This window comes from Mus musculus, chromosome 15 (genome assembly GCF_000001635.26).
Source record: "Mus musculus strain C57BL/6J chromosome 15, GRCm38.p6 C57BL/6J".
Taxonomy (NCBI): domain Eukaryota; kingdom Metazoa; phylum Chordata; class Mammalia; order Rodentia; family Muridae; genus Mus; species Mus musculus.
The window spans coordinates 98,495,727-98,772,881 of record NC_000081.6 but is presented as its reverse complement, the minus strand read 5'-3'; the positions used below and the strand labels follow the sequence as shown (position 1 = coordinate 98,772,881).

General features: G+C 48.3%; 13 protein-coding genes, 2 long non-coding RNA genes, 3 other non-coding genes and 1 pseudogene across 75 annotated transcripts in view; 13 read left to right on the top strand and 6 right to left on the bottom strand.

The window, feature by feature from the left end:
* Positions 1-2,170, top strand: part of Wnt10b (wingless-type MMTV integration site family, member 10B) — a 7,495-nt gene extending 5,325 nt beyond the window's left edge. For 3 of the 4 annotated variants that reach the window (XM_006520892.4, XM_006520891.3, XM_006520893.2), the window contains one exon: positions 1-2,170. This exon is cut by the window's left edge and continues 53 nt beyond it. In XM_006520892.4, coding sequence (XP_006520955.1) covers positions 1-406 — 406 coding nt within the window. In that variant the 3' untranslated portion in view covers positions 407-2,170. The other variant, NM_011718.2, reaches the window with a different exon arrangement.
* A 7,593-nt stretch (positions 2,171-9,763) lies between these two features.
* Positions 9,764-35,258, top strand: Arf3 (ADP-ribosylation factor 3). Of its 2 annotated transcripts, none has more exons than NM_007478.3 (5): positions 9,764-9,902; positions 30,053-30,289; positions 31,448-31,558; positions 31,767-31,891; positions 32,388-35,256. In NM_007478.3, exons 2-5 carry the CDS (start codon positions 30,142-30,144, stop codon positions 32,547-32,549), a joined length of 546 nt encoding a protein of 181 aa, NP_031504.1. In that variant the 5' UTR covers positions 9,764-9,902; positions 30,053-30,141; the 3' UTR covers positions 32,550-35,256. The 2 variants fall into 2 exon arrangements, with proteins under 2 accessions (NP_031504.1, NP_001342439.1); NM_001355510.1 differs by having other exon boundaries at positions 9,890-10,157; positions 32,388-35,258.
* LOC115488470 lies at positions 10,836-15,652 on the top strand. The gene has a single exon (XM_030248862.1). It carries the CDS (start codon positions 10,970-10,972, stop codon positions 11,432-11,434), a length of 465 nt encoding a protein of 154 aa, XP_030104722.1. The 5' UTR covers positions 10,836-10,969; the 3' UTR covers positions 11,435-15,652.
* A 9,425-nt stretch (positions 35,259-44,683) lies between the features above and the next one.
* Positions 44,684-48,514, top strand: Fkbp11 (FK506 binding protein 11). 2 transcript variants are annotated; one of them, NM_024169.4, is made up of 6 exons: positions 44,684-44,925; positions 45,134-45,199; positions 45,584-45,671; positions 45,949-45,982; positions 46,328-46,398; positions 48,280-48,514. In NM_024169.4, exons 1-6 carry the CDS (start codon positions 44,797-44,799, stop codon positions 48,495-48,497), a joined length of 606 nt encoding a protein of 201 aa, NP_077131.2. In that variant the 5' UTR covers positions 44,684-44,796; the 3' UTR covers positions 48,498-48,514. The 2 variants fall into 2 exon arrangements, with proteins under 2 accessions (NP_077131.2, NP_001344822.1); NM_001357893.1 differs by lacking the exons at positions 44,684-44,925; positions 45,134-45,199 and adding an exon at positions 45,255-45,464.
* Positions 48,515-49,541: 1,027 nt separating this feature from the next.
* Positions 49,542-64,688, bottom strand: Ccdc65 (coiled-coil domain containing 65). 2 transcript variants are annotated; one of them, NM_153518.2, is made up of 8 exons: positions 64,346-64,688; positions 63,660-63,827; positions 55,289-55,458; positions 54,032-54,170; positions 52,101-52,298; positions 51,706-51,924; positions 50,212-50,364; positions 49,542-50,068 (listed from the first exon to the last, which is right to left on the bottom strand). In NM_153518.2, the coding sequence occupies exons 1-8, from the start codon at positions 64,484-64,486 to the stop codon at positions 49,775-49,777; spliced, it is 1,482 nt and encodes a 493-aa protein (NP_705738.1). In that variant the 5' UTR covers positions 64,487-64,688; the 3' UTR covers positions 49,542-49,774. The 2 variants fall into 2 exon arrangements, with proteins under 2 accessions (NP_705738.1, NP_001351773.1); NM_001364844.1 differs by lacking the exons at positions 49,542-50,068; positions 50,212-50,364; positions 51,706-51,924; ... (1 more) ...; positions 54,032-54,170; positions 55,289-55,458 and adding an exon at positions 62,012-62,103.
* Positions 64,689-76,477: 11,789 nt separating this feature from the next.
* On the top strand, positions 76,478-82,433 carry Gm34152. The gene is made up of 7 exons (XR_384434.2): positions 76,478-76,767; positions 78,603-78,727; positions 79,187-79,315; positions 80,111-80,210; positions 80,934-81,027; positions 81,442-81,474; positions 81,586-82,433. It is a non-coding gene; the product is annotated as a predicted gene, 34152 (long non-coding RNA).
* Positions 82,434-95,420: 12,987 nt separating this feature from the next.
* Positions 95,421-103,677, top strand: Rnd1 (Rho family GTPase 1). The gene is made up of 5 exons (NM_172612.3): positions 95,421-95,652; positions 96,308-96,395; positions 98,927-99,036; positions 100,237-100,371; positions 102,040-103,677. The coding sequence occupies exons 1-5, from the start codon at positions 95,533-95,535 to the stop codon at positions 102,283-102,285; spliced, it is 699 nt and encodes a 232-aa protein (NP_766200.1). The 5' UTR covers positions 95,421-95,532; the 3' UTR covers positions 102,286-103,677.
* A 6,276-nt stretch (positions 103,678-109,953) lies between these two features.
* Positions 109,954-127,503, top strand: Ddx23 (DEAD box helicase 23). 2 transcript variants are annotated; one of them, XM_006521493.4, is made up of 17 exons: positions 109,954-110,104; positions 114,447-114,652; positions 116,170-116,280; positions 119,901-119,994; positions 120,344-120,409; positions 120,826-120,964; positions 121,284-121,417; positions 121,526-121,638; positions 121,826-121,969; positions 122,064-122,289; positions 122,593-122,738; positions 122,990-123,167; positions 124,153-124,395; positions 125,257-125,408; positions 125,611-125,719; positions 126,364-126,538; positions 126,865-127,503. In XM_006521493.4, the coding sequence occupies exons 2-17, from the start codon at positions 114,447-114,449 to the stop codon at positions 127,086-127,088; spliced, it is 2,460 nt and encodes an 819-aa protein (XP_006521556.1). In that variant the 5' UTR covers positions 109,954-110,104; the 3' UTR covers positions 127,089-127,503. The 2 variants fall into 2 exon arrangements, with proteins under 2 accessions (XP_006521556.1, NP_001074450.1); NM_001080981.1 differs by having other exon boundaries at positions 109,993-110,059; positions 126,865-127,375.
* Positions 127,504-128,345: 842 nt separating this feature from the next.
* On the bottom strand, positions 128,346-144,446 carry Cacnb3 (calcium channel, voltage-dependent, beta 3 subunit). Of its 21 annotated transcripts, none has more exons than XM_030248302.1 (15): positions 140,951-141,206; positions 138,631-138,734; positions 137,669-138,446; positions 133,272-133,394; positions 132,946-133,068; positions 132,428-132,543; positions 132,132-132,196; positions 131,904-131,923; positions 131,625-131,705; positions 131,424-131,482; positions 131,157-131,266; positions 130,792-130,943; positions 130,478-130,573; positions 130,231-130,380; positions 128,353-129,643 (listed from the first exon to the last, which is right to left on the bottom strand). In XM_030248302.1, the coding sequence occupies exons 3-15, from the start codon at positions 137,711-137,713 to the stop codon at positions 129,311-129,313; spliced, it is 1,473 nt and encodes a 490-aa protein (XP_030104162.1). In that variant the 5' UTR covers positions 137,714-138,446; positions 138,631-138,734; positions 140,951-141,206; the 3' UTR covers positions 128,353-129,310. The 21 variants fall into 21 exon arrangements, with proteins under 21 accessions (NP_001038206.1, NP_001343472.1, NP_031607.2 ...); XM_030248304.1 differs by having other exon boundaries at positions 137,669-138,376; positions 140,951-141,170; XM_017316415.2 differs by lacking the exon at positions 140,951-141,206 and adding an exon at positions 140,362-140,569.
* Positions 144,447-162,594: 18,148 nt separating this feature from the next.
* Positions 162,595-182,904, top strand: Adcy6 (adenylate cyclase 6). Of its 17 annotated transcripts, none has more exons than XM_030248283.1 (22): positions 162,595-162,702; positions 168,150-169,008; positions 171,822-171,971; positions 172,366-172,487; positions 172,593-172,704; positions 172,855-172,982; positions 173,866-174,024; positions 174,119-174,260; positions 174,397-174,525; positions 174,759-174,784; positions 175,008-175,155; positions 175,405-175,502; positions 175,631-175,718; positions 175,872-175,988; positions 176,207-176,365; positions 176,664-176,842; positions 177,720-177,755; positions 177,840-177,969; positions 178,288-178,551; positions 179,217-179,421; positions 180,085-180,209; positions 180,407-182,904. In XM_030248283.1, the coding sequence occupies exons 2-22, from the start codon at positions 168,151-168,153 to the stop codon at positions 180,530-180,532; spliced, it is 3,501 nt and encodes a 1,166-aa protein (XP_030104143.1). In that variant the 5' UTR covers positions 162,595-162,702; position 168,150; the 3' UTR covers positions 180,533-182,904. The 17 variants fall into 17 exon arrangements, 13 of the variants coding, with proteins under 13 accessions (XP_030104143.1, XP_006520370.1, XP_006520369.2 ...); XM_006520307.3 differs by lacking the exon at positions 162,595-162,702 and adding an exon at positions 162,749-162,834; XM_006520306.4 differs by lacking the exon at positions 162,595-162,702 and adding an exon at positions 162,795-162,834 and having other exon boundaries at positions 168,147-169,008.
* A 389-nt stretch (positions 182,905-183,293) lies between these two features.
* Positions 183,294-201,878, bottom strand: 4930415O20Rik (RIKEN cDNA 4930415O20 gene). Its single transcript, NM_001201322.1, has 4 exons — positions 201,758-201,878; positions 187,490-187,612; positions 184,185-184,329; positions 183,294-183,470 (listed from the first exon to the last, which is right to left on the bottom strand). The coding sequence occupies exons 1-4, from the start codon at positions 201,834-201,836 to the stop codon at positions 183,422-183,424; spliced, it is 396 nt and encodes a 131-aa protein (NP_001188251.1). The 5' UTR covers positions 201,837-201,878; the 3' UTR covers positions 183,294-183,421.
* Positions 201,879-202,017: 139 nt separating this feature from the next.
* 9330020H09Rik (RIKEN cDNA 9330020H09 gene) lies at positions 202,018-205,558 on the bottom strand. The gene is made up of 2 exons (NR_028442.1): positions 205,357-205,558; positions 202,018-205,243 (listed from the first exon to the last, which is right to left on the bottom strand). It is a non-coding gene; the product is annotated as an RIKEN cDNA 9330020H09 gene (long non-coding RNA).
* Positions 205,146-234,192, top strand: Ccnt1 (cyclin T1). 3 transcript variants are annotated; one of them, NM_009833.2, is made up of 9 exons: positions 205,146-205,406; positions 207,754-207,835; positions 212,557-212,685; positions 218,221-218,281; positions 220,906-220,968; positions 224,171-224,216; positions 225,974-226,137; positions 226,288-226,358; positions 228,274-234,192. In NM_009833.2, the coding sequence occupies exons 1-9, from the start codon at positions 205,246-205,248 to the stop codon at positions 229,669-229,671; spliced, it is 2,175 nt and encodes a 724-aa protein (NP_033963.1). In that variant the 5' UTR covers positions 205,146-205,245; the 3' UTR covers positions 229,672-234,192. The 3 variants fall into 3 exon arrangements, 2 of the variants coding, with proteins under 2 accessions (NP_033963.1, NP_001355631.1); NR_160872.1 differs by lacking the exon at positions 225,974-226,137; NM_001368702.1 differs by lacking the exons at positions 218,221-218,281; positions 220,906-220,968; positions 224,171-224,216; ... (1 more) ...; positions 226,288-226,358; positions 228,274-234,192 and adding an exon at positions 212,790-213,071.
* A 3,919-nt stretch (positions 234,193-238,111) lies between these two features.
* Positions 238,112-255,224, top strand: Kansl2 (KAT8 regulatory NSL complex subunit 2). Of its 13 annotated transcripts, none has more exons than XR_384040.4 (11): positions 238,112-238,980; positions 239,106-239,364; positions 240,984-241,162; positions 241,445-241,559; positions 243,429-243,592; positions 243,853-244,019; positions 246,211-246,307; positions 248,170-248,321; positions 251,120-251,246; positions 252,457-252,564; positions 253,335-254,074. XR_384040.4 is itself a non-coding variant. In XM_030248754.1 (10 exons), exons 4-10 carry the CDS (start codon positions 241,417-241,419, stop codon positions 253,458-253,460), a joined length of 957 nt encoding a protein of 318 aa, XP_030104614.1. In that variant the 5' UTR covers positions 238,112-238,980; positions 239,106-239,364; positions 240,984-241,162; positions 241,353-241,416; the 3' UTR covers positions 253,461-254,074. The 13 variants fall into 13 exon arrangements, 10 of the variants coding, with proteins under 10 accessions (XP_030104614.1, XP_017172232.1, XP_030104613.1 ...); XR_003951435.1 differs by having other exon boundaries at positions 238,522-238,641; positions 248,170-248,423; NR_153345.1 differs by having other exon boundaries at positions 238,613-238,980; positions 248,170-248,423; positions 253,335-255,224.
* Snora2b (small nucleolar RNA, H/ACA box 2B) lies at positions 246,423-246,534 on the top strand. The gene has a single exon (NR_034052.1). It is a non-coding gene; the product is annotated as a small nucleolar RNA, H/ACA box 2B (small nucleolar RNA).
* Mir1291 (microRNA 1291) lies at positions 253,004-253,120 on the top strand. Its single transcript, NR_106171.1, has one exon. It is a non-coding gene; the product is annotated as a microRNA 1291 (primary transcript).
* On the top strand, positions 253,048-253,165 carry Snora34 (small nucleolar RNA, H/ACA box 34). Its single transcript, NR_034051.1, has one exon. It is a non-coding gene; the product is annotated as a small nucleolar RNA, H/ACA box 34 (small nucleolar RNA).
* Positions 273,411-273,685, bottom strand: Olfr278-ps1 (olfactory receptor 278, pseudogene 1; annotated as a pseudogene).
* Positions 274,476-275,408, bottom strand: Olfr279 (olfactory receptor 279). The gene has a single exon (NM_001001807.1). The coding sequence runs from the start codon at positions 275,406-275,408 to the stop codon at positions 274,476-274,478; it is 933 nt and encodes a 310-aa protein (NP_001001807.1).
* Between the last annotated feature and the right edge of the window lie 1,747 nt (positions 275,409-277,155).

Genomic DNA, 277,155 nt, shown 5'->3' with positions numbered 1-277,155 from the left:
CTGCCAATTCAAGACCTGTTGGAGGGCAGCGCCAGAGTTCCGGGCCATCGGGGCAGCACTGAGGGAGCGGCTGAGCAGAGCCATCTTTATCGATACCCACAACCGCAACTCTGGAGCGTTCCAGCCCCGCCTACGTCCGCGGCGCCTCTCTGGAGAGCTGGTTTACTTTGAGAAGTCTCCTGACTTCTGCGAGCGAGACCCTACTCTGGGCTCCCCAGGCACGAGAGGCCGGGCTTGCAACAAGACCAGCCGCCTCTTGGATGGCTGTGGCAGCCTGTGCTGTGGCCGTGGGCACAACGTGCTCCGGCAGACGCGAGTGGAGCGCTGCCACTGTCGTTTCCACTGGTGCTGTTATGTGCTGTGTGATGAGTGTAAAGTCACAGAGTGGGTCAATGTGTGTAAATGAAGGTGAGCCTCGCCTAGGCACGACGAGGAGGAGAAGCACTGTGTGAGGGCTGCTCTCTTTCAGCCCTTTGCTCGGATTTCTGTCTAGGGTTTATCGTGGCTCCCGGAAGCTCAGAGCATCTGCCTGAGAACAGCTCTGGGGGTGTAGGGTCAGGTGAAATCTGTAACGAGCAGCCTTTTGTGGGGGAAGTGGCCCCACACTCTGTTCTTAAACACTCGAATAGACTAAGATGAAATGCACTGTACTGTTAGCGTCTTCTCTACCTACAGCTCCCTCGGGCTCAGGTTCCTACTTCCTTTGGATAGGGAGTCTATCTTTTGGCCACTCCTCTTCCTCGAAGGATAATAGCAGGCATTGTGTGGAGTCAATAAGACCCGTATATATAGCAAGAGACCACCTCTTCCTATTTGTGGTTCTCAAACTCCTCCACTACAGCCCAGAACCTCCTCTTATGGGACCTCGGGTGACAATAATGAGAGGTTTTCGGTTGGAAAAGGACAGAGGGCAGGGAAGCCTCAGACAGCTGTCTTGTCAGGCTCTTGGGAGGCTTCTCCTTCCGTTCAGTTGTTGAAAGGGTCTCTCCAAAGGAAAGGTTTTAGCCATAACTCTTGGAGGCCCTTTTCCTTCTTCAGCAGGAAGGGTGGGAATGGATAATTTATTTTACTGAGATGTGTTCTTGGTTCCTGTTTGAAACTAAAATAAATTAAGTTACTGAACTACTGGACTGGCAGTGGCAGATGGTGATATGTCTAGCCACACTCGGGGTAGTAGCCCGTGTTTTTTTCTCTTTCTAGGTGAAGTCTACACTCCTGTACTCAGTGACTTTTTATGTATATCCTGCTGACTTCCACAAAGGATTTGAAATGATGCTCAAAGACTGAGTTTAGGTTTTTAGTCTGTACAAACCAAGGTGGACTTCTGGGTGTGAAGGACTTTTAGATTCAAATGTACATAGACCCTGTTCACCCCGAGCCCTAGGCTCCAGGGTCACCTTCACCATTACTCAGAACCAAAGCTGGTGCTTGTCTCCCCTGTAAAGGGCTAGATGGTAGATACACTAGGCTATTTATACTGTGGTCTCTATGTCGACAACTCACCTCCACCGTACTTACCCAGTTCTGCTGTTATAGACCCCAAATAGTTATGGCAGGGGGTGAATGAAAGCAGACACAGACCTCACATAAGCGGATGGGGATAGCTGTGTTCAACACAGCTCACAAAGCTGGTGTGCAGGGCCAGACCTTGCCCTCCGACTGTCACTTATTGAACCCTTTGCTATACTACAAGGTCATGTCTGCAATGGGAGTTTCAGAACTTAAACTTAACAATTAGGTGGACAATTAAAGGACAGGTACTGTTGTCTCTAAGTCCAAACCAGAGAATTGGGCAGGGGTTGGGGGCTGGAGGGTGGGGGTGGGGTGGGGGGAGGGATGTACAACAAGGGTGATGGGAAAAAAATTGAGAGGATTCCTATGCTCAAAATGCAAAATGTGTCGTTTGTCAGGGAAGAGTCTCACTGTGTACCCCAGGCTAGCCAGGCGGTCAGTACGTACCCTAGGCTGGCTTCAGACTTTCCACTGTGTCTCATTCTTGAGTTCTGGAATTGCATGTAGGCCTTACCACTCCCGGCTAAAAATTAGATAATTTTAGCAAAACTAGCATTCTCTGCCACTGAATTATTTGCATATACATTTTGTCTTTCTTTATTCAATGTTCTTTTTTTTTGTATTTAATCTGAGTAAAATAATTTCTTTATCTTTTCAATTTTTCTACATTTATTTATTTGTGTGTGTGTGTGTGTGTGTGTATGTGTGTGTGTATGTGTGTGTGTGCACATGCAAGTGGATGCAGGCATACTGTGGAACTCATATGGAAGTCATGGGACAACGTGCAGAAGGCAGTTCACCGTTTACCACTTGGGTTCCAGAAACTGAGTTTAGGTCTTCAGGTGCGGTGGAAGCATTCTGACCTGACCTGCTGGGCCATCCTGCTGCCCATCCCTTGTCTTTTCAGATATAAGTAGAGAGACGAGATTTTTTTTTCTTCTACAACATCTCCAATTCCTAGCCTAATGTCTTTGAAAAGGAGCACCTTTAAGATGCATTATGGACAGAGGCAGGAGGACTTCTGAGTTCGAGGTCAGCCTGCTCTACAGAGTGAGTTCCAGGACAGCCAGGGCTACACAGAGAAACCCTGTCTTGAAAAACAAAACAAAATAAACAAAGAAAGAAAGATGCAATGTGGAGGGGCTGGGGAGATGGCTCAGTGGTTAAGAGTATTGGCTGTTCTTCCAGAAGATCCAGGTTCAGTTCTCAGTACCCACATGTCAGTTGACAAATGTCTGCAACTCCAGTTCCAGGGGATTTGACAGTTTCACAAGGACATACAGGCAACAGCACCACTGCACATAAAGTAAATAAATTGGGACTGGAGGGATGGCTCAGCCATTAAGAGCACTGACTGCTCTTCCAGAGGTCCTGAGTTCAATTCCCAGCAACCACATGGTGGCTCACAACCATCTGTAATGAGATCTGATGGCCTCTTCTGGTGTGTCTGAAGACAGCTACAGTGTACTTAGATATAATAATAAATCTTGAAAAAAGAAAAAGAAAAAGTAAATAAATTGCCTGGTGTGGAAGCTGACTTAGGCAGAGCCCGGTGAGTTCAAGGCCAGCCTTGTCTATAAAGTGAGTTCTAGGACTGCCAGGGCTGTTACACAGAGAAACCCTGTCTCTAAAAGATAGATAATAGATCTTTTTTATTAAAAGATGCAATATGGACAAAAGACCTTTCAGAGCACCTGCATATTTGGGGTCTATAAGATGCTCCCAGGGAGGCTGGAGATAGCACCTGCTGCTTTTGCAGAGGGCATGGATTCAGTTCCCAGCATCCACATGGTGGCTCACAACCATCTGTAACTCCAGTCCAGGGGATCTGGTGCCCTTGATGGCCTCTGCAGGCTTCTGCACAGCTATGGCTCAGAGACATATGAGGGCAAAACACTCATACAGAAAATCAAAATATATATTTTATTTTAAAAGGCCAAAAACATGCTTCGACAGAGTGCAGAAGTAGCTCCCTATATTTCTCTAGGTGATAGGTTATCTGGTGAGACAGGACCAAGGGGACCATGAGGACTGTTGGATCATGGCAGTACTCCATGGTGACATTATACCTTTTTAGTGTGGGAGGCCAGGTATCGTGGAACTCAGGAAGCAGAGACAGGCAGATCTCTGTGAGTTCAAGGCCAGCTTGGTCTGCAGAGTCAGTTCCAGAACAACCAGGGCTCTATAGAGATACCCTATCTCAAAAAACAGAAACAAACAAACAAGTTTGGGGAGGGAGGGGTTTGGGGAGATGGCTTCTTGGTGTAGAGTGCTTGTTGCTCTTGCAGGAGACCTGGGTTTGATTTCTAGCTCTCACAGTTGGGCAGTTCACAACAGTCTTTAACTCCAGTTCCAAGGGATCAAATACCCCATTCTGACCTCCAGAGGCACTAGGTATGCATGTGGTACGCAGACATAAATGTGGGCAGAACATTTATATAAGCAGATAAATCTTTAAAAATCAAAAGAACTATATATGTGCATATGTGCACGTATATGAGTATCTAGAAGAGCGTCAGGAATCCCCTGGTGTTTTGCACTGCCTGGAATGGATGCTGAGAACTGAACTCAGGTCCTCCTGAATTCACCCATCCTCTCCATGGCAACAACTTAGCGGGAGATGTCAGACACCTGCTAACCTAATGTGTGAATGAGGAGAGGAAGAAAGGAGAGGGGACTGAAGTAAGATGGACTTGGATACAACCAAGAATAACAGGGAACATCCAGAGTGCAGATGCCTTCCCTCTAGGAAGAGGCATTCTCCAGATGGGGCTGTGGCGAGAGAGTCTTTTAACTTTCCTTTTCCCTCCCCTGTCGGTCCCTTTGCCTCCCTCGCTTTCCTAGCTTTTCTTTCCATAGCATGCACGCTCTGTGGTGGACTTAAGCCCCAAACCACAACCTTGACAAATTCCAATTGGATTTGGTCAGCAGGGCCAACACCCCCTCCCAGCACAGGCGCTGGGCTCAGGCCCAGGACTGGGGTCAGTGGTGGGGTGGGAGTTTGCAACCCACAGAACTGGTGGGTGGCTACAGTTTCAGCTTTTACTGGGCTCTGGTGGCAGCTGGAGGGAGGGAAAAGAGCACACTCTGGAGGAGCCCTACCTTGACCAAATGGCTAGGAAGCTTAGAGTGGTGGGGAGCAGCTGGTTACAGGGGAGTAGCACTTCTATCCACCCCTGCTTGTGTCAGGCCAACCTCTCCTGACCCTTGTCTCCCCACACACCAGAGGGTGAAGGACAGAAGACCTGAGGGGGTCTCTCCAGCCACACCCACCTTTTCCACCATAGGAAGCTGTCAGTCATTTTTGTCTTCCTTTCACTCTGCCATACATTTGTGGGAGGGCTCAAGGTCTTCATCATTAGGTTTCCTCTCCTTGTTGAGGTTCCACAAGGCATGCTGTGGAAGCACTAGGGAGTGGGGTGAGCAGTCCATAGGCATACAGAGGCAAGGGAGTGAGGACCTAACCTGGTGGAGGGTTATCACAAAGTTTTAGGCGAGAAGTGGAGACGTTAACAATCACACTAAAGGCATGTCAGAGCACATGTCAGAGCCGCAGGAATGCATAATGGTCTTTTTTTTGTTTGTTTGTTTTTTGAGACAGGGTTTCTCTGTGTAGCCCTGGCTGTCCTGGAGCTCACTTTGTAGACCAGGCTGTCCTCGAACTCAGAAATCCGCCTGCCTCTGCCTCCCGAGTGCTGGGATTAAAGGCGTGCGCCACCACGCCCGGCTTATAATGTTCTTAAGGTTTCTATTGCTGAGATAAACACTGTGACCAAAAACAAGCTGAGGAGGAAAGGGTTAACTTCACCTCACAGATTCTATAGTCACTGAAGGATGTCAGGACAGGAAGTCAGGATAGGAACCTGGAGGCTGGAACTGAAGCAGAGGCCATGGAGGAGTGCTACCCAGAGGCCTGTTCCCCATGGCTTTTTTTTTTTTTTTTTTTTTTTTTTTTGGATAAATGGTCTTTTCTGTGGAAGCCTGGCTACTGTCCTAGAACTTGCTATGTAGACCAGCCTGGCCTCAAATTCAAAGAAATCCACCTGGCTCTGCCTCCTGAGTGCTGGGACTGACAGTGCACCACCGTAGCTGGCTCAGCTTGCTTTCCTGATATTTTCCCCTGGTATTGAACTTATTTTTATTTGCATGAGTATTTTGCCTGCATGTATGCTTGTGTACCACATACATACTACACACAGTGTCCATAGAGGCCTGAATGGGGCCTGGGACTAGAGTCACAGACAGTTGCCTGCCACCATATGGATGCTGTGAATCAAACCAGGTCCTTGGGAAAAAGCTGCCTGGCCCCTTAGCCTCTGAGTGACTAGTCAGCCCTCACCTGCTTCATAAAATTCAAAGGTCGTGCCGCCCACAGTGACCTTGGCCCTTCCATGCCAATCATCAATCGAGAGAAATGCCTTGCAGGTTGGCTCACAATCTGGTGAGGTCATTTCTTGATTGGGGCTTCCTCTTCCCAAATGATTGTAACTTCTATCAAGTTGTCATCAACTAGCCAGTACAGTTGACCTCTTGTCAATATGACACACAAACACATCACTATTCAACTAGACCCTTTCCTTTCTCAGTTACCCTCAACATGGCATGTTATAATGATATAAAACATTCCAATGCTGATGTTTCCCATATTTGTTACAAATTCAAACGTATAAAGAAACCCGGTCCTTTTAGAAACATCTGAAGTCTCTCTTTTTTTTTTTTAAGATTTATTTATTGATTATATGTAAGTACACTGTAGCTGTCTTCAGATACTCCAGAAGAGGGAGTCAGATCTCATTACGGATGGTTGTGAGCCACCATGTGGTTGCTGGGATTTGAACTCTGGACCTTCGGAAGAGCAGTCCAGTGCTCTTACCCACTGAGCCATCTCACCAGCCCTGAAGTCTCTTTTAAAGTTCAATGTTTTTCTAAAACATTCAAAATCGCTGTAAAATTCTGAAGTTTCTTAAGCGTGGAGTCCTGTGAAATAAAAAAAAAAAAAAAAAAAAAGCTACATACGTTATTGCTTCAAAAAGGAGAAACCAGGACAATCACAAACAAAGCAAAGCAAAACCAGAGTCCAGCCCGGTAAAAAGGCCAGCGCTGGGGCCTCCTCATGGTTCTTTGGGCCTCAAAGTGCTCTGTGGCCTCAACTCTGCCAGCTTGTCTCCTGGGCCCAGGGCAGCGCTATTCCACAGTTTCTTCTGTCCTTGGCAGTTGTCCCACGGTGCTGGCATCTCCAAAAGGCTGGGTCTCTGCTGCAGCTGGATTGTGTTCTCCTCCTCTCCCCCCTCCTCCCCCCCCCCCTGACCTTGCCATGTGGTGACAGTAGACCAGACTGGCCTCAAAGTCAGAGGTCCACCTGGCTCTGCTTCCCAAGTGCTGGGATTAAAGGCCTGTGCCACCACCCTGGACTGCTCTTTCCTTAATCACAGCTGATTCTTCAGCCCCAGCTGTCCAGTATCAATTAAGTAAAGTAAAAGTTTCACTTTAGTTGTTCTTTTTTTGTTGTTGTTGTTGTTGTTTTGTTTTTTTATTATTATTGGCTGGGGTCCCTCTATATAGCCCTGGCTGGCCTGGAACTTACTATGTTGATCACTCTGGCTGTGAACTCACAGCAATCCATCTGCCTCTACCCCCCAGAGTCCTGGGATTAAAGGTGTGAGCCACCACATGTGCACTTTAGCGGCTCTTAATTCAAAATATGAGACTTAGACTCTTTAAGGGACTTTCCAATTTCTCCCTGTAACTTCCCAAGTCAGGCCTCTGTCGTCTGCACTGCTCTTGGCATTATCTTCTAAGTCCCCACAGCAACCCACGGAACTCTGAGCACACAACGGCTTTCCCAGCCCAGAGTTCAGATGCCACCACAATCCTCCCCAAAACACAAGGTCAGGTCTGTGACAGCAACATCTCACGCCTACTGTCCAAATGCAACCTGAGGAAGAAAGGGTTTATTATAGTTCATCACTGAGTTGGAACTCAGGGTAGGAACCTGGAGGCAGAAACAGAAGCAGAGGCCACGGAAGATTGCTGCTTATACATAGGCTTGCTCAGCCTGATTTCTTATACAACATACAACCCAGGGGTGACACCTCCTACAGTGAGCTTGGCTTTCTCAAACTATCACTCAAAGAAAATGTCCCCCAGGCCTGCTTCCAGCCCGAGCTGATAGAGCAAGACATTTTCTTAATTGAGGTTCTCTCTTCCTGCAGGACTCTGTAACCGGAGTCCAGCTGACATAAAACTACCTAGCACAGTAACTATATTTTGGGGAGTCTCTTGCCTTTAAGAACCCAGGATATGGGCTAGGGAGATAGTTCAGCCATTAAAAGTACTAGCAAGACAAGCTTGGCCCGAGCTTGTTCCCCAGAGCCTGTTGTAATAGGTGGAGGGCGATCAGGCTCTTACTGACCTCTCTTGCCTAGAGGACCTGGCTCCCAGCACCACGTGGAACAACTGCTTGTAACTTTGTCTCCAGAGAATGTTACATTTTTTTCTCCCTGTAGTAGATATCCACACTTACAGGCACCTACTCACACACAGAGACGTATGTGCGTAGGTACAGTTAAAAATAAATCCATTTGGCTGGATGTGTGACAAATACCTTTAATCTAAGCACTCAGGAGGCAGAGGCAGGCAGATCGTATTTGAGTTCAATGCCAACTTGGTCTATAAAGTGAATTCCAGGCCAGGTGGGGCTACATAGTGAGCCCCTGTCTCAAACACAACAATAACAAATATATATATTTTAAAGCTGAATGCCTGTGGTGTAATGAAAGCATTCCTAAAGTAAGATGGGGGATGATGCCAGGAGAATCACACAGAGCTAGCCTAGAGTGTGCACTGCAGCAGCAGAAACCAGAGATCCTGGCCCAACGAGGGAAAAAAGTCAAGAACAGCGACTCCCAAAAGGTGTCCTCTCTAACCTCCACATCTTGCTAGAGCACAAGTGCACCCGCAATCTCTCATACAAGCACACACACACAGAGTTAATAAATGGAGGGAAAAACGAGCAAAAACCAGAGCTTAACAAAGGCTCTCAACAGCATTGAGTCCTGAGTGGGGACAAATATAATTCTCTTCGTTATAAGCAAGTTCCTTGCTGTCCATCTCTTCGTTAACCATCTCTGGCTGTTCTGGAGCCTGCTCTGTAAATCAGACTGACCTTTAACTCACAGACATCCACCTGCCTCTGCACCCTAGTCTCCAGTGCTGGGATTAAAAGCTTGTGCCACCACCGCCCCCAGCCAGTCCTGTAATTTTTGAGGTAAACAAGAGAAGACAAACTGGTATAAAGGTATAAACCAGAGACAGATGTGACAAGAGATAGATTCTGTTCCCAGCCTATGTTTTGGAGGGAGAGAAGAGTTATAACGCTGCACCAAGCTCTTATACTTGATGCATTTAAAGAACGCAGTGGGGGCTGGTGAGATGGCTCAGTGGGTAAGAGCACCCGTTTCTGGCGAGGACCCTTCTAGCTCAGATTCTAACATAGCTTGTGGCTAGAGTCTCAGGCAGTGTCTCCATCATGTCAAAAGATGAGTGTCAGGGAAGGAAGGCGGGGTCCTGGGTGCGCTTTCCTGGGGATACTAAAATCCAGACTCATCTAGAGAGACTTCATGAGAGCCGCCTCTGAGTTTCTGCCCTCTGCCTTTCAGCCTCAACCTCCTAGACGACCCCATCCAGATGTTTCCTCTAGTATCTGGAATGCATCGTTCTTTCTCCTCTTCCTTTATGGGAAAGGATCTCAGAGAAAGCATCCTTAGGAACTAGGGAGCAGAGCGGATTAGCAGGTGGGGTGCGAGTGATGCGCTGTTTATTTGGAATAAGACTGGACTAGAGCAGGATACAGCAACCGTTTTCATCCTCCATGCTCCACATGGGCTCTGCTTAAGAAACCCCGGAGACTCCCTGGTCCGAGCCCTGTGGCCAGCGCAGCCAGGATGTGGCAAGGTCCCGGAGCTCGCTCTGCTCGGGAGCCTCACCTCAGTGCCCACAGCCCCCTCTACACGCCGTGCCTTCCGATCCTCCAGCCCCCACACAGGCCCCCGCCTAGGCTCAGCTTCAGCACCGGCTGCTTTTGCTGCAGCCGCTGCCATGGTGATGGGTCTCGCGAGAACTGCCGCTCGCTACCGCGCACTTCTCGCGCGATCGTGGAGGTGGGAAGTAGCCCGGGCTGGGGGTGGGTGTTCGCCGCACAGCTCCTGTCGCCGTCGCGGCTTCCGGTGCTAGGTGGAGGGCGGGCAGGAGGGAGCCGGGGAGCGGGCCAGCGGACCATCTTCACCGCGGTCGGGTCGGCTTGCGGAGCGGGAGGCAGCGGCCGGAGAGCCGGGCGGAACCTGCGGGGGCGGAGGCGGCGGTGGCAGCCGCGGCGCAGGGAGCAGGAACAGGTTCGGAGCTGGGGAGGGAAGGCGGGTCCGGGCAGGGAAGAGGCTGGGTCCGGGTGGGAGCCCGAGGCCCCCGGCCGCGGTCCGGCTCGCACCGTCTGGGCGAGGTGCTGGTGTGGGGGGTGATCCTCGCTGAGCTTGGGGACCCCAGCCCCACTCCTGTCCCCGCAGCCGAAGGACGCCGAGCTGGGGTGGGGGCGGGGGGCGCACACGGATTTGTCCTCCGCCTCCCCCGAGGGTGCGACCTGGGCTGCAGAGGTGAGCTTGGGAGGGTTGGGGACGAGGGGGAGGCAGGCTGACCTGTGGGAGGGGGACGCGGGGGCGGTGTGGCTGTTTGGCTCTCTTTTCCTTGGGTTTAAAGGGCTGCGAGGAACGCTGCCTTTTCTCTCTCCCTCCCCCGCCCGAGCTGTGGGGGAACCAAAGAAAAGCCGTGCCGTGCCGTGGTTATTCTCCTCCCTCACCCAGCGCGAGGCGTGGGGGGCCGGGGCTTAGTATCAGGGCCTACTGGTGGGGCTCGGCTGGCTGCGCACGGTCCTCACGGAGGTGGCGCTCTGCTCTGGGGTGTTGGGAAGAGGGCAGCAGGTGGGGAGAGGGTGGAGAGGAGGCTGGAGACGGGGGAGGGGGACCTGAGCTAGCTCGGAGGAGAGAGGTGGGGCCTTCCTCCCCCAGGCGGAGCGGGGGCGGTGTCACCGAAGGAGGGAGCAGCTTGTCACTGGCCCTGAGTTTGTGTCTTCCAATCCGCTTTCTTTCTCTAGGAAGTACCAGGATTCCCGGAACAGAAAATGAAGCCTTTGCTTAGCATGCCAGTCCTTTTTGAAGGAAGGAGGGGGAGGTGGGGAGGTGAAGTTCCCTGTTAAAACCTCAGGGTCCTTTAGTTAAGTCGTAACTCTTTGGAGAGACTTGTTTTTTTTTTTGGGGGGGGGGGAGAGGGTCTCTGGGCCAGGAAGAATGTAGTGGAGGGTTATGTATGTGGTCAGGACTAAGAAGAAAATAGTGAGGTCATTAGGGAGACGGGTAATGTAAAACCCGTCTCTGCCACTGTTGCATTGGGTCACCCTTGGGTCCATGGCATGAAAGTTTTATTGGGAGGAGATCTGCTGCAGGAGTCTGATTGCTTGAGTCATTGCAACAGGATAGAATCTAGTCTCTGCATACCTCCATCTGTGACCCCAGGCAGGGGGATAGGGAACTGTCTTTGCTGCCATTTTGTCTTAGACCTGTTTGGGGATAGTATCCCCACTGTGTGCTGCAGTGGCCATTGGGTTGGCCTTTGGCATGTTGGACCTGCGCTTGAGTACATTGTTAAAGGCCGTTTTAAGAAAGGCCCATCCACTTACATTCAGCTTTTCACACAAGGAGTCACTGACCTTGGAGGCAGCTGGAAAGGGCTCCCAGGTGTCACACAGTCACTCCTGCACAGTTTTCCTTCTTTCTCTCCTTCCTTTCCCCCTCCCTTACTCCTTTGTTTGTTTGAGATGCAGTGCCCTTGCTCGCCTCAACCTACCAGCTGCCTGCCGCTGTCTCTGGAGTGCTGAGGTTGACCTGGGAACCGAGGCAGACCCTTACTTCCTTTTTTGAGACAGGCTGGATTTGAATCTTGCTTTTGTAAGAACACGGGATAGCAATGCATAGAACTGCGCAAGGTTTCTAGCTACTGCTTAAGGAAGAGGTAGTGCAGCGAGGGGAAGGAGTTCTCTACTGATGAGAAGGAGAAACTTCTTTAAAGCCAGGGTTGTTAAAGTTGAGGCTGTGGCTGACAGAAACTGGGATCTGCTTCCTCACATAGCTTTGGAAGTAGATACCAAGAGGCCTGTGAGTCAGAGCACACCAGTGCTTTGGCTAACGGTGTGCTTAGAGGCGGGATGCCGCAGTGATTGAAGCTGGGTTGTAGAGACAGACAAGATGGGGCCAGGCTCACCTCCTGCCTGTGCTGTCCCGAGCTGTCCCATGCTGTCCTGTTGTATACATTTGATAACTTACTTGTTCGCACTTAGGTTTCATTTTTCCTTTTGCATAAGGAGAGTCATGGTAGCAGCTACCTAGTAGGCTGTCGTGAGAGTTAAATGAGATAAGTGAAAAGTCCTGAGAACTGCATAGGGCACACAGCACATGCTGACTGCCCACCGTCATGTAGTGTGGCACCAACACTCAGGCAGGGCTGCTGTAAAAGAGAGCTAGTTAGTAGAAGAGCAGGGTGGGCCTATGTGAAGGGACAGTTGTTACAGTGACTTTACTCAGTGCCTCGTGAGTGGTAACGTTTTATTCTTGTCTGTATCAGCTCATAGCCGTAGCACGTAATGCTTCAGGGAGAGGTGAAGCTGGAGCAGGGCAGGGGCCGAGAACATCTTGGATGCAAGGGCGTGTGGTGATCCAGAGTAGTGTTGGTTAGAAAGGCCACTGGAGGGCTGGCTGGCTGGTTCAGTGGAGGAAAGCTCCTGCCAGCAAGCTTGAAGACCTGAGTCTGATTCCGTACTCCTGCCCCAGGTCCACAAGGTAGAAGGAGAGGACAGATTCTTTCATCGTCAGTCTCTGGCTTCCAAACAAAAACGATGTGAAAAGAGAAGAAAAAGAGATTCTTTTAAGAAAAGTCATTCCATAACCGCGTGTGACAAGTAAGACAGCATGTGATCCTAGTACTTGAAAGGTGGAGGCCAGCAGATGCCAGGAGAGACCTTGTTTGAATAACGAACCGTCTCCCCTCCCAATTGGCACAGTGCTAGACTCGGTTGGCTCTTGTTCAGAGGACTGGAGTTGAGTTCCCAGCTCCTGCTTCCCGAGCCACAACACCTGCAGCTCAGCTCCAGGAGACCCAACCAAACCTGCATGCACACACGTATAGTTTAATTAAAAAAAAAAAAAGAAAAGAAAAAGGATGAAGCTGAAGAGATGGCTCATCAGTTAAGAGCATTTGTTCTTACAGAAGGCTCCAAGTTTGCTTTGTCAGCATCCACCTGTGGGCTCCAAACCATCTTTAGTTCCAGGGACCCGGTGTCTCCTGGCTTACTGGGCACCAGGCAGGTGCAGGGTACACTGACATGAAGACAAAGCATGGATGTGCTGAAATAAATAAATAAATCTTATAAGAAGATGGTGGGCTGGGGCTTAGTTGGCAGAGTGCTTCCTTGATAAGTACAACCCTGGTGTTCCATATCTAGTAGGTATGGTGCCGCTACTCATGGGAGATCAGAGGTGGGGGGATCAGAAGTTAAAGATTTGAGCCAGGCGTGGTGGCGCACACCTTTAATCCCAGCACTCGGGAGGCAGAGGCAGGTGGATTTCTGAGTTCGAGGCCAGCCTGGTCTACAGAGTGAGTTCCAGGACAGCCAGGGCTACACAGAGAAACCCTGTCTCAAAAAAACAAACAAACAAGCAAACAAAAAGTTAAAGATTGGGGCTGGAGAGATGGTTCAGTAGTTAACAGTATAGACTGTTCTTCTAGAGGACCTGGACTTGATGCCCAACATTCACATGGCCTCTGCACTCACCCGGCACAAAGCGGGAGCACGGGCATCTCTGTAAGCAAAGCACCAGAAGCCATAAATGCATAATTCTTAAAAAAAAAAAAGAAGTCATTTTCAGCTACACACTGAGTTTGAGGCCAGCCTGGGATAAATGAGACCCCATGTAACAAAACAGAAATCTCAAGAGTGAAGGTGACTTGGAGGTGGTGACTGGACATCCTGATAGAATTTAGAGGTTCTGTTTGCTGGGAACTCAGGGTCACCGTTGACTAACTTTTCAGTTCTGTCCTTTGAAAATGTTAAGCTCTGTCTGTCTCACACATACGTGTCAAGGTCCAGAGATTGTGCTATCCTTAATTTCCTGTCAAGCCTTCTCCATGGTGAGATCTGTGGTGATTAGGTGGAGAGCTAACGAAACTCTTCTATAATAAAAGGAATCTGAGAACGTTAGGAAAGAGTTCCCAGAAAAGTGAGGGCTTCGTGGACATGGTGACCCCGTTAGTCCCAGCACTCAGGAGGTAGAGGCCGATCTGCGGCAGCGCTCTGAGCTTAAGACCAGGCTGACTTGCACAGCGAGTTCCTAGCTTTATTTTACTTATGTGCTTTTAAATCAGTTTTATTCTACGTGCATTGGTGTTTTGCCTGCATGTATGTGAGTGAAGGCGCCAGATCCCCTGGAACTGGAGTTACAGACAGTGGTGAGCTGCCATGTGGGTGCTGGGAATTGAATTGAGGTCCTCTGAAAGAGCAGCCAGTGCTCTGAACAGCTGAGCAGTTTCTTGGCACTGAGACCCTATCCTTAAAAACCAACCAAACAAACAAACAAAATGAAGCCTTCAGGGGCAGTGAAGCTTTGGGCTTAACACAGTGGTTCTCAACCTGTGGGCCACCTAAATCAGGAAATATCAGATATTTACAACTTCTAACAGTTGCAAAATTTCAGTTACGCAGTAGCAACGAGATAATTTTATGGCTGGGGGTCAGCACAACATGCAGAACTGTGTTAAAGGGTCACAGTGTTAGGAGGGTTGCGAACCACTGGCTTGGCTTAGGTAAGGGCACTTGAAGCCTAGCCTGAAGACCTGAGTTTGAGTCCTGGAACCCAGGAAAGAACTGGTGCTCAAAGTTGTTCTTTAACCTCCGTGTGGGACATGGCGCACACCTGCCTCCATATACCACATATACACGAGATTGAAGTGTAAGTAAACTAGAGAGATGGTCCAGTAGCTGGTCCTATAGCACCCATATTGGACATTTTCTGTCTCTTGACTTGAGGTCTAGGTGACCCAAGGCACAGTCTCTTGTGGCGTCTATCTGCACTCATGTGTACACTCCCCACTCTCCAGGAGTGTACCCACCTTTAATTCCAGTGCTAGAGAGTCAGAGGCAGGCAGAGATCTCTGAGTTCAAGACCAGCCTGGTCTACAGAATTTGTTCCAGGCCAGCCAGAGCTATATAATGAGACCCCATCTATGGATGGATGGATGGATGGATGGATGGATGGATGGATGGATGGTCAGTCTTTTAGTATTTCTAACTTTCCTGTGTCTCGGTGTTTGGCTGCACATGTGCCTGTGTACCACACATGTAGGACTAGAGGAGCTCAGAAGAGCTGTCAGATCCCCTGGAACAGAAGTTACAGATTATTTAAAGCTGCGTCAGAGCTGAGAACTGATCCTGTTTCCTCTGGAAGAGCAGCCTGTGCTCAGTCACAGAGCCGTCTCCAGCCCCTCCAGCCCTCCCTCCCACCTCTGCCTCCTGAGTGCTGGAATTAAAGGCCTGCACCACCACTGCCAGCTGCAAACATTTGTGTGCTTTTCTTTTTTCTTCTTTTTTTTTTTTTTTTTAAGTGAAGGGTTCATATTCTAGTTTGGGAAAATATTGTCCAAGGTGTGACCTTTTCTTACAGATTTTTTTTTTTTTTTTTTTTTTTGGTTTTTCGAGACAGGGTTTCTCTGTGTAGCCCTGGCTGTCCTGGAACTCATTTTGTAGACCAGGCTGGCCTCGAACTCAGAAATCCGCCTGCCTCTGCCTCCCGAGTGCTGGGATTAAAGGCCTGCGCCACCACTGCCCGGCTCTTAACAGATTTCTAGAAAGGATCTGTTAGAAAGAAATGGCTTAAGACTTGAAGTCTATCCCCCAAAATGTGACAGGTCTCTCGGTGCCTTTTTGCTCTCCCATTGCTGATAGAGCCCATCATACATACCCTTATGTGTGAGCATCAATTATAAATGTTTACATTTAAAATGAATTAGGATGCAAGAGGATATTTGCTTTCTGTTGAAAAAAAAATGTGTGTGAGATAGGGTCTTGTGTAGCCTAGGCTAGCCTCAAATTAGCCATGCAGTTGACGAAGTCTTTGACCTAATGATCCTTCTACCTCTACCTCTGTGGTGCTGGGATTGCAGGTAGATGTAACTACCCCGCTTTATCAGTGCTGGGGACTGAGCCTTGGCCTGTGCATGCCAACCAAGCTCTCCCCTGACCAAGCTACATTCCCAGGCCTGTTTCTCTTTGAATAAAACGTTTAGACTTCACCTTAGGTAGAACCGTAAACTATAGTACATAAAACATTTTAGTGAGGAAGTGGGCTGTTATGGTACTGGGGACTGGGGCGAGTGGGGGAACATAATGAAAACCTTTGCATTTGTGGTCTCTTCTTCCCAGACTGCTTGCTTGTTTGCTGCTGCTGCTGCTGCTTTCCTCTTTCTTCTTCAAGTATAATTCGACCTTTTCTTGGTTATTTAAAAAAGACTTGCCAGGTGGTGGTGGCCTGTTTTAATCCCAGCACTCAGGAGGCAGAGGCAGGTGGATTTCTGAGTTCAAGGCCAGCCAGGGCTACACAGAGAAACCCTGTCTTGGAAACAAAGTTTATTTTTGTGTGCATACTTTGCTTATGTGTATCTATATGTGCACTGTGTGTGGTGCCTTGTGGAGGTTGGACTGGAGTTAGAGTTGGCTGTGAGCTACCACATGAGTGCTGAGAACCTGACCTAGGTCCTCTAAAGAACAGCACATGCTCTTCACTAACCAGCTGTCTCTGGTTCCACTTCTAAAAAAATTTATGTTTTATTTACTTTCACTTAAAAAAAAAGTTACAGCCAGGCATGGTGGCACACGCCTTTAATCCCAGCCCTTGGGAGGCAGAGGCAGGCAGATTTCTGAGTTCGAGGCCAGCCTGATCTACAAAGTGAGTTCCAGGACAGCCAGGGCTACACAGAGAAACCTTGTCTCGAAAAACAAACAAACAAACAAAAAACAAAAACAAAAAACGTTACTCCATGTGTGTGCATGTGTGAGAGAGTACATGCCTCTGTGTGTGTGTGTGTGTGTGTGTGTATGTATGTGTGTATGTGTGTGTGTGTGTGTGTGTGTGTGTATGTGTGTGTGTATTTGTGTGTGTGTATGTGTGTGTGTGTGTGACAATTGTTATTTTTCTCCTTCCACCATGTGAATCCTGGGTGTTGGCCTCAGATTTCCAGGCTTGGTAGTAAGCGCTTTTACCTGATAAGCCACCTCGACCCTTTTTGAGAGAAGTGTGTATGCATTCTAGACTGTCCTGAATTTGTTATGCAGACCACAGTGGCCTGGTTCTGCCTCCCATGTGCTGTGATTACAGGCACACACCATCCCTGTGTCTTGGCAGGCTCTCAGTCCTCAGGAACACTGAGTCTGAGAACATGAAAACCGCTTTCCTAGTTGTCAAATTCAGGAGAGGGACTGGGGGCCACAGGTGGCTTCCTTTCTGCCTGACAGACATGACAAATGCCATGTCATCCTCAGTGGAGCCATTTGCAGAGTGTCAGTCCTTGTGCCTGTGCAGGAACGGGAAGCACGTGGCAGCCTTTGCAGATGAAGGGCAGAGTCAGTGCTGGGATCCCAGCCCTGCCCTCTATTACAGCATACACAGGAAGTGATCCTAGGACAGCGGCTAGACACCTGAGCTGATGGGTGGCTCTGCAGGCCCAGTCACCGAAGTTCTGCCTAGGCACCCATGGCCTTTGTGATCCGTGACTCCAGCTGGCATAGAACGCATCAGAGGCATTTTGGGAAGCTTTACCTCTGGAGAGTGAGGCAGACAAGTTGAATGGACTACACTTTACTGTTTCTTTAGGCTCTTTAAACAGAAGAAAAATACAGCGTATGGGTGTTTGGCTGTGTGCATATCTGTACCATATGCCTGCAGTGCAGGTCAGAGAGTGTCTGATCTCCTGGGATCTGGTAACACAGTTGTAAGCTGCCATATTGGTGTCAAGAATTCAACTTGGGTCCTCTTGAGAGCTGCCAGTGCTCTCAACCAGTGAACCTTCTGTCCAGCCCCGCTTAGTTTCTGCGGTAGTGGTTGACCTTGCCCAGATTCTGGCTTTCTGTTCGACCTGTTCACTGTGAGCTCCATCTTGATCGGTACCAGAGGTCAGATTGGGTTTAAGGCTTTCCTCGCTCTACCCAAGGTCACTGATACATTTTTAGTGTTTTTTTTCTTTTCTTTTCTTTTTTCTTTTTTAATTCTCTTATTATATCCCAGCCACAATTTCCCTCCCTCCACTCCTTCCAGTCCTTCTCCCTCTCCCCTCCCCTCCCCTGATCCATTCCTCCATTTCCCTTTAGAAAAGAGCAGGCCTCCCAGGGATATCAGCTGAACACGGCTGACAAGTCACACTAAGACTAGGTACAAACCCTCATATCAGGGCTGGACAATGCCGTAGGAGGAAAGGATCCCCAGAGCAGGTGAACGAGTCAGAGACAGCCCCGACTCCCACTGTTAGGAGTCCCACAAAAATACTAAGCTAACAACCATAACATAGAGAACCTGGCTCAGACCCATGCAGGCGCTCTAATTGTTGCTTCAGTCCCTGTAAGCCCCCATGAGCCCTGCTTAGTTTATTCTCTGGGCCTTGTTCTCATGGTGTCCGGACCTCCCTGGCTCCTACAATCCTCCTTCCTGGAACTCTGCCTAATGTTTGGCTGAGGGTTTCAGCATCTGCTCCTATCAGTGGCTGGGCACTGATCTATGAGGATAGCTGAATGTCACTAGGAATCAGCTCACTAACTTTTTTTCCAGTTGTGTTTGGTTCTGATCCATCCTCTGGTTCTTAGCCATCCAGGCAGTGTCAGGCTTGGGCTCACCCTGTGGTGTAGGCCTCAAGCTGGACCAGTTGTTTAGTGAGGGAAGCATATCGTAGGCTCTCCTAGGCAGCTGGAGATAACAGCACCACAGAACAGCTGGGTTTGGAGCAGGTGGAAGCGGCTCAGATTTTAAGAAATAGAAAACAGAGCAGGGGTTGGTGAGATGGCTTAGCTCCAGTTCCAGGGTCCACCTTCCTCTTCTGTCCTTTGCAGGTACCAGACACCCTTATGGTGCACAGTCATACATATACACATAGCATCATACACATAAAATAAGGCAGGTGCCACTCTAACCAGCTTAAAACAGCGCAGTGACCTTACCCACATAGCTATCTCTCTGGCTCAAAGGTTTTATGGGTTTTTGTTTGTTTGTTTTGAGACAGGAGTCTCACTTTGTAGTCCTGGCTGGCTTGGAACTTATTATGTGGACTAGGCTGGTCTTCAAATTCACAAAAATCCTCTTGCTTTGCCTTGCCTCCTGAATTCTGGGGTTAAAGACATATCCCACCACACTACACCCAGCTAGGATTTATTTTTTTCCAGAGAGAGGATTTAGCCCAGGGAGCCTTGAACTTGGTATGTAGCTGAGGATGTCCTTGAATTTATTAAAGTAGCAAGAGATATGATTGAAATAAGCCAGGTATCAGAAGGCAGATGCGGCTCTCACATGAGGTAGAATATTAAAGTAGTAAGTACAGGAAGAGGAAAGCTGTCCCAGTTTATGTCACCAGGATCAAGACCCCAACAGAAAGCAATCTGAAGAGAAAAGGTTTATTTCCCTCACAGCTTGTAGTTTATCATGAAGGGAATTCAAAGCAGAAACCTGGAGGCGGGAGCTAATACAGAGACCATGGAGGACCATGTTGCTGGCCTGCTCCCATGGCTTGCTCAGCCTGCCTTCTGTATAACCCAGGTCCACCTTCCTGGAGGTGATGCTGTCTGCAATGGGCTAGGACCTCTTACATCATTTATCAGTCAAGACAGTGTCTTACAGACCTGCCTACGGGCCAGTCTGATGGAAGCATTTTATCAGTGGAGTTACCCTCTTCAGAGATGATTACAGGGTGTGTCAAGCTGACAGACCAATCTGTATAGAAGGGGACAATGAGATTGCTTAGTGTATAAAGTGCTTATCACCGGGTCCTTGGAACCTGTGTGATAGAAGAAAAGAACCAATTATTCAGACTTGTCCTGTGACCTCCACACACGCCAGAGAGGAGTGGCAGCTGCCAGTGCTCCATGGAGGGAGGGGGCTCCTTCCTACTGCGCTGCAGTTGGAGGCAAGTGCTGCATCTCCAGCACGCGTGCGTGAGGCTTGTTTCCTAGCTGCAGGCTCACTTTGGAGAGTTGAGAACGTCTGCAGATGAGTAATGGTGGTGTTTGCACTGCGGTGTAAGTGTGTTAACGTCATTGAACCAGTTAAGATGAAAACAGTTAAGATGGCAAGTTTTTTTTGTTGTTGTTTTTTTGAGTTTTTCGAGACAGGGTTTCTCTGTATAGCCCTGGCTGTCCTGGAACTCACTTTGTAGACCAGGCTGGCCTCGAACTCAGAAATCTACCTGCCTCTGCCTCCCAAGTGCTGGGATTAAAGGTGTGTGCCACCACGCCCGGTTAAGATGGCAAGTTTTATATGTCATTTTTAAACACAAATATACGGCTAGAACACTTTAAATCCACTGGCTTGTCCTTAGAGGGCCTATTATCTCCTGTTTCTCTGCTCTATCTAGTTTGTTTTTGTTATTTGTTGGGTGGGAGGCTGTTGTGAGCCTTGCTATGTAGCCTAGGCTGGCCTACAATCTGATTCACCTGCCTCAGCCTCACAGCAACTAGAGCTTTGATGCTGCTCTGTTTTCTTGGATGAGGGGGATGCTTGCCCATCATCCTGTTTTGTTTTCAGGATTTTTATTTTCCTGTGTTTAAGTGTTTTGCCTGTATGTGTGTGTGCAGCATGTGTGCCTGGTGCCAATGAAGATGAGAAGGAGGGCATCTCAGGCATTTGTAAGCTACCATGTAGATACTGACTAAACTCATGTCCTCTGAGCCACAAGTCCTCTTCACTGCTGAGTCCTCTTTCTGACCCCTAGGAGTTGGGGTTTTGTTTTGATTTCAGATAGGGTCTCACTGTGTGTCCAGCTCTTAGCCTCTGAGCCATTGTTCCAGTGTCCCAGCTAGTGTTTTTCAATTTTTAAAAATTACATTTGGCCTGGAAAGATGGCTCAGTGGTTAAGAGCACTGACTGCTTTTCTGAAGGTCCTGAGTTCAAATCTCAACAACCACATGATGGCTCACAACCATCCTTAATGAGATCTGATGCCCTCTTCTGGTGTGTCTGAAGACAGCTACAGTGTACTTATATATAATAATAAATAAATCTTTGGGCCAGAGCAAGTGGGGCCGGAGCAAGCAGAGGTTCTGAGTTCAATTCCCAGCAACCTTATGGTGGCTCACAACCATCTGTACAGCTACAGTGTATTCATGTACATAAAATAAACAAATCTTTTAAAAAGTACACTTATTTGTGTCTGTGGGAGAAGGCAACTGTCACAGCACACACATCAAGGCTAGAGGGTAACCTTTGGGGTCAAACTCAGGTTGTTGTATTTAGTGGCAAGCCTGTTGACCTGCTGAACCATCTTTCTGCCTCCCGCCCGTTCCTTTGTACATGTGGGTGTGGCATGTGTGTGGGCACCATTCTGTGTGTGTGTGTGTGTGTGTGCTCGAGCGCACGCACGCACGCGCTGAAGGACAACTGTGGATGTCCTGAAGAATGACATCTGTTGGGCTGGAGAGAGGGCTCAGCCTTTAAGATAAGCACTGATTCTTTTTCCTGAGGTCCTGAGTTCAATTCCCAACAACCACATGGTGGCTCACAACCATCTGTAATGGGATCTGATGCCCTCTTCTGGTGTGTCTGAAGACAGCTATAGTGTACTCATACATAAATAAAAATCTTAAAAAAAAAAAAAGAGCCGGGTGTGGTGGCGCACGCCTTTAATCCCAACAGAGGCAGGCAGATTTCTGAGTTCGAGTCCAGCCTGGTCTACAAAATGAGTTCTAGGATAGCCAGGGCTACACAGAGAAACCCTGTCTTGAAAAACAAAAAATAAAAAAAAAAAAAAGAAGAAGAATGACACCCGTCTCTTGTGAGACAGGTTCTCTTGCCCTGGAGCTCACCCGTTAGTCTGTATAGACTGGCTGGACAGTGAGCCTCAAAGAAGCTTGTCTCTGCTTTCTAACCATGGGGTTACAAGTGTGTACTAACCACCATAGCTGGCTGTTTTTAGATGGGCTCTGGGGCTCTTACGTGGGTCCTGTGCTTTGAGGGCAAGCGCTCAGCGACTGACCCGTCCCCTGTGCTGATGTTGTTTCTTTGAGACAGGGTCTCTGTGGTCTGGGCTGTTGTTACACTCTCGGCATTCCTCCAGCCCGGGCCTCTGGAGAGCTGAGACTGCAGGTGTGAGCTGCCACCCCAGGTTTAGCATCTCATCTTGTATGAAGCTGGACACGAGAGCACTAATATCCTCACTTAAAGGTGGAAGAAACCATTCTAAGAAGCTCCCAGGGGGCTTCCCACGGTTCACTGGGGACGGTTTGTTTCTGCATGCCCCTTAGTGAGCCAGTGAGCCGGGTCATTTCATTCACTAGGCTGAGAAAGAGTCTCCCCGAAATGTACTTCACATTCTGTGTCTCCCCAATTGTAAACAAAATGGGGCTTACTTAGAAGAAAGTGAAGAAAGGCTGTGGTAGAGGCAGCCAGTAATTTCTGTCGTCTGAGGCCATCTTGCTTTTTTTAAGGTTCAGTTATTGTTTGTGTAGGTGATTTCCAGATATCACCCCCCCACCCCCTGTCCATTGGACTTTATATTTTTGCACAAAAATAGAAATACAAACTGCTCTTGCAGAGGACCCAAACTTAGAGCAGTAAAGTCACACAACTACAGCAGCTTGTAGCTCCAGCTCTGGGGATCTGATGGCCTCTTCCAGCCATTGCCCTGCCACTTACATGCACATGCCTACGCCATAGAAAGAGATTTAACAGAAAGAAATCTGCATTAAGTTCTAAAGCGAATATCCTCGTCCTTACCAGATGCATTCCTGGCTTTTGTTTTTTTAAGGTTTGTTTACTTAGTATACATGAATATACTGTAGCTGTCTTCAGACACACCAGAAGAGGGCATCGGATCCCACTAGATGGTTGTGAGCCATCATGTGGTTGCTGGGAATTAAACTCAGGACCTTCGGAAGAGCAGTCAGTGCTCTTAACCATTGAGCCATCTCTCACCTTTTTCTGTCTGAAGAATTGTCATCCAGTTCCAAGTCGTCGTTGACCTTTCTATTCTTCCTCTTAAGTTTAGTCCATCATTAGACCCTGTGAGTTCTACTTTTTTCTGAGACAGGGTCTCTGTATTTGATCTTGGCTGTCTTGCTGTCTAGACCAGGCTGGCTTTGAACTCAAATCCTCCAACTTCTGCCTCCAAGTCTGTGCCCAGTGAGTCCTACCATATCGATGTTTCAGATCTCTCTTGTCTTCTGCTGCTACCTCTTGCTACTAGGAACTTAAAAAAAAAGATTTAACTTATTTTCCATGAAGATGCGAATTTGCCTGCATCTTTGTAAGTTTAGCCTGTGTGTGCAGTGCCTGCGGGAGTGAGTTGTGAGTCTTTCTGCTTCCATCTTTGCAGTGCTGAGACTATAGCTGTGTGCTACTGCACCCTGTGTATGCAGTCCTGGGATTGAGCCAGCACTTTCTATATGCTAGGCAAGCTCTAGAGCAGAGGCCTTGCTTGGTCCCCTCTTCCTTATTCAGTGTACCCTTTGACGAGTCAGGGACAGACAAAAGAAGTGCTTTCTTGGCTTTGAAAATCTACAGTTTACTAAGATACCAACGAGTTCTTGTGTTCTGACATAAGTGTTCTTGAAACAAGACGTAAAATGTACAGATGTCTTCAGACATGGTTGGTACTTCGTACTTTTAGCTCCAGCACTTGGGAAGCAGAGGCAGGCAGATCTCTGTCTGGCCAGCCAGGGTTATATAGTAAAATCCTGACTCTAAGAGAAAATAAAAGATGAAGGTGGAGGACACAGCAGCAACAGCTGGGTGTGGTCACATGCTCCAGTGTTCCCAGAGACAGACCAGATGATCTCTGTGAGTTGAAGGCCAGCCTGGTCCACATAGTGAGCTCTAGGACATCCAGGACTATATATAGACCCTGTCTCAAAAACAAACAAATACAGCTAAAAATATATTAAAGCTATGACTAGCCAACAATTAGTTCAGGAGACTAATGCAGACTCACTGAGTCCTAAACTATTGGTCTTGTGGTTATCAGTGTTTCAGATTCCATTTCTGTTAGTGATAGAGTCCTCAATTTGAAAATGACCTGGACTACGCCGGGGCCTAGCAAACACATAAGTGGATGCTCACAGTCAGCTATTGGATGGATCACAGGGCCCCCAATGGAGGAGCTAGAGAAAATACCCAAGAAGCTAAAGGGATATAAGGTTCTCCTATAGGGAGAACAACATTATGAACCAACCAGTACCCTGGAGCTCTTGACTCTAGCTGCATATGTATCAAAAGATGGCCTAGTCGGCCATCACTGGAAAGAGAGGCCCATTGTACTTGCAAACTTTATATGCCCCAGTACAGGGGAATGCCAGGGCCAAAAAGTGGGAGTGGGTGGGTAGGGGGGTGGGAGGGAGGGTATGGGGGACTTTTGGGATAGCATTGGAAATGTAAATGAGGAAAATACCTAATTAAACAAAAAAGAAAAAAAAAAGAAAATGACCTGGGAACACCATTGCTCTTACAGCCAGGCAGTGGGGGTCGAAAGGTTCTTCTGCCTTCCTCTGGACCCTGAAGAGGATGGTGGAACTAGATCCAACATCTTCTGAAGCATTTCAGGACACATGCTTGGTCCAGCTTTGCAGTCAGATGGGAGGAGTGTGTCTAGCTCACCTGGCTAAACACGGGGCTAAACACGTAAGCCAAGATGGCCGAACAGCTCGCCATTACTGTTTATAAAGTCAGAGTTTCATGCACACTACGAAGATAGTTTTCCAAGTGCACTACCTGGCCAGTTTAGCTGCAGGTTGTTGTTGTTTTAGGAATGCATTCTGGTGCAGGGATGTGCATAGGGTTAGAGCAATAGCTCAGCCTTGAAAGGCCAAGACTTACTACAGAGATGATGACCATCTGTATAGGCAGGGATTGGTGTTCCCAGCATTGCTAAAAGCTGCCACTGCCCTAGTGACAAGGACAGAGTACTGTGTCTTAATAGGCAGAGAGGAATAGAGAAAGCAGTCAAGCTCTTAATTATGCTAAAGGGAGTCATAAACTCTGGCTGCTCCCGGAAGCTTAGTGGCTACCAGGTATCTGTGAGATCTTTGATTTAACAAAGGGGAAATTCCACTGTTTTGTCCTTTTAGGATGTTCCTGAACTAGTTTTGGGTTCAACTGTGTCTGGAAAATGGCCAGGGTTTGTCAGCTCCTACCCAAGCTAAATTGTATCTGGACTTATTAAAGATGTTTAGTAAATAGTCATAGTATTTCAGGAGGGACAGTCATGAACTGTGCAGAATTTTTAAACTTCTTGTGAAGTACCAAAATCCGAAGGGCACTATAAATTCAAGAAACGGTAGGGTTTAGATATCAGTTGGTGTGGTGGTACAAGTGTATAGAATCTCGGCTCTGGGGAGGAATGGAGACGGGGATCACAGGTCGTCCCTAGCTGATCTTCCTGAAACCAATCCAAGGGCATGTTTGTTACCTTGAGCAGAGAACGTTTACAGTAAGGATTGCCCTTTCTTGTTAAGTATGTGGTTAAACATTGGTAAACCTGTGTGATTGCTCAGGAGGTGAGATGCAAAGGGCAGAGCTGTCAGTCTGAAGGCTGGATCTTTGGAAGAGGAGTCCCCACCCTACACACACACACCCTGTTGCTCTTGTAAGAAACCACCGTGTTAGTTGATGTCACTGCCCTGCCCGGATCTGATGTACATAAAGGCAAAAGCCATTTTTACTGGGTCACAGTCTACCAGGTCTCTGGCTTCAAAGAATTAAGTCTGTGGAGATGGTGTACATCGAAGAGGATATAGAAATGAATTTTTAGGGGACATTGAGCTAGATCAGCAGGTCAGGGTGCTTGCCACCAAGTGTGAAGGCCTGAGCTTGGTTCCTGGGATCCTCGTGGTGAGGACGGAGGAGGCTCCCTTATTGTCTTCTGGCCTTCATGGCATGCCAGATGTGCATAGACACATAACTTAATGAGGAATACACATATTTTTGAGTGTTCCCACAGGACAAAGCCAAGGTGATTACTGCATGTGCCAACATCAGGGAATCTTTTCCTTGGGAGCCAAGCATCAAAACTGGCAAACAAAGGAGTTTTCTTCTATGTCAGTCCAACTTGGGAGACATTCTGTTAATGACTTATTTCCCCCAAAACAATGAAGCAACCCCCCTTTTAACATTACGTTTACTGTGTGTATTTGTGTAAGTTCCTCCTGCTGTCACACGTGAGGTGGTCAGAGCACAGGTCTGGGGAGCTGTTTCCTTTGCTGTGGGTCGTGGAACTCTAACTCGGGTGTTAAGGCAACAAGTGCCATTCCTGGGTGGGTGAGTCATCTTGCTGGCTCACAAAGAAACGTCTGTGTGCTAATAATATAACTTAAAAGTAAAACAGATTTCCATATTGTATAAAATGATAAGCGGTGGCATTTCACACTGCATAGTCACAAGAGATACAGTTGTGAAGAATGTGCGCACAGGTCTAGAGAGGTGGTAGTTAGAGCATGTGTTCTTCTTTCAGAGGACCAGCATTTGGTTGTCATTGCCCACATGGTGACTTAGAACCATCAGTAACTCCAGTTTCATGGGATCCGATGTCCTCCCCCAGCATCCTCAGGCTGTACGAAGTGTACTTACATAATATAGCCACGCCCACACATACAAGTCTAAGAACTTGTACATTTCTGTTGTCATGTGTAGCACTTGAGCTCTCTATGCCTGGTCTGTTTGATCCCTCAGTTTTCTCCAGGCCTGTGTCCATCCTCGCCGTAATCCGCGTCCTCGTCTTCCTTCTGGGTGTCTTAGCTTCCTATCTTTTAGGACTTTTGGAAAGAAATTTGGGCTAGCTTTGGAGAAACAGGTTTAGCAGACAGCTTTGTGGCTTTTGTCTGTGGCTTACCCATCATCTTGGATTTATTTCCATTAATGCCCCCCCCCCCACATTTATTATGGGTATGTGGTGACAATGACAGTAGGCAGTGAACATGGACATGTAGTACATGTGGCTTTGGTGCAATGTTCATTCTTGATGAATCCCCCACCTCCATCCCACATTAACCCAGACTGTCATCAAACTTGATAGATAGTTGTGGGTAGCCTTGAACTTCTGATCTCCTTGCCTCCAGGTCTTAAGTGTTGGGATCACAGATGTATGTGTCACCATGCCCAGCTTTACAGCACATTGATCAACTGTAGTCCATAGATAGCAATCCTACTGGGCAGAAGAAATGACACAGGGATATCTCTGGTTGAAGCTCATGTCAGTATGCAGGATGGATCATCCATAGTGATTTAAGTCATGAGTGTGAAGACAGCACTTGGGAGGCAGGCGGATTTCTGAGTTCGAGGCCAGCCTGATCTACAAAGTGAGTTCCGGGACAGCCAGGACTACCAAAGAAACCCTGTCTCGGAAAACAAACAAACAAACAAACAAACAAGATAGGCCCAAGGAAACAAAGGATACAGACCTTGCAGAGGGGGTTACATTTTAATTAGGGAGATGACTATGTACCCATTAATAAAAAAGCAAGTCACAGGGTAATGTGTGCTTCATGAGAAGTTCACATCTTTCAGGGACTTTGCAGGACAGATGTGCAGCCAGCTTCTCTTTCTCTCCAGGCCTTCCTCCTTCCACCTCACAGTGCTGCACTAGAGCCCGTGTCTCTGTTGTCAGGTTACGGTCAACTTTGAATTGTAACTTCAGCATGACAGTTGAGCAGAGAAGTGGAGGGTTATCTAGAGGTTCCGAGCCAGGGCTATTGGCTGCTGGTCTTGTTTTTCAGCAGCTGGTCTCACTATGATCATATAATCAGTGATAGCGTGGTCATGGAGGACAGACAGGGAGAAGTGTGTGATATAAGTAAAATCCCTGCCAGAGCCTAAAAACAGCTCTTCAGCTCTCTCTGCTCCATCCCAGGAAACATGGAGAAAGTTTTCCTTGTGGAGGTCATGGTACCAGAAACCCAACTACTATAGGTTGCTGAGGTTGGGATGACCTGATTTTAGTAGCTGGACAAGTGTCCCTGTCACTCCTCCTCCCCCCCCCCCTTCCTGCCCTCACCTTAGGAATGTGTAAGGGCCTTAGATCTGACTGGATGAGTTGAGGCTGGAAGGACGGCGGGGCTGGCAGGTGGGCAGCATGGCTGAGATTGAGTCCTGAAGTCCAACAAGCCCTGTTGCTGGGGTGTGAGCTGGGAGGCCTGGGAGAACCACACCTGGCTCCTTAGTCTGGGGATGTCTGAAGATGAAACGCTTCTGCACTCAGTTCTTTTTTTATTTTTAGACAGCCTAGTACTTCAGTCCCTAGGGGCTCTTGATCTGAGTTCTATGCACTAGTCTGGAATTTGCTACAGAGGAATAGGGGAAACAAAACAAGAAAAACAAAACAAGCCTGAAGAAGTTCTCCAAAAAAGTGACTAAACTCCCAGCAGACTTCCCTGATTCACCTTGTAACTAGGATTCTTCGCTGCCCACCTCTCACATTCCTGGGTTTAGATGCGCTCTGTCCTGACCTGTTCCTTCGCCTTCTGGGTTTGGGGTGTGTGTGTCGCTGGTTTCCAGACTCTGGAGAGTGCCAGCAGCTGGCATATGATGATCACTGAACAAGCTGCCCGCTGACACATGCCTTCTGAGGCACAGAGAGCTGCCTGGCTTGAGTGCTCTGAACCCCCATTGCATGACTGTTTCAGAGGTGCGTTTTTAGACCAAGTATGCAGTGCACACCTGTAATCCTAGCACTTAGGTTGAGGTAAGAAGAGCATAAGTTCAAGTTTATCCTTGGTTACAGAGTGAATTTGGGACCAGCCTGGGCAATAGGGACCATAGCTCAAAACATTTTTGTTGGATGGAGAGATGACTCCGGGCAAGAGTGCTTGTTCTTGTAGAGACCCGAGTCAGTTCTCAGCAGTCACATAGCAGTCACAGTGGCTCACAGCGGCTCACAGCTGTCCCACATCCTCACAGTGCCTCACAGCTGTCCCACATCCTCACAGTGGCTCACAGCTGTCCCACATCCTCACAGTGCTTCACAGCTGTCCCACATCCTCACAGTGGCTCACAGCTGTCCCACATCTTCACAGTGCTTCACAGCTGTCCCACATCCTCACAGTGGCTCACAGCTGTCCCACATCCTCACAGTGGCTCACAGCTGTCCCACATCCTCACAGTGGCTCACAGTGGCTCACAGCTGTCCCACATCCTCACAGTGCCTCACAGCTGTCCTACATCCTCACAGTGCCTCACAGCTGTCCTACATCCTCACAGTGCCTCACAGCTGTCCTACATCCTCACAGTGCCTCACAGCTGTCCTCACCCGTTTAGCAGGGGTGTCGGGTGTTGCTGTGAACCACTGGTGAAGGAACAGTCAGTCTGCTTGAGCTGTAGGTGAGGTCGATAGAGATCTTCAGAGTTAATTGGACTGTTGAACTGCACCAAGCATTCGTAGGTTTCAGGAACACAGTGCTGCAGGGCCTCTTGGTTTTACTAAAGGGAGCTTGAAGCAACCAAAGGTTTTGAACTGAAGAACCAAAGGGCCTGGTTTGGCCTTTAAAGTCACTTTGCCTGTTTTGTGGAGAACAGGCTAAAAGGCTAGGGAAGACAGAGGGACAAACTGATTACCTGCTTGCAGGTGACCTTATGGGACAGCTCTCCCTGGGTGAGCCATGGAAAGCTCCCCACCATCCCAGCTCTGGATGTAGCTGTATCGACAGGGGAAGTAACAGCAGCTCAGGGTGTAAATGAGCAGTGTCTTCTAGAAGTCCTGCTTGCAGCTTTTCTTCCTCAGTTAGACTGGTGTGGAAGGAGCACTCTCTGACTAGAGCAGCCTGTAAACCTCAGGAGCCTTGTCAGCAGTTACAGGGCCACTCCTCATTCCGCTCTGCTCTCCGCCGCCTCAGAAAGCTCAGGGCAAGGTTGGCGGAGGAGAGGCAAGTGGGTTTGCAGTGCTCTGGGGTGTAACAGAGAACGTTGGAATTGAAATGACTTTAGAAATCTCCGACTAGAACCTTCTTGATTTTTAGGTGCAGCTCTGCAAAGATGAAGTAAACAGCCTTCCTAGTCATTGCAGTAGATTGCTGGCATAGCAAGGGCCCTACATGCCTCCTGCTTGCCTCTGCTCTCAGACATTCAGTCTGGGTGTGAGTGGGCCTTGGTATTCATAGTCCCTTCTGGTGTTTACCCAGTAGTGAGTGAACTCCAGCCTTGACTTTGGCAAATTCCACGAATATGAAGTCTTTACAAACAGTTGATGGTAAGGAGTTTGTGTTTCCTTTGTCTAGGGTCAAGTCCTCCATACCAAGGACCAGGCTAAAACCAGATTACACTGCCCCTCCCTGGGCCCTATTGACTTAAAGCAGCCACTGTAATCATGGGCAATATCTTTGGGAACCTTCTGAAGAGCCTAATCGGCAAGAAGGAGATGCGCATCCTGATGGTGGGCCTGGATGCTGCCGGGAAGACCACCATCCTCTACAAGCTGAAACTCGGGGAGATTGTCACCACCATCCCGACCATTGGTAAGGGCAAGCTGAGGGGAGGCAGGCAAGGCCTTCCCTTCCCAGGCAGGTTCATACACCTCTCGGGCTTCAGAGAGAGTGTCTGTTTAACTTTGGCAGGTGCTGGAGCTGCCGTTTGCCCACCTGCCCTGGCCCTCTGATGGGGGAACTTCCTTCCGCCTGCAGCCTGGCACTCAGCAGTGCCCTCAGGCATTAGGCTTGGTTTGTTCTCTGTGTTGTTTGGAAAGCAGGTGAAGGGCTTTGATGTTCCTGCCAGAGGCCTGGAATTGCTTTGGTTTAGATCTTCAGTAGGGAGAACATTTGCTAAAAACATGGGGCTGTGGGTCCTCCTCCTCAGCTGGGGCTCCTCTCTCAGGCTTCCCATTGCCTCTCACTCCACTTTTTTTTTTTGTTTTTTGAGACAGGGTTTCTCTGTGTAGCCCTGGCTGTCCTGGAACTCACTTTGTAGACCAGGCTGGCCTCGAACTCAGAAATCTGCCTGCCTCTGCCTCCTGAGTGCTGGGATTAAAGGCATGCGCTGCAAACCCCCACCCCCCACCCCCGGCTCTCACGCCACATCTTAGCGTAGATATATTTTATTGATCAAGGGACAGAACAGAGTCCTTCCTTTGTAGAATGGAGGACCAGAGTCTGAGTGACAGGAGAGCGGCGGCTCTTATACTATCCAGGCAGCTGTGCGCCCTCTGATCAGAGATCACCCTTGTAGACTTCTTCAATTTTCCTTCCTAAAAAATACATACCTCATAATATATAATAGAACACACACTTTTAAGTGTGTTTATGTTTTGCATGTATGAATGTATGTATGTATGTATGTACCACAGGCATGCATGTGTAGTGAACATGGAGGCCCAGACAGGCCCTCAGACCTCGTGGAACTGGAGTTATGGATGGTTGTGAGCCACTGTGTGGGTACTGGGACTTGAACCTTGGCCTTTGGGAGAACAAGTGCTCTTAACCACTGAGCCACATCTCCAGCCCTTTTAAGTTTCCTTCTAGGCTCCCCAGGTCAAGGACCTCAAGGTCCCAGTATCCCTTTAGCCTTCTGCTATTGGTGTCCCGGGTAAAGCTGAGGAGAGATGGCGTGAGCTCATCAGGTTATTACTGGTAGACCTGGTATTTGAGGCCAGTGGCCATTGACTTCTTTACCTCCCAAAGGGTTTAATGTGGAGACAGTGGAATATAAGAATATCAGCTTCACAGTCTGGGACGTAGGTGGCCAGGACAAGATTCGGCCCCTCTGGAGACACTACTTCCAGAACACCCAAGGTATGACAGACAGAGCTCCTGGGGTTGCCATTGCTGGGCTTGTGCAGAGCATGGCTGTTCTCTTAGTTATGGGTGGCCATGGCCAGCCCTTGCCCTGATGCAGCTCTTGGAAGTGGAGAAGGGGACCGTGCGTCTGGAGGGTGTGGTGTGGGATAGGAAAGGGGACACTGTCGTCGTCTGTGTGTCCCACGCTCTCTCTGCTCTCCAGGCTTGATATTTGTGGTTGACAGCAATGATCGGGAGCGAGTGAACGAGGCCCGGGAAGAGCTGATGAGGATGCTGGCGGAGGATGAGCTCCGGGATGCTGTGCTCCTTGTGTTTGCAAACAAACAGGTGAGCTTTCCCCCTTTTTCTGCATCTGGGAGAGCATCCTGGCTGTGGGAGTCAAGGGGCCTTGGGCTCGTGGGTGAAAGGCCTGGAACTACTGCTGACGGGTTGGAAGTGTGAGGAGGAGACGCACTTGGCTTCTTCATGCTCTTCTCCTTGTTCCCCAGCCCAGCTGTGTCAGCAGCATTTAAGTCCTCAGGGTCGATGTGGTAGCATGTCTGTTCAGGATCTTTATCCTCCCTGTACTCTGTGTACTGTAGTAGAGCGAGCCTTGCTCCTGCTGCTGAATCACACACACTTAGAACCCTGCTCTTCCCTATCTAATTCCCTGGCCCTGCAGTTCTGGAACTACTGGGCCTGGAGCAGTTCCTTCAGATCTTGATCTGGGTTTCCTGAGATAACGAGAAGGTGGCCATATATGCGCCTCTGACAGATGGGTGCGCTTTGTAGAGCCTTGACAGATGCTGAGGTATCTCTCTGTGTGTGTTCCTTTGTGCTGCAGGATTTGCCGAATGCTATGAATGCTGCTGAGATCACAGACAAGCTGGGGCTGCACTCCCTGCGTCACCGCAATTGGTACATTCAGGCCACCTGTGCTACCAGCGGGGACGGGCTGTATGAAGGCTTGGACTGGCTGGCCAATCAGCTCAAAAACAAGAAGTGAGAGCCAGGCAGCCCTCTCTGACTACCCCACCCACTCCTGACACACACCTGCTGTCTCCTTACCCCAATTTTCCCTTCTTCCTCTTGAAAGTGGCCAAGGTCCTGGGTATCATGTCCACATGCCCAGCAAGCGCCTTGCCTTCCTCCTCCTCCTCCTCCTCCCTCCTCCCTCCTCCCTCCCTGTACACTGACACGGTCAGCCCCCAACTGCTGTCCTGATGATGAATCATTCCAATTTACTGGATTTAAAACAGAATGAAGCTGTTACGGTTTCGTGGGGTGGTCCCCATTGGTTTCAGGAGGAAGAGTGGGGTGTTCTCTGTTTGCTGTTTGGCACTGGTTGCTGTGCTCTTGGCATCTGAGTCCCTTCCCTGTGTCCCTGGCCACTCTCCTCCCTGTCTTCCTTTCCTTCTGAACCCTCTCCTATTCTACATGGACATTGCACGGGCCTCTCTGTGTGTGCGTGCATGTGTGCGCCTGTATATATGTGTATAGAGAGATATATATGTAGGGTCAGGGGAGGGAGCACAGCGCAGCTCAGGGCTTACAGCCGGGACACTGCGCACTGGAACCTGTCCCCTGCCCTTCTGTGTTGGTGAGATAAGGGGATGTGGGTGGGTCCCGTTGTTTTCCTCTCTGCAGGTGGCATTCCTGGATGTTGGGATACATGATGGGCGCCTTCGGCCATCTGTCTTACCTTTCCTTCTCCACTATGATGAGCACACGAAGTGGCATTGGTCTCTGGGTGACTGTTCCTAAGGAGCTGCCGTGCTACTCTGCCTCATTAGTAGCCCACTCACGCTATCAGTCTAGAGTGTTGTATTGATCCTCCCCCACCGTCCTCAGATCTGCTCCTCAGGAACTCAGAGGGAGGTGGGTTAGTGGGACCTGCATGTAGAGGTGGACAGTGGTCGGGGAAGGCCTAGTTTTCCATCTTACTGTCATAAGGAGGAGAAGGTAAGGCATGGAGCAGTCCTGTTCCTGCCTTCTGGTCTGTCAGAGATCTTTCCCCTTAGTAGTTCTGCTGGCCTGATGAGGACTGACCAAGTGGAGTAACGAGAAGCCATGGACTGGGGGTAACATAGCCGACCTCAGTATCAACTCCCTGTTCTTCAGTTCTCTGTCTAGTTCAGGACCAGGAAAGATGAGTTTCTGTTGTCCTCGATGTCCTGTCCCCCTCCTTCCTGGCAGCTTTCCCCAGTCCTCACCCTGTCCTGAATAGGTCTGTGGGGTTGGAGTAGATGCCGTAGGACCCTGCATGGCTGAGCCTGGAACTGTGATCTTCAGGGCCCTCCCTCCCTCCATCCTCTGCTTGTTCAGCTGCTGCTGCAGGTCTGTAGAGGGCGCCTATTCCAGAAGATCTGACCTGGGTCCTGACTTGTCACTGCACTGAAGCTGTGGCTGTTCTGTGGGCTCCTGTGTGTGCTGGCTGCGCCCTGAGCTCCAAAACAGCTGCCCATAACCTCTCTGCTAAGGTCAGGACCCTGGGCTCTCTGCAGCTTGGCCAAGGGACTCTTCCCAGAGGCCTGTTCTGAGTTCCTCCACTCAGTGGCCAGGTTTCTTGCCACCTTTGTCTATAGCAGGCAGATAGGTTCCCCAGCCTACCGTCAGCTGAGCTGTGCGAGGTTCCAGGATGTCTCTCAGTGCAAGTAGTGCTGTGATACCCCAGACACCATGTGAGCGTGTGCTCTAGACCTGGTGTGTGTGAGTGTGTGTGTGTGTGTGTGTGTGTGTGTAAGTGTGAGTGTGTGTGAGTGTGTGTGTGTGTGAGTGTGAGTGTGAGTGTGTGTGTGTGTGTATGTGTGTGTGTGTGTGTGTGTGTGTGTGTGTGAGTGTGTGTGTGTGTGTGTGTGTGTGTGAGTGTGTGTGTGTGTTCTCTACATGGGGGTGCCAGGGATTCTGTTCCATTTTAAATGGGTTCCTTCCATTCCCTGCATTCCTCTCTTTACTGTTCCTGCGTCCCCCTCTGTCGACCTCACTCTCTCTGCCGTTTCTAAGCCCCTACCCCCTCCTTTCTGTTGCTGCTGTGAGCGCCTGTTTGCCTTCTCCGTTCACTCACCACTTTGCCTGTTTGGTTTTGGTTTTGTCTTCTGTTTGATTTTCTGCTCTATCTTTGCTTTGAGATTGGTGAGGACTTTGCCTTTTGCTCTGCCACACTTTCTGACCTTCCTGCTTAGATGCTAGTTCCAGATAGGTTTTGTACATTGCAGACATGAGTCCACTCCTGCACCCCTTACCAGAGCTTATTTTTCTCCACCTCCTGGGACCAACCTGAGGCTGAGCAGGCTAAAGCAGCCTTGAATGTTGCCTTGGTGCATGCTGCTCCAGACACATCCAGCAGGGAGCAGTAGCACCTTGGTAACATCCCTGGCTTTGTGGGGAGGTGGGGGTGCTTTCTACATTCCCTAATCCATCTTTAGGGTTGGGTGTTTCATCCCATTTCTGTGAACTCCCTCTCTTGCTTTTCTCAAGCTGGTTTTATTTTTTATCTTGTTCTACCTTTCTTTCTGGGGACTTCCCCTTCCCTCCACCTCCAGAGTTTGTGGTGTTACAGTGGTATCTGCAGTTCTGAAGTGGGTTTTTTTCTTTTTGCTTTCTCTGGAATGTAGACTGTACATGTTTAATAACTTGCCTTCTCTATCCTTGCTCAAAAATGTGGGATAATGCAATGACTGTGCCCTGGTTGGAAATTAAACTTGTTTTACGCAGCTCTGGCGCAGCCCTTTGTCCTTGAGCAACACTGCGGCAGTAGGGAGCTGTGTGGTCCTTTCCACACCGTTCCTTTTCTCTGCAGAGGTGGGAAGACACACCTCAGCGCGTGGAGTCATGGCGGAACGCAGGTTTATTGGGACTGCGGTTATGGTTCCTTCTTCCCTCACACCCTGAAGGAAGTCTAAACGAATCAAGTGCTAGCATGTGGGGGCTCTATGACTGACCAACTCCTAAAGAGCTCTGTCCTCAATTTACCTGTATTTACCACCTGTTGACAGACTTTCAGGGCAGCGGTTCTCAACTTGTGGGTTGTGACCCCTTTGAGGGTCACATATCAGATATCCTGCATATCAAACATTTACATCATGATTCATAACAGTAGCAAAGTTACAGTAAGCACAGGGTAAACATCTGGGCAGCATAGAAAATGGTAAATATCTGGGCAGTATAGTTTTGTTTTTTGTTTTTTTGGGTTTTTTTCTAGACAGGGTTTCTCTGTATAGCCTCGAACTCAGAAATCCGCCTGCCTCTGCCTCCCAAGTGCTGGAATTAAAACGCGTGCGCCACCACGCTGACTCATCTGGGCAGGACAGTAAACATGGGGTAAACATCTGGGCAGGACAGTAAACACGGGGTAAACATCTGGGCAGGACAGTAAACACGGGGTAAACATCTGGACAGGACAGTAAACTGGATGCCTTCCTCAGCATAAAGCAGCCAGGTGCACGAGGCTGTGTGGATCCTGTTGCCAGGCAGCTAACTCGAAGGGATGTCTTGGGTGCATCTTTAGTAAAGCTTACATTCCCGTTCCTGTTCCATTGCTCTGGTGTCTCCGGCTGTCACTGAAGACACCGTTCCACACAGAGGAAAGGCGTGGTGCCGCCCTCAGTAAGCAGGGAAACCTCTCCTTCCCTTGCTGCAGAGCTTGAGTCCCACATCCTGCCATGGACTGTTTAATCTGCACTCACTGCCCCTCCTTTCTCCCGGGACAGGTTTCCTTTTCCTCCAGTTACCGTCACCCTCTCAGGAACCATTGCTTTTTGTCCATTTCTCTGACTTCTGAACCTCAACCCATCACCAACCCCGTGTCTTCAACATTACTTTCCCTGAAAGTCTGGCTCTTTGCCTCCTCCTGGCTCCTCCAGGCTTCTCCTGCTAATAAGTTAGGAGTATCTTTCTCTGGTGCTTTGTTTATTTGTTAATAAATAGATCACTTTCTGAGCTGTATTTTGTTGCTTTGTTGTTGTTTTGAGATAAGATCTCAGTATAGCCCAAGCAGACTTCAGACTTGTTTGTTTCTGTGTTTTAAGAGAGGGTTTCTTTGTGCAGCCCTGGCTGTCCTGGAGCTTGATTCGTAGACCATGGCATCCTTGTACTCAGGTCCACCAGTTTCTGCTTCCTGAGTACTGGGATAACGGCCTGAGCCACGTCAGCTGCCACCACCTGCTTGCTGACCTCAGACTTGCTACTCTCCTCTGCTGGATTACAGGTGTGTGCCAGCAAGCGTAGCCTTGGCTGTAATACAGTGATAATAGAGGCCAGGTGTGGCAGTGCATACCTGTAATACCAGCACTCAGGAGGCAGAGGCAGGAAGATCTCTGAAGGCATGAGGCCAGCCTGGTCTGTATCTATCTGATGCCTCATCTTCCTCCCTCAAAGAAAAGTAAATAGGAGCTGGAGAGATGGCTCAGTGGTTAAAATCACTGACTGTTCTTCCAGAGGTCCTGAGTTCAATTCCCAGCAACCACATGGTGGCTCACAACCATCTGTAATGGGATCTGATGCCCTCTTCTGGTGTACATGAAGGCAGGGCACTCATATACATAAAATAAATCATTTTTCAAAAATTAAAAAAAAAGAAAAAAATTAAACAGTTTAGCTGAATGACAGTGGATGAGTCTTGATACTAGAACAAGATGGGGAAGCAGGTGACTGGTTCTTGCCTGTCTCTTAGTTCCACAGATTCAGGGGAGATATGGGGCCCTCTGTGGCTTTGAGGGGGTGTAGGATAGAGGGAGTGAACCTGAAGATGAGTTTGTGTACCTGATCATCGGAGCGAATTCCTTCCCATGGCTTGTAATTTGACAAAGGACCCAGATCCAGGTGTACACGTGAGAATCATGTGGGTGAGGCAGCTTCCAGGATGTACCTGTAGGAAATGAGCCTCTCAGCTCCATCCAGGTGGGGGAAAGGCAAAACTGTCCCCTTCACTTCATAAGGTTGGCTTTCTCATCCTTGAGGGGCAGCAGTTGAAACTGCTGGGGACTTCACCTGCCAGTTCAAACACACACGTTCAGTCAGGACAGAGAGGGAGCAGACACTTGCCTTCTCTGTATTCAGGGGGAGCTAGGCATCCGTCTCGGGGTGCTGTGGAATCTTTGGACATCTTGGTAATGACTGAGGAGGATACCCTGCCCTTCCTTCCCTTCTGGTCAGTGTAAGGAATGAGGTCCCTGGGCAGGTTATCAACACTAAACACCATCTTTGGTCACTCTAACCCAGTAGCTGGAGAGGTAGCATAACATGGTGGTCACTGGGGAATGGCGGAATCCAAATGCCTTCCTTCCTCTGCAGGTTTTCCAACTGATTTTCCAGACCCTGATTGTTGGAATTGGTAAGAATGACCCTGAGTTCCGGAGAAAGGAGCAGACAGTTAGGGCCAAGGACGTGGAAACATTGAGGATGGTAAAGAGAGGACAAAATCAGCAAAGTAGTGAGGGTCCAGAATCCGACCGTTGACTGTCAACGCTGGAAAGTTAGGTGTCCGCTGTGTGGATATCGCTTTGGCTGTCAGCTGTAGGAGAGCATGGGGGCTTCAGTTAGAGCCAGTGCGTATTCTAAGCTGCGTGTGGATACGAACAGGGCACTGGAGGTACAGCTTCTGGACACACCCCGGGCAGTTCTCTACACAGGCCTCCCACTAACTCAACTCACACTCCACCTTCCTGAGAGCTAGCTGGCAGGCAGACAAGGCAGAAGGTGTTAGACTAAACCTTTCACCTACGTGCCTCCCTCCTGGAGTGTAGCTTACTGGTAGATAGATCACTTGGTAGGAAGTTCTGGGTTTGATTCCTTGGTAATGCATATACACAAAGCAACTATCTTGGTGAGGGCCATCCTAGGACAGAGTTGAATACTGAGATTTTTAAGGGATAGGTTTAGCTTGTGGCTCTGAACCACAGGAATTCACTCTGGTTTCCAAATACAGCAAAAAGAGCATACTGCTACAGCTTATAGATGAGATGGGAAGCTCTGTCCTGTCTGCCACGCCATGCAGTGGTGGAGTGCTAGCAGCCGCAGGGTTTGGGAGCAGACTGCTTCATTTTTGGATGATCGAGTGTCTAAATCACACCTAAAGAGGCCAGTCTGTGGGGCATGGGCTTCATGAGTTCAAAGTTCTGCATTCCATTCATAGTACTAGAAAAAACAACAAATGCACAGTAAGGCCCTGATTCAGACCCCGGTGGCAGAGAGGGTTGTGGGAAGCAGTTCTCTGCTTACACCTGGCTGTGGTGTGGCAGTCTGAGAACTCTGCTGAATCCTGACACTTGAAAAAGGCGCAGGGCTTTTGTGGATGTGGTTGTCCACTTGTGCCCTCCTGGGCTGAGCCAGGCCAGCTTTCTTGTCTCTCAGAATCACAATTCAAGTTCCTCTTTGGTTCAACCGAAAGGATTCCTCCTCGACCCTTACTGGAGCAGTCAGTAAATTGACCTGGGTAGGTTGGGTCTTCTGGTTTTTATTTTTGAGGTGGGGTCTGCTGGCCTAGAACTTGCTCCGCAGTACAGGCGCCTCTGCTGCTCTTCTGAAGTTCAAGGCACAGCACCATGCCCAGCCTCTCGGTGGGCTACTGTTGGAAATAGCCTCACCCTTTCCCTCCCACCCTCTTCGTGTGCCTTACAGAGCCTCAGAGCCTAGACAACCACCTCCCCATTTGCCACCACTCCGGTTAGCCACAGGTTCTGTGCTGTGTGTGAGCTCCTGTGCTCAGACACGGTGTTCCTGTGGAGTTCTCTGCAACCGGCTCTTATCTTCCCCTCCGTTGGCCTCTCTCTGCTTTTGTATTAACCATGCTGGCCCATAATCTCTAGACAGCTGGCCTTTTGCTCTTAACCCTTCCTTTCTGTGTTGGTTAAAAATCCCACATTAAGGAGGCCAGGCATGGTGTCATGGGCCGTTAATCCTAGCACATGGTAGGTAAAAGCAGGTGGATCTCTGTGAGTTCAAGGCTAGCCTGGTCTACAGAATGAGAAATGGAGGATTAGAGAGACCCTATTAACAACAAACAAATCAAACAAACAAAAAAAGAAAGTCCACATCAAGGCTGGGGCTATAGCTCAGTTGGTAGAGTGCTTGCTGAGTGTGGTTTCATTATCTAGCACTGCATTAAAAACAGATGCTATAATGTCAGTACTTGGGAGTGAAGGCAGGAGGATCCGGAATTCAAGGCCAGCCTTGGCTAACCTGGGAAACATGCGACTATCTAAAACAACACAAGAGAGTGCCACACGAGACGTAGCTCAGGCCTCAGCTCTTTCACACAGTTCCTGGGTTTCACAGGCCAACTTACTTACCAAGGCACCTTTGGCTCTGAGGGCGCACTCACTTAAGTACCTCACATGGAGGCTTTTAGGTCAGCGGTTCCCAGCCTGTGCGTCAAGGTCCCTCTGGGATTGTTTATCGGATACCCTGCGTATCAGGTACTTACTTGTAACCGGAGGAAGATTACAGTTAGGAAGTAGCAATGAAGGGATTTCATGGTTGGGGTCAGCACAGCCTGAGGAACTGTGTTACAGGGTCCCAGCTTTAGGAATGGTATGAACCTGTCAATCACATCGATTCAGATCACATGTTTTGCTTGTGTAGCCAAGCAGCCGTTGTTGTCAGTGCTCCATACAATGCACAGATATGCACGACCGCATGTGTTGTCCCCTGACTCTTCCCATCCCCACCCCAAACCCAGCCATCCTCAGCCACTTGGGGTGCATCCATTGGGTTCCTTTATTTTTAAGAGGTGGGTCTCAACCAGGTGGAGTGGCATATGACTTTTTCATTTCAGCTCTCACGAGGCAGAGGCAGGCAGATTTCTATGAGTTCAAGACCGGCCTAGCCTACATAGCTTGAGTTCCAGGCCAGCCAGAGCTACAAAGAGAGAGAGAGACCTGTCCCTCCCGCCCCTCCCCCGCCCAAAAGACATCAGAGCTGAAATTGCTGCTTGGCAGGGTGCAGTGATACCCTCAGAGTCGCTACACACCAGGTCCATGCTCCCTGTCTCAAAATGGGGTGGGCAGAGGGAGAGAGGCAGGGTCTTGTGTGTCCCCAGGCTGACCTATGAACTCATTGATTATGTAGCTGAGGAGACCTTGGACTTGTGATCCTCTCACTTCCACCTCCCACGTGCTGGGAAGACAGCTGTGTTCACGAGCAGTTAGTGCTGTGTTGTGGCTGCACCCAGGGCTTTAGGAGGCATGTGAGGCAAGCCCTCTACTGAGCTCATCCCCGGCCCTCAGTGCAGCCCTTGCTTTCTGAATATATGCACCAAACGTATTTGGGGAGGGGTTAAAACACAGTAAGTTCACACCACAGACAGTATTTTACTTAAACTGAAGTTTATATATCTGTCTTAGATTTTTATGTGGGCTGGTGAGATGGCTCAGCAGTTAAGAGCACTGACTAAAGCTGGGCGTGGTGGTGCACGCCTTTAATCCCAGCACTCTGGAGGCAGAGGCAGGCGGATTTCTGAGTTCGAGGCCAGCCTGGTCTACAAAGTGAGTACCAGGACAGCCAGGGCTACACAGAGAAACCCTGTCTTGAAAAACCAAAAAAAAAAAAGAAAAAAAAAAAAAAAAGAGCACTGACTACTCTTCTGAAGGTCCTGAGTTCAAATCCCAGCAACCACATGGTGGCTCACAACCACACGTAATGAGATCTGACTCCCTCTTCTGGAGTGTCTGAGGACAGCTACAGTGTACTTAAATATAATAATAAATAAATCTTCTAAAAAAAGATTTGCATGCAGTATAGTTAAATATTTAAATGGTTTCTCATTTGATACTTCAACAATTTGTTCAAAATAAAACATTTGGCTGGATGTGGTTTGAATGCTTATAGTTCCAGAGCGTGGGAGATAGAAGGGGGAGGAGCCAGTTCAAGGCTGAGCTAGGGAGCTGTTCCACAGGAGGTGCCGGCCACCAGGCCATACTGCCTGAGTTCTATTATTGAACTCACTATATAGACCCAGCTGACCTAGAACTCAGAGAACCACCCCCACCTCTACCTCCTGAGTGCTGGGATGAAAGACATGAGCCACCATTACCTGCCACCAAGTTTTGTTTTTGTTTTAGAGTTTAAGGCAGCTCGGCTCTGAGGTTAGCCCACTTGTCCAGTATCATGCAGCTAGTGCCTAGGGAACTCTAAGCATGTCACACGTTGTCCTTGTCCAGTGAGCCAGCTGGCTCTTTGCGGGACACACAGTAACTAAACAAGGGAAAGAGTAGTGAGTGCTTCTTTCTATTCAGAGGGAGGGGAAGTTGCTGTTAGCTAAGACAGTCAGGACTGAGAAGGGGGGGGGGGGTTTAACTCTCCTGGAGGGAGCTGAGAGGTAAAGGGAGGGGCGTGAGGTAGAACAAGCCGAGAACACAGGGCAGGTTGGTCTGACTCCAGAGCACAGTGCAGGAGCCCGGAAGTTGACTCAGTTCAGTTAGCAAGTATTTTCACACAAGGCGTGAACACTGAAGACAAAAGCAAGAGACACAGCTCTATCTCTAAGAAGATTTTCAGAGCCAAGATCGATGGGGCACACCTGTTAATCCCAGCACTTAGGAGGCTGAGGCAGGAGGATCCCAAGTTCAAAACCAGCCTGGACTTGTTTTAAGGAAAAAAAAAAAAAAAAAAGACTTCCAGTTTAATAAATGACCAATTCAGGAATGGAGATTAGGGCTGGATGACAAGTTTTTAATTGTCAAGGACTCAATTCTGTTTATCAGTTGGTATGGAATTATGTAAGCTTTTAGCGATATGACCGCACGGAGCAGTGTAGAGAGTGATCTGAGAGACGCTTGGGGGTCAGGATGGAGATAGAACTCCCTCTCTATTAGAAGGTGTTTGGTGGTAGGTAACCCTGGGCTAGCATGGTGGGTCTCTTCTTACTTAGGCTTCCATCTTTGTGGTTCAAATCCAAGAAGGACCTGCGTTCCCTCCCTCCTTGTGATCAGCTGATTGCTAGAGCATAACTCATCTTAACTTCTCATGTACTCTCCGGGTACAGGAAGGGAGGGGGCCCACTGCTGACAGTGGAGCATGAAACGACCGGCTTCCTGACTATGTTGGTACCCTTTCAGGAGCCTAAAACAGTGCTTTCAATACTTGTGTCTATGTCTGTTAGCCACAACTTTCTAGTTTCCCAGAGAGATTTTGAAGTGTAGTTTTGTATTTGCTCAAATATATATTCATATGGTGAGGTGCACATTTTTTATATTATATTTTTATTCATTTATTTTTGGTGCTTGGGAATTATACTCTAGGAATAAAGCGCCTGGTAGAAAGTGGCACACATCTTTAATCCCAGCACTCAGGAAGCAGAGGCAGACAAATCTCTGCGTTCCAGGACAGCCTGGTCTATAGAGCAAGGTCCAAGCCAGCCAGGTTTACACAAAGAAACCTAGTGTGGAAAAGACAAAACCAACCAACCAAAACAAAACAAGCATTCTCTCACTGAGCTACCTCCCTAGCCACATGCACAGAAGTTAGGCACACATTTGACGGGTTTAAAGTGCATCTATAAAACCCCATATCCTCAAGACACAGCATGCTACCAACCCCAGGAATTCCTGCCGCCTGTGGCTTCAGTTAGTATTTGAGGGGGGTTTTATGTAGCCATGCTGGGGTTCAAGGTGTGCACCACCCTATCCCACTGTACCAATTCAGGTTCCAGTGTTTTGTTTTTGTTGCTTCTTTAAAGAGAGTTTGACTGTGTAGTCCTACATGGCCTGAAACTCAGGAATTTGTCTGCCTCTGCCCCCTGAGTGTTGGAATTAAAGGTGTGTACCACAACATCTGGAAGGCAGGGTTTTGCTTTTTTTTTTTTAAGATTTATTTTTATTGTGTATATGGACACTAGACGAGGGCATTGGAGTCCTTGGAGCTAGAGTTACAGACTTTTTGAGCCATCTGATGTGTGTGCAGGGAATTGGTCTTTGGAAGAGCAGCAAACTCTCTTAAGCACTGAGCCATCTATCCAGCCTCTGACAATGAGCATTTAAAAAATAATTCCTGGGTTAGGGGTGTTAACTAAGGCGCTTGCCAGGTATGAGCAGAGCCCTGCCTGGACTGGATCCCCAATACCACAAAGCCACCCCCAGAGAACATGAGAGCTTAATTAGAATGATAGCATTATATATGGAGGCACTCGCTAATGGGGCTGGAAGAGGAAATCCCAAAGGAAACTGGTTGGGTATTAGAGATGGAAGAAATCTCAGAATGTCGGTACAGGAGAACCACCAAGACAGCCAGGTCAGGGAGGTCAGGTTCTTCCAAATAAGAGGAAGTGTGTGTTGGGTGTGTGTGTGTGTAGTCTGAGCTGCTGGCCAGACACACAGGTGGAATTGTGTTTACAACCGGTATCAATGCTAAAGAAGACAACGAACCAAGAAACAGCCTGAGAATAAATATGGTATGGAAGGACACCATGCCAGACAGCCTTTGAGTGAGTGACCAGGAGCTGGGTACCACAGCTTAGGTTGTCAGTGAGTGTTCAGACCATGAAATTCGAAACTGGTAAGGCTGCCTAAAATTACTTGAGCCCCCTTTAAAAACTGAAGTCCTTGCATAAACACAAGACTGGTGTCCGTGCTGCTGTTGTGAAAAGGATTTGTGGAAAACAGGAAGGAAACGCCATTGCTGGTAGGAGAAGATCTGTGATGGATCACTTTTTACAGGAAGATGCCCCGTAATGCTTCCCAAGACAGGAGGCTGGAGAAGCCGCCAGCTCTTTCTGGACATACCCGAGAGCAGAATGAACAGGAGTGTGAAGGGTCAGCCGACTTGGACACCTGCCTCTGGGCTTAGTGGAAAGGGACAGATCTTAGAAGACCGAGCAGAGCACAAATGCTAGCCCTGTGCTTGAGTACTGTCACCAGTTGCCATGTTAACCTTGGGCAAGTGCCCTAGCTATGAAATGGGGACAAGTGTGTGCCTCCCTTTCCTGGCCATTCGCAGGTTAGAGACAAACGAACGCCCCTCTTTACAGTTGGTAATGGCAAATATGTGCTATTACATGATCCAGCCGTCGTCATGGGTCAGAAAGACTGTTAGATGGGTCACCATCCGCGACCTCCATCACAGGTTAGGGAATTCTGCAGTCTCTTCCCCTCTAGGAGGTGGGGACAAAGTGGAGGGAGGGCTGCAAGAGGAGGAGGAGGAGGAGCTAGCGCCTTGAAAACCCGCCCATACCAGTCTGGCCTGGAGTGAGGGAACCCGTCCTGGTCGCGTGCACCCGAACAGCCTGCCCTGGTATCCTGGTGCTCTGACCCGGTCCAATCATGACCCTGAGCCCTTTGCTCCTACCACTCCAGCTGTTACTGCTGCTACTGTTCAGTGGGGCGGTGTGCCGGGCTGAGGCTGGGCCAGAAACCGAAAGTCCTGTCCGGACCCTCCAAGTGGAGACCCTGGTGAGGAGACTGTGGTGCCACTCCCCTCCCCCCACCCCATGTCCCGCCGTTCCCCTTTACGGCCAGGGATCGCGGGGAAGCCTGGGACTCTAAATGGTCCTGTGAGAGTGAAGAGGAAAGAAGCGAAGGAACTGAGTTGGGGGAAAAGGTGCTGGGTCTCCAGAGGAGCTTAGGAGGAGCAGCCTTGACCCTTGTAGTCTGATCGTAGGTGCAGCCCCCTGAATCGTGCACGGAATCTGCTGCCATTGGAGACACGCTCCACATACACTACACGGTGAGGGGCTTGGGGGTCCGGGGCGTGGCCTGGGAGGGGCGGCGCCCGGCTGAAACACGTCAGCTTTGGCTTGGACACGTGGCAAGCTATCCTAGAGAACTTGAGTCCTAGGATCAGCCCGCACGTGGGGGCGTCCTCTCGCCTGCTTCTCTTTCTTCCTTGTTTTCTGCCGATTCCTCTCCAGCGCTGAGAAAAGAAGGATAGAGAGAGCTCCAAGAAGCGCCAGCCCCGTGGGGCTTCCTGTTCCTTCTTGCCCATGGTGGTGGTGGGTGGAAGGAGATGGGGACAGGACACAAGTTTGTTAAAGGGGTTGCTTCCTTCCGGGTGGTCCCAAATTGTGGGAAGAATGGTGGGTTTAGACCCACCATTTTTTTTTGTCTTCAGGGCAGTTTGGTAGATGGACGCATTATTGACACTTCTCTGACCAGAGATCCTCTGGTCATAGAACTCGGCCAAAAGCAGGTGATTCCAGGTATGTGCCCCGTGCCTCTGACCTCTCCCTAGCCTAAGCCCTTGCTTGCTTGCCGGCTGTATTGCTCTGGAACAGCCGCTAGAATGAAAAGGATCCCAAGGCTCTCCCGCTACCTCAGACTCCACTTCTAACACTCTTCTTGCCCCACACATCACTGCGGCAGAGAGTCTGAGAAGTGGAGCTAAGCTCATTTGATGACGGGGAGCCTTTGATTTTCCTCTTGGGTACTGTGGGGAAGATATGTAGCTTCTAGTTCAGTTTTGCCTTCTTCCTCAAGGTCTGGAGCAGAGCCTTTTGGACATGTGTGTGGGGTGAGTATCTGAAGGCCGGGGCCTGACTGCTCCTTTTTCCGGGTAGAAGGTTTCTCTGTCATCCCTTCTCCAGTGGCAGGACGTTGTAGAGTAAAGGGCCCCTGACTTCATACTGGAGAGGTGCAGGTTAATGGGAACCCCCCCCCCAGGGCATCTCTCCAGCTGTCAGTTTTGTTGGGGGAGGCTGAGTGCTGTGGGGAGATTGGTGACTTTGCTGATCCACCTGTCAGGTGGAGAATTTCATATTTTGGTGTCGCTATCTGAGGAGGGGGGTAAGGCACTTCAGATGGGCTGAGGCTGCCAGCTCACCCCCCTCCTGCCTGCAATCCCTGTTCCTTCCCTCAGAGAGAAGCGAAGAGCAGTCATTCCTTCTCACCTGGCTTATGGAAAGCGAGGGTACCCGCCATCTATCCCAGGTAACCTAACCAGGCCTTTCTCCTGCCTGTCACACACAGTCCCAAGAACCTCTGCTCTGTCTCGAGCTTGAAAAAGTCCAGATCAAATCTCAGGAAAGAATTGAGCTGGGGCTCCTCCTTCAAGGCCACTTTTTCTCCAGGAGAGGCTATAAAGCACCTGTGAAGGCCACCTGACCTGGCTGTAGACAGCTGGTGACTTTTTGGCACCGGCTTGAGCCACGTGGGTCCTGCTGCCTACACTACTTATCCCAGAGCACCAAAGTATAGCTGGCTACTTGACCTTGACTCCTAGAATTCACCTTCACACGAGATTCTTACACCAGTGTTGCCTGTAGGGGGCCCTGGAAGAGAGTAGGGAGGACCAAGCAAAGTCTTTCTGTTTTTTTTTTTAATTTATTTATTATTATACATATATATTATGAATATAAGTACACTGTAGCTGTCTTCAGAAGCACCAGAAGAGGGTATCAGATCTCATTATGGGTGGTTGTGAGCCACCATGTGGTTGCTGGCATTTGAACTCAGGACCTTTAGAAGAACAGTCAGTGCTCTTACCTGCTGAGCCATCTCGCCAGCCCCACAAAGTCTCTCTTAACAAGTTGGGAGTGAGGCCGGGCAGTGGTGGTGGCGCATGCCTTTAATCCCAGCACTTGGGAGGCAGAGGCAGGTGGATTTCTGAGTTCGAGGCCAGCCTGGTCTACAGAGTGAGTTCCAGGACAGCCAGGACTATATAGAGAAACCCTGTCTCAAAAAACAAAAAACAAAAACAAACAAACAAAAAAACCAAAAAAACCTCCAAAACAAAACTAAGTCAGGAGTGGTGGTGCACCTGGGAGGCAGAGGCTGGTCCATCTCTGTGAGTTCAAGGCCAGCCTGGTCTACATAGTGAGTCTCAGGACAGCCAGGGCCACTGACTCGAGAGACCCTGTGTCAAGAGTAAAACAGAACAGAACTCTCAGAAAAATCCTGCCCTTCCCACTGGAACCTCCCTGCCTTGGCCTCCCGCTCCTCTGCTCCCTCACGAGTATCTTTCCTCCTCTCCAAAGCCCTTATTCGAAAATCTGCCAAGAACCAAGTTGCATGTGCTCATGGTTGGTGGGATTTTTAAGGATGTCTGCTTTTTATTCTAGTTCATTTTAGCCCTAAATTCCATCCACCTGGCTGTTTGGAGCCGGGGTCTATTTGGTGTAGAAGATTCATATACATACAGATGCTCACTTGTGGGGTGAGACAGATGGCTGAGCAGTTAAGATAGTGGCTGTTTTTGAAGACCCAGGTTCAATTCCCAGCAGCCACAGGGCTGCTCACCGTCACTTTTAACTCCAGCTCCAGGAGGATCCAGCATCCTCTCCTTACCAAGGATACCAGGCTTGAGTGTTGGCACAGACATACAATAGGCAAAACGGCCATATTCATGAAGTAAAAATGAACAAATCTTTAGAGAGATTTTTAAAAAAAGAATGCTTACTTATAAATATTTGTAAATGTGGGGAAGCCTGCATGTTTCCCCGTCCACACATTCCTTGTGCTGTCAAAGATCTGTCACTGGTTCCAAGCCATATGCTTAGCTGGAGTTAAGGTCAACATGAGAATCCTTAGCCCGCTCCTTCCTGCCCTCTGCTGCCTTTTTTGGGAGGGAACCCAACCCCACATTTCACACTGCCAGCATCACGGTTGTCTTCTGTGGCCCATGCTCCTTGTTTCAATCCCAAGTCAGAGCTCTGGATAAATCAGAGCCATCCTAAGGCGCACCCCGCCCTGCCCCGCCCCGCCCCCTCTCCAGCCGATGCAGGGGTGCATATCCTAACTCTCCCGCCCCGCCCCCTCTCCAGCCGATGCAGGGGTGCATATCCTAACTCTCCCGCCCCGCCCCCTCTCCAGCCGATGCAGTGGTGCAGTACGATGTGGAGCTGATCGCTTTGATTCGAGCCAACTACTGGCAGAAGCTGCTAAAGAGCATTTTGCCTCTGGTAGGCATCGCCATGGTGCCGGCGCTCCTGGGGCTGATCGGGTATCACCTGTACAGAAAGGCCAGCAGACCCAAAGTCTCCAAAAAGAAGCTAAAAGAGGAGAAACGAAACAAGAGTAAGAAGAAATAAATAGTGGTTTTTAACAAGACGTTGTATTTTTCACTCGGTACTGCCCCCCCCCACACCCCTTTCTTTGTTTCTGAATTATTGCTATGGTTTGTGCTGCCTTGAACGTGGAGATCAGACAGCAATGTGAAGCTGGCTCTCGCCTCCCAGCTGCGGGTGGGTCCCAGGCATTGAACTGAGGTCGTCAGTCTGGTGCATTACCTGGTGAGCTTTGCTCGCCCCTTTCCTTCTAGGTCAGGGTCTTGGCATTTGTCCTGTGGTCCGCACTGGCCTCAGACTCACGAGCCTCCTGGCTCTGCGTCCCAAGCACTACCACCTCAGCTATGTAATGCCGTACCCTGCTAACCCGACCCTCTGAGGCCGCTTTCGTGGGTAGAAAAATAACATTCTGAGGCTGGAGCTTGCGTGCGGCGGAGTGGCGGGAGGCTTTGGAGCACCTTCCTCTTGCCTCTCTCGCTGTCCCTAATTTACCCCGAGGAACTGGTCTTGAATCAGCTTGTAAGAGCGATAGGTGCCCCATGTTGTGGAGGAAGTTACGTTCTGCCTCCTAGTAGTGCCCAGGCATTCTCTCCGTGGGACCATGTTCCTCATATCCTTAAAGTAAACACAGCTAAGACAATAAAGACCTTACAAGGCTGAGCAGAGGGCCCCTGTTGGTAGGAAGATTAGGTTGCAGAACCCCTGAGATCAATGGAACCGGTGTGCTGCACGCCTGCGACCCCAAAGGAGGCAGAAGGATCTGAAGCTCAGACAGAGTCAGCCACATAAGGAGGCGGAGGCCTGCGCCAGACCCTGTGTTTGCTTGGTTGGTTTTGTGGTTGTTTTTCAACCTGGCTTGGTAGGGTTAGGGCTGGTAGCCCTGGCTGTCCTGGAACTCACTGTGTAGCGTTCCAGGCTGTCCTGGAACTCACAGAGTTCTGCCTACCTCTGCCTTTGTCCATTGCTGGGATCAATGGTTTGTTCTGCTGCCAGCACCTCCTGGTGACCGTGCCTGTCTGTCTGTCTATCTGTCTGTCTGTCTGTCTAAAGGAACTTCCAAACTACAGGGAAGTTTTTCTTTTACTTTTATTTATTTATCTCTTTAAAAAAAAAAAGAAGTCATCGTTTACACTGTAAGGGTAGTGGTGGTAAGTAGTAAGCAGCTGGAGCGTCTGTCTGTCTGTCTGTCTGAGTGTGCCTGTCCATCTGAGCATGAGAGCAAAGCACGCTGGTTTCACAAAAGAAAAGGAAAAAGGAGAAAGCCTCCTTTCAGGGGTCAGGAAAGAAGTCTCCTTCTCCGGTCACAGGATATGGGAGGCAATGTGGGCGGCTTCGATGACGTTGTAGACAGGCTGGGCCGAGGGTGGGGGCAGCTGGGGTAGGTTGCTTCTGTGGTTTACTACGAAGAGCGGGTTGAGGTGGCTCAGCACTTCGTCGCTCACGGAGATGCCATCCAAGTACTGTTTGAGCATCTCCCGCAGCTTGCTACTGATATCCAGCAGCTGCAGCCGCCTGTGCTGGAGACTCAGGACCTCCAGTTTCACCTTGTTGTATCTCTTCCAGAAGTTCTCCATCCCCGCGTAGTCCATCATAATCTGAGAGTGGAGTTAGAGGGAACAGATGTGTTATGGTACCCGTTAGCCCCTGCTGCCCACCGCCGCTCACCCACTAGCCGGTGCTGCCCACCGCCGCTCACCCACTAGCCGGTGCTGCCCCCACTCACATCCTCCCCCTCTACCTTGGCAAGGTCCTCTGTGATATCCTCCGGGTTCTGGAGCTTGGCCTCTTCCTGCTCCTCGGGAGTCAGCACTGAAGAGTAGAAAGGCAGCACCTTTTCTTCCTCGGTTTCGAATTTCCTACATATTTCAGCAAGCTTAAGGATCTTTTCACCCTGTTGGGAGTTATGAAAAGGAGGTTTAGGGGAAACAGAGAGAGTCTCCCTGCTCCAGCCCCAGGGAAGCTGTTCAGTGTGGTGCTTGCCTTGTGCCAAGAGCTATCCTGGCATTTCGTATTCTTACCACAAACAACTCATTATTCCTTTTTTTTTTTTTTAATTAACGCCATTAAGAAAGGCGTTAATTGGGCATGAGGAGAACTGCAATAGACACACAGAGGAAGAGACTCTCTGCAAAGCAGAGGAGACTCTGGAAGCCGAACATCCAGTCTTTTCTTGAGAGTACGGGAGGGATGGGGTTAAAGCTCCGAAGCCCTCTCCTCCCCTACTTTAGGGTTGACCAATTTGAAGTCAGATAGAGTGGCCCATTTGGTCCTTAATTGTTCTGTGACATGTCCTGATTAGGTTTTGAATTTGTTGAGCCAGTCCATCAGCAGAGGCCTGCTGGCCGGAGGACACAAAAGCTGCCAGAGTCTGGAGGCTGGGGAAGAAGCAGCCATCTTGGAAATGTGCCACCTTGTTATCTAGCATGGATCCTCCTCTCCCTGTCTGTCTGACTTACCAGGGGGCCCATCCCGTCCAACTCCTGGTCTGCCATCCCCACCTCCCTGTCCCCAGCTCAGAGGTCACCCTAACTGCTCTTAGAGGACTTAGGGTATGATGACTGCTGCACTTAGCTGCTTCAAGCTGGCAAAGGGGCGACAGCAGCCAAAGTGCCTCCGAAGGGGTCTATCTAAGGGGCCACAAGAAACCCTGACCAATGGTAGCGAGCCAGAGCTTAGGACAGCCATTTGGTGGTAGCGCCTGTCTCCGGAGCCTGCCATACAGGTGACAGGGAGCAGCTTGATGAGTCGGTAGTTCTCAAGAGAGACCCCAGGATAAGGTCCCAGAACCATACTGTCTTCAGAAGAAATCCAGAGACAACCCCCAAAGTGATGCAGTCTAGAGATAATACAGCCTAGGGGTCTTGGTTGAGCTTGTTTCCTCTGCCAGTTAAAGAATGGAAAGCCGGGGAAGATCCGAAGTCGCAAGCGCATTGAGGGGGTGAGGAAACCGCGCGCGTACACACACACACACACACACACACACACACACACACACACACACACACACACACACACAGTAGAAGTGGAGGAAAAGGCCTTCTGCAAAGCAGGGGGACTCAGGAAGCGAAAAAACCCCATTACTTAATTTAAAAGAGAGGATGGTGCAAAAAAGATAATACTAGCTAGCGTCCACTTTACTGGGGGGGGGCGCCCCCACGTCTCCCCCCGTCAGGTTTGCCTCCAGCCAAGTTTCTCCGTTTTGTCTTGATTACCCCCTCTCTCTATCCTTTACCTTTTCCACGACCTTCTTCAGGGCCTTGAGGGTGGCATTACTTTCCAGGGTGAGTTTGACTAAGTTCTCCTGAGATAGGGTCCGAGCCTGGGTCCTCTGGACCTTAAGTTTTCGAAGCTGCACGTGGACCAGCTCCTTGTTATTCCGGATGCACTGATTCTGCCATTCCCCTTCGCGGCTGTGGGCTACGATCTTCCCTTTCAGGATACCTATGGTCTCCTAGGAGAAGCCGTGGACAGAGGGAGACAGGTCAAAGGGGAGACCGACCCGGGACTAGGAGCACAGTCTGTCCTCTTGACCCCACCCAGTGAGAGCCCGAAAACAATCTGGGAAAGATGGACAGAGGCACCCGCGGAAACGGCAGCGGCGTCTGGCTCCCGTGCGCGCGCACTGACCTGCAGCTTCTGGATCTTTTTCATCTGCGTCTCAATCTCTTTGGAGCTTTTCTCATCCTTCACCTTCAGGTACTCAAAGGCGATCTTCCGGTCCTCCGTGGCGTCGGTGTAATTCTTGAGTGCATCCTGGAACCTCCGCCACAGATCTTCCACTATGTTCTCCAGTTGTAGGCGAAGAAAGTGCTTCTCTTCTAAATTCTAGGAAGCATATCCAAATGCTTAGTTACCCTGCCAGTGCCCGTCCACGCCTGCAAGTAACCGCACCCTAGGAACTGTCTGGAGCATTGTTTAAAGACTTATGTTGGAAGTGAGGTTGGTGGTCCATAGCGACCTGGACAAGAGAGCAGGGGTGGGGATGGGGGGGTCCAACTTCGTAGAATAGAGTGAGGTCTAGTGTTTGAGATCTCTTAACTTTTTTTTTCTTTTTTTTTCTTTTTTTTTTTTTTAATCTTTTTGATTTTCCAAGACAGAGTTTCTCTGTAGCCCTGGCTGTCCTAGAACTCACTCTGTAGACTAGGGAGCCTCAGACTCAAAGATCCGCCTGCCTCTGCCTCCTGAGTGCTGAGTGCTGTACAACCTGCCACTGCCGCAGCCCCCCTCAGATCTCTTAACTCTTTATTTATTTTAAAGATTTATTTATTTTATGTATGTAAGTACACTGTAGCTGTACAGTGGTTGTGAGTCTTCATGTGGTTGCTGGGACTTGAACTCAGGACCTCTGGAAGAGCAGTCAGTGCTCTTAACCTCTGAGCCATCTCTCCAGCCCTTCCTCTTAACTCTTTAAAGGGAAACCAAAATTTAATTCAGTTCCCAGCAACCACATGAAGGTTCACAACCATCTGTAGAGCTACAGTGTACTCATATACATTAAATAAATAAATAAATCTTTAAAAAATAAAAATAATAAAGGGAAACGGATGGTTTGGATTTTGACGTGAAGGCCTCAGTTTTTACATGTAGGAAATTATTCGAATCATAGGGTAAAACATGGGCTAAAAGTAAAAGTCGTGGCTGGAGCCCTTAGCTGGCAGAGCGCCTGCTTAGCCCTGAATAAGGTTGGGTGTGGTGGGTGAGCAGTTTCCACGCTGGGGAGTGGAGGCTGGAGGACCGGAAGTTTATGGTTAAAAACAAAAACAGTAGTTCCAGGTCATTCTCTACTATGTAGCGAATTCAAGATCAACCTGGACAAAGCAAGCTGCTGTCTCAAAGAAAGTAAGTTAAGCGACTGATTAAAGTAAAACAAGAACTTTATACCCCGACTTCTGCATGCAGGTTTGCAGAGCCTGTGATGGAAAGCATCCCGGACCAAGATTCTACAGACCTAGTCTGTACTGGACAGATCCCAGACCAGCACTGGGACTCAGCTGGTCATCGGCTGCTCCGGGCTTTTGTCTCTTCATCTACTTCCCATAAGGGTGAAGCCAGATGATCTCTTCTCTGTTTTGTTTTGTTTTGTTTTGTTTTGTTTTGTTTTAGACTCGAACTAACGGAGGGAGTCGGTGGTGTCTCTGACTCGCTCACCTGCTCTGGGGACCATTTTTCTCCTACTGGGTTGCCTCACCCAACCCTTGTGCCTAGGCTTATTATATCTTGATATGCCGTGTGCAGTTGATATCCCTGGGACACCTGCTCTTTTCTGAAGGGAACTGGAGGAGGAGGAGATCTTGAGGGGACAGGGGGAGAGGTGGTGAGGAGCTGGTAGGAGGGGAGGGAGGGGAAACTGTGCTCAGGATGTATCGTGAGAGAGAAGAATAAGTTCTCATAACATTTTAGAACAGTCTTGCCTCCCAAGCAGCCTTCACGAGATCACAAGCCCTGGGGTGCCTTGGTGGCAACGAACTTTTATTGGCTCTAGGGCTCTCAGCCAGTTCTGGTTGCCTTGATCAGTTTTCCTGCGTCTCTCTGGATCCTGTCCCTATCTCCTTCTGTACCTTGTTTTTAAGGTCATCCCACATGCTCTGGAACTCCAGCTTGCTCTCATACTCGGAATCTATGTAGTTCTGCTCCATGGCCATGAAGACGTCCTGTAGGTAGTGCATCTCCTTCTCATGATGGTCAATGATCAATTTCCTGTAGGAGACATGGCGGATGCAGCACTCAGGACAAAGATGACAAAGAAATGCATGGGGTAACTACAAACGAGCCAGGTGTGGTGAAGCACTCCTTTCTTCCCAGCATTTGGGAGGCAGAGGGAGGTGGATTTCTGTAAGTTTGAGGCCAGCCTGGTCTACAAATTGAGTCCAGGACAACCAGGACTATGACATAGAGGAACCCTGTCTCAAACAGACAAACAAACAAACAAACAAACAAACCAAACTACCAGCAACAACAAAATGAAACTAAAGGGCACAAACTTTTAAACTCTGGCTGGGAGGGAGGAAAAGGTTTGTGCGTGTGCGTGCGTGCGTGTGTGTGTGTGTGTGTGTGTGTGTGTGTGTGTGTGTGTGTGTGTAGTTTTATTCCCCATTAAGAATGAATAAGAGGGGGGCTGGTGAGATGGCTCAGTGGGTAAGAGCACCCGACTGCTCTTCCGAAGGTCCAGAGTTCAAATCCCAGCAACCACATGGTGGCTCACAACCATCCGTAACAAGATCTGACTCCCTCTTCTGGTGTGTCTGAAGACAGCTACAGTGTACTTACATAAAATAATAAATAAATCTTAAAAAAAAAAAAAAAAAAAGAATGAATAAGAGAGCTGGACATGGTGGTGCACACCTTTAATTCCAGCACTTGGGAGGCAGAGGCAGGTGAATTTCTGAGTTTGAGGCTAGCCTGGTCTACAGAGTGAGTTCCAGGACAGCCAGGGCTACACAGAGAAACCCTGTCTCCAAAAACCAAAAAAAAAAAGAAGGAAAAAAAAAAGAATGAATAAGAACATTTTAATTTTTGAATAGGCAATGCCTTCATATGATACAAAACCCAAAACCTAAATAAGTTTGCAGTGAAATCTCTCTCCTATCCCTGTCTACTGCTAGATGGATAGAATCTTGAGTTGGAAGTAGGAGGCAGGCAAAGGTAAGGTAAGGCTGTAAGTCACCCCAGCTCATTTACGAGGATCTCAGGACCCTGTATGCATAGAAATTGTGGTTCAGGTAAGAGGCTCCGCCCGCAGTACTGGGTATCTGGTTACAGGCGTAGTCTCTGAGAACTCCCCCGAATCTAGTCTCTCCACTCTCTGGCCCCCGTACCTTTCCGTCTCAAACTCTTTGGTCAGGACCTCGAGCTCCATGTTGTAATTTTCCTCCAGGAGGCCGAGCCGGCGTCGTTGCAGGGTCAAGAGCTGGTCAATGTTGTGCAAGTGACTACGCAGAGCGTGGGCATACTGCTCCTCAGCTTCAGTCAAGTCCTTAGCCAGAGACTGGGCAGGGGGAAGAGAATGACTGTGCCGGCCACGTAGCATCCGTGAGAGGCTGGGGAGATGGGGCAGCCAGGTCCTCAGCACCCACCCTGTACTCTCAGGTTTGAGGGAAGTGGAGATGGGAGGGGTGCTAGGTCTAGCTGACTAAGCAGTCAGTTGATCCAGTTTGGTGAGTGAACTCCTGTCTCAAAATCTAAGGTGGACAGCAAGTGAGGAAGACACACACAGCACACACACACACACACACACACACACACACACACACAGAGAGAGAGAGATTTAGGTATCTGGCATTTTCCTCATATTTCCTAATGGTTTTAGGAATGCCAGCTCTCCCATTCAGTCTTTAGACATGAAGATTTAATTTGTGTATGCATGTCTTTCTAAGTTTATGTTAAGTGTACTTCAGGTGCTTCAGAAGGCCAGAGACCCTCAGAATTCTTGATATAAGAGCTACAAGCAGAGGCTGGCAAGGTGGCTCAGCAGGTAAGAGCACTGACTGCTCTTCAGAAGGTTCTGAGTTCAAATCCCAGCAACCACATGGTGTGGCTCACAACCACCGGTAATGAGATCTGACATCCTCTTCTGGTGCATCTGAAGACAGCTACAGTGTACTTATGTATAATAATAAATAAATCTTTGTGCTGGAGCGAGCAGGGACTGAGCGAGCAGGGTTGACTGGAGCGAGCAGAGGTCCTAAATTCAATTTCCAACAACCACATGAAGGCTCACAACCATCTGTACAGCTACAGTGTACTCATATACATAAAATAAATAGACACATCTTTTAAAAACAAAACAAAAACAAACAAACAACCCCCCAAAAAACATTCTTGAGTATCTAATAAAAGATGTTTGTTTATTTATTTATTTATTTATTTATTTATTTATATTAAAAAAAAAAGGTTACAAGCCGTTATGAGTTCCTTATGTGGGTGTTAGAACTCAAACCCGGGTCCTCTGAAAGGACTGCAGGAGCTTGTAGCCACTGAGCCATCTCTCCAGCCTTTGCAAGCCAAGACTTATCTAGAAGTGCAGGGACTAGTTCCTGTGGCCCATGCCTTTATTCCCACCACTCAGAAGGCAGAGGCAGGTGGATACCTGTGAATTCAGGCTTAGCTTGGTCAAATTGGGAGTTCTAGGCCAGCCAGAGCTATATCATAAGTCCTGTCTTTATTTTTAAAAACAGGGGGAGGAAAAGGAGGAGGGAGAAGACGGCTGGGCATTGAAGAGCACTGGCTGCTCTTCCAGAGGTTTTTTTGTTTGGTTGGTTTTGTTTTGTTTTTTGAGACAGGGTTTCTCTGTATAGCCCTGGCTGTCCTGGAACTCACTTTGTAGACCAGGCTGGCCTTGAACTCAGAAATCCTCCTGCCTCTGCCTCCCAAGTGCTAGGATTAAAGGTGTGTGCCGCCACACCCGACTTCTTCCAGAGGTTTTGATTGCTAGCACTCACATGGCAGCTCTCAACCATTTGTAACTTCGGTTCCAGGGGCTCCAAGGCCTTTTTCATGGGCATTGCATGCATATGGTGCATTTAACATGCATGCAGACAGACAGACACTCACACAGATAAAGTGAAAGTAATTTTTTTTTTCTAAAGTAATGTGAAATGAGCAACATCTCGTGGATCACAAACATTACATTGATGGAGCCGCCGTTAAAGAGATCCAGGAATCCTGTTTCAGGAAAACTGCATGTTTCAGGGCAGAAAAGGATGTGAACCTAGTTTATCTTCTATAGATTAGGAAGGTGGCCATGGTGCTGCACACCCGTGACACCAGGGCACTGAAGCAGGAGCATTGCACATTCTCTGGGCTATATAATGAGTTTGAAGCCTGCGTTAGTAACTTAACAAGACTTTGTGTGTGTGTGTGTGTGTGTGTATGTGTGTGACAGGCAGACAGACAGACAGATAGGTGTATATATAATGTATATCTATATTGAGCCACTGTCTCACTCTGTAAACCAAGCTGACCTTCTGCTCACAGAGATCCACCTACTTCTGCCTTCCTATTGGTGCTAGGATTGAAGGTGTGTGTCACCACATCCGGAAAAAATTATTTTAGGGGGTTAGGGATGTAGCTCCATGATAGAATGTTTGCCTAGCATACATGAGGGGTTGAGTTTGAGCCCCAGTACTCCAAGCACAAAACAAAAAGCAAAGAAGCTATCAAAGACCAATCAGGCCATGTCAGAGTGATTCAGAGGCCAAGGGGAAGTGGCTTCCTATGGCATGCTGTACTGAAAAGATGAGTGGACACTCCCATCCTGCAGTTCTCTGCAGTGTCACTTTGTCATTCCTCCACAAAGGTGGACTTGCATTTGGATATAATGACAGAAACCTACTGTCCCAGCATTTGGGAGGCAAGTGGATCATGAGTTTGGAAGCTGAAAGATGGCTTAGAGGTAAGAACACTTGTTCCTTTTCACAAAGACCTGAGTTCAGTTCCCAGCACTGAAGTCTGGTGTCTCACACCTACCTGCAAGTCTAGCTCCAAGGGATCCGACGCTGTCTTCTGGCTTCTGTAGTCATTTGCACTCACATGCACACCCCATCACACACACATACACACACACACACACTTTAGAAAGAATAAAATATTTTTTAAAAGATCATTAATTTGAAGTCAGTGAGACTCTCATCTCAAGAGGAAGAAGGGAAAAAGGAGAAGGGAAGGCAGGAAGGAGTTGGGACTGAAGATGGGTTTCTCTTGAATTTGAGCCACCTCATGACCGTGGAACGCGACAGAAGAGGTGAAAACTGTACTTGGCACTGTGACGCTTCCAACACAGCCCTGAGTCTGCCCTGCCACTTCCTGCCTCTTGGAATGCCCGTTCTTGGAAATGCTTCCTCCAGGAATGGAGCCAGCAAGCTGGGAGAAAGCCACAGCCCATGGAGAGGTCATATGAATTCTAGTCAACAGCTCTCCTGACTGACAGCTGAGCCTACGCCAAGCCAGTCAGACTGAGGTGACTGTAGTGGCAAGGGCATCCTGACAGCATTCTTGCTTGTGAAAGACAATCGCCTTTGTCTTTCATGGGTCCAAGGATATTATGTTGTGTAGCTTTCCTGGAGAAAGAGGAACAAGTATCTACTTACACCATAGGAGAGAGACTGTGCCAAAGTCCACCTCCATGAATCATTTAGTCACTTACGGGGGGGGGGGGGGGAGGAAGAGGGAGGGCTGACAAGAGCCACATCCCAGAGCTCCACAGCTCAGCTGGTCTGAGGGTCCCTTCTCCCTAGTAGTTTCTGTTGACATAAACTTGGGAGAGGGGCCTTGTGAATCTTCTGTTTCAGGAACTTCCTGAGTCTTAATGAGGCTGCCTTGGTGTGAACGGCTGCACAGCAGGAAGGAGCCCAGTGGCCGGGCAGTTGCCTGTTTGTCTAGTGTGCTCTGAGTCCTTGGCTAGGTCCCTAGCACGAAGAGCTACATAGCTCAGGCTATCCACAGAACCGCAAAACGTAATGATGAAACTGTTGTAAGCTACTAGCTCGGGGTGGTTTATTATTATCAAGAGGTAACTGAAACACTTTCACTAGGGAAGAAAGGACGCTCAGAGAATTTCAAAACAAAAACCAGAAAGTTTGAGCACCAGCAAGGATCAACACTGCCTAGATTGGAAAATAAGCACAGCAGCGCACGCCTTTAATCCCAGCAGTCAGGGGTCAGAGGCAGGCGGATCTCTGCGAGTTTGGCTCAGCCTGGTTCACATAGTGAGCTCCGGGGCTATCAGGGCTACATAGAGAGACCCTACTTATAGTTAAAGGATCTGAATTTTTTTAAAGATTTATTTATTATTATGCTAAGTACAACACTGTAGCTGTCTTCAGATGCACCAGAAGAGAGCGTCAGATCTCATTAAGGATGGTTGTGAGCTACCATGTGGTTGCTGGGATTTGAACTCAGGACCTTTGGAAGAGCAGTCAGTGCTCTTGACCACTGAGCCATCTCTCCAGCCCAAAGGATCTGATTCTTATTTGCTGACTTTCAGAAAGTCTGGAGAAGCACCGGGTGAGGCAAGATGGTTCAGTGGGTGGAAAAGCTTGCTGTATGGTTTCAGAGACGGGTTCAATCCCACGTTACAGGTAGGAGAGAACAGACTCCACAGGTTGTTCTCTGGCCTCTGTACATGTTCTGTAGCACATGCACACCCACTCACAGACGTCATCTGCGCGCGCGCGCGCGTACACACACACATACACGCGCGCGCGCACACACACATGCACACACGTCACTCATGCGCACACACAAAGTTCAATTTTTGTGGGTTTTGTTGTTGTTGTTGTTATAAGGTAGCTGAGTGTGGTGGTTTCCCAGCACAATCATTGTTTGTTTGTTTGAGACAGGGTTTCTCTGGGTAGTCCTGGCTGTCCCTGAACTCATTCTAGCTCAGCCTGGCCTCAAACTCAGAGACCCACCTGCCTCTGCCCCCCAGTACTGGAGTTAAGGTGCTTGTACCCCAGGTGGATGATGGGAATCTAGCCTGACTCCTCTACAAGAACGACAGTCGTTCGTAACTGCTGAGGCTTCTCTACGGCCCAAGTGCACCATGTTCTAAAAACAAACAAAAAGATGGAAAAATATGTGGTAGCAATCCCTGGCCTACATAGACACATGTGTCCGTACAACGCACATGCACACACATCACACACACACACACACACACACACACACACACACACCAAGTCTAAAGCCTCCAGGGCTGAGTGTGTGACTTAGTGATAGAGGACTCATCTAGCTTGTCCAAGGCTCTGGGTTTGCTCCCCAGCACTGGAGGGTCGGGGAGGCTGGGGCTGGTGTACTGGCTAGTTTTGTGTCAACTTGACACAGCTGGAGTTATCACGGAGAAAGGAGCTTCAGTTGAGGAAATGCCTCCATGAGATCCAACTGTAAGGCATTTTTTCAATTAGTGATCAAGGGGGAAAGGCCCCTTGTGGGTGGGACCATCTCTGGGCTGGTAGTCTTGGGTTTTATAAGAGAGCAGGTTGAGCAAGCCAGGTGAGGCAAGCCAGTAAAGAACATCCCTCCATGGCCTCTGCATCAGCTCCTGCTTCCTGACCTGCTTGAGTTCCAGTCCTGACTTCCTTTGGTGATGAACAGCAGTGTGAAAGTGTAAGCCAAATAAATCCTTTCCTCCCCATCTTGCTTCTTGGTCATGCTTTTGTGCAGGAATAGAAACCCTGACTAAGACAGCTGGAAAGATGGCTCAGAGGTTGAGAACACTGACTGCTCTTCCAGAGGACCTGGGCTTGATTCCCAGTAACTGCATGGCAGCTCACAATTGTCTGTAACTCCAGTTCCAGGGAACCTGACACCCTCACACAGACACACATGCAGGCAAAACACCAATGCACATAAAATAAAAATAAATAACTTTTTAAAAAGAAAACACAAAAACCAGCAGTGTGAAGCAGCCCTGGGCCTACTGACTCCTCACCCCTGCAAGGCTTAGGCAGAAGGAAAGATGTACAGTGAATATCTGCTGTCACTGTGAAGTTTTGTTCGAGAAGAAAATATTAGGGGGCTAGAGAGATGGCTCAGTGGTTAAGAGCACTGACTGCTCTTCTGAAGGTCCTGAGTTTGAATCCCAGCAATCACATGGTGGCTCACAACCATCCATAATGAGATCTGATGCTCTTTTCTGGTATGTCTGAAGACAGTTACAGTGTACTTAGGTATAATAATAAATAAATCTTTAGGCCAGAGCGAACCAGAGTGAGCAACCTTCATTCCCAGCAAACACATGATGGCTCACATCCATCAGTAGAGCTGTAGTGTACTCATATACATAAAATAAGTAAAAGATATCTTTAGAAAAAGAAAGAGAGAAGAAAAGATTAAGAGGAGTCAGTGAACAGGTAGTCTGTAAAAGGTAGGGTTGAAACAGGGACAAACTGGGACTGATGATGGCGCATGTCTTTAATTCTGGCACTCAGGAGACAGTAGACCTCTCAAGTAGATCTCTCTAAGTTTGAGACTAGCCTGATCTACACAGCCAGTTCCAAGCCAGCAAGGGTCCTATCTCAAACAAAACAAAACACCAAAAAACAAACAAAACAAAACAAAACAAAACACCCAAAGAAAGAAAAAGAAAAACAAATAAAAGCAGCTGTAACCCCGCCTCCCCCCGCCCCCAAACTCCTTGGTGCCACCTTCAAGTTGGCCGCCTGCATGGATTGTGGCTCCACTCAGATCTTTAGTGAAGCCTGAGATAATGAAAAGGGGGGCCAAGAATTTCCTCCGGCATAAGTCCGGCCATATGTCAGGACTAAACAGAAATTCGGGGCCATCAGTAGGTTTCGGAGAAGATGCTGAGGCTCAGCACTGGTCATGAGACCGACAAGCAAAGCAAGCGTGTGCTGCCCAGGGACTCTGTAAACCTCTGGTCCCCAGCATCAAGGGGCTGGACGTGCCACCCTCACCTGACAAACCTCATCGATGTCCCCCCACAGCCCCCCAGATTCCCAAGGCTTCTCTGGGAAGGGCAGCAAGGTGGCCATCAAGGTCACCAATCCCAAAGCCAGGCTGTACAGGGAATACAGAGAATAGAAGGCCCATACACAGGCTTTATTTCTGCTTAAACCACAGGAACTTTAAAAGTGGGAGGTGGAGACACGCCGAGCCAAGGAAGCAGTTAAACCTAGGGAGGTAGAAGGAAAGAACTGATGCCACAAGGTTCTCTCTGACCTCCACGGGCATGTACCGCCCCCACACATACCATACACACAGGATTTTAAAGATTTATCATTTATACAGCATTCTGCCTGCATGTGTCTGCCGGCCAGAAGGGGGCGCCAGATCTCATTCTAGATGGTTGTGAGCCACCGTGTGGTTACCGGTAACCTCTGAGCCATCCCTCCAGCCCCCATACCCATAGGTTTTAAGAAATGGATGCATCAAAATCCCTTAAAAGATGAGAGTGATTCAGGAATTTCTTAAGAGCATATGCAGATCCGGGCTGATGGCACCTCCAATAATCCCAGTTTCTGGGAGGCAGAAATAGGAAGATTGCTAATTACAGCCATCTGGGCTACACAAGTCTGTTTCAGTCTCCTGTCTCTCTCCAAAAGAGCGTTAAGATGGCTGATTGAATGGTTTGGAAATCCAGAGTTGCTCTTACCTCTGTGAGGGAGGGCTTCCCGACCTTGTCCAGAGCCTCTGATGTTAAATCAAGGAGGCCAAACTGTTTGAATGAGGCAGTGGACTAGGCCAAAGCACCTACACAGGCAGGTGGATCTCTGTGAGTTTGAGGCCAGCCTTGGCTACATAGCAAGTTTCAGGACAGCCAGAGTTACAGAGTGAGACCCTTCAGAAAGAACAAAATATCCACACGAGAGTCCTCTCGGCTTCTGCCTGGAACTGGACAACCCTGGATAGGTCAGCTTCCTTCTCTGGAACTGAGCCTTCGGATACTGAAATAAAGGCGTGGGCCTGAGTTCAAGTTGCTGGTGATGCTGGCTGCCCCATAGGATTCAGAGCCTCTAAGGTAGGGGAGAAGAGTTACAGCTCAGAAATTCCTTTCTCATCTCAGTGACAGTGATTAGAACCAATAGGCCACGTTTGTCACAGCCTGTGCCTGGTGAAGGCTTGAAGGCTGATTAGGTAGATCCAGCTGTGTAGCTCACACCTGCCACTCCAGCAGTTGGGAAGTTGGGGTAGGAGGGTGGGGAGTTCACGGTTATCTATCCTGTTACGTGTGAGTCTGAGGCCATTATAGGAAAGCATGGCTTTGTCTCAAAAGTAATAATAATAGTAATAACAATAATAGGATACATGACTTTGTCTCAAAATAATAATTAATAATAATAGTAACAGCAGCAGCAATAACAACAATAAATAATAAATAATTCACTAGGCCCATTCTACCTAGGAAGGTCTGGAAGCCATCCCCGCCTGCTCTCTGGAGAGAGTGCATACTTTTTTTTTTTTCCCTTTTTCCTTTTCCTTTTCCTTCTTTTTTCCCTTTTCCCTTTCCCTTTTCTTTTTTCTTTCTTTCTTTCTTTCTTTCTTTCTTTCTTTCTTTCTTTTTTTTTTTGGGGGGGGGTCTTTTTGAGACAGGGTTTCTCTGTGTAGCCCTGGCTGTCCTGGAACTCACTCTGTAGACCAGGCTGGCCTTGAACTCAGAAATCCACCTGCCTCTGCCTCTCGAGTACTGGGATTAAAGGTGTGCGCCACCACGCCCGAGAGGGTGCATACCTTGATGACGCTGTCCTTACAGTCCACCACGCGTTCAAAGGTCTGGCTGAGGATCTCGATGTCTTGGTGAAGCTCTCTGGTCTTCACCTCCCTGAGGATGGTTCTCCACTGCGTGTTAATCTTATTAAGGTTTAGAGCGCTGTTGTGTTCTTCTTTGGCCAACTTGTCCTGAGGGAGGAGTAATCACATGCGTTTCAGCCAAGGCGAAAGGTCCACCTCGGTGCTATCGATACCACGCTGAAAAATACCAGTCCCCGTGTATTCTCACAAACAAAGCCCTTGGCAGCCAACACTCGGGGGCTCCTGTTTGTGGTTTCCAATGAATGGGTTCCCTTCAGGGTGAAGCATCAGAGAAGAGTTTCTAACGACCCCACTCCAGACCCAACCTCAGAATTCAAGACAGCTGAATTTGGACACCTGACAGCATCCACTGTCCTAATTCTGGGGGCTCGGTTGATACTGCCAAACTCAATTCTCCCCTCCCCCATGTTTCACAGAGAATGCCCTAGGCAAAAACCAATGTTGTCTGAAGCCCATGTATTTTGGGACCAAGGACTTCAGAGGGATAGGAAAGGATGAAAATGAGCCTGCCACAAGGACGCGACCCCAGGCAACGGTACCAGTGCATGGGCGGTGGGTTTGGGGGTTTGGGGGTTTGGGCAGGACACACTGCAGACGAGCATCACCTTCAAGAACTGGGTGAGGAGTCTCTCTTTCTTCTTGGCTGCCTCTTCGTCAGCCAGCATCTTTTGCTGAAATATAAGCAGCTGATCTTCCTCGGACAGGGGTGCCTTGGGCAACTTGGGCTTTTTTCCTTTTTTAGACATGGCTGGGCTGCGGACTGGGTCCGGGCAAGGAGCCTCTGCCTGCTGCTACGAGCCACTTGTGAGGAATTAGAAAGAAAAACTTCCCATAGACAGGGAGGGACCTTCTGGAGCTAAGGTAATGGGGCCTTAGACCTCTGTCCTCCACGCCAAGAGTGCTCAGGCGACACCCGACTCCCAGCTGGAGAACAGAAAGACGCATCTTGTCTCCTAGCAACAAGGACCTTCGCTAAGACCGCGGGGTGAGAAATAGGGAGGCAGCATTACTTCAGCGCCCCCTGCATGCCGGAGGACCGCAGTCAGTTCTTTTAAGTAGGCTTTTTTTTTTTTTTTTTTTTTTTTTAAATCAAGAACCCTAGTCTCTCTTAAAAAAATAATAAATGTCTTCAAATAGTTTTTCCATTTTACTTTTTAATTTGGTGTATGCCTGGTTTGTCCACGTGTGTGTCTGAGCACCGTGCGCATGCCTGGTGCCTGCAGAGGTCAGAAGACAGCATCGGATTTCGTAGAACAGGTCAAAACCACTTACACATACATACAAATAATGAGATGGTTCACTGGGTAAGGGAGGTACTGCCAAGCCCAATGGTCTGAGATCACAAGCACCTGGAACCCCAGTTTCAGGAGATCAAAACACGCCTTTCTGGCCTCGGTGGACGCTGCATTAACGTGCACAAACACACATACACATAAAATATTTAAAAATATTTTGTAAATTGTCTCCTTAGTGATAGAGAGATGGCTCAGAGGCAAAGAGCACTTGCCACTCTTGCAGAAGACCTGGGTTTGGTTCCTAGCACCCACATGGGCAGCTCATGACTGTTCATAACTCCAGTCCCAGGGGATCTGACTCCCTCATCTGACCTCTGTGGACATGGGGTAGACACATGGTCCACACATATACATGCAAGAGAAACGCAAATACACATAAATAAATCTTACTAAAAAATTAAGACAGTGTTTCAGTGTAGCCCTGGATGGCCAGAAACTCACTGTATAGATAGAAATCCATCTACTTCTGCCTCGCCCCACATCCCCCACCCCCAGTGCTTGGATCAAATGTAGGAGTCATCACTTCCAGCTTAAATTTGTTTCTCTCTCTCTCTCTCTCTCTCTCTCTCTCTCTCTCTCTCTAAATGTGTGAGTGCTTCATTTGCATGTATACCTGCTTGCCTGAAGAAGGCATCAGACCCCATGACAGATGGTTGTGAGTTGATGGGAATTGAACTCAAGATCTATGGAAGAGCAGCCAGTGTTCTTAACCGCTGAGCCATCTTTTCAGCTCCTTTTTTAAAAAAGATTTATTTATTTATATGTAAGTACACTGTAGCTGTCTTCAGACACTCCAGATGAGGGAGGTTGTGAGCCACCATGTGGTTGCTGGGATTTGAACTCCGGACCTTCGGAAGAGCAGTCAGGTGCTCTTACCCACTGAGCCATCTCACCAGCCCTCTTCAGCTCCTTAAAAAAAATTTTTTTTTAACCCTACTTTTCAAGGGCAAAATCTGTGGCTAACAAAAAGATGTACACCAGTGCACACTCCCTCCTAGGAATATCTGCACCTGAAGCAGCATCGAAGCCCCCAATCACACACTGTGACCTCCAGGCAGCCAGCTGTGCCCTTCTCATGCCTGCTCTTCAGTCTTCTGTCTCTCTCTTGTGTCTCTGTCTGTCTGTCTGTCTGTCTGTTTTTCTGTCTCATCAGTAAGCCAGCTTTTCCTCACTCTGACTCATCCTGGAATTCTTTTCTGTGGTAGACATAGCCAAGAGGACCTGAGTTAGAAGAAGTCCCCATAGCTTCCCCGGAGCCTCCTTAGGCTGCTCTGATCACATCACTGAGCTGTAGTCCCTGCTGGCGGTGACAGTATTATTGTGAATGTTATATGAGACATTTAGGAAAACAAAGCTACAAAGGCAAAAAAGTAGGGAACTGTTGCAACCCCAACGTCTACTAACAGGTACTTGGGTGTTTGTGACACATCCCTTTAATCCCAGCCCTCAAGAGACAGAGGCAGGTGGATTTCTGAGTTCGAGGACAGTCTGGTCTACAGAGTGAGTTTCAGGATAGCTAGAGATACACAGAGAGACCCTGTCTTGAAAAGAGTAGAGGTAGAACCCTTGGGAAGTGATGAAGTTTGGACTACCATGAAAGTGCACTCCCTGGATTGGATCAGTGTCCTTAGAAGAGAAAGAGGCTGGACTGGGAGATAGCTCAGTACTTATGAGCAAGCACTGGCTGGTCTTCTGGAGTACCCAGGATCAATTCTTGGCACCCACAGGACTGCTAACAATCATCTCACTTCTTCTTCAGGCCTCCTCAGGTCCCAGGCATGTTTGTGGTACACGGACATATATGTAGACAAAACAACAACAACTAAATTCAAGAAGAAGAAGAAGAAGACAGAGACAAGTGCTGTCTCTTGGGGTCTTTGAATATACCAGAAGACAGCCTTCCAGGGGTTTCCTTTACAGATTCCAGATCTCTCAGCTCTGTATTAGTAGACTTCTTGGTCTCTAGACTGTAAGCAGTAAGTGCTTGGGCTGGAGAGATGGCTCAGTGGTTAAGAGCACTGACTGCTCTTCCAGAGGTCCTGAGTTCAATTCCCAGCAACCACATGGTGGCTCACAACCAACCATCTGTAATGGGATCTGATGCCCTCTTCTGGTGTGTCTGAAGACAGCTACGGTGTACTTATATATAATAAATAAATCTTGAGAGAGAGACAGAGAGAGACAGAGACAGAGAGAGAGAGGGAGGGAGAGAGAGAGAGAGAGAGAGAGAGAGAGAGAGAGAGAGAGAGAGAGAGAGAGAGAGAGAGAGAAAGAGAGAGAGAGAGAGAGAGAGAGAGAGAGAGAAGTCATTGAAGATGTGTGTGGTGGTGACTACACCACTTTAGCCTCAGCACTCAAGAGGCAGAGGCAGGTGGATCTCTGTGAGTTCATGGCCAGGTTGGTCTATATTAGAAGTTCCAGGGCTACCTAGAGATACTCAGTCTCAGCAAACAAACAAAAGAACAAAAAATCACTGGGGCCCTGAAGCCATGACTAGTGGCCATGTGTGGCTCTTGCAGGGGATGCTGGCTGGGTTCTTAACTATCACATGACAGTTTACAACCATCAGTAACTCCAGTTCCAAGGGTCTGATGTCCTTTTCTGTCCCCTTCCAGCAATACCTGCAAGTGCTATAACATATGCATGCAGGCAGAACATGCCTCTATGTAATCATTATGCTTTATTAACACCATCACCACTATCATTTTTGTTTGTTTATTTGAAGGGTCTCTATGTAGCCCAAGCTAGCCTGGAGCTTGCTATGCAGACCAGGCTAACCATGAACTCACAGAGATCCATCCGCCTCTCCCTCCCCAGTGTTGGGATCAAAGGTGTTCGTCATCATGCCTGGCTGACGTCTTATGAGCAAAACAGTTACACCAAAGTGCAACAGCAATACTTACAGTTCTCCGTTCTCTACCAGGTCTTATGGTCACATTTGTTATAATCACCTCCTCTTCTCCACACGTGGGAACTTCTAGTTTCTTTAGAAAGCTGGTTATGTCAAATGATGTTTTGTCAGGGCACACAGGAGAAAGGATGTTTGTCTATAGCAGACACGTGAAAGGATGCTTGGTGAAGGAGTATAAATCTGACCCCACCGGCAGTGGGGGATGAGCGCTGAAGCATTAATTTGGTTTGCTCTGTCTTGTCGTTCTTTGCTTTGCTAATGACAGGTATGTATTGGTTCACCCGACATAGTGTTGTTGAGCTCACTTGTGGTAATGCAGTCATTGAGAGAAACCCGCCCAAGAACTGCTTGTGACATTCCTGCAGCAGCTTGTCCCTTCCATGGCCTCGCCTCAGGCCAGTTGGTGAGCCTTGCGGTTTTCAGGATTGAACTACAGTTGTCGGTTCGTGCCCCGTGTCTGCCTGCCTAGAGGACTGGTCTGCAGCTGCTCAGTCGTATTTGGTGTTTGCTATGGGATTGAACTGCTGCCAAAGAAGATGGAGCTCACCCCTAAAGAACTATTGCTAAACAGATCCACTTCCCCCATATCCTAATAATTATTCTCTTCCACTACCTCTACTGGGTGGTGGGCTAGAGGGGAGGGAGGTTCAACCCCATTTAAAAATAGGTTGCAAAAAAATGTATGCCTCCACTGTGCATTCTGCATTGCGCTTGCATACACTAAGCATCTATACAGGCCATGCTTGCTTATCTGCTGGGATTTCTGAAGGATCTGGGCTCCTCGCTGTTCTGACTACACTGTTGTCATTTTTCCACTTGCCTTTGCCACTGACAAGGCACGATTAGGCGAGGCCCTAAGAGACGTTGTTCTGCATTTCAGACTTCTTCTTCTTACCTCCCTTCATCACACAGTAGTGTTCCAGTTTCTCCTGCGTGATGGAGATCAGTTATTTCCAACAACACCGTAACTCTGCTCTTGGTCTGCTGATTCAAAGTCATAAAGAGCTCAAAGTAGCGGAGGCTCAGTCTCACCTTCTGGTTCTATAAAATCACTGTGTATCTCCCAAGGGAAGCTTTCCTCCCTGGAGCGAGACAAGCAGAACGGGGGAACAGGAAAATGTTTGCTAGGGAATCAGTGAGCCGTGTCCTGCCACTCCTCCCAGTCCTAGCTCCTCCATCTCTTTTCTCTTTTCTGCCTTCTTTCCCTCTCTTTCTTCATGCCTCATTTCTTTTCTTTTTTGAAATGTGCTGTCTTGTAACCCAGACTGGCTTCATTATGTAGCTAAGGATGTCCTTGAACTCCCGATCTTTTTGTCTCCACCTCCCAAGTGTTAGCTCATTTCTATCCTTTTCTCTTCTCTTCTCTTCTCTTCTCTTCTCTTCTCTTCTCTTCTCTTCTCTTCTCTCCTCTCCTCTCCTCTCCTCTCCTCTCCTCTCCTCTCCTCTCCTCTCCTCTTCTTTTCTTTTCTTTTCTTTTCTTTTCAAGACTGGGTTTCTCAGGGATATCTTTTCAGGATAGCCTTTGCTGTCCTGGAACTCTGTAGACCAGGCTAGCCTTGAACTCACAGGTATCTGACTGCCTCTGCCTCCCAAATGCTAGGATTAAAGGAAGGTGCCACCTTTTCCAGGTGTATCTAGTTCTTGATTTCTTGACCCATCGATCTTGGCTTTCAGAGAACCAGCACATATGTATATGCCAATGCACACACACACACACACACACACACACACACACACACACACACACACTGCACAGCAGTGGAAGTCAAAGGATAGCTTTCCAGAGTCAATTCTGGTTCTTGAGGCTCGGTGGCAAATACCTGTTACCCACTAAGCCATCTCACTGGGCCTCTTGATTACTGTCCTCTCCCCCTTCACACAATTTCTCCCCACCCCAGCATTAACTGACATTTTTAATTCGAACATCATAATAGCCTTCCTCTGTTCACTTCTCCTTGTTCTCCTGTCCTGTGGATGGAGCCCAGGGTTGTCTGGCATTTGCCAGGTGAGTGCTACAACATAAGCCACACCCCCTTCTGCATAGCATCTGAGGAAGGTTGGTTCCTACCCTATTTTCTATTTTCTGCCTTATGTTTGTACCTCACCCTTGATGTCAGATCCTGGGGTCTGCTCTGTGCCTTGGAGACATTTCCCAGTGGTCCGCTCCATTCTGACCACGAATCAAGAATCCACTCGTGACTTGGGTTGTGTTTAAGTCCTTTATTCTGCTCCGTGAAGCTATTTGTTTATTATTGTACCAACAGCGCACTGTCTCCATTATTGGACATTTATTATAGTCACTGATGCATGCTAGACCAAAGAACTCAGCCTTTCTCCTTCCAAAGAGCACCATGCTTATCCTTTGGGCTTTGATTTCTACACAAACTCATGCATCAGCTTGTCTTTTCGGTCTGCCTGAGTTTGAAGGGAATCCCAGGGAATTTCTAAGTGAGTTTGAGGAGCTCTATGAGAATGCGTCTTCTAACTTAAGATCATTAGACATTCTTCTACTTAGATCTCCCATAATTCTTCCTAATGTCACATAAGTCAGGGATAGTGGAACACATGTTTAAGCCCCAGCAGTTGGGAGGATTTCGAGTTCAAGGTCAGCATAAAATGTATAGAAAACTCAAAGCTATCCTGAGCTACATAATACCCTGCCTCAAAAAAAAAAAAAGTGTAAATGTGTGTGTGTGTCCTGTTTAAAGTCCATTTTGGTTTTGTTTTGAGACAAGGTGTCACTATGTAAATCTGGTTGACTTGGACCACCCTATTAGATCAGATAGACCTCAAAGTCAGAGATCCAACTGCCTCTGCTTCCTCAGTGTATGGCTTAAAGGGGAACCACCACACTCAGCTCCTCCTCCTCCTCCTCCTCTTCCTTCCTTCCTTCCTTCCTTCCTTTCTTTCTTTCTTTCTTTCTTTCTTTCTTTCTCTCTCTCTTTCTTTCTTTCTCTCTCTCTTCCTTCCTTCCCCCTTTCCTTCCTTCCTTCTCCTCCCTCCCTCCCCCTCTCTCTCTCTCTCTTTCTTTCTTTCTTTTGGTAGGTCCTTACAGATTTGCCCAGGTTGGCCTTGAATTTATTTACTCCACATCTCAGGCAGGCCTTAAATTTTTGATCTTCCTGTATTAGCCTCTTCAGTAGCCAAAATGCCATTCCTAGGCACCCAGCCCTGGCTTGTTATCAAATTCAGTAAAGAGTTTTTGCTTCCATTTTGATGAAGTCCAGGGGCCCACATGTAAGGGTTGACTTAATGTAGAAACTCTTGCACCAAGGATTAATGCCACCAAAATGAGGTTCTGATTGTGACATTGTGCTGGGTGCAGGGACAAAAAGGAGATAATGAAACAGGTACTGTGTGCTGGCTTTACAGAACCAAACCTCCCTGCCTCCCTCCCTCTCTCCTTCCTCTCTTCTTTCCTTCCTAGACTTGAGGACCATTTCATTAGATTTTGAGAGAAAAACCACAGAGTAGGCAAGCTATTAAAATCCCACAGCTTCTGGAAGGAGGAAGGTAATGGAGACAAAGAGGGGAGAGAGACCTGGGTTAGAGTCCACAGCAAACCACAGGACACTCTGTATGGAGAGCGCAGTGTTCAGAGAAATGGGGTGGCAGCCTACGGTGCCAGGGCAAGCATGGCTAGAATTTGGGAATCCAAGGAATAGCCATGATGAAAAGCAGACAGAGGGCCAGGGAGACGGCTCAGTGGTGAAATCCCCTGCTCTGCAGGCATGAGTACCAGAATTTGAATCTAGTACACACAAGTAAAAAGGCTGTCATGGTTGTGTTGTATCTGTAACCCCAGTTTTGTGGGTGAAGCCAGGTAGATCCTGAAATCTTGTGGGCCAGCTATTCTAGCCAACATGGTGAACTTCCAGTTCACAAGCGATCCTGTCCTAAGGCAAGAAGAACAGAACAGTAGAGGAAGATGCCCAGTATGTGTCCTGGTCTCTATTTCTGGGAATGATTATACAAGCTGATCTACATACTCATGCTTGTACAAAGCACACAGAGAGACAGAGACAGACAGACAGAGACTCAGAGGCAGACAGAGAGACAAATAGAGAGGGGCAGACAGAGAGAGACACAGAGGCAGACAGAGGCAGACAGAGAGAGAGGGAGACAGATAGACAGACAGAGACAGACAAAGACTGACACAGAGGCAGAGACAGAGAGAGACAGAGAGACAGTGACAGACAGAAACAGAGAGAAACACACACACAGACAGACAGACAGAGACAGAGAGACACACAAGAGAGAGACAGAGACACACAAGAGAGAGACAAAGACACATGAGAGAGACAAGACAGAGAGAAGAGACCAAACAGGAAATTTTATGATTTTTCTATTTTTCTTCCTCCTCCTCTTCCTCCTCTTCCTCCTCCTCCTCCTCCTCTTCCTCCTCCTCCTCCTCCTCCTCCTCCTCCTCCTCCTAAGATGGAGGTTTCATTTCCAGGTTGGCTTTGAACATGTTATGTAGCTAAGGCTAACCTGGAACATCCTGATCCTCCTGCCTCCACCTCTGAAGTGCTGGGATTACAGTTGTGTACCACCATGCCTGGCCCAAAAGGCATTATTATCAAGGGACTAGCGATTTAGCAGCAGGAAGAATAAATACCTAAATAATAAGTATGCAGAAACATATCCAATAACCGTATCTTTGAGCATTCCTTACGTGCTAAGGGCTGACTTAAGTGTTATGTGTGCGTTACCTAACAAGATTCGTACCATAGCCTTGTGAAGTAAGTGCTGCTATTATTTTTATTTAACAAATGAGGAAAGCGACGCTTAGAGGTTATGTCAGGAGAAGGTGGTCAGTTTGGATGGTCTGAGAGGACGCATTAACGTCTTCTCAACACCTTCACAAGGCACACGCTCCACGGTAATATTAATGACCCTCCCTCTGCGTTTTTCATCTCTTTCCCAAATCCAGATTCTTCCCATAGCTTCGCGAATCTGCTCTAGGATGGATGCAGAGGCTCCTGTTTCCATGGTGATGGGGAGGCTGGTACACCGCTCGCCAAGTGTAGGCGCTGGAGAGAATTGTCTCAGAATGGAAAGGTGTCGCAGCAGGGCCCTTGAGAAAACCAAGTCTGAGAGACCGGACCTCCCTGGAGCTCCTTCAGCACCTCCACAGCCGCCTCGCCCCTGCCCCGCTAACCTGGGAGACTCGAACCCAGGGAAGCAAGCACAGCCTCCCCAGACTCAAGCCAGGTCGCTGGCGGGAAGCCTGTCCAGTGCGGGGTTTCGTCCGGTCCACACCCCCTCTGCCTGGCATCCCACGGGTGCGCGCTTGAACTGCCTGGCTCTCCCCGGGATGAGCGAGCCGAGCGGCCGGCAGGGGGCAGTGTCTCCCTCACAGAAGCCGTGCCAGGCGCCCTGGGCTCGCTCCCCTGGCTTCAGGTTCTTTTCAGCTGTTATGCTGCAAAGGCGCAGTCGGTGGATTTCAGGACAGGAGATGGGTGCTGGCAAAGGTTGAGAGCCCCTGAAGTGTGGGTCTTAAGCGGTGGGCTCCGCTGAGCTTAAAGTCACAGGATAGGCGGCTGAAGTAATCAACGCTTAATTTCCCACAGTCTTCTCTCGAGATTTTTTTTTTTTTTTTGAGTGTTGCTGTTTTTTCCCCCCCATTGAAAAAAATCCTAATGAGGGGGAGGCTTAGCCATTCATTCGGTGTGTGTTTATTGAGTATACAACTATCACAGATACAATCAGAACAAATATTTATAGATTGCATGATGATTCCTAACCGTTTTTGAGGGGGAAGTGTCCTATCTCCTTTTTATTTTTATTTTAAAAAGATTTATTTATGTGAGTACACTGTAGCTGTCTTCAGACACACCAGAAGGGGGCATCAGATCTCATTACAGGTGGTTTTGAGCCACCATGTGGCTGCTAGGAATTGAACTCAGGATCTCTGGAAGAGCATTCAGTGCTCTCAACCTCTGAGCCATCTCTCCGGGTCCCAGAGAGGCACTTTAAATCCAGACCTTTTGAGATTTGAAGATCCACCTTTCACATGCGTCACACCTTCTAGTGGTAGCCTATATAAGGGACTGGGAAAAAGGGGGCTTTCATCTTTTTCTGTTTGCCCTTGCCTTCACTGTTAAGTCCATTCGCTGCTATTAGGCTGGCATTAGAGCCTACGTCTTTGGCATTCTGGCCTCTACTAAAGACCAGCTAAGACACCCAGCCTAATGGGCTAAACAGTGACTGGATTCTTGAACTTCCATTGGAAGACAGACATTATTGGACTAGCTGGATCATAATCTGTAAGCCATCTAAAAAAATCCAATTTTAGGGCTGGTGAGATGGCTCAGTGGGTGAGAGCACCCGACTGCTCTTCCGAAGTTCCGAAGTTCAAATCCCAGCAACCACATGGTGGCTCACAACCATCCGTAACGAGGTCTGACGCCCTCTTCTGGAGTGTCTGAAGACAGCTACAGTGTACTTACATATAATCAATAAATAAATAAATCTTTTTAAAAAAAATCCAATTTTATATATAATCTCTATATAAAACTATATTCTACACATGGTTTATATGTGATATGTCTATAATGACACAATAACATATTAATATACATTATATGTAATTATATTCATATGTACTATATATTGATGTATATTATGTATTAATATATACTAATACATATTTAACACATATTTACATCATATATTTATTTATATGACTATATAAATAAACATACTAAACATATAAATAGCTATATATTAATATGTAATTAATAAATAATATATAAATTAATGTATACTAATATGTGTTGTGTGTGAGATATCATATAATATATGTTAATATATAATTATATGTGTGTTCATTCTATAAATTCTGTTCCCCTAGAGAATCCTCACTAATACTAATACACTAATAAAGATGTGTATGTTTGTATTCTTTGTCAGGTACGCTTGTGCACTCATGTGAATGTGTGTGTGGGCACGCCCACACACACTAAAAGACAACCTCAGCTGTCACTCCCTAGTCACTTTCTACCTTGTTTTTTAAGCAGCCTCACACTGGCCTGGGGCTCAGCAGGAAGGCTAGGCTGCCCAGACAGAGGCTAGGGACCTGCATCTGGGTAACACATGGTCCCTGGAGGATCAAACTCAGGTTCTCACGCCTGCAAGCAAGCACGTTACCAGTACAGCTAACACCCAGCCCATGAATACATGTTAGATTGCCATCCAAAGCGCACTTGACACCAGCTAAAACACAGATGTATACATATAGACATGTGTATCTTTCCTCTAAAGTGCCTTGGAACACTAAGGGCAGTGCACAAAAGTCAGAGCCCAGAGATGGCTCAGCAGCTAAGAGCACTCGTTGCTTTTGCAGAGGATCCAGTTTAAATTCCCAGCACCCACTTGGCAGCTCATAGCCATCTGTAACTCCAGTTCCTGGGGATCCAGGGTACCCTCTGGTCTCTATGGACATGAGATACACACAAAGTACACATAAAATTAAAATTTAAAAAGTTGCCAGGATATGTAAAAAAAATATAATTCAAATAATATTAATTAAATTTAAATTTAATGTCAGGATACACTAAATAGACTTCCCAGGCAAGTACACTCACATGAGACACACACCTGGCTGTTCCTTCTGCCAGGAATGTCCTTTTCCTTGACTGTGCTTGTTAACCCCTTATATCCTGCAGCTCTCAGGTAAGCATTATCTGCCCAGATTAAAGGGCCCTCTGGCTCTTCTCTTCCACGTACTCAACATGGCCTCCATCACCATTTTTTTCTGGTTTACATTTTTGTTTACATGGGTTTTTTTTTGTTATTGTTTTGCTGTTTTTTAAAAGGACTTATTTATTCGTTTAATGTACATGAATATACTGTTGCTGTCTTCAGACACACCAGAAGAGGGCATCGTATCCCATTACAGATGGCTGTGAGCCACCATGTGGTTGCTGGGAATTGAACTCAGGACCTCTGGAAGAGCAGTCAGTGCTCTTAACCGCTGAGACATCTCTCCAGCCCTGTTTTGCTGTTTTTAAGGTGCTTTGTTACCATGTATGTATATATGTATGTTTGTATGTATGAATGTGTGCATGCATGTATGTATGTGTGGGGACACACACACAGGCCTCAGTGCTCATCTGATGGTCTGAGGACAACTTCCCAGAGTCAGTTCTGTCCTTCCATTAAGTCGGTTCTAGATATCACTATCAGGCCCTTGTGCTTGGCAGCAGACACCATTACCAGCTGAGCCACCTCTCCCGCCCTATGGATTGTCTTTCTGCCCTGTATGATATGGTGAACTCTGCAGGGACAGGGACCCATCAGTATCATGTCTAGAATGGTACTTGGAGCTCTGGGATTTGGTATCGTGAAGAGTGAATCTCACTAGAGTCTGTCCTCCTTGGGTCTCAGCATTCCATCTACCATGTGCAAGCCTGGATAGTGCCCAGACCAGTGTCTGGGCACCACAGCATACACTCCAGACTCCTAGGGTCCGCACAGTGGGAGGGGCAAAGAGGGCAGGGTAGTTACCCACAATCCTCTGCAGCAGATCCTGGGGAGGGGCAGAGAACAAACATTGGGCTGTCTGACTGGAGTCCCACCCGACACAAGACAACGACACTGGTGGACTTTCTGGGTCTGCGTGCTCTGCCTGTATTGTCCACCACTCCTCCGTCCTCTGGGGGATTAGAATGGGCGGTACAGAGCACAACGACAGACCTCACTCATGAGGTAGCCAGATTGTATTCAAAGCCCGTCTATGGCACGTGCAAAGAAACAGGTGGAGAACCCACGCCAGCCCTGTCTGCCTGGGATACCGTCCCTCTCAGCGACTAACCAGGTGGTGCTAGCTGGTGATCTTAGATAAATTGCTCATCCTCTCCTGGAGTTGTTTTTTAACGGCTCGGATGAGGACGTCATTAACGGAATTACCTCGTTTTTCCCCTGTATGACTCCAGGAAACCTTCCTGGGAATTAGGAATCTGGAGCCAGCTGGGACTCTCCAATTGGCTGCCTTTCCTCATGACCCTGCGGGCTCTGAGCTAAGTTCAGTTTAGGGATGGAAGGCTGTGCTTTGAGCGGGCTGAGGGCCAAGCCTTGCTAAACTGTAACTTTAGGAAAGCCAGTTAGGGCTCCTCTGCTTCCTCAGCAAAGCTCTCTGGATTTTGTGTGTTTGTTTGCTTTTTGTTTTGTATTTTGAGGCAGGGTTTCTCGGGGTAACCCTGGCTGTTCTGGAACTTCTCTCTGTTGACTGGGCTGCCCTCAACCTGGCAGAGATCCACCTGCCTCTGCCTTGGCTGGGATTAAAGGCGTGTGCCGCCGCCGCCACCGCCGCCGCCGCCACCACGATAGACTCCGGATTTTTGCAGCCAGGGTTGCATTCAGAACAGGGACATTGTTCTGGTAGCTAACCTCAGCGTCTTCAACCCAATCCTGTCTCCTGAAGGAGAGGACATAAAATTGCTTTGTTTGCTTTGTTCTATGTGCTGGGCCTCCAATCCAGGGTCTGTGTCCAGCTCTGTGATCTGTGTGTGTGCATGTTCACATGTGAGTGGACATGCATGTTCAAGTATGTACAGGTACATGTGCATACTAATACGGGTACCAGTTTTAAATCATGTGTTGTCTAGTTTTAGGTCAACACAAGCTAGAGTCGTTGGAGAGGAGGGAGCCTCAATTGAGAAAATACCTCAATAAGATCTGGCTTTAGTCAGGCCTGTAGGGCATCTTCATAATTAGTGATTGATGGGGGAGGGCCCAGCCCATTCTGGGTGGTTCCACCTCTGGGCTAGTGGTCTTGGGTTCTATAAGAAAGCAGGCTGAGCAAGCCATGTGAAGCAAACCTGTAAGCAGCACCCCTCCATGGCCTCTGTATCAGCTCCTGCCTCCAGGTTCCTCCCTGCTTGAGTTCCCGTCCTGACTTCTGTTGATAATGGACAGTGATGTGGAAGTGTAAGCCGAATAAACATTTTCTTCCCTGAGCTTTATTTGGTCATGGTGTCTCCTTGTAGCAAAGTGACCCTGACTAGGCCACGTCCGTCGTTTCTGGTAATCAAACTCATCTCCTGGGGTGGTGGCCCTTTATCCACTGAGCCCTTTCCTTCCCAGTGCTGTCATTTTATTTTATTTTATTTTATTTTATTTTATTTTATATGCACGAGTATTTTGCTTATGTGAATGTCTACGAACCTTGTGCATGCTGGAACCCATGGACAACAGAAGAGGGCATTGGATTCCCTGGAAGTAGAGTTATGGGTGGTTACCAGCTACCACGTGGGTTCTGGGAATTGGACTCCATTTCTTTCTAAACTATTGAGCCATCTCTCCAGCCTAACAGCTCTATTAGTCTTAGGAGATTTTGTTTGCTTTCTTTTCCTTTTCATTTCACGTAGCCCAGGCTGGCCACAAATGCACTAAGTAGCCCAAGGTGACTTCAAGCTTCTGACCCTTCCTCTTCCATCCCAGTTACAGAGTGCAGAAATCCGTTAGGAGCCTAGCGCATAGCAGGCTCACGCTCTGAGCTATGTCCTCTTCTGTGCAGAAATCCGTTAGGAGCCTAGCGCATAGCAGGCTCGCACTCTGAGCTATGTCCTCTTCCATCCTCGAGAGTGTTCTTTCCTCCAATCAGCTTCCTCTATGTTGAACAACAAAAATCTCCTTTTGTGCTTTCACAAGGAACTCAGCCCACCTGCCTGCCCCTTTCCGACACCACTTTGCTGGGCTCAGCTTCATGACCCTGAACTGAGCAACAAAGTTGAGAAACCATTGCGACTGAACCATTGGGAATTGGGCTGCCGACTGTAAGTCATCAATAAATTCCTTTACTATCTAGAGACTATCCATAAGTTCTGTGACTCTAGAGAACCCTGACTAATACAGAAGTCCTGGGGACCCTAAGATAACATTTCATTTTCAAGTTCTTTGCCTCTGCAAGCCTGGGCTAGACCTTCTCCTGGAATGACTTCACTGAGACCCCTTTTTTTGTTTTGTTTTGGTTTCTGAGACAGGGTTTCTCTGTGTACCCCTGGCTGTCCTGGAACTCACTCTGTAGACCAGGCTGGCCTTGAACTCAGATCTGCCTGCTCTGCCTCCTAAGTGCTGGGATAATAGACGAGTGCTGTCATGCCCAGCCAGACCTGGCTTTGACACTGTTTTATTGATAGAGACACCTGAATTCAGCTGATAGGGGTGGGAGCCTCTCTGAGAGCTGCAGTAGGCAAGCCACAAACCATGGGAACAGAGTTGCCTTTTTCTGACAGGAGGACCAAAGCCTCAACCTGGAGTTTCTAGGAGTGAAAGAAGACAGCAGTATAGGGTATGAGGTGTAAGACCCAGAAGCAAGCTGTCACAATCACCATCCCAATGCTGACAGATGGGACGTGAGAGAGGTGTGGGAGCTGGGAGGTGGGCAGAAACCCTTCTCCTCCTCCTCCTCTTCCTTCTTCTTCATCTCCTCCTTCTTCCTCCTCCTCCTTTCTCTCCTCCTCCTCCTCTTCCTCTCCCTCCTCTCCTTCCTCCTCCTCTCCCTCCCCCTTTCCCTCCTTCTCTCCCTCCTCCTTTCCCTCTTCCTCCTCCTCCTGTTAATTTTTAGGCTTTTCCTTTTTTTTAAGATTTATTTATTTATTATATGTAAGTACACTGTAGCTGTCTTCAGACACTCCAGAAGAGGGAGTCAGACTTCGTTACAGATGGTTGTGAGCCACCATGTGGTTGCTGGGATTTGAACTCAGGACCTTTGGAAGAGCAGTCGGGTGCTCTTACCTGCTGAGCCATCTCACCAGCCCCTACTTTTAGGTTTGTCAAGACAGGGTTTCTCTGTGTAACCGTCCTGGCCGGCCTGGAACTTGCTTTGCAGAGCAGACTAGTCTCTAGGCTGCCTCTGCCTCCTGAGGGACACCACACCCAGCCAGGCTTTTTTAAAGATTTATTTATTTTATACATTTGAATATTTTGCCCACTTGTGTTATATGCACCAGCTGCCTGCCTATTGCCTGTGGAGGTCAGAAGAGGGTGTTGGGTAGGGACCCAACAGACTGTTGTGAACAACCACATGGGTGCTGGGAACTGAACTCAGGTCCTCTGCAAGAGCAACAGTGTTCCTAACCACTGAGCAGTCTCTCCAGCCCCAGAAATTTAATCTAATTTTTCTTTCTTTTCTTTTTTGTTTTTGTTGTTTGGGGCAGGTTCTCATGAGTCCCATGCTAGCCTGAGGGCAACCTTAAACTTCTGCCCTGCCTGCCTCCACCTCCTGTGTGCTGGGACTACAGGCACCCATATAAAGAGGTATGTTCAACAGAATGTGATAACGTGTCACGGGGCAGCAGGGGTGAGGACCGGTCAGGGGAAGAAATGCCCAACACCCACGCCTGAGAAGTGGGAATCAGGAAGGTGCTGCTGTGTGAGCTCTGTTTATTCTTTCCAAAGTCTAAAAATACAAGAAAAGGAAACACACTCACTGGAGCCAACCTGACCAGAAGTACAGAGAAGCTGCCACAGCAGTGACTGAGAAATGAGCCGGGAATTCAGGAATTTCAGGAACTCAGTGACTGGAGCCTGGAAATTCCACTCCCTGATGAGTGAGGTTTCCCATCCTGAGCACTTTCCAGCAGCCTGGGCAGGGCAGAGGAAGAACAAGAACGTGGGAGAGGTGGCCACTGGCCAACCCTGTCACCTCGGGGCAGTGGGAATGGATCCCCTGTGCGGCCCTTCATGTAGCCGAGTGTTACAGCAATAACGGACATTACCACCACAACCCCTGACCACAGGGTCATCAACGGTCAACAGTCTGATGAAGAAACATTATCTCCACTTTACTGTTGACACAGAGGCTCAGAGAGGGTTTTTTGTTGTTGTTGTTGTTTGTTTGTTTGTTTGTTTTGTTTTTTGTTTTTTGTTTGTGTGCCTAAGGTCTGAAATGGCAGTATTGGGTGCCCCTAAGCCCATTAGTTAAGGGCCCTGTAGAGAATGGCATGTTGAATTATCACCCACCTGTATCTCACCCCATAGAGGAAACAAGCAACAGTATTCCCTTCTATCAGGGGTCTTCCAGCCAGCCCGTGACCCATCGTGACCTCTACCATCCTGGGGCAAGGCTTTGAAAGTAGGTTTGAGAGGTTTCCCAGCTGGGGTGAACAGGGATCCCAGTGGCAGGTGGGAGGGAGTGGGCTGGGAAAACCACAGTGGGCCCTGGGGAGATGCCTGAAGGGTGCTATTCTGGAGGACAGCAAGCTAGCGCTCTTCCCTCGCCCGCCCCCTCAGGGTATCCTTTTCCGGCTGAGATTTGGAATTGCCCAGCCTAGAAGAGATGAAGGCCTCCTCCCTTAATTAAATGCCCAGGGGTTGCTATGGAAACCACAGCTTCCAAATCCTGGTCAGACAATGGGGAGAGGAGCTGTCTCCGGCCTAGACAAGTGAAGCTTGGGGTGTGTGTGGGGGGGTGGAGGGTATTGGCCACAGAGGTGGGGACCAAATTGTTAGAAAAACTGGGGGTGCCAACTTAATTTTTTTTTTTCAGTATGGAAAGAGGAGGCCTTTGAGAAGCAAGAAGGTGCCTAGTTTAAGATTTAACCCCCTCGGGAAGGGGAAGGAGGTTGGGGGTTGGGAGCTGCCTTCCACTGCTACTCAGAACTGGACACCTTTCTTTTTTTTTTGTTTCTAGAGGAGAAAGCCAGCCTAGTCCATAAACAAAGAGAAGAGGCTAGAGGGCAGCTGGCTCAGCTACGATGATGAAGATGACATGGCCAGGGACTGCAGGGAACCGAGTGATCCAGTCCTAAGGACGGAGAGCTCTCCTTCTCCTAAGTCCCAGGGACAGGCTTCTGCATACTCTGTCAACTGAGGCACACAAGACACCCATCGGTGACAGATACACTCCCCTACAGAAGCTGTACTCTTTGGGGACACTCAGGCCCCCACTTTCTCCCGACTCCTACTCATCAGGATCCCTCTTTGCTCTGTATCTTCTTGGGTTTCTATTTAAAGGCAGAGAGGTCACTAAGTTCAAGCCCTAGCACTGGGAACGTCAGACAGACCTCCAAGGACGTTAGTGGGCCACGGGCACTTTTACCTCACTTTGGAAACATTACAACATTAGGGTGCCTTTGTGCCAAGACAGCGCCCACTGAGCCCAGCCTCTTACCTGATGCCCAGCAGCTCTGTAAGGTTACAGTGCGTGGCTTTTTGTCTTTGTTCTTATTCTATAATGAACTAATATACACACTTTATATTTAGCTTGGAGGGAAGTTCTTAAGAGCTCCTGTACTGGCTTGTGTGTCAACTTGACACAAGCTAGAGTCAGCAGAGAGAAAGGAGCCTCAGCTGAGGAAATGCCTCCATGAGATCCAGCTGTAAGGCATTGTCTCAAATTAGTGATCAATAAGGGGAGGGCAGGTGGTGCCATCCCTGGGCTGGTGGTCCTGGGTTCTATAAGAAAGTAGCCTGAGCAAGTCAGTAGACCTCAGCCTTGCCAGGCCTCTGCATCAGCTCCTGCCTCCAGGTGCCTGCCCTGCTTGTCCTGACTTCCTTTGGTGATGAACAGCAACGTGGAAGCTGAATAAACCCTTCCCTCTCCAATTTGCTATTTGGTCATGGTGTTTCATTGTAGCAATAGAAACCCTAAGATATTACCTCAGAACCTTGATAGAAAGGCTATGTTGAATTATCTCCTGCTCTTACCTCACCAAGGGTCTCATGTGGCCCAGGCTGGCCTCAAATTCTGTATGCAGCCGAGTATGACCTTGAATCTCTGATCCTCCTGCCTCTAACTCCTGGGTGTTGAAGTTGTGAGTGTGAGCCACCATATCTACTGGGATTAGAGCCCAGGGCTGCATGATTGCTAGGCAACCACTCCATCAACGGAACTGCATCCTCGGCCCCCAAATTTCGTTCCTGTGTTTGTTGTTCTATTTATTATGAGAAAGAGGAACCTGAGAGAATGTTAGGTGTGCCAAGCCAGCACCAAAGCCAGGAGGTGGCAAAGCCAGAATTTAAAGCCAGGTTTCTCTGTCTCTGGTCATTTCTCTTTCTTTGCTTCAAACGCTTCTTGGAAACTTCTGAGTGGGCCCACTCTGTTCTGATCCCTGTGTGCTCCCACTCAGTGTTACCTAAATACTTCTATAGAGGCAGTTCCCAACTCTAAGCTGGCTATTTAAAGAGTTTATGTATAACTTAACTGTTTGGAAGGAAAACACATTTTTCTCAGTGGGAGAAAAATGTTAAGTGGACCCAGAAAGGCCACTTGACCCAGAATAGGGGACAGTGGTCCATCTAGTCCAGGAGTCCTGGAGCCTCAGATAATAATATGGAGGGAAAGGCATCTGGCTGCGAGGTGAGAAAGAAACCCTTTTCCTCCCTCATCTTGTGGACCTGTTTCCCCGCTCTGTAGAGCGCTTTGTGAGGGTGTGGAGACAATCTTAATGTGAGGCTGACCCCGTGAATGTTTCTTAAGAAGAGACAAAAGGGTTAAGGTCCTAGAGTTGAAAGAATTGATAGGCAGGCTTGAAAAACCCTGCACGGTGGTGGGGCAAGCACACATACATGAAAGCTGTCTGCTCCAGTGAGGGGGGAAAGACATGAAAGGCCAAACAACGTGGAAGTGGGAGTGGAGGGTGGACCAGACCGCAGTGGTGGTTTGGACAGGAACGCCCCTCTCCACCTCCCCAGGCTCATAGATTTGAACCCTTGGTTGTTAGGAAATGGCATCTTTTGGGAGGGATTAGGAGGCATGGCCTTGTTGGCGTAAGGGTGGGGGGTGCTTATTAGAGAAAGAATGGCACTGGGGGTGGGGCTTTGAGGTTTCAAATGCCCAAGGCCCAATGCTGTGCATCTCTCCCTCCCCCTCCCCCCTTCCCTCTTGCTCCCTTGCTCTCTTCCCCTTCCCTTTCTCTCCATGCTGCTTACAGATCCGGATTTAGAGCTCTCAGCTACTTCTCCAGCACCATGTCTGCCTGCGTGCCACCCTGTTTCCCGCCATGACAACAGACTAAACCTCTCATATTGTAAGGCAGCCCCAATGGAATGCTTTCTATTGTAAGCATTACTAAGGTCATGGTGTCTCTTCACAATAATAAAACAGTGACTAAGACACACAAGGGCCAATACCTCAGACCCGTGGGAACTGAGAACACCTTCCTCCACAGAGTCAGGGGACGAATGTTGACAGAAAGTGCCTCTTGCAGCTTTCTCCTTCCAGGACTGTAGCCCGAGACAGCTCCCTGCAGAGGTCTCCTGAGGAAACTTGCTAGTCCCTCCTCACACTGTACCTCAGGAAACACACTGAGGATCTAAGGTGTGGTATAGTTGGTACTTCTCCAGCAGAGAGGCCATGGTCTACCTGACCGCCCAGCTTTTCTGTCCTGTGTCCACGTCTTTGTTCATCCCTTCATCACCCGAGTGAGTCTGGATTCCAGGACCAAGCCATGCTGGACAGGACAGAGAGGGCATCAGGCTTCTCTGTCATAAGTGATGGTTAGGTAAGGGTGCTGCCTACAGCCACCACAGCCTTGGAAGTGCACATTGTGAACGCCTTCTCCCATGAGCTGCCCTGGGGAGGGTGTTTTATCACAGTGACTGAACAAACAGAACAGCAACCGATACAGAAAGGAGAAACTGCATGTGAGGGGTTTTGGTGTGTGTGGGGGACACAATTTTTTGAAACAGGGTATACTCCAGGCTAGCCCTGAATTCATTAGGTAGTCTAGGATGAGTGAAAGAAGAGCATCAGGAGATTATGCCAGCAAAGGAGATGGGGCTAGACCTCACAGGTCACTGGAATAGACCCCGTGGTGCCCAGTGTCCTGACCTTAGTTCTGAGCGCTTTGTCTATTCTTTCCAGCTTTGGTCTCCAGCGGTTCACAGAGGCTGCACAGGCTCAGCGGTTCACACCAGCTCCACAGGCTCAGTGGTTCACACCAGCTCCACAGGCTCAGTGGTTCACACTGGCTGCACAGGCCCAGGGGTTCACACCGGCTGCACAGGCTCAGCAATTCACACCAGCTCCACAGGCTCAGTGGTTCACACCAGCTCCACAGGCTCAGGGGTTCACACTGGCTGCACAGGTTCAGCGGTTCTTGAGGTTCTTTGGCTCCCCCTAGGAGCAGAATGTTCTTTTACCTCAGCAAGGGGTGGGTGATATAGAATTCTCACAGGTCTTGGGTCAAAGGCTTAGTTCCAATTTTTCCCTTTTTTTAGGTGTATGTGTGTGTGTGTGTGTGTGTGTGTGTGTGTGTGTGTGTGAGAGAGAGAGAGAGAGAGAGAGAGAGAGAGAGAGAGAGAGAGAGAGAGAGAACTTCATAGTCTAGGCTGGCCATATATCCTCCTGCCTCAGCTTTTCCAAAGGCTGGGATCACAGGCGTGCTTCGGTCTGCCTGGCATCCAATTGCTGTGTGGCCTTGCCAAGTCGTTTAATTGCTCTGAAGTCTGGTTCCATGACTATAAAAAGCGGTTGATCTGTCTTCACCCATTTACTGTCCAGCACTGCTTTTGGCCTCAACTAGGTTTTTTATTTTTATTTTTATTTATTTTTGGCAGTGCTAAGATTAGGACCCAGGGTCTTATATATGTATGCTGGACAAATGTTTCACTTGGAGCCATACCTCCGCCAACCATGGCACTTTAAGAAGTAGGCAGAGAGCCGGGCGTGGTGGTGCACGCCTTTAATCCCAGCACTTGGGAGGCAGAGGCAGGCGGATCTTTGAGTTCAAGGCCAGCCTGGTCTACAGAGTGAGTTCCAGGACAGCCAAGGCTACACAGAGAAACCCTGTCTCAAAACAAAACAAAACAAAACAAAAAAAAAAAAACAAAAAATAAGAAGTAGGCAGAGGAGTTAGAGGGCTGGCTCAGTGGTTAAACACACTTCCTGCTTTTGCAGAGGACCTGGGTTCGATTTCCAGCCCCCACACGGTGGCTCACAACCAACTGTAGCTCCAGTTACAGGGTGTCTAGAGCCCCCCACCTGTTTTTGTTGTTGTTGTTTTGTTTTGTATTTTACTTCTGAGGACACCAGACATGTATATGGTACAGAAATATATACACAGGCAAAATATTCATACACATAAAATGAATCTGTTTTAAATTGTAGGAAGAGGGCCAGCAAAATGGCTCAGCACATGAAGGAGCTTGCCAGCAAGCCTTACAACCTGAGCATGATTCGCGAACCCATATGGGGAAGGGAGAGAGCCCAGTTTCCACAAGTTGTCCTGTGGCCTCCACATGCACACTCATGCCTGCACACATACACATATGTGCACATACTAAATAAAGAACGTGTACTTTCGGGCTGGCAAGATGGCTCAGCAGCTAAGAGCCCTGACTGGTCTTCCGAAGGTCCTGAGTTCAAATCCCAGCAACCACATGGTGGCTCACAACCACCCGTAATGAGATCTGATGCCCATTTCTGGTGTGTCTGAAGACAGCTACAGTGTACTTACATATAATAAGTAAATCTTTGAAAAAAGAATGTGTACTTTCAATAAATAAGTAGGCGGTCCTTCATCCCCAGGTTAAGAGCTGTTCAGAATGGGAGACTGCACCTGCATCCAGGCACACCTGTGATGGTCTGAGAGCGCTTCCTCTCCAACTCTCGCCGGAGGCTGAGTGTTCTGCATCTTTCCAATAACACTCAGCACCTCTCATGTGGAGCCCTATTTCCTGGGTCCTGGCCTGCCTGCCAAGATAAAATCTGGTACATTCCCATCCCTCAAGACTCACTCTTCATTATTATTATTATTACTATTGTTGCTGTTGTTAGTTATTGTTTTTATGAGTATGGGTGCTTTGCTTGCATGCAGGTCTGTTCACCATGTGCGTGCAGTGCCAGAAGAGGCCAGAAGAGGGCGTTGGAGTCTCTGAAACTGAAGTTACAGATGTTAAACTTGCACACTGGCATCTGGCCACTTTCCTCTGTCATTGAGATGAGCTGTTGCTCCCTGATCTCTGCTTATCCTTGGCCTGCCTAAGGCATTCACCCCATTACCTTATTTTCCACCCATACTTTCCCGGTACCTCTAATGAGAATTTTGTCTTTTTTTTTTTTTTTTTTAAATAAAACAGTTATATCAATTTGTTTTTGTTTTAATCCCAGGTGTGGGACACGGGGCTGTTTCAGACTGTCCACAGCAGCTGACTGTGATTGTTTTTCTCATGCTCTGGCAGGGGCATGATTCTGCCAGCTGTAGATAGCTTCTGTGATTGTGTGCCCTTTGGAATCCTGCGGGGTGGGGGTGGCACTCTTCAGAGCCCTGAGAGCCTGAGGTGGCTCCTGATTGCTGGTTGCCTTTTCCTGTTGATTGCTGGATTGCTGGATTTTGCTGGATTGCTGGATTGCTGGATTACTGGTTGCTGGTTGCTGGTTGCTGATTGCTGGTTGGAGATATCCTGATGACAAAGATTGGACTTTCCCCTAGGAACCTGATGTCACTAATCAGCAGGTCTAAAGAGGTCCATGCCCCCTTCACCCTCTAATCTTTCTTACCTACCTAGTGTTGGGGGGTTGGAAGGGATCCGGGTGAAGAAGGGTGGTAGATATAAGAACCCAATAAAGGAGTCAAAAAGTAGGGTTACAGGCACCCCTAAGCAGCTGTGTGGGCCTGATGTGGGCTTTCCGGTTTCTGTTCTCTTTCCTCAGGCCTTCATCCATGATTTCCTCCTGGTCTAGCATGGGCTTCAGAAGGTCCTTGTCTGCCTTGCAGACTCGACACCCTCCTCTGCAAAGGTTCCTGTGAGACCTTCCCCTGGGCCTCTCACATTTCACCACTGTGTTGCTGCTGCTTCCTCCTCCTCCTCCTCCTCCTTCTTCTTTTGCTTGTTTGTTTGCTTGCTTGCTTGCTTGCTTGCTCCAGGTCTCACCTAGCTCAGGCTGGCCCTGGCCCTCAAATTTGAATGTAGATATGGCTGGCCTTGAACTCTTGATCCACCTACTTCAGCCTGCCTTAGGCTGGAATTACACAGGGGCCACTTTGCTCAGTTACCAACTGTTTTTGCTTGTTTGTTTGTTTTTAAAGATTTATTTATTTTATATATGTGAGTACACTGTCGGTGTCTTCAGACACACCAGAAGAGGACACTGGATCCCATTGCAGATGGCTGTGAGCCACCATGTGGTTTCTGGGAATTGAACTCAGGACCTCTGGAAGAGCAGTCAGTGCTCTTAACTGCTGAGCCATCACTCCAGCCCTGTTTGTTTGTTTTAAGAACCACTCTAGTTATCTGCCTTTCCTGATACTCTGTTAAACTCAGGCAAGGAACAGTTACAGTTATCTACATATGATCCAGTATACAAAAGACCAGGGAGGAAGCTAGCTACCTGGTTCAGTGGTAGAATACTTGCCTAATAAATTCACCTTGAGTTTGATTCCCAGCACTAGAAGGAGGAGGGGGAAGAGGAGAAGGAAGAAGAAGAGGAGGAGGAGGCAGAGGAGGAGGAAGAGGAGAAAAAAAAAAGAAGGCCAGTTTAGTGGTATTCATCTGAAATCCTAAAATTGGGAGGCTGAGGCAGGAGGACTGCCACAGGTTTGTGTCCAGCCTGGCCTACACATCAAATCTTGTCTCAAGCAGAAGAGGGTGGTGGGTATGGTAGTACACACCTTTAATCCCAGCACTCCTGAGGCAGAGGCAGGCAGATCCTGTGAGTTCAAGGCCAGCCTGGTCTACATAGTAAGTTACAAGACAGCCAGGGCTAGAAAGTAGAACTTGTCTTAAAACTGAAACAAAACAACTTCACAAGAAACATTTGAAGCCTGAGTAAAAGAAATGCTGTCTGCCTGGTCTGATGGCTCCAGGCTATGTGCCTGTATGGAAATGTCTCGCCATGCCCCTGACTTAGCCCTGCCAGTCTCCTCAACAAGTACTGCTGGCAGATGGATGGCCACTACTGTGTGTCCTTTGGTTGCCATCTAGGCCCCTTTGCCCACACACCACCCATTACTTTAGCTCCAGTGGGACAGACTAGGTTCTTCATGGCCACCCCCTTCGGTTCCTCCCTGATTCTACTCCAGCCCATCCTCAAACACTTTGTACTTCCCCACTAACTCTTGCTTAGCCTCAAGTGGCTTCCTCTTTCCTCCCCTCTCCTCCCCTCCCCCTAGGCTCCCCCTTCCCTCTCCATCTCCTTCCCTCTCCTCCCCTCCTTTCTCCCCCCCACCCCACCTCTGGTATTGGGGATTGAAAGCAGTGCCTTGCACAGCAAAGCCAGTACTCTATTTCTGGGGTACACCCTCAACACTAAAAAAGTGCTTTTGTATTTTTGAGGCAGAGTCTAGCTTTCTTGCTTAGACTGGTCTTGAACTCCCTCTGTTGCTCAAGCTGGCTTTAGGGTTTATTTTCTCTCACCAGGAGTAGGCAGGATTATAAGCACAAGCCATCACATGATGTTTTCTTTTTTCTTTTCTTCCTCCTACACCTACCTACCTACACACACACACACACACACACACACACGCACATGCACACGCACACACATGCATACCATACTCTTCCTTGGGCCTACATCTTTTACTTCCACGACAGGCCGCTCTCGTAGAGAGAGTCTAGACCCTCCCCTGTTCTCTGTCCAGCTTCCAGCATGCCGTCACAGATTGCATCATAACTCAGCACTATTTCTTGGCTATTTTCTAGGGAGAGTCCCCTCAGGTCTGGTTTCCTTTCTGCTGACTCAGCTGATGTCGGGAACAGGCTCGCCTACCAGGAAGAGAAGCAGGGGAGTAGCCAAGGGGGAACTTGCAGCTCCCCCACGCACCCCCACACCCCCCCAGCCAGGTACTGGGTGGGCAATCCGAGCAATGTTTCGCTTTCCTCCCACTGAACACAAGCCGTTTCACACAAGACTTATCGGACAAGGCCATTCTATGACCATGATAGCTGAAGATGGAGAGGGAGCCTCTCTGTTATCAGATCTGAATGGAAAGAAAAATAACCTGTTCAAGCCACAAGAATAAGAACACACTCGCCTGCCCTGGTTAGTATGGTTGCCACTCCTCTGCAAGTCAGAGCTTTAAGCCTTGCTTCATCCCTCCTGACAATGTTTCTATTTCTGACAGCATCTGGTCAGAGTGAATGAAGCCCCAGCGCCTAGACACCACTCCCAGATAATCAAAATTAAGTTGATCCCCAAGTCTAACCTTAAACTAACCTTGATTAGGCCACATTCTGCCAGGGTGTGTATCCTTCTTGAGATAAACCAATAAACTTGTCGTGGCTCATTTTGCAGATGTCTGCTGGTTGCCTTTGGCTGGAAGACATTCACAATATAGAATAGTGAGTGGTACCCAGGCAAGGTAGCATATGCCTTTAATGCCAGCACTCCGGCACACCTCTGTAAATTCAAGGTTAGCCTGGTCTACATAGTGAGGCTGGAAAGATTCTCAGTGGTTAGAGTACTGTCTGTTTTCCTAGAGACCCAGGTTCAATTCCCATCAATAAACAGCATGCACAAGGCAGCTCACAGGGGATCTCATGGCCTCTGTGGTCAATAGGCATGCATAGGGCACACAGACACACATGCAGGCAAAATGCCTGTGCACACATTTTTTTTTCACACATTTTTCGTCGTTTTTGAGATGAAGAAAGAAAACAAAGACTGCATATACTTCTATGTATTTCTCTGGGGAGCAAACTCCCATATCATTGCCTTTGAGATGAATTTCATGGTATTTAAGCAGCAGATTTCTCCTTCCAACTTATGCCCCAGGCAAACTTTTCTACTCTTTACCCTGCTTTGTCCTGATGGGAGTCTTCAGTCCTTGTCCATGGTCAAGCACCTTAGAACATCCAACATCCCCACTGGCCCAGGTAACACCATGGTCTTGGATGATCCCCTAACGAGGTCCCTGATAACCCTCTTATGATCCAATTACCTGCCAGGGTCTTACATGCTTGTTCAGAGACTTCTGGGATCAGAAGTTACAAGTCCCCACTGTGGAGTGCAGCTAGAGTCCCTAAAGAGCGAGTTATATCAGGGACAGGGAGAGTGGAGGTGACTCTTCAGACATGTGGACGACACAGGTGGCAAGGTGCCTGGGGGTAGAGAAGGTGCTGGGCTTGTGGCCTCTTTGGTAAAGTCAGGGTGAATTTTAATTTGCTACTGTCTTTGTGTATTATGCGTCTGTCCCAGAATGGGGACTTATCAGCGTAATCAGAACCAGAAAAAAAATAAAGATAAGGGCAGTTGTGAGGCGGTGTCTCTCTCTGTCTCCCTATCTCTGTCTCTGTGTAGAAAATATTATTCAGGTTTAGTGGCTTTAAACTGAGGCCCCGGAGTTTGTCCTTTCGAGGGGGGGGGGCAGAATGAACCCAATCCTAACTTGGCTAAGAGAGGTTCATCTCCATCTTTCTGTTTTAAGGCTCTTCATAAGACTCGTTTTAAAGAATTAGCTTTGAGAGAGAGAGAGAGAGAGAGAGAGAGAGAGAGCTTGTGGGCTCAAGCGGTGAAGAAAGCAGGGCTGGGGTAAAAATTTCCCTAACTTGTAAATGACAGTTGGAGATACAATCGATTGGCAAAAATTCCGAACACTGGGGAACAGTCAACATGATTTCTTCAAACAAATTACAGTCTGTGAGACCACTCAGCAGATAGAGGTGCTTGCTGCCAAGCCTGGGGTCCTGGGTTCGAAACCCGGGACCCACATGATGGAAAGAGAGAGAAGGCCAACTCCTAAGTTATCCTCTGAGCTCCACGGGTGGCTGTGCACGCACAAAGTGCTATCTAGTCACACAATTTGCAGGAAAATGCGTGGGGTTAGGGTATGTAATATCAAGTGAGATCACTTAGTCTCATGTTCTCCCTCACATGCACAATGAAGCAACGTGCGTCATATATAAGTAAACAAATGTGTGTGAGGGTACAGTCTAACATGGAGAGGAGAGAACAGGGAAGGCTAAATATACAACTCAGGAGATAGCATATAGATAACGGGCGTGAGTTAGTTAGGAGAGAGGCTATAAAGCTGTGAGTTAGTTAGGAGAGAGGCTATAAAGCTAAGTTGGTTTTCTAGTTCTAACTCTGTCATGGGTTTTTTTTTTTTTTTTTCATTTTCAGTGGAGAGTATCTAAAAATACATTCCGTAGTGAAAGTGTAAAATCCAACACGGAGCCCGGCCGCTTCCTACCAGATGCTACTCTGCTTAGAAGTTCACTGAGATGTATAGACTTTGGATCTGGCTCATCTTAAAATGTATTTTATTTTTTGTGTAAGAGCTCTTGTGCCCGAGTGTATGTATACGCACTGCACATCTTTTTACTGTTCACCTAAGTCAGAAGAGAGCACTGGATCCTCTGGAACCAGAGTTACAGACAGACCAACCACCAGGTAAGTGCTGCCAATCAAACCTGGGTCCTCTGCAAGAGCAACGACTGCGCACCCATCTCTCTAGTCCTGCTCGGGTTAATTATGGTGTGAAATTACTTTTTTTTTTTTTTGCAATTTTTTTATCATAAAGTTTATTTTAAAAATCCTTTAAAAAGAAATGAGAAATCAGAACATAAAAAAAAAAAGTTTCCAGCCTGGCCATAGTAGTGAATACCTTTAATTCCTGAGTTTGGGAGGCAGAGGCTGGTGGATCTCTGACTTTGAGACCAGCCTGGTCTACAGAGTGAGTTCCAGGACAGCCAAGGTTTTTACACAGAAAAACCCTGACTCAAAAAAACAAAAACAAAAACAAAAAACCCACATACAAAAACAAACAATAAAACAAAACAAACAACAACAAACCCCCAACAAGCAAACCAAGAGTTTTAAGGAGAAAATGAATGATAGAAGCTATAAAAGAAAAGCAAGGGGCTACAGTAGGAACGTGTGCCTGTGATCCCAGCATTCGGGAGGAAGAAGCCGGAGAACTAGGAGTGTAAGTCATCTATGTATTCCAGAAGCTTTACTGTGTGTGCGTGTTCCTGAGTGTAGGTCAGAGAACAAGTTGTGACAGTCAGGTCTCCCACCACTGAGACCTAAGGGATCGAACTCAGAGCATCAGGATCGGTGGAAAGTACCTTTATTTAACTACTGAGCCATCTCTCCAACTCCTGGTCTGTTTGGTTTTTGAGACAGGCTGTCATGTAGCCCAGGATGGTCTCAAACTCATGAAGTAGTTGAAGATGGCCTTCCTGATCCTCCATCCTCACCTCCTGCGCTCTGGGGTTACAGACATAAGCCATTATACCCAGCTTACAGCAGCCCTAGGGATCGTGAGCCCAGTGCTCTGTGCCTGGATTCTTAGAGGCAAGTGTTGTGTTCTATCTACTAAACTCTGTGTGGGTGTGGGTGTGGGGGGTGGGGTGTGTGTGTGTGTGTGTGTGTGTGTGTGTGTATGTGTGTACTTCTCAAGTTCTGTGAGTAAAAGCATGCCTGTCTGGGTATAGCTTTGCTCTGTGAAGATATAATGAACATACTATAACAGTTTCCCAGTTTCGACTGTGTGATTCGGTGGATTTGTAATCACCCCCTGTCTCCCTTCAACCCTATCACCCTCAGCAGCTTCTAATCTGCCTTCTTATATTTTCATTTCTATTACAGCATATTCTCTCTCTCTCTCTCTCTCTCTCTCTCTCTCTCTCTCTCTCTCTCTCTCTCTCCCTGTGTGTGTGTGTGTGTGTAAGGCTGGGAGAGAAGAACATGGAGGGAATGCTGAACCCTTTCATGTTGTTCTTGGAGGAAACCTGATTCAGGGTTAAGAGAACACAAGGAACCCTATAGACACTTGTAGACCTGTGTTAGGTGAGCCAGAGGGTCGGGGTGGGCAGATCCCGAGGGCGGTCAAGCTGAGGGAAAGGACTCCATCCAGGTTGAGACAGACAAGTCTTCCAGCTGTTCTAGAACTCTTCCAAATCACACTTAGCTCAGGGAAGCCACCAGGACGGTGGGAAAGGACAAAGGGGAAGAATTCCAGAGATTGTCATTTATGTGAAGGCTGAGGTGTCGGGAAAGATGAGGTGAAGAAACTCCTGGAGAGCCTCGAGGAGGGAATAATCACTCAAGGAAACGCTGGATAGTCCACTGGTTCCCTCAGTGACTCCATTCCTGGAAGTAATGGGTGGATGGATGGAGGGGATCCCTGCCCAGCCTGTGAGCCTACAGAGAAGCTGGGAACCATAAGAGTAGACTAGAGGGAGACTGGCTGGACTACATTTCCCAGATAACGTCCATTCTCCGTTATAGTGGGCCTGGCTGTCTTACTAGATCTGTCCATAGGGCCTGTGAAGCCTTTGAAAGGTGCTTATTAATTTCAGGGAAAATGGTCTTGGGTGGGTGGCAATGACTGGCTTATGAGCAAAGCTTGGGGTTGTTCGAGAAGGGACCTCAAGACAACCGTGAGCCAGGGCTGGTGTTCTCTGTCTGAATTTCAGGCCTGAGGCCTGAGGCAAGAAGATGGGCTATATACGGCAAGTTCCAGTGTGATGTTCTCTAAAAAAAATAAAATAAAATAAAATAAAATGAAAGAAAGAAACCAAACCAACAGAACAGGGTAAGGGGAACCCTAGGTTGTTCTCAAGTTTGCCCTAAACTGCCCCTCCCCCAATTCTCTGGAGGCCTCACGGGACTTCCTTGGTGGCCAGTGGCTTATATGAGCTGTGTACTTCCATAGCTCTGTCTAGTAGAGGGGTCTGCAGAAGCCGTGGAGGCTTGCAGGCTAGGGCCAGTCGGCGGCAGTTTGTAGTTTATCTCAGTCTACAATGATTGGTTTTCAATTTCTAATCCCTGAGGCCCAGCCCTGGCATCCAGGCTGGACTCTCACTAGGTGACACTATCAGTGCGTCAGAATCCGTGGCTATCAGCCTGGAACTAGACCTGCCCTGGATTCATCTCGGACACTGAAGCCAGGCCACAGAACAAAACACCTTCACTCTTGCTTGCCAGGCCTGGCATGAGCTGGCTCCTGGCTGGCAGAAAGCAGCTTGTTTGGTCTTTCTCTCTCCTGTTCCTACTTGAAAGACGCCCTCCTTTGTTTTCTTTGCCTATCTCTGGGTCAAGTTATTTTTTGTTTGTCTTGTTTTGTTTTCTTGGTTTGTTTTGGGGAAGGCGATTCCTGAGGAAGGGAGTCGGGCTGTAAAAGAGGGGCAGCAGAGACTTCTATTAGGAGATCCCAGAAGTGGAACCAGTGTGAATAGGAACTATATAAAATTAAGGAGTCACCCTCTCCCCCGAGAGATGCCACCCACCTGTCCATAGTTTAGGCAGGTCCTGCTGTCTTCCTGGGACAGACAGCCTGATTCTATAGCTCTTTGTGGGTCTTGACACTAACTCATAGACACTCAGAGATCACTAAGTTTTACTTCCAGTCCCCTCCTGACCTCCTAACAGCAACACAAAAAGCGTGGGAATCCCCTTCCAAGAGGAAGCCACCGTGCAGCTTTAACAGAAAGGGAAGGGAGGAAGAGGGCGCTGACTCGGAGTCTCCTACTATTGGCTGCAGCAGGGGATCCCACCTTAGGGATTGGCCTGGACAGAGTCCGCCTCCTCTTGTGATTGGATCAGTCTGAGACTTATAGCGGAGCCTTACGAGCCTCCGCCTCAGTCGGAGGCAGGCAGGCAGGGAACCCGCGCTAGTGTGCTAGTGCGGACACTTGAGGCGCGACCTCCTCCTCCCTGAACCCGAGTCCACGTCCCTCCGAGGCTGCAGCCATGAAGGAGAGACGGGCACCGCAGCCAGTGGTGGTCAGGTGTAAGCTCGTCCTGGTGGGAGACGTGCAGTGTGGGAAGACGGCGATGTTACAGGTGCTAGCGAAAGACTGCTATCCCGAGGTGAGCTTCCCTGCCGTCCCGGGGTCGATCCCCCACCTGTCCGGGACAGCGCTCTCCACCACCCGCAGGCCGCCCCACCCTGCCTTGCCTTCTGGCTGGAGGACTGCCCTGTCTTGCTTCCCTAGAGACCTGACCCACTTCTGCCGCCCGGTCGGCTCCTCCTCACCTCTTTACCCATCATATCCCCTCCCACTTGCCTTCATCCCTGAGACCTGGAGGCTCCCGAGAGCTTGGGCTTCATTCTTGACGCAGTACCTGCCTGCCCCTCCTATAAGGCTCTGTGAGGGTGCCCTCCCCAACCCCCCCCCCCCCCCCCGCGCAGGCTTCTGCTGTTTTGCCTGTTCACCTGTGCCAAAGGACTAGAGGGCAGAAGACAGAGGTTAAAACTGGCTTGTGGCTCTGAAAAATGGGACACACATTTAGAGATGTGAGGAAAATGCGAATGTATGTGTCTCAGACTAGCTAGGATGTAGGGGGTTTGTCCCAGGCTGGGGAGCGAAGGCCAATACCTCTACAGTCCCCAATGGCTCCCCCTCCTCTGGCTTCTCGCCATCTGACACTTTGGTGTTTCTCGGCGCATGTGTAGCCAACGCTTGGTGTGGGGTTCTGAGGGCATGCTGCTGCCGGGGTGTGAGTGTTTCCTGTCTCCTCGCAGACCTATGTGCCTACCGTGTTTGAGAATTACACAGCCTGTTTGGAGACAGAGGAACAGAGAGTGGAGCTTAGTCTCTGGGACACCTCAGGTAAGAGTGTACCCCCAAATGCCCCATCCTACCACCATTGGCTAGCCGCAGTTGCTGCTTTTTTAAGGGGGGGGGGGCTGGGAATCCACCTTTGAAGATAGGTGCTTGCCAGGAAAGCGAAGGAAAGAATGTAAAAAATTCTTTGGTTGGGGCTTTGATGATTTTAGAGGATCCTGGAAGGCAGTGAACAAGCCTGGGTGCCACTTGGGTCTCTGGTCTAGTTCACCTCTGGATGGTGAGGTGAAGGGAGCCCTGAGAACTCCCCGGGAGTACCAGACGTCTCCTCTGTCTCTGTCTCTCTCCTCTCCCTTCCTCTCCCTCCTCTCTCCCTCTCTCTCTAGTTCTCCAGAGCAAAGTTAAATGAGGTAGGAGGGTGCTGCTGGAGGCAGCTGTGGCGGGGCAGAGAGCCACCCTCCCGCCCCGCCGGCTTTGGAGGGAATATCACTCTCCTGCATCTCAAGCCGAAGCTGTCTGCTTGCCGCAACTCAGAGGCTGCGGCTTAGAGACGATGATGAAGCGATGCATCATCGATGCTTTTTTTTGGGGGGGGGGCAGTAAATGTAGGGCATGTCCACACTGGGTTAGTGTCCAGTTGAGCACATGGGGGTCTAGTTCTTATCATTTCTCCCTGGGCTGGGGTGAGTTGGAGATGCCCTGTCTATCTTTTGGAAATGTAGAAAGCAATGCTTTCCCTACTCTCCGCTCCCAAGCCCTTTAGAGCTCAGCTTTGCTTCTGAGCCCTTCCCACTTTCTCTACCCCAGCCCCTCTTTTTAACCGTCTGTCTCAGACATCCTTAAAGAGTAAGTGCCAGCCATGTGAGAAAGAAAAGAAAAATCCATGCTTTGCCAAAAAGGATATTTTCTACGTGCTCAGCCCGAGTTTCTGGGGAAGCTGGAGAGCACCAAGGTTCTCCTGCATGTGTGGTAGATGTGCCACCCAGCTTCTGTGAAGGATCCTGTGCTGCTTCTCCAACTGTAAGGTCTGGGAAGACCGGGGATAAGGAATGGGAAAACAGAAAACGATAGATATTTCTTTCGCTCTCCCCACAACCAAAATTCCTCAGGCGGGTCCACGGTCCCCCGTTGCAGTTCCAGGAAAGGGGAGGCAGGGTTTCTGGTTATCCTGGACTGTGCTGTGCTGGCTGGATCGGACCAGAATGCAGCGTGGCTGCGTGATGTATGGGTTTTCTCCTGCTGTATCCTCCCACCTTCCAATCCTCCCTGAACCTTGCTGCGGCTCATCTCTCCTCATTACCACCCTCGATGCCCCCACCCCCACCCCCACAGTCCTTCACTCCCAACCCAGATAAAGGAAAACCAGCCAGGATGGTCTTTTTACCCTAGGTCACACCCCACCCCCTCATTTCAAAAGGCTGGAAGGCAATCAGTTAGCCTTGTTTTAAACTAGGTCCCTGTAAGGACAGAGGAAATGACTGTGTAGGGTGGAGAGCCTCACTACCTTTGGTCTGGGGTTGAACCTGTTTCTGTTATTCACTTGCTGGCCTTAGGGGAGGGGGATTGCTTGGAGCCAAAATGGAGACCCGCTCCTCTCCCCCTCCCCCAGTACCGCAGCACTCCCCTGCCTCAGTGCTGCTGTAGATCAGCCCCCACCTCACCTCAGTAAGAGATGGGGGTGGCTTGCTGAAGGAGCAGGCAGCTATCCAACTCCCCCTTACTTCTTCTTTTTTATGACCGACACCCCCACCTCAGCTTGGATTCCCCCCCAGTTTCCATGGTGATTGCAGTACAGGGAGAGGGGCTGCTTGCTATTCTAAGCACGGATTGTCTGGATTCCAAATCTGCTACTGTTCCTTACCCAGGGTGGAGGGGGCCAGGCTCAGCTCCTAGCATTCACCCCATTAGACCCTGGGTCTGAATTGCCTTCTTCCCCTCTGCCAAGGATCCTTGCTCTGGCCTCTAACTCCGCAGCTATTGGTGTTTCTGCTCTTTGAGATCACCTCCCTGAGGTCTGAGGGGTGGGGGCCACCATATTCCCTTTGCTCTTTTCCGTGTAAGCTGACTTGGGTGGGTAAGGAATAGAACACTAAATTCTGGATGCCCCCCCTCCCCGAAGTTCTGACCCCTGAGGTAAAGAATCAGGGCAGCCAGTTATGTAACAGGCAGGGCTATTTCTTCACTGGGAGACCCTAGAGCAGGAGAATGAAGCAGAGGTTGGGCAGCAGGCAGGCTCTGGTGAAGGGAACCTGAGTCAAATCCTTGTCTTTCCATAGGTACTGGCAGCATCTTCTGGGATGCTCTGGTATGAATACATCTTAAACCCACTGTAGGAAACCCAGACACGGTCAGAGTGACTCCACCCTCTGCTCACCCCGCTTTTAGGACCAAGGGAAATGGTTCCTGGCAGATGGTCATGTCCCAAGCTTCTATGAAATAGCTCAGTGCCCTGATACAGAGCTGGCCATGAAGGGATCAAAGATTACAATCCCCAGGGATCCCTGCCTGGGCTTAGGCCTCCAGAGCAGAGGAGGTAACTCTCAGCCTCACTCTCAGCTCTTCTCCCCTTACAACAGGTTCTCCTTACTATGACAATGTTCGTCCACTCTGCTACAGCGACTCAGATGCGGTATTGCTGTGCTTTGACATCAGCCGTCCAGAGACCATGGACAGTGCACTCAAGAAGGTGAGGCTGAGCCGGAGGTGGTGGTGTCTGCTAATGAGCTTAGCTTAGCTCCTGGGGGTGGGGAGGGGTGTCGAAGCAGGAGGGTCGCAAGTTCAAGTTCACCCTGGGCTGTGGAGCCAGTCCGAGATCAGAGAATTTAGTGAGACCCTGTCTCCAAATAAAAAATCAGCTGGGCGGTGGTGGTGCACACCTTTAATCCCAGCACTTGGGAGGCAGAGGCAGGCAGATTTCTGAGTTCGAGGCCAGCCTGGTCTACAGAGTGAGTTCCAGGACAGCCAGGGCTACACAGAGAAACCCTGTCTCAAAAAAAAAAAAAAAAAAAAAAAAAGAAAGAAAAAAGAAAAAAATCAAACGGAGCCCCGGATGACTTGCAGTTAGGGAGTGCTTCCTTAGCATAAGCAAGGCCTTGGGTTCAGCACCCAGGATTGCGGGTGGAGTGGAGGAGAGGATAAATGTATACTTTCTACCTAGAAGAACAAGAAGGGGCCTTGTCCCATAATCCTCCTGTCCCTCAGCCAGGAAAGACTTGTTTTGCTTGACGCCTTACCATTAGCTGTGTGGCTCTGGGTTGAACCTGGGTTTCCTTCCCCTTAGCCTTCTGCCTTTCTCCTATCCTACTATGCTAAAGGCCAGTCTGTGGGCGATACTGAAGGCCCAGAGAACCTTCTAGTGTGTGCGTTTGTGGAAGCACACACACTGGAGGCATCTTCTGGGACTGTGACCTCAGGCCCACTGAGTCAGGCAGGTCAGAGCTCAGTTAGCTGGAGGAAGTGCTGGTTCCGAGTGGCAGGATCTGCCCACACTGAGACGTTGCGGGAAACGCTGTGGGACTTGCCTAGCTTCTTAAGGAAGAGATTGTCTCATTCCCAGCTACAGGTATTCAGGGCTTGTTTGCCTTCTGACTGGGAAAGAAGACAGATCCATGTCCTTTCTGTGTGGCAGGGAGAGGGAGACTTGCCCTGTGTTCCTGTTGGCCACTGTGCTGTTGAAGGGACAGGATCCTGGGTTAGCACACTGGTGCCACCAAAGGCCTCATGGGCAGGAAGATGATGTAATTAGTGCAGCAGAGATGCTGTGACTCAGAGGGAAGGCAGGGAGGGACCTGATAATCTGAGCAATGCGCTGGCCGGTGCCAGCTGGACTCCTGGTCTCTGTCAGGCACTGACTTTCTTTCCTCTCCCCCTTCGCTCCCACCCTCAGTGGAGAACAGAAATCCTAGACTACTGTCCCAGCACACGTGTTTTGCTTATTGGCTGCAAGACAGATCTTCGAACAGACCTGAGCACTCTAATGGAACTGTCCCACCAGAAGCAGGCACCCATCTCCTACGAGCAGGTGTGTGTGCATGTGTGTGTGTGTGTGTGTGTGTGTGTGTGTGTGTGTGTGTGAGGGGCACGGGCATGTGTGCACAGGTGGGATAGAAAAGGCTATGGCAAGATAAAATTAGTATTAGGGGGCTATCTATAAATAGCAAAGTGTCACCTGGGTTGGGGTGGCAGGAACTTGTTTACATAGAGTCCTGCCATAGGTTAGTTAGCCTGCGAGCCTCTCCCATGTGTGTGCCAGCATTTTTAAGGTTTTTTTTTTTTTTAAGCCATATGTATCATACTCATTAAAGATGCTTGTTAGATCTGGGTGTAGTTTGTAATAGTTTGTAATCCCAGAACTCAGGAGGCGGTGGCAGAAGGATTCCAAGTTTGTGGCCAGCCTGGCTCGGTCTCAAAAAACCAAAACAAAAAACAAAAAAAACAAAAAAAAAAAACAAAAACAAAAACAAAAAACCCATAAAAACAAAAAACAAAACTAAATTAAAATGAACAAACAGAAAGAAGTAACTGTTAGGATTTTGAGTTCCTAGTTCCCTGCCTGTAAAATAACTCTGGGAGGAAAGACACGGAAATCTGTATTTCTACGACAAGACCAGAGGATACTTTTTAATTACTTGTTTAATTGTGTGAGTGGTACATGCCGCGTGCATGTGTGGTCTCTCAAGAGTTGGTTCTCTCCTTCTGCCGCATGGGTTTCTGGGATTGAACTCAGGTTGTCAAGCTTGCTGGGAAATCTTTGCTTCCCTCTGCTGAGATGTCTCACCAGCCCCCGGAATAATTTTAATGCACACAGGAGTATAAGAATGCTTGTTAATATTTCTTATTAGAACCCCCTGGGGGCTCTTTTTTTTTTAAAAGATTTATTTATTGCTATATGTAAGTTCACTGTAGCTGTCTTCAGACACACCAGAAGAGGGCATGAGATCTCATTACAGATGGTTGTGAGCCACCATGTGGTTGCTGGGATTTGAACTCAGGACCTTTGGAAGAGCAATCAGTTCTCTTAACCGCTGAGCCATCTCTCCAACCCGGGGGTGGGGGTTGGGGGGGGGACTCTTAAACATCCTGACATGAGGGGCTGGTGGAATGGCTAAAGGGGAGGGAAGGCACTTGCCACTAAGTTGATGACCTGAGTCTGATCCCTGAGACCCAGTGGTGGGAGGAGCGAACTGGCTTCCCCAAACTGTCCGTAGATGATCTGCCCGTGGATGCTGTGGCGTGAGCCACACAGACATACAGACACTCACGTGAAAGAAATATGTTTTGGTTTGGTTTGGTTTTTTTTTTTTTTTTTTTTTTTTTTCGAGACAGGGTTTCTCTGTGTAGCCCTGGCTATCCTGGAACTCACTCTGTAGACCAGGCTGGCCTCGAACTCAGAAATTCGCCTGCCTCTGCCTCCCAAGTGCTGGGATTAAAGGCGTGCGCCACCATTGCCCGGCATCAGTACGCTTTTTAAAACGTTGTAGGTGATTCTAGGCTGCAGTTAGTTTTCACCTTTGTGAATGCTGGCAGGGGCTGGGGGAAGACCAATAGTGGGGTCGTGGGGGGACGCATGGAACCCTGATGTTTTGCTCGAACAGACACTTGAGAGGACATGTATGATATTTGGAAAGAATGCCACACTGTTCCTTAGTCATCTTAAGGCATTGCGTTCATGACCACACCCCTCCCACAGGGCTGTGCGATAGCCAAGCAGTTGGGCGCAGAAATCTACCTGGAGGGCTCGGCTTTCACTTCCGAGACAAGCATCCACAGCATTTTCCGGACAGCATCCATGGTGTGTCTGAACAAGTCTAGCCCAGTGCCCCCGAAGAGCCCCGTCCGAAGCCTTTCCAAGCGACTCCTCCACCTCCCCAGTCGCTCTGAACTCATCTCAACTACATTCAAGAAGGAAAAGGCCAAAAGCTGTTCCATCATGTGAAGTCAGAGCTGGAGGCGGGGGAGACAGCCCCCCACTTCCTCCCTTGGGGTGCAGAGGCACGGGGAGAGGGAGGATGAGACGGCTTAAGACACCGGATGTGACATTTTTCAGATGGCCACAGAGGACTTTAGAAGGAGACAGGAATGGAACTGAAGAAGATGCCAGGCTTGGCAGGAGGGCCTGACATTAAGCAGAAACCATCACACCCCAAGCCTGGCACTAGGCTGTGGAGGGGGTCGTTGCCCCAGTGTCCCCCTACTCCAGAGGAAGGATGGGTACTGGGGAGATGGGGACATGCTGGCCTCACCTTCGACATCACGCCTTTTCCATACAGCGTTTCCAGGCAGGCTTGGGGTGGGCGGGGTCCTTGATCCCTTCTCTTCTCCTTAAAGAAGTGGCAATGGACTGGAGACCGTGAAAGGCTGGAGACAGCTCCCTTCGGGGCTTAACCCAGACGCTCCATCACTGAAACCAGGAGGGCGAGGGCTGACCTAAGAGGGAACCCTCATTTTTGCCTAACCCATGCATCATGGAGAGGTGATATTATACATTCACATGCTTCTTACTGAAGTCCCCAGGGCCCAAGGGAGAAGCCCCAGACCCCCTTCTCTTGCAGAATGTGGGGGTGGTGGTGCTGTGGGGGCAGGACTGATGGGAGGGGTCACCAGACTTTCCTGCCCCTGGGGCGGTACAGTTGGCATTTGTTTTATAGACTCTTGTCTTTGGAACTGGGGGTGGGGTGGGGGAGTGTTTCAATCTGTTCTATGTTCCGTGTTTAAAGAAGAAAACCTATTTATTAATGAAATATAACATATGAAGAAATTGGTGGGGTTTTGTTGTTGTTGTTCTTTGGTTTTTATGGCGATCAGGGAAAAGCTGAAAAGCTGTCTTTTTTTTTTTTGTTTTGTTTTGTTTTGTTTTGTTTTGTTTTTTTTGAGACAGGGTTTCTCTGTATAGCCCTGGCTGTCCTAGAACTCACTCTGTAGACCAGGCTGGCCTCTAACTCAGAAATCTGCCTGCCTCTGCTTCCTAAGTGCTGGGATTAAAGGCATGGACCACCACACCCCGGCGGAAAAGCTGTCTTGGATCCCTTTCTAGGAGTTACAGTGGCTGTCTCCAGGGTCCCCTAGCATCTTGTTCTACTTCTCTGAATCCCACCTGCATCCTGCTAAGCCAAGAAAGAGGTCCTTGGCCCTGGAGTAGGGCTTCCTTCTCGTCAGGCTGCTGATACTGTGGAAGTGAGAATGGTGGTTTATAAGGGGCTGTCCTATGTAGGGTATGATGCCCTGACATCCCGGTTCTAGATAAGAGTAGCATGTTTCAATTGTCACAGCCAAAAATGTCTCTAGATATTGCTGAGTGTCCTCTGGATAAAATCACTTCCTGCTGAGGACTAGGAGCAGCGCTCTCAACCTTCCCGACGCCTCCACCCTTTAATGCAGTTCCTCATGCTGAGCTGACCCCCAACCATCAAGTTATTTTTGCTGCCACTTCATAACTTTAATTGTGCAACTGTTGTGAATCGTAATGTAAATACCTGTTAGGCAAACCCAGAGGGGTCGAGACCCACAGGTTGAAAACCACTACCCGGGGCTGGTGAGATGGCTCAGTGGGGGGCTGGTGAGATGGCTCAGTGGTTAAGAGCACCGACTGCTCTTCCAAAGATCCTGAGTTCAAATCCCAGCAACCACATGGTGGCTCATAACCATCTGAAATAAAATCTGATACTCTCTTCTGGAGTGTCTGAAGACAGCTACAGTGTACTTACATATAATAAATAAATAAATAAATAAATAAATATTTAAAAAAAAAAAAAAAAAAAAAAAGAAAACCACTACCCTACAGAGACTGAAGAGAGAAAGCTCGCCTCAAATAGAGGGTCAAGCTGCTGGGTAGGCGCCGCACAGACTAGTTCAAAGCCTAGGGGTGGCTCCTGGGATTCCCATTTCCTGAGTTCAGGGAGAGGTGACTTTTGCTGATGGTTTTCCAATTCCAGTATCCATTGATGGTAGCTCAGTTTTAACATCTCTTCCTTAGCGACTCGCACCTCTTGTTCTCAAAGGTTCATAGAAGTAATAGAAGGTTATTATGGGGGCTGGGCAGATGGTCCAGAGTTTAAGAGCACTTCAAGTTCTGTTCCCAGCATCCACACAGTGGCTGACATCTGTAACTGCAGCTCCAGAGAACTTTATGCCTTTTTCTGGCCTTCATGGTCACCACAGGCATGTGGGCGCCCATGCAGACAAAACACCCATATATGTAAAATTTTAAAAAAAAATCTTAAAAAGTTACTACGACTAAGTATGATGGTGTGCCTTAGTTAGGATTTTACTGCTGTGAACAGACACCATGACCAAAGCAAGTCTTATAAAAGACAGCATTGAACTGGGGCTGGCTTACAGGTTCAGAGGTTCAGTCCATTATCATCAAGGCAGGAATATGGCCGCATCCAAGAGAAGCTGAGAGTTCTACATCTTCATCTGAAGGCTGCTGGCAGAATTCTGACTTCTAGGCAGCTAGGGTGAGGGTCTTAAGCCCACGCCCACAGTGACACACCTACTCCAAGGCCACACCTCCAAATAGTGCCACTCACTGGGCCAAGCATATACAAATTATCACATACCTTATGCCTGGAAGCCCAGCACTTAGGAGACGGAGGCAGGAGCCAGTCTACCCTATGATGTAGCAAGATCTTGTCTCCAAAAGATAACTTATCATGCATCTCTGTCCTTTAAAAGGATCTTGCTTTTTTTTTAAGATCACTGTAGCTGCCTTCAGAAGCACCAGAAGAGGGCATCAGATTTTGTTACGGATGGTTGTGAGCCACCATGTGGTTGCTGGGATTTGAACTCAGGACCTTTGGAAGAACAGTCCGTGTTCTTAACCGCTGAGCCATTTCTCCAGTCCCCTCATTTTATTTTTAATAGTGTGTGTATGTGCGTGCGCGCGCGTGTGCACATGTGTGCGCACATGCATGTGTTCATGTGAACGCAGGCGCCCTCGGGGACCGGAGGCATAAGAACTCCTGGAGCTGGAGTTAACAGGTTATTGTGAGCTACCTTACTAGGTGGGCACTCGGAGTTGGACTCAGGTCCTCTGCAAGAACAGCAGGTGCTTTCAATTGCTGAACTACTTCTTCAGCCCTGTTTGATGCATCTGCTTTAAATAAGCAAACTTAACCTCAAAAAGAAAACTAGTTAATATTTGTTTTAGTGTTGCCGTGTGTCAGAGCACTTTATATTATCTGTGATAACCTTTTGAGCGATTGCCTATTTCGCTATACAGGCAAAGAGGTCTTGAGAGATTATTGTGCCCAAGCCATGCAGCCAAATGTAGAACTCTAGAACATTTTTGGAGACAGGGTCTTACTATATATAAGCGCAGGTGACCTAGAAGTCACAAAAACCTGCCTACTTCTGCCTCCTGAGGGCTGGTATCAAAGATGTGCACACCACTATGCCCAGCTGCTGCAGCCCAGGGTGGCTTCAAGTTGCAACATACCAGAGGAATTTCTTGAGCCGCTCTTCCTGTCTCTACCTGCTAAGTGCTGGGACTCCAGGGCTGTGCCACCATGCCTGGGTACCAAGCCTAGCTTTGAAATGCACACTTAAAATTTGTTTTCTTTTCTCTTTTGTCTTTTCTCCTCCTCCTTGTCCATCTTGCTTTCAATCTCGCTCTCTGAGCTCTCTCTCTCTGAGGGAGCTCCCTGTTGAGTTGTTACCCAGGATGGACTCCCACTCTGGGCTCAATGGTCCTCTCAGGCCAGCCTTCTGAGGAGTTGGCACTTGACACTATATTTGACAACATAATATGCTTTTTTCTTGTTTGTTTGTTGTTTATTTTGTGGAGAGGGTAGGAGTTGAGACTGGGTCTTGTTTTGGTTTTGGTTTGTTTTCTTGGTTTTTGGAGACAAGGTTTCTTTGTGTACCTCCCCCTGGCTGCCCTGGTTCACTCTGTAGACCAGATTGGCCTTGAAGTCACAGAGATCTGCCTGCCTCTGCACCCGCTCCATTGCTGGGATTAAAGGTATGCACAACCACCACCTGGGTCTTATGCAGCTTATATTGGTCTTGAACTCACTATGTAGCAAAGGGTAACATTGAACCAATGGCTGATATTTCTAACATCACAAGTGCTGGTAGTACAGGCATGCATCAAGAATATAACTTTTAAGTGCCTTTCTAGCTCATCCTGTAAGGCAAGGAGTATTATTTTTGTTTTATAAATGATGCAAAAAATACTATATACTATATAATATGCATGTTATATGGTATATGTATTATGCGATCACATATAATATAAAATTCATATAGTATATAATATGTTATATAATAATGTTATATAATATGCTAACACATATATGCATATACTATATTATATATAGTATATAATATGCAGAATATCATACTGCTAGTGACTGAGTCAGGATTCAAACCTAGCCTCACTGTTAACTATATTACACGAACCCTTTATTTTTAGCCATGTTGCTAAATAGGAAACTGGCCTTGATCCTTACTAAATATAATCTTGAGGGCTAGAGAGTGGCTCAGTGGTTAAAGTGCTTGCCTTGCACACATGAGTTTCTGAGTTCAAATCCCTGAACCCACATAAAGCTGCCTTGCTACATGTCCATAATCGCAGCACCTTCACAGTGTGATGGAAGGTGGAAACAAGATGACAGACAGCCAAGGACTGAGACTGTGGGTTATCATGTGATCTCCATGTGTGTGGCAAGCCTGTGCCTATACACATGAACGCACAATACACATAACACCCAACACAAACACAGCAACAATAGTCACAAGAATAATTTGTAAGAGAGCTAGAAAAGCAAAATCAATCTTGCAGATTGGTATCTTTCTTAGCTGTGTCCTGAGAAGTACAAAGTACTAGGAGAGTGCCACTGTGAACTCAGACAAAGCACTAGGAGAGGGCCACTGTGAACTCAGACAAAGCACTAGGAGAGGGCCACTGTGAACTCAGACAAAGCACTAGGAGAGGGCCACTGTGAACTCAGACAAAGCACTAGGAGAGGGCCACTGTGAACTCAGACAAAGCACTAGGAGAGGGCCACTGTGAACTCAGACAAGCCTTTTCAACTTTCTGAGTCTCAATTTACTCTTTAAAAAAAAAAAAAGATTTATTTATTTATTAAGTGTAAGTACACTGTAGCTGTCTTCAGACACACCAGAAGAGGGCGTCAGATCTCATTACAGATGGTTGTGAGCCACCATGTGGATGCTGGGACTTGAACTCAGGACCTTCAGAAGAGCAGTCAGTGCTCATAACTGCTGAGCCATCTCCCCGGCCCCTCAATTTACTCTTTTAAAAAAGTGTTCATTTAGGACTTGGAGAGATGGCTCCGTAGTTATGAGCACTGGCTGCTCTTCCAGAGGGTCTGGGTTTGATTCCCAGCACCCACATGGCAGCACACAACTCTCTGTGACTCCAGTTACAGGGGACCTGACACCCTCTTCTGGCTTCCTTATGTCCGAAACTCCATATGGTTCACATATATACATACAGACAAAAAAAAAAAAGGAAAAAAAACAACAAATCATACACATACAACCAAAATAAATAAATCTAAATAATCAATAATTGTGTATGTGTATACAGAATAGTATTTTGAAATAAGGAAAGGTAAGGTCTCAGAGATCAAGTGAACCCCTGGGCTTCAGATCCCCTTCTGTTCTTCAACTTTGTGGACTTGGAATGGAGATGTAGTGAGCTATACTTTCCTTATCACTAAGGTCATGCGCAGTTCATAGTTTTATGATGACTAACACAAGAAGCCTTAGCCTAAGTGTCAAGCCTGGAGCCAGACACTTGGAAGACTGTCAAACAATAACGGAAGGTTTTAAAAGTTCCAACCAATCCTTGGTCAGTCAAGTTTTTGGTTTGTGTGTGAATTTTTTTCTTCTTTTTTTAAAATTTTCTTTCTGCCGGGCGTGGTGGCGCACGCCTTTGATCCCAGCACTAGGGAGGCAGAAGCAGGCAGATTTCTGAGTTCGAGGCCAGCCTGGTCTACAAAGTGAGTTCTAGTACAGCCAGGGATATACAGAGAAACCCTGTCTCGAAAAACCACAAAAAAAAAAAAAAATTCTTTCTTTCCTTTTTATTTTTTATTTTCTTTAAAAGGGGGGGTGGTGGTGTTAGGGTTTAATTCTGAGAGTGGAGAGCCCTCTAGTGTTCATTATACCCAGTAGATTCAGACTGACCAAGTCCTCCCTGCACTAGAATTTGCAATATCAGAGGCTACAAGAGCTCTCCAAAAGTCTCCTTATAGGACATTGAGCCACTGTCAGCGTAGCTGAGTTTTTTAGTTAGGGTGTATTCTGAGACCCTGTTTGAGAACTGAAAAAATACCCAGAGTGAAAAACCAGACCTGGGGCTAGAGAGATAGATGACTCCGTGGATAAGAGCACTGGTTTTTCTTCCAGAGGACCCAGGTTCATATTCCCGGCATCCATAGGGCAGTTCACAACTGTCTATAACTTCAGCTCCAGGGGATCTGACACCCTCACACAGACATGCATGTAGGTAAAACACCAATGCAGATAAAAATAGAATAAATTTAAAGTAGAAAGACCAACAACTATGTGGGATTAAAGCAAACCCGAGGATGGAAAATGTAAAAGGAGGCAGTGGGTACCCTGGTTAATCTCAACCATCCTACCTCGCACAATGTTGTATTCTGTTTCAGCGGGTGCTGACGGTACTGTTTGAACCCAAGAGAAAGGAAGTGGGTCTACGACTAGAAGAAAAATTCGGTGGACTGATGTATGGAGAACCTGAAGGAAGACATCAACAATAACAAGTAGCCCAAGTGGGCAGTTCCTGAAGACCAGGGAAACGAGGAAGCAAGGTCCCATGAGGAATGTTGAATAAATAGTAAGATACTTGAGGGGGAAGTCCTTCCAGGGAAACCTCTGAAATGTTAGTTTATTATTTATTGGGAGTAGGGGGACAGTGGGTACCCTGGGGTTGTTCAGGCATTCATCCTGCCGGGGCCCCAAGGTTACTCCTGTGACTGGAGTAGTTCTACTGTGAAAACTGTACTACCTTCATTGTGAAGTACTAAGCTACTCCAGTGAACTAATCTTTAGTTCATTATCTTCCATTCATCCACGGAGGCAATAATCTCTCTCACAATTTTTATAAAAAACACTTTTCAAAAAAAAAGGGGGGGGGCTGGCGAGATGGCTCAGTGGGTAAGAGCACCCGACTGCTCTTCCAAAGGTCCAGAGTTCAAATCCCAGCAACCACATGGTGGCTCACAACCATCCGTAATGAGATCTGACTCCCTGGTGTGTCTGAAGACAGCTACAGTGTACTTACATATAATGAATAAATAAATCTTTAAAAAAAAAAAAAAAAGCAAATTATTTGTTACCGTATAAACTTTCTCGCTGAAAGCTGCCAGCTTTGACTGAAATCAACTGCAATACCTACTAGAAGATTCCAGAAAGACTGCTGCGGAAGAACCTTGTAAGTAGAAAGACAACACTTGGAAAATTCTTTCTCCTACAAACACCGAACCTTTGGCAAACCACATTACCCAGAAGACCTTACGGCCTGGCCGGCCCTCGCGCCGTGCATTCTGGGATTGGTAGTTTTCAGGGCCTATTCGTCAGCTCGCGTGGTGCAGGCCCAGGAACTCCCTTTCCCGGCTTGCCGCGCGGCCTGGGTGCTCCTCCGTGATCTGGAAACGCGAAAGATGGCGACTGTTCGGCGACGTTGAGGCCGCGTTAGGCGGTTCAGGCGCGGGGTGGTGAGTCTTGGCGGTGGAGGCGGCTCCCACGAGTTTGGAGAGTGGGTGAGGAGCGGGAAGATAGCCGTAGCCTCAGCCCGGAAGGGGAAGAACGCCTCAGGGAAGGGGCACGAGCCAGGGCAGCTCCGGCGGGCAAGAGTGAAAGGGGCGCGGGCCCCGGGAGCAGTGTTGGCTGCCCAGGGCACAGGCCACTTCCAGGACTGTATTATGAGCCTAGACTTTGGCCCGTGGACATCGCCCTTGTTATACGTCAGTCTGACTTAATTCTTGTTTCCTTACTTCGGCCAGACAGGAACTCTAATGTGCTCCCAGAACCCACCCCATGCCTTCCGGCTCGGGGTTGCCAACTAGTGCTTCGGCCGGAGATTAGTTCTAACCCTAACCCACAGTTGCACATCTTCAAATTCTACTCGTACTTTAAAACGAGCCACTTCCTCTGTGGGCCCTTCCATATCCTCTTTACGAATGGAAAGGACCGGCAACTTTGGATTCTTCGCCTGAACGTTCTTATCTTGGCGTGTCTTGTGCCATCTGCTGCTTCCTGTGGACAGAATTTCATTTTGTAGTTTCCACGGGGCCTACAGCTGAATGTTGCATATATAGTAGCGCTTGATGAACAATTAAATGAAAACAATTGGCCTTTGCCCTACAGAGAACTGGGAAGCACGGCCAGGGTCTTTTGGAGCCCGGGTCTTTTGGAGCTTAAGCTGGCCTTGAATTCAGTATGCAGCCTAGTCCATTTTGTCTTTGGACGCTCAGTACTGCCTTCACCTTCCTAGTGCTATGATTACACTTGTAGACTATTAAGCATTTTCTGTAATTAAAAAAAAAAAACAAAAACCAAGTCTACATATTTCCTTGTAAGTCACCAGAGTAATTCTTTTCAAATGTAATTTTTGGTCGTATTATACTCTGCTTAAAGTTCTCCAAATGTTCTCGTTGAGATGACGTTGAGAGTCACATGCCTTTGCACGGGCCCCTAACAGTGTATTTTGCTTCTATTGACAGTTCTCATTCTGTCCCAGACAAACGCCATTCAAGCTTAGTGTCTTCTTTATTTTCTTTCTTTCTTTTTCTTATTTAAAATCTACTTATTTAGTGGATTGAGTACATTATAGCTCTCTTCAGACACACCAGAAGAGAGCATCATATCCCATCACAGATGATTGTGAGCCACCATGTGGTTGCTGGGATTTGAACTCAGGACCTCTGGAACAGCAGTCAGTGCTCTTAACCGCTGAGCCATCTCCCCAGCCCCCTGTCTTTATTTTGTTTTCCTTTTCCTTTTTTTCCCTACAGCTGTAGTGAAAGTCACCAGTAACTTCCACTTCCCCCCCAAATCTCTAGTTCCTACTCTTGGTTTTAAGTTGAAATCCAAGCACCTTTGCCCTGGTTTCTAACAATTTCATGATTTGACTTCTCCTCATTCTTGTGTTTTTTGGGGTGGTGGTGGTATGTATGGGTGTTTTTCATGTGTTTATGTCTGTGCACCACTTGAGTGCCTAGTGTTTGAGGAGGTCACAGCAAGGCGTCAGGATCCCCTGGGATTGCAGGTGCTTGCTTGCCAGCCATCATGTGGATGCTGGGGACCAAACTCAGGTCCTCTGGTAGATCAGCCAGTGCTCTTAACCACTGACCAATCTCTCCAAGCCCCTGACCTTGTCTTTTTTGGGGGGGGAAGATGGGGGGGGGTCGAGACAGGGTTTCTCTGTGCAGCCCTGGCTGTCCTGGAACTCACGCTGTAGACCAGGCTGGGCTCGAACTCAGAAATTCGCCTGCCTCTGCCTCCCAAGTGCGGGTCTGTACCCCTTAGCCACAGTCTCTGGAGAGCGACGTGCAGAGCTGGTTGTTCCCTCAGTGCTTGCCAGCTCCATCTGTAAGCTCTCTTTCCTGATCATCCCATGGCTGTTTCTTCCACTGTCAGCTCTCAGTGTAAATGTCAACCTAAGACGTCTTCCCCAAGAGCCTCTTCTTCATCTCTCCATATCATGTTACTCCGTTTCCTTCCCTGTTTGGAGCTCACTCTGAGTAGCTGAAACAGTGTTACACTGGACTCATGCTTCATGAAGTCAGCGAGTTTGTGTTAGTTACGGTGTCGTCTCCAGGACCCAGAACAGCTCCTGGCACTAGACGGTGTTCAGCACTTGGGATTAAAAGCAGATCAAGGCAGATCTCTGTGAATTTGAGGCCACCCTGGTCTACATAGTGAGTTCCAGGCCAGCCAAGTGCCACCATAGAAAGGTGGTGTTCCAAAAACAAAAAAAACAACCAAACAACCCAAGGATGGGCTGTTTTCCTAGGGCTGTAGGAGAGACATACTGTGAAATGCATGATAGACTGACTTAGACCAGTCTCTCACTTTTTTTAGTTAATTGTGAGATAAAACTAGGTCATCTTAGCCTTCAGAAAACGCTATTTGTTCATTTTGTTTTTTCATTCTTAACATTTTCCCTTCTTTTTTTTTTTTTAAAGATTTATTTATTTATTATATGTAAGTACACTGTAGCTGTCTTCAGACACACCAGAAGAGGGAGTCAGATCACATTACGGATGGTTGTGAGCCACCATGTGGTTGCTGGGATTTGAACTCAGGACCTTTGGAAGAGCAGTCAGTGCTCTTATCCGCTGAGCCATCTCTCCAGCCCAACATTTTCCCTTCTTAGGCAATATGGCAGTCACTGGCACTGGATAGAAGGATTGCCTCAAAATGCTTAGGACACCAATACTCTAGCCCAGTCACCTGCGAATAAAATAATTACTAGTTTTTGTAGTTCAAGAACAGTTGCCAGGGGGCTGGTGAGATGGCTCAGCGGGTAAGAGCAGTGACTGCTCTTCCGAAGGTCCTGAGTTCAAATCCCAGCAACCACATGTGGCTCACAACCACCTGTAGTGAGATCTGATGCTCTCTTCTGGTGTGTCAGAAGACAGCTACAGTGTACTTATGCATAATAATAAATAAATCTTTAAAAAAAAAAAAAGAACAGTTGGCAGTGTGGTATGCTGTGCAGTGTACCCCCAGGGGGGAGGGGAATAGATCAGACTCCTGCTCAGACCTCTCAGAACAGTAGACAGTAGATAGCCCCGTCTGCCTGAAGAAGACAGACCACCAGGCTGTGGGACCTGAGGAGAGATTTGTCAGCCTGTCTGTCAGTCACCTCTGGAACTTCTAGTTGAGACACTTTCCCTTGCTTGATGTGTTGTTATGTTGAAATAATTGTCCTTTCCCAGGCCATTGAAAAGAATGTGCTTGCCCGGCAGTGGTGGCACACGCCTTTAATCCCAGCACTTGGGAGGCAGAGGCAGGTGGATTTCTGAGTTCAAGGCCAGCCTGGTCTACAAAGTGAGTTCCAGGACAGCCAGGGCTACACAGAGAAACCCTGTCTCGAAAAACCAAAAGAAAAAAAAGAAAAGAAAAGAATGTGCTTGGAGGTCTTATGCACCCTTCACATTTTTCCCATTGCTTAACTAGAGGTACTGTGTGTGTGTGTGTGTGTGTGTGTGTGTGTGTGTGTGTGTAGTTCAGAAGTTGTCATCAGAGGGCACTGTCTACCATATGTTGTGTGTGTACACTCACTCATTTGCCACAGTGCACATGTAGAGGTCAAAGGATGAGTTTTTGGAGTCAGTTCTTCCTTCCACCCCTTAAGTTCTGGGAATCAGACTTAGCTTGTCAGACTGGGTATCGAGCACCTTCACCCACATATCCACCGCAGTGGCCCTCTGCATTACCTTTTAAAACAAAGGTTTTACTGAACCCAGAGCAACTTGGCCAGGCTGGCCACTGGGCTTCAGGGACCATCTGTGGCCAGGCTGCACTGAGGCTGCAGGTGCATGCACTACACTGGGTTCCTCACATGGGCACCGGGGTCCAGGCTGTGGCCTTCATGCTTGTGCAGTGGACGGACACCTTATAGACCAGGCCGGCTCCCCAGCCCCTAGAGTGCATTTCTTTAAATCAGAGTAAAATATTTTGTTTCTCCTCTGGTGGTTTCTTTTTTTTTTTTTTCCCACTCCAGATTTTATTCCCTGTCCATCCTCCATGTGTTCCATATCCCATACCTCATCCCCCCACCCCACCCTTCTCCACAAGGATGTCCCCACTCTCCACCCCGCTGGTGTCTTGTGTTTTAAATGGTGTTGGTTACTTTTTGGTTTTGAGATAATAGTCCAGGCTAGCCCTGTGTCAACAATGGAATGGTGAATCTGTAAGAAGAAATCACAGGGAGACAGTCTCATGTAATGAAGAAGTATGGGCTTTTCACGAGGACCTACCAGGCCTCTGCTAATCAGAGCTTGTGTATGTACCTGTAGAAGCAGGTACACTAACACACACATTAGCTTTGAGGTTTGCTGAACTGGACGCAATGAGGACCTCTTTCTCACCCAGATGGCAGGAGAACTGGCTGACAAAAAGGACCGAGACGCATCACCCAAGGAGGAAAGGAAGCGATCACGGACTCCTGAGAGAGATCGCGATAGAGACCGGGACCGGAAGTCCTCCCCATCTAAAGATAGGAAGCGGCATCGCTCACGGGATAGGCGTAGAGGAGGGAGCCGTTCTCGCTCTCGGTCCCGTTCCAAGTCTGTAGAGAGGTAAAGTGGCTCTTTGTCTGTTACACTAGGAGGGGAGGATGCTTGGCACCTGTCCTGTTAAGCAACAGCGTTTCATACTTGAGTGGCCCGAGTGGACGGGAACTTACGGTTCCTCTGCCAGCCTCCTGAGGCTGTGGTCATAGGTCTTCCCATGATACGCTGCTGAGTAACCAGTTCCTGAAGATTGAAAATGAGCTTGTAAGGGGCAGCTGCAGATGGTCGAGGCACATGGCTCAGCTGTTCTCACAGCCCCTGATCGGCCCTTGCTACTAAAACATAGTATGACGACATCGCTCTGGAAGATCTTAAGAGCAGGATCTGTGCTCTTAGGGGTTAAGCCTGGCCTCAGTGATAAAGTGTAAAGCGCTTGCTATGTGAGTGCGCAGGCCGGAGTTAGGGGCCTGAGCATGCAGGTAAGCAGTTGCATGTGACAGCATGCACCTGCAATCCCAGCTGGCAGGGCTTGCCTAGTCAGCCAGCCATCCTAGCCAGTCCCCAAGCTCCAGGTTCACTGAGAGATCCTGTTGAAAAGAAAAGAAAGGAAAAGAAAGAAGGAGAGAGGTGGCAGAACAGCTCAGAGCGCTGACTGCTCTTCCAGGGGGCCCAGGCTCACTTTGTAGGATTCTCAACACCCACATGGTGGCTCACGGCTCCCTGTAACTCCAATTCAAGAGGATCCAGTGCCCTCTTCTGGCCTCTTTGGGCAACAGGCACACATGTGGTACTTGTGGGCAAACACACATATAAGGGGTTTTGTTGGTTTAGGTTGAAGGACAGAGCGATCACTCAGTGGTAAGCATAAGGCCCTAACACCTCAGATCCCTGGTGTGCAAGTGAAAAGCTGTGGGTGCCGTAATCCAGGAGACAGGCGGGTTCCTCGAGATCACTGGCCAGCCAGGTTAGCCAAAACGGTGACTTTCCAGTTCAGTGAGAGGCTGTAGTAGTCAGTTTGCTCTGTAGACTCGGGGAAGGAGTGGACTTAGCGAGGTGAGGTCGAGCAGGCAAAGAACAGGCTTTCTCCTCGCCCTTCCATGGGCTTCCAGCAGGAGGCGTGGCCAGACCAGATGTGCATTAAAGGCATGGCCTCCTACCTCAGAGATTCCGAGAAGTGGATCTCCCTACTTCAGGTTAAGCAAATCCCTCACAGATGTACCCTCCATTGTGGGGTTTTAGTTCCAGACGTAGTCAAGTTTACAACCAAGTATAGCCATCATAGAGACCTTGTCTCTAATGCCGAGAGCTATAGAAGAAGCCATCTGCCATCCTGCTTGTACCTGCACACTACCATGCATTCATTCATCGTGCACCTATACACCATACCCGTGGACACACGAGTGCACGCGCGCACACACACACACAGATCTTACTAGAATTTCCTCAGAATGTCCCTGAGAAGCACATTCTCCAGTTGTCAGCCAGGACTTTAAGGAGAAAAGAGCATGGGAGCCTTTCCAGGCCTCAGTGAGGTAAGAAACTCTAGAACCAGCCAAGGATTTCTTCCATCTTGCGTCTTTCAGGGAACGGCGGCACAAAGAGCGGGAGCGAGATAAGGAACGGGACCGGAGTAAGAAGGAGCGGGAGCGGGACAAGGATGGCCACCGACGGGACAAGGACCGAAAAAGATCCAGGTAAGGAGTGACTGGGGTTAGGGGATGCGTCCAGCTCTCCTGAGCCACACCGTAGCTTCCTGGGAGGAAATAGACTTCTCTTAGCAGATCCCACGGGTAGTTTCTACAGAGTCCTCAGAAAGTGTGTGCCTTTCCCATTTATTCCTTTGTTTGATCAATCAGTCAGTGTCTTCTTACTTCGCCTGGGTGGCCCGCACCTTCCTGTGTAGCCCAGTTATGGCTGGCCTTGAACTCTTGCTCCTCCTGGCATTGCAGGCGTGAGCCGTCTGTGCTCAGTTCAGCATGCATCTTCTTCAGAAAGAAAAGTGGTTCTCCCTTAAAGCTGCCTGGGACCTTTGAAAATGATTAGCTTTTGTCTTGTCCCAGAAAACCCTACAAAATGAAGGAAATCAAGAAGGCCAAATCTTTACCCTCATTTTAACACCTGTGTAATTGCCCAGGCAACCAAAGGTAGGCGTATTTGAAAAGCCACGTGCGGCATCCTAGCAGTATAATGATGGAGTCTGCAGATGTGCCCAAGCCAGTGGAGCTGGACACAGGATCAGTGTGCCCAAAACAGTGCTGAATCTTCACTGCTTGTGCCGAAAAACGCAGAGGGGTGCTGAACCGGATCTCTAGTCACTGAACAGCTAGGGGAACAGGTTACCTAAAATGCACTGGGGTATCACAGAGCTGTGTCAGATTGACTCGTGTGTGAGCTTCCTCCACGGCAAGATGATCCTCATGGAAAAGGAACACACTGTTTTCTAAGCCAGAAAAGGCTGAACAAAAGAAAAAGATACCTCAGACAAAACAGGAAACAGGACTTATGGGACAGGGATTAATTCAGCATAAAATAAATGCAAATAAAATTGAAAAAAAAAAAACAAGAAAAGAAAGTAAAGTGGGGTTCAGAGCCCCCACAATGAAAGTCCTGCTACGTTCTTCCCCTGCAACCTCAGCGCCTTGGGGAGCAGAGGCAGGAGGATTGCTGAGACTTGCTGGCCACCAGCCTAGCTTCAGCTTCAGTGAGAAGCCCTGTCTCAAAGAAGTAGGAAAGAGAGTGATGGAGCAGAACATGTGATGCCTTCCTGAGGCCTCTGCACACATGTGTACACGCACGCACGCACGCACGCACGCACACAACCCAGCAAGCAAAGTAATTCAGGTCACATTTTAAAATTCAGATTATTCTTAGAACTGAGAAATTCATTTGAAAAACTTATCAGTTAGTCAAACATTCCTAGAGCTCCATTGTACAATTCAATTTTTTACCTAGGCTACACAAGATACGGCCTCTGGCCTCCGGGTGTGTGTGTGTGTGGTGTGGTGTGTATGTGTGCGCACGCGCATGTGTGGAGTGTATGTGTGTGGTGCGTGTGTTCTGCCTACATGTGTGCATGTGTACCATCTGCATGCCTGGCGTTCTGGGATCAGAAGGGGGCATTGGATGCCCTGGGACTGGAGTTACGTGTGGTTCTGAGGCTCTGATCCATCATGTGGGTGCTGGGAACTGAACCTGGGTCCTCAGCAAGTGTTCCTACCCGATGAACTCATTCCTCTGGAAACTTACTATGCAAAGGATTTTTTGTTTGTGTTTCTTTTTTTTTTAAAGATTGACTTATTATATGTAAGTACACTGTAGCTATCTTCAGTCAGATCTCGTTACGGATGGTTGTGAGCCACCATGTGGTTGCTGGGATTTGAACTCCGGACCTCCGGAAGAGCAGTTGGGTGCTCTTATCCACTGAGCCATCTCTCCGGCCCCTGTGTTTCTTTTCTTTTTTTAAAAGCAGAACAACTCCTGATTTGTTAAGGAAAAGGTGAGGAAGAACTCTCGAGGACGGGCAGGATGGCTCAGCAGATTAAAGCACTGGCTGGGCAGCAATAAGAGTTTAAGCTGTGTGGTAGTCGCACACACCTTTAATCCCAGCACTTGGGAGGCAGAGGCAGCCAGGTTTGAGGACAGGCAGGGCTACACAGAGAAACCCTTTCTAGAAAAACCAGAGGGGTGGGGGGGGAGGGGCTCCGAGGAAGCTCTACACTACTGCTCTCCTGAGTTCTCCTCAGCTCGTGCTGTGGGTTAGAGGCCAAGACAACTTACAGGAACTCTGTAGGGTTGCTGTGCTCTCTCCAGCTTAACATACAACAAACGTGAAGCTGGGGAAAGATCAGTCAGGGGAGGGCTCAGCCGTGTGTCTTCAATCCTCTGTGTATTGTAAAGAGAAGGGTCTTATTTTTCAGTGTGCAACTACTGTTTAGGTTTTTTTTTTTTTTAATTTCTATTTTGGGAGCACATGCGTGATAGGTTCTTGTATTTCAGGTTGGCCTGGAACTTGCTATGTATGTAATACAGGCTGGCCTGGAACTTGGGATTCTCTTGCCTAAGTCTCTTGAGTGCTGGGATTGTAGGCATACATGACTATGCCTGGCTTTTACTTTTATTTCTTGAGGTTTATTTCTTTTATTTCATGCATATGAGTGCTTTGCCTTCATATATGTTTGTGTACCACATGCGTACCTGGTGCCCATGGAGGTCAACAGAGGCTGTCAGATCCCTTAGAACCGGGGTTCAGATGGTCGTGAGCCGCCCTATGGATGCTGGGAACTGAACCTGGGACTTCCTTGAGAGCAACGGGTGCCTAACCACAAACAGACTCTCCCGAATCTGTTTCTGTTTGGTACTTTTGGGTTTTACTATTTTTTAGACAGAGTCCCACTTGGTAGCCAGGGTGGTCTTGAGTTTGCCTCGGCCCTCCTGTGGGCTGGAGTTACAGGTGTGAGCTTTTATGCCTGTCTTGCTTACTATTTAGATGGTTTTGACTTAATTTTAAATTTAAAAAAAGCATTTCTTTTATATTTGAGATTATACTATAATTATATAATTTCCCCTTTTATTCCCCACTCAAAAGCCTCTCATATTCCCCTCCTCTCTTTCAAATTCATGACCTCCTCTTTCATTGTCATGTAAGGACTGTTACATCCATGTATGTGCGTGTTTGTGTGTATTCCAGAGTACATAAGTACAATCTGCTTACTACATATAATACTGCTTGTGTGTGGTTTTAGGCCTGGCCCCTTGGTTTTGGGTAAGCAGTTAGTTGGTGTGCTTGTTCCTAGCAAACACTGTTCTCCTGAGCTGCCTGTAGTTTTTTGTGGAAGGTTGAGGAGAGCTTTCCGCCATGCACGGTAGCACGTCCCATGTGCTTCCTGTTCAGCTCATGTTTAAGCGGTCATGTTGGTGAGACTTGATGGGTGTGGCTTTCCTTTCCTAAGACAAAGACTTTCTGTGTAGCCCTGGATGCCCTGAAACTATGTAGACCAGGCTGGCCCCAAACTCACAGAGCTTTATCTGCCTGTGTCTGCTTCCTGGGTGCTAGGACCAAAGGTGTGCGCCACTATACCCTGGCTTGTTTGGAACTTTTGATAACAGTAGTGAAGCCACTTTTCTGAAAGAGTTAAGTCAGAAGGAGTTCGGGTAGAGTGGAGTCGAGATGGGGCATAAATAGGTTTCAGAGCAGGCAGGGGACTGGGCCTTGCTTAAGAAAGCTTTAGGTCGTGATGGCTGACCATGGCCAGTCTTGAGTACTAAGAAAACTTCTGTTCTCTTAGCTCTGAACCTTTCCTCTTTTTCCTTAAAGCTTGTCTCCTGGCCGAGGAAAGGATTTCAAGTCTCGGAAGGACAGAGATTCTAAGAAGGGTGACGAGGATGAACATGGAGACAAGCGACCTAAGGTAAGGTGGGCTGGCGCCTCCTTCAAGGGCTGACCTGGAACTCAGAGATCCGCCTGCCTCTGCCTCCCAGTGCTGGGGTTAAGGTGTGCGCCACTGCCGCTACTACCAGTGCCCAGCTAAGGAAGAGAATCTTTTTTTAATGATTCCTTTATACTTGTTATGTGCATTATGTTTTGTTTGCATGTATGTCTGTGTGAAGCAGTCAGATCCCCTGGAACTGGAGTTGTAGACAGTCGTAAGCTTCCATATGGGTACTGGAAGAGCAGCCAGTGCTCTTAACCTCGGAGCCATGTCTCTAGTTCCATGAGGGAGAATCTTTCTAAACCCAGTTCCCATGTCTCATGCTCAGATCCAGCCACTGTCCCTGGAGGAACTTCTGGCCAAGAAAAAGGCTGAGGAGGAAGCTGAAGCTAAGGTAAGGCTGTGGCATCTGGATTCATGTGCTCTGGCTGTTCTAACAAATGCCACAACTGGGCAGCTTCAGCGTTGGAGCTCTAGGACTGAGAAGTCTCGGCTGCAGTACCAGTGGTTTCCACTGAGGCCCGTTCACAGATGCCGATGCCGATGCCTTTTCTGTCCTTACAGTCACCTCTGTGGGCTCGTCTCCTCGGTATTGATACGTTATTTTCTCATGGAACTACCATGCCAGGAGGCTGCTGTGTTCCCACCATGCCACCTGACTGGCTGTACCTGCAGTCCATGCCAGAGTCCTAGGCCTCTATGTAGTTTTATCAGAATATTTACTATGTTAAGTGAATATTTAGGGCCTTCCTGGGTCTCTGTGGCAGTGATGTGGCTAGATGCTGTTAACCATTCCCTTCTGTCTTGAAGCCCAAATTCCTCTCTAAAGCAGAGCGGGAGGCTGAAGCTCTGAAGCGGCGGCAGCAGGAGGTGGAGGAGCGCCAGAAGATGCTCGAAGAGGAGCGGAAGAAAAGGAAACAGTTCCAGGACCTGGGCAGGAAGATGCTGGGTTTGTTTTCTGTCCTGAGTAGAAAGGGTGGGGTGAAGTTATGGAGAGGGATAGAAATTAGGCTATAGCTCCTGGTAGAACTTGCCTGCCATTCAAAAGGCCCTGGGTCTGATCGCCAACCATTGCAAAAAGAATGGGAGGGCGGAAGATGGAGACTTTTTGTTCCAGACTTTGGAATGGTGAAAGGTCATGGAAATGTGTTAGGTCCCCTTCCCACCCCACGTCCATTCGCTTTCCTCCCATGTCCTGATTGCCTGCATGCTTTCCGAGCCTCTCCCTCCCACGGAGCTCTTCCACAGCTGTTCTTCTTTGTCTGCAGAAGATCCTCAGGAAAGGGAACGGAGAGAACGGAGGGAAAGGATGGAGCGGGAGACCAACGGAAATGAGGATGAGGAGGGGCGGCAGAAGATCCGGGAAGAAAAGGACAAGAGCAAGGAGCTGCACGCCATTAAGGTACCGGCCGAGACCCCCCCCACCCCCCCCCAGAGGCCAGGGTTGGTCGTTTCTCTCTCTGTCTCAGGTCAGGACCTCAGCTGACGAGCTCTGTGCTTTCCTTGATAGGAGCGTTACCTGGGTGGCATCAAAAAACGGCGCCGAACAAGGCATCTCAATGACCGAAAGTTTGTGTTTGAGTGGGATGCGTCTGAAGACACCTCCATTGATTACAACCCCCTGTGAGTGGCTCCGTGCCCACATCCTGGGGCTCGGACACTGGGTGGTCCTGAAGAGCTAGTGACAGAAAAAGCAAGCGGGTCTGGGATGAGGCAGGGATTGACCAGTCTTTCTGAGCTGGGGGAGAATCGGTGCCCATCAGCAGGTTGCCCTTGCCGTGAACTGCTCAGTTCTCTGTCTGCATCGCAGGTATAAAGAACGACACCAGGTGCAGCTGTTGGGGCGAGGCTTCATTGCAGGCATTGACCTAAAGCAGCAGAAGCGAGAGCAGTCACGTTTCTATGGAGACCTGATGGAGAAGAGGCGAACCCTGGAGGAAAAGGAGCAGGAGGAGTGAGTCGTTGGGCTTAGGGTGGTTGGGCAGAGCGCGGAGGCCACGACAAGGAGTAAACTGATTTCGCTTAACCTCCAATCATGTCTTCTTCAGAGCAAGACTCCGCAAACTTCGCAAAAAGGAGGCCAAGCAACGCTGGGATGACCGCCATTGGTCCCAGAAGAAGTTGGATGAGATGACGGACAGGGACTGGCGGATCTTCCGTGAAGATTACAGCATCACCACCAAAGGTGGCAAGATCCCCAATCCCATCCGGTCCTGGAAAGATTCGTCTCTGCCCCCTCATATCCTGGAAGTCATTGATAAGTGTGGCTACAAGGTAAAGGGGCAGACTGACCCAGAGCTTCCGCTGGCTCCTCCTACGTTCTAGGACTGCAAATGTAGTTGGGACTGGAGAGCTCTGTTCCTTCACCATCCTTCGTCTTCTCTGCCCACAGCACCAAACTTAACTATGCCTGTCACTTTGTGGTGGAAATGTGGGCCTTTAGGGCTTGTGTTTTTCCTTGGGCCCCCTTTCCTATGTGTCTCGGGTATATGGTGGGAGCATGCTTTGCCCGCTGGGTTAGCTCTATCCCAGATGGTGTGATTCTCTACCCATTACTTTTATTCTGGGCCACTGTAGGAGCCAACACCTATCCAGCGTCAGGCCATTCCCATTGGGCTGCAGAATCGTGACATCATTGGTGTAGCTGAGACTGGCAGTGGCAAGACAGCAGCCTTCCTCATCCCATTGCTAGTCTGGATCACCACACTTCCCAAGATTGACAGGTAGGCTCAGCTCGCCATCAGTTGGGTGCATTGCTGGGTACGACATAAGGCAAACTAGAATCAGTAGCTGTTTTGTTTGTCGTCTGTTGAGAGAACCTTATATGCCCTGGGTTATCTTGTAGTCTGATTTTTACATGGGATCACCAACCTGCCCATTCCCATAGTTGCTCTAAGAGTAACTTTGTCTTGTTCCTGCTTGTGGTCAATGAGACCAAAGCTTATGGAGATGTGGGATACCCCATTTACCACAGGATCGAAGAGTCAGACCAGGGCCCTTATGCCATCATCCTGGCTCCTACCCGTGAGTTGGCTCAGCAGATTGAGGAAGAAACCATCAAGTTCGGAAAGCCACTCGGTATCCGCACTGTGGCTGTCATCGGTGGCATCTCCAGAGAAGACCAAGGCTTCCGGCTACGCATGGGCTGTGAGGTTAGTTTCTCAAATGAGCTCTAATTAATTACACTAATATATACTAACAATAATGCTAGTAATTAATGGGCATCACAACAGCCATGTGAGAGCAGGTAGTGGTAGAGATTGTACACTGTTTTATAGATGGTGAGGGTGATAACTCGGCTGCAGTCCAACACGGCTGTCAGTGGGCCCTGTAAAGGGGGAAGAGTTCATAGCCAGAGCCTGTGTTCTTACTAAAGCATGGTGTTGGCAGGCGTTCCTTAGAGAAGATGGAGAGATCCTGTAAGGAGATGAGAGGAATTCTCATGTAGACCTCTCAGTGTTGCTCCTTCCACAGAGCTCTCTGCCTCTCTCCTTCCACAGTGCTCCCTAGCCTCTCTCCTCCCACAGTGCTCCCTAGCCTCTCTCCTCCCACAGTGCTCCCTAGCCTCTCTCCTCCCACATTGTTCCCTAGCCTCTCTCCTCCCACAGTGCTCCCTAGCCTCTCTCCTCCCACAGTGCTCCCTAGCCTCTCTCCTCCCACAGTGCTCCCTAGCCTCTCTCCTCCCACACTGCTCCCTAGCCTCTCTCCTCCCACAGTGCTCCCTAGCCTCTCTCCTCCCACAGTGCTCCCTAGCCTCTCTCCTCCCACAGTGCTCCCTAGCCTCTTTCCTCCCACAGTGCTCCCTAGCCTCTCTCCTCCCACAGTGCTCCCTAGCCTCTCTCCTTCCACAGTGCTCCCTAGCCTTTTTTCCATCTAAGCTAGTTCCTCCTAATTCCCCCACCTGTCTAACCCTCGCTCTTATTTAGAAACCCCATTCACTCCTGAGGGAAACAGAAGGTACCAGGTGGTTTCATGTCCGATCTCTGGGACCTTAAGTACCAAATCTGGCTGGAGGTTGAGGTCCAAGCTCCTTAGCATTGAGGGTCTGTTGCCTAGATGGGTAGATAGTTCACAACAGAGGGGAAAAAGATGGGCGTTGTCTGCTAAGGCCATCTGTGATCACACTGTGTCCTCCAGATTGTGATCGCCACCCCGGGGCGCCTGATCGATGTGCTGGAGAACCGGTACCTGGTGCTGAGCCGCTGCACCTACGTGGTTCTGGATGAGGCGGATAGGATGATTGACATGGGCTTTGAGCCAGATGTGCAGAAGATCCTGGAACACATGCCTGTCAGCAACCAGAAGCCGGACACAGATGAGGCTGAGGACCCGGAGAAGATGTTGGCCAACTTTGAATCAGGAAAACATAAATACCGTCAAGTAAGGCGGCTTTCTTGGGAGAAGCTGAACCAGTTCCCAAGTCTTGTTTGCAGACCTTCCTTGCCCAGGGAGGGCCCAGTGCACATGCCTCCAGCATGCTAGCCGTGCCTGTGTACAGTCCTCTGACTGCCGAGGGGTAGAGCCATGTAGCTTAGCCTAAAAAGCTGATTCTAGAGAATCATGCTACTGCCAAGGAAGGAAAAAGTGCCAGGCATAGTGGTTCCTGCCAAAGCCCCAGCATTCAGGGGGAGGTGGAATATGGGGACTGAGCTAGCTTGTCTGATACGTGAGCTCCAGGCCAGTCAGATCTATGTAGCAAGATCCTGTCTCAAAAAAGTAAACAACAGTAAGGACTGAGGGGCTGGTGAGCCAGCTCAGGAGTGAGGAGCACTGGTTGCCCTTCCAGAGTTCAGTTCCCAGCACCCACTTGGTGGCATCTAGAAAGGGCTCTGATGTGTAGGTGTACAGAGAGCGCTCATGTATGAAAAAAAAAAAAGCCGGGCGTGGTGGTGCACGCCTTTAATCCCAGCACTCGGGAGGCAGAGGCAGGTGGATCTCTGTGAATTTGAGGCCAGTCTGGTCTACAGAGTGAGTTCCAGGACAGCCAGGGCTACACAGAGAAACTCTATTTTGAAAAGACAATAATAATAATGGTGATGCTGATGTCAGGAATCAAGATGCTACCTGGATCACAGGTGGTAGCAAACGCTCCCAGTCCTTCCTAGCAAGAGACGAAAAGGCAAAGAACAGTTTCCAGGGTGACAGTGTGAGAGTTATAGCAGGACTCATGGTTTTAACCTGAGTTGGGCTGCTTGTGCTGACAGTCTGCCTGGGTCCAGGGCTGAACCTCCTGTTTTATAGACAGTCATGTTCACGGCTACTATGCCCCCAGCGGTGGAGCGTCTAGCCAGGAGCTATCTTCGGCGACCTGCTGTGGTGTACATTGGCTCTGCAGGCAAGCCCCATGAGCGGGTGGAACAGAAGGTCTTCCTCATGTCGGAATCAGAAAAGAGGTATGGGGGAGGCTGAGCGGGGAAACCTGGGTGCTTTTGTCTGACACTTCCCTTTGTGGGGCGGCTGTCGGGTGGGTGCTTTACTGTTTCCTTTCTTGTAAGGTCTCTGTTGACTTTGGAGTTCATTCATTGCTGGGGTTGAGTGTTGGGCTTACTGAGTCTGGAGGGTATTGTGTACCTCATTCTCCTCCCCCACCCCCAGGAAGAAGCTGCTGGCCATCTTGGAACAAGGTTTTGATCCGCCTATCATCATTTTTGTCAACCAGAAGAAGGGTTGTGATGTGTTGGCCAAGTCTCTGGAGAAGATGGGGGTACGTCTGGCAGGCAGAGCAAAGCCAGCCCTGGTGCTGCTGCTCTCTGAAACTAGGAATGGAGTGGGGAGTGTCGGCTCCACTCACTGTTTAATCTTTACACCATCTAACAAGCCAGGGCCAAGAGAAAGGAGTGAGAACTGATCAGTTACTAGAAATCCCTTCTAGTCCCGCCACAGCAGCCAGATGCCGTTCTCTGTCTAACAGGGGTGGGGCCGGGGAGGCAGGTCCTGGCATGGCAGAGTGTGAGACTGTAGACAGCGGGTCTGTGCTCAGATGAGCACCATGAGGATGGAGAGGGGAGGGGTGCCGATGACCAGGCCTGTACTGCTAACGAGGGAAAGGGACTGTCCTCTCTACTCAGCTCCTGCCATCCTTACCCCCTAGCCCGTTACCTCCCCACCTGCTTGGCTCTTCATCTCAGCACACTGGGCCTCTGTCTCTGTTCTACCTGCCCCCCCCTACCCCCAGAACGCCGTGTTGTCTTTCATTTCTTGCTCTAGCTCCCATGTTCTTTCCTCACTTCACTGAACCCCTTCTCTGGCTTCCTGTGCCCTCTCCTGCCATCTGCTCTCTCCCACCTTCTGCTCTTGGACCTCCCTGGTCCCACTCCTCTCCCTGAGCCCATTGCCTTCTACCTACAGTATAACGCCTGTACACTGCATGGCGGCAAAGGCCAGGAGCAGCGAGAATTTGCATTGTCCAACCTCAAGGCTGGAGCCAAGGATATTTTGGTGGCTACAGATGTGGCTGGCCGTGGTATTGATATCCAAGATGTGTCTATGGTTGTCAACTATGATATGGCCAAAAATATTGAAGGTGAGTTGCTGAGAGGGTTAGGAGAGACTGCTTATATTCTCTCTCAGAGTCAGGGTGCACTGGGAGCCTCTGCTTTAGTCTGGAGTGACATCCCAGTGTCAAGGCTGACCCTTGATGGTGTGGAGAGTGGTGCTGGCTAGGAGAGCCTTAGTGTTGTATGCGACAAGTCGGCAGTGGGGTGGAGGATGGGCAGAGTCGCGAGCACTCTGGCTTTACCGGGTGTAGACAGCAGGAGGTGGGTGGCTTGCCTGTGGAGTGGAGTGGGGTGGAGGTCTCTGTAGACCAGACGACTGGCTTGGTCCCGAGTGACATCCTCTGTTCCCCAGATTACATTCACAGAATTGGCCGCACAGGAAGAGCGGGCAAGAGTGGCGTAGCCATCACCTTCCTCACCAAGGAGGACTCAGCGGTGTTCTATGAACTGAAGCAGGCCATCCTGGAGAGCCCAGTGTCGTCCTGCCCTCCAGAGCTGGCAAACCACCCAGATGCCCAGCACAAACCTGGCACCATCCTCACCAAGAAGCGCAGGGAAGAGACCATCTTTGCTTGACACAGCGCCTGACTGGAGTAGAAGCCATCTCTGGAGCTGGTGCCTGCTCTCAGGCCCTTGTGTCCCTTCCCAGGCTCTTTCTTGGACATGGGCTTAGGAAGTAGTCAGGTCCCGGGTCTGGAAGCCTGTGAGGGGCTCCATGGGCACGGGAAGGTGGTGTAGGAGGCAGAGGGGCGCAGTTACATCAGGCTCGGCCCAGCTCTGCCCCTGCAGCCTTGCCGTCCTCGTCCTGGCTGTGGGGCGGCTGCCTAGCACCACCCTGTCCCCAGCCTGAACAAACACCTGGTCACCCGGAGGGGACTTCCTTAGCACATATGTGTGACTGTGTACTGCTGTAGTTGCCCTGAGTGACCCAGGGATCGGGCATCATGAGGATTGTGAACCTTGGACTCTGTCACTCTGACAGCTGCTTTCCCATTTGGCATTTAAAGCAGGTTGGGCGCCTTTGGAACTGCGCAGCCCGATGCCACGGGCGCTGTGCACTCTAGGCATCCCTCCCTAGGGATTTTTTTTTTTTTTTTTTTTTTTTTTTTTTTTTTTTTTTTAGATATGGGGACAGGATGAGCTGGCTGTGCCCATCATTAAGTCAGTGGAATTTCTGTTTTCTATTCTCTGAGAAGATAAGTTTGTATGTTCTGAGAATAAACACAAATATTAAAGCTGTGTCAGCCCCGAGCTCCATTCTCCTCTCTGGGAAACAAGTCAGGACCGCAGCGTTAGCTGAGGAAGTGAAAGGAAGACCTGGCCTCCTGGCCAGCCCGTTTATCCCTGTGCACCACGCGGGGCACGTGGGAGGCATGGCAGCAGGATGGCCGTGTGTGCCTCTCTCCTGCTTTTCTGTGGAGCTAGGGCGAAAGGGAGCCGCTGAAACTGCACTGGAGCCGATGCGCCGGGTCCTGGATTCCCTTGCTCATGGGGTGGGTGCAGCCGAGTTGGGTCTGAAGGACCATAGATGGGTCCTCCGTCTCTGCCACAGGCCCAACCTTGCCCCTTAAAGGGAGGCAAGTGTGTGAGTGAGTTCAAGTCTCAGCTGCTTGTGGAGCCCTCTGGCCTGAGGTGGGCAGTGGGAAGCTTTGACTCTGTCGCTTCCTCGCGTCTCAGAGCAAGTCCCTTGTGTACTGCCAACTGCCTCCTCCAGCCAGCCATCAGGCCCCGGGTGCGGTGTGCCCACAGTGCCTCTTGCTGGTTCTTCTTGCTCCACTCATGAATCCTCGGAGAGAAAGGGCCAGAACACTGTGAGCGGACAGACCAGAGACACCGGAGGGACTGTGCGTGGTGTTTTATTGGAGATGACAATGAGGTGGGGCGGGTTCTTAATGGAGCATGCTCTGTAGGTCACACGCTAGAGCCATAAGGCAAGGGTAGCCAGGTGGACAGCCTCGGGGACTGTTCACTGTGTCCTGTTCCTCTCATCTAACCCTAACTGAAGTGGCTGCTATGAGTCAGGAAGCCCCTATCTTGCAGGAGCCATGGAGGGAAAGGACAGAAATGACAGATGCAAGGGCAAAGAATGAGAAGAGCAAGGGGGGCCGGAAGCTGTCCCACCCTCCCCCGCAGTCCAGGCTGGCTCTTGGCTTGAATATGCCCCAGTTCCCTAGTCTCACCAGATGCTAAGCGTCCCGGTTTGGTGAGTGGGCCGTTTTCTAGCAGAGCTACAGCTGTGAGTCTGTCTGTCCTGCCTCACCCGCACTGCTCCTGTCTTAGGTGTAAGTGCCCACCCCAGCTGATGGGACAGAAGTGCCGCCATGTTGAGCTCTGATTGCTTCATTTCTGATGTGTGGCAGTGGCGTGAATGGAGTCCCTTTGCTTAGGATCTACGCCTGCTTAGGAACCGAGTTTCTTCTTCCTCAGGCTATGTTGCCCACACTCACACCCTCTTGCTCTTTAGAGGGGCATCCATTCTGGCTGGAAGGCCCCTGCTAAGTGATCCTGGCCTGAGATTGTTGCCCACGGGGGCGGCAGCTTATGCAGGGGGAGGTGCCAAGGATGCAGAACACGGCTAGTACCCGGATGAGAACCTACGGGGTCACTGTGCCCAGGAGGTGAGGGGCCCCTTGCTTCTCCCAGAACCTTGGGACCACAGTCAGCCCTGGACCTGGGGCTGGGCAGAGGGTTGTGTGAGCTGAACCTAACGGCAGCCTAATGCCAATCTAACTCCAACCTGCCTGAGGTGGACACCCCAGCCGCTGTGCCTGCGCCTGCCAGGGTGGGGCAGGAGGTGGTCAGTAGCTGTCCTTGGGCCAAGGCCGGTTACGCTGCCAGTTCCGGTCATTGTGGTCATGCTCCGAGTCCTGGGCTAGGAGCCGGTCTTGGGGGTCGTGCCCGTTAGCACTGGGCAGCCCCGAGGTGTGTTGGCGGTGAGGCTGGTACAGGTCCTGGTAGGCATCTGCATAGTCCTCCTCCAGATGGCGAGAGCTGCGCTGTGAAGATCCGGTCCAGGCCTGGCGGGAGCTCTCGCTGGCCTCATCTGAGGGCATCAGGCTGTCCCTCTCCAGGGGTGAGTGCTCCTCCACTCGCTCCCCCAGCAGCTGCTGGTTCTGGGGGCCACACAAGATCTAGGTAAGGGAAGAGAAGCCTGGCCTTCGTAGGGAGATGAGGTTCTAACACTCCCCCTACTCTCAATGCCTAGGTTTTTAAAAGTATGCAGTGCAAGGAAGAATTAAGTTGGGGTATTTTCCAAGTTAAGTGCAGAAAGTAGTTTTAGCTCCTTACAAATTCAGGCTCTCCCTTAAAAAGTACCCGGGAAAGCCAGGCGTGGTGGCGCACATCTTTAATCCCAGCACGCAGGAGGTAGAGGCAGGCGGATTTCTGAGTTCGAGGCCAGCCTGGTCTACAGAGTGAGTTCCAGGACAGCCTGGGCTATACAGAGAAACCCTGTCTCGAAGAAAAAAAAAAGTGCCCCCGGAGATAGGTGTGGAGAGTGTTTCCTTTGTCCCTAGGAGGACCATCTGATCTCAGTCACTGTGCTGTCCAATCAGGAAGTCCCTTGACCTGTGTGCCATAAGGTCTGTGGAGCAGGCAGAGCTGACAGTCTCAGCAATCCCTTGGCTTCACACACAGACCAAGAACAATCCTTGGTCAGGACGGGAGCTTTGCCTCGACTGGGGAAGCCTGCACAGCTGTGCCCACTAGAAACAGTTACCTGAAGTCCAGGGATGGCACTAGGCGGACCCAGCAGTCCGGGGCCCGGTGCTGGGTGGTGGGTCGCTCGCCAGTAAACCTCTAAGTATTCAGCCAGGTGCTCACAGGCATCTTCTAGCTGGTTCTCATCCAGAATCACGTCGAATGACTCCTGGAGAGAGAAGGCATGGGGACGTTGGCTTCTCCATGGCCACTCTGCAGCTGCACCCTGGGATAGGGCGTGGTCGCAGCTGACCCTAAGCACTCACGGGTGGGCACTGAACCAGCTTATCGTACGCCATCATCTGTACAGTGAGGTGCTTCATCTGTGACTTTCCCCTGGAGCGGATCAGTCGCTGCAGTACCTGACGGGGGAAGGGCAGAGATGGGCGTGGCGTTTCTCGGGGCTCTGGTGAGAACTGGGTCTAGGAATTAGGCACAATTCCCAACTCGTGGTAGGACATTAGTACCAGGTGAGGAGGGATGTCAGGAAAAGGAGCTGGTCACTCCAGGCAGGACCCAAGCAGAGGTGCACTGTATTCTAGGGGACATCTAGGGGACCCCAGTGACCCAGTTCACTTACCTTTGGCGAGGACACTTTGACAAAGACGATGATGGGAGCCAGTGAGGTCTTGGCAAGTTGTGCTGGGTGGTTGATGGTGTCAGCATCCAACACCACTAGCTGCAGGGATTTGGCCAGCTCGAATATGCGCTCAATCTCACTCTGCACTTCAGCTAAGGAAGGGGAGCAGTTTACGAGGGGCTCTGGGCACTGCTTACAGCCAGAGCTGCTACAATGCAAGCAAGCCTGGATAGGCAGGGGACTGGGCAAGGGGGGTGTGGGGGCAGAACTTGAGGCAGGTGGTAGGTCGTGGGCAAAAAGACAAGGAGGTTCAGGTTTGCAGTAGCATCAAGTAGGCAGAGAACCAGGAACAAAGGACTCCTCACCAATGCTGGAGCGGGCGGAGGAGCGCTCAATGATGGTCCTCTTGCCAGGATTGTTGAGCACAGAGCGCTTGGCCAGCGAGAGGTCGGCCGTGACGCGTGTGATGGAGATCCTGGAGTGGCGGACCGCACACTGCCGTCTAAGCCAAGCACTCCTTACCCAGCTCCCTGACTCTCCTTGAGAGGAGACTAGCTCCGGGCATGCACAAGGGGGAAATTAACTTTCCTCCTGATTGATTCTCCTCCCGGTTCCAGACCAGGGCAGCTTACCTGCCATCAAACCTGTGTTTAAGGAAGTCGAAGAGCGCCTTCTGCATCATGTCCGTGACCTGGAGGGGAGGGTGTGGCACTGACAGAGGGCCCCCCTGGCAGCGGGACAGTGTCCCCAAGTAGAGTTCACACCCTACGCAAAGACATTTCCCACTGTGGCAGCTTTGGGAGGGGTAACTCTGGGCTTGGGAACTTCCTCACCTCATAGCCTTTCAGAGAGGGTCCCACCAGCACCACAGGCCGCATGGAGGGCACCACATCATACGGGGGAACATGTTCCGCCTGCAGAATGGCCAGGAGGTCAGACAAAATCTTGGTCTCGGTGCCCACTTTAGGCCTGACTGCTCTGGGGGATGGGGGCAGAGTGGAGAGTTCTGGGCGCCCTCCCCTCTGGTTCTGTAGATGCCAGCAGTGACTGACCAGGAGGGTCCCCAGAGCCAAAATCCATGACCCCCCGGCCCAGGTCCCTTTCTGACTCACCTGCTTTTGCTTCTGCTTGGCTTTTTGGAAAAGGAAATAAAAGATTAAAGTTGGTGGAGGGAAAAGGCCCTGGGGGGCTTGGGAGTCCCTTCCCCTGGGGAGGTAACAGGCTCTCCCTGCTGTTCTGGCCCCTCCACCAGCCCCCTTCCCACATAGTTCACTGGGAAGGACCCCCTTCCACTGCGTCTTATTTGCCTACCCAAGGTGGGTAAGCTGAGGGAAGACTACCTAGAGACGGAGGAGGAGAGCGTCGGTTGCCAATGTCACCCAGGCTGGAAGGGTTCCCAGATCTCCTGACAGAAATGGGGAATGGTAAAATGTCCACACAGTTCTATACGTTAACGTTCGACAGATTAGTAACTTCATTTATGACAGCTGAGCATGTACAGTGTGTGTGTGTGTGTGTGTGTGTGTGTGTGTGTGTGTGTGTGTGTGTGTAAATGTATAGCTGTGTTCTGTGGGCGCAGTGCTAAGTGTTTGGGGGTTTGGGTTGTGTGTGTACTGAATCTCAGCACTGTTCTCACCTGGCCTTCTGTTCCTGTTTGAGCCGGATGCTCTCCAGGCGTTGGGGGCTGGGGATGAAGGCGATGTCTCCGCCCTCTTTCACTAGCCTCCCGATCCACCAGTCATTGCTGTACTTCTGGGAGGGAACGAGAAGAGGGAGGAGCTGCGTGAGAGGTGCTTGCTCAGGGAGGACTCTGGGAGGCTGGCACCAGGAAGGCAGAGGAAGGGCCAGAGTGTGTGGAATGGCATCACAGAACAGGGCAGCCAGGTTCAAGCCTCATGCTGTTGTGCTTCCAGGTGTGGAATCTGCTGGTTGGTTAGTAACTCTACCCTCCCACTTAGACACAGAACTCAGGACCAAGCCAGGTCTGAGGATGGTGGGAACCTTGGAATCGGGTCCTGAGTGAGGGGGCATCCAGGTGTGCACACAGATGAAACTGGAGGGCCTGGGGAACTATTTTAGATACAGAACTAAAGAGGCCCTGGGGCCTGGGACTGCAAGCAGGAGTAGGCTTCTGGGGAGAATAAGGTTCATTACCTCTTTAATGTGCAGAAAATCTTTGGCCTCAAAGTTGACTCCAGAGCCCTGGACCGGGCACTCCTCATCCAGAACCCCACAGTAGCTGACATTGGTCCTCACAGCAAATGCCACAGGTTTGTGCTGGGGAATTTGATCATCAGGGCAATGAGAGACAGATGCCTCAGAGTACCTCACGGGGAGGCAGAAGCCCCAGACAAGAAGGCTACTGCCTGCTACAGACATACACTTTTCCACACATAAGTACACCCTGACATGACCCTGGGGTCCCAAGGTCCTGCACAGGCTTGCACCCAGCCTGACCCCCTGCCTGCCAGCAGGCATACCTTGGCTCTTTCCAGCTGCTGCTGAGCCTGACTCTCCACTTCTCGCCGGGCACTCTCCCGGTCCTCCTCCAGGGAGACGTCTGAGTCCAGAGAGGGGCGGCTGGTGTAGGAGTCGGCTGAACCCTGGGACGGACGGGAGAGTCTGTGTAATAGTCCTCCTAGCCCTGATGCAAGTTTTCCATCTTCTAGGGGATGACTTGACCCCAAAACTGCCTTCTGTGTGCCTCCCGGTGCCTCTAAGGCTAAACGGAAGCTGCCCCAATCTGTATGTGCAAAGTACAGGGTCTTCTTCCCCACGCCTATTTATATCATAGCTCTGAACAAAATCTTCACTTTTCGCTCTCTTTTCTCCCCTCTATTAAATACTAAAATACTAAAGATGATATACTCAGGTGGTGTTAAATCCAGGAGACCATGTTCTCTTATCTCCACAAGAGCCTGAAGCAACCTGGACATTATCCCTTTAAGATGACTGGAAAGAGTACAGCTAACTAACAGATGCCGGTTGGAGCTGGATGTGGGGGTACACACCTATAATTCTAGCACTTGGGAGGTCAGGTTTAGTAGCTAGAGAGCTAAAGACTTTCTGGGCTATATGAGACCTACTCCCCTGCTCCCCAAAAGCAGGGTGGTGTAAAGGTATTTGCTGTTCAAACAAGATGGATGACCAGAGGTCACTCCAGGGAACCAACAGAAGTAGAGAACCCGGGCTGGAGAGATGGCTCAGTAGTTAAGAGCACTGACTGATCTTCCAGAGGTCCTGAGTTCAATTCCCCGCAACCACATGGTGGCTCACAACCATCTACAATGGGCTCCAATGCTCTCTTCTGTACTCACATGCATAAAATAAATAAATCTTAGAAGAAGAAGAAAAAGAAGAAGAAGGAGAAGAAGAAGGAGAAGGAGAAGGACAACAACAACAACAAGAGAACTCATCTCTGAAAGTTGTCCTCTGATACACACACACACACACACACACACACACACACACGAGTTAGACAGTGGTGTTACCTGGACTAAAGAGTTATTTTCAGGACAGCCAGGGCTACACAGAGAAACCCAATCTTAAAAACCAAACCAACACACACACACACACACACACACACATACACACACACACAGAGAGAGAGAGAGAGAGAGAGAGAGAGAGAGAGAGCTAGTTAGTTGCCTGCCTCTATCTCTCAGGTGCTGGTGTACCCTCACAGCAGGCTTCCAACAAAGTTTTGAAAGCTGTTAAGCCAGGCGTGGTGGCTCTCGCCTTTAATCCCAGCACTTGGGAGGCAGAGACAGGCGGATTTCTGAGTTTGAGGCCAGCCTGGTCTACAAAGTGAGCTCCAGGACAGCCAGGGCTATACAGAGAAACCCTGTCTCGAAAAAACAAAACAAAAAACAAAAAACAAAAAACAAAAAAAAAACAAAAAAACAAAAAAAAAAAAGAAAGAAAGCTGTTAAATTCGCCTTGCGTGTGAAGACTGGGCCAAACTACAGACTTCTGGAAGTTACCTCCCTTTTCTCCCCCCACCCACTTTCTTTCCTTCCCACACCTGTGGGGACAGGGAACTGGGCATGTGGAAGCAGCAAGAAGACACGGAGGAGAGCAACACATGGCTGTCTCCCTGGGTACAGGCGAGGCCTCACACCAACCATTTGCTCTGTATCTCTCTCCTTTCCCTGGGCCCAAGGGAGATCAGGGCCTGGAGGGAGACTGTGCTGGTGCCAGGCAACCCAGCTGAGATACAGGACCTCGGGGATGCCTTTGGTAATGTGAAGGGACAGTCATTGAGTCCTGCCCAGAGTAGGAGCATACATCTGGAGGGTTACAGAGGTCACCTTCAGGGCCATGAGGAAGATGCCAGACAGATAAGGGAAGTTCAACTTTGAGACAAGCAGCTGAAAGTTAAGATAACTGGATTAGGGAAAAAGACATCTCTTTTGACTCAGTTTCTCCTTCTGGTGTGCAGGAGCCTGGAAGAATTCTTCCCTGTATTCTGAGATGTCAGTGGTACAGAAAAGCTAAGAGGCTAGGTAAAAGCAATGAGTGTAAGGAAAGAGGTTTCTGAATGTTGAGGTTGAAGAACAGTCTCTTAAAGCCACTGGCTATGACTACCTACCTACAAGCAGCAGAGGCCAGACTCTTTGGAAAAGGCAAACTCACACCCCTGCTGTCAACCAGGCCTACAGCCCAGCCCTTCCGGTGTGCAAGAGGGCTGGTCAGCTAGGTGTTTGGCAGCCCTGGAATCTGAGCTAAAGACTGTGTCTATTGTAAACCAAATGTCTTGAGGCAGCCCCAGAACTGGGTAGCGGTTTGGGGAGGCCTTTTGTTTTGCAGAAGTACAGGCCAGTCTGCTGCCCCCCTCTCTCCAACCATGGGAGAACAAGACCTTGACATGGGGTGAGGGACCTCACTCCCAGAATGTAAACGCTAGCTGTGAGGTGTGGCTGGCAGAAGATAGAGATAGATAGATAGAGACCAGCAGGTGAAAAGGGCCTTGGAGGATGACCACCTACGATCAGATACTTCCTCAGTACCCAGCAGGTATTGGGAGAAGTGTAGCTTCCACCTCCCCAGATCCAAGCTCTCAGTCCAATTTAGTCCTTAATGCCTTTGGGGTATCTAGGCTAGGTGAGCTCTTAACCCTAGAGATTGACAGGGTCTCTCCTTAAATTCTTTAATGGGTTGTGATCTGAATGGAAGCCACTTTCCATAATTCCCATGTCCTGGGGGGTTGCATACGCTGGTCTGGTACCAGTTAGAAAGTAGGTAGCATTCTACCCTGCAGAATGGCAGGCTCTTACTTCCCCACCCATTATGCCCCCAAAGCCAGAGCGTCTCAGTACTCTGGAGCTGCTGGAGTTGGCACAGTGCCCTAGTGGTGCCCCCCTTGCCTGGTGAGTGTGTGGGCAGGCTGCAGCTCCTCTCTTGCCTGGCACAGGGGAAGAAGAGGAGGGAGATGAGCCCAGTGGATTTATTTAGAGCCTGATCTCCCTCCTACTGCTTCAGAGGGGGCCTCGGGGAGAGCAAGGAGCTGGCGGGAGGAAGGGAAGTTGGGGGGGAAGAGATCTAAGAACCGGGGAAGGTCAGGAGGGAGCAATGGGTCAGCAGGCCGCCCTCAAATAACATCCAGGTATCAGTCTCCTGCATCAGCCCCGGCTTCTCACCAGGGATGAGAAGGTAGCTCCTCGGGCCCTGCAGCCCCGCAGAGAGGTCTCTCCTCCAGCTTATTCTGACTCCCAGGGCTATGCCAACTGTCCCTTCAACTGTCAGAAAGAGGTGCCCACCAGAGCCTTCAGAACCACCTCTCTGCTCTCCCTTGCAACGTAATTAGCCCCAGAGCCCCATGGAAAATTGGGTCCTGAAGGAGCCTGGTCCCAGAATCAACTGACTGACACATGCCTGCTCTGAGGCTCACCACTCCTCTTTCCTGGGCCGGAGATAAAAGGCTCGATTTAATCCTGTCAGGGGACCCTTTCAAGCCCTGTTAGTGGTCCTTTCCCATATCGAGTGGGATGTCTAAGGGGAGACTGGTGACTCCATGAGGCTCTGACACTGACCCCCCCCCCCAACTCTTGTCCCATCTTTCCAGGCAGTCTTTCTGCTCTCTGAGCTCCGGGAATCACTGTCTAATGAGCTGATTTGTCTCAGTGGGTCAGGAGATAAAAGCAAAGAGAAGAATTAAATATTTATTGGTTGCCTGGTTCTCGGAGCAAAGAGCTTCCTTCCCATCCCCATGCCCCTGAGCTCCCCTGGCCTCACCTCCAGGCCCTCCTCTGCAGGGGGCTAGACTGAACACAGTCTGATGGCCCACCCCTGTGGTTGGTGGCCTTTCCAAGAAGCTGAGCTAGAGGCAGTGGTGAGTGAGAGCAGTCAAGGCCATGCGCAGGGGGGGTGGGCAGAGAGGAAAAAGAGACCAAGTTCTAGAATTCCTGTCTGCAGAGGCTGGTACGCGAGTCGCTAATGTTCTTCCAGCTCCCTAATTTGTCATTTACTTGAGGCACAAGTCCGGAGTGTCTCCCCCGGAGCTCAGCTTTCCCTGTTGTGTTCAGACCCCATGAACCCAGGATACGGAACTCCAAATGTTCCATGTTCGCTCTAAAAACCTCGGTGTCGGGGCCTTCTGTCCTCCCCTCCTCAGCCTCCTATGTCCTGAGCTTTGGGGCCACCTGCTCGAGCCTTCCCCCTACAGCGTCCCTGTGCACACACCGGAGTACCTGGGATACCTGGCTATGAGAGACCATCTTCCCACTTTCCTAGAGAGCCCCCCGCCGGCTTACGCGCGCTGCCCCGCTCGCTGCCAAGGCGTTTTTCAAAGTGCAGAACTGGGGGAAGGGTTGAAGAGAGAGAGGTGTCATCCCAACTCCCCCACCCCCACCCCCCACCCTCCCCCGCGGGCACTCACCGCCTCCGAGTCCTCAAACCCGGGCACGTAGGAGTCGTCATACATGGGGGAGTCCGGGGTGGGTGGGGGGAGCGAGCGGCGCCGGGGGCGAGGACGGCGGGCCGCGCCCGAGATGCCACCGAGCCGCGCAGCCCTGCGGGCGGCGGCGGCGGAGAGCGCGAGCGCGAAGGAAGGAGCGAGCCGCGAAGACCAGCTGCTCGCAGCTCAGATCACCGCTCCCCTCCCCACCCCCCAGCCCAGCCGGTCCCACCCCGAGCGCGCCAGCGCGGCTGAGGAATCTGCCGCCGGCTCCCACAACAATAGTGCCCGCCCACCTGACCCCCTCCCGGGAAGACGCGGGCGGCGGGGGCGCGGCAGCCAGGGGGGACCCGCCGGGGCCGCGGAACCGGGCGCACGCGAGTCGGGAAGGTGGGTCCCCGGCACCTCCGGGGCCGGGGCGGCGGGGAAGAAGGGCGGAGAGGCTGCAGGCGGGGCGGATCCCGGCGGGGAGGAGGCGGGGCGAGGAGAGATGCAGAGACAGGGACTCTCGCAACCCAGGAACTGCTCCGCCGGGAAACAAAGGGCTGGCGCGGGGGAGGGGAAGGGGAGAGACGCCGCAACCAGACGCGAGCCCGGTGGAGAATCGAGAGGGTGCGGGCGGCGGGGAGGATGGCTGGAGAGAGAGGAGGACTGGAGGCAGGGAGAACGCGGAGACAGGAAAATGGAGATCTAAAGGAGGACGGACAGCAGATGGGGAAGAGGTCTCAGGTGATCCGGCAATGTCAGCTCTCTGCAAGTCCTGGAGACACCCAAAGCAAACCCCGCAGTGGTACTAGGGAGAAATGGTTTTGAGCTCCCAGACCCGTGCCATGAAAGCAGCTCCTGCCCCAACAGGTGCCCGGCCCTCTCCGTTCCGGGCTGCGGTAAAGGGCCGACCCTTAAGAAGGGGGAAGTTCGGGGACGGTGGCTAGGCCTCCCCACACCTGTTGCACGGGCAGATTTTATCCAAGTTAAGCCGGGATGGAGATTCTCTTCTTCACTTCCCTGCCAAGGATTGTGCCAGACATTGCCAAAGCATCCGCGGGAACTGGGGCAGAAAGGGGCTGTTTTAGGTGAGCTTAAAGGGTGGAGCAAAGGTGCGATCCTGACGCTGAGGTTGGGAAGGAAGAAGGGTAAAGCCTACCGCTTTGCAAAAGACCAGAATTACGTACGGTGTGCAGGATGCTGGTTCTAATCATCCAGCACCAGTCAGCGCCCTCCACCCCCACCCCGCCATTCGAGGAAAGAGTCGCAATCTCTGAAGAGATCTTCTAAAAGCTGTCATCATTTGAGCTCGCTCCCTTTTTACATCCCTCCCCCCCCCCCCCCGACCAAAATTTTCCTTTTGCATTTTAACCTCCTGCTTGGGCATCCCAAGAGGATGTGAGGCAGACACCAGCCGTGCTTGGTGTCTCGCTTTCTCAACTCAGCCCTTTGCCACTTCTAGCTCCTGAAACCCCGGAGGGTGTAAGTTCAGGACACTTGCCCACCCTTCCGGTTACAATTGGGAAGGGTTCAAGAGATCTATAGAAGGTTCTGTGCGGTAGAAAGGAGAGGAAGACCACCCACCCAAGCCAACTGGCTTCCCACCTATATCTTATCTTCCTGTTCCCTCGGTAAGAAAAAGATGGGGGGGGGGGCTCATCTAATGACACCCTAGTCTGTCTCCTGACTGAAGGACCGGCAGGCAACTTTATTGGAGCCCTTGTGTCTGAGGGCACCAGCTGCAACTGGGGGAGGCAGCTTCCACTGCTCCAACCCAGTGTGTTTGAGGGTTAGTTCGATATCTTCTGTGTCCCCAAGTACTGCCTTGTCCTGTACCATCCTTTTCCTTTGTCTCCTTAGTCCCCTCTCTCCTCCCAGAGGGTGGAGAAGTGTCAAAGAGTAAGACCCTTCTGGCTCTCTTCTCCTGGAAGAGGGTCCCGTCTGGAATCTCCTCCCCTGGCCTCTCTAATTTTGGGACTGTCCACCCACCCATGGGGATCCCTGGACTGTTAGGCAGCAGATTTGCTATCAGCCTCACGGGGACCTTGTTGTCCTCATCCCCAGCTGGGACAATGGTGTCTAAGTCGGCCTCTGAGAAATTCGTTGCCATGCCAACCACCTCCTCCTGGAGATGGGTTCCAGTTCCTCATACCTACAGGCATCCCCTGGGTCCTGCAGGCACTTGATCTCCCCTCTCTCCTCCTATACCTCTGAGCTGCCACAGAATGTCCACTTCCTTTCTCACTAGAGCCACACCTGCCTATGCCAGTTCTCCTGCTAATCCAGCTGTGGAAGCAAGATCAAAGAGGAAAGCCTTAAAAGACCAGGTGTGGAAGCGGAGAACCTCTAGAAAACTAACTGGGCAGCAAGTGGGGAAACTGAGGCAGGAACTGGGAGTTCTACTCCAGGTGGAGGCCCCTCACATTCCAGCTATTAGGTTGCCCCCTCCCCGGGAACTCAGAGAGGGTCACTGAGGGAGCCTGGCACGGCCCTCCTTTCAATAGCGCCCCTTCCTCAGCTCCCCAGTCAGACCTCTCTGCATGTTTTGCAGGAGGCGCCAGTTCCAGCCTTCCCTTCCTCTATTATCCAGAGCTCTCAACTCCTGTTTTCGCTCCCGCCCCATGCTGCAGTTTCCCCCAAATGCGGGAGCTTTTCTCCCACCCTTCTTGGGAGGGGGCCCCGGAGGTTACCTCGTTCAGCAGGAAGGTTGCACTGGAGTCAGAAAAAGACATAGACCGGGTTAGCGGCCTCTCTCCCTCCCCCGGGCCAGGGGCTCCGAGGCGGGAGCGGGACCCAGCCGCGTCTCTCTGCACACCGCTCCAGCCTGCACGCCTGGCCTCGCCCCACGCCCGCCCAGCTCCAGCCGCCTGCTCCCTCTCCTCGCTCCTGGTTCCACCCCTTTCCCTCCTCCTCCCTCCTCCCTTCCTTTCTAGCCTCCTCCTTCTGTTTCTCCCGCACTTCCCTCGTCTTTCAGTCTAGTGTGTCTCCACTTCAGTCTTGCCTTGCTACCTCCCCAGTTCCCTATTCATCTGGTGTCTCTCACTGTCCTTCCAATCCCCACCCCTCTTTCCCACCCAGCCTTACCCCTTCTCTCCCCCTCCCTCAGATCTCCAGAAAAGACAGGGTCTGTGGAGCTCTGCCATCGCAGGCTGAGGGCGGGAAAGGTTCAAAGGCAGGCTCTAGGGAGAGGTTGGGTTTGGCTCCCCCCAGACCCCCAGCTTGATACGTCTAGTGTCCCACCCCCAGCGCCCTAAGAAGAAACACCGTACTGAGTCCCACCTCAGCCGGGTAACAGACCGAGAAGGAAGAGTTAGGTGTTCAGTCCGTTTGACCAAGCCTCAAGACGCCCCTCTGACTTCTGGGGAAGCCACGACCATCCACCCTGTCCTGGTCCCGACCAGGCTTCTGCAGAATCCTTTAGGAGACAGCCCAGCACGAACGCCTCCTGGGTCAGCTAGGGTACTGCAGGTCTCAGCTCCGCCAAAGGGAAGGTCAAAGCGAGGTGAGGCTGCCGCTTTCCCTACCCGCTGTAGCGCCCCCTAGGTTCGATGGCTGGGTGTCCGCACCCACCCTCCAGGTGGCTGCATCGGCCGCACATGCTGACTCCTGCCAGCAGGAGGCGCTGCCGGGGAGGATGCAGCCTGGATCTAGACCCTGCTGAAACCTCCTCCCCACCCCACCCCCAAGAGCCCCAGGAGAGAACCCCAGGTCGCACTCTGTCCCCACCCATGTGGGGTTCTTTAGAGACACTCTTGTCCCCTCCAGAGCCCTAGACCGCTCTTACCTCCATCCTGGTCTCAGGGCGAGCCCGGGCAAGCCAGGCAGCATCCCAGCTCAGTCTGGGCAGCAGAGAGCACAAAGTCGCAGGACCGCTTCTCGGGTCAGTACCCCTTCTCGTCCCCTCCGGCGGGCACGTCAAAGCGGACAAGCCCAAGTTCTGGCGTGGGAGGGGGGAGCGAGGGTGTAATCCCAGTCCACTCGCTCACTACATCCTTCTAAGCGGACTAACCTCTCATTGGTTCTTCCATACGGAACCGGCCCCTTCCCTATTCTTAAGACAGTGGCTGCTCCTGGGCCTGGGGCAGATGGGAGCAGACCCCCTCATGGAGACAGAACTGAGAGATCTAATGACCTGGGGGAGCCTCCAACTTCACCTCGGGGTTTCCCAACAGAAAAACTCCCTTTCTCAGCCCTTCTTCGAGCTTACTTTTTCCGGGTGGAGGGGGCTCGGGACCCCTCCCCTCCACCTCCCTGTTCCCTGAAGATCTCCGGAGACTGTCTCTACTCTGCTGACTTTCCACTGGTCCCATTCCAGAGAGAGCTAAGGTGGAAGAGCATCCATTCTCAGAACGCTCCATTCCAGGTTCCTCTTGGGCTGGTTTTAACCTGGAAAGTGCCTGGGAGGGCACTGCTGCCCCCCCTTCCTCTGTGGTCTGTTCCTGCCACAGATATGGTTTCTTTTCTGCCACCCCTACACACTCAGCTTCAACCCTGGAGAAGAGACACAGGCTTGGGGACGAGGTAGCAGGGTGGGTAGGATATTCATTCTTTTCCTTTTGTCTTGTTGGGGGTTGTCATGGAGGGAGCTAAAGTTTTGCCTCGGCAACAAGACCTGGAGGGAGAGATATATCACCCCCCCTCCCCCTCCCTCCTTGCCTCCCCCGCTGACCACAGCTAATGGACTAGCTCCTCTGGGCCTTGGGGCGCTTCAGTTTTCACAGGAGAAGCGATTGTCCCTGGCTTCCCTCCTCCCTCTGCCGGAGCCTACACCCCTGAAGCCATCTCTACCCCTTTAAAACCTAAATATCGGTTCTCCGAGTTTATCAGAGGGAATCTGAGATGCAAAGGGTAAGCCCACGCCTGTTTGATCATTTGCAGGCAAGCTGTCTGCCAGACCTGGTCTGAATACCAGGTAGGTAGCAGACCTGGGCCCGGGGACTCCTGGCCAAAGGCCCTCCTCCCAGTGAGGTGATTGGCAGGTCACATACTCTCCGCCTCTCCACTTAAGGTCTTTCAGTTCTCTGGTCAGGTTACTTAAGAGAGGCCCCTATTGGATACCTTTTTGGGGGCCCTGCCTCAGCTTGGCTGGTGCAGACGCACCAAACCCTAGGTTCCCACACAGGGTCAAGAGGCTTCATCATTTCATCCTTCAGTCTCCACTTGCCTCCTCAGAATGGCATCATCTGGACAACTCTGCTTATCGGCCTGGAATCTAGTAGTCTGGACATTACCAGGACAGAATCTGTGGCCCACCACATCCATTTTTTAAATTTAATTTTATTTATTTATTGTATTTATTAGACCAAAACATGATGCTTTTTCCCCTCTGAGGAAATTCTTTGGAAGTAACTTCTTCAGGGAATTCCCATTGTCAACTCCAAATATTACTTTGGGAAGTTCCTCTGACATCAAACCTCAGTCTCTCCTGCTGCAATCAGTACTCTCTTCCTGGCCTATAGCGTTATTTGATGCTTTGAGGCTCTCTCAGGCTCCATCCCCTGATGCAGCATTTGCTATAAATATGTCTGAAGGGTTTCTTGCTGACAGTGCTCAGAATGATAGCACCCTTCTCTCCGGAAGCCGGGCCCCCAGAGAGAGAGCGAGGAGTCAACTATGGCTTTCAGACCCAGCTCTTTCTTGCCCACTCCGAGGCAGACAGCTTTGACCATTTGAGGAATCCCTCTTCACTTGAAAGAGGAGAGTGAGTAGCCAGAAATTCTTGGCTTCTGCTGGTACGGGTGCAGACTAGGTGCCCTGTAAGCGTTTGCTTTAGTCTTTCATCTCAGTTTCCCCTCTAACGCCAGTTGTAAAGAATGGATTCCAGCAGGAACAGGGCTAGCATAGAAACTGAATTCAGGCTGTCCCCCGAAGGATGGGACACTGAGAAGGCCAAGTCCCTGATGTGGCTTAGACTTTACCGCCATCCCTCCACACTATAGACAAAGAACTGTTCTGCACGCGCCTCACACTTAACGATCCTGAATCCCTCCTCTTGCCACACACGGGGTCAGCTCAGGTCCTCCACCCCCACAGTTTAGTCTCCAAGCTCTATAAACATCAGCTCTTAGCCAGAGAGGCTGGGGCTGAAGAGATGGGGGTGGACCGGCAGAGCCAAGAAGAGCTGTGGGGACTTCTAAGTAATGGGAGCTCCAACAGAGCAGGACTCCTGAGGCGGGGACAGCTGAGACGTGTCAGGGGACAGAGAGAGGGCTGTGGGCATCATTAGAAAGGTAGCCTGCGGAGGCTCGGCCAGGGCATGAGGCTGAGCCTGGTATATGCTCGGCAGGGAGCTGAGCGCAGTGGCTCTCTGAGATCCTTCCGGGTCTGGACCCCAAGTATCAGCCCAGACTGAAACCCTTTTCACAAGGACTAGCGGGCCGTGTGCAGCACACGGGCTTGGAGGTTGGGCACCTCCGGTGGCTTGTTCCTCCAGTTCTCCGCTCCTTTCAGCCTCGCTCTCCGACCCCACAGAGCTGTGGCAGCCATCTCTGGCTCAGAATGAGGGCATGGTGCCTGCAGCCTGCTGGAAGATGAATTATTGAAGAGGGCGTAGTGCTAGCTGCTCACAGCTGCTGGCTCCTGGGCCAGGACTAGCACTGCCTGCCTGTCACTCTGTGGCTTCTCACTGCTGTGAGGGGCTTTGTCGCCTTGGGAAGGATATTGGGGAGAGACTCACCTGGATGGGGGTGGAGGGTGGGGTTTGGACAGAACCTTCCTGCGAAGAAAGGAGGTGGGAGAATGTCCAGGTGAGGAGGCTGCTCTTAGGATAGAGAGCTGACACTCATCTTTGAACCGGACTGGGGGTTAGGAACGGAAGACCCAAGTGGCTGCTGGAAGTTGCAGGTTTGGACTCGTATAGGCCTCTGGGGTTACAAAGGCAGAAGTTTGGATGTTTGAATGACATGAGAGCAGCTGAGTGACAGGACATTGAGGGTGGCCCTAGTGCCTCCCTACACACAGGACTCTGTGTGTGGGAGGAGGGTGGGGTGGCATGGAGAGTGGGTAGTTAAGCATCGGGGTTCTGAAAGGTCGCCCAGAAAATTTTGGAAGGATGGCATTTGGAGTCTGAAGACCGGAGGGAGGGCCTGACTCTCCGAGTTACTACTTGTGTGTAGTATTTATTGTCTCAGAAATTGCTCTTTAAAAAAATAGAAAGAAGGGGGCTGGAGTTCAGTGGTTAGGAGCACTGGCTGCTGCTCTTCCAGAGGACCTGGGTTCAGTTCCTAGCACCCATGTAGCAACTCACAACTCTCTGTAATTCCGGTTCAAGGGGACCCTCACACTGATATACATGCAAACAACACACCAGTGTATGTTTTAAAAAGAAGAAAAAAAAAGTGGTTTGGTTTTGTTTTGTTTTAAAGGAAAAGGAAAGAAGGGCCAAGCAGAGAGATGGCTCAGTGGTTAAGAGCACTGTTTGCTCTTCCAGAGGATCTGGGTTTGATTCCTGGCACCCAAATGGCAGCTCACAACTGTCTGCAACTTCAGTTTCAGGGGATGTGACGCCCCCTTTTGACTTTTTTCGGTACCAAGTGTATACGTGATACACAGGCAAAGCACACAGGCACATAATAATAATTTTACTAAAAAAGGCGGGGGGCAGGGGGCTGGGGCTGAGAGTGTAGCTCAGCCAAAAGTACACTTACCTAGTACACAAGAAGCCCTGGGTTCAATTCTCAGCCCTAAAAAATCCAAGCATGGAGGCACGTGCCTGTAACCCCAGCCCTCTGGAGACACAGGCAGGAGAATCCGAAGGTCAAAACCATCACCAGTCAGTTGTACAGGGAGCTAGAGGCCAGCCTGCTCCACAGGAGACACCATCAAAATAAAAAAAAAAAAAAAGAGGGGGTCTGGAGAGATGGCTTAGCGGTTCAGAGAACAGCAGTTCAGAGTTCTTCCAGAGGACCTGGGTTCCATCTCCAGCACCCATGAGGCGGCTCACAACTGTCTGTATCTCCAGCTTCAGGAGCTCCAACGCCCTCACGCAGACACACGCAGGAAAAACACCAATTCACATAAAATAAAAACAAATAAAGCATGAGACAGACAGACAGACAGACACACACACACACACACACACACACACACACACACACAGACAGAGAGAGAGCTGACAGTCTCCCAGAGGACTTGAGTTTGGTGTTCAGCACCCACATGGAGGCTCTTAACCTGCTGTAAATCCAGTCCTAGGGGATTTGACTCCCCCTTCTGGCCTCTGTGGGCACAAAGCACACAGACAAACATGTAGGCAAAACACATATACAATTAAAACTGGGGTGGGGAGATAATTAAAGGAATAGAATAAAATTGGGCGCAATGGTGCTCACCTGTAACTGCTGCAGTTAGGAAGCCCAATCGAGTGGCTTGAGAGTGGGAAGTCAGCCTCTGCAACAGAGTAAGACCCTGTCCCGAAACCGAACAAGAGACAAGCCACAGAAGGACAAACACAGGAAAGGACAGTACTCTCTTGTCACAAAGCTCTGAGAGAAGTCTGTGTTCACCATGTGTAGACTGCTCTGGCAGAGTTAGGACTCGGAATTCCAGAAACCAGCGAAGTGGTACGGAGTGGAAAGAACCTGTGCAGGGTTAGAGTTGGGGCTTTTAGCCCTTGCCCTATGGCTAAACCACTGAGGGACTTCTGAGATTAAATGACTTTTAAATGCCACAGCTAACCAACAGTTGGATCTTCTCATTTGGAAAACCCAGTTAGTTCTCATTACTAAGCATGCCCATTGGGACTTTCCTCGTGTTCAGCATTTGGGACTTCCTCTGAAAAGTCACGCCGCCACATCCCATTCCCTATCCCCGACCCCACCCCACCCCCACCCCCAGCCACTTGCCAGGGAGATTAGCATTTCCATTCCTATTATATGAGGCCACACCCCTCTCTCCTTTGGACTGGTGCAGTAGGGTTTCTTGACTTCCCTCTGAGGCAGCATGAATCAAGTTTTTGGAATGTAGTTCTCAAAATAACCTTTGATTATTATAGAAGTTTTGCCTATGTGTCGCTAAAAGAAAATACAGTTTAGAAGCTGGGTGGGGTAGTTTACAGCCGCAATCTCGATTGACAATGGGAAGCCGAGGTTAGTGGCTGCCCACAAGTCCAAGTCTGGCCTGGACTAAATAATGGGTTTCAGGTCAGCCAGGGCTAGAGAGTGGGATCTTGTTACACACACACACACACACACACACACACACACACACACACAGGAAAATATAAATCAGGAATAAGACAAATCAAAACATTATACTCCCATCACCTAGGAACGAGGACTGCTAACATGTCTGCAGTCCGGTTAGATTTTTGGTTTTTCCCCTCTTGCAATGCTACACACTGAGCCCTCTGCCACTGACCTACACCTCTGGCCTTTGGATTTTCCTTTTACATTTTTATTTTTTAAAGTATGGAATGAGATATAACTGAATTGCCTAAACCACAACTATTAGATATATAATTTGATGCCTTTTACATTTATGTACAGAGATCTACCTCTGTATAACCAAGTCAATATCTAGGCATCAACCTCACACGAAAAGCTTCCTTCTGCTCCCTTCCTGGTTGGCATCTATCCTACCATGACAGACAGACAGACAGACAGACAGAGAGAGAGAGCGCTGACAATCTCCCAGAGGACTGGAGTTTGGTGTTCAGTACCCACATGGTGGCTCTTTTTTTGTTTGTTTGTTTTGTTTTTGAGACAGGGTTTCTCTGTATAGCCCTGGCTGTCCTGGAACTCACTCTGTAGACCTACCATGGGCATGACTCTGCATACACCATTACAGATTCCACTTGCACGTACTTGAACTTTGTAAAACAGTGATGTACAGGCGTACAGTATTCTATTTTCAGGTTTACATTTTTACAGCTTACATGTGTGTGGGTGCACATGCTGTCTGTGTATAGGTCAGAAGAGGGGGTTGGATCTCCCGAAGCTGGAGTTACAGGTTGTGAGCCACCCAAGGGGTGCTGGGCAGGGCACTGAATTTGGGCTCCAACAGGAGCAGCAAGGGCTCCCACCTGCTGAATCCCTCTCCACCCACAGCAACATTGTATTTCTGAAACTGATCCTTCTCAGCCCTTTGGAGTTTTCCACTGCCCCGCAGTAGACTATTCTTAGACTATCCCACACCTTCATCTCTCCACTCTTCATTCTTCTGCTAAGGATGATTCCAATTTGGTCTATAATAAATAAAATTCCTATGAACATTCTGAATATGTCTTTTGGCAATCAAATGAACTTGTTTCTCCTGGGTATATACTTAGAACTGGAATTATAGGATAAAATATATCCCTTTTCATGCACATAGACAATTTTTTGTTTGTTTGTTTGTTTTTGGCTTTTCGAGACAGGGTTTCTCTGTGTAGCCCTGGATGTCCTGGAACTCACTTTGTAGACCAGGCTGGCCTCGAACTCAGAAATCTGCCTGCCTCTGCCTCCACGGTGCTGGGATTAAAGGCGTGTGCCACCACGCCCGGCGACAATTTTTTTTTTTTAAAGAAAAATGAGATCATAGTGAAATGCTGTTTGAAATTTGCCTTTTTTCATTCAAGGGTGTTTTACATTTTTTTTAATTTTAATTTTATCTTTTCTTAGTCAATACCAAAGTGTCTTTTACAGATGCTGATAAATTCCACTCAGTATCCAAGCAAAGACTGTAGCTGTCTTTTTGCTACTTTGTGAGTTCTTCTTTCTTCCACCCTTGCACCCCCATTCTTCCCCCCTTTCAATTCCCTATCGCTAGATAAGAGACAGAGAGGACAAAGAGGATAGAGAGGACAGAGAGGTCAGGAAAGAGATCCCTGAGTAAAGTCAGGGGTCAGAAAGGAGGCAACTATCCTTAGACGACTCCCTGCTGATTAGGGGCAAATTTGATCTCTGTGCTCAGGATATCTAATTATTTCCCCTCCTCCTTCTCCTCCTCCTCCTCCTCCTCTTCCTCCTCCTCCTTGTTTCTTCTTCATGCATTACAACTACTTAACTGAGACCAACAACAACCAATCAACAAACCCCCACCTCTCAGGGGCCTTAGCATTTATATACCCTCTAAAAAGGTCCTGGAATTCCAAACATCACACAATCACAGAAACTATCTGCAGCTGGCAAAAATCACACCCCTGCTAGAGCACGAGGCAAATCATAGTCAGCTGCTGTGAACAATCTGAAGCGGCCCCATATCCTGGATTAAAATGAAAACATATTCCCATCATAGTTCTGTGTTTTTCAAAGACCCCAAAACTCCAGAGTTGTCACTACACAAGGCCATGTATTGAATACACTATGTGCGGTGGACTGGCATATCTATCGTCCGCAAGCTTTTCTTGGGTCCTAGCAGGCTCTTGACGGATACATTTGTTCCTTGCTATCTGAATCTCTTTATAGCTCCACCATAACTTGGCAGCTTACTTCTAAGGGTGGGGTGAGGGGCAAGTTTGTGGTGGATTCCAGTAGAAGGAAGCCGCAAGCTGTTTGTAGTCTAATTCTGAAAGTGATACCTCATCCTCTGTTGCATTATACACCTTAGGAAGCAATCCTTAGGTCCAAGTCACACAGAGAGCATGGGCTTACACCCAGGCGAGAATCCAAGGAGGCAGAGGTTGCTGTTGCAGAGGGGTCTCTTGTAGATATGCCTGTATGATCTGTGTGACCTTGTAGACCTGTGGCTGCTGTTTCAACTGCCCAGCATGGGAGGACACAAGAAGTGGGAGAGGCACTTTCTTGCATATATCTATCTTTCATCTTGAAAACAGCCCTGCGGTGCTGGGGTGTTGTTCAGTGATTGCCTGCCTAGCACGTGGTGAGGCCATGAATTCAACCCGAGGCACAGAACAAAGCCAAAAATACCAACAGTGTGCTGTGAAGACACAACCCTCACCTGCATGGCCCCGGACTTGACAGCCTCGGGCTCCCTGCCTAGAATCTATCGCTGAGTTCTCCTTCATTCTAACAGAAACAAAACAGAAACCTAACACTTTATTCTTCTGAACAACTGAAATTTCACAGCAAAGGGGCTGATGAGAGGGCTCAGCAGTTAGAACGCTTTCTGCTTTTGCAGAGGGCCCTGGTTCGATAGCAGCACCCATATAGGTCAGTTTACAATAGCCTGCAACTCCTGCTACATAAGATCTGAAGCCTTCTTAATTGACAGCTACAGTGAACAGAAACAAAGTTCCCATACAGGTGCACAGCGCTCCCCACCCCCACCCCCACCCGCCCCCAACTCCCAACAACACAAAGACAGATCACTCTGTGGAAAGACTCCGTTTGTGTCAGAGTTGACTCTCTGTGTGGGCTGTGCTGGGTGTGACTATTTGTATCCATCCCTACAGCACACCTGGAGCTCCACTAGAAACCTGGAGTTGTGTCTCCCTGTTCATCCCTTCTCCCACCCAGCTCCCGCTGTTTTGTGCGTCCAGAACGTCTTCTGCAGCACACAGGAAGCAAACAACTAAATAGCTTCACCCAATGTAAAGTTCAGAATAATAAGAAACAAAAACAAGAGAGAGAGAAATTCATGAACTCTGATTTGGCTTGAGGTATTTAACCCCCTGCAGCAAACAAAGGAACAAACACTGGTTTAAAAACAAAAGCAGTAGCAACAGTAACGAGCCAGCCTGGAGGAAGCTAAAATGTAAAGTCCCCTCATGTAAAGTCCCCTCCTCTTACAGAGTTGTGTGTCGTCCCCGTCGTGTCCCCCGCCCCACCTCCTGCCAGCCTGCCTCCTAGGCGGCTTGCTCCACACTTTACAGTCCAGTTTACAGTCTGTTCCCTTTCCCGTGATCTTCTGGCCTCCCTGTCGCCCAGCCAGCTCCTCCTGCCTATTTGCCTGTGGGTGGTTTGGGGACACATTAGGACTCAGAAATACACTATGCACTAGAAATATTCTGATGACCCCATGCAGTGAAAACCAATTCAGCTGTACCTGCTGGGCATTGCTGGAGCACAGACTTGTAATTCCAGCTCTGGGAGGTGGGGGACATCCAACATAGCCAGCTTGTGGCAGCCTGATTTGACCCTGTCTCAAAATCAAACCAACCATCCAAACAAACAAACAAACAAAAAAAACCCAACAACAAAACAATTCAATCGTACAAATATTAAGGAGACAGATAAAATTGTGACAATTTCCATAACAAATTGATGTTTTGCGGGGGATGTTAAATATGGGACCTTTTTTTTTTTAAGATTTGTTTGGTTGTTTCTCTCTCTCTCTCTCTCTCTCTCTCTCTCTCTCTATGTACAGTGTCCCAGTCCTTTTTTTTTTTTTTTTTGGTTTATTTGAGACAGGGGTTCTCTGTGTAGCCCTGGCTGTCTTGGAACTCAGCCCAGGCTGCCCTCGAACTCAGAAATCCACCTGCCTCTGTCTCCCAAGTGCTAGGATTAAAGGCATGTGCCATGCCACCACCCACCGCCCAGCCACAATGTCCCTGTCTTAAGACAAACCAGAAGAAGGTGTCGGATTCCATTGCAGATGGTTGTGAGCCACCATGTTGTTGCTGGGAACTGAACTCAGGACCTCTGGAAGAGCTCTTAACTGCTGAGCCATCTCTCCAGCCCATATGGGACCATTTTTAAGCAAATGTTGTTCAGTGACTTTGCTTTGCTGGCACCCGGTACCTAGCTCTCCCTCTCCTTCAGTAATATCCTACAGGAAGGAGGGAGTTTCTGGAGAGCGTAGTACTGGGAAAACATCCCTCACTGGGGTGTTTTCATGCTGGTACCCAAACTAGGTATTTTCCTGTCTTGGTAATTTCTAAAGCTATAGAAAAATGGTGGGTGCAATACAGTGAATATATGAATGTCTTGTCTATATTTACTGGCTGTCAGAGTTCTCACTTTCTGACTCTCTTTCAGATGTGTGGTTCTGCCCTCCAGAAGCCAGCTGAGTTCCTAAATACCTCACCATGCAGTTACAAGAGGCACCTGCCTTCCCCTCCCCTCCCCTCCCCTCCCCTCCCCTCCCCTCCCCTCCCCTCCCCTCCCCTCCCCTCCCCTCCCCTCCCCTCCCCTCCCCTCAGTTGAATTCTGAGCTTCACATGTTGCCAGGAAAGAGTTTTGCTCTTGAGCACTATAGTCATTCCTTTTTCTCCTTAAATTTAAATTTGTTTTGAGACAGAGTCTCAGTAAATAGGCCACCCCCACCCCCACCCCCACCCCCACCCCCACCCCCACCCTGTCTCCTAAGTAAATGGACCTGGATTCAGTTCCCTGTACCCACTTGGTGGCTCACACAACTGTCCTTAACTCTAGTTTCAGAAAGACATCCTCTCCATAAAGACAACAGGCATGCACCTGGCACACAGACACACATTCAGACAAACACATTCATTCACACAAGACACATAAGTAAATCTTAAACCACCACCACCACCAACAGCCTGGGTCAGATAAGTGTCACGTGATTATTTAGTTATGCTTGTCCGCATCATCGACAGTATTAATCCTTGTCTTTTGTTTTCTCCTCTAACATTGATACTTGGGAAAGTACAACCAACAACCCAAGAAGTGTCCCTCCCTCTGTTCACCCACAATTGGATTCCACTGGAACATTTCTGGTACAAATACCACCCCATGACCTTGCTTCTTTCCTACCGAATCCATTTGAGGTCATCCGGCATCAGTATGTCCAGTTTTGGTGCTGTTGGATTTGGTCCCCAGGTCAAGGCATTGCTCCTGGCATCTTTCTTAATCAGGTGTTAGTCTCAGAAGGAGAGAAATGAGGAGAGCTGCCAGGAAGGAGGGATGGCACCTCTGCAAAAGGGGGCCATTGTTCTGACTTTTTCCTGCCAAAGACCCACCACGTGATTCTACTTGCAGAAGGTTCCATCCCCTCAGGAGGTAGCAGCCTTAGGTCTTGTCTGAGCCAAGGCCAGCCTCAAAGTCTCCTTCCCTTCTCTAACCCTCCCTGGGAACTCATGTCCTAAACTAGAGGCTGAGATCCATCTGGTTAAAAGCTATTGAAAATATAGCATCCTGTCTGGAGTCAGACCCTGAACACCTGCATGTCATGCTGGCTGTGAGCAGGGAGATATTTGGTTTCTCTGTTCAGATCTGAACCTGGACCTGGACCTTATAGGATACAGTTTGGGCCTTTTAAACAACATTCCTGTCAGAGTCTCTCGCCTCTTACATACAATGGTATTCTAACAAATGTTTCAGAAATATATACCCTCCCTCCCTCCATCTCTCTCTCTCCATCTCTCTCTCTCTCTCTCTCTCTCTCTCTCTCTCTCTCTCTCTCTCTCTCTCTCTCTCTCTCTCCACTTTTTCCAGAAAGAGTTTCTTTGTGTAGCCCTGGATGTCCTGGAATTCACTCTGTAGACTAGGCTGGCCTCAAATTCAGAAATCCACCTGCCTCTGCCTCCCAAGTGCTGGGATTAAAGGCGTGCACCACCACTGCTCAGCTCAAGACCATTTTCAAGGCTTGATATGTGTTCGGTGGTGGATACTTATCACTTGTTTGCCTACCATGCACATGGCCTTAGACTCTGTCCCCAGAATAGTTTAAAAAATGTATACAGCTATGACATACTGTATCTTCAACTTTTTGGATTCGGGAGAGTGGTTAATTTTGATGGGTTTTGTGGTAGTTTGAGTGAAAATGCCTACCATAGGCTTGTATACCTAAATGCTTGATCTCCAGTTGGAATTGTTTAGGAAGGATTAGCAGGCATGGTCTTGTTGGAGGGGGCGTGTCACTGGGGTGGCTTTGAGGTTTCAAAAGCCCGTGACAATGCCCAGTCTCTCTCTCTCAGCTACTGCTCCCTCCGCGTGCGTGCCTTTTGCTTCCTGTCATGGAGACCATGGACTAACCCCTAATTAAAAGCTTCTTTTTGTAAGTTGCCTTGGTCGTGGTATCTCTTCACAGCAATAGAACACTTGCTGAAACAGGTTTAGATTTTGGAAGAACTTAAAACTTTCAAGGAGAAAGGGGGATCGTCTTCCTTCTTTCCTTCTCCTCTTCCTTCTTTCCTTCTCCTCTTCCCTCTTTCCTTCTCCTCTTCCCTCTTCCTTCTCCCTTCTTTCCTCTGCTTCTTCCTCCTTTTGAGATGAGGTCTTATATCTTCACTGGGCTGCCTTCTAACCACATCGATCTTCTTCTCAGCTTCCCAAAACTCAGGCTGCAGCCATGTGCCAACATGGCTCGTCTAGGAGATGAGATTTGGAAGAGGTTCTGACCAGTGACTACAGTCCTTTCACTGTGGCAAGCAGACCAAGATAGCTATAATGCGCCTCAGATGTCCTTTTAATGCCCTGGTGTACTGATTCCCCTTAGTACGGCTGACCTAGTGACTCTTTTCAGACAGGAAAAGTCACGGGTAGTGTACTGGCCGGTTTTGTGTGTCAACTTGACACAAGCTGGAGTTATCACAGAGAAAGGAACTTCATTTGGGGAAATGCCTCCATGAGATCCAGCTGTAAGGCATTTTTTCAATTAGTGATCAAGGGGGAAAGGCCCCTTGTGGGTGGGACCATCCCTGGGCTAGGAGTCCTGGGTTCTATAAGAAAGCAAGTTGAGCTAGCCAGGGGAGGCAAGCCAGTAAGCAGCATCCCTCCATGGCCTCTGCATGAACTCCTGACGACAAGTTCCTGTCCTGTGTGAGTTCCTGTCGTGACTTCCTTTGGTGATGCACAGCAATGTAGAAGTGTAAGCTGAATAAACCCTTTCATCCCCAACTTGCTTCTTGGTCATGATGTCTGTGTAGGAATTGCAACCCTGACTAAGACAGGTAGGTGTTTGGTTAGTCCATAAGGTTGTACTTTCTGTTTTGCTAGCAGATTTCCCTTGGTGCCATGTTGGAGAGCCCTGGCAAGGACTGAGAACTACAGTCCCAAGAGCTGTCTGAATCCTGGGCCTGGAGAGACAGCTCAGCAGTTAAGAGTGTTTGTTGCTCCTCCAGAGGACCCAAGTTCAGTTCCCAGCACCCAGGTGAACAGCTCACAATGGCTCTGGGGGGGGTTGATGCTCCTCTCGGGTCTCCAAGAGCATCCACACGCATGCAGCACCCCCACACACAGACAGTTTCTTGTGGCTTTGATACCCTAAAACAGATCATTCTATTAGACTACACCCCATTTCCTGGTGGACAGAACCATTTAGTTATAATTGCCCGACTATAACTGTTTTCAAGACAGGGTTTCTCACAGGGCAGTAAAAAAAAAAAAAAAAAAAAAAAAGACAGGGTTTCTCTGTGTAGCTCTAGCTGTCCTGGAACTCACTCTGTAGACCAGGCTGGCCTCGAACTCAGAAATCTGCCTGCCTCTGCCTCCCAAGTGCTTGGGATTAAAGGCAAGTGCCACCACTGCCCGGCTTTTCCCTCTTTACAAAGGAAGAACTGAGGTTCAAAGAGACTTGCCTAATTGTCCAACGTTCCGGGTATCTTCTTGTCTGAAAAAATAGAAACAAACTCTAACTAATGGAAGTATGAGTGACATTTGTCAAAATGTTAGTGAGACACTTACTCAGAACTGGGAAAGGTCAGACTTGAAAGCCAAGCAGGAACAGAATGATGGAAGGGGGTTTCTGTTCTTGTGGCATTCTAATCACCCTCCCTGATGTCATCAGCTCCAAACCTCTGGGTGTAAATGTCCAAAGATTCTCTGATCAGTGCTCTCTGAACACACTGGTGACTGAGACTGGCTGGTTTATTCGACTCATAGACAAAAGGTGATTCTGGCATCATGTTCAGCGTAGATGGAGGGCTAAATCCTGCCTCCAATTCCGGGAAACTGATATAGTCCTGTGCCCCGGTGCAGTGACATTTCAGCTCTTCCAGACTTTCCCAGTCTTCAAATTATCGCGAGTCGTGAAACCGAGACAACTATGGACCGCAGTACCCAGAATGTGCCACCAGGGGGCACAAGAGACTAAAAAAATTCCCGAAGTGGGGTTGGGGAGTTTGGGATAACAAAAACTAGTGGCGAAGTGATGAAGTTTGAGGGGGGCTCTGTCAGACTGGGCTGTGGGAACTCAGAAGATAAAGAGCAGTGTGAGCCGCGAGAGGCTTCTCTGCTCCCTCTTTCCTAACTGTGGAAGCTTGGGGTTCTCCTGGTCTTTGCTCAGAGATCTTGAGGGGACTTTGAACTCTTCTGTTTTATGGCATCAATTTTCCAACTGTCAACACCCCACTCCCCACCTCTGCCCATCGAGGACAGGGCAGGGATATCAGGGTGAGGCATGTTCCTCCAGCACGTGGGCAGAATGGAGTGGAACGTGGCTTCTCCTCTGGACTGGTATTTCAGTGCCCAGTACGATGTTTGGCACAGTATAGGTCCCTGGCAAATATTTGTTGCTTGCTGATAACGATTTGACGAGAATGAGAGTTACCAAAGGAACCGCAGCAGGTACGGGGTACTCCAATTCACATTGCCTGAGTCTTTGTCATTTCTCCCAGCCACTATTGCTGTCCTTGCCTAAGCTGCGGTTCCTTCTGCTGGACCCATTGTAATAGCTTCCTAAGTGGTTCCCCTCCAATCCCTTCATCCCACGGTTCATTCTTCACCCAGAAGCCAGCATGATCTCTTAAAACCATAAATCAGAGTGTGCCACTTCCGAGCTTAACACCTCCAGAGGCTTCTCATTACACTCTGAATGGAATCCAGACTCCTTCCAGTGGCCTGTGCGCTTCTGCGCCAGCCAGGGCTTGCCTGCCGCTCTGACCTCATCTACCGCTTTGGCCTCACTGGCTTTCTTTGTCTTTCTAGAGCCCAGTGAGCTGCCCTTGCCCGAGGGCTTTGCATTAACCGTTCCTTCTGCCTGGAATGCTCTCAACCCATATTCTTTGCATGGAGGGCTCCTCGTCCTTGTCGTCCTTGTCGTTTAGGTGGCCATGTAAATGTCACTTCTCCAAGAGACAGCTCTTGACAGTGCCACCTCGGTTTCTTTCCCATCCACTTTATCAAGTCCATTCCTTACTTAATGGTGATTATAGTAGCAGTTATCCTGACTTCTTTTCTTTATTTGTTGTTTAATCTTTAAGATTTTATTTTTACGTGCGTGTGTGTGTGTGTGTGTGTGTGTGTGTGGTGGGGGGAGGTATGGGAGCACATTTACCATTGGAAGGCAAAGGCTTCAGACCCTCTGGAGCTGGAGTTACAGGTGGTTGCACCCGGGTTGTGGTGGGATCTGAATTCAAGTCCTCTACAAGATTGGTACACACATCTCACACTCGTAACTGGAGCCCGTCAGCATGCCCAGGGATGGGTATCCCCAGTACAGATACTCTTCAACAAAAGGGACCCTGTCTCCTTAGTTCCCTAGCACCTATTAATAGAACAGCGCCAAGAGCCAGGCGGTGTGCAGGCTTTTCATCTCAGCACTCTGAGGCAGAGAGGCCAGCATGGTCTGCAGGGAGTTCCAGGACAGCCAGGGCTACAGAAAACCCCTGTGGTTTTTTTGTTTGTTTGTTTGTTTTTTGTTTTTTTTGTTTTTTTTTCCGAGACAGGGTTTCTCTGTATAGCCCTGGCTGTCCTGGAACTCACTTTGTAGAGCAGGCTGGCCTTGAACTCAGAAATCCGCCTGCCTCTGCCTCTCAAGTGCTGGGATTAAAGGCAAGTGCCACCACTGCCCGGCTAGAACCCTGTCTTGAAAAACAACAGCAGTAGCAACACCAACAATGAAAGTGTGTGGAAACCTTAGCCTCAAGCCAGGAATGTTAGGGAACGGTCGTTTACGACGCCAGAGCTTAGCTGTTATTTGAACAACCCAGGGAAGGCTCAGAAAAAAAAAAAAAAAAAAAGCCAAGCTTATTCTGTGCCATAGTCGAGCGTTCTCAGTACTGTGGGCAGTGTTGTCCAGAAACGCGTACCTCCGTGAAGCTTGCATTTGCATGCAATATACTCTCCAGCTAGAAGTTTCCTCCTCCAGAAAAGGAGAGGTGAGAATGACCCCTCTTAGGACCCGTCTGTCCTGACCATCCAATCCCAAAAGATCACCGAGACTAAGCTGGCCTGGACGTTAGCTGCAGCTCACTCTGGTGGCCTCTAGTCTCTCTCTCCTCTTTGTCAGGCCTAACACTTTGGTTACTGTAATGTTTTTTTCTTAGAGGGCTCAGCAGGGTCCGTAGTCCATGGGCTGGGTCACGGGACTCTGCTATGAATATGGAATAGAAACAGATGGCTCCTGGTTCCAAAAGGAAGAGCATGTTCTCCATTTTAAGTTTTTCCCATTATTTCCTAACACTTTGAGGCCCGCTGTTCCTGAGTGTTACCTGCCCTGACACACATCTGTATTGGGTTATTTCAGCAGGTTAATATTCTGTCACAGTCTCCCCAAGGGCCCTGTTTCTCAGCAGGGCTCGGGGTAAGTCTGGGAGGTAGCCTTAGAGAAGTTTTGTTTTGTTTTCCCAGCATCCTCCAGCAAAGCTTTATAAACAGGCTTAGTGCATTTCAGAGACAGATAATTTGGCTGAAACATGTCTAGCGCAGGCAGTCCTCTGTCGTGGAAGGGCTTGGCAGAAGGCCCAGACTCTAACCTGCTGGTCTGAGGATTCCCTGGTTTCGGCTGCTGGCTGACAACAGTGGTTCACACACCGCTCTGGTCAACAAGGGCCCACTGCGGTATAGCCCAGTGTACTCTCCACAGCCACGTGGAGCCAATGTCTGCTTGCCCTTCGGAGAAAACCTCAGGAGAGGACTGGAATAATCCACAGCTGTTGCGAATAATCAGAGCAGGGAATTGAGAATCAAATGAAACACCGAGGGCCGGTGGCAGGGCCCAGTGGTGAAGGCTCATGCTGGATGCCTGAGCGCAACCCCTGGGACCCTCGTGATGGAAGATGAGGCCCAGAGTCAGTCTCTGGCTTCCACGCGGTGCCAGGGCATGCAGGTATCCCCTATACAGGTACACAAAGTGATATTTTAAAAAAATTAAAAACCATTAAAAATAGCAATGAATCGGGGCTAGTAACTATGAGTTCTGGTGTCCCCACCCCCACGCCCACCACCTCCGATTTGGCACCCGGGCAAGCCACCTCACACCTCACAGTCTTGGCCTTCTCTGTTACTAGAACAGTGGTCGCAAACACAAATGCTTAACGCAGAATAGTTGAGCCCAAATCTGATCGCACCTCGGACTGGCTGTCTTGGAGAAAGGGTTGAATCTCCATTCCTGGCCTGTCCCATCTCTGAGGATCTACGCGGATTGAAAGTGAGTCGCACATGCTAAGGGCTTCGGACCGCTCAGCCGGCGGTAAACGTTATACACGTTCGCTGTTATAATTACCAAAAGTATACCCGCTGGATTAGATAATCTTTAAGACACCTTCCTGCTCAAATATCCTACAGTGTTTAAACTCAGCGATGCAGTATTTCCCACATTTCACATTCTGTGAAACACGGGAGTGGAGTCACATGAAGGTCCCAGGGTTGTAGAGTTCTAGGACTGGAGCTGGTGGTGGGATTCTGAGAAAGGTGCTGATGGCCAGGCCTGCCTGCTACATACACAAAACAGAACTCAGGAGGCCGTGCAGACATACTATGTGTAGTTCTGCTAGGTATGACTTAGCCCAGAGAAGAACCCTGCGTTATTTCTTTAATTTCCTGATTGGTGTCCAAATTCTTTCTCACTCAAAAATAAAATGACAAGGCCTTTCATTTCAAATATAATATTTCCTTTTATAATCATACAATTTTCTTTGGTGGTGGTGGCACACGCCTTTAATCCCAGCACTTGGGAGGCAGAGGCAGGCAGGTCTCTGAGTTTGAGGCCAGTCTGGCCTACAGAGTAGGTTCTAGGAGAGCCAGGCTTACACAGAGAAACCCCCGTCTAGAAACCAAACTATACCAACCAACCAAACAGATTCTATTATGTTTTTTGCATTTCTTTCATGTGTGTGTGACATCTTGTGGAGACCAGGGGGACAACCTGAAAGATCTGGTTCTTTTCTTCCACCAGGTGGGACCCCGGGGGTAGAGCTCAAGTCCCCAGGCTTGGCAGCAAGCACCGTTAGCTGGTGAGTCATCTTGTCTGTCTTCCTTTCTTCTCTTCATCCTCTTCTTACTTATTTGCTTGTTTTATATTTATTTTGAGACAGGGTCTCACTAAGTTGCCCAGCCAAGGTGCAAATGTGTAACCTTGCCCACCCCAGCCTCCTGAGTAGCTGGGGTGATGGGAGTATCACCAGGCCTAACTACCACACTTTACGTATCTTATAGTGTGTGTGTATGAGTGTCTCTGTGTGTGTTTCTGTATCTGTGTGTGAGAAAAAAATCTGAGTCTCTCTGTATTATGTTTATGCGTGTGTAAATGAATCTGTGTGTGAGTGTGTCTGTGTGTGAGTGTGTATAAGTGTACGAGGGAGTCTGTGTGTGTATGTGTATGAGTCTGTGTGCATGTGCATGAGTGTTAATGTGTGTATAAGTGAGTCTGTGTGCATGTGTGTGTATGTGTGCATGTGTGTATGTGTGGGTATGTATATGGGTACATGTGTGTATGAGTAAATCTGTGTATGTGTGTATGTGTTCATGTGTGTATGTGTTCATGTGTGTATGTGTGTATGGGTGCATGTGTGTATGTGTACATGTTTTTAATGTGCATGTGTGTATGGGTGCATGTGTATATGTGTGCATGTGTGTATGCATGTGTGTATGTGTGCATGTGTGTACATGTGCATGTGTGTATGTGTGTATGTGTGTATGTGTGCACGTGTGCATGTGTGTACATGTGCGTGTGTGTATGCATATGTGTATATGTGCATGTGTGTATGGGTGCGTGTGTGTATGTGTGGGTGTGTGTATTGTGGGTGTGTATATATGTGCATGTGTGTATTATGCCTGTGTATATGTGTGCATGTGTGTATTGTACATGTGTGTATTGTGCATGTGTGTATTGTGCATGTGTATATTGTGCCTGTGTGTATGTGTGCATGTGTGTATGTGTGCATGTGTGTATGGGTGCATGTGTGTATGGGTGCATGTGTGTATGTGTACATGTGTGTATTGTGCATGTGTGCATGTGTGTATGTGTGGGTATGTATGGGTGCATGTGTGTATGGGTACATGTGTACTATGGTACATTGTGTGTAAAAAGTCAGGGGACAACCTGGAGGAGTTGGTTCTCTTCCTCCACCGAGTGGGCTCTGGGGACTGAACTCAGGTCATCATGCCTGGTGGCAGAGCCTTTAGCCTTTGCCCACCTCAGCTCCCCAAAGCTTTTATGGGACCAGTTTCAATATGTAGGCCTGGCTGTCTTGGAACTCATTCTGTAAACCAGATAGGGGTTCAATATACAGGCCTGCCTGGCTTGGACGATAGATTATAGGTCAGGCTGACTCTGAACTTGCTATGATCCCCCTGCCTCTGCCTCCAGAACACCTGGGTTATAGGAAGGCACCACCATGCCAAGCCACCTACTTTTTTTTTTCTGTTGAAAAACATTTCCATTATTTTTTGTGTATGAGGGTTCTCCCTGAATGTATGCTCATATACAACATGTGTGCCTGCTGCCTGCCAAGGTCAGAAGGGGGTGCTGGGTCTCCTGGGACCGGAGTTACAGATGGTTGTGAGCTGCCAGGAGGGTTCTAGGAATCACGTTTGGGTCCCCGCAACACGTGCTCTTAGCCACTGAGCCGACTCCTTAGCTCACACACACACACATACACACAATTTTGGCCGGCTGTGGTGACACAACTTAATGTGTGCCTGGTGCCCATCTGATCTTCAGATCCCCCGGAAGGGGAATTACGTTTGGTTGTGAGCTGCCAGGTAGGTGCATGGAACTGAGCCTGGGCCCTTTGGAAGAGCAGCGGGTGTTCTTTTTTGGGGGGGGGGTGTTGGTTTTTCAAAACAGGGTTTCTCTGTGTAGCCCTGGCTTGTCCTGGAACTCACTTTGTAGACCAGGCTGGCCTCGAACTCAGAAATTCACCTGCCTCTGCCTCCCAAGTGCTGGGATTAAAGAAGTGCGCCACCACGCCTGACTCAGCGGGTGTTCTTAATTGCCAAGCCAATTAATTGTCTATTGCAATCACCCCACTGGTTCCAAGCTACGTTATTTCAAAAAGGGAACCATGGGGTCCTCCTGATTCTGATGGGAAGGAAGTCTAGATAGCAATGGAAGCAATGGCTGTGTGAAGAGACGAGTCAGGCAGAGATCCCAAAAGCCACTGCACAGTCCAACCAGCCAAGAGCCATGCATGGCAAAATATACGGCCGCTTTCTCATTAAAAAAGAAATATGTATTTTAATTCGTCTTTATGAGTGTTCCAGTGCCTTGGGGGCCAGAAGAGGATGTGAAGCTCCACGTAGCTGGGGTAAGCATTGGGAGCCAAACTGAGGACCGAGCCGTCTCCAGCTCTCTACTTTCTCATTTTCAAATATCACAACCAGCATTTTCCTGTCTGAACCTGAGATCTGAACCTGAGATGCCTGTGAGAAAGGGCAGGAGGATTATACCCATTTTATGGATGAGGCTCTGAGATAGTAAGGGATGTTGTATTCACAATAATTTTGTTTGCTTGCTTTTGTTTTTGAGACAGCGTTTCTCTATGTAGCCCTGGCTGTCCTGGAACTCTCTGTGTAGAGCAGGCTGGCCTCGAACTCTGAGATCCACCAAGGCGTGTGCCACTATGCCAGGCGTCTACAGCCTTTGTGATAGACGTTGGATAAGGGATTAGTTCAAAGACGTTTTCCTTACCACAAGTGTTGACCTGAGTTTAGGATCCTACATTGGATCTGGGGTGGTTAGACAGTTGGGTCCTGAAAGACAAGGCTATAGGGGAGCTCATCTGAGTCTCGGAGGCAGGGCGGGACAGGACTAGCAGGTGGGGCTGTAGCTACGGGTGTGGCGGAGGGATTGGGGAGGGGACTCAAGGCAAGCTTAAGCCAGACTCACGTCCCCCGAATGAGCCCTTCTCTCTGGTTCCACCACTCTACCCCTCAAAGGGTTAAAGTAGCTTTCACATGATTTTCCCATCTCCCAGGTAACTTGGGCAGCTGCTTGCGAGGGAAATAAATAAACATCCCGGAACAATTTTTCAGTTCATGAACCTGGCAATGCACCCCAGCCCCCCACATCAAAGGAGCACAACCCTTTAGGTAAAAGGTGCCGGGGGAGGGACTTTGCCAGTTGGCAGGTGCGGGGGAAGGGCTGCCCCTGAGAGCGTGGGGCCAGAGGGCGGCACCGAGAATGCCCCTGCCTGCAGCCCGATCCGGTTCTGTGCGCAGCAGGTTTGCGTCGGGCCCGGCGCCCCAGAGGGTTGGGGAAGCGGAAAGAAGTGGGGTGCGGGCGAGCGGGTGCCAGGCGCACACACCTGGCGCCTTGTGGAATGAAATCTTAATTAATTATTAAACTCAGCTCCCGCTGGGGCCCGCGGTGAAGAGGGAGGGCGAACGGGCACGGTGGGGGCTGGGGCCGGGAGGAAGATGGGGTGAGGAGGGGGCGCAGGGCACCCCGACAGGAAGGAAGCCGACCCTCTGGGCGGGGCGGGCATCTTCGCCGCCTGCGGGTGGCTTCGCCGACTTCCGAGGACCCCCGGGTGAGGGTGGAGGGCACCCTGCAGGATGCCGCCCTGGGTGGAGGCTGGAGCGCGGGCGGGCGAGCGGGCGGGCTCACCGACCCTCCCGCGGGGTCTGAAGCCCAGAACAGTGGTCGCTTGTTCGTCGGAGACCCGGGGAGGACCCGGCGGACAGGGGAGGGGGCGCGCGGGACGCTGGCCTCCTTCACCCGACCCGGGCCCCGGGGAGGGGAGTGGGCAGCTGTGCCCCCGCCTCTGGGAGGGGGAGGGGGTGCCCAGACAAAAGGAGCTTGTGCCTTTAAGGCGGGGAGTCCGGGAGCCGGCGGGGAGGGGACTTCTGGATCCGGGGTAGAGGGCGGCTGCGCTGGACAACAAGGGAGGGGGCGAGGGCCGGAGGCTCTGCCGCGCGGCAGGCGGGCGGGCGGGCGGGACAGCGGGGACGCGCGGGCACGGAGCAGGACGGCGGGACGGCCGGCCCTCCCGGCCGGAGCCCGCGGGCGCGGCGCGGCGGGGCGGTGGCCCAGGGCAGGCGCCTACCCCCCCCCCCCCCCAGCAGGTAAGCGTGGGGGATCGGCTCCTGCGGCGACAGCGGAGTCCCAAGAGTTGCAGGGCGCCTGGGAAGTGCTGGAGGACATGGGGACCCGGGGCTCTGCGGGCCGGCGGGGGGGGGGGGGGGGGGGCAGCTCTGGAAGCTGCCACCCTCGCTCGCTACGCGCCACGAGCTTTCCTTCCTGCACTCGCCAGAGTTTTCAGGCTTGCCCAGAGAAGGGGAGAAGGCGTGCACGAGGGGAGGGGATGCCCCCAGAGGTTGGCATCGGGGATGTGGGGGTGAGTTTGGAGTGTTGAGACGGCGCTGAGAGGAGAGGGAGGCCCCTCGCCCTGCCCTCGCCCTGAACCTTTGGAATGAAAGGGTAGTGTCAATGCCTACTTCCCCAAGGCCTGTTGCGAGGTGGGCAGGGGTGGGGTGGGGTGTGGGCAGACTTTATTCAGTGTAGGCCCAGCGGCCTGCCTGAAAGACCAGAGGTGCTAAGATTAGGCGGTGGGAGAGCCTTTCGGTACCTGTGTCTCCCCAGAGTGTCTCTGTAGCCAGGGGGCCTGATGGGGTGTTGTCTGGTTGGAACTGGCTGGCTGTGGGAACCTTTTTGGTCCTTAGGGAGAACCAGGGCTTGGGAAGAAGGCTGCCCTGAACCTACAGATACAAGCCCTGGGGAAGTTCTACATCTGGAAGGGCCTGGAAATTAAGAGGGCTGGGTTTCAGCATCGCCTGTTGGTCGTCCCCCCCCCCCCCCCCCCGCATAATCTTCAGCATGAACTTTCTGAAGACTTTTAAATCATTTTGCCAACAAGGGCAGAGGTGGAAAGACCCTGGGGATGTGGTGGCTGAGAGGTGGCCAGAAAGATGAGGGTTGGGCAAAGTCGTGGGCAGAGCCAAGCCTTGACTTTCAGACCCTGGTCTCAGGCGGAAGGACCAGGATTTGGGAGGGACTTGAGGTCTGGCCCTGGGACTATGGCACTTGGGGCTGAGTGGATATGATTTGGTTGTGGGAGCTGGTTGTATATGCAATAGCACATCTGTGAGAGAGAGCAAAGGACTCAGGGGAGAAGGGGGTCAAGAGGCACAAGGCTCAAGAGCCCAGAGGCAGAAAAGAGATGCGGTGTGCACAGGGGGATTCGGGGAACATAGAAGTTTTGTGGCTTGGAACAATGCCTTCTGTTTTCTTGCTCTAGGAAGTTGGCATAGAGGAGCCCTGTGAGTCCTTTAGGGTGGGCAGTGCCTGAGAGCCCAGGGTGGGACGTTTGTCATTTGGTTGAACAGTTACAGAGTTATCCCCTTGGGGAGTCAGAGTGTTCTTGAAGGGTCATATGTTTCCCTGATAGCGTCTGCCCCTTCCTCTGTGAGTATGAGCCAGATGCAAGGATGTGCTTCCAGGGGGCTGGGAACACAGCCAGAAACAGGTCCTCTGGGAATAGAGATCTGGGCCAGTGGTAGTGGTGGCGAGATAAGAACGGGGAAGGGGACTGGAGAATGGGAAGAGGCGGAAGAGAAATGTCATGATGTGTGGAGCCTGTTGGGGAGGGGTGTGTGTGTGTGTGTGTGTGTGTGTGTGTGACATAGTGGGAATCTGCATTCTGTGTTCTGTCTCCAGCAGCTCTGGAGACTGACAGCAGGGGACATGGGGCCTGATAGGCAGGCATCTGACTGGCTGGAGGGATACACGTTCTTACTCATGACTGTTGTCTTTCCATCTCTTGGACACTGACAGAGATTTGCATTCAAAGGTTTGTACGGCGAGAGAACTAATGTTTATAGTGGAGAACTAATGTTTACAGTGTGTAGCGTGGCAGGGAATTGTTAAGGAGTCTCATCAGGACCATTCCCCTCTCGTACTTCAGGTGAGGTGGAGACAGGTGGATAGCTTGTCCCTTGTCTCAGCAGGCTGACAAGTCACTTTAAGAGTTGAAACCTGATCTTGTGCCCAAGATCTTGCTTCCAGGCTTTCTTTGGTGACCTTTTCCAAATGCCAGCCTGACCTGAAATCTTGTACTTCTGATCTGTCCTTCAAGATGGTGCTATTGGTGTTAAGAAGTTGAAGGGCATGCTGCCCTGTGGATGTAGTAGGGGCGCTGGCAGAACGTGGCTGAGGGAGACCTAGAGATGGAGTGTGAAGAAGCCCCTGGCTTTCCTTCTGCTTTGGGTTCCTCGGGGCAGCTGCTTGGAGTGTTGTTATCCCTCCTAAGCCTCTGGCTCTGGGGCCACCTGGGGCAGTTGCTGTGTAAGCTTCTCTCTAGTTCCCTAGTGAGTACAAATGTCAGTGCTGCCAGCTCAGTGTAAGGACAAGGGCCCCCTCAGGGTGCCCTGAAGCATGGAGGAGTTTGGTTCTGATGGTGGCGTCGTCTATGGTTGGCGTAAATGGCTTTCACACTCTCAACCTGGGCTCAGCCGGGAGACGTGGTAAGGTGATTGTCATGGTGTCATCCACCCAGTCCAAGGCGTGTTCTTTCTGAAAATGTAGGATCTTAGTCCGATTTAGTTGTCCGGTGTCTTTACGACCAGGGTGAAACATGGAAAACTGCTCTGGATGTCAGCTCTCCGTTTTTTGTTTGTTTGTTTGTTTGTTTTTGTTTTTCTCTTTCAAATCTGCCCTGGGAGGCCGTAGGACAAGCTTCACGGGCCTTTGGTGAAGAAGACATGAAATTAGGCATGTGAAAAGATATTGGAAGTTTACGACAGAGAGAAAATATAATATAGCTAGTGGCCGGCCATCCATCCGCTCAGCAAACGTTGAGGAGCAGCGGGCACCACAGGACACAACCAAACACCCAAATCTTTGGCTCTCCCAAGTTGGCACGGCTGTTAGGAGTGCCGACGAGCAAATAAGAAAAAGGAAAATTATAGAACGGCAGTTGCTGATAAGAGCTGCGGGGAGAGAGAAAAATTATAAAGCTGGGGAGGGAGATACGGAGCCCCAGGAAAGGGAGTTGCTATTTTAAAAGGCTGTGAGAGAGCAGAGCTGATAAGGGACTTGGGCTGTGACCTAAAGGAGCTCCTATTCCAGTTGGGAACAGCAAGTACCAGGGTACCAGCCTGGGCAGAGCCTGGCATACTGGGGAACAGCAGACAGGCTGGTGTGACAGGTGTGATGAGGAAGACACGGGACCTGGACTGTCAGAATTAGCTGGGTTATTAGTTATTCCATGTGGACTGCTCTAAAGCATTCATGTTCTTTCTCCTTGTCGGCTCTCCACCCAGCTCTTTGTGATACTAAGTGTGGAACCCAACGCCTTGTGTGTTCTAAACAGGCATTCTACCACTGAGCCGCACTCCCCTCCCTCCTTTCCTCCTTATTGTTTGCTCCTACGTTTATTGAGCACCTACTGTTAGCCCCAATAGCTCTGGAGATGAAGTGCTGACAAAAATAGGTATAGTTTCTACATGCACAAAGCTTGTAGTCCCCGGGACGGAGGCGTACGTTAAACGAGAAATGATTTAATTATAATGGCAATAAGTACTGTGGAGGAGATGAACAGAGGTTAAACTGGACCAAACGTAGTCTTAGGGGTGGGGCTGGGAAATTTTCCGTGAGGAAGTAACGTTTAAACTGTGACCTGTGGGAGAAATTGAATTTAGTTTGCTGAAGAGTGTGTGTGTGTGTGTGTGTGTGTGTGTGAGAGAGAGAGAGAGAGAGAGAGAGGGGGGAAGGAGGGAAGGAAGGAAGGAAGGATATGGAAAGAATCCCTTTTGTGTAGAGGTCAACGATCAACAGTTCACAGCAGAACATATTCTGTTGACAAGATGTATTAGGCTTGTGTGTAGTTTGTTTTTGTTTTGTTTTCTTTTCTGAGACAGGGTTTCTCTGTGTAGCCCTGGCTGCCCTGCAACTCACTTTGTAGACCAGGCTGGCCTCGAACTCAGAAATCTGCCTGCCTCTGCCTCCCGAGTGCTGGGATTAAAGGCGTGTGCCACCACACCCAGCTCAATTTTTTAAAATATGCTTTTATGTGCATTGGTGTTTTGCTTTCATGCATGTTTGCATGAGAAAGTCAAAGCCCCTGGAGCTGGAGCCATAAACAGTTGTAAGATCTGCTTTGTGGGTGCTAGGAATTGAACCAGAGTCCTTCAGAAGTATGGGGAGTGCTCTTAAAAACTTAGCTCTCAGATCCTTTACTTATATGGTTGCTGGGTCTTTTCCATGTGTCTGTGTTCCTTACCTTTGAGTGGGGGTGCAGCTGCCTCTCCTGGGGCAGTTTTATCAAGACGGTGGGAATGGGAACTGGTGAGATGGCTCCTCAGTTAAGAGCACTGACTGCTCTTCCGGAGGTCATGGGTTCAAGTCCCAGCAACCACATGGTGGCTCACAACCATCCACAACGAGAAGCAAGCAAGCAGGGCTGGAGCAAGAGGGAGAAGGGGGGGAAGATGGTGGGAATGAAGACCAGAGTTGTAGGAAGCGCTCAGGTCACAGGCTACTATGGTGGCTGTGGCCACGCAGTGGTATTAATACCATTCCCTGTCTCTCCTCCCAGCAGCATGTCATGGTTTAGTGGCCTCCTGGTTCCCAAAGTGGATGAACGGAAAACAGCTTGGGGGGAACGCAATGGGCAGAAGCGCCCACGCCACGCGAATCGAGCCAGTGGCTTCTGCGCACCTCGCTACATGAGCTGCCTCAAGAATGCGGAGCCACCCAGCCCCACTCCTGCAGCTCACACTCGGTGCCCCTGGCAGGATGAAGCCTTCATCAGGAGGGCGGGCCCGGGCAGGGGTGTGGAGCTGGGGCTGCGGTCAGTGGCCTTGGGGTTTGACGACACTGAGGTGACCACACCGATGGGCACAGCTGAAGTGGCACCGGATACATCGCCTCGGAGCGGTCCGTCCTGCTGGCACCGGCTTGTGCAGGTGTTCCAGTCTAAGCAGTTCCGCTCTGCCAAGCTGGAGCGGCTGTACCAGCGGTACTTCTTCCAGATGAACCAGAGCAGCCTCACGCTGCTCATGGCGGTGCTGGTGCTGCTCATGGCTGTACTGTTGACTTTCCACGCTGCGCCTGCCCAGCCTCAGCCTGCTTACGTGGCCCTGCTGACCTGTGCCTCTGTCCTTTTTGTGGTACTCATGGTGGTGTGTAACCGACACAGCTTCCGCCAGGACTCCATGTGGGTGGTGAGCTATGTGGTCCTGGGCATCCTAGCAGCCGTGCAAGTCGGGGGTGCCCTGGCAGCCAATCCACACAGCCCCTCGGCGGGCCTTTGGTGCCCCGTGTTCTTCGTCTACATCACCTACACTCTTCTTCCCATTCGCATGCGAGCCGCAGTACTCAGCGGCCTGGGCCTCTCTACTCTGCATTTGATTTTGGCCTGGCAGCTCAACAGCAGCGACCCCTTCCTTTGGAAGCAGGTAGGTGTGACAGAGTGAGGGTGGGAAAGAGAACTTGCTGATGGAGGGACACAGTATCGATATAGCCATGTCTAGATCGATCAGGCCAAGCTTCACGGGCTAGCCTCTGCTTGGGACTTGTATCAGTGAGCATTGACGAGGAACAGGTCTGTAGTGTGTCACCACAGGCCAGTCTTCAGCTCTTTGGCTTAGGTCAGTAGACATGCCATGTGCAGGTCTCCCTGACCTCTTGGTAACCTCTGAGACTCAAGCCCTGTTGTTACTCCTACGAAGAAGCAGCTGTAGGTAGTTTTGCAAAGCTTCCATAAGCAAGGCCTTTCTGCTCCTTGCCAGAAGCTGTGGCCTGTAGCCCACCATGGCCTCAAAAACAAAGAGAAAGTTGCTTGGGGCTCCTGGGGTGAGGAGCTGGGTACTTGGGCTTCATGCCCTTCCCTGCTTGGAACAGTACATACCTTTTTAACAGTAACTTTATAGCTAGTTTGTTGTGGAGCAGAGTCCCCGCAGGGCACTGTCAGACCTCTTAAAGGGACAGACCCTTCTGTGCTAGCTAGGCCCTAGGTTCTCTTCTTGGTTGCCTGAGAAGTGGGGGTTTGGGGTGAACTGCTCTTCTGGGGGAGAAGATGCTCAGGAGTGATGTGGTATCCCCCCCCCCAACTCCGTCAGACTTGCCAGAAGGTGGGTGTGTGACTCTTCTCTGCTCTCAGCTGGCCTGGCGCCCAGGGCCCAGCCCTGTGCCTGATAGATGGGGGAGGTTGGGTCTGGGAGGCCGGAACTGCCAGCCTCCTACCTCACCAAGGTGCCTGGCTTCAGTTCCACCCCATGGGGTCCCCACATTCCTGGGATAGTAGAGAAAACTCTGCTTCTCTGCCCATCTGCAGTGTCTCAGAACTGAGAACCACTTCAGGTGCCCAGTGGGGCCTGTGAGTGTTTCTGCATGGAGTAGGGGCTTGTAGCCTCCTTGGGCAATCCCTTCCCAGGTCCAGCCCCACTTGTGTCCGAAGGAAGAACTTTTTTTCTGATGCACTCACTGAGACGCCCCGAGCAGTGACTAGGCTGGGGTGGCCTCCAGAGCCTTGGCATCCATTTTTTTTTCTCACGGTAGATAGGAATGAGTGTGGTTATTTCAGTCTCTCATCCCTCTCCCCCATCCCTCTGCTGTGACTCACATTTTCCTTTTGGGCTCCTGGGGCCAGCAAGGGAAGTTGCCTGGATTGCCCCCCTGCCGCCCCCCCACTGGGGGCTATTCTTAGAAGCCCCCAAGGGAGATAGAGTGCCCCCTCTTCACCCCTGCTGCTGAGAGGGGAAGCTCTGTGTGGATTCTCTGGAAGCTTCGTGGACTGGGAAGGGCAGCTGAAGGCCAGTCCGAGAGGGTCCGTGCTGGAGTTAGGAGCTAGGGGTTAGCCGGACCTCGGTTTTACACGGAGGAATCAAAGATTAAATGTCCTGTCCAAGTCTGCAGGTCTAGTTCTGGTTCAGGGCAGTTAGTAAGCCTTCCCTGCTTTCTCCAGAAACTTAGCCCTGCCCCATCCAGCTTGGGTGGAGTCCCAGAGCCAGTTAACCCCCAAGTCTCCAGCAACCCTGAAGCGGGCATGTCTCAGACAGTGTTTGCTAGTCAGTTGTTCTGACTGTGGTTTGGGACTGGTGTTGCAGAGGGTGAGCGCTTAGGCATGAGGTCCTGCAGAGGGGGGTGTGTGTGTAAGCGGTGGGGAAAGGGAGAGAGGGGAAGGAGGAAGAGGACGGGACAGGAGAGGAGTCGAATCCTATCTTGTGATAGAGGTGGCCATTGCGGTCTCTCTGTGAGTAGAACTGATAGCTGCCAAGGAGGGGCTCTGAGCCTGGCCTTCAAGAACTAGAGTCTAGGGAAAAAAAGAGCTTTCAGACATCTGAAATATGTTAGATAGTGGAATCAGGACAAAGGCTTTGGAATCTGATTGTCCAGGCAGGATTTAAGTCTCCTGCCAACCACAACCAACCGTGCAATCTTGGGCAAGCTACTGGGCTCTTGAGTCACTCGGCCGTGAAGTGGGGTACTGTTACCTGGTCCACAGACTTGTAAAAATAAATTCATCAGTCAATATGTAGAATGCGTCCTCCCTCCGGATCCTAGACGTTGCAGGTGGCCAGCAAACCGGCTACTGGAATAACAGCAGTAGTATTAGCTTACACCTGTGATCCCGTCGCTTGGGAATCTAAGCCAAGGTTCACTGCTTTGTGAGTTTAAGGCCAGCTTGGTTACATAGTGAGACCCTATCTCAAAAATTCAACCAACCAACCAACAGCAGCAGAACCCAATAGCAATCATTCTGCTATTCAGTCCGCTGGGCTGTGGGAGGCTTTAGAGATATTCCTCCTCCTGTTGGGGTGATCGATGAGTAAGTGGAGACCTAGAGAGAGGAAGCAACCTGTCCTGGTTCACTTGGAAGAGGATGGGAAGCTCAGAGCTGCCTAGCGTTGTTGTTGTTGAGTCCTCCTTAGGACTACATGCAGAAGGGACATTCGTCTTTTGTTAGGGGTGTGTGTGGGGCAGGAGATTATAGAGTGCCAGGGCTGGGCCCATGACCTGTGTGGCTGTGGTTGGTGTTGCTGCTCCTGAAGCTGTGAAAAGCTCATCTTTCTGGCCACAGAATGATCTAGGCAGGCTGGGATCTGAATGGGGGAACAGAGTATCCTGGAGATGGTACAGCTTAGGGACAAACAGGGTGCAGGTCCCGAGAGAGCTAGTGTGTGTGTGTGTGTGTGTGTGTGTGTGTGTGTGTGCGCGCGCGCGCGCCGGGCAGGTGGTCACTCATCTGCCTCTGCCGCCTTCCCAACAGCTCGGTGCTAACGTGGTGCTCTTCCTCTGCACCAATGCCATCGGTGTCTGCACACACTACCCTGCTGAAGTGTCTCAGCGCCAAGCCTTTCAGGAGACCCGAGGTTACATCCAGGCGCGGCTGCACCTGCAGCATGAGAACCGTCAGCAGGTGGGGGTTGCTTCCCTTAGTTAGGGTGTTCCATGCCTTCACCCCCAGTGCCTTGTAGGTTAGACCTGCCGCCTTGTGATGCTTTGGAACACAGTGTTAAGGGTCCCCAAGGACTGTGCATCACAAAAGCCCTGGGGGGGGGGGGAGCTCCTGTTCTGTTTAGGGGTGGGAGGGAGAATTCAGGTGTGCATTGAGGGATTGAGTGGAGGTCGGTTAGAGACAGCTAGGATGGGTGACTTTGGAGGGCACAGTTAGGCAGTGTCAAGTCAAAGTTGGAAAGGGAAGCTCAAGTCACAGAGGGGAGGGGACGGGAGGGCTCTGGGGATGTGAAAGGAACAAGAAGAATCAAAACTAGAAAAAGCAGAGAGGATAGTGGTTGGAACCACTGGTCTAGGAACGGCTGCTGCTATCGGTGTTGCCCCAGCACGTTGCCATGGAGATGAAAGAAGACATCAACACAAAAAAAGAGGACATGATGTTCCATAAGATCTACATCCAGAAGCATGATAATGTCAGGTAGGTAGGGCGGGGGAGGGGACGCTGCCCAGAGGGTAGCAGGGTACCAAGGAGCCCTTGGGGGGGCTACGATGAGGTCCATGTCTCTCCTGCTGCTGTCCACAGCATCCTGTTTGCGGACATTGAGGGCTTCACCAGCCTGGCCTCCCAGTGCACTGCACAGGAACTGGTCATGACCTTGAATGAGCTCTTTGCCCGGTTTGACAAGCTGGCTGCGGTGAGGGTACTGGGGCTTCCAGGTGGCGCCAAAGGTGTTGATGGTGGTGGTTGGGGGGTGGGGTGGGGGTAGAGGTGGCATTGAAGGTGAAGGGCCAGGTGTGCTGGGTGACCAGGAAAGCAAGGTGATCTCCCACCTCTCCCCCTTTAGGAGAATCACTGTCTGAGGATCAAGATCTTAGGAGACTGTTACTACTGCGTGTCAGGGCTGCCCGAGGCCCGGGCAGATCACGCCCACTGCTGTGTGGAGATGGGGGTAGACATGATCGAAGCCATCTCGTAAGCAGTTCCCCTTCCCAGGCCTGTTGGAACTGTGGGTGCCCGGGAGGCTCCCACTCTGATGTGTCTTCGGGACGTTTCTCCACTCTAAGTAGTTCTTTTATCTTTGAGATGCATTTATCACTGGGGAGAGAGTGGGTCTTTCTCCAGTCTGTGTGAAGACCCCTGTGCTCCCAACCCCAGCCTGCTGGAGTGCTGGGAGCTGGAGCAGTAGGGATGGCTGCAGGGAATGCCAGCTGGGCAGGCTGGAGCAGGCAGTAGCTCAGTCCTACAGGATGATGGCAGCCCCTGCTGAATGAGGTTCTCAAACCTTTGTCCTTGAGTCCCGGGTAGCTTCCTCCCACATCTAGTCTGTCCTTCCGTCTGCTTCTGTCTTTGCCTCGATTGCTTGGATTCTTTTTGTTTGTTTTTGTTTGTTTATTTGTTTGTTTGTTTGTTTGTTTGTTTTTTTGAGACAGGGTTTCTCTGTATAACCCTGGCTTTCCTGGAACTCACTTTGTAGACCAGGCTGGCCTCGAACTCAGAAATCCACCTGCCTCTGCCTCCCGAGTGCTGGGATTAAAGGTGTGCACTACCACGCCCGGCTGCTTGGATTCTTTAACTACATTTATTTATTTAGTCTCGTGTGTGTGTGTGTGTGTGTGTGTGTGTGTGTGTGTGTGTATTTGTGTGTCTGTGAGTGTGTGTGTCTCTGTGTGTGTATGCACCTTGGAGCTGCTGTTATTCTACTGTATGGGTCCCAGGAATGATCAGACTTAGGTAATCAGGCTTGGTGGCAAGTGTGCATTTACTGCTGAGCCATCCCGCCTGCCTCAGCTTGGGCTCTTGACTAGAGGATAAGAAGACAGCTTGGGGCTGATCTAGAGTTCCATCTTCTTCTCAGGCTGGTGCGTGAGGTAACAGGTGTGAACGTGAACATGCGTGTGGGCATCCACAGCGGACGTGTGCATTGCGGCGTCCTTGGCCTACGGAAATGGCAGTTTGATGTCTGGTCAAACGATGTGACCCTGGCTAACCACATGGAGGCCGGGGGCCGGGCCGGGTAAGTAGAAGGAAGGGTCTAGTTGGTCACAGGGGGTGAGTGGCTGGGAGGCTGGGTGAGAGAGCCAGAGTCTTAACCTCCTGGCCCCTTACAGCCGCATCCACATCACTCGGGCTACACTGCAGTACTTGAACGGGGACTATGAGGTGGAGCCAGGCCGTGGTGGTGAACGCAATGCGTACCTCAAGGAGCAGTGCATTGAGACCTTCCTCATACTTGGCGCCAGCCAAAAACGGGTCAGGATGGGTGGGAACGGGGGAGGGGTGTATGAGGGGGCGGGGGGGGGGGTAAGGGAAAGGAACAAACAGGAAGGTGCTAGCAAAAGCCTTCTTGGGGTTCTGCTTCTGAGCCTATACTCACGCTACTGCACAGAAAGAGGAGAAAGCCATGCTGGCCAAGCTTCAGCGGACACGGGCCAACTCCATGGAAGGACTGATGCCCCGCTGGGTTCCTGACCGTGCCTTCTCCCGGACCAAGGACTCTAAGGCATTCCGCCAGATGGTAAGGGGCTCTCTGAACCATGACCTGGGGGGCCTCACTTTTTGGTCTCCCTCAAAGTGTCCCCTTTCTCCCCATACCTGGCTCCTCCACTCTGTGTTCTAAAACTGGGAGCAGAGGGAGTAGTTTCACCCAAAGGGCCCCATTTCTCCCTAAGTGTGTGTGGGGACCCTCTCGACCTAGTACTGAAATGGCTCAGCTCCTGTCTCCCTCACACATCCCGTTTCTTTCTCCAGGGCATTGATGATTCTAGCAAAGACAAGTAAGTCGGCCTATGGGACGGGTCAGGAAGGGAGGGAGAAGGCATTTGCAACCTGGGATGGGCTGTGAGAACTGAGACCTCCCATTTCTAGTAAGATGTGGGAGCAGGTACCACACACACAGCTCGCATAGCCTTCCCTTGCTGTGGCCTGAGCCCTGCCCTTGTCATTGCTTGTCCTGTGGTGTTATTCATGCACCTGGTAAAACCTGCATCCCATTATCAGCCGGGGTGCCCAAGATGCTCTGAACCCTGAAGATGAGGTGGATGAGTTCCTGGGCCGAGCCATCGATGCCCGAAGCATCGACCAACTGCGTAAGGACCATGTGCGCCGGTTCCTGCTCACCTTCCAGAGAGAGGATCTTGAGAAGAAGGTTTGGGGGATACAGGGCAAAAAAAGAGAGGGCTGGGAGGAGGGAGGGCCTGGCTGGGAGACTGGACACACACTGAGGGACAGGAGGACATGTCAGGAACGGGAAGAGACTACAGCCTAAGATGGAAATTAATATAAATTGGGTCATGTGTTCCTCCCAAGGCCCTTGTATTACCCTCTTCTTCGCTGTCCATAACATGCCTGCCAGGGCAGGACCCAGCACCCAGCTCGGTCTCCTTTCTTCCCTCAGTATTCACGGAAAGTAGATCCTCGCTTCGGAGCCTACGTCGCCTGTGCCCTCCTGGTTTTTTGCTTCATCTGTTTTATCCAGCTCCTTGTGTTCCCATAGTGAGTCCATCCGTTAATGCCCCTAACACCCATGCAAACTGCTGGCCTCAGCTCTGTTCTGGGGCTAGGACCGGGACACCCCAGTTTTACTCATATTCCACCCTACCCCCCACCTTACCCTGCTCCAGCTCCACCCTGATACTCGGGATTTATGCCGCTATCTTCCTGCTGTTGCTGGTCACTGTGCTGATCTGTGCCGTGTGCTCCTGCGGTTCTGTAAGTAGGGGGACTTCCCTGAGACTGTCGGTGAAGGATCGGGTTCCCATGGGACAGGGAGAGAGGGTGGCCATGTGTCTTGTTAGACCCTGTTCTTGGCTGGTCTTCCTTCGCTGATGCAGTTTCTAACTCCTCCGACTCTCGCTGTGGCAGTTCTTCCCCAAGGCCCTGCAACGCCTGTCCCGCAATATTGTCCGCTCACGGGTGCACAGCACCGCGGTTGGAATCTTCTCGGTTCTGCTTGTGTTCATCTCTGCCATCGCCAACATGGTAAATCTCCCAGGCCCTGTGCCAGGCACTTTCTCAGAACTGCAGCCCTTCTGAGTATTTCCAGCCTTTGGGTAGCCTGCCGCTGTCCCTGTGGGTGGGGGTAACTCTTGTTCTTAGTCTTTGTTTCCTCTTTTATCATGCCTGAGGATTTTAGTCTAAAAAGTACCTCTGGGTTCAGCCCTCGTGAACCTTTCCTGATATGCACCCAACCTTTGCAGTTTACCTGTAATCACACCCCAATAAGGACCTGCGCGGCCCGGATGCTGAACTTAACACCAGCGGATGTCACCGCCTGCCACCTACAACAGCTCAATTACTCTCTGGGACTGGATGCTCCCCTGTGTGAGGGCACCGCACCCACCTGCAGCTTCCCTGAGGTGTCCGAGCAGTGTTCAGGCAGAGGGGGTTGTTCTAACACAGTTATCGGCCCCTCTGAGCCAGGTCTAGTGATGGGCACCAGGGAGCCGGGAACTCAAAGTATTCCCCGACTCTAGGGGCAACCGCCCCACCCCCACCCCACCCCCGGGAAGCTGGGCATGGATTGTACAGGGAGCTGGGGCCTGAAGGTGGTGGAAGGGGGGGATAGTCAGGCAGGGGAGTAGGGCTCTTCCTGCTCTGCATGCCCTGGTCTTCGCTGTCACCCAACGCTGCCTCTGCTGTCCCCCCTCCCCCCAGTACTTCGTCGGGAACGTGCTGCTGAGTCTTCTAGCCAGCTCTGTCTTCCTACACATCAGCAGCATCGGCAAGCTGGCCATGACCTTCATCTTGGGGTTCACCTACTTGGTGCTGCTTTTGCTGGGTCCCCCGGCCGCCATCTTTGACAACTATGATCTACTGCTTGGCGTCCATGGCTTGTAAGCTAATCCACAGTCCCTCAGTCTCCGGGGACCTCCCTGATCCTTCTGGGCAGAGTCTCTGGTACCCAGGCCTTTGGAATGTACAACTCTCACTTGTGGGAGAAAGGGAAGGGAAGGGCTAGTTCCTGGAATGTGGCCTCAGGTAGTTACCCCAAAGAATTTCCAGTTGTGACAAATTCCTGTCTCTTTAGGATAGCTTTTAAAAAAAAAGGCCCTACATTTGTTCTGTGCCTCCTCTACCCACTGGGTTATTTTATTTTATTTTATTTTTTTACTGGGTAACAACCCTGGGTGTCCTGGAACTCACTCTGTAAAACAGGCTGGCCTGGAACTCAGAGAGCTCTGCCCGCTTCTGTTTTCTGAGGGTCCTACCCTGTGTTCTTAGGCCCTTTGGGATGGACATGTGGCCGTAGCTTGAGGTAGGAAGAATTAAGAGTCTGCTGGGTTTGAGTCCTTGGTCTGCTTCTCCTTAGCTTTGTAAGCTTCGGACAGGCGAGCTGACCTGTCTAAGCCTGAGTTCTCTTATCACTGTGTCAGCATCTCAGGCCGTCTGTTACAGTGACACACAGTCCCAAAGCCTTATGTCGCCGCAAGCACATGCTAAACCTTCCAGAAGTGTACCTGGAGTTGAATCCTTTCACTGACAAGGAAACTGAGGCTTAGAGAGTTATAACCGACTTATCCTGGACCATTTAGCTGCTAAGGGAGGAGCTCCTAGTCGGTTTAACCTTTGCTCATATTGAGCTAATTTATGTGAGCAAAGGCTTTACCCACAGGCTTGAGTCATGACTGGGCTCAGCGGTGTAGTCTCTGTCTCCCCTCCAGTATCCCTCCCAGCAGACAGCCTCCAATGACTTTTGTATCTTCCTGCCAGGGCTTCCTCCAATGAGACCTTTGATGGGCTGGACTGGTAAGTGGGGGCCCTGAGGCAGCGAAGAATGAGGCTGGTAGAGATCTCCTTCAGGCACCAAGCTTGTCTCTTGATTATTTTCAGCCCAGCTGTGGGGAGGGTAGCGCTCAAATATATGACCCCCGTGATTCTGCTGGTGTTTGCCCTGGCACTGTATCTGCATGCACAACAGGTGGAATCGACTGCCCGCCTGGACTTCCTGTGGAAGTTACAGGTGACTTGGATGGACCTTTATGGGAGGGAGAAGCTTCTGGGGGCAGAGCCTGGGCCAAGCCAGAAATGCACCTCTTGCTAAGTGGCTAAGGCTGAGTCTGCCCAAGCCCACCCTGGTTCTATGCCTCGTGTCTCCATCTCCTGTCTCCTGTCCCATCCTGTACCTGCCCCCTTCACCCCTTTGCCTGTCATTTAGGCCTCCTCTGCCTGTGCTTTTCTTCCTTCACGTGGTTCCCTGTGATGCCCATCTTCTGGCCTCGGCCACTGCGCCCAGCCTCTGTGAGTGTTGGGCAATGGCTGATGGATGTGGTGCCCACAGGCAACAGGGGAGAAGGAGGAGATGGAGGAGCTACAGGCATACAACCGGAGGTTGCTGCATAACATTCTTCCCAAGGACGTGGCCGCCCACTTCCTGGCCCGGGAACGCCGCAACGATGAGCTGTACTACCAGTCGTGTGAATGTGTGGCTGTCATGTTTGCCTCCATCGCCAATTTCTCGGAGTTCTACGTGGAGCTCGAGGCAAACAACGAGGGCGTGGAGTGCCTGCGGCTGCTCAATGAGATCATCGCAGACTTTGACGAGGTGCTTGCTCATTGGCTGGTACTGGCAGAACGGGGGCTCATTGGCTGGTACTGGCAGAACAGGGGCAGTCTGGGGACCAGGGAAGTGGAGCAGGCTTTTGGATGGAAAAGCCAGGGATAAGACCGGGTGAGTGTCCCTCGCCCAGTCAGGGACAGCATGGGGGTCAGCCTCAGTGGGGCAGGGTCATCCTTGCTGAGGAGCAGAAGAGGACAGGAGACTCTAGGACAGGGATGACAGGAGAGGTATCAGGTGATGTCACTGAAGAGGAAGACAGTAGTCAAATCTATGCGAGACCAAGCAAGCAAGATTGTCTCTCAAAGAACGAAAACGGGAACAACAAGTGAGGGAGTGTCCTGGACACTTGGGTCAGGGACGGGCTGTCACACACACATACACACACACACACACACACACACATACACATACACACACACACACACACACACACACACTGGGACATGGTTTCCCCAAACCACGTCAGAGTGTTTCTCAGAACCACACTGTGGATTGCCATCGGAAGGGAGAGAGTTCACCCACTAAAGCAATGGGGCTCTCGGGAGGAGGAGGGGGATGACAAGGAGTGAGCTTTGGAAAGACCTGGGTCTGGCTTGACCGATCCCCCACCCCCACCTCCCCGGAACACCCCCCTCCTCTGTGCCATTCAGATCATCAGTGAGGAGAGATTCCGGCAGTTGGAGAAGATCAAGACCATCGGTAGCACCTACATGGCCGCCTCTGGGCTAAATGCCAGCACCTATGACCAGGTCGGCCGCTCACACATCACGGCGCTGGCTGACTATGCCATGCGGCTCATGGAGCAGATGAAACACATCAATGAACACTCTTTCAACAATTTCCAGATGAAGATCGGTGAGGGTCTGGGGCCGTTTGTGGGTGAAGTCATGTGTGGAGGGTGTGTGGAGGGGTGGGTTGTTCTCCGTCAGGACTCCTGTGGGGTTTCTACCTCCCACCTCCCTGTCAAGTTTAATACTGAGGACCAAGACGGTTCACTTGAGTCTTCCGTGTGCTGGGGGTCTTTGCCCTAGACGTGTCCAGTACATTCTAAGTTGTACATCAAGGCCCCTCTCTAAGATAAGGGATGTGGGGTTCTCAGAGATTAAATGACTTCAGTGAAAAGTTCAAGTACTAATGGCACGTTTGACTAAATCTAAAGTGTGTGGTCAGTGTGAGATGTGGGGTCAGGCTCAAATGCTCTGGTGGAAGGCAGTGATTAAATAACATACGTCCAGAGTCTGGCTTGACTCCCCACGGCCGTACTCACTTGTTTGTAAGATGGGGCAGCAGCGTGAGCAACCAATGCCTGGAGAAGCCTTCAGTGGGATGAGCTGCAACTGTTGTCTGGACTCGAGGGAGCCACCTCAGCCATCACGGCCAGCCCCATGCCGAAGGAATCATTGTCCCCTTTGATATTTTTTTCCTTTGGGTTCTTCTCAGGGTGCAAGGGGGAGATGACTGTCTGGAGTGACCCTGGGACATCCTAGCCTCAGTCTCTTGCTACTGTCTCTACTTCAGGGTTGAACATGGGTCCGGTTGTAGCAGGCGTCATTGGGGCCCGAAAGCCACAGTATGACATCTGGGGAAATACCGTGAATGTTTCCAGTCGTATGGACAGCACTGGAGTTCCTGACCGAATACAGGTGAGGGGATGTCGCCAAGCTAGACGGGTGTTGAGGGCTTTCAGTGGTCTCTGTACAGGACGGGGGCTGGGAGCCTTTCTCGTGGCTGTTGGGGTAGGGGTTGGCGAGAGAGGAGAGTATCCAGTAGAGAACTCCTGGGCTTTTTATCAATGCATGGAGGATCCCAGGCTAAACAAGCTCCCCTTCCACTTCCCTAGGTGACTACGGACCTATACCAGGTTCTAGCTGCCAAGGGCTACCAGCTGGAGTGTCGAGGGGTGGTCAAGGTGAAGGGAAAGGGGGAGATGACCACCTACTTCCTCAACGGGGGCCCCAGCAGTTAGCAGAGTGCAGCAGCTGAGATTCAACCGAAGGGACCAAGGTGGGCATTGAGTGGGACTTTGTGCTCGCTGGGTGGAGCTGTGACAGGGGGGCACTGAGCCTCCGGATCTTGCTGACAGCAAAAGGGAACACCCCAGCGGCTGCGCTTGGACTGTGTTCGTCTGCCTTCAGAATGGCGATGGAGGGGACGCCGAGAGGATTATCCGAGGGACTTTCTTAATTGGAGTAAGGCTGGTCTTCGTTTGTTTGGATGCAGATGAGAAAGCGCAGAGGCCTGGGAGCCTCCTGTTTGAGAGTTAAATGGCAACTCTCTATGCCTACTGTTTCCCTGTCTGGGCAACAGGCTCAGGGCTGGGTCCTTTCTTTCCCTATTTTTCCTGGGACTACTTTTTGTACAAAGACTGTGGCAGGCATGAAGAACACTTGCCTTTGCTTGCCTGTGTCTGCAGCACGGGTCTTGGGCACTCTCAGAACCAGCCAATTCTCCTTCTTAGGCACAAGGCAGAAGAAGGAGGTTCTATGGGACCTAGCTCTGACTGACCATATTTCAGGGGAATGTTTCCATTTGCCAAATCCTAGTCCCGTGATCTGTCCCCAAAGGGGAACAAAGGGACCTCTGACAGTGAAGATTTAGCCCCAGTTCCTGCATGATCCTGGGAAAGGGGCATCTGGCTTTACTGGTACTGTGAAAATGACCAGCCAGAGAGCAAGCCTGTGTGTGTGAGGTCATCCGAAGAACAGGAACTGGATGGTGGATGGTGACCTGCAGGTGCCAAAGAATGCAGCAGGCAGCCAGGGAGGAGGAGGAGGAGAAGGAGGAGGAGGAGGAGGAGGAGGAGGCCGCCACACTGACCTGAGGTCTCAGTGTGCTCGAATGCTCACTTGCTGCCTGCTGGCAGGGGCCATGGAACATCTCTATCCCTTGTATTGCCAAATAGCAAAAGGGTCAGGGTTCCAAAAAAGATGACCTGACCCCAAACCTGGCCTCCTAAGTCTGGCACTAGGGAGGTCCTGTGTGTTTGTGTAATTGTGTGGGCCTGTGTGTTGTGTGTGTATGTGTGTCTGTCTGTCTGTCTGTCTGTCTTTGAGGTCTCCATGTGTCCTCATGCTCCAGTTCCTCAGCTCTTCACCGGGGACTGCCTCTCTCCCGTGGGCCTCTGTCTTCTGGCGTTAAGGCCAAGTTTCCTGTGCCAAGGGATGGAGAGTAATACCCAGGTTGCACAGGAGGTTGGGTGGTGTTTGGTAGTAAAATGATAACGGTCTGGGGAGAGGAGTCCTTTTTTGTGCCAAATCCCTAAGTGCCATTTGGGGGCCACATATCTGCACTATGACTGTCCCCCTGCCTAGGGCAGGGACCCAAGCACCTGCTTAATCTCTAGTGTTCCTTGGAACTTGAACTGTTGGAGGTTTGTGGGTAGAGGTGCAGGCATTTCCTGGGTTCCTGGGCTTGTCTCTTGGGGGCATGGTGTGCTTTCTGACTGGGGTAGTGTGGGATCCCTCTCTGAGGACCCCGATGTTGGTACTAGGGGATGGGAACCTAGGAACTTGGAACTGGGCTGCCCCAAGCCTTCGGCCTGAATCTACCATGGCTAGACTCTAGCCCCGGCTCCCAATCTTCACGAAGCCTGCAAGGGTTGTACTCTGTCCTCGCCTGCCCTTGCCTGCCTCTGACCCTTGCAGCCTCCCTGACTCTGGTCTGAGTTAGCTGGTGCCTTGGTTTCTCTGTCTGCATCTAGTTAAGCCAGAGGCATTACGCCTCCATGTCGACTGATGATCTTAGACGTGGGCAGGAAAGGCAGAGGAGAGTTTCAGGAGGTGCGGAAGGGGCAGGCTGTACTTTGGCCCTTCCTCAAGCTTCTGCCACCCATTCTCTGCAGAGGCCTGGGTTCTGGTTTGGTACTGCTTTCCTGGAAATCTCCATGTACCAATCGGTGGACCACTGGGCGCTTGATTAGCCAAGGCAGAGGAGAGGAAGATCAGCTGGTCCAGGCAGAAAATTTCCTCTGTCTCCCCGAGCCATATCCTAGCCTTGGATAGGAAGGGACTACTAGACGCCATTGGGGCAGGTGTGAGGTATATAAGCCAAAGCAGGGAGACCTTGGCTTTGGGTCTGCTTCTTGCCAGGTGGGAGGGGCTTGTCCACACCCTGGCTCCCCGTACCACAGTGCCAGCCAGTCATGTCCCTCTCTGAGTTACCGTAGCCACTCTCCTCACCATTTGGGGAGGAAGTCAGGGCACGGGAGGCAATGGGCTCTGGTTTTATAATGTAACCACTGTCGGAGTGGGGGAGGGTGACGTACCATGTATTTCAGTGAAATATTTAATATATTTAAATATCAATAAAATCAAACTCTTTGTATAAAAAAAAAAAAAAGAAAAGCCCTGTTCTCTGCAGCTGTTTGGGTGCAGGGTTGGGGGTCAGAAAGTGACAAACCCTGGTAAAGCAAGCAAGCTCCTCTCCCAGGAGTCTCTGGGCCTCTCTCATCTGTGATCTAACAGCTTCCTGTGGTTTTGTGCCTGTCAGGATAAAGCTGCAGCCTCCTCAGACAGCATGACTGCTCTAGGCCTTTCAGCATCCTGAGGGCAAATGTCTCACCCCAGGTGTTTGCTCTGACCCCTGCCGTGCATTAGGTCTAGACCTCTGGTGTTGCCATTATAGCCCTTCACTTCTCTCACACCAAGATCTAGCTTCATGAGGAATCTCACACAGGACTCATGGCCTTGGGATAACTCCCTTGCCTCCTCACACCCAGGATGCAAAAGTGCCTTTTAGTTCAATTTGTTTATTCTGCACTCTTCCCCCCTCTCCCCACTTCTTTCATGGCTTGGCCATCTTCACCCCCTCCTCGCCCTCCCTTCCAGTTTTCATCTGTCCTGCAAGCATGCGCTCCTCAGTAAAGACTGAAGGTTTTGTCATTGAGATGAGAATGGTCCACAAATCTGAAAAAGAGAGAAACTGTCTCAGATTGAGCCACGCCAGGATAAAGGGAAAGGGATATACAAGATCTTTGTGACTGCCGGGTGTGGTGGCACACACATTTAATCCCAGTACTTGGGAGGCAGAGGCAGGCAGATTTCTGAGTTCGAGGCCAGCCTGGTCTACAGAGTGAGTTCCAGGACAGCCAGGGTTACCCTGTCTCAGAAAAGAACAAAAACAAAAACCAAAAAAAGACCTTTGTGACTGCCTCTGGGCATGTGGGCACGCATGATGGAGAGGGACTACTGTCAATGGATGCTGGTTGGGGTGGAAACACCCTCAGGACCCCGCAGGAATGCTAGAGACATCGATTCTGTGCCTATTCAAAGTGTCACCCATAAAGCAAAGCAGACAGATCCAGCTACACCATGTAGAGACCACACTGCCCCAGGGTCTGAGGCCCACTTTCCTTGATAAGGCTCAAACCTCTTCTATACTCTGACATCCACACACACACACTTTTTTGAGCTCTGGCTCTCCTGGAACTCTGTAAACCAGACTGGCTCTGAACTCACAGACCACAGAGATCCACTTGCTTTTGCCTCCCCAATGCTGGAACTAAAGGTGCTTGACACTTAAATGGAGCTGAAACAGACTCCGGGTTCACTGTGGGGAGAGAGTTTTTGCTGATCTCCCACCCTGACCCTCCTCAGCATCAGATGATGCCAAGACCTCACCTGGTCATTGGGCTTTTAATGAGACAATGGTGTGGAGTCTTGATCCAAGGAATGGCTTTCTCTGGACGCACGCCTGGGATGTTGGACCGCCAGAAGCTGAAGTTCTGAGCATCAGTCACAGGGACTCTGAAGACCTGATTGGGGACTTTTGGGAAGAAAGGCAGGTGTTCATTTCCTCCAGAGTCTTTTGTTTTTCTGTCTTGGGATCAAAAGCACGGTCCAGGAAGTTGTTGTAACCAGGTATGGAAGGTGACCAGGTGCGGAAGGCTCCTGGGTATGTGGTTGACACACCCTAGGTCACTTCTGGGTTCCACCATCTCACACCCTTCATGGTCACATGGTTTAGTCTTGGATTTTCCTGGTACTAAGTAAGCCCATCTCTAAGACTTGTGGGAAAACAGGTGGAAACCCACTTGGGAAGTGTACAAAATGGAGTATTGATTCAATATATTTTTTATTATATTAAAAAAAAATTTTTTTTACTTATTCACTTTACATCCCGGTCACTGCCCTTCTCCAGTCACTTTGCTCCACAGTCCTCCCCCCATCTCTCTTCTCTGTCTCCTCTGAGCGGTGGGACCCCCTAGGTGTCCCCCCAGCCCCCAGCCCGTCAAGTCTCTATCTTCTCCCTCAATATCTTTTCTCAATCGCCCTCACTCACTGTTCCCCTTCTGTCTGAAGTAACGCGTAATCTGCTCATTCTGAGGAGTTCCCTGAAACGGAAAAAAAAATGACCCCACCCACTTTGAGAAACCACGTGCAGATGCTATCGTCAAGCACCTGCTGCTCAAAATATTATATAAGGTACTTGTGTGTGTGAAAGTGTACCTACATACAGGCTTGTGTATATTCAGGTATACACGGAAGCCAAAGGTTCCCGAGGAGCCGTCAAGAAAAGTCTGTCACTAGGACCAGGGGCTCCATGATTAGGCCAAGTTGGTTGCAGAGTCAACCAGCGTCAGAGATACACCTGTCCCCTCTGCGGCTCTAGAGTTATGAGTGTGTACTTCCAAGCCCAAGGATCAAGCTCAGGTCCTTCTGCTTGCAGTGTAAGCACCTTACTGACTAAGGTGTGTGTGTGTGTGTGTGTGTGTGTGTGTGTGTGTGTGTGTGCGCGCGCGCACGTGTGCATGTGCGTGCTTGCGTGTGCATGTGCACATGCTCTCATTCCTGTGTGCGTGTGTGTGGAAGCCAGAGGTTTAATGTTGACTGCCTTCCTCTATTGCTTTGGTTTTCATAATCTCATGTTGTCAATTAATATATTTTTGTTGTTTGAGACAGGGTCCCCTTTGCATGTCCCTGGCTGTCCTGGAACTTACTATGTAGACCAGGCTGGCCTCAAACTCATAGGGAGTTTTGCCTCTGCTTCCCAAGTGCCAGGAGATTAAAGGGTGGGCCACTGGGCCTTGCAAAATTTCATATTTTAAAGATCAAATTATGGTCTAATATTTTCTGGTTTTCTCTGTAATCTTGAGAATTTTTTAAAATTCTTAATCCTTTGACTAAATGTTACATTTTACCTAGCTGTTTTCCCATTAATTAATAAGCTTTAATTTTTTTTTCTGTTAGAAATAAATTAAATGCCCTCTTTCTTATATTTGCCTGTTTTGATCTCTAAAAGTTTTTAGTTTAGTTTAGGCCTGACCTATGGAGGCCTGTAATCTCAGTTACTTGGAAGACTGAAACAGGCAGACCACAAGTTTAAGCCTGAGCAATGTAGTGAAAGTCAATCTGAAAATTATGTGTAGGTGTATATACACATATATATACATACATGTGTATGTGTGTGTATATACATACATGTGTGTACATATATACATACATGTGTGTATATATACACATACACACATATACATACAGGTGTGCATATATACATATATACATGTGTGTATATGCACATACATGTGTGTATATGTACACACATGTATATATACACACACATGTATGTACATATATACATACATATGTGTGTGTGTGTATATGTATATATGGCTGGAGAGATGGCTCAGTGGTTAAGAACACTGACTGCTCTTATAGAGGTTCAATTCCCAGCAACCACATGGAGGCTCACAACCATCTTTAATGGGATCTGATGCCCTCTTCTTCTTCTGTTTTTGTTTGGTTTTTCTTTTTTTCTTTCTTTCTTTCTTTCTTTCTTTCTTTCTTTCTTTCTTTCTTTTTTTTTTTTTTTTTTTTTTTTTTTTTTTGGTTTTTTTTCCAAGACAGGGTTTCTCTGTGTAGCCCTGGCTGTCCTGGAACTCACTCTGTAGACCAGGCTGCCGTCAAACTCAGAACTCCACCTGCCTCTGCCTCCCAAGTGCTGGGATTAAAGGCGTGTGCCACCACGCCCCGGCGGGGCTGGCCTTTTTTGATAAAGCAAAGTTGGAGTTTGTTAAAGGAGACGCGTTCTCTTTTATTTGTGTATGCATATGTGGCGCCTGTTGCTTTTACTGTGTTATGGGTGTCTGTGGAGGAAAAGAGTATCAGATCCCCTGGGGTTGGTGTTTCAGGCAGTGAACTGTCACATGGGTGCTGGGAACAGAACTCGGGTACTGTGGAAGAGCAGCAGCAGTAAGGCCTCTTAACCTCTGAGCCATCTCTCTCTCTCTCCAGCCCCAGAAATGGCGCCCTTCCCTTCCCCTCCTTCCCCTCCCCTCCCCTTCCTCTTTGCTTGTTTGTTTCATTTGTTTGTTTTGAGACTGGGTTTCCCTGTGACGCCTTAGCCATCCTAGAACTCACTCTGTATACTAGGCCGGCCTCGCTCGAACTCAGAGACCCACCTGTGTCTGAGTTCTGGGTTAAAGTTCTGAGTTCTGAGTTCTGAGCAGGCCACCACTGCCTGAGTCCTGGGATTAAAGGAGCAGGCCACCACTGCCAGGGTAGGAGCAGCTTTCTGTAGAGAACACAGTTCCTTGAAGATCCCTATGCCACACCGCCACACCGTATGCATCGAGAGTCTGCCCTACAAGCTTTTCTGAATGCAGCCGAAGAGCTCCTGTTTGCAAGTGTCTGGGAGAGGTTAAATGGCTGAAGGAACTTCACCAAGGTCACCCAACTTGTTTGGAGTTTGGGCTCAGTTCAAATTACAAAGCAGGTGCTGGCTCTCCTCCTCCTCAGCGGGTGCAGCAGACAAAAACACCTCGTATGTTCTTTCCTGTTCCAGCTCTGTGCTGTGATCCTCACAGTTCTGGGAGCCTTAGAAAACACAGCAGCACCCCCCCTCTCCCCATCACCGAGCCTGTGACATCCTAACCCCTCTTTACCATCTTGGACTCATTCCTTGTTTCCCACTCCGAGGTACTTACACGTTTTTAACAACACCTTTCGCACAGCTTCCTGGTACCTCTCATGGCTGTTCTGGTGCACAGAATAATTACCATCTTCTGAGATAATCGGGGGAAGCCTTGTGGGCACTTCATCCTTCTGGTCTGAAATGAGAAGATCCATTTTGAATACTTGGCAAATGAGGCTACTTTATTCTCTGATTTTTCCTGGTTGCTGTGCCAACTAGGCACATAGGGACCTTCCCTAGCTCGCTCTGGCATTCAGTTCCAGTATCCCAGGAATTAAATCCTCTGGCCTGTGATAGAGGCGAGGGAGGAAGAACTTTGGGTTCACAAGAAACCCTCCACTCTTCTCTGACTCCCAGATTTTGAATGGCTTTCCACTGGACCCAGGAGACTGGATAGATAGTTAGGACCAATGCAGGTGCAAACAGGCATAGACTTTCCCAAGCCTGACACTGGCATAGAACAAATGGGTCTGAAAGGGGAAGTCAGGCTGCTAAGTCCTGGAAGATGAGCAATCGGGGGCTAGGGGAGAATTAGGAAGGTGCTTCAGGCAGCAGGATGAGAGCTGTGAGAGGGAGAGGGAGAGAAGGAGAGGGGAAAGGAGAGAGATAGGAGAGAGGGAGGAGAGGGGAGAGGAGAGGGGGGGAGAGGAGAGAGGGGAGGGAGAGGGGAGAGGAGAGAGGGGGAGAGGGGAGAGGAGAGGGGGAGAGGAGAGAGGGGAGGGAGAGGGGAGAGGAGAGAGAGGGGAGAGGAGAGAGGGGAGGGGGGAGAGGAGAGAGGGGGGAGAGGAGAGGGGGGGAGAGGAGAGAGGGGGGAGAGGGGAGGGGGGGAGAAGAGAGAGGGGAGGGGAGAGAGGAGAGAGGGGGGAGAGGAGAGGGGGGGTAGAGGAGAGAGGGGGGAGGGGGAGAGGAGAGAGAGGGGAGAGGAGAGAGGGGGGAGAAGGGAGAGGGGAGAGAGAGAGAGAGAGAGAGAGAGAGAGAGAGAGAGAGAGAGAGAACACTCTGTTGATTGATTGGAATCTAGAATGCTGGGTGATGTGGTGATGTGGAGAGGGACCAGCTTCAGGGGTGGGGGGTTGGGGGACCCAGAAAGGTTTCACAGTGGGTACAAGGTGGTTGTGTTTTGGAATTATCTCTTATAAAGTAGATCTTGTGCTTCACAAAGAAGACCAGCTCTCCTTCACTGGACCTCTCAAAGCAAAGGAAGCAGGCTAAGCTTACATCAAACACATCTAGATTTTATTTATTTATTTGTTTGTTTGTTTGTTTATTTATATTTGGGACACTATTTCACTGTAGCCCTGGCTGTGTTGAAACTTGTATAGATCAGGCTGGTCTTGAACTCACAGAGATCTGCTTGCCTTTGCCTCCCCAGTGTGGAAATTTAAGCTGTGGACTAGTTTTGTTTTTTGTTTTTGTTTTTTTTTAAGATTTATTTATTTATTTATTTATTTGTTTGTTTGTTTATTCATTCATTCATTCATTCATTCTATTTTATTTTATTTTTAAAGATTTATTTATTATTATATGTAACTACACTGTAGCTGTCTTCTGACACACCAGAAAAGGGCATCAGATTCCATTATAGGTGGCTGTGAGGCACCATGTGATTGCTGGGAATTGAACTCAGGACCTCTGGAAGAGCAGTCAGTGCTCTTAACCGCTGAGCCATCTCTCCAGCCTCGTGGTCTAGATTTTGAGCTAAAGATGGTTTTGCAAGGAAGCTGTGTCCATTCAGAGCTTTTACCAGTGATGGGCACCAAACAACATTACATCCTGTTTCTCCCAGCAGCCGGCAGGACTGAGTGGCTGGGGCCAGCAGTGCTCACCGTAATGTCCAGTGCAACAGTGTCTGCTCTGGAGTGGATGTGACAACTTTTAAGATGCAGGACAGCATGGCTTGGTCAGGGGTGAAAAGAAGGGCATTGTCTAGGGTTGTTCCAAGATTTCTTTTGGCTGTTCCACACAGTTTGTCACCCAAGCTGTAAAGAAGCCGGGCCCTGACCTCTTCTCCCGTAGCCAGGCCCCTAATAAGGCGCAGCTTTTCACCTTTCTCCGTGTCTCTGTTCTGTTCTCCGGGAGCCGTGGCTCTGACCCACTCCCTCAGATTTTTATTTTTTCCTTCTTATTAGTGCTTGTCAGGGACAAGATCAGTATTTACCCTTCTCTCTGGAAACTGTTGAAGATGGCTGACTCATCGCCTCGATGTTGCTTCTGTGGTGTTCTTTCCCAATCCCTGACTCTTTTCCTCCTCTCCCTAGCTCTGCCTCACTCCCTCAGCATCTCTCTCCTCGCCTCTCCATGTTGTCCTCCAAATGAAATCTTTAACATCCTAGGACAGAGGACCCCACTGGAGTGAGGAACAGTTTAGATGTCACCTCTGTGAAGCTGCAGATGTAAGAGGGGCTGGCCATTCTGATAGCTCTGCTACAGCGCTGTTCTGGGATGCTGGCCTGCAGCAGGGGCTGGTCTGCACTTCATCGTGGGTGCCAGCAATGAGGGGTTGCTTCTGGCAATGCTACCATTTGAGCCTGGTTGTTCAGCCTCGGGCAAAGTAAAAGTAGCAATACGTTCTTGGACAAATTGTTGTGAATTGAGGAGTAATCGTGGGCATGTTTCTGGTGGGTGTTGGGAATCTGGGCTGAGAGTAAATTATGGTTTTTAAATGCAGGTGACAGCAAGAGCACCTTCTGGTCTCCAGGCATCAGACTGTTTCTTAAGATGCAACCAGATGATGTTCTCTGTTATGTCAAAGAGCCCAAGCAGCAGGCTCGCTCTCAGCCTCCCATATGGACGGGAGCTGTGTCTGGAGTCTGCGCGACAGTCTCACCCACTTGGATGCCTGCCACTTGAGTCGAGCATGCACCTTGCTCCCAAGGTTCCTGTGGTTTTGTTTTTCTTTTTTCTTTTTTTCTTTCTTGTCAAACTGGGAGATATCCTTGGTAGCTTATAGCTTCCCCAGCCTGCCCAGGTTTGGAAGGTGCCGGCACGAAGGGTGGGTAAGAGACACGTGATTCCTGAGGAAATAGGAGGGACCGTGAATAGCTTCTTCTAGCATCGGGCCATATGTTGGGAGTTGCCACAAGAGTACATTTAATGCATTGACTGCACTTTGAAGACATCCTGGATGATACGAGAGTGCTTGGGTGGATCTTGGTCTCATCCTAACTAATGATGCAGAGTTTTCAGTCTTATAGGTTGTCATGTGAGCAGGGGATGGCTCTAGTATCTAGTTATTCACAGACTCGGTAACTCCTTGAAGTCTGACTTCTAGGTTAAGGGTTGGTTACAGGTTCTAATGGCAACAGTCATTATACAGTACTTGCAATTGTCTTGGTCTTGCTGGTTTACAAATGGTAATACCACTTAATGGGAAATTCATATGAGGTCAGGATGAGAGAAAATGTTATGGTATTGTACATAAAACCACTATGACTTCTGGGCTGGCTGGCCCAGTAGTCAGGACTGTTAGCTCGCTCTGCTAACTTGAGAACCAGAGTTTAATATCCTCACACTGACAAGGCTGGGTGGGGCCGCATGCGTTCATGCCTGTAACTCCAACACAGAGGAGACATAATAAACAGGGGGATCGCTGATGTTTGCTGGCTGCAATTCTAGTCAAAAAGTGGGAGTTCCAAGTTCTTCAGGAGCCCTTGCCTCAAAAGATCAAGGTAGAGAGAACGGTAGGACATCCCGGGCTCTCCTCCAGCTTCCGTGTGAGCACAGGCCTACTCATACACACACGCACACACACACACAAGTGCACACACACACACACAGAGACATCATATACACATAGAGCAGACATACACACAAACCTATTTTTAATTTGAAAATTATCCCTATCGAGGTCATATCCAATGGTATTGGCCTGGGGATATTAAGATGATTTGCTGACGTGTGTTCGAAGGGCTATCTGTACTTTCTGTCTTCCCTGATGACGCAAGGTCATTATCTGTGCTTCGGGAGGAAAGGGACAGAAGCAGGGGCCCAGGGAACCATATTCTCAGGGTAAGTTTGCCATGCAAGGCCAGTTTCGTGCTTTTGTGTCTTCCTTTAGTGGTGTGCCTGCTCATTCTGAATGTAGGGGAAGCAGATGGGGCATGAGCCGCAGAGCGACTTAATGCTTCAGACTACTTAGGTAAAGTGGATTTCCTAGAGATAAAGATAGCCAATACTCATGTGTCCCCTAATAAGTAGGGACTTAAAACAAACAAACAAAAACAAAAACAGAGAATTTAAGTCATTTGCCTGTGGTTGAGGTAGAAACATGAGTTTCCCCTGAATTGCTTGGATCCAGAGATTCTCTTTCTGATCATACACAACTGCATCTTGAAATAGCTATGTGGAGGTTTCCACATAGAGGAGAGACAGAGGACTTGGACTGACAGCATCAGACTCCTTAGAGATGTATACAGATATGCTGGAAAGATGGCTCAGTGGTTAAGAGCACTGGCTGCTCTTCTAGAGGTCCTGAGTTCAATTCCCAGCAACCACATGGTGGCTCACAACCATCTGTAATGGGATCCGATGCCCTCTTCTGGTGTGTCTGAAGACAGCTACAGTATACTCATATACATAAAATAAATAAATAAATAAAGAGAAATAAATAATTAAAGAGAGAGAGATATGCACAGATGTGACTGCTTACCTAAACTCAACCTTGAGTTGGATGGAAGATATGAAATATTAATCCAGAGGGAGAGCACATGGTCTCTGAGCTCTACTAAATGTAGGATGTAATTTCTGAAAGTCAGCACCGGAAGCAGGAAAGAGTGGAACTTAGTAGGTCGCTCTCCCAGTGAGCCGGACCAGTCCCAGTAAGGAAAAGCATGGAGGAAAGGCTGAGGAAAAGTGGCCCCTCTGCTGCTATAAAGTCACCAGTGTGGAAGTGGGCCGACTCTGGAGGCTTCATCGCTGGTTGGGAGGCACATGGACAGCTCCCTGTCTAGTTTCATGGATGAAACTTGATGGCTTGTGGTGGTTATAAGTGTGTGTGGTTTCAGGATACAGCTCCATACAGTTGTCCTATGTACAAAGGCACACAGAGGGTCCCTGGCCAAGGCCACTGTTGGCTGAACTGTGCCACACATGCTCCTGTTTGAAAAGCTGGAACTACAGTGCCCTCTGCTGGAGTTTACAGGCGAGCATGTCTTGGTTCTCAGCAAGTGGATCAGTCACCAGTCAGGTGGCTCAGAGAGACCAAGAAGCCTAAGATTGAGCAGGGGACATGGCAGGCAGGGTTGAAGGTATGTCCTTCCTTCCTCCTTTCCCTTCCTCTACAGGTGTGTGTGTGTGTGTGTGTGTGTGTGTGTGTGTGTGTGTGTGTCTTGCCTTACACCTTGTTAGAGACACGGTCTCTCTTGTTGCTGGCCTCTGCATATGTTAGGCTTACCTGTGCTGTCAGACTCTCCTATCTCCTCCCTGGGGCGTGACAGGAGTGTGCACTCCTGCATCAGGCTTTTAGGTATGCTCTTAAGATTGAATCTCAGGGGGGCTGGAGAGATGGCTCAGCGGTTAAGAGCACTGACTGCTCTTCCAGAGGTCCTGAGTTCAAATCCCAGCAACCACATGGTGGCTCACAACCATCTGTAACAATATCTGGCGCCCTCTTCTGGAGTGTCTGAAGACAGCTACAGTGTACTTACATATAATAAATAAATAATTTAAAAAAATGTTCCCTTTAAAAAAAAAAAAAGATTGAATCTCAGGCTGTCAGGTTCTCCTCACAAGTGTGGTACACAGTCAGCCACCTCCCAGTTCATCTATATTCTACATGAAGCTAACTCACTGCCTAGCCTGGGTTGAGCTGTTCCAGCCTCCCAAGTGCTGGGATTACAGCATGAGCCACCACCCTCAGCTCCTACTGTTTAATCTCTATGAGAAAAAGGTAGACCATCACCTCCATTTGCTGGTAAGGGGTCAGAAGCACTTTGGACCTGTGTAGTGTTGGCTCTTTCAGGCCACACAACCCTGGGTGCCACATGAAACTGAGGCTCTGCCTGTTAAGGACGGATCGAAGCTTGCTCCCTGTCCCTGTCCTCTTTGCATATTTTAAAAAGAGGTTTAATGTGTCTGTGTGTGCCTGAGAGTATGAACACCTCATGCCTTCTGTGTCCATGGAGACCAGAGGAGGACATCGGGATTGCCTGGATCTAGAGTTACAGATGATTGTGAGCTGCCAAGTGCATTCTGGGAACTGAACCCAGGTCCTCAGGAAGAGAAGCCAGTGTTCTTAACTACTGAGCCATCTCTCCAAGTCCTGTGGGTTTGTTTTATTTTTTTAATCAGGAGGAAAAGAAAGGAAGGATTCGGGACTGGAGGAATATCTGACTGTGTTGACTCAACTCAGTGAGTTTTCATTAAGACTGTAATAAGGGAACAAGAGGAGCTTTTTTTGAGTTGAATGTTTTAATACACTCACACCCACTAGGAGAGGGAGAAAAAAAATCATCCTTCAAAGAAAAAATTGTGATAAAAATATCCCATGGTAGTAAGTGTTTGGGAAGACGACTATTAAATAGGTTCTCTTACAGAGATGCCGGTGTGGCTGGCTGAAGGGCCACATCAGAGTGTGGCTGCTCTGAGCTGGCCGAGCAGGTTGAAGCCTGAGTGCATGTGGTCAGAACAAGGGTCAGGCTGCATGGGTGGAAGTACATTGTCCCCCTTTGTCTTCAGGAAGTATGCACTAAGTTCCTCAGTCAATGCCTTAGACTGTGGGCAGCGCTGTACTCTGTATGGACCATGGTTTTCCTGTATATACATCCCTGTAGTAAGGTTTAACCTATAGAGCATGAACACGAGGAAATTAATAACTAACAATAAGATAGTAACAATATACTAAAATAAAAATTCTGTAAATTACTGGAGAGATGGCTCAGCGGGTAAGAGCACTGACTGCTCTTCCAGAGGTCCTGAGTTCAATTCCCAGCAAGCACATGGTGGGTCACAACCATCTGTAATGGGATCTGATGCCTTCTTCTGGTGTGTCTGAAGACAGCTACAGTGTACTCACATATATAGAATAAATAAATCTTTAAAAAAATTCTGTAAATCGTATGTCTCTTAGAACCAATTATAGTGTACCCATTTGGTGTGAGGAGCAATCGAGCCTGAGAGAGCCTGAGGGATAGGATGGAATAAATGAATGATGGAGGTGTTATGTCCTTAGCATCAGTCACTGAACCATGGGAAGTACTGATGTCATTTATCACTCCCACCCCCAATGCTTAGGCCAGATCTAATTCCAAGAATCATTGTACATTCCCAAATTAAGGATCATGCTGCAAAATGTCCTGTATGCACACTACAAAAACATCAGTGCCATGAAACAGAGGCAGCAGAACCAGGCCACATTAGAGGAGACCGAAGGGCTATGCTCATTAAGTGCAGAGCTCAAGCCTTAATTAGACCCTTGAGGAAACATTTTGCTGTAAGGACATTAATGTGACAACTGGCAGAACAGGAATATTGGGCTGCAGGTAATTAGATGACACAGGAGCGCTAACGGTTTGCTAAACTGTATCTGTGCAGTTAATAGGTTCACTTACAGACAAAGCACGGATGGGCAGAATGACGATGAATAACTGTATCTGGGTGATAGTTCTTACGAAATGCAAACAGGCAGGGTGTAGTGGCTCACACTTTTAATCCTAGCATTTCTGAGCCAGAGGCAGGAGGATCTCTGTGAGTCTGAGCCAGCCTGGTTTACATAGCTAGTTCTAGGACAGGTGGAAATACATATTGAGACCGTGTCTCAAAATGGAAAAAGGAAGGAAGAAAGAAAGAAGGAAGAAAGAGAGAAAAAGAGAGTGAGAAAGAAAGAGAGAAAGAAAGAAAAAAGAAAAGAAAGAGGAAAGGAAGGAAGGAGGGAGGGAGAGAGAGAGAGAGAGAGAGAGAAAGAAAGAAAGAAAGAAAGAAAGAAAGAGAGAGAGAGAGAAAGAAAAGAAGGAAGGAAGGGAGAAAAGAAAAGAAAAGAAAAGAAAAGAAGAGAAAAGAAAAGAGAAAGTAAGACAGACAGACAGACAGAAACAGGGTAAAGAGAGTATGAGAAATTATTTTTAACCTCAAAAAAGCCAACTGGATAAGAAACAAAGCCAAGCCAGGCAGAATGATGACACGTAGCTAACTAGGGCAAAGGGCATAGAGAACTTCCTCGCACTAGTCTTAAATTTTAAAAATTTTAAATTATGTCACCAAAAATGTTTTTTAAAAATGATAGATTGCTCCTATGAGTTTATCTTTCTTCTTTCTCAATTCTGCTAAAATAAGCAATCATCTTGGCATACAGCTTTAATCCTAACACCGGGACATGGAAGAGGCAGGCAGATCCCTGTGAGCACCAGGCAGGCCAGATAGACAGGGTACGTCTGGGCTACACAGTGAGATCCTGCCTCAATGAAATGAAATAAAGCTAAAATATTGTTATTATCAATTACATTTATATTAACTGTCAAGGGAACAATGTAACAGATGAGATGTTTGATAACCATCTGCAGTGAGCCCGGCCTGGTGGCGCATGCCTTTAATCCCAGCACTTGGGAGGCAGAGGCAGGCAGATTTCTGAGTTCCAGGACAGCCTGGTCTACAGAGTAAGTTGCAGGACATCTGGGGCTACACAGAGAAACCCTGTCTGGAGAAAAACCAACCAAACAAACAAAAAGAACTATTTGAGGAAACTATCTAACAGAGCATAGGATGTATAATTTAATTTAGTTTTTTTGAGACAAGATTTCTCTGTGTAGCCCTGGCTGTCTGGAACTCACCCTGTAGACCAGGCTGGCCTTGAACTCAGAGATTCACTCATCTCTGCCTTATACATGCCTGGAGTAAAGGCGCGTGCCACCACAAGGATGTGTTTTTCCTTTAAGATTCTGTAGTGGAGGGTTCATGTAGATCTGAGCTAATTCATCCAAATGTCCCATACTCTGGGGAGAAGAGCCACCGCAGAGGGCAGCGTGTAAAACAGGCCTGACAGCAAGGAGAGGAACTCTGCCTACAGAACTTCTGGCACAGCAGCGCGAGCTGAGTAGAGGTGAGAGCTTCCAATGCATGGCTCAGGTGTGTCTGAAGAAAGCGACAGTGTACTCATATACAGAAAATAAATAAATATATCTTAAAATAACAACAACTACCACAGAACTCAGTAATTTCGGGGGTGAAGGGCTCAGAGAAAAAAGAGCTAAGGCAGAAAACAGAAAATAATGTCAAATAATGTATAATATTCATGGAGACAGGGAAAGGGAAAACCAGGAGGAGAATGGCCCTTGGAAATTAAAATACAGATTAGTTCCCCCATCTGTGTTTTCATACTCTTAAGTTTCATTTATTCTTGGTCAGTCACAGCCTGAAAAGGTTAAAATTCCAGAGTCAGGGGCTGGAGAGAGGGCTCAAAGGTTAGAAAGCGCATTGCTCTTCCTAAGAGCCTAAGCTCGGCCCTTGGCACCCAACTCAGGTGGTTCACAGTCACCTTAACTTCAACTCCAGGAGATCTGGCCTCCCTGGGGAATGTACTCATGTGCACACACCTTCCCCTCCCTCCCTCATTCTTATAACTTTAAAAATGAAGCCTTTGGGAGGCTGGTGAGATGGCTCAGCAGGTAAAAGCACTGACTGCTCTTCCAAAGGTCCTGAGTTCAAATCCCAGCAACCACCAGTGATGAGATCTGACGCCCTCTTCTGGTGTGTCTGAAGACAGCTACAGTGTACTTATGTATAATAATAAATAAATCTTAAAACAAAATGAAACCTTTTAACTATACCGGGAAAAGGGACAGGGTGTGATGGCGCACACCTATAGTCCTAGTCTCAGGAGGCAGAGGCAGGTGGATCTCTGTGAGTTTGGAGACTAGCCTTTGGTCTACAGAGTGATTTACAGGACAGCCAACAAACAAAACAGAAAAAAGTCCAGAATAAAAGGTGGGCATGGGAGACATACCTGTAATCCCAGCACTTAAGAGGTGGAACCAGAGGGGTGGGTTCAAGGACAGCTTTACCTTCATAGCAAGTTCAAGGACAGCCTAGGCTATATAATACACTGTCTCAAGCAAAAATCCCTGAAAGAAAGAGGGAAAGGAAGGGAGGAAGAAATGTGTATGGAGAACAGAGTACAACCTCTCAAGTATTGAGCCTCTGTCACTATCCACTTTTAAAAAATGTTATTTTTTTCTTGTTTTTGCTTTTGATTTATAGCAGGACATGGTGGTACATGCATCTGACCCCAGCACTCTGCAGAAGGTGATCGATCTTTGTCGGTTCAAGGCCAGCTAGGGCTACATACTGATACTCCATCTCAAAAAAAAAAATTGTTTTATTGGAGAGGGGGTGCACGTGCGCACGCGCATGTGAGATTGCCTTGGGGAATGTGCAGAGGTCGGAGGACAGCCTGTAGGGGTTCTCTTTTCCCCCCACCATGTGGGAAAGACATGTTTATAGGTTTAAGTCTGTTTGCTTTAGGAAAGTTGTTACACAGTAAACATTGGCAGTTGAGAGGTAATAGTGAGGAAGCCTGACAATGGGTAATAATAAATAATATAGAGAATGATGTAATGAGTTAGATGATCAACTCAGGAGGTTTTATAGCTTACAAATGAGAACTTGAAAAAGATAGGAGGGAAGAGACAACTACTAAAAAGGGAACAGAATTCCTCAGGTGGGAAGGACATGGGTTCCGGGATGGCAACAGTGCATGAAAAAGATCTGCCCTGCATTCTATCCTTACAGAGTTTCAGAACACTGGGGAATAGAAACGAAAACCTTTCAGAAAGAAAGGCTTCTAAGTGGAAACTAGAGTCCACTCAAGTTATCTTTTCAAGACTCCCAACCTAGAATTCTCCATCTGTATGTGAGAGGCTAGAAGAAAGTCATTGTGGGTTCATCGATGCAGACAACTCTTACGCATAAAACAAAGTTACTTATTAAGTGCTACTTAGTTGCTCTTGTAGAGGACCTGGCTTCAGTTCTTAGCACTTCTGTGGTAGCGAACAACTGTCGGCATAGCTCCAGTTCTAGAGGATCCAGTGTCAGAATCCGGTGCTGCCTCTGACCTGAGTCCACAGATCCATACGGAGGCAAAACACTCAGATACATAAAATAAATTAAAAACAGGAAATTACTAACTAGAAATAATCTCTATGTTTTTTGTTTGTTTGAGACAGGGTCAGTCTGTTGGCCAAGCCTCACTTTGAGACCCTGGCTAGCCCCGAATTTGTGGCAGTCCTCCAGCTTTGACCTGTATGTTCTGTGATTACAGATATGAGCCATCACACCTGGTTTCATATGTCCATATGTCTGTGGTATATGCATATGTATGCAAGTATGTATGCAAGTGTGTGTGTATGTACACTTACCTATATGCCTATATGTGTGAATGTGAAGGCCAGAGGTCATCTTTAGGTGTCTTTCTCGCCACCTTTTTTTTTTTTTTTTTTTGGTTTTTTGAGACAGGGTTTCTCTGTATAGCCCTGGCTATCCTGGAACTCACTTTGTAGACCAGGCTGGCCTCGAACTCAGAAATCCACCTGCCTCTGTCTCCCGAGTGCTGGGATTAAAGGCATGGGCCACCACACCCGGCTGTTACCTTTTTTTTTTTTTTTTTAAGATTTATTTATTTATTATATGTAAGTACACTGTAGCTGTCTTCAGACACACCAGAAGAGGGCATCAGATCTCATTACAGATGGTTGTGAGCCACCATGTAGTTGCTGGGATTTGAACTCAGGACCTTTGGAAGAGCAGTCAGTGCTCTTACCCACTGAGCCATCTTGCCAGCCCCTGTCACCTTTTTTAAACATAATTTTATTTTTATGTGTATGAGTACTCTACCTACACATATGTCTGCGCACCTTCTGTGTGTCTGGCTCTTGCGGAGTCTGGAAGAAAGTTTGGATGTGCTGGACTGGAGTTACAGACAGTTGTGAGCTGCCATGTGGCTGCTGGGAATTGACCCCAGGGCCTCTGGAAAAGCATCCTCTGAGCCATCTCTCCAGCTCTCTCCCCCTTAATGTTTTTTGAGACACTCTCTCAATGAACCTAGACCTCCCCGCTAGGGCTGGCTTGTGAGCCCCGTGGATCTGCCTGGCTCTAAGTCCCCAGTGCTGGGCTTACAGTTGTCTCTGCCTCATCTTGTCAGGAGAATGCTGAGGATCAAACAGGTCCCCATGCTTTCGAAGCAAACACTTTATTACGGTCAGCCATCTTTCCAGCCCTGTCTGTCTGTATCTTAAGGTGGCACCTGAACATATAAACACGGAGCAGGGGGAAGTTAGCAGCAGGCAGGAGTAATATATTTCAAGTCCAGCCTTTAACCTTAAATTCTGTATAGGTCACCAAAGTTCTGATGTCACAACAGCAGAATGAGTAAATTGGAGTGAGCAGATGCTATCTGGATACTTTTGTATTATTTCATGGAAGATAGTCTTTTTTTAAAAAAATATTATCTATTTATTATTTATACAAGTACACCATAGCTACCTTCAGACACACACCAGAAGAGGGCATCAGATCCCATTACAGATGGTTGTAAGCCATCATGTGGTTGCTGGGAATAGAACTCAGGACCTAACCACTGAGCCATCTCTCCAGCCCCATAGAAGACAGTCTTAAGGTTACTGTTGCAGCGATGAGATACCATGATCAAAGCAACTTGGGAAGGGAAGGGTTTATTTGGCCATTATACACCCACATCAAAGTTCACCATTGAAGGAAGTCAGGAACATGGACTCAGAGCAGGAACTGGGAGGCAAGAGGTGCTGCAGAGGCCCTGGAGGGGTGCTGCTTACTGGCTTGCTCCTCCTGGCTTGCTTAGCCTGGTTTCTTATAGAACCCAGGACCTCCATGGGCTGGACCCTCTCCCATCAGTCACCAATTAGGAAAATATCCTACAGCGGATCTTAATGGAGGCATTGGAGGTTCTCTCGTTTCAGATGATTCTAGCTTCTGTCAAGTTGACATAAAACTAGTCAGTACAGGAGCCAGGTTTTTATAAAGTGCAGTCTATGTGTGTGCTGCAAAGAAATTAAGGGAGCTGGAGAGATGGCTCAGCAGGTAAGAGCACTGACTGCTCTTCCAGAGGTCCTGAGTTCAAGTCCCAGCAACCACATGGAGACTCACAACCATTTGTATGGGAACCAATGTCATCTTATGGTGTGTCAGAAGGGAATATATTCACATACATAAAATAAATAAATCTCTAAAAAAAGAAAGAAACTGAGGAGGATTGAATGCTGTGTCCCAATGAGCTGGTGTCAAGCATTTGTCCACTAGTTCTGTTTGTTTTCTTTTATTTATATATTTTTTAAATTTTAGTTTTGAGTGGGTGTTAGGGCCTTGGTCTGGCGATTACTATGCCATGAACTACATTTCCAGCCCTTAACAGTAGTCGTGAGAAATGAACTGGGTAGCGGCACCTCAGGCTACCCATCTTCGTTTCTGGTAAGGTAGTCCCATAGACCAGGGGCAAGTAGGTTGAAGCAGCCAGGAGAGGCTACTACAGGCCTGGAGTGCGGGCAGTTTGTGAGTTTTCTAAAGGATGTGCTTTCTACTAGAGGGGACAGAAGACTTCTTCATTTGAAAGCAAGAATAGTCTCATCACATAATGCTGAGACCTTGTGCGGTGGTGGTGGGTGGGGTTTGCGGGCCGGAAAGAGATGCTGATACAAGACTAAGGGTTCCTAGGGTTTTTATGGAGAGATAAACAGAACTTTGGTGGAATTAGAAAGACCAGAGTGGGTGCGTACCCGGGGAGCGAGCCGTCTGCCATGCTTCAATCTTGGGTTTTTACTTCTCCGCTCCGCTTCCCCATCCCACAATGCCTTGCTCAGTGCCTTGCCACACTTAATGTCTGTCCTTCATTACATTTCCGTTCCGTTCTACCGGAGATCCTTTCTCCTCCACCTTTATGCTTTCAACGTTTTAAAAAAGATTTATTTACTTTATGTATGTGAGTACACTGACACTGTCTTCAGACACACCAGAAGAGGGCATTGGATCCCATTACGGGTGGTTGTGAGCCACCATGTGGTTGCTGGGAATCGAACTCACAGAGATCCACCTGCCTCTGCCTCCTGAGTGCTGGCTGGCTCAAACTATGTATCTTAATAATGCTATGAAGTAACAGGAAGTGGAGCTGAGTGGCGGCTGTCCCTGCTGTGCAAACTTAACTGTGCTAACAATTGGTCATGAAAGAACATCTCTAACTCTGCTCAGAAAGGAAATGACTCGGAAGTGGCTAAGACTCTCTTAGGAAAGGCATGGCCCTCTGCCCACCGTGCTGAGTCCTCCTTACTTGTTTCTTGAGCTGTGTTTCTCTTTTTACTCTGAAAGTAATGTTGATATCCTAGTAGATATAAGTTGAAGAAAGCCATCTCAGCATCCCCTTCTCTTTAGAATGTCTACACTGGAGCTCCAGGTTCTAGTAACCATGGTAAAGGCTTGGAGCGTTACCGTAACTGGCAGTTCCTTTGTCCAGTAGAGCACAGGATTTGTGGGTTCTCCATGGAGCTGCAACTGCGTGAGCTAAATAATTCCAGGAAGCTTGAGGTATCAAGGATCATTACTTTTTCTTTTATTTTCAAGACAGAGTTTCTCTATGTAGCCTTAGCTATCTTGAAACTTGTTATATAGACTAGGATGGTCTCAAACTCACAGAGACCCACCAATCTCTCTGCCTCCTGAGTGCTGAGACTAAAGGTGTGTGCCAGCACAGCCGGGCTTATCGAGTTGTTTAATTAATTTACGTTACATTCAAATTGCAGTGCACACACACACACACTTTCTCTCTCTCTCTCTCTCTCTCTCTTTTTTTTGGAGACAGGGTTTCTCTGGTTGTCCAAGAATTCACTCTGTAGACCAGACTGGCCTTTAACTAAGAGATCCACCTGCCTCTGCCTCCCAAGTCCTGGATTAAAAGTGTGAGCTAACACTGATGGCCTGCAGGCTCATTACCTTTTATTTTTTGTTTTTTCTTTTTTTGCTCATTACCTTTTAAAAAAACTGCTGTCATCCTTTGAGAACTTTGTGCAATGTATTTTGATCATCTGCATCCACCCCCACCTCTTCCATCTCCCCCAGATGCCCTCCATTTTGTCCTTCCTAACTGCATGGCCTCCTTTCCCTATTCAGTGACTCTAGTTAGTGCTGCCTAGCTGCACATGGGTGTGGGGTCATGGGCAACTGGCCAGTGGTCACTTTCCCCTCAGCAGCCATCACCCCTGTCCTGTCCTTGCTGGACTCTTCACTGGCCTGACTGGTGCAGGTAAGCACAGCTGTAGTGAGCTGCTGTGTACGGTAGCCAGGTGGCATTCCCTATCTATCAGCATCCTCCCAAGCCCTCCCCTTTTGAGACAGGGTTTTACCGTGTCTTGGAACTCATGAAGTAGACCAGGCTGGTCCTCAAACTCAGAGATCTGCCTGCCTGCAGGACAGCTAGGGCTGTTACAGTGAAAATCCTATCTCAAAAGGCTTTGAGGGTGTGTGAGATGGCTCGGTTGAGTAAAGGTGTCTGAGTTGAGCCTGATGACCCATGTTTAATCTTTGGTAAACATGGTCCTGTGGTAGAAAGGACGCTCTAGAATTATCCTCTGATGTCTAGCCTTACACTGAGGCATGTGAAAGCTATGTTGTGTATGCACAGCACATGTATATACACTCAAGTTTTTAAATTAAAAAAACTCCCTGAAGAAGGAATCTTGGAGAGGGGAGGCTGGGGAAGACTGGGAGGAGAAACTGCAGTTGGGGTGTATATGAGAGGAAAAAACTGAAAAAAGAGACAGTGACATACATAAAACATGGGAACTTCTTTTTTTATATATATAATTTATTTTTTTTGGAGACAGGATCTCTCTATGTAGTCCTGGCTCTTGTTATGTATCCCAGGTAAATATCCCGCTCAGGTTGGAAAGCTGGAGCGGGGCTGCGACTTAACAGAGGCCTTGAACTTAGAAAATTTCCACATGGTGCTGGTGGTAACTTTCCACATGGTAGAGGCAGTTTTGATTCATCCATGAGCAGATCCTAGGATACTTTTGGGCTTCTAAACTATTTAGCCTTGGGGCACTTGAGGTCGTCAGGGGATAACTGGCTAGAGTCAGTTCTCCTCGATCTATGATGGGGGGGGGGGGTTCTCGGGGATTGAATTCACACCAGAGTTGACAGCAGCCTCTCCTACCTGCTAAGCCACCTCGAGGGGACCCTCATTTATGCAGACACATTTCCCAGAGGACTTCTGGCGAAAAAAATAGACCCCAAATCTTCAAGATTGATTGCCAATCCCCTTGCTAGTGGGTGGATACAGTGGGCTCTTGGTAAACAAAAGATCTAGAGTTTGGGATTGTGTGAACATCAATACCGAGTTCAAGGCAGCGACCGAGGCCCGGGGACAGAGACACCCTGGTGCAGCCAGGAGGCTGAGGCGGACATCGGCCCCAGCTTGCTTTTTACAACCTCACAAAGTGGACCTGGGAGTGAGGCCAGAGCACAAATTATCTCTTGATCTCCTTCTTCTGATAATCCTCCCCAATGCAGGACACAAATTATCTCCTGATCTCCTTCGCTTGATAACCTTTCCCTACGGGGTGGGTTTCCTAGAACTACTGACCTGACGCGCAGGGGAGCTTGCATAACCTTGGGCCCTCCCTGACTGGATGTTTGGAATCTGAGCCTGCAAGCTTATCGCCTTCACTGACAAAGAGAAAAGAATGCAAAAGAAAAAAGGCCTCCAGACCTAAACGATAAACGATCGGTGGTGTCCTTGAGCGTGGCGGGGTGGTGGTGCAAGCCTTTAATCCCAGCACTCGGGCAAAACCCGACGCCCCTCTGAGCTCCAGGGATGACAAAAATAAGAAAGGAAAGAGAGAAAAAGACCCCTTTACCCGGGGCTGGAGAGATGGCTCAGCGGGTAGGGGCACTGACTACTCTTCCAGAGGTCCTGAGTTCAATTCTCAGCAACCACATGGTGTCTCACAACCATCTGTAATGGGATCCGATGCCCAATTCTGTTGTCTAAAGACCACTACAGAGTACTCATATACATAAATGAAGATAAATAAATCTTTAAAAAAAGGCCCCTTTACCCCCCCCCCCCAAACACTCAAACGAAGCTCAGTGGCGTTGATTTTATTCCTTCCAGATGATTGGCCGCAGTGAAACGGGAGGAAAGGCTGCTACAAAATAGGAGAGCGGTTTCCAAACGCGCCGGAGTTCTCCATGCCGGAGCTAAGAACCCAGGAACCTTTTAGTGGCTTTCGCGTTTCTGCACGGGGCAGGGCCACTCACTGTCTCGTCCTTTCTCGGTTTTCTGAGAGTCTCGCCTATTTCCCCTGCCACTTTTTCCGTAAGCCCGGTGTTACAAAGGGGCCTCCATCACGCACGTCCTCGGAAACTACCCAGCCAAGCGCAGCGAGCGTTAACTAGAGGCCCGCCGGTGAGGCCCCCTTACCGCAGTTCTCGCGCGGAAAGACGAGACCTTTAAAGAACGACGTCAGATAGTCCCGCCCACCTGGCGGTCACACGACCGGATCCTGCGTCCCGGCCGCCGGTCCGTTCTTAGCCGCGGACTGGCTGTGGATTCGTCTACGGGGTGTCGGAGGGGTCATTCCGGAAGTCGGCGCTGGAATCTTCGGCTTTCTGGGCGGAAGTGTGTCACAACCTCGGTGGTCGCCCCTTGGAGGAAGTTCGTCACGTCGCAGTAGTCTCGGCACGGCGGATGTGTGTCGCCGCTCCGGTGACGCTGGGAAGTGCTCGCAGCCCCCGCCGCTGCCTCTTGGTTGAAGCACTATGGAGGGAGAGAGGAAGAACAACAACAAGCGGTGGTATTTTACTCGCGAGCAGCTGGAGAACAGCCCGTCGCGTCGCTTTGGCGTGGACTCCGATAAAGAACTCTCTTACCGCCAGCAGGCGGCCAATCTCCTCCAGGACATGGGACAACGTCTGAACGTGTATCCTTTCGGCCTAGGCCATCGGCCTCGGAGTGCGTCCGGCCATGCTTCGACGTCCGGGCCGGCGACGCTGGTGGGGACAGAAGCGGGTGGGGTGGTGGCAGGAGCTGGGCGTCTAAGTTGGGAGAACCCACAATGGCGCTCGCTGGCCGAGCCACTGTTCGCGCGAGGGAAGTGAGGCGGAGTCAATTTCCCGCTCGCTCACCGGTGCCACCGGCCGGGCTGCCGACTCGTACCTCTCCTGTCTTTGTGTTTTCGCTGCTCCTTCCCAGCCCCCGTCCTCTGGATTCTGCCCTGTTTTAGTGGCTTTTGAGAGTCTTCTTTCTGCTGTGACCTAAGGCTCCGTTTAGGACGTTTCGCTATCGACTCTGCCTCCCCAAAGTGTATAAAAAGGGTTTCGGGAAATTCTGTACGCAAAGGACTTATGAAGGTGGTCTGGAATTGCTGCCCCAGTTTTGGTTCCAAGCCCGTTTCTCTCACTAGCTGGCTAACCTGTCAGATTCTCGTTTAAAACAAAATGTCCCAATGTCTGCCACCACGCTTGATATTCAAACGTTCTAGTAGCTGTTTCATGGAATTTAAGAGGAAAAAAAGATGTCAACTTAGGTTTGGGGGGAGGGGATATACAAGTTGGTATGCTTAAAGTAGTTTTCAGAATATTAAGTCCTTGCTTCTTTGGGCACTAGTGATAGTTTATTCATTAGGTTTCAAAATTTAGAGGTAATGTAGTTTAGTGATTTCCCCCCTCCCAGTTTTTCTTATGAAAATACAGTCTTGTGGCAAAACTAATAGTTTTAAAGTTCTTTCCGTTGTCCATATATATATATATTTTTTTTCTTTTTCTTTTTTTTATTTTACTTCCACTTATGTAGCATTTATTTAAGAGTGATGCTGAGGGCTAGGCCTGGTGTCCTGTGCCTTTGATCTGAGCTTTGGAGAAGTAGAAGCAGGCCAGAATTTCCATGTAAGACCCTGTCTCCAAGAAAGAAAAAAAAGTGCAGAGTTTAGGTCTCTAGTGTTTTTAAGTCTGAAGGTTGTATGTTGTATAGGTGTTCTCTTTATTGCCAGTTGTCTCCTATTGAAATCCAGTTTCCCAAGCATTTGGTCAGTGCACGATCAAACCTCTCTGAGTTTCTGTCTGTGTTTACGGCACCTTTTAAATGTGTGTTTAAGCTTGCCGCCATCATATTGTCACTTCTATGCAGACTGTTGCTGAGGTCTGTGGGAATAAGTACTCTTACGTTTTGGGGAGGTTGGAATGGTACCCGTACAAAGGAAGGCAGGGGTTTATTTTCAGTGGATGACTATCAAATGGTTTCAAAGGTTTTATACTTCAGAGGTCATGTAATATTTCCTGAAGGAATCAGAACTAAGCAGGGTGTGGTGGTGCGTACCTTGAATCCCATTGCTCAGGATGGGGAGGTGAGCAGATCTCTACTTCTGATGCCAGCCTGGTCTACACAGCACGTTTTAGGACAGTCAAGGATTCATAGAAAAACCCTGCCTTGAACACTGCCCACCCACCTCCTCACCTCCCCCACGCCCCCCCCCAAAAGAAAGTAGAACTGGAAAACTTAATTATTGAAGTTTAAGAAGGTGAGAGAGAGAAAAGTTCCAAGAGCCTAGTAAGGGAAGGCCTGGTAAATATCCTTAAAAAGTTATTTTTTGTGGGGCTAGAGAGATGGCTCAGCAGTTACAAGCACTTACTGTTTAGGCAGGGCCTATATGGCAGCCCACAGTCGTCTATAGCTGCAGTTGTAGGGTAATCTCATGCCCTCTTCTGACCTCTGTGGGCACCAGACATGCCCTTGGTGCACATACATAGAATCAGGCAAATGCTGATACACTTTAAAATTTTAAAGTTATTCTTGGCCTGACAGAATGGCCCAGCGGGTAAAGGCACTTCTCGTCAAGCCTGGTAGCCTGAATTCCATCCCTGGGACTCGGGTGGGAAGATAACCGACTCCTGCAAGTTGCCCTCTGACCACCATACTCATGCTATGGCCAAAAGTAAATGTGATGAAGTTGTCCTGAGCTAAAGGATCGTCTTTGCAGAAGGCAAGTGACAGGACAGGAAGCCTGAGGTCGTATGCAGCTTTGTTTGTACTGATTTACAACTTGCTACTTGTTTTGTTTATTCAGTCAGTAAGTTCATATTAAGTACCCGTTAGGTAGAGCACATGTTGTCAATTGGCAGTTAATTTCATTAGAGAAGGAAACGAATCTGCTGTTGGGTTGGAAGAGTTAAGTTTTACTCCCCTGTGGGATCATCTGTTTAGCTTGGCCATTTGTTACTTTGGGGGGAGATTATATTGTCTGCTTCTGAACCTTAACTCGAGCACTTCAGCTCACAACTGACGATCAATACTGCTATAGTATACATGCACCGATTCTACATGATTCAGTCTTTTACACAGTTTCATCGATATGTAAGTATAATTTTCTATGGTGAAATCCCTTTGGGTTTGAGTGTAGCTGCCTACTTTATGATTGGTCGTTGTTATTGAACTATGATTTTAATTTTAGAATTTAGGGCTCGTTATTTTAAAGTTAGAAAAGAAACCATGATTTAAATATAGCTTTCCGAGTAAGAAGACAAATGTAAGTTAGGTTTTGCAACATTTTTAAAAGTCTTTAAGAAAACATGTTTCAAATTTAGGATAAAAAAGGACTTGGCTTTATTTTTGCCTGTGTTTGGGTTAGGGAATGGTAAGAGTGTGTGAGTGCCCTCAGAGGCTAGGTGAGGACATTGAATTCCTTGGAGCTGGAGTTACCTAGGTGCTGTGAGCCACCTAAGTGGGCACTGGGAACAAAACTACTGAGCCATCTCCAGCCCAGATAATACATTTTGAGTTGTCTTGTTTTGATGCTAACAAACTGAAGAGAAACTGTGAAGCTAGATATAATTCCTATAATGTAGGAAATTGGCAGGCAGGTTCAGGAGTGACAGGGAACTCTTGATCTGTAGTAAAGTCTCCGAATTTTGGGTGATTAGATTAGTCATTTTGACTTTTTTTTTTTTTTTTTTTTTTTTGCCCTTAGCTCCCATAGTTCCAATTAGCCTTTATTGAGGCTATTTGATAGCACTGAAACAGAAGTAATTAATGAAGAATGAAATTAAAGAGGAGTTTCCTAGTTGTCTTAGAAATTTTGAGGGTTTTCTACATTCAGCTCTCCTTTTTTTAATCCTTTTTCCTCTTCCTCCTCCTCCTTTTCTTCTTAACTATGTACTAATGGCTGCACTTGAACTATATAGTTCTGGCTGGCTTGAATTTCCAAACACTGGCATTATGAACTGGAGGCACATGCCTGACAAGTACTTTTTTTTATTGTAATAAAGACTTGAAGTCTTAAATCAGGTTGTTCAGTGTGCATTTAAGTGTTAGCATATATTTCCCTATTTAATGACCTACTTTCTTATTGCTTTTGTGTTAATCTTGGTCAAGACAGACTTCTGATTATTTCCAAAGTACCTGCAGTAAACTGGTTGGATTAATGACCTGATAATTATTTCTTTACAGAGACATTCTTTTGAATATCATATCCTTTGTTTTTATTTGTCTCTTGTTCTGAAACAACCTCACTATGCAGCCCTGGCTGGCCTGGAACTCAGAGATTCACCTGACTCTGTCTTCTGAGCACTGAGATTAAAGGCAAACACTGCCATAACTGGTGTCCCAAGTAGTTGATCTTCTTTAGAGTATTGTTTTTTTAGTATATTCTGGAATTGGCACACCCTCTTTACAGAACATTAATAGGTTGAATTTAGCTGTGATCAATTAAAATTAGATTTAAGAGGGCTTAAAACCTGGTGACCTTGATGTTAGGCCTGTGAAGCCTGCTCTTGCAGATGTGTGTGTGTGCACATATATAGTGTACATGATGTGTGTGAGTGCAGTTCACACATGCTGTGGTGCACATATGTAAGTCAGAGGACATGTTTTGGTTCTCTTCTTCCTCCATAGGGTCAGGTTGTGAAATTTGGGCAGTTGCACATCAGATAGCTGAGCCATCCTGCTAGCCGCCGTATGACTTTTGATTTATTTATTACAAATATAATGAATTTGCATAGTAAAAAGTAACAATAGAGAAATGTGTGTATTGAAAGCTCCCCTGTGCGTGTAGAGGTAATCATTGATCAATATTTGACATGCAGTATCCCAGGCCTGCTTCTGTATATGAACTAGTGTGATTATGCCTCACTATATCCCTATTGTACAATTTTCTGGAACATTTTCTTTGTGTTGTTTCTCATAATCTAGGTGGCCGAAAGGAGACAGGGCATAGTAGTAAACATTCTAACTGTTTTTTGTTTTTCTTTTTTTTGGGTTTTCAAGACAGGGCTTCTCTGTGTAGCCCTGGCTGTCCTGGAACTCACTCTGTAGACCAGGCTGGCCTCAAACTCAGAAATCCGCCTGCCTCTGCCTCCTGAGTGCTGGGATTAAAGGCATGCGCCACCACTGCTCGGCTAGCAACAGATTTGGATATATTTTACCCTCATTAGTTGATTTGTAAGAAATGAAGTTTAGGCCAGGCATGGTAGTGCGTGGCTTTAATTTCAGCACCAAGGAGGCAGAGGCAGGTGGATCTCTGAGTTCCAGGCCAGCCAGGACTCTGTTACACAGAGAAACCCTGTCTCACAAAAACAGAAATACAAAAATAAATAAATAAATGAGTAAATAAAAAGAACAGTGCAGTGTACTTAAATAATGCAGAATGCCGGGCGTGGTGGCGCACATCTTTAATCCCAGCACTTGGGAGGCAGAGGCAGGCGGATTTCTGAGTTTGAGGCCAGCCTGGTCTACAAAGTGAGTTCCAGGACAGCCAGGGCTACACAGAGAAACCCTGTCTTGAAAAACAAAAACAAAAACAAAAAACAAAACAACAAAAAAGAATGTATGCTGGGTTAGAAGTGTGTGGGTTTGGGGTTTTGCTGACTTGCTTACTAGCGGTGTGGCTTGTGTGAGCGACCATGTGCCTCAGATCCCTGTTCTTTGTGTTCAGTAATAATCATGCCTGTTTCCAAGTAAGTTTATGTTATGGTGTTTACGTTAATTTTCACATTTCTTGTCCAAAACAAGCAGTTGGTAAATATTAGCTGTGGTGTTTGCTTGCTTTGTTTTTTTTTTTTTTTTTTTTTTGCTTGTTTGTTTTTTTATGAAGAAAATAAATGTATAGTATAAATTGGTATAAAATGCCTCATAGAGTTAGGTGCAAGTGCCTGTAATCTTGTACTAGGGAGGCTGAGGCTAGTGCGATGCCTTACAGTGGGAAGGGTGCTTGCTGTCAAACCTGGCAACCTAATTCAGTCCCTGGAGAGGGAGGGGCAGGCTGACTGGGTCAAACCCAGGGCAAGCACTCTGCCAATTGATACATTCCCAGTGCCTTCCTTTCTTAATCTGTTCATTGGACATTAGACTGGTTCCAATTTAGCTTTTAAGAAGAGCGGAAGGATAGAGAAGGTTGTGCAATATCTTTGCAGCGTGCCAGACTTTAATCTAGAAAATTATAATTTAAGTAGTAGTAGTGTTGGAAATACAGATTACGATGTTTCAGTTTTTTTTATGGTTACTCTTTGAGATCTTTATTTGTAAATTGGCTTGAGTTATTTTTTTCCCCTAAATATTTTCTATCTTGTGACTTTAATATTTTGTAGTTTTTTTGTTCTTTGGTATGTGTGTCCCACTCCCATTCTAGGGCTTCTCTGTGCAGCCTTGGCTGTCCTGGAGCTCACTGTATAGACCAGGCTGGCCTGAACTTAGAGCCTGCCTGTGCCTCCCCAGTCCTGGGATTGAAGGTGTGTGATACCACCAGGTTATTTTTATTGTTTTTAGGCAGTCTTGTGCAGCCCAGGCAGACCTTGACTTCACTATGTAAATGAGGATGACTAAACTTACAGATGCCAGTGCTGGGACTGTAGGGGTGCACCACTATATCTGTGCTCCCTCCGCCCCCAAAACCAAAGCACACACACTTTTCTTATGTGGAGCCAGGACTTTGTGAACTGAGCCACATTTCTAGTACCTGTAATTTTTTATTTATTATTATATCTAAGTACACTGTAGCTGTCTCCAGGTGCACCAGAAGAGGGTGTCAGATCTCATTACGGATGGTTCTGAGCCACCATGTGGTTGCTGGGATTTGAACTCAGGGCCTTCAGAAGAGCAGTCGGTGCTCTTAACCACTGAGCCATCTCTCCAGCCCCTGTAAATTTTTTTTTTAAAAGATTGGTTTATAAGTTAAAAAGAGTTTTTATTTTTTGAGACAGGATCTCACTATGTAGTTTCTGGGACTCACCATATGGACCAGGCTGGCTTTGAACTCTGAGATCTAAGGAGTTTTGGGATTGTAGATTAGGGCTGCCACACCTAACAAAAACATTTTTATTTAGTATGTGTTTTATATACATTTGTGTTTTTGCCTGTGTGTAGGGGGCAGGGTCTATAGGTTAAACAACAAGTCTTTTATTGGTATCTTTTTTTTTTTTTTTTTAAATAAGGTCTCACTGAATAAGGAGCCTGCTATTTTGGCTAGACTGGGTGGCCACTGAGCCCCTAGGAGCCACCTATGCCTATACCTTAACTCTGGTGTTACAGATGTTGCTGCTAGAGTTTTGGACATAGGTCACCACTTCATCTCCTGAGCCCCCAAATTTATTCTTAAAAATTCTACAGGGCTGGTGAGATGGCTTAGTGGGTAAGAGCACCCAACTGCTCTTCCAAAGGTCCAGAGTTCAAATCCCAGCAACCACATGGTGGCTCACAACCATCCCTAATGAAATCTGATGCCCTCTTCTGGAGCATCTGAGGACAGCTACAGTGTACTTACATATAATAAATAAATAAATCTAAAAAAAAAATTCTACAGTTCTCCCTCCTCCCCATAGCCGTCAGCAGTGTTTGTTTCAGACCGTGCGTGTTGACTGTCCCCCTTTTGCAGCCATTTCAATGGAAAGCAGCTAAGGTCTGCAGCCTTCTCACATGAATCCCTGAGGGCTTGCTAAGGCTGGGGTTATGATTTGACAGGTGGTGGAAAGTATTAATAAGAGGTACGAGGTTGTGGCAGAGACTTGTTTGACATTTAGCTCTTCCTAGATTGATTATCATTTAGAAATAAATAACAGGTGTGACCTTTTTTTTCTTCTATGAAGTCCATGGCTCCAGCAGCCTTGTTTCTAGCAGCAAAAGTAGAAGAACAACCAAAGAAATTGGAGCATGTCATCAAGGTGGCACACACTTGCCTGCACCCACAGGAGTCACTTCCTGACACGAGGAGTGAGGTGAGTGAGTGTTTACACTTTTAACAACCATAACTTCAGTTTGTAACTTTGAATCTGGGCTGTTCAATTTCTCAGTTTAATTTTTACTTATTTTTATTTTTTAGCCTGAGATGGGATTCCTCTGTGTAGCCATGACTATAGACCAGGTTAGACTTGAACCCACAGAAATCCTTCAACTGTGTACCTACACCTCCCTGCCAGTGTTTAATTTTGAAAATTAAAAACATACATATCAATTTCATCTAAAAGTTTGTCTTAAAATTGAAAGCTGCATAAGAGCAAAAGAGAGTTATATCACCTGGATAAATTTCTTTCCACCCTCTAGATCCAAAATATTTTCTTTTTCTCTACTGTTTAAAAATGATTAAAAAGTGTGCAGCACCACCATCTGGCTGTTTTTCCAGTCTTTTATTGATGGTATAAGCATTCTTTTTGTTGGTTATTTCTTTTCCTTTCTTCCTTCATTTCTCCCTTCCTCCGTCCCTTCCTCCTGCCAGAGACAGGGTATCTGTGTGGCTCTAGCTCTCCTGGAACTTACTCTATACCAGCTTAGCTTTGAGCTAAAGAGACCGTCCAGACTGCCTCTATCTCCTGAGTGCTGGGATTAAAGGTGTGTTTCATCATACCAGGCTTCTTGATGTTATAAACATTTTTTGTTACTGTTTTTCAAGACAGGGTTTCTTGGTATAGCCCTGGTTGTCCTAGAACTAGCTCTATAGAAAAGACTGGGCTTGAACTCTGAGATCAGCCTGCTTCTGCATCCCGAATGTAGGATCAAAGGCATGTGCAACTTGGCTAGGCTATGAGCTTTTTTTAAAGATTTATTTATTTATTTATTTTATGTATGTGAGTACACTGTAGCTGTACAGATGGTTGTGAGCCACCATGTGGTTGTTGGGAACTGAATTTTTAGGACTTCTGTTTGCTCTGGTCAACCCTGCTCTGTCCAGTGCCCCGCTTGATCCCCTTGCTCAGTCCCTGCGTGCTCCAACCCAAAGATTTATTTATCATTATACATAAGTACACTGTAGCTGTCTTCAGATGCACAAGAAGAGGGCATCAGATCTCATTACAGATGGCTGTGAGCCACCATGTGGTTGCTGGGATTTGAACTCGGGACCTCTGGAAGAGCAGTCAGTGCTCTTAACTGCTGAGTCATCTCTCCAGCCCTCTATGAGCTTTTTTAATTATATGTAAGTACACTGTAGCTGTCTTCAGACACTCCAGAAGAGGGAGTCAGATCTCATTATGGGTGGTTGTGAGCCACCATGTGGTTGCTGGGATTTGAACTTTGGACCGTCGGAAAAGCAGTCGGGTGCTCTTACCCACTGAGCCATCTCAACAGCCCCTGAGCTTTTTTTAAAGGTGAAGTTTTGTTGTGGAAAATTTTTTTTCATGATAAAGGGCCATACTTAAATATCAGTCTGAAAATGAACCAAATGCCTAGAAGTAGCAAGATTGATGTGTATTTATTTTATATTTGATTCTAGCCAAAAGGCTGAGAAACACATGGTCATTGTCAGAGTTCATACTTTTATTTCTTCAAGTCAGGAGTTCAAGGTCTTAAAAAGTATTTCAGAAACGAGGAAAATACCTAATAATAAAAAAAAATTAAAAAAAAAAGTATTTCAGACTAGAGTTCACCCCTTTTTCTGTGATACGAATGCTGCTGACTGCAGTTCCATAGGTGCTCTGGTCCTTCCTCCAGTGTGTATGCGCAGTTCTTCTATTTTTGCTCATGCTTCCTTAGTGTGTGTGTGTGTGTGTGTATTTGTGTATTTGTGTTGACTTTAGGTGTTGAATCTAGGACCTCAGAAAGTGCTAGGCAAAAATTCTATTGCAAAGCCTTTTCCCCAAGCTGGATTGGATGCCTTTAATCCTAGCACTTAGGAAGCAGAAGCAGGTGGGTCTCCTTGAGGGTCAAACTAGTCTATATAGTAAGTCTGAGAGCAGCCAGGGCTACATACTGACAGCCTGTGTCTTAAAAGAAGAAAAACACACCCATAGTTTGGTTTTTGTAAAAAAGGATGACTCCTGATTTTCTTCACTTATTAAAAAAAAAAAGATTATGTATTTAATTAAATATGTATATGTCTGTGAGTGTAGGTGTCTATAGAGGCGGAGATCTTGGATCCACTGAAGCTGGAGGTAGAAGTGGTAGTGAGCTGGGTTGAAGAGCACTATGGTTCTTAACTACTGGGCCATCTCTCCAGTTCTGCTTTGAGAAGTCAGTGATCAGAGATGTTGAGAATTCAAACACCCATAATTGAGGAAAAGTTACAGATTTCTTTCTTTTTTTTTTTGTTTTTTTGTTTTTTGTTTTTCGAGATAGGGTTTCTCTGTGTAGCCCTGGCTGTCCTGGAACTCAAGTTGTAGACCAGGCTGGCCTTGAACTCAGAAATCTGCCTGCCTCTGCCTCCCGAGTGCTGGGATTAAAGGTGTGTGCCACCACACCTAGCTCAGATTTCTGTTACTAGGTTATTTAAGTCTTTTATGGGTGTAGGAATCATGGTTTGTGAAGAAGATAAATGGAATTTTATGTATTTTTATTTTTAGAAAATTTCTTTATTCTAATTTAGTATATGCTACAGAAGCAAGCATTGCTATCCACTTTTTATCACTGATGAAACATCTGAAAAACAAACAATCTAAGGGAAGAAGGGATTCCTTTTGGTTCACAGTTTCAATGATTTCAACCTGTGGTTACTTAGCTATATTGCTTTTGGTCCCGTGCCTATGAGGCAGAGCATCATGGCCAGGAAGGAGCAGGTGGGGAGAGCAACAGGAGATAGCCAGGGACGAGATGCACTCTTTGAAGGGTGTGCTTCTGTGACCTACTTCCAAGGCCCAACCTTCTGGTCTCCTTTACCTCCCAACAATGCCATCAGATTATAACTGCGTCTGGATTAATCCACTGAGGTGAGAGCTCTCGTGATCCAATTACTTCCTGCTGAAAGCCGCCACACCCTAACTTTCTCCCTTTATCTGGGTTCCTGGGATCAGACTCAGGTTCCCAGCCTTGTAACATCTTCACTGCTGAACCACTCTTTACCCTGGTACCTGGACCCTTTAACACGTGAGACTACAGGAGACATTTCATAGTCAAATCATAACACCTTCCCCCTTCTGTTCTATGAGCCTTTCCTTCAAGGCCCTGTTAAGTCTTTCTATAATGGCTTGTCCTGTAGGACTGTAAACTACATCCAGAATAGGCTTCATGCCATGATGTCCATAAAACTGTTGTATTTTAATGGGATTATATGTCAGAGCATCATCAGTTTTAATCTGTAAAGGCAGATCCAAGACAGCCATCATCTCTGATGAATGTGCAATCCCAGAATCATCCCCCTCAGAACGCAGGCATAAGTCCACTAGAACTCTTAACATGTATCAATTGTATGATGTATCAACGTGTACATATCTCAGTTGGGCAAACTATAAATGAAACACAATCTCTTATGTGGCATTGTTTTAAGGTAGCATCAATAAGCAGAATCTGGAGTCTTAATTCAATATATTATATTTCTATGGGTTGCCATTCTAATTTCTTAAGCCCCTGTGGAATGTTCCAATTTGGATTCCTCTGAGGGTTTCCTATTTTGATTTAAAGATTCTTTTCTTGTCTGTTTTATGATCTTCAATTTAGTATCTAGTTTCTCAGTTTCTTCTTTCTTCAAGACTTATTCTGATTTCTCCAAAAGAAGACACACAAAACTGTTATCACTGAAAGAAACAGCCATTTGTGTGCTGATGAACAAAGCAAGATCATATGCAATCTAGACGCAATGTGTGAGGCATTGTGTTTCCCTCCATCCCGAATGCAGAAACACTTAATCTGAAACTTCTCCCTAAGAACTTTATTTTCTTATATTTAAATTAAATATTTCTTTCTATGATTTTTAAAAACATTTAGTTTCCCTTTTATTGTTTAAGCTCAATACCTTATCAGTTTGGGACTTTTTAGTTTATTCCTTACGGTGCGGAAGCCTCATCCCAGCTGTTAGCTAGCTCAAGGCTCATGATCTTTTGCCAGCACTGGCCAGGCCTCTCCACCGGCTGTGCTTCTGCAAGGGTTTAGACCTTCCCTGGACATCTTCCAGTGGTCCCTGGCCCATGTGCCCTGCCATGCTTGGTTGGGCTGGTGCCTCTTACCAGACACTGGGCTGGGGACTCAGTGGGCCCAGATTAGGCTGCTGTTTTTAACTCTGGACCTTGGCAGTAGCCGTGCTCTCCACCAAGCAGAGTGCTGGCTTTTCAGAGCAGCTCTTGGAAGAACTGCATCCTGTATGTTGTTCTCAGCAGATGCAGAGTGCAAGCAAAGCCTTCCTGGGGAGCTTTAGTCTAGCTGGTCCCTAAGCAGTGTTTGCAGGGAGTGTGTGACTCTACCCAGTATACCTGCAATCTAAACTTGGAGTCTAAGTGAGTTCTTGCCCCACATTGGTTTGCCCATATTTAGGACAACCAATTTATTAAGCTTATCCCTGACTAGCGTAAAAATAATGAGGCTCAGGCTATGATTATTTTATTTAGCTTTGGCAATTACTGGTGGGTTATCCCTAATCTACTTTCTAACTGCTGGCTTGGCTACCTCCCTAAAAGTGTACCCCAAATACTTGTTCTCCTCCTAGCCACGTGCTAGGTTCATCTCCTCATGTGACATCCTCCTCTCCTCTCGTTCTTCTCTTTCTACTCCCCTAACCAGGTAACCACAAATCTATCTACCTCTAATCCTTCCAGTATTTTATTTGACCAATAGTTTTAGATTAAGGAACAAGGTTTGCATAACCAAAGCTAGTAAATGTGAGAATTTACTCTTGGTGGGTACAGAATTTCGCATTACAATACATAGCAACATACAGGCTGGCTTCAAACTCACAGAGATCCATTTCATATGCCCAGCTCCTTTGAGCTCCAGAATTTATTTTTAGAATTAAGAGAAAAATTGAATGTGAGTCAAATATTTATTAGTTAGATTCTTATAGCACTGTTAAAAGATCTGAAAGTGAAATGTGACGATTCTTAGAGGTGTGATATTTCTCATGTCTAGATTATCTGACTTCTAAGATTTAAAATACCTGAAAATAAATGCAGTTGTGCTTTTGGTAGCCTTCCATTAGTAAAGTGTTATCTTTTGATGTTCGGGGCTTTTCCTTTCTGTCCTGAGTGGGATAGACATAAAGACTATATATTCCAGTTCTAACACTACCTTTTATCTCCCATTCTACCACTCCTTAAGATTTTAAAAGTTTCTGTGCATTAGTTATTTGCCTACATGAGTGTAGGGCACCACCTGCATACGTGCCTGGGAAGGCCAGGGAGTGAGTGTTGGATTCCCAGGAACTGGAGTTACAGATGGCTGTGAGCTTTCTGTGAGTTCTTGAAAGCAAACCTAGGTCTTCTGCAACAGCAGCAAGTGTTCTTAACTGCAGAGCCATTGCTCAGGGGCCTCTATCCAGACTTTTGATTGTTTTGTTTTTAAAGTTATTTACATCCTTTTGCTGGATGTAACTTCTGGGTTTTTTTTCCCCTTCTTAGGCTTACCTACAACAAGTTCAAGATCTGGTGATTTTAGAGAGTATAATTTTGCAGACCTTAGGTAAGTTAATTTTCCTTTTTAAAGCAGGAAAAAAATATGTATGGGATATAATGATTTCATGTTAAAGTTTGTTAGATGGGAGAAAATCTTGTGAAGGCTTTGGGAAGTGTCTGTTCCTGGGTAAAAATGTCTGTGGGGCTCATTAAATGGAGACAGATCATTAACCCTGGTCACTTTTCACAGTGTTAGGTCCTTGGTGACCCTTGAAACAGCTATTAGTCAAGATTTAAAAAAATTTTCTCATTGTAAGGTTTATGATTTTTTTAAAAAAAGTTTTATTATATATAAGTACACTGTAGCTGTCTTCAGACATCCCAGAAGAGGGTGTCAGATCTCATTACAGATGTTTGTGAGCCACCATGTGGTTGCTGGGAATTGAACTCAGTACCTCTGGAAGAGCAGTCGGTGCTCCTTAATTTTTATTTATTTATTTATTTTTTAAGATTTATTTATTATTATATGTAAGTGCACTGTAGCTGTCTTCAGATACCCCAGAAGAGGGCATCAGATCTTATTAAGGATGGTTGTGAACCATCGTGTGGTTGCTGGGATTTGAACTCACAACCTTTGGAAGAGCATTTGGTTCTCTTAACCGCTGATCAATCTCTCCAACCCTGTAAGGTTTATGATTTATCTGATTGTTCTGTTTGGTTTTGATTTGTTTGGCTTTGTTTTTCAAGAGAGTTTATATGTAGAGAGTCATTCAGACCAGGCTAGCCTTGAACTCAGAGATCCACCTACCTCTAAGCCTCCGGAGTGCTGGGATTAAAGGCATGTGCCACCACCACCTGGCTAGTTTGGCAGTTTTTTAACCTGATAAATAATGACAAAGGTGGTGGGTGGGGGGGAGACTCATTCTCCTATAAACTGTTTTGGTTTGACAATGTGTTTAGGTAATAGCATTTTGTTTGTGTGTACGCACCCCCCCCCCCCCCCCCCGTGCGCGTTTTGTTGTTTTTAGACCAGTTTCACCTTGTAGCCAAGTTGGCTTTAAAAACTCAAAATCTAGCCTGTTGTGGTGGCTCACGCCTTTAATCCCAGCACTCGGGAGGCAGAGGCAGGCGGATTTCTGAGTTCGAGGCCAGCCTGGTCTACAAAGTGAGTTCCAGGACAGCCAGGGCTACACAGAGAAACCCTGTCTTGAAAAAATAAAAAAATAAAAATAAAAAAATAAAAAAACCCTCAAAATCTGCCAGGCCTCCTGAGTGTGCCACTATTTGTGGCTGGGATTTATATTTATGTGCTCAAAAGAAAATTTACTTATGTCAGTTTTTCAATATACTGAGTCCGTTGAATAATTTTGGTAATGACTTTTTGAAATAGGATAAAACAACCAGTACACATTATAATGAAGCTGATGAGAAGGACCACAGTGAGGTTTAAGATGCTATAATCCAGCTCTCAGGTGGCAGAGGCAGAAGCAGAATTGCCAAGAGTTGCAGCCAGCCGCAGCTACAGAGTGAATGGTTGGTAGAATGCTTAGCATTCATTAACCCTAGGTTTGATATCTAGGGTCCTCAGCTCCAAACTGGGTGAGGTAGTGCATTCTGTATTTCAGCATCTGGGAGCTGGAGGCAGGGGAATCTTAAGTGCAGTAATTCTCAGCAACAGAGTGAGCTTGAGGCGAGCCTGGGGCTATGTGGTAATGTGTCTTCCTACTCTTTACTTCCCCAAATGAAAGAGACTAAGCCATAGAAGCCACCAATATTTATGTGCCTGCTGCTTTCAACCCTGTGCTATATATCCTTTTGTTCCTAAATAGGATCAAAACATTCTTTTAGGTTCATTCCATTTTAAGTGTAGGAGTGATTTACCTGCTTTTTTTTGTTGTTGTTGTTTTTTTGTTGTTTTTTTGTTTTCCGAGACAGGGTTTCTCTCTGTAGCCTTGGCTGTCCTGGAACTCATGCTGTAGACCGGGCTGGCCTCGAACTCAGAAATCCACCTGCTTCTGCCTCCCAAGCGCTGGGATTAAAGGCGTGGGTCACTACCACCCAGCTTTACCTGCATTTTTGTCTGCAGCATGTATGCCCACAGAGATCCAAAGAAAGTGTCCGATCCTTTGGGACTGGAGTTACAGTGAACCATCATGTGGATGTTGGGAGTCAAACTCAGCTCTCTGCAGCACCTAGTACTCAAAACCAGGGAGTTGTCTCTCTAGCCTCCATAAAAAAGATTTTTGTGTTCAGAGGTGGTCTTGTCCTTTGGGTTTTGGTGGGTTTTTTTTTTTTTTTTTGGATTTATTTATTTTATTACTGTATGTAAGTACACTGTAGCTGTCTTCAGACACACCAGAAGAGGGCGTCAGATCTCATTACAGATGGTTGTGAGCCACCGTGTGGTTGCTGGGAATTGAACTCAGGACCTTTGGAAGAGCAGCCAGTGTTCTTAACTACTGAGCCATCTCTCCAGCCCTCTCCTGTGGTCTTTAGGTCTGACTTGTACCTTTGCTAAGTCTGTGGAGATGATAGAGAAGAGTGTGAAGGATACGTTTAGTCACTTAGTCTCTGCACAGTACTTTTGAGAGGGAAAAGTGAACTGGCCATTAATAATTCAGACAAAAGAGAGATAAGTATGTTGAATATTTTTAGCTTTTTAACCAGTTACTTTTTTTTTTCTTTTTGAAGGGTTTGAACTAACAATTGATCACCCACATACACATGTGGTAAAGTGCACCCAGCTTGTTCGAGGTAAGTAACCCTAACTTCCTGGGGCTGTACCCGGCTCTGGCCTCAGGCACAACACAGCCGCCTTGTCCCAGATTCAGACTCATCCACCTGCTTGGCTGGAGTCAAGCACTTGCTTCTGACCTATTGGAAACTGTTTTTAGATCTTTTAATTTAACCAGACAGTGAGGTTAGCATTAAGTGTCATTTGACAGAATCACTTAGAAGACAGGTCCTGGATTTGCAGGTGGAGAATTAGGTTGCTTATGTTGAGGTGGACGGCCCTGTTCCCTGCTAGGATCTCAGACTGAACAGTAGAGAGGTGACCAAGCATCAGCCAGCCGGCAGTCAGCCCTCTGTTTCCTGACTCCTCGAAGTGTGACAGCTGCTTCATGTTCCTGCTGTTGGGGCTTCTCCACCCTGGTGGCTTGGACTGTGAGCCATACAGGAAAAGGAACTAAGAGTCAACTTTTGTCTGGTTGGGGTACTTCACAAAGTGCAAGGACAGATTTGGAAAAGCCACCAAGTCACATATAAGTTAGCATTTTTCAGAAAATCTTGAAAGTTGCTGGTGTTGGGCCAGCAAGTGGGTCAGTAGCCTGATAACCTGAGTTTGAACACTGGATCCTACAGTGGGAGGAGAGAACTGATATCCAAAAGTTGTCCTCTGACTTCCACACATGCCTCGGTATTCCAGTGTCCTAACCCCACATCCTGTATTAGCACATAGAATTTATTCTTTAAACATGGATGGTCTTTTTTTGGTTCATGTCTAATTAAAGGAAACCCCAGTGGTGACATAGAATTTGTTTGAATTTATTTCTACCACTCACAATCCATTGGGTAGGATTTTAAAATTATATTCATTTATTCTTACTTATTTGTATGTGTACGGGTGTTTTGCCTGACTGTATGTTTGAATGATATGTGTAGCTGGTATGCTTAGAAGCTACATGAGGGAGTCAGGTCTACTGGAAATGGGTTATAGTTAATCAGCAGCCACCACAGAGGAACTGGGACTCAAACCCTGGTCCTCTGGAGGAAAGGCCAGTGCTCCTTTAACCTACTTCGCTATCGCTCCAGTCCTGATCAAAAATTAGTTCTTGCCGGGCGTGGTGGCGCACATGCCTTTAATCCCAGCACTCGGGAGGCAGAGGCAGGTGGATTTCTGAGTTCGAGGCCAGCCTGGTCTACAAAGTGAGTTCCAGGACAGCCAGGGCTACACAGAAAAACCCTGTCTCAAAAAACAAAAACAAACAAACAAACAAAAATTAAACAAAAAAAAATTAGTTCTTAAATGCCATACAAATTTTCATTTTTGAGACACAGTCTCACTATGTGGCCTTGGCTTGACTGAAATTTGCTAAATAGGCCAGGCTGGCCTGGAGTTGAGAGTTCTGCCTCCTAAGTGCTTGTACCACCATACCCATCCCTGTTTTTTTTTTTTATTTTTTTTTTATGTTTGTGCTATAGAGTTTAAACATAGGGCCTTGTATATGTTGGGCAAGTGCTCTACCATAGAGTTATGTCCTTAACCCTTAAGGGTTCCTTCTACTTAAGTAGTGCCCATAATCTCTGGGTGCTAGTTGTGGTGGCACACACTTACATTCCCAGTGCTTAGGAAGATTATTGTAAATTCTAAGCAAGCCTGGGCTATATTGTGAGTTCAAGAGTAAGACCTATTCAACTATACAAATAGCAAACAAAAAAGGATTATCTGGGACTGGGCGTATGCTCAGTGGGAGAGCATTTGCTTAATACACACAAAGCCCTGGGTTTTACTTTAAGACCTGAAAAGACAAAGTCTGAATATCATCATACGCATAATTGTCTTTAAGAGTTTTGTTTTTTAAAGATTTATTTATTTATTATATGTAAGTACACTGTAGCTGTCTTCAGACGAACCAGAAGAGGGCATCAGATCTCATTACGGATGGTTGTGAGCCACCATGTGGTTGCTGGGATTTAAACCTCAGACCTTCGGAAGAGCAGTCGGGTGCTCTTACCCACTGAGCCATCTCACCAGCCCCTTTTAGAGTTTTATATGTCAAACTGAGGGCTAGCCTTATTTTTTATTTTAATATTGTTATATGAAAAATGAAATTTCAGAAAAATTCCCAGTTTCTGAAGCATTTTAAATTAAAACCTAAAATCTTTAGTATGTGTCGTGCGTGAGACATGGGGGTGGTATTCATGTGCCACTTGGCTTACGTAGAGGAGGCTGGAGGGTAACCTTGGGCGTCAGTTTTCTATTGAGCTCTTGGGGACTGACCTCCGGTTGCTGGTGAGAACTTTTCCTCACTTCCTCTGCCTGAGATCTGTGAGTTCTGTATATTAACAGCTTTAAAGGTTTTGCATTAGGAAGCCCAGGGCTGAAGAGACGGGGATATGTGCTTCTTTCTATAGGAAGTCTCTGAAATTCCAAAGAAGATAAGAATGGCTTGTCTGCCTTGATTGGTTTTATGAGGGTGTGGAATGCTTGCTTTCTCATTGTGTGTGAAGCAGCTGTTACTTGATGGTAAAGTCAATCACTGTCTACTCAGTTCTTTAAAAAATAAAGAATTCCTTTCTCCAAACATGTCATGGCCTTCTGGAGTCTGACTTTGGAGCCAAGTCCTATTGGCTCATCTCTTATCTCGCTCTTTCTCAGTGATCTCTTGCATCAGAACCTCTGTTCTTCCCTAAATACTGAGTCAGACTACATCCATCGAGGAATTGCATTTTAAATGAGCTGATGTTCAAAATAAAGCTTGCCTCTCTAGATCTGGAAGCAGCATAATTACTTACATTCAAATTAGAAATCTTGCTGGGCCATGGTGGCACACGCCTTTAATCCCAGCACTTGGGAGGCAGAGGCAGGTGGAATTTTTGAGTTCGAGGCCAGCCTGGTCTACAGAGTGAGTTCCAGGACAGCCAGGCTACAGAGAAACCCTGTCTCGAGAAACCAAAAAAAAAAAAAAAGAAGAAAGAAAAGAAAAAGAAAGAAATGAGTAGACCATCTGCTTAGCCTGAAAGAGACCCTGTGTTGAGTTGCCAGCATCCCACTTGCCCCTTCTTCCCAGAGTCGCTGATGTGTTTGCTTGGGTAGAATGTATGCACCAGATGACCAGGCACTGGGTCTGCCTAACTTACCACTGTTTGCGTACCTTACAAATAGTACATGTTTACTGAGTATTTGTTGAGAAAAAATGGAACTAATAACGTCTTTTTCTTTTGTTTTTGTTAGCAAGCAAGGACTTAGCACAGACATCTTACTTCATGGCAACCAACAGGTTTATATTTTTATTTATTTTCCTCTTCTGTTTTTGGGTTTGGAATTTGGTTGGGTTGGACTTGTCATCTCTTGAGGGATTTATAGGATCACTTTGTGAACTAGAGACAAAAGACCATAAAAATAACGTTTGTTGTAATGTATTGTAGACAGCACTCTGGAGAATGAATTTTTCTGCAGATTTTACTTTTTTCCTTATATTTGCTTTATACCCTTTAATTAACTAGGGTTTTGTACTTATTTAGCATACATAATTCTATGCATTAACTTTGCTATAAAATGTCCAAGAGCACAACCTGAACATTCATGTAATTTTGGGGGGATTGTTAATTTTCTTCTCCTTTGCCAAAGCAATGGGCACTTAGTCTACAAGGATTTGCTATCTATCTATCTATCTATCTATCTATCTATCTATCTAATTTTTAAAAAGCTGTTAGTATGTAACTTGTTCTGCCCAGTGACCTGCTTGTTCTTGTGTCTGACTCCCATATTGTTTGTTCGGTCATCCCCAGTCACCAAGTGTGAGAAGGTCAGCATTAGTAAGCCAGCCCTGCATACACTGTGTGGTGGCCCAGTCTGAGATCCCAGCACTCAGGACCCAGGCAGGAGAATGAGTGGTTCAGGGTCATCCTCTGGAATACAGCAAGTTCAAAGCCATGCTGAACTGTCTACTAAACACACACAGACAGACAGACAGACAGACAGACAGCAAGTTCAAAGCCATGCTGAACTGTCTACTAAACAGACAGACAGACAGACACACACACACACACACACACACACACGAAGAGGAAAGATGAAGCAAATTTAAAGTAAGAGCCAAGCACCATGGTGCTCCAGTACTGTGATGGGGAGATAGGATTGCTGTGAGTTTGAGGCAGCCAGAGAACGAGATCCGCCTAAACCCAGACAGAATCTTTAAAAGAAAAAAAAAAATCAGGTATATTTGTATTTGAGAGAGCAACTTTTTTTATTTTTCATTTTTATTTTTACATTTTGAGACGGTCTCATTGCTTAAGCCAGCCTTGAACTTCCACTTCCCATGTTTTGGGATCAGGCTTCTGATCCTCCTATGTTGACTTTGATTGTTTTTTCCTTTTGTTTTTGTTTTGAGACAGACAGGGTCACATTAAATAACTCTGGCAGTCTTGAAATTTGCTATGTAGACTAGGCTGGCCTCAAACTCACAGAGACCCAAAGGCCAGCCTTTGTCTCCCAAGGGCTATTAAAGGGGTATGCCTCACCGAGGCTGACTACCCAGCTCCTTTTTTTTCTTTTATTTTTTTTATTTTTGTTTTTTGTTCACTAGTATTCTGTTTACTAAGTGTGTGATACTAGGAAATTTAGAAGTGTTGTTAACCTGTGCAGTATTTTAATAGAAAGTGATATTGAGGTGCTGAGGAGATTAGCCTAGCACATATAGCTCTTCCAGAGGACCTGAGTTCAGATCCCAGTATCTGTTGTGGATGTACACCATCGCCTGTAACTCACGGTGTAGGGGGTCTAACACCTCTGGCCTCCACACCCTCACTGTGCTTACCCCACCACAGACGTGTCCAGGTACTTAGAAGTCAATCTTAGAGAAAGACGACAGGCATGTTGAGTGCTGAGTCAGCACGGGATGGTCTTGCCCTTCTCACTCTCCTCTGGTTTTTGTTTTTGGTTTTTTGGTTTTTTTTTTATATAATGGAGAGTTTTAGTTTAGGGTTGAGAATTGAGGGCTCATGACACTCTCTGTTTCCTTCCCTTTGATGTCAGCCTGCATTTGACCACATTTAGCCTGCAGTACACACCTCCTGTGGTGGCCTGTGTCTGCATCCATCTGGCTTGCAAGTGGTCCAACTGGGAGATCCCAGTCTCAACTGACGGGAAGCACTGGTGGGAGTATGTTGACGCCACTGTGACCTTGGAACTGTTAGATGGTAAGTTTTAGTGTAAGGGACCTTGAAACGCACGTCTTGATTTGTCACATATCTGGCCAAACATGACTTGAAAACAGTGAGTTAGTTGAGGTTTTTCTCTTTTTTATGATATTCTTGTCTCTGAGCGTTTCTTGGATGTTTCATTTGTAGAATTGACACATGAATTTCTACAGATTCTAGAGAAAACTCCAAGCAGGCTGAAACGTATTCGGAATTGGAGGGTAAGACTTAGTGCTGATAAACTTATTCTTTCTTTTAACTGCACCAGTGAATATACCAGAATTGGATATGTGTGCTTGGTTTGGAGTTTCCTTCTTGCTTAACAGTAATTGTGACTTTATAGCATGGATATGAACTAAGATTTCCGTCTTTTTTTTTTTTTTCTTCCTGAGACAGGGTTTCTCTGTGTAGCCCTGGCTGTCCTAGAACTCGTGCTGTAGACCAGGATGGCCTCGAACTCAGAAATCCGCCTGCCCCTGCCTCCCAAGTGCTGGGATTAAAGGTGTGGGCCACCACTGCCCAGCAGGATTTCAGTCTTTAGGATAAAAGACTGTAGGGCAAGATATGGATGGAATTAGAAGGGTTGAGTGTGATTTTTACTTTAAAAATGTTTTAGGGGGTTTTAGGGGGGTCTGCTGGAAAGATAGCTCAGTGGTTAAGAGTGCTGACTGCTCCTTACAAAGGACCTGAGTTCAACTCCCAGCAACCACATGGTGGCTCACAACCATCTGTAATGGGATACGATGCCCTCTTCTGATGTGTCTGAAGACAGCGACAGGGACAGCCCTGGTGGTCCTGGAACTTACTTTGTAGACCAGGCTGGCCTCAAACTCAGAAATCCGTCTGCCTCTGCCTTCGAGTGGAGGCGTGCGCCATCATGCCCGGCTCCTTTTTTCTTTTTAAAAAGATTTATCATTACAGTTGGGCATGGTGCTGCATGTCTTTAATACCAGCACTTGGGAGACAGAGACCTCTGAGAGCTTGAGACCACCTGGGGCTACATATATTGTGACCTGGGGTTTGGGGAGAGATTTATTTTTTGTGTATGAGTGTTTGCCTACATTTATGTGCATGTACTACCTGTGGAGGTCAGAGATGTCAGCTCTTCTGGAACTGGAGTTTTAAGTGGTTGTGAGCTGCTATAGTTGCTGAGAACAGAATCCAGGTCCTCTGCAACAGTAGCAAGTTTCCTTAACTGCTGAGCCATCTCTTCAGCCCAGGGTTTTCTTCTTAAATGGGCTTCAGTCTGGAGTTGTAATGCAAATATTTTAGTCTTGGGAGTAATAGCCATTCCCTTTCCCATCGCATCAGATAGATGAAAAGTCCTCACCTTGCCTAAGGCCCTGCACTCAATCACCAGCACTCAGAAGAAGGAAGAAAGCCTCCGCCCAGCTCTTTTGAGACAGTCTCATGTAGCTCCACCTGGCCTTGAGCCTTGCTGTTAGAGAGGCTGACCTTGGACTTCTGATCCTCTTGCCTTTGCCTCTACCTTTTAAGTGCTGGGATTGCAAGCATGAACCACCATGTATAGAAATTTCCCGTATTTCTTATTAGTTCAGACCAAGTCTCCTGAGTCTGGTGAATTATAGAGAATTGTTGCCTCCAGAAGATTTGAGTTAGAAATGGACTTCAAAGCATGTACTTAATCTCTTATGTTCATACAAATCTCATCAAAGTTTCTAGAATTTAAAAAGGCTAACTGCAGCCTCCAAGTAGTTATACTGAGCTGGGAGTGGTGGCGCACGCCTTTAGTCCCAGCACTTGCGAGGCAGAGGCAGGCGAATTTCTGAGTTCAAGGCCAGCCTGGTCTACAGAGTGAGTTCTAAGACAGCCAGGGCTACACAGAGAAACCCTGTCTCGACAAACCAAAACAAACAAAAAAAGTAGTTATACTGAATGTTTAAGAATGGCTTTATTTTCTGGGTGTGACGATGAATGTCTTTAAGTACTCAAGAGGTAGAGACAGGAGGATCTCTGAGTTTGAGACATGCCTGGTCTTGAACAAAAACCAAAATCCCCACCTCCAGTAAACAAAAAGGAACACAAAGCCACCCAGAAAAGTTCCCCTAATTGACGTTTCCCTGTACTGCCGCTCAGTAAATTGCTTGGCATGAAGGTTTATGTGCTTCGTCCTAGGCGTACCAGGCTGCCATGAAAACCAAGCCAGATGACCGAGGAGCAGATGAAAACACGTCGGAGCAGACAATCCTCAATATGATTTCTCAGACCTCTTCAGACACAACTATCGCAGGATTAATGAGCATGTCAACTGCGTCTACAAGTGCAGTGCCTTCCCTGCCTTCCTCTGAGGAGTCATCGAGCAGTCTAACTAGTGTGGATATGTTGCAGGGCGAGCGGTGGCTGTCTTCCCAACCTCCGTTTAAACTCGAAGCTGCCCAGGGTCATCGGACTAGTGAGAGTTTAGCACTTATTGGCGTTGATCATTCCTTGCAACAGGATGGTTCCAGTGCGTTTGGTTCCCAGAAGCAGGCGAGCAAGAGTGTGCCATCTGCTAAGGTTTCACTTAAGGAGTACCGTGCAAAGCACGCGGAAGAGTTGGCTGCTCAGAAGAGGCAGCTGGAGAACATGGAGGCCAATGTGAAGTCACAGTATGCGTATGCTGCCCAGAATCTCCTGTCTCACGACAGCCATTCTTCAGTTATTCTCAAAATGCCCATTGAGAGCTCAGAAAACCCTGAACGTCCTTTTCTGGATAAGGCTGACAAATCAGCTCTGAAAATGAGACTCCCTGTGGCCAGTGGGGATAAAGCAGTTTCTTCCAAGCCAGAGGAGATAAAGATGCGCATTAAAGTTCACTCTGCAGGGGATAAGCACAATTCCATAGAAGACAGTGTCACCAAGAGCCGCGAGCACAAGGAGAAGCAGAGGACTCACCCGTCTAACCACCACCACCATCACAACCACCACTCACACAGGCACTCTCACTTACAGCTGCCAGCCGGCCCCGTGAGCAAACGCCCAAGTGATCCAAAACACAGCAGCCAGACAAGCACCTTAGCACACAAAACCTACAGCTTGTCCAGTACTTTGTCTTCTTCCAGCTCTACTCGTAAAAGGGGTCCCCCGGAAGAGACTGGGGCAGCAGTATTTGATCATCCAGCCAAGATTGCCAAGAGTACTAAATCTTCCTTGAATTTCCCCTTCCCCCCCCTTCCTACAATGACCCAGTTGCCTGGGCATAGCTCAGACACAAGTGGCCTGCCCTTTTCACAGCCTAGCTGTAAAACTCGAGTTCCTCATATGAAACTGGATAAAGGCCCTCCTGGGGCTAATGGTCACAACGCAACTCAGTCAATAGATTATCAAGACACTGTGAATATGCTCCACTCCCTGCTTAGTGCCCAGGGGGTTCAGCCCACACAGGCCCCTGCATTTGAATTTGTCCACTCTTATGGTGAATATATGAATCCCAGAGCTGGTGCCATCTCCTCCAGATCTGGCACTACAGACAAACCTCGGCCACCACCCCTCCCATCAGAACCCCCTCCACCACTTCCACCTCTTCCTAAGTGAAAAAAAGAAAAAAAAAAAAAAGAGGCAAAAACTTCAAAAACAAAAAACACTTTTTTGTTTTGTTTTTTTGTTTTGACTACTGATATTAGACTACGAAAATTACATCCCTTATGAAATCTGTCACCTAAGGAGTAAATTGCTATTGAGACAAGTGGGCGGGTGGTGGAGGGAGGGCCTCAGTTATTCGATCTGCTGCCTCACATCTACAGTTCGTGCTGGTATTAGAGAGGTGGGATTATGTCGAAGCTGTGAAGGATGAAGAACACACTCTACTCTTGGCCTCTCTTCATCCTAACTAGGTTGATTGGAGTAGTTATCTTCCCTCTTCTTGCCAGAACTAAAATGTGGAGGGCATATCAAGCGGTTGTGGATGCTTTTGGTGTTAAACATATCAGAAGAGAGGAAGTATTTAAACGTCAAATCTTTAAGAGACTTTTAAAAAATAATTTAAAGAAAGTAAGTTATGTTTAGTTTTTTTTATATAATCGGGAGGGAAAGGGATTTTGCTGTGTGTATGAGGAACATAGCAGTGACTGGTGGGGGGGGGGTGGGAGGGTGGGAATGTGTGCAGGGTGGGGGGGAGGGTAGGCTCTTGGCCAAGAGTGAAATAGGCTCAGGCCTCTTGAAGTATTGAGATCTTTAAAAGTGCGTGTGTGCTTGTGTGTGTGTGTGTGTGGGTGTATGTGTGCATGCGTGTGCGCGTGTGTTTAAAATCATGTTACTTTATTCCTCCCATTCTTAACCATTTTCACATCTCCGCATTCTACTAGAGAGATAGTTGGCTTTGACAATAAGAAGAGACATGTATTGACAGTGTGAGTCCTCTCTTCCCTTCACCGCAGGCTTGCGTGGTAGCAGCCCTCTCGCTTCTAGTTCTGACCTGACTCCTGCGCCAGTATGGAAACTTCCCTGTTACTTCTTTTTGTGTTTTCAACGCAGCATGGAGGTGGGCTTGAGGAAGAAGCCTATAAAGCAAGGCCGGCCTCTCTCCTACAGAATGGGGTCTTTTCATGTTGGGCTTTGCGAGAAAGCTCAGGTCTCTGAAGGGAAGAAGGGTATGCTTTGCTTGTCCTGTCTGAAAAGACCAGACCATGTGTGCTACTAGGACTGGGAGAAGCCAGGGGGTTAAGATACTAAAGACAATGAAATTGTGATTTGGAATTCTGAAGACATGGTGTCTAAGTTACATTATGAATGTAAAGAGTTTATCTAGTGGGAAACAACTGCAGTGTGCAGCCTGTTTGGCGTCAGAGCTTGAATTTCACAGCATTGGTATAATGCATGAGCAAGCCCAGCCAACAGACACTGTTGTATTCAGATTATTTCTTAGTGGCTGGCTTTTGATTCTAGACAGAGATTCTTAAAGTCCTTTTAAAAAAGTGGATCAGGAATCCTGTTATGGGCCTTGATTGTTCCAGACATTAGAAGTAAATATATTTGATGAAGGAAATCTTGAAAAAATACTGACTAGATAAAAATTGTAAGCCAAGCTTTCTGACTGAAAAATGCTACCTAGCCACAGATCATTGCTGTTATTTGGTTCATTGCATGAGTGTGTATGTGTGTGTATATATGTATACACATATATATGTGTGTGTGTGTGTATGTGTACACACACATATATGTGGGTTTTGGGGGGTATGGATAAGATGGTGCTATGAAAATAATTTGTCTCTTGTTTTAATTAATGAAGCTTCTGTCATGCCAAGTAGTCTTTAGGGAGAAGTCAGAATCTTTTCATTAAAAGTCATAGGGAAACAGAAGTTGTACGGGTGCTGCTTGCCAAGGACAGACTAGAAAAGACACTGAGGCAGTTACTAGTGCTGACACACTGGCCCAACGGAGAGAGAATGTATGGGAAGGAATATGTCTTACTTACGGTGACTTTGTGGTTCTTAATCTGCATGTTTGAGTTGTCTGCAGCGCCTGCCGTTGCTGTGCACAACAAGGAGCTCCTTGCTGATAAACCAGTGATATTTCTTGATGTGTAACTTTTGAAGTAACATTTCTTTCTTGGTATTTCCTGTGTTGTGCAAGATAGATGTGTCATCATGATTACTAACTTTAGGCTTGGTATTTGTTGAGATTTTGTTTTCCATCCTGACCTTCCCAAACGGAAAAGTACCTTTTAGTTTGCATCTTTGTCTGTGATGATTTGATTTGGGGACGTGGACTGTTTTTTTAATCACTCTCATTAATGTCACGTGTTTTCTAATCACATGCAATCCCTTAGCACAAAGGTTGTCATATTTGGTGTCATAGCATTTCTTCACAGTAAACCTGTTGTTAAGTTTCCTAGAACTCTGTAGTGGACTAGAAATAACTGCTTACTAGAGTCTTCTAAAGAGCTACTTCATGCTGTAGTCTGGTCTTCTACTGTAGCTCAACACTGAGTTTGATTAGTTGAGACCTTACTATATTAGTTCCTTCTGGTACTGTCTATAGATAGATGCAGTGTCTGCTTCTAAGTCAGTGCGTAGGTCCTGAACTCCCTCGTGGGCTCTGCATGAACTTCTGCATTGCATTATTTTGGCGTAGCAGATATACCTGCCAGCTAGCATGCATATTGTCCAGTTTCTGTATAAATATGGCTTCTAAGCCATGTGTGTCTCCTACCTTCATACTTTCAAGGGGTGAGAAGTAGTAGTTGTATATCTAAAGTCAGCCGTGTAAGCATGGCTCTTTGTTTTTTCTTTTAATCTAAACTGTCAAGAAGAAATGCGAGTGGTAAGCAGGCTTGGAGCCTCAACTTCTGTAAATTTCATTCCTAAGAGTTTGCTTGACTTTTACGTTGGCAGAAATAAATACCTGTGGATTGTCTTTAGGGCTTTTAGCATATACCTGTGTTATTGGCTAAACTCTGGTGAATCATTAACCTAAAGCCAGTGTGGTCTTCTGAAGTATCCAGTTATGCCTTTTGGGTTAGAAAATACCTAAATATTAGTCTACTTTCCTCATTCATGAATCATTGTTTTTGTATCTGAGACTCAGCATCTCTTCCTTCTTGTAAATGATTTTAGTGTTTGCTTTAGTGTATCCTATATATCTCTATTATTATTAGGTTCACCAGTGGTGATAGAAAAATTGAATATCTCCAATTGCAAACAGCAGTAGATTTGATTATTGAAACAAAATCATGGTAACATCACTGCTGGGGTTCCTGAAGCCTTTGCAACAAAATTCACCTCTCACACCTCGCTTCTAGACAAAGGCAATTGGAGGGGTCCTATCTATCCTAGTATGGTTGGAATCTAAATATATGCGTTTCCATTATTTTGGGAACTAATTACTTTTTAAAGATTTTTTTCTTTTGTTGATGAGTTATTTTGATACTCATGCTAGGAAAAGGGAGAAACAAAACCATCTTGAGATTGGAATTCCTGTTTTATTCTCCTGAGATGGGAGAACTTAAGCAGTCTATGCAACCCATCAGATGGTGAGAAATAGCTTTCTACCATTCCACTGAGCTCTCAGTGACCCTCATACGTCCTCAAATGTCTTGGCATTGATTGAGGTTTCGATCTTGATGTTTAGGAAGCATTCTCGCTGCACCACACTGTCATTTCTTTCTTACTCCTCAGTGGATGGAAACTTGGAAGAAGAGTGGTACTGTGATGGTACCTGATGGAGTGGTCCAAATTCCCAGTTGTTTCCTAAGTGGGTGAGCTCTCCGTTTTAGTATTCTAAAGATGTTAACGTGAACTTGGCAATGGAAAGGGGAAGGAAAATAATATTTAATAAAAATCAGTGTCTACGCTTTCCCTTTATGAGTGTGTATTCCTGGTTGTATGAAGAGAAACTCATGGGTTTTGTGTTGCCATGTGAATGTCGAGAGGGATGCTTGACAGCATGTTAATTGAAGCCAGAGCAAGTATGTCTGCCGTCAGGTAATCTGGAGATGCCAGTGTATGCTGAGGGAGTGATTAGCTGATGGCTATAATGAAGTCACTTACAAAGCAGAAAGGCTGTCTGGCCGGCCGAAGAACCCAAGGAAAGCAGTGCAGCAGCCTCACTCACGTAGGTGTGATTTAGGGTTCTGAACTGGAAACTGATCTGTATTACCTGACTTTCCACAACTGTCCATTTTCTTATCAGACCAAAGAACAAAAAGAAAAAAAAAACATGAAAAAGCGAAGTAACACACCTTTACCGGTTTATGTCACTCAGGTACAATTTCGTGGGGAGGTTTAGGTTTGTTTTGTTTTGTTTTGTTTTGTCTGATTTTTGTACTGCTCAGCATATTATTCTGCTGTCGCCTCTGTCCTCCGTGGGGCACCTCAGTTTTGGGTGCTACTCCTGGGATCTCTACTGCTGTTAGGTGAATGATGATAGGATGGAAGTGACCATTATCATAAGGGCTCTTTGTAAAAAAAAAAAAACTTGAAAAACTCAAAAAAATTTTAAAGAAGGATATTGTATACATTTTATAGTCTGGCTATCAGTTTGATATCTTGCTGTCAAGTATGTTTCTCAATCTGTATTTATCCATCCCATCAATAAACGTTAATGATAAAATACCTGATCCTTGTTTGTATGTTCCGTGTCCTTCAACTAGTCTTTAACTATTATTTTGTTGACTCATTACTACTCTGCTTTGGTTTCAATAGTATTATGTATTATGTTCCTATCACAAAATATTCTATGGATATTGAGTCCGATGGAAAGATCTGAGATTTCACTTTAACAATGAACCTGGTGCATAACGGATATTGTTGTAGGCAGAGGGAGAAACGTTTATACTATACAGTTAGCAGGAGTGCCTGGAGGAGTGTTAAAATAGCTGTACTATATAGCAACACTGAGCCTCTCACTTAGTGTGTGTCAGGACACAGCTGAACCCTTGGTAGACTTTTTATTCAAAACTTGGAAAAGCTGTGAATACTATATAAGATCTTACAAATTACACAAAGGAAAAGAACCTCTGTGCACAAGTACTTCAAACCTCAGGATTACCAGTAGTTTGAGAACATTAAGAGGAGGGCTAGAAGACTGGAGAGATGGCTCAGGAGTTAAGAGCACCGGCTTCTCTTCCAGAGGTCCTGAGTTCAGTTCCCAGCAACCACGTGGTGGCTCACAAGCATCTGTAATGGGATCCGATGTGCTCTTCTGGTGTGTCTGAGGACAGCTGCAGTGTACTCAGACACATAAGTAATTCTTTAAAAAGAAAAAAAAAGGGCATCCAGTTCCTTGAAATACACAGGAAGGAGAGAACCGGCTCCTGCAGGTTTTACTCTTTAATCTCCATATATATGCTTCCCCACATCCAAATAAACACAATAAAAATCAAACGGAAAAGAGACTTTTAAATAGTTTATTTTTATTTTATGTCTGTGCGGGTGTCACCCCCCCTAAAGCTGGAGTTAACAGTCCTGAGCCTACATGTCAGTGCTGGTAGCCCATCCTAGGTACTCTGGAAACGCAGCCCGTGCTTTTAAGGGCTGAGCCATCTCTCCAGTCCTTTGGGAAAAGAACATTTATTGAAAAAGAATTGAGTTCTGGTCTTTCCTTATTTTGAGGGCAGTCTCATTGTATGGGACTGGTTGTAACTCTAACCAAAGATGGGCTCAAACTCAGCTCTTGCCTGAGCCTTCTGCCTGTCAACATGTCATTTGGCTTTTTTTTTTTTTCCATGTGTTCCGAGTGTTTTGTCTGCATGTATACATGTGTCTGCCTATGTCCTCTAGGCCACAGGCCGGAAGAAGCTATTCTGGGAATGGAGTTAGCCGGATGTGAGCTGTCATGCTGGGAATCAGGCCTAGGGCCTCTGGAGAGCTGGCTCAGTGGTTTAAAGCATTGGGGCTTTTTGCAAAGGTGCGGAAGACCTGGCTTCAGTTCCCAGCACTCACATGGGCTTACACTACCTATAACTCGTAGTTAACATCCCAGACGGGGTGCCCTCTTCTGACCTCTGTGGTCACCAGGCATGTCCATGGTTCAGGCAAAACATTCATAAGCAAAATTCTTTTAAATTAAAAGCAGATGAACTGTAGGGGGCACTGGGAGGTTTCCAGTAACAGAATTCTCACCCAATTTAGGTTATGAAATGTTCCTTTGGGTGCTATATGGAATAGCTTCACAGGTGAAGGCTCTCAACAACTTAAGAGAGAAGGGCGGCTCCAGAGAGCTCACAGGTGTTGAAAGTAATGAGAGTTGTACTGTATCTTGGCAGTAGAGTCAGTGGGATTTACTCTAAGGTAGAAGGCAAGTCAAGGATGACTCCATGATTGAACTGACCAACTGGAAGGATAGAGTTACTGTTTATGGTAACAGGAGGAGGAACAGGGAAATAGCCTTAATATTAAATCTCAAGTTTCATGTAGACATTTCATGGCGAGGTCGACTGAACAGACTGCGGTAGGATGCCATCTAAGCAAGGATGGCACCTACTTGGGAGTCATCAGTTTATGAATGAGATAGAACATTAAGATAACCAAGAGAGACGGTAGAAAGTAGTCAAGAGTTCAGAACTTGAGGGTGGGAGAAGATGAACAAGAAACTCAAATGACACCAAGAAAGAGCAACTGAGAAAAATGGGAAATAAAGAATATAGAGAGCTAGAAAATATTTTTAGGAAAGAAGGCTCAGTGGGTTAAGTGCTGGTGACAGTTGGGTCCTGGAAGCTTGCTGGTTAACCAGCTAGACCGCAAGCTCCAGAAACAGAGGACACTAGAAATCTAATGACATCTGGTCTCCATAGTGACAAGCAAAGGCAAGCTCACCTGTGAGTGTGCCCACACATACACACAAGTTGCTGGACAGGGTAGCTCCTGCTTATAATTCCAGCAGTTGGAAGCTGAGGCAGAAGGATTACCATGACTTTGAGGCCAGTCTGGGGGCATCTCTCTGGACAGGGAAGAGATTCAATGTGTTAGATATTACACAATAGTCTTATAAGACAGAGCCTAGAGGCTTCATTTGAATTAACAAAGTGAAAAAGTCACCTGTAAGCTTGAGTGTCAGTTTGCTGTGGAGAGATTCCTAACCAGACAAAATTCAAGAGAGTAGAGATCTGGGACTGACAACACACTTGCTGGAGTTGGCAGTCTAGCTCGGCTGACCAGCAGGCTTCAGGATCCACCTGTCTCCAGCTTCCCTCCACCCAGCACTAAAGAAGCTGAGGCAGAGCCAGGCCGTGGTGGCACACACCTTTGATCCCAGTACTTGGGAGGTAGAGGCAGGCAGATTTCTGGGTTCGAGGCCAGCCTGGTCTACAAAGTGAGTTCCAGGACAGCCAGGGCTATACAGAGAAACCCTGTCTCGGAAAAAAAAAAAAAAAGAAGCTGAGGCAGGAGAGTAGCTATTTGAGGCAAGATGGCTGTATAAGGAGATCATGTCTTAGGCACAGCAATAGGAACAGTAGCTGGTGAACATTTTTCTTATTTTTAAATGGGAGAGTTTACATCATGTACGCATGTACCTGAATTCTTATTGGTGTGAAGAGACACCAAACCACTGTAACTCTTTTTTTTCCCTTGTTTTTTTGAGACAAGGTTTCTCTGTGTAGCCCTGGCTACTCAGAGTCCTGGAACTCACTCTGTAGACCAGGCTGGCCTCGAACTCAGAAATCTGCCTGCCTCTGCCTCCCGAGTGCTGGGATTAAAGGCATGTGCGCCACCATGCCGGGCACAAATAAGTTTTTAAAAATGGTGCACTCCAGGTTCAGTGAGACAAGTCCAGATCCTGTCTTTGACCACAGAGACCCCCTTGCCTCTCTCCACAGTGTTCAGATTACTGGTGTGTGCTACCTACCGTAACCGTACCTGGTGGCTTTTTCATCTTTTGTTTTTGAGACACGGTTTCTCTGTGCAGCCCTGGCTGTCCTGGAACTGGCTTTGTAAACCAAGTTAGCCTCGAACTCGGAGATCTGCCTGCTTCTACTCTTCCCCCCCCCCCCCCCCCCCCCAGTGCTGGGGTTAAAGGAGTCTGCCACCACTACCAAGTGGGAGATACTCTCTTAAGAGAATAAGTTGGGAGGCAGAGGCAGGCGGATTTCTGAGTTCGAGGCCAGCCAGGGCTGCACAGAGAAACCCTGTCTCCAAAGGGGGGCGGGGGGGGGGGGAGAAGAAGAAGAGAATAAGGCAGAGAGCCATCGGATTTCTATAGGTGTGGTTGGAATCTTTAAAGAATCGTGAAAACGGAATAGCCTGTTTCTATAATACACTATTCGGCAGGGCGTTGAGAAGCATGCGCTATGCCAGAAGTCATTTTGATTTTCCATCACTTTATCTGTAAATAATGTCTACCTAAAAAATAATGTCTACCTCTTAGGGCTGCTCTACAAAAATTAATTAGTACATATATATGATTCATGAGATAGAAAGAGTTCGAGTGTTTACATGAAATGACCAAGAAAAAAAAATTAAATGAACTGGTTGGTCACCATAGAAAACTAATAAAACCTTTTCATGTGTAAACAGAAAACACGGTCAGCCACCGTCCACTTTTTTTCTTTTCTTTTTTTTAAGATTTATTCATATGAGTACACTGTCCCTGTCTTCTGACACTGCAGAAGAGGGCATCGGATCCCGTTAGAGTTGGTTGTGAGCCACCATGTGGTTGCTGGGAATTGAACTCAGGATCTCTAGAAGAGCAGTCGGTGCCATTTCTCCAGCCACCCCAATGTCTACTCTTCTGCTGTGTAGGGACGGTAAAGAAGTAGCTGCCCGAGAAGACTGGAGACTACTGCCACCAGAAGACGAACCCTTCAGATGGAAAAATATCCGAATCCGGCGACTGGCGGTGGCCCGCCTTTCCGACGGCCCACTCACCGGCCGAGTTTCTGACAGACACTTCACTTCAGCCACTCCCGTTGTGGAGTCTCTCACTGTCCCGCCCTCCACAGGCTAGTGTTAGTTCTGACCAATAGGAGCACAGCACCCTCAGCGCAGCAACCAATCAGCGTCTAGGGTCGCGTTCCGAGCAGGCGGAGCAGCCAGAGGGCAAGCTGCGCGGTGCCGCGCGGTGGGGGAGGTAAGATGGCGCCGTGCCGGGCGCTTCTCCTTTGCTGTTAGGCGCTGCTCGCCTTCTCTGTCAGCTCAGCGCGGCACGTCGTCTCCTGCAGCGTTGGAGCCTCTCTGGTTGCTAGGCTTTCGGGGAGCCAGGTTCTCCGGTGCCGGGAGCCGTGGGACAAGATGGCGCTTGTAGGACGACGGCCAAGGCGCTCGGGTCGGGGCTGTGAGCGCTGAGGCGGCCAGGGACAAAGGCGGCGAGCCGGGGCGTGGGGGCGGGGCGTGCCGCGCCGTTGCAGTGGTGCCGCGTGGGACAGGCGCCGCGCTTCCGGTCTGCTGCTGCGGAGATTCGGCCAACGTGGTAGGGGCCCGGGCGGCGGGCGGGTCGGTGACGGGAGGCTGGAGGGCGGCCGCGGGAGCACGCAACCAGGACTCGTGGCCGGGCTAAGGCCGTTTCGATCTGTCGTGTGACCGCCCTCCCCGCAGGTTTTGGCATGAACAGGATTCGGATTCACGTCTTGCCAACGAATCGGGGGAGGATCACCCCAGTGCCCAGGTCGCAGGAGCCCCTTTCCTGTTCGTTCACTCACCGCCCGTGCTCTCAGCCGCGGCTGGAGGGGCAGGAGTTCTGCATTAAGCACATTCTTGAAGACAAGAATGCACCCTTCAAACAATGTAGTTACGTCTCGACGAAGAATGGAAAAAGGTGCCCCAGTGCTGCCCCAAAGCCCGAGAAGAAAGATGGGTACGTGGAGAGGCGTGGGTTATATGGGTGCCTTCGGGCTCCGAGAGTCGTTCTTACTTTTCAATGCACGCCAAGCACAGGTTGTATCACCGAGCCTGCTTCAACGCCCAAACCTCCTACCGTTAGACTTTTATTACATTTCGAAGCATTTATTTCCCGTTGGTAGTTTGTTTTGTGTGGTTAGGGACACGTGGGGAGGTCAGAGGCCAATTTGCTGGAGTCGGTTTTAGTACCTCCTGGTACGGAAGGACAGACAGAAGGTTAAGCTAGGCTTGCAGAGTCACAGACTCCCCCACCCCCGGCTCCTCTTTTGAGACAGTCTCGCCCTTGCTTGGAACAGTTTTGGCAACCCTTTATGGTTTTTTAAAGAACTTTCATGTGTATGGGTGTTTGCCTGCATGTGTGTTGGTGTACCACGTTCATGCTTGAGGGGAGGGCGTTGGGTCTCCTGGAACTGGAGTGGGAGAATGTTGGTGCCACATGCTTGTCCCCTGCCTTCAGTTTTAAAGTGCAAAGGGGAACATGATGTGTAGAGTTGGTCGTATCTGCGGAGTTTTAGGTCGTGTGTTTGTAAAAAAGGTATTAAGGATATTCACTCTTTGGGAGGCAGGTCAAAACACTCAAATGCTCAGAGGTGATGATGCTGGCAGCAGTGGTGCAGGCCTTTAATCCTGGCACTTGGGAGTTCAGGCCAGCCTAGTAAAAGCATTGAATTCCAGAATTGCCAGGGCTAAACAGAACCCTGTCTCAACCCTCCCACCCCACCCCGCCAATAATGAGAACTGGAAGGCCATTTGAGGGAGAGATATTTAGTTAATCGCTTGCTGGAAAAATTAAGGTTTTGAGTTCTGATTATGGTCAGACTGATTTTAACCCTTAATTCTCCTGCCTCGGCTTCTGGAGTTCTGGGATTGCAGCTCTAAAGTCTTCTTCCTTAAACATCTATTATGAGGATTCACGTGCTGCCACACACACGTGGTCGGAGGGTAGCTTTCTGCTGTGTGGGGGGTGATGGAACTCAGGTGGTCTGTCTGGCCTTGGTGGTAGGCCCTTCTGTTTGCTGAGTCACTGAATTGGCACTCTAAGTTAATTCTTCATGCTGGAGCGCTGACTCACTTGCCAAGCCTTGTTAAGTAATGGGCACACTGTGTGTGTGTTTTGGAAGGGGCATCATAGTTTTTTTTTTAATCATATATGTATTTAATTTGTGCAAAAATATGGCTTTACTAGGTAATTTGTAAACAGCTAGTTCTAGATTTGAAGCGTGTGTGCCTGTAGTGGATTGATAGTAAAATGTGTTTCCAGAAATAATTTTGAAAAATAAAAGCAGCTCTGATTTTCTGTGAGATACTGCTAACTTTTTTTGTGTGTGTGTGTGTGGTATTTATTTATTTACTTACTTATGTTTTTTTGAGACAGGGTTTCTCTGTGTAGCCCAGGCTGTCCAGGAACTCACTTTGTAGACCAGGCTGGCCTCAAACGCAGAAATCCGCCTGCCTCTGCCTCCTCTCTAGCCACCCAGCACCTTTCTGGGATTAAAGGCGTGTGCCACCACCGCCCACTCTGTTGGATCCTTTCTAAGAGAGGACCTATTAAATATTAATGTTTTGTCTCCTTAGGGTGTCTTTCTGTGCCGAACATGCTCGAAGAAATGCCCTAGCACTTCATGCTCAAATGAAGAAGAGCAACCCAGGCCCTATGGGTGAAACCCTCTTGTGCCAGTTGAGCTCATACGCTAAAACAGAGCTGGGCTCGCAGACCCCAGAGAGCAGCCGCAGTGAAGCCAGCCGGATACTGGGTAAGGATCCTCTCCTGGGGCGAGAAAGGAGGGTGCTTGCGAGTGAGTGTGGCTCACTTCAGTGTTTGGGAACCGGGTGAGAGCCAGGGCGGCTGGTTTTACATTTAGAGTTTGTTTAGCTTATTTCTCCCAACCCGGTGACCTTTCCTTGTGTTAAAATTTTAAAAAGTTAAAAGCTTTGAATTTTAAGGTTTCAGGTTGAACTCTTAAGCCATGCAGCCTCAGCTGTGGAGTTAGAGAGGTGGGAAGTCTTAATGGCTGCTCTTCCCTTCCTTGCCTCAGATGAAGACAGCTGGAGTGATGGGGACCAGGAACCCATCACTGTGGATCAGACATGGAGAGGTGACCCTGACAGTGAAGCCGATAGCATAGACAGTGATCAAGAAGATCCCCTGAAGTAAGTTGTAACTCCACATAAGGCTTTTGCATACGTTATATAGTTAGTATGTAGAATGTAGTGTGGCATGGGGTTGATTAATACATGTGGGTGGGTTTAAGTGTCACGGTTCAACACCATTTTGCTCCAAGGCAAGATTTCTTGATTGTTTGGCAGAAGTCTGACAACTGGGAACTGAGTCTTGCCCTTAAGATGGTTTAGGGAGGAACAGCCTTTGACAAAGGAACAAGAGGGAGCCGGAAAGGTGCTGGCTGGCTGGCTAGAGAGGAGAAAGTGGACTTAAGTAGGTAATCGTCCGCTCCAGATCTCAGAAAGAACGAGCTATCTATACTTAGACGCGTGCTGCAAAATTCCATGGTTATGATTCTTTAAATGGGAAAGAAAAGTGTTCAATAGTTGGCTTTGGTTTCATGCCTAATAAAGGAAAACTGATTTAGAAACTCAAATTTTAATTATATGTTAAGTTCTACTCTAACCCCTGGTCATCTTAAGAGTTTAGAAATAGCAAATTATTCCCTGTTCCAAAATCTCTGACCTTTTGAAGCAGGGTCTCATTGTGTAGCTCTGACTGACCTGGAACTTGGTGTTTGAGTCAGGCTGACCAAACTCAGGCTTTGTTCTCCCTTGTATTTAGTTTTTGAATCATCTTAGCAGTTAGATAGTGTTTGTCTTCAACAGTGCGTGGTAAACACATGCACACACTATATGTTGGGAACAAAAAAAGGGGGGTCCTGGGGAGGCCCTAGGGGAAGTGGGGGAAGAAAAGGGTCCTAGCATCCAGCCAGAGCTCTATACACCGGTTTTGTGAGACAGAATTTCTCTGTGTGGCTCTGGTTGCTGTGGAACTCACTCTGTAGACCAGGTTGGCTTTGAACTCAGAGATCTGCCTGCCTCTGCCCAAAGTTAATCTTACAAGTTTTAATTACTTAACTCAGAAGCGGGAAACAGTCTTTATATTAACCTCAGAATAAAAACAGCCCTGTTTTTGGAGTGTTGAATTAAAGGCATGCACTAGCATGCCCAGCCATCTACTCATTTTAAATGTATAAATAATAAGATATATCTCTCTTTGTCCTGTCTCTCTTTTTTTTTTTTTAAGATTTACTTATTATAATATTTAAGTACACTGTAGCTATCTTCAGACACCCCGGAAGAGGGCGTCAGATCTCATTACGGATGGTTGTGAGCCACCATGTGGTTGCTGGGACTTGAACTCAGGACCTCTGGAAGAGCAGTCAGTGCTCTTAACCCCTGAGCCATCTCTCCAGCCCTGTCCTGTTTCTTCTTACAAAGAATCTGTTCAGTTCCTAACACCCACATGGGAGCACTCACAAATCATTTGTAACTCCAGTTCCAGGCTCTCTGAGAACCGCATCTGCACTCACAGGCCGGTGGCATATACATAAGTAAGAAAAAAATTGTTTTTTGTTGTAGTTGTTGGTTTGTTGTTAGTGCTGAAGATGGGACCAAGGGCCTTGTTATCCATGCTAAGTACTTGCCACTGAGCTAGGCTATGCTTCCAAGCCCTCTTTATTTCTTTAAAAATAAAGAAATAAAAATAATATCTTAGTAAAAGCTGTGTGAAAATATTCCTGTGTAGGATAATGTGTCAATTCAGGTTGACTTTGTTAAATACAAATTGAGGCTATTTTCAGCCTTTTAATGTTTTGTTGTTTTTATTGTTTTTGAGATAGGGTTTTATATCTAGGTTGACTTTGAATTTGCTACCTAGTCCAGGCAGACCTGAACTCCTGGTCCTTGTGTTTCGACTTCTAATAAGTGCTGGAATTATTGGCACACGTCATCATGTTTATCTTCATTACTGGTTTTTTTTTTTAATGCTTTGTTGAATTTATCATTTTATTCCAGACATGCTGGTGTCTATACAGCTGAAGAAGTGGCTCTTATTATGAGAGAAAAGCTAATTCGTTTGCAGTCTTTGTACATTGATCAGTTTAAAAGACTCCAACACCTGCTCAAAGAGAAGAAGCGCCGCTATTTACACAACCGGAAAGTGGAGCACGAGGCTTTAGGCAAGTTAGATGGAGTCGAATCTGCCGGTCTTACAGCTAACAAGTCTCTGTTTACTTAAACTGGAAAAGCATTCTTGAGTTCTTTACAAGTTACACCTTGGCTTTTGTAGCCTTTCTAATGGTGACTGTGTAATGTCCTATCCAGTACTTGAGAAGCTGAGGCTAGGGAGTTTGTTGTGAACTCAAGGCCAGATAGACTGAAATTGTTTAAAAAAACTTGATTTTTTTTTTTTTTTTTTTTTTTTTTGGTGACTTTTTAGGTAGTAGTCTCCTGACTGGCCCTGAGGGACTTTTGGCCAAAGAGAGAGAGAATTTAAAGCGACTAAAATGTCTTAGGCGATACCGTCAACGCTATGGAGTAGAAGCCTTACTACACAGGCAGCTGAAGGAACGCAGAATGCTGGCCACCGATGGGGCTGCTCAACAGGTAATTTGCAAATATGCTGGAATTTATTGTTTTATTCTAGATGTGCTGTGAGCTCTGTGTGTGCACATTCGATTCATTGATAAGATCATCAAAACACCACAGCTGGTGGCAGCACACGCCTCTAATCCCAGCACTTGGGAGGCAGAGGCAGGCAGATTTCTGAGTTCCAGACCAGCCTGGTCTACAGAGTGAGTTCCAGGACAGCCAGGGCTACACAGAGGAACTCTTGTCTCGGAAAACAAAACAAAACAAAAACAAAAACAAAAAAATACCACGAGCAGTTCTGGCTTTGAAATCCAGCTTGTACTAAAAGCACTTACCTGGATGTCAGCAAGACGTGAGTCCAGGCTTTGTTCTCTGTCAGTCAGCCTGTGCCTGAGTAGGAAGCTTTGCAGAACTCAGTATTCAAATTGAAGGGCTTAGGGCATTGATTCCTAACTTCTTTTGTTAAGGAAGTCCTTAGTTTGGAAAATGGGCAAAAGTTTTACTCATGCAGTTTGGAAAGCTTAAAAAAATACCAGAAGCAAACTGGGTGTGGTGGTGCGTGCTTGTCTGTAACCTCACTGCTTTGTGGGAGGATGAGGCAGTCAGGAAGCTTGAAACCAGCTCGCGCTTACACAAGGGAATAGTAAAGGGCTGGAGACACGGCTTAGTGGTTGATAGCTCTTCCAGAGGACTCAGGTTTGAGTTCATGAACCCACACTCCACTCCAGCCAGCTGTAACTCCAGTCCCTCTTCTGGCTTCTCAGACTGCACACACAGAGATAACCATGCAGGCAAAACACTCACACACACAGAATTAAGTAAAGAAAGCTGGACGTGGTGGCACACCTTTAATCAGCATTCTGGAGGCAGAGACAGGAGGATGGATCTTTGAGTTCTAGGCCAGCCAGGGCTCTTACACAGGGAAATCCTGTTCTGAAAAACAAAGCAGATTAAATGGGGTGGGGTGGGATTAAAGATAAATTGCAAGAATAGTAGCAGTTAAACGTCATAGTAAGGCTGACAGAATAATTCCATGACCGTTGTTTTTGTTGTATTTGTTGAGGCCTCCTCACCTGTGTGTCAGTTGTGTGGCTGTGAAAAGAACTGCCGGTGTAAACAGCCCCCGGTGCAGGTGGTGTGGGCTGGGTGTTAGAGGCTCTAGTGCAATGTGGCTGAGAAGGTGGCAGAGCATCTTGGTGGCTGGCTCTCTCCTGATTCCAGTTTATTTTGTCTGCGCCACAGTGCAGGGCACAGTTGGGTGGGTTTTTCCTCCTCAGTGCTCCGACCCTCACAGAGCCCAGAAGTGCTGGGCTTGGACAGCTGTAATAGCTGCAGTGGTGACTGAGGTGGTAGGTCATAACCTTAGGGCTTCTTAAGTCATTTGCGTAGCATGCTTGAGGTTGCAGCTACCACTCCAGAAAGCTTCATTGCTAGGAGCTAAGTTAGTTGAACTGGGGATTTAGCTTGGTGTTGGAGCATATGTGTGTGACTCAGGATTTATTCCCTAGTACTACCAAAACACTTGATGTTTGAATCAGGTTCCCACTATGTAGCCCCCTGGTTGTCCTGGAACATGCTGTGTAGACCAGGCCTCTCAGATTTGTCTCTGCCTTGGCTAAGATTGATACATTGACCACAGTGCCTAGTTAAAGCATGAGTGTTCATTAATGCTGCCAAGGGCTCCTCCAATTCCTGTGCCATCAAGAAGAAAGATGAACTGGAGTGTGTGGCCAAGTCTAACCACTGATTTCCCAGCTGCTGCCTAATAAACTGTCCTTTGGAACAATTCCAAAAAAAAAAAAAAAAAGCATGAGTGTCTTTCCTCCTTACCTCTGAGGGATAGACTCTAAGGTACCTGAAGGAGCCCTGAAACTTTGTAGGTATCATCATGCAGGTGTTATATGCTTATGAATAAGCCAGTTATGGCCATATAAAGTTAATGTAAGCTATTTACAATTTAGAGATAATTCCTGGTTAAGGGACAGACTGCTCTTTATATCACTGTACTGTGTGGAGAGGTAGTTTTAGGATTAGGATTAACTCCATTCTGTATATATAAGGTTTCATGGTTACAGTATTGGTGGTTGGGTTTGTTAAATGTTACATTTTCCACTTTGTACGAATTGACTTTCCTTGTATAACTGAATAATATCATAGTTATATGTTTTTTTGGGGGGTTTATTTGTATTTGTTTTCTCAATTTTAGGCTCACACCACTCGTTCCAGTCAGAGGTGCTTAGCCTTTGTGGATGATGTGCGCTGCTCCAATCAGTCTCTCCCAATGACCAGACACTGCCTTACCCGTATCTTTACAGCCCTGTGTTTAGGTTCTGAGCCTCTGGTTAAGTCAGGGTGATTATGGTCTCTGTCAGTTTCACTCAAGATCCTGGTTACTTTGGCCCTAAATCAAGGCCAGCAGTTTTCTGAAGCTGTTGGTTTCAAGCAGGCGCCTAAATAAATGTCTTTCTATGGTCTGTTGGCCATTTCAGAAATTTGAAAATGTAATGGTCAATTCATTAGAAAGAAACATCTGTCTGGATGTGGGACCCAGCTGTGTAATTGTAGCACTGGGAATTTGAGGCATGCCTGGGCTACAGCAAAATCCTGTCTGGGGTAGATGAAGTAGGGGCGGGGAGCTGAAGAAACAGCTGAGTCATTGGTGACGGATGTGAAGGCTGATGACAGTCTTAATGAGCTCCCACAGTTTCCGTATATACTAATAGGTGACAGCTTGAGCTTTTGTTCATTAAGTTATGTGTTAAATCTGTTACCAAGAGAAAAGGGTTACTGTGGGTTTTCTGCCCCGAACATGAGTCTCTACTGTGAGTTTTTGTGCAGTATTATTGTTAGTGCCCTAACTTGTAGGCTTTAAACTTACTCAAATTAGAAACTTTGAAAAAAAACCGGAGTTTTTTCTCCCCAGGAACATGAATTCTCTATTCTTTCTACTTGTGAATTTGAACCAATGTGCACTGTGCTCTGGCATAGAACCACGTGTTGATGGACTACGAAAGTTGTGATGTTTATTGAATTTTTATGCAACCTGTATAGTTTTGGATTTCATTTGCATATATTTAAAAGTCAAAAATATTTTTCTAGTTTAGCTTGTTGTCTTTAATGTAATCCTACATAGTTGGGAGACAGGCAGGAGGATTGCTTGAGTCCAGGAGTGGATAGAATAGTAAAGATAGTCCCCTCCCCTCAAAATAGTGATAGGAAGAGGTGGGGAGAACCCCCTCTGGGTCTTTGGTAGGAAAGGAAAAGGTTGTTTCTGTTTTTGTTTTCCCCTATTCCATTTAATGAAATATTTGAAGTTAATTATTATACTGATGCCTGAATGCCTTGCCTTTTTAGCCTCATAATACTGGGATTGCAGGTGTAGCTACCACACTTGTTTTAGAGGAACTGCTTTTAACATATAAATGCTTATACAAAGTCTTGGGCTCTAAAGATGAAGGTTAATGTGATTGGGCTGGGTAAAGGCCAGAGAACTACAAAGGGCCCTGATGTAGTGGGCTGGAGGGGAGATTGGAGACTCCTGTAACACGGAAGATATTAAGGCGGAAAGAATGCTGTGACATGGAAACTGCAATAGAACAGGAGATACTAAAGCAGAAATGTGGAGTAGGGGGATAGTGGAAACCTGTTGTGTGTCAGCTTAATTTAAAAAACACAGCACTTCAGAGGTAGCAGTCCGATGATCAGGCCAAGTTCAGGCTTGGGTTTGTAGTGAGTTTTTCATGGTATTAGAAACAAACATTAAAGTTTTCTGCAGGCTTATAAGCAGAAACAAAATTGTATCTCTTGACTCTTGGAAGAGGATGGTACTTGCTTCTGCAACAAGCTGTTTGTACTAGTTTCTATATGGGGTTTCTCTTGTCAATGTATGTTCCTTGGTAAGTTGTTGCCACTTGACACTTCCTGTCTCTAGTTTAAATGGCTAGAGTCCTGGAAAAGAGTTGGGAGTGAATTATAAATTATTGATAGGGTTAAAATTATGTGCACAAAATTACACTTACAGCCGTAACTAAAAATAACTCCTGCAGTTGGCTTTCAGTAAAAATGTAGTAGTTTTCTGCATCGTCAGACTTGTGTTTGACATCGCAGACTCCTGTACTGTGTTCTTCCAATGGGTCCTGGTTTATTTTCCTTAACTGTTCTGTAGATATCTGTCAGGATACAAATCAGGTTCTCTTCAAATGCTGCCAGGGATCTGAAGAGGTCCCCTGCAACAAACCAGTTCCTGTAAGCCTTTCTGAGGATCCCTGCTGCCCTCTGCATTTCCAGTTGCCTCCTCAGATGTATAAGCCCGAGCAGGTACTGTCTGTGCCAGACGATCTGGAAGCCGGCCCCATGGATCTGTACTTGAGTGCTGCCGAGCTTCAGCCCACTGAGAGTTTACCACTGGAGTTCAGTGATGTAAGTTAGAGAAGCTCTGCTCTGATTGGCCCTTGACAGAAGGCCCTGTTTACTAGTGGTGAGAATAGTTAGCTGTTTTCAGCCTAGAGGGTGATGTGATTCTAACGCATTGACTGTGCCTGTTTATCCATCTATCTACACTCTGTGCTCTACCTTTCTCCTCCCCAGACTTTTTGTTCTGAGACAAAACCTAATTCTGTAGCCTGAGTTGAACGTGAACTCGTGATCCATATCTCATAAGTGTTGGTGTTAGAGACATGAACCCCCATGCCTGGCCTCCTTTGTTTCTCAGGGATGGGATTCGTAGAGCACAACTTGGAAGTGATTTTTTTTTTTTTTATCAAGGTGTTTATATGCAGCACCTATCATTACTGAGGATGTTGGTACCATACTTTCTAATGAGATGAGTAAAAAACATGATTTGTATTTGTTTTGGTGGTTTTTAAACATCTTCTGGTGGATAAGCAGTTTTGCTGACCCTTTTTAAAAAGTTTTATTTTTGACAGATTTTATTACAAAATTTATTGAGTTTTCAGACTTTATGTGGTTCAATTCTAATTTAGTGTTTTTGATGCTGTTATGAATGGGGTCTGAGCATTTCTTTTTTTATGAGTGGGGTCTGAGCATTTTTTTATGAGTGGGGTCTGAGCATTTCTTTTTTTATGAGTGGGGTCTGAGCATTTCTTTACTTGCTTGCTTCCTGAAACCCAGCTTGTACCACGACTTTAAAAAGCTGGCATTTGATGCCTTTTTTTCTTTTTTAAAAGTTTGTTTTATAAATGTGTGTGTTTTGTTGTATGTATATATGTATGTATGTATCCATGTATGTATGTATGTGCACCCTATGTGTGCCTGGCATCAGAGGTCAGAAGAGGTTAGATCTCCTGGGACTGAAGTTATAGCCAGTTGTGAGCCACCATGTAGATGCTGGGAATTGAACCTGGATCCTCTGCAGGATTAACACGTGTTTCTCTCCGTGAGCTCTTTTGGGAGGTACTTGATGGAGCAAATGATGTGTACTATGAATCCCATCTCGAGAAACGGCCTGCGCTTAAAACCTCTGTAGTCACTGCTTCCAGGGGATGAGGTCCCTGGAAGGCTGTGTCCTGTACAAACCTACTTTTCCCCTGCTGTTTGGAGAGAGATGATGCCAGTCTCCTTTTGCTCTGGGAGTCTGGCAGCTTAGGATATAGTCTGTAAATCTCTTAGCTATGAATTTGGAGTAATTATTTTAAGGCCAAACTGGCCTAACATTTTAAGCACTTTCCTATATGGCTTTAGAGAGTTTGACTGCTCAGTGATGGGGAAGCTTAGCGTTAGCGTCGCCCTTTCCATAGGGCAGAGCTGGGTATTGGGGGTTTCTTTTCCAGTTTACGGTGATAGTGCCCAGAGTGGGTTTCCTACCTGCACTTACCTCTTTACCTTTGCTTTTCCTTCCCACTCAAAATAGACATTTTCTAGTTGCCCAGTGGACAAGATTCTCTTGACCACTCAGTCCTGGCATTCTCACAAATAGACGTTGTTTATATAATGTACCTGTGGGTAGAAAGAGCTGGCACCAACCCCAAGCTTTAAAAAGAAAAATTGCAGGAAACAAAGTGAGCACTGTCTTGGTGGTGTGCGCGTGGGCTTCTGTGGGCCGAGAGCTGTGTCCAGTGGACGTCTGTAGTGGATAGTGGGCAATGTGGCTGTCTCTTTCCTCCTGCTTGCACTGAGCAGTTTGTTTACTTGCTGTTGTTTTTAAAGGCATTTTAAAGAAAGGATACATTACATATCCCTTGAACTCTCAGAGATCTGCCTGCCTCTGCCTCCCTCCAGAGTGCTGGGTTTAAAGGTAAGCATTCCCATGCTTGGCTTTAGACTTAATTTTTTTTTTTAAGGATTCAATTTTATTTTATGTGTATCAGTGTTTGGCCTGCACATATGCGTACCGTGTCCATGACCCGGTGCCCTAAGAAGTCAAAAGAGGTGTCGGATCCCCTGGAGTGGAGTTAGTTCTGTGTAGAGCGCCGTGTGGGTGCTGGGCACTGCGCCTGCGTTCTCTGGAAACTCTTAACTGCTGAGCTATTTTTCCAGCCCCCAATTAAAAATATGTTTGGCTTTTTATTTATTTGTTTGATTTATTTTAGATAAGGTCTTGCTCTGTAGACCAGGCTTGCTTCAAACTCAGAGAGATCCACCTGCCTTTTGGTTCCTGAGTGTCAGGATTAAAGTTTTAGATTTTTAAAAACTTATTAAACTGTGCTAACCCTTAATTATGAAAAGGTTATGATTTCTATTCCTGGTGATTAGCACACCAAGATTTTATGATACATACTAATTATGTAGAATGGTTTCCTTGTGACAGCCTCATATAGGCATATGATATACTTTGAAGTCTCTTTGCCTGCCAGCCTTCTGCTTCCTCGTCCCTTCTGCTCCCCTCCCTTTGCCTGTTCTTCTGTCATGGGGCACCTTTACTTTCTTAGCTAGAGCTTAAAAGCATTAGCCGAATTTGTCGAGATGGCTTGGAACTTGGGTTGCCATAATTTTTGAACCACTATAGCGATGTGGGCCCTAAATCAGTGTTGGTTTGAGGAAGGAGCCAGGAGTGATGCTTTTGATCTGCTGACTCCACAGTGTCTCTGGGAATGGCTGATTCATATGCAAAGCGTAGAGTGTAGAATATAATGTCCTTTTTTTTTCCCCCTAAACAGAATACTTGAACTATGTTAAGTGTAAGACTCAGAGGCTTAGCCCGGCCAGGTGGCACAGGCCTTTAATCCCAGCTCCTGGGAGGCTGAAGCAGAGCATCCTAAGGTCAAGTCTTGCCTGGGCCACAGGGTGAGTTCCAGGCTAGCCTGGTCAACTTAGTAAGACCCATGTCAAAGTAGAGCGTGAAGAAGAGGGCACTGAGATGTAGTGCAGTATAGAATGTCTGTCTGCCTTGAGAGAGAGAGAGAGAGAGAGAGAGAGAGCAAGGCCTGACCTCAGGCCACATTGCTCATTCTAGGGATTGGAGTTAACCACAGTATCCTGTCTTTGCCATTCAGAAACATCTGAGTTTCTGTGGTCTGTCCTCTCTTTAGTTGCTTGCTCCGTGAATGTTGGTCAGTCTTGTATCACCAGTGTGTTTTCCAGCAGGGTTTCATGTTACTTTGTCCATAGGCTGATTGTTCTTATTGGATGCCTCAGTCAGGAGCGTAGGTGTTGACTGTAATTAGAGAGAGAGAGAGAGAGAGTGTGTGTGTGTGTGTGTGTGTGTGTGTGTGTAGTGTGAGTGTGTGTGACAAGGCATGCATCCGAGTTCTCTCCTTCCACTGGGTGACTAAATACAAGCCATTAGCCTTTACTTACTGAGCCAATCTGCCAGCCTTGTATTTTCTCTTTATTTTTCCTTTTAAAAGTGTTCTTTTACACTTAATTTGTGTGTGTGTGAACATGCATGTGTTATGTGCACATCAGAGGGCAGTTTTAGGAGTCTATTCTCTCCACCATGTGGATTCTGGGGTTCAAACTCAGTTCATCTCACTTAGCGATGCCTTTGTTCACTGTAAAACATGTGTGATGCTGGGCGTGGTGGCGCACGCCTTTAATCCCAGCACTCGGGAGGCAGAGGCAGGCGGGTTTCTGAGTTCCAGGCCAGCCTGGTCTACACTGTTAGTTCCAGGACAGCCTGGGTTATACAGAGAAACCCTGTCTTGAAAAACAAAAAACAAACAAACAAAAAGAACCTGTGTGATACTTTACAGTTGATTGGTATTGATCTTGAGTAGTGTGTTATGCAGTCATTGTTAGCATCTTTTTCCTCCCTCGGTTTAAACAGACTCTGTCCCTGTTAAGCCTCCCCCTTGACTCTCGGTGGTCGCTCTTTCACTTCATGACTTTCCTAGTGGAAATGAGCTAAGAGAGGCTCTTACTGTTGTTGATCTTGTTCACTGATCTAAGCGGGGGGGGGGGGGGGGGTAGAGTTACCTTGAGCTTTGGTGAACATTGTCAGTTGTAGCTTATTGATGTCCTAGATGCTGCTGACGGACTCTTCTCTTTTCCCCAGGACTTGGATGTTGTGGGTGATGGCATGCCATGCCCGCCGTCGCCATTGCTCTTTGATCCTTCGCTAACTCTTGAAGATCATTCAGTCACAGAAAGTGCCGGAGACGCAGTGGGTATCTTTAACAATGACTGTCAGCTAGGCTCCCTCATGTAGTGACCAGGCCAGGCGTTGGCTAGCATGAATTCCAGGGAGTATCGTGATTCCCAAGTAGAGAGCAAAAGTGCCCAAGATGCCATAAAATGGAAATACCCGCTTTAATAAAACACCACAACCCAAAGCAACTTGAGTAGAAAAGGACTTATTCCACCCCTTACTTCAAGCCGCAGTCCGTCACCGGGGAAGTCAGCTGGGAAGCTGGAGGCAGGAGCTGATAGAGAGGCATAAAACAACTTCTTTTGCTTTTGAATGCTTGTCGGTACTAATTTTCCAGATGAACCGCAGAACTCCTAATGGTTCTTAATCCTCAAGAGGGGGCATCCGTTTGTTTGAGTGAAAGGTGATAGATACATTGTCTCTTTAAGGGAGCGTTCATCACTCGAGCTATTCTAGAATCAAGGGATGGGAGGTTACCCATGGCTCTTACTGAAGACTAGCAGTTATACACTGTAGCTGTTGGTTTCAAGCAGACGCCTAGAGAACTGTCTTCCAGTGGTTTATTAGCTACTCTGGACTTCAGTAGAGAATGACTATTTCATTTGGAAGAAACAACCCTTGTTCTCTCTGGTTTCACAGCCTCAGTAATTCTGGTTCTTTGGATCAGCAGTATCCTGGGGAAGCAACCAGCATGTTAGCTACTTTATCTCTCTGCTCTGTCAGAGTCATGCGTCAGGCCCATTGGAGGGAGTCTCTAACCAAAGTGCCTTTATTTATTTTAATAGGGACAGATGCAGGCGGCTGGGGATGGGTGCAGATCCCAGGGAGCTCGAAGTGTAGAGAAAGCAGCATTCCCTCAGCGTGGATTGGCTACTGCGAATGGAAAACCAGAACCCACTTCTATCAGTTGACATTCATTCTGGGAATTGTTTGCCTTTGGATTTGAACTTTCCATTCTTCAGACAAGTGTATCTCTGATCATCTCTCCCTGAACAGGGACAACTCAGACCACATTGCTTCCTTTGGGGCTTTAGAGCGCTATAGACAAACATAATCCAAGTTTGTGTGGAATGAATATTTAGTATATAAGTTTTGGGATTTTTTTTTTTTTCAAGGAAGAATGTGAGGTGATCCCTGCCTTTGGGATACAATGCATATTGGAGACTGCCTGGGAGAGAGACATTCTGTAATGGGACTCCTAAGCCACGGACAGAACCCCACATGGATGTCCAGGCGGGCTGTGCTCGAGACGGTGCTCGGCAGGCGTTGGCCCTTAGTGTCTGGCTAGCTGTATCTAAAGGCCTGTATCTAAGCCTTTCCTCTGCTCTACATAGTTGGGCAATACAAAGCCCATTCGTTTCCTTGTGAACTGTAACTGAGAAAAGCAGCTCACAGGTCTGGGCTCTCCTTACTTAGTTATTCTTGCTTTTAACTTATGTAAGTTCCTGTGGTGACTCCATGTAATATGTAGTGAAATTACTGTATATAGTTTCTATTAAATGTTAAAATGCTATCAAAGTGTAAAGTGATCTGGATCGATTGTGTTCTCGTTGGATTTGAGAATGTTCTGATGGGAAAGGTGTATACTACTTCTATTCTAAGACAGGCACTCTGGAGAAACTCACGACAGAGGTGGTGCTTGGTACCTAGTTCCCAGGGCCAGGTAAACTTGTGTCACTGGAAAGCTAGGGGTTAATTCACTCGAGACCTGGCACAGAGCCTTAGGACCTTGGTTCAACCCCAGCGAGGATGGTGGAGTGGCAAAGCAGACAGTGTGGCGGTGAGGTTTGTGTAAAGCCGCTTCCTAGGGGAGCGTTAGACAGAAATGATGAGCAGTTCCCAGGAAGAAGCTAATAAAACTGCCAAGGAAAGCGGCAAAGCTCCTCCCTGGGGTGGGCAGTCATCCATTTCTCCCTGCAAGGAAGTAGACTAGATCATTCGCTCAGCCCAGACCCCTTTCGGGTGTTGGCTGTTCTCTACTCTTCTGTTGCTTATGACTAAGATGTAAGGTTCCAGAGGGGTTATAGAGCATCATGGCAGGATCAGGAAGCCGTGAGCTCGCATGGGGACTACTAGCATGTGGGACAGCACACGTACAAGACACAAGGTTTATCTCAAAGTCCATCCCCAGTGATCACTTCCTGCAGCATTTCGGTATCACCGAGATATCCCAAAACTGCCACCAGCTGGGTGCCAAGTGTCCAAGTGCCAGAGACTGGCGGGCATTTCTAATTCAAATAATCACATCGGGGTTGGCCAGTGGAAAGCACAAGAGCACGGTACTGGACCGGATTGTCAGAAGGGGAGCTGGTTCAAAGAGCACTGAGGGCAGACCAGAGTACATCTCTTAGAGCCAGGCCAAACTGTAATCCCCCCACTGCTGCGACACGTGGAGGCCCCACAGTGGTACCCCAGAGTGGGAAGGTTGGATGGCTCATGGGAAATACACACTATGATGACTTAGGAGGGATAGTGGCTCCTATGTATGCGAAGAGGAGACTACAACCAGCAAACTGCAAACCACCTCTCAGCAAGTTGTGTAGGGAACACCAGGGTTGTAACTTTTGTGAGTTATCACCATTTTGGGGGGGATGAACCTATCTTTCAGTGATGAACCTGTCTTTGGGTCATCCATATTCCTGTAAACAAGCCAATAAACCCTACAGTTCACTGAATACTTGGACGGAATCATGTTTTTGGTGTGTCATGTGCCAGCCAGGGCTCCCGAGGAAACTCAACATGGCTGCAGTGGCCACTACTAACCACAAGGGGGAGCTAGGGAGATGGGCGCAAATCTTACGGAATATCACTCCTGACTGAGCTGGGGAGACCTAAAACCCTGCTCAGGGCCCTTAAGTAATTAAGAAAACAATACAAGACTGGGAAGCCTTTTGGTCATATACCTTCTTTTCAAAGGCCTGTTTCATTGTAATAGCATGGTGTTTAGAAGCACTCAGAATGTAACAAAGTAGCTGCCACTTTCTCAGATGTAGCTGCTGTGAATCAGCATTTACTTCAGTAAGCTACCTCAGGACAGCCCAAGGTTAGAAAAGTAACTCCCCCCCCCCCCACCATCATGCATTGCTCATTCCTACTGTGCATAGGCAAAAACTTGCTATAATCCCTCTAATTTATAATTTCTGTTCTGCATTACCAAGGCTGTAGCACAGGTCTGTCTAAGCCCACTTGATACTTGGTTAGCCATGCAAGAAAAAGACACCCCACACAAAATACACAAATAAATCCTACACGGTCTTACAAACTATTTTCTTACTTCCCTTCTTCCTTTCCCCACCCCGCCCCCCGTGCTCCCAACACCTCTCCTCTTTTGGTGGAGTCTCAGCCTTGGCTGGCCTAGAACCCTCGGTAGACCAGGCTGCTTCAGACTCGGGTCCTCCCGCCTCTGACTCCCTAGTGCTGGGGTTAAAAGCATACGTTACCATACCTGGCTTTATTTTTTTTTTCTCCTTTTAAAATAAGTTAGTTTGAGCCAGGCATGGTGGCACACGCCTTTAATCCCAGCACTCGGGAGGCAGAGGCAGGTGGATTTCTGAGTTCAAGGCCAGCCTGGTCTACAGAGTGAGTTCCAGGACAGCCAGGGCTACACAGAGAAACCCTGTCTCGAAAAACCAAAAAGTAAAGTTAGTTTGTTGGGCTTAGGGAGTGGCCCAGCAGTTAAGAGCTCAGGCTGCTCTTCCAGAGAACCCAGGTTTGATTCCCAGCCCCTGTCTTCAGACACACCAGAAGAGGGCATCAGATTCCATTACAGATGGTTGTGAGCCACCACGTGGTTGCTGGGTGATGTGTTAGAATAGCAGCTTGCGTCTGAACACAGCACACTAGGCCAAAACAGTCCCACATGTAAGAGGTTTATTGGGAGAGAGAGAGGCAAGGAAGGTGGCGGTGGAAAGAGAAAGGGGGTGGGGGGAGAGGGAGAGAGGGAGAGAGAGAGAGAGAGAGAGGTAGTCACAGGTAAAGGTGGGAGGTGAGCCCAGTGGATTCTGGGAATATGGTGACTGTTGTCTTGGCAACAGGTATGTAGGTTGCACTGTCATTTATGTGATGTCACAGGTTTCCAGAGGTCCTGATGCCAACACTGGGAATTGAACTCAGGAGAGCAGTCAGTGCTCTTAACCGCTGAGCCATCTCTCTAGCCCCGACCAAGTGGATTCTTTTATTTAGACAAAGGGAAGTGGCATGCGTCAGAACCATCTTTATTCCTAGTCACCTTTACTTCACTGGTCTCTGCTCTCTCAGCCTCCGTTTCCTTATAGTCTTCCCTTTCCTGGTCTTGACAATGCCACTCCCACTCCCGGCCCTTTAAGGCTGGCTTTACCCTTCCTTTAGCTCTTTGTATAGCAATATCTTTTCTTTATTTTTCTCTGAGTCTGTCAGTCTTCTGCTAGCAAGGCCATTTCACTCTGCAGGAGTGTTGTTTCTTCCATACCTGCTTCTTTGGACTACAACTGCATTCTCCCTTGATTCTGAGGCAATAGTCAAAAATAAGGCTGAAACAGTGTAGCCTGTAAACACAAACCCCTCATCTGCTCCCGTTCTACCTCCAAGTCAAGGACATAAAGACCCATTAAGTTATTTAGTAAGTTGGAAGTCTAGGCTGGGAAGATGTCGTCCACTCTAACCCTCCAGGCTACTGCTTAGCCACTCGGTTCTTTATCTTCCTTCTGAGCTTCTCCCTGGCTTGCTCTGCTCCACGTGAGTCCCCATGGCGAGTCCCTTGGTGACCTGCTCATCATGACATCTCCTGGACCCTCTGCCTCATGGCCACATCTTGGTCTGTCCACGAGGGCTCTCTAACCTCTTCTCCTCTAGTTAGGGTGTGGCTCAGCCCTTAGCACACACCTTTAATCCCAAACAATGAAAGTAAAGTTGGTTTGTAGAAGGAAGCACCCTTGTTTGAAAGTGGTGTTTAATTGAGTGGCAGACAAAGTGACGAATCAGAGAGATTTGCCAGAATAGAATACGCCCAGCTCTCATGAGAAGAGAAAGGAAAGGGAGGCTACTTCAGAGGAAAGTGCAGAAAAAGGAAAAAGAGGAGGAGGAAGAAGAAGAGGCAGTTTTCCTGGGAGAGCTTTACAGTGACAGGTCACAGAGAGAGGACACGGGTGAAGACAGAACAAGCCAGAGACTGAGAAGGAGCCAGAGGATTAGAACAGATTGCTAGAGTTAGTTTGAGGCCAAGCAGAGCAAAAAGTCAGATGTCAAGAGAGAAGTGGATTGAATCAGTCAGCTTGGAGAGGAGTTTGAGCCAGAACAGCTGAGTTGAAGCAGCCAGTCAGAGATCAGAAGGAACAAGGGAGGGTGAGCTTATTTAGCGGTAAGTGCCAGAGACTGACATGTCCTAGGCTTAGATAAGATTGTATGGCAGCTAGAAGCTTCCAGGACTAGGCCTAGGTTAGCAGACAGAGGCAGAAAGCCTCCAAGACAACCATGACTACAGGAGAATAAAAAATCACTTTAACATCTCTGTGCCCAGAAGTCAGCAGCATCTAGAATATACAGTGTGCAAGACCAAGCCCCAACCAAGGAGCCTGCATCAGTGACTTGTGCACCACTGTAGCAGAAGCAGCTGTCAGAGCAACCTAAGGCAGGAAGGATGCTCACCGTCTTAGAGATGTCGGCAGAGATGTGTAGAATCAGAGCAGCTCACATCGTGGTGGCCAGGGACCAGACAAAGGGAGCATAGGAGGGACCCAGGGCAAGATATAGCCCCAAGTGCACACCCCGGGGACCCAACTCTTCAAGTAGGCCCCGTCTCCCAATTGTGTCATAAGACTATGGCTCCATCGTTTGGTCAGAGATGACCTGTTAATCTAGTCAGAATCCTTGTGATCTAATCACATCTAGAAGTGTCTTCTGGTGACACCTCCACGCATATTCTCTTGGCTTTTTCTCAAGCCAAACAAGTGACAAGATTAACCACCCCAGAGCTGGGGAGATGGCTTCGTGGTTAGCAGAGCTGGGGAGATGGCTTCGTGGTTAGCAGAGCTGGGGAGATGGCTTCGTGGTTAGCAGAGCTGGGGAGATGGCTTCGTGGTTAGAAGCACTTTACTTTTTTCCGGAGGACCCACGTGACCTACAACTGTCTGTAACTTCAGTTCTAGTGAGAGGCCAAATCTTGTAAGTTCAGACTCCATTTTAGAGACCCTGACCTGAGTTTGAACTCAGGTAAACTGACAGGCTGGTACCTAGCATGAGTTTCCAAGTTGCCCCCCAACAAAACCCGAGCCTAGCTCTAGTCTCTAGGGTAATCCCCAACAAGACCAGCATTTCCAGGTTATTCCCCCAACAAACCTGCACCCCCAGGTTACAAGCCCACCCCCTGCCTAACGACCACCAATGCAGAGGGGAGCAGAATCTAAGTTTATGATGTGACTCCCAGCACCAGCCAATTATGCTAAAGGCCACAGGAGCTTGCCAATGAGATGCTTGCACACACACTCCCTGCTTGCTGCTTACTCTAAAGTCTTGCTTCATAGACATTCGGGGCTCCCCCACTACCAAAACCATCCTGAGTGATGGTGGTGCATTGGGGAGGCCTGAGCTAGCTCGAATAAAGACCCTGCTGTGAGTTACATCAGATTGGCTCCTGTCTGGTTTTTTTGGGGGGATCACTAACACTTCCCTGGCACAACACTATGGGGTCCAGTGCCCTCCTCTGACCTCTGAGATCATCAGGCATGCACATGGTGCACAGACATGTCTGAAGGTGAAATACCTATACTCATATAATTTTAAAAAATAATAAAAATAACAAAATTAATGATTATAAATCCCTTTGGGTGTGTCGAGGATCCTGTAGCCCAGTGGTTATCAGCCTTGGGGGTGGGCCAAGCAATCCTTTCACAGGGGCTAAATATCAGATATCAGACAGCCTGCATACCGGATATTTACATTGTTATTATCAGATGTTACATTACATCAGATTCATAACAGTAGCAAAACTAGTTATGAAGTAGCAACAAAATAATTTTATGTTTAGGACTCACTACACAGAAGGACGCCTAAGGAAGTGTATTAAAGGGTCACAGCGTTAGGAATGCAGAGGTCTGCAGCTGTCGCTGTTTTTGAGACCCGATCTTGCTGTGTAACCCTGCTGGTCTGGGGCTTGTCATGTGGCCCCGGGTGACCCCTAAGCCTACATTTGTCTTCTTGCCTTGGCCTCTCGAGCCCTGGCACGAACTGCAGCTCTGTTTCCTCTTGGTGAGAAATCTAGGTTTCCATTCCTCTTTCACAACGGACTTTCTGTTATGGCTATGTCTTCAAAATTTCCATCTACATTTTTTTTTTTAACACTGAGAGAATTCCAGGAACCTGAACAGAGCAGCTGGGCCCCGTGCCCTGTACTTCTTGCCAAGCCTGCCGACGGAATGCGGAGGGTGACTTTTGCTGTGCGTGACAGTGACCACACCATCTGTCTCTAGCCGTGTCTCTCCTGAACTATTCACATTTCACAAACGTGACTAAGTCACTTGTGCGTCATCCTTTTTGCACATTGCCCTCCCGGCTTTAAACAGTAACAACAGCAGAATTGCAGAGAGCGGAGACTTACCTGAGTACTTGGTCCTTATGGCTGAATGCCTCCCATTAGTCCCTCAGGAATGGTCTCTCGAGGGTGGTGGGGGTGGGTGGGTGGGTGGGGGTGGGTGGGTGGGTGGGGCAGTTCAACAGCTGATATTTGCTCCATCCCCAAGGCAGGGTGGCTTAGTACTGGTCTGGCACACAGAGGTCCAGAAGGTTCCTGGGGAGCTGTTGGTACCTAGTCTTGATGACAACTTATAAATACTGATTCTGACATCAGAGAGAATCATCCGTATCCCAGGCAAACAAACTCATGGCGAGAGGGAAGGCCAGAAGGAACAAAGGGGAGATAACGTCCTACCAAAACAACCTTTTTATCGGAGCTGCTACCAGGCCCACCCACAATCAGGGGAGGGCCTTCCCACACCAGTCAGATCAACTTCTTCAGAACATGTCTTCAGGCGAGGCTCCGTATTCGGTGATTCTAATCTGCGACAAGTTGACATTAAAACCAACCATAATATTTTTATTTTATAGATTCAGAATTAGCATCTATAGTAATATGTGCGTAAACTCGACACTGGTGGATTTATATAGGGAGAAGAGAGTAATTAGATTAAATTTTGAATAAGAATCTAATTCTGGAGCTGGAGAGATGGCTCAGTGGTTAAGAGCACTGGCTGCTTTTCCAGAGGTGCCCAGTTTCCCAGCAACCACAGGGTGGCTCACAACTATCTGTAATGTGATCTTTTGCTCTCTTCTGGCTTGCAAGCATACATGTAGGCGGAACATTGTATACATAATAAATAAATAAATAGGTCTTAAAAAAGAGAATCTAATCCTGTCAGTTAATAGTCAGATTGTTCTATGAGTGGACTAAATTCCTTTTATCACGGCACGTTTAGTCCTGTCATCAGGAGGCAGAGGTAGGCAGGTCTCTGAGTTCGAGGCAAATCTATTCTACAGAGCAAGTTCCAGGACAGCCAGGGCTACACAGAGAAACCGTTTCAAAAGCAAAAGCAAAAAAAAAAAAAAAAACCTAAACAAACAGAAAAATCTTTCACCTCCTCTAAGGCCAGGAAGCCTCACTTAAATTTCCATTTGTGGTAAACAATCACAAAGTAAGGATGTTGGAAGCGTGTTCATAACTCAAGGACTGCCTGTGCCTGTAGCTCAGAGGCAGAGCACACATGTGCCATGGGACTATCTATCCCTAACGCCGGGGAAGAAAGCAATGCGAGCCCACCCACGGAAGTACAGAATCCGCGTTCTCAAGACAATGTGCTGAGAAGCGGAAGTGCACAAAATGGGAACTGAGAGAGAAATGAAAAGCGTCTGCTTGTGCTTTAGAGAATGAATTCATTAACACCCCCCCCTCTTTATTTTAAATAAAAAATAAAACAGACTCTGGGCAAGTCCCACGCGATGCTGTATTCCAGGCTAGGGAAATAGGAAAGTAGCGCCTGGGCCAAAGGTGTCCAGTGCGGGAGCAGAGAACAGCCACAGGATAAATGTGCTTATATTCCCTGTACTATAATGGCTTTGCAGGAACTTGGAAAGCAAGAGAAAGCCCAGGGGAGTTACTCTGGATCTGGTTACTGAGTCTCTGGGACAAGGCAGATAGTGAAGTGTCCTGCTGACTGCGTAGGAGGCAGAAAAAATTAGCCTCCATTATAACCTATTCTTGAAAGCAAAGCTTACAGGTCCTGGGACCACAGAATCGGGGATAACACTTGCTAATGATCCAGGTGACCACTGGGACGCCTTTTATTATGGAGCCGATGCTGGTGAAACGTCAGAGACGGTTAATAAACACAACTCTACAATGCGGATAGTCTGAGAGTTAAGAGTGCGCCAGGCTTCCCATTGTAAACAGTTCCTCTAGGGACCATGGTGGATGTTCAGCACAACACATGGGGTCAGCAGGGGCTGGAAACAGTTGGCTTCTGTGGACCGTGCAGTGGCGTGCTCCCTCAATCCCCAGACCTGCCGCTGCTTGCATTGCAGGTACTGATGCTGCGTGGGACCGAGGCTGGCTGCTCCGACACACCTCTTTGTAAATGTGTCTACATTTCGGGTCTTGAACCACCCCTGCCCACCAAAGGCTTGGTTGCTTGGGAGATAAGTTGATGAACTATGGGCAAAACACAGCCCGACAGCGCCCCCGTGTGGTCTTCGCGGCATTTGGAGAAAGCCTGTATCGCAGAGTCTGTCATGTGGAGTGGGGGCATGTGAATGTGTGTGTGTGTGTGTGTGTGTGTGTGTGTGTGTGTGTGTGTGTGTGTGTGTGTGTGGTGTGTGTGTGTGTGTGTGTGTGTGTGGTGTGTGTGTGTGTGTGTGTGTGTGTGAGAACTGTCTTTGACTTTGGGTCAGTGCCCTTACGCAGTGCATCAAGAGCAATTCGTTTTCACCTTGGAAGATCAGCGATGGACATTTGTTGTATCATGTTATCCTAGGAATATTTATGTAGCATTACCCCAGGAATATTTATGTAGCCCTACTATTTTCTGTGGTTTGGAGACGGGGGGGTGGGGATTTGGTGTCCTGGGAAAGGCCCAAGGTGGTCACTTTGTATCATTATACCGATATCTATATAATTACACATTTCTGTTATCTATCATCTATTTATCTATCAATAATATCCATCTATCCCTACCATCTGTCTAACTACTATCTATCTATCTATCTATCTATCTATCTATTCTATCATCATTCTAGTTCCTCCTCCTCCTCCTCCTCCTCCTCCTCCTCCTCCTCCTCCTCCAAGACAGGGTTTCTCTGTGTAGCCCTGGCTGTCCTGGAACTTCCTCTGTAGAACAGGCTGGCCTCGAACTCAGAAATTCTCCTGCCTCTGTCTCCCAAGTGCTGGGATTAAAGGCGTGCACCACCACTGCTCTGCCATACCGTCAGCTTCTAACAGTGCTTTATGAAATGTTAGAAGTATGTTCCGGGGGATTAAATGGGAGTGTCTTTTCATATTCACTTCATATGAGTCTGCTGATAACAGAGGCCACTTTCCAAAGTGAAATGCAAGACTGAATGTTTACAAAAAAGAGTCTAGAAGCTTGCTTTACATTTTTTCTTTAAAAAAACATTTTTTTAAAGTTTATGTGTATGGATGTTTTGTGTGCATGTGTGCATGTGTAGTGCATATGTGCCTAATGCACTCAGAGGCCAGCAGAGGGCTTCTGATCTTCTGGAACTGGAGTTATAAATGGTTGTGAGTTGCCACGTGGGTTCTGGGAACTGAAACCAAGTTGCCATTAAGGCTCATGGTGGCACATGCCTTTAATCCCAGCGCTCAGGAGGCAGAGGCAGGCAGATCTCTGAGTGTGAGGCCAGCCTGGTCTGCAGAATTCCAGCACAGGCATGGCTACACAGAGGAAACCCTGTCTCAAAACAAACAAACAAACAAACAAACAAACAAACAATATCCAGTGCTCTTGGAGGGGACTCCTCCAAGGGCTTGAATCACTTTCTAGCTTTGCCCTTTGAGCTAAACCTTGTCTTCTAGGTTCCAGCTGCCTGCACTCCACTGCTGTTGCTGCTCTTGGTGGTCATCTCATGGTACTGGCATCTCCAAAACACTGCTGTCTTCTGCTGCAACTGGGCTTCACCAATGGCCTCTCATAAGCTCTCTTTATGGTGCCAAACATCAACTCCCTTGTGTGACCCCTTCAAGTCCTGGGCCATCAATTGCAACTGAGGCTACACCCTCACCAATGGCCTTCCGTGGCCTCTCACAGTGCCGAGCCTCAGCTGCTCTGCATAACCCCTTCATGCCTTCAAAACCAGTACCACTTGGGTGACTCTTACACATTACCAAGTCCAGCCACAGCACAAGGTAAAATCTTGTCTATCTCTGGAACACAGTCTCTGTGCTCTCAGAAAACACTTCCCAGAAGATTTCACCTCAATGATGCTGGTCTCTTCTTAATCACCGCTAATTTCTTAGCTCCAGCTAACCAGCATCAATAGTCCCAGTAATGCAAAGTTTTTGCTTTAGTAGTTCTAGTATTTTGTTAATCACAGCTGATTCTTCAGCCCCAGCTAACAAAACCACAGAATCTTCACAATCAAAATAGCAATAGCCCTGATAAGAGCCTTTAATCTTCCCTCTGAAATGTCACAAGCCAGGCCTCCATCATTTGCACTGTTCTCAACATCATCTCCCAAGCTCCTACACAACATCCCACAGAGCTCTTAACATCCCAATGGCTCTTCTAACCCAAACTTCCAAAGTCTTCCTACAGTCCTCCCCCAAACATGGTCAGGTTGTCACAGGAATGGTCAGGTTGGTACCAATTTGTCTTAGGATTACTATCCCTGCACAAAACATTATGACTAAGAAGCAAGTGGGGGAGGAAAGGGTTTATTCAGCTTACACTTCCACAGTGCTGTTCATCACCAAAGGAAGTCAGCACAGGAACTCACACAGGCGGGAATGGATGTAGAAGCCATGGAGGAATGCTGCTTACTGGCTTGCTTCCCCTGGGTTATGCAACTTGCTTTCTTATAGAACCCAAGCCCAGGAATAGCAACACCCACAATGGGCTGGGCCCTTCTCCCTTGATCACTAATTGAGAAAATGCCTCATGGAGACATTTCCTCAAGGCTCCTTTCTCTGTGATAATTCCCTCTGGTGTCAAGTTGACACACAAAACCAGCCAGTCCAGTTATCTTGGTGTTGCCCTGTGTCACCGTGGTCCTGTAGTGTTGGGTCTTCAGGACCAGCCCCGTCTCACGCTCCAGCAGTTCATAGATGGGGTATATGTTGGGGTGGTCAACTCAAAACCCTGGATCTGGGTGTAGTTAGAAGCTGAGTTGCTCTGCCCATCAGCTCTCCTGCCCCTGTGCCACAAAGGTCAGCTCTCCTGCTTTGCCTAGGTGAGAGGTGGGGCAGGTCTCCTGCCTGTAGCAGCCAGCAAGAGGCAGGACCAGCTCTTCTGGCCCTTTTGCCTTGGGGCTGGCTCACTGAGTCCTCACCAGGGCCAGCTCTGCAGTGCTACTCAGGTGTAGGTGTGTGTGTGTATGTGTGTGTGTGTGTGTGTGTGTGAGAGAGAGAGAGAGAGAGAGAGAGAGAGAGAGAGAGAGAGAGAGCGCCAGCCCTTGGACATCAACACGGCCCCAGGTGGCAGCTAAGAGCAGGGATGTCTGCGTGGCCTTGGTGGTAACACAGAGGATGGACACAGACTCCTGCTGTGCAAACACTGATGGTTTTCATTTCTCCTCAGTCCCATCTCCTCTCCAATCTCTCGCGGCTCTCACATGGTCTCTCTTTTATCCCTTACTATTACCCAGAATCCTCTCTGTTCCTGCCATTGTCCCACCTCCTACTTCCTGCCTCAGCTCATTGGCCATCGGCTTTTTTATTGACAGGTGATGTTTATAAGAGATTCACAACACCCATCAGGTAGTTGTGAGCAGACCATCTCTTAGAGATTTTTTTCATCTTAAAGCCTTAAAATTGTGGGCCATTGAAACATTCCAGATACAAACTACTGCAATGATAGTACCCCCTTCCTGGGGTTTTTGTGAATGAAGTGGGTTAGCGGGAAGCTCTGAGCACAGTGCCAAGCCCACAGTGAGCCCCCTCCTCTGCTTCACATTCTACCTCAAAGGAAAGGTGGCTTTTTTTTTTTTTTTTTTTTTTTTTTTTTGAGACAGGGTTTCTCTGTATAGCCCTGGCTGTCCTGGAACTCACTTTGTAGACCAGGCTGGCCTCGAACTCAGAAATCTGCCTGCCTCTGCCTCCCGAGTGCTGGGATTAAAGGCGTGCGCCACCACACCCCGCTCAGGAGAGGTGTTTTAATAGCTGAGGTATCTGGAAGAACTGTGCCACCACGCCCGGCTTCTTTCTTTTTTAAGGAATAAATAAATAAATAATAAATTTAAAATAAACTAATTTATTATGCCTGCAAGTATGCTTGCAAGCCAGAAGAGGGCACAAGAACCCATCATAGATGGCTGTGTGCCACCATGTGGTTGCTGGGAATTGAACTCAGGACCTTTGGAAAAGCAACCGGTGTGCTCTTAACCTCTGAGCCATTTCTCCAGCCTGTCCTAAGCATTTATTAATAAATATTTAGTCTCAGAGTTGTCATTCCAGGAGCCAGGGCTGGGAAAGGAAAACTTGGATTTAATCGTTTATTTTTAACAGTCCTGCCTTTTGTTCCTTCTCCTTCTGGACTCCCTGATTCCCTGGGGGATGATTTGTTTCAGACAAAAGTTTCAACACCAGTATAAGACAAGGACTCGTCTTATTTTGAGATTGAGCCAAGGGGAAAGTATTCATATGAAAGCCTAAGGCTAGAGAGCCTGACCCAGCAAGAGAGGAAGAGGAAGTCAGGTTGGGGAAGGGCTTGTTCATATCTAGGTCAAAGATCTGCCTCTGACCTAGATGTGTGTGTGTGTATGTGTGTGTGTGTGTCAAAGTACCCAGTCCCTTCCCCTTCCCTGTGGTCTGTTTCATCGGGGATTAAAGGAGACAAACCCTGACCAGCACGGGGAAGGTCTTCGGTGGCGATCTGCATGTAGCTCCCAGCTGCTTAGATAGCGCACCTCCCATGGGGTCATGTGTGAATGTGTAAATGAGTGTGGGGGTCGTGAAAAATTTGACTCTGAATGCAAGACAGTAAAAGATTAATTTAAAATCAAAACAGAACTCCAGGCGCTTCTGGTAGTGTGTATTCTTTGTTCCGTTCTTTGACTTCATGTTGTCTTCTAAAAATCATTATGGTCAGGGGATGGAGAGATTGCTCAGTGGTTGAGAATGTTGGCTACTCTCAAAGGTGACACACATTGATCCTCTGTATCCACACAGAAGCTCAAAACCTCCTGGAACTCCGCTTCCTGGAGTTCCATGCCCACTTCTGGCCTCTTCTGGCACTGTGCACGTGTGGACGTCAGAGAACAGTGTTCAGGAGTCGGTTCGCCCCTTCCGCTGTGTGGGGATGGACCTCAGATTTTATCAGTTCAGGATAGCAATCAGTTGCCTCTTCCCTCTGAGCCATCTTTCTGGCCCATAGCCTGGTTTCGAACACTGACTGTGTGCAAAGGCATCAGGCCGGCTCAGATTGGATGCATGATGTCAACTGAAGTCCTTTTACTGTCTGTCTTAGTCAGGGTTTTATTGCTGTGAAGAGACCATGACCACAGCAACTATGTGTGTGTTTAGATGCACGAGTATGTTTTTAGATGCACGAGTGTGCGTGCATGCATGTGTTCAGGTACGTGTACATGTGTACGTTCGTGTTTTTGTGTTCAAGTGCATGTGCACACACACGCACGTGTGTGTATTCAGATACATGTACACATACATGTGTGTGTGCATGTGTGTGTTCAGGTACATGTACACATGTGTGTGTGCATGTGCGTGTGTTCAGGTACATGTACACACTCTGTGTGTGTGCGTGCATGTGTGCGTTCAGGTGTATGTACACGTGTGTGTGCATATGTTCAGGTACATGTATGTGTGTGTATGTGTGCATACATATGTTCAGGTACATGAACATACATGCTGGTGTGTGTGTGTGTGTAAGCCAGGGGCAGCCATGAATCTTCCTCTATTGCTCTCCACCTTATTCCTGGAGACAGACTCTCTCACTAGTCCTAGAACTGGATGGTTTGGCAGGACTAGCTCCAGTACTGGGCATTGTGTGTTTGCCTTTTGCTCAGTGAGTTCTTCTCCTCAGCCCAGGATACAGTTCTTTGTGTAAAAATAAAGAATCACATCCATTGTATTGCTATGCAAGTTTGCTTAATTGAAAATGAATAGTAAAATTATATTTATACCCAAAGAATTGTCTTATGACGAGTTTTACCCTCCCATTCCCCGGGATTCCACCCAATGTGTCCCATCCAGATTCATGCCCTCTCCTTAAAAATGTTTTTATTATTCACTGAGACCAATTAGTGCAGCCGACATGCACACCGGAGAAGGACGGTCCATGACATACCAATAGACGCATTACTGAACAAAAACGACGCTGTTGCTCACTTAGAGGCTTCAACTGCGCGTGGCTCTTCATCTAGGGGCGGGTTTTCCAATTCTGCTTGGCCTCGCTCCCCTTGTAGATAGAGGTAACTACAGGTACAATACCTGGGGAGGCCAGAAGGGGGCGCTGGAGCTCCTGAAACGAGTTAAAGGCCGTTGTGAACCACCTGATGCGGTTCTTTGGTATCAAACTGAGGTCCTGTGTAAGAGCATTAAGCGGGCCTTCTATTGGGAACATGGTGGCGGTGGCCGCTGGCGAGACTGAGGCTCCTTCAGGTCTGGTTATGGATCCAGAGGTGCGCTCGCTGGGTCAGTTCCTGGTGGTGAAGCTGTCTGTCCCCCCTACCTCCCTCCATCTACTCCTGTCACACACAGCAGTTTTTAAATGACTCCACTCACCACCTCCCACATCTGGAAGGTCCTGGCTCCTGTCCTTAATGCAGCTGGATCGCTTTAGTGTCTGTGAACTGAGGGAGCTGAACAACTTATAGACACTTTTACTCACTCAATCCTAGAACCCAGCGTGCCAAAGCTCCTGCGAGCCCATGGTGTTCATTAAATGTCTCTCCCACTGTGGCCCACGGACATGTTTATCTTATTTTGAACCATTTTGTGAGTCTTTTAAATGTTTTCATCCTGCATCTTTTCAGCTGCTGCTAGTTGTGTGTTGTTCCGAGGAGGAACTCAGAAGCAAGTTCCAGGACAACCAAGGGCTGTTATACAGAGAAACCTTGCTTAGAAACAAACAAACCTACAAACAAAACAAAAATGAAAACAACAACAAAAAATTATTGCACAGGCTGGAACAAGATAGCTCAATAGTTAAGAGCACTGACTGCTCTTCCAGAGGTCCTGAGTTTAATTCCCAGCAACCACATAGTGCCTCACAAACATCTGTAATGGGATCCGATGTCCTCTTCTGTCATATAGGCACGCATGCAAATAGAACACTCATATGTGTAAATAGATAAATCTTAAAAAACGATTAATTTTTAATGTGTGTGTGCATGTGTTTGTTGTGTGTGTGATGTGTGTGTGTGGTATGTGTGAGTGTGTGATGTGTGTGTGTGGTATGTGTGAGTGTGGTATGTGTGTGTGTGTGTGTGTGGTATGTGTGAGTGTGTGATGTGTGTGTGTGGTATGTGTGAGTGTGGTATGTGTGTGCATGTGTGGGTGAAGATCAAAGGAAGGTCAGTTTTCTCCTTCTGCCTTGTGGGTCCCTGTGATTCAACTCCAGTCTTCAGGCTTGGCAGCAGGTTGAGTCATTTCACCAGTCCCCCCCTCCCCCCCCAAAAAAAACCCAAAAAACCCTCAGTCTACTTCTTTTTCATGAGGAAAACAAACACATGGTTCAAGCAGAAGAATGGAGATTTCTGCACCTTCCCTCTTGTCCTCTCTTTTCCCGTGTTTCTGTTTCTCCGTTCTCGTTCACCATCCCTGTCTCTCCTTCTCTCTGTGTGTCCCTGCTCTGTGTCCCTGTTCTCTGTCTCCCGCACACCTTCTTTTTTCATCTTTACTTTGCCCTTCTGACCCTTGGTTCTAGGATTTGACCTCTGGGCAGGTGCGGTTTCTGGTGACCCATCATTTTCCTGGTGTCACCTCAGTCCGATTCATCCTGAGCTTCAGGAGGGGATGGACATACACCACGTTTCCATGCTGCAAGGACACAGTCAAGGAAAGGCCCTGCGTGATGCTATTCGGACTGAATCTCGGCGATCTTGGAAGGAAGTCGTGCGCAGGAAGGAGTTAACTTTTGCTAGCCGATCTAAAGATCCCTCAGGCAGAGCAGAGGAAGGGGTTAAGTATGTATCTTCTCCATGTGGCTGACGGTAGCCATGCCCCATGTTCTGACCCTGGGACCCAGGCTCTGGTGCCGTTGATGTCTGTGTCTCCCGAGCTTCCCGGACTCTCGGTGACGTTTACATGGGGTAGAAACAGAGTCCTGGGCATCGTGAGAGCGTGCACACTTAGAAGGACCCTGCACCCTTTGTCCCACGGATTTCTCTGTTCCTTTTACACTGTCCCTGTCCTCTTTTTAGGTGTCTTAGATAGGGTTTTATTGCTGTGAACAGAAACCATGACCAAGGCAAGAAACCATGACCAAGGCGAGTCATTTATTTATTTATTTATTTATTTATTTATTTATTTATTTATTTATTATATGTGAGTACTGTAGCTGTCTTCAGACACTCCAGAAGAGGGCATCAGATTTCATTACAGATGGTTGTGAGCCACTGTGTGGTTGCTGGGATTTGAACTCAGGACCTTTGGAAGAGCAGCCGGCACTCTTAACCGCTGAGCCATCTCACCAGCCCCCAAGGAGAGTCTTACAAGAACAACATTTTATTGGGGCTGGCTTACAGGTTCAGAGGTTCAGTCTATTATCATGAAGGTGGGAACATGGCAGCATCCAGGCAGGCATGCTGCAAGAGGAGCCGAGAGTTCTACAACTTCATCTGAAGGCTGCTAGCAGAATACTGGCTTCCAGGCAGCGGGGATGAGGGTCTTAAAGCCCACACCCACCGTGACACGCCGCTCCAATGGGGTCATACCTCCTAATAGTGTCACTCCCTGGGCCTAGCACATACAAATCACCACACTAGGATACTCACATACAACACAGGATTCCCCCTTTTTTTGAGATAGGGTCTTACTATGTAGCAAGGTGTCCTGGAATTCATTACATAGACCAGGCTGGCCTAGAACTCACAGAGATCAGCCTGTCTCTGACTGCTGAATGATGGGATTAGAGGTGTGTGTCACCACCACCCAACTGGATTTTCCTTTTGACCTTAAGGCAAAGAATAAATACCACAGAGGTAGTTGTGTGTGTGTGTGTGTGTGTGTGTGTGTGTGTGTGCGCGCGCACGCGCATTTTAAGCAATTGCTCTACCATTAAATGACATTTCCAGTCTTAGCAGAGATATTCTGAGTATTTGCAAATACTTCTATTCAGCTCAGGTCTGACCTACTTCCCAAGCAAGCTTCTGGATAGAGGACTTTTTATTATCTTCCTCTGTTCTACCCTGGCGGGGAGGTTGTCTGTCCTAGATTCTCTATGCCCTCAGACACCATCAGACACTCTCATATGATCTCAGATGCCCTCAGACACCCTCAGATGCCCACAGACACTCTCAGATCCACTCAGACTCCTTCAGATGTCCGCAGACACCCTCAGACGCCCTCAGACACTCTCAGACTCCCTCAGACACCCTCAGATGCTCTCAGATGCCCTCACTCTCAGATTCCCTCAGACATCCTCAGACACCCTCAGATGCTCTCAGACCTCTCAGATGTCCTCAGATACCCTCGGGCACCCTCAGACTCCCTCAGACATTCTCAGACACCCTCAAACACCCTCAGATGGCCTCAGACATCCTCAGACACCCGCAGACAGTCTCAGACACCCTCAAACACCCTCAGATGGCCTCAGACACCCTCAGACACTCTCAGATGACCTCAGACATTCTCAGACACCCTCAGATGGCCTCAGACATCCTCAGACACCTGCAGACAGTCTCAGACACCCTCAGATGGCCTCAGACACCCTCAGACACTCTCAGATGCCCTCAGACATCCTCAGACACCCTCAGATGCTCTCAGACCTCTCAGATGTCCTCAGATACCCTCGGGCACCCTCAGACTCCCTCAGACATTCTCAGACACCCTCAAACGCCCTCACATGGCCCCAGACATCCTCAGACACTCTCAGATGCCCTCAGACATCCTCAGACACCTGCAGACACCCTCAAACACCCTCAGATGGCCTCAGATACCCTCAGACATCCTCAGATGCCCTCAGACCTCTCAGACACCCTCAGACATTCTCAGACACCCTCAGATGGTCTCAGACATCCTCAGACACCTGCAGACACTCTCAGACCCATTCAGACTCCTTCAGATGTCCTCAGACACCCTCAGACACTCTCAGATGCTCTCAGACACCCTCCGATGCCCCCACTCTCAGATACCCTCAGACATCCTCAGACACTCTCAGATGTCCTCAGACACTGTCATTTGCCCTTTCTCATACATTTCTTCCTCCCCCTCCTTCCGTTCCATGTGTCCACATCTGTGAACATCTGTATTCCCCACTTTGCCTGCTTGCCTTTGCTACTGAAATCCCCTCACTACTGGGCATGGTGCTCTCTTGCTACAGAGAGACTCAATCATGCCGTTTATGAAGGACAGTCTTCTGGGCTGGGCTCCCTGTCTAGACAGCTAGATTCTTTGGGTCTGACTGCTCAGAAGTCTTTATTTGTACTTAGTGACTTTTTTAGTACTGGGGCTTGAAGCTATGACCTTGCACATGATTGGCAAGTACAGCCATCTGGCTATACCCCAGTTCCTCAGAGACAACAATTACTTCAGATCATCCCAACACCGGTGGGTCATGTATCACACTTTGGAAGAAAAACCCCACACACATTGATATAGTTCAAGTAAAAACCTAGAAATGTTTTTGTGTTGCGGGTTTGTTTAACTGAGGGGTCCATACATGCTCAGCACTTGCTCTATCATTAGGACATACCTCAGACTGTTTTTGTCTGTTTCCTTTATGAGACAGGATTTCTCTGTGTAACCCTGGCTGTCCTAGAACTCACTCTGTACACCAGGCTGGCCTCGAACTCAGAGATCTGCCTGCCTCTGCCTCCCAAGTGCTGGGATTAAAGGCGTGCACCACCACCTCCTGGGAGACTGTTCTGGATTTTTGTTTTTAAAGAGATGCAATTTTACATTGTCCAGTCTGCCCAAACCTCTGGGGCAAAGGGCACGCGCTAGTTCCCTTAGCTTTTGCTGTTCGAGAAGCCTTCAAAGAACCTCTGGTAGAGGCAGAGCTATTTCGAGAGTCAGAGTCACCTTACTGGGGTTAACTTACCTTCTTTCCCATTTAATTGCCTCCTTCCTTCCTTCCTTCACTATTTATTGGTCCAACAGCAATTATGGGGACTGAAACTCACCCAGCAGCGGCCTAATTGGTCTCCTGGGCTCTAGGCTTGAGTAGTTAGAGCTTTGACTCTCTTAACTGCCCTTTGCTTCCCAAGGCAAACCTCTGTCTGCCTGCCTCTGCTCTGGCCAGCACAGCCAGGGACTTAGGGCTCAGCGCTTTGGTCCTTCATCTACAAGCCAGCACTTGAAGCCTGGCAGGAAGCCCTATCTTAATTCTGGTTCACAATACTAATTCCCCTTTCCTTTGGTTCCAACCTTAGACTTAGCAGCCTTGGATTAAGAATCTGTAAGTAGAGGCTGAAGAGATGGCTTGCTGGTTAAGAGTACTGGCTGCTCATCTAGAGGACCCGAGTTCAGTTCTCAGCACTTACATGGTATTAAACCTGAGAATCATGGAAGACAATTTTTGAACCAAATTTGAAGGAAGCTTTACTTAGATACTGGCCAGGTGCATGGGCTCTGGCCAGGACCATCCCAGGGTTTGCAGGACATGGTAATGAGTCACATTTTGTTGAGGCTTATAAAGAAACATCCATAAGGCATTTCCCATCAGGTTCAACCAGGGGCACGGATATACACTCGGAGGTAGATCTGCCCACGGGTGATCAGGCGCATCAAACAAATGTATTCCTTTTTTGTTTGTTTGTTTGTTTTTGCTTTCAAGACACAGTTTCTCTGTGTGGTCCTGGCTGTCCTGGAACTAGCTCTGTAGACCAGGTTGGCCTGGAACTCACAGAGATCCACCTGCCTCTGCCTGCTGAGTTCTGGGATAAAAGATGTGTGTCACCACCACCACCTGGTTAGTGATTTATTCTTAACGGTCTTAACTGCAAACAGAACCTTTAGCCTGCAAGGTCTATTTTACTTGGTTTGGTCTCACAATGGCAGCTCACAGCTGTCTAGAAATCAAGTTCTAAGGAATTTGCACTCTCTTCTGGTCTCCATGGTGCCAGGCAAGAGGCATGGGTGTTGTGCACAGACACAGACAGACACACACGCGCGCGCGCGCGCACACACACACACACACACACACACACACACACACACGCATGCACGCACGCGCGCGCGCACACATACAGGCAAAACATCCATATATAAACAAAATAATAAAGAAACTGTAAATATTTCCCATGGGGCTGCCACCCAGCTCCTTCCTGCATTCATTTTAGTATTCATTCATTCAAAATGAATGTTTATGAAATGTCCAAAGTGCTTAGGCCCTCCCTGTTTGAGGCATGCGATCTTTACCCAAATCGCAATGGAAAACTGAAGATCCCTCCTGTGGTTAGGAATTTGCTTTCAATCTATTGTCTTGTCTTTTCAACACCAGGGCCTTCTTTCTCCATCTGATTTTGGAGGAAGGGGCTAAGGTAAAAAAAAAAAAAAAAAATCAAAGAAGAAGTTAAAAGCTGACCGTGTCCACCTCAGCGGGGGCACGTCCTCAGAGGAGCTGCCTGCAGAGCCTACGGAGAGCCCATTTGACCTCTTGATTCTTGAGACTGTAGATGATGGGGTTGAACATGGGGGTAAGCACTGTGTAGAAGACAGAGAAGGCCTTCCGGAGCAAGGCGGGCATGTGCTCTGTCGGGGCCACATAGACCACGATGAGAGTGCCGTAGAATACCGCGACCACACTGAGGTGGGAGGAGCAGGTGGAGAAGGCTTTCTGCCTCCCGTGGCTGGAAGGGATTCTCAGCACAGCCCGCAGGATGAAGACGTAGGACGCGACGATCAACAGGAAGGGGGCGAGTGTGAGGCAGCCCGAGATGCTCACGCCAGCCCCCCACATGACCCACACCTCTCCACAGAACAGCCCTACCACCGGAGCGAAGTCACAGAAGTAGTGATCAATCACCCTGCGGCCGGGACAGAGGGACAGAGGGGCTGCCAAGGCCAGAGTGAAGGCAGAGAAGAAGAAGCCACTGAACCAGGCCCCCGTGGCTAGGCGGACACAGCACCAGGTGCTCATGAGGACCGGGTAATGAAGGGGGTGGCAAATGGCCAAGTAACGGTCATAGGACATGGCCGAGAGCATGAGACACTCGGCTGCAGCCAGAGAGGCAAACACGTAGAACTGGGCGAGGCAGCCGACCAAGGAGATGAGGTCCCCACCTTCCAGGAAGCTCTGTAACAGCCGAGGCACGATGTTGGATGTGTAGCCGATCTCCAGCAGGGAGAAATGGCAGAGGAAGAAGTACATCGGTGTGTGGAGGGTCCGACTGGAGGCCACAGCAAGCACGATGAGGATATTGCCACCAACCGTTGCCACATAGATGGCTAGAAAGAGGGCAAAGGGGAGGAAGCCCAGGTGTTTCAGCTTCCCGAAGCCCACGAGGGTCAGCCAGGTGGTCTGGTTCTCACTCACACCACTCATGGAGATCTGAGCCCAGAAGAGAGGGAGGCGGCCATTAGTGAGCAAAAGTCTACTAGGACCACACTCGATGCTTGGCTCGCTGTTTACAATATCTTAGCAAGTGTCAGAGACAGGCTTTACCGTCTCCTGTTAGTTTAAGAGGGACCAATACCCAACATGACTCTGATGGAATTATGGTTTGAGTCCATTTGCTTGGGTCCACATCTCCTGCATAATACCCTGTTCTATAGTGCTTTCTCCCAAGCATCGTTTTTGGGGGATGGTGGGGGATGGACACACACACACACACACACCACACACACACACACCACACACACACCACACACCACACACACACACACCCCCACACACACACCACACACACACCATACACACACACACACACACACACACCACACACATACACCACACACACCACACATACACCATACACACACACACACCATACACACACACACACACCACACACACACCACACCACACACACACACACACACACTATACACACACACACACCACACCACACACACACCACACCACACACACACCACACACCACACACACACACACACACACACTATACACACACACACACACACCACACCACACACACACCATACACACACACACACCACACCACACACACACCATATACACACACACACACCACACACATACACCACACACACCACACATACACCATACACACACACACCATACACACACACACACCACACACACACCACACCACACACATACACTACACACACACACCACACACACACACCACACACACTACACATACACCATACACACACACACACACGCCATACACACACACACACCACACACACCCACACCACACACACACACCACACACACACTACACACACATCACACACACACATACCACACACACACACACACCACACACACACACACACAAATGAAAGAAAGAAAGAAAAAGAAAGAAAGAAAGAAAAAGAAAGGAAGAAAGAAAGAAAGAAAGAAAGAAAGAAAGAAAGAAGAAAGAAGAAAGAAAGGAAGGAAGGAAGGAAGGAAGAAAGACTTGGAAAACCAGAGCATCTACCCTGCGAGGTGCAGTTAGGTCCGAGTTAGTCTAGAACCTGCTCCTCTCGGAAGTTATTTGTTTTCCTGGACAGGTGGTTTGGCAATGCCCAACAAGGCTGGTGACAAACTTTGCTCAGGCTCCGGTCAGAATCTGGAGAGTTTTATTTTCTTTTTCTTTTTTGATTCCTCTGCTTTATATAATCCTCACGCTGGCCAATCGCTACGTTTATCTCACCCATCTCCGAGTGCTTTAGAGATCTCGGTCCTGGTGTCTTGTATTATATAAAACCCTGGTGTTTATGTTCTTGTTGCAGAACTAACACCAAGTGCAAGGCGGACTTTTGATGCGCTTCGGTGGAAGGAATAATAAGCACGCGGACAAACAGTTTCTCTAGGCGAGATTCTGACGAACGGCCCGGGGAAACTGTAGCCTGTAACAACCAATCCTTGAGTCAGAGAGAAGGTGATCATTTGAGTCTAAGCATCACACTGTAGCTCAGGCTGGCCCAGAACTGACCATGTGACTCAGGCTGGCTCCAGATTTCTTGGGATTCTTCTGTCTTAGCTTCTCAAATGCTGGGATTACAAGCACCAAGCCTCTATGCCTGGTAGAAAAAGGCATTTAAATGGGTCGTAAAGGACCTCTTCTAACTAAGGAAATATTGGAATTCTGCCA

Excerpts from the sequence above, each read along its gene's own strand:
- LOC115488470 (XM_030248862.1), top strand. The coding sequence starts at position 10,970 with ATGAAAGTTTTATTGGGAGGAGATCTGCTGCAGGAGTCTGATTGCTTG.
- Arf3 (NM_001355510.1), top strand. The coding sequence starts at position 30,142 with ATGGGCAATATCTTTGGGAACCTTCTGAAGAGCCTAATCGGCAAGAAG. Across the intron at positions 30,290-31,447 it reads CACCACCATCCCGACCATTG|GGTTTAATGTGGAGACAGTG; the intron begins GTAAGGGCAAGC and ends TACCTCCCAAAG. Across the intron at positions 31,892-32,387 it reads TTGTGTTTGCAAACAAACAG|GATTTGCCGAATGCTATGAA; the intron begins GTGAGCTTTCCC and ends TTTGTGCTGCAG.
- Fkbp11 (NM_024169.4), top strand. The coding sequence starts at position 44,797 with ATGACCCTGAGCCCTTTGCTCCTACCACTCCAGCTGTTACTGCTGCTA. Across the intron at positions 45,200-45,583 it reads CGCTCCACATACACTACACG|GGCAGTTTGGTAGATGGACG; the intron begins GTGAGGGGCTTG and ends TTTTGTCTTCAG. Across the intron at positions 45,672-45,948 it reads CCAAAAGCAGGTGATTCCAG|GTCTGGAGCAGAGCCTTTTG; the intron begins GTATGTGCCCCG and ends TTCTTCCTCAAG.
- Ccdc65 (NM_153518.2), bottom strand. The coding sequence starts at position 64,486 with ATGTCTAAAAAAGGAAAAAAGCCCAAGTTGCCCAAGGCACCCCTGTCC. Across the intron at positions 51,925-52,100 it reads AAAAGATCCAGAAGCTGCAG|GAGACCATAGGTATCCTGAA; the intron begins GTCAGTGCGCGC and ends GGCTTCTCCTAG. Across the intron at positions 50,069-50,211 it reads TCACAGAGGACCTTGCCAAG|ATTATGATGGACTACGCGGG; the intron begins GTAGAGGGGGAG and ends CTCCACTCTCAG.
- Rnd1 (NM_172612.3), top strand. The coding sequence starts at position 95,533 with ATGAAGGAGAGACGGGCACCGCAGCCAGTGGTGGTCAGGTGTAAGCTC. Across the intron at positions 99,037-100,236 it reads TGGACAGTGCACTCAAGAAG|TGGAGAACAGAAATCCTAGA; the intron begins GTGAGGCTGAGC and ends TCCCACCCTCAG. Across the intron at positions 100,372-102,039 it reads CACCCATCTCCTACGAGCAG|GGCTGTGCGATAGCCAAGCA; the intron begins GTGTGTGTGCAT and ends CCCCTCCCACAG.
- Ddx23 (XM_006521493.4), top strand. The coding sequence starts at position 114,447 with ATGGCAGGAGAACTGGCTGACAAAAAGGACCGAGACGCATCACCCAAG. Across the intron at positions 114,653-116,169 it reads CGTTCCAAGTCTGTAGAGAG|GGAACGGCGGCACAAAGAGC; the intron begins GTAAAGTGGCTC and ends TGCGTCTTTCAG. Across the intron at positions 121,639-121,825 it reads TCCATTGATTACAACCCCCT|GTATAAAGAACGACACCAGG; the intron begins GTGAGTGGCTCC and ends TCTGCATCGCAG.
- Cacnb3 (XM_030248302.1), bottom strand. The coding sequence starts at position 137,713 with ATGTATGACGACTCCTACGTGCCCGGGTTTGAGGACTCGGAGGCG. Across the intron at positions 131,924-132,131 it reads CTCTCCTCCTCCGTCTCTAG|CCAAGCAGAAGCAAAAGCAG; the intron begins GTAGTCTTCCCT and ends TTTTCCAAAAAG. Across the intron at positions 130,574-130,791 it reads TCAAAGTGTCCTCGCCAAAG|GTACTGCAGCGACTGATCCG; the intron begins GTAAGTGAACTG and ends TTCCCCCGTCAG.
- Adcy6 (XM_006520303.4), top strand. The coding sequence starts at position 167,887 with ATGGGAACTGGTGAGATGGCTCCTCAGTTAAGAGCACTGACTGCTCTT. Across the intron at positions 172,488-172,592 it reads CAGAAGCATGATAATGTCAG|CATCCTGTTTGCGGACATTG; the intron begins GTAGGTAGGGCG and ends TGCTGTCCACAG. Across the intron at positions 177,756-177,839 it reads ACCTTTGATGGGCTGGACTG|CCCAGCTGTGGGGAGGGTAG; the intron begins GTAAGTGGGGGC and ends GATTATTTTCAG.
- 4930415O20Rik (NM_001201322.1), bottom strand. The coding sequence starts at position 201,836 with ATGGCTTTCTTCAACTTATATCTACTAGGATATCAACATTACTTTCAG. Across the intron at positions 187,613-201,757 it reads AAACACAGCTCAAGAAACAA|ACCAGAAGGATGAAGTGCCC; the intron begins GTAAGGAGGACT and ends TTCTCATTTCAG. Across the intron at positions 184,330-187,489 it reads AAAGGTGTTGTTAAAAACGT|TCCCCAATCAGGTCTTCAGA; the intron begins GTAAGTACCTCG and ends TCTTCCCAAAAG.
- Ccnt1 (NM_009833.2), top strand. The coding sequence starts at position 205,246 with ATGGAGGGAGAGAGGAAGAACAACAACAAGCGGTGGTATTTTACTCGC. Across the intron at positions 212,686-218,220 it reads TTCCTGACACGAGGAGTGAG|GCTTACCTACAACAAGTTCA; the intron begins GTGAGTGAGTGT and ends TCCCCTTCTTAG. Across the intron at positions 220,969-224,170 it reads GTGCACCCAGCTTGTTCGAG|CAAGCAAGGACTTAGCACAG; the intron begins GTAAGTAACCCT and ends TGTTTTTGTTAG.
- Kansl2 (NM_001359827.1), top strand. The coding sequence starts at position 239,114 with ATGAACAGGATTCGGATTCACGTCTTGCCAACGAATCGGGGGAGGATC. Across the intron at positions 243,593-243,852 it reads AGTGGAGCACGAGGCTTTAG|GTAGTAGTCTCCTGACTGGC; the intron begins GCAAGTTAGATG and ends GTGACTTTTTAG. Across the intron at positions 246,308-248,169 it reads GACCAGACACTGCCTTACCC|ATATCTGTCAGGATACAAAT; the intron begins GTATCTTTACAG and ends ACTGTTCTGTAG.
- Olfr279 (NM_001001807.1), bottom strand. The coding sequence starts at position 275,408 with ATGAGTGGTGTGAGTGAGAACCAGACCACCTGGCTGACCCTCGTGGGC.